Source organism: Cryptomeria japonica, chromosome 8, assembly GCF_030272615.1.
Source record: "Cryptomeria japonica chromosome 8, Sugi_1.0, whole genome shotgun sequence".
Taxonomy (NCBI): domain Eukaryota; kingdom Viridiplantae; phylum Streptophyta; class Pinopsida; order Cupressales; family Cupressaceae; genus Cryptomeria; species Cryptomeria japonica.
In genome coordinates this window covers 578,056,662-578,345,019 of record NC_081412.1, presented here as the reverse complement: position 1 = coordinate 578,345,019, position 288,358 = coordinate 578,056,662, and the positions used below count along the sequence as shown (strand labels likewise).

At 39.1% G+C, this 288,358-nt stretch overlaps 1 protein-coding gene across 1 annotated transcript; it reads right to left on the bottom strand.

The window, feature by feature from the left end:
- Window positions 1–69,019: 69,019 nt before the first annotated feature.
- Window positions 69,020–224,533, bottom strand: LOC131034413 (uncharacterized). Its single transcript, XM_057965886.2, has 10 exons — window positions 223,878–224,533; window positions 220,325–220,477; window positions 157,957–158,172; window positions 157,008–157,190; window positions 105,479–105,700; window positions 103,417–103,533; window positions 103,128–103,271; window positions 102,761–102,862; window positions 101,172–101,240; window positions 69,020–69,423 (listed from the first exon to the last, which is right to left on the bottom strand). The coding sequence occupies exons 1-10, from the start codon at window positions 224,127–224,129 to the stop codon at window positions 69,229–69,231; spliced, it is 1,653 nt and encodes a 550-aa protein (XP_057821869.2). The 5' UTR covers window positions 224,130–224,533; the 3' UTR covers window positions 69,020–69,228.
- Window positions 224,534–288,358: the final 63,825 nt, after the last annotated feature.

Genomic DNA, 288,358 nt, shown 5'->3' with positions numbered 1-288,358 from the left:
CAGAGATATACTGAGGCCGAGACAGCTTTGAGGGCAGGGAGGCGGGCAGCAGAGGATGCAGGGGCAGGCTACGCATATGTGCTGCGAGCCGGAGAGGAGATCGCCTACTGGAGGGATCTGTACTATGGTGTCGTGCCAGGGGATCAGCGGGCGAGGAGCTTCCATAGATCGTCGCGCACAGCGACGGCTACGAGAGGGAGTCGTAGGAGGCAGGCATCCAGCGGTGGGGTCATGGGTCCTCCACCACCACCAGATAGGCAGGGGGATCTTGGAGCGAGACCATCTAGAGCTCAGACTCCGTCGACGCCAGGCGACTCTGAGGGAGGGAGTTCATCATAGCCATAGAGGGCTCCCCTTTGTATCAGTATATGTACCATTTTTGTATTGTAGACACCCGCGGGTGATTTTGTAGCCATATGATTCTTTTGACATCATTGTATCATGACACATTTTGATTATATATGAGAGATGATCCATTTTTGTGGCAGCTATATGCATGTGTACCTATGTGATGAGATGTTCTTATGTGATGCATGTTTTATGATATGGATGCTTATATGATGCAATGCAATATATTTTTTTGTTCTTTTATGTTGTATATGTGATGCATGATGCAAATGTGAATGTATGTAATGCAGATGAATATGATAATGCAAATGATTATTTACATAATGAAATGTGAGATGTGCTAACATGTGTTGTATGCAGGATGTGATACAATTGTGTATCTATATGTATGTATGAAATGCTTATATGTGGTAATGTAGGTGCAGCTATATGAAATGCAAGTGTTTTTGGTGTGTCATTATACTCAGTCATGTGATAGCAGGCTATGCGGACTTGAGAAGGACGATGGAAGTCAATCAAGAAAGGGGGATGGAAGACAGAAAATATGAACGTGAAAGAGCTTCTTGTGCATTATCATCATTGAGCTTTATTATGGCAGAATAGGTTATGACAATCGAGGCATATGTTCGACCCAGAAAGTCATTGTACCCGTTTGCATGGAGATAAGACAGTCACAAACAAGGAATGCCCCAGTTCATACTAGACTCACAATGTCCTCATATCCTTGGACAAGTCATAGCATTACTAAGAGACAATCCACAGATAGCAAATGCAGATAGGTGACGATACCCCATCCTCGCTTTTCTAGTCAAAGACATCCTGGAGATAGAATCTCTAGTCAAAGACATCCTGGAAAAGCTAAAAGACATGTCACCAAAAAGATAAAATCAAAAGAAAACCAAGACTCGACACCAACATCCACTGTAGTCCTCAAGTTTAGTGTCTCTTGTCACTTGTATAAGTCTTATTTGATTGTGGTCACAATGTTCACTTTCACAAAAAGGATCGATAGCACTGAACCATATGTTGTCTGAGTCTATTGAAAGATTTGATTTTGTTGAAGCCCATTGTTGCCGCTGTGTCTCATCTTAAACTGACTGAATCCATGAAACTGGTACTTTATTGTGGATCTGTGATGCAAATGTTGCTTTATTGCGGATTGTGCGCGGATAGACTGAAGGAAGCTGGAAGAAACTGTACTCCTTGAAACACGTGATGTTCTCAGTTCCACACCCATTACTAGACGTAGGATTGGCCGTAGTCACAGATAGGATCTGATTTTATTATGGATGGCAAGGGAGTGAAAAGGGAGGGTTATGGATGGCTAACCAATTCTTAGGTAGATCAATAACAAGCCATGATGGGAATGGGTAAGTTTATTGTGAACGAATAGGTTGTGAGTGTGTGCAAAGTGAAATGATGAAAGAGAATCCTGAAGGAGGGAGGAGCAATGTCTCTACGCATGGCGCTGGTGACCCAGTTTTCACCATGGTACTTGCCCAGGGCGCCACCGAAGTGGTTTTCACCGTTGGACGAAATTATTTCTCTTTACTTTTTTGATTTTTCAATTTTTTTTTGTGTCACAAGGCGCCTGTTTGCCAGGTTTTCACCAAGTGACGATTTTTTATTTTTTATTTTTTTTTTGTATTTTTGAATTTATTTGATTTTTTTGTATTTTTGAATTAGGATGTTCCGAAGAGCTTATGTGTAAAACCTGCGAAGGTGCACACTATTGATAGGATCCTCTAAGGGTTCACCTTCTGTAGTTGAGAGCTGATATGCCCCAGATCCATATACCGCTGTAATGATGTAAGGACCAAGCCAGTTTGGTTCAAACTTGCCCTTCTTATCTCTGTCTTGCTGATTCTTGGGGTTCTCTCTGAGGACTAAGTCACCTACCTCGAATGTGCGAGGTTTGACCTTGTGATTGTAGCTGCGACTCATTCGTTGTTGGTAAGCCTTGAGATGATTAAAAGCAGTATGTCTTCGTTCCTCCAGCAGTTCTAGTTCTTGTAAGCGAGAGACCCTGTAATCTTCATCGTTGATTATGTTTCTCAAGGAGACCCGTAGAGAAGGCAACTCGACCTCAATAGGCAAGATGGCTTCAGCGCCATAGACAAGTGAGTAGGGTGTAGCTCCTGTAGGTGTGCGGACACTTGTGCGGTAGGCCCAAAGTGCAGGATTAAGTTGGATATGCCAGTTACGGCCAGCGTCATCGACTGTCTTTTTGAGGATTTTAAGAATTGTTTTGTTAGACGCCTCAGCTTGGCCATTACCTTGGGGGTAATATGGTGTGGAGAAACGATGAGAGATATGTAAGCGGTCACAAAGTTCACGAACATCCTGATTTTTGAAAGGACGCCCGTTATCAGTAATAATGGAAGTAGGAATCCCATATCGACAAATGATGTAGTTCAGGATGAAGGTAGGGATTTGTTTCCCAGTAACTTGTGTGAGAGACACGGCTTCAATCCACTTTGTAAAATACTCTGTGGCTGTGATAATGAATTTATGTCCATTGGAAGAAGGAGGGTGAATCTTGCCTATGAGATCAAGTCCCCACTGACAAAAGGGCCAAGGAGATGCAAGTGGTTGTAGTTCTTGTGCTGGTGCATGTATGAGGTCTCCATGAATTTGACACTGCTTACACTTCTTGACAAACTGGTATGCATCTTTTTCCATAGTAGGCCAGTAGTATCCCGTCCTGATGAGTTTCTTGGCCAAGGTAGGACCACTAGTATGCGGACCACATATCCCTTCATGCACTTCTCGTAATGCAATCTGAGCTTCGTCACTCTCTAAACATCTAAGAAGGGTGCCATCTAGACCTCGTCGGTATAGGATATCTGCTAAAATGACGTATCGAGGGGATTGGCGAATGAAAGTACGGCGTTGATTGTTCGATAGATCGGGAGGTAAGATATTGTCGCGAAGGTATGTGAATACAAAACCATATAACTAGGATTCAGGACCAACAACACATATCATTTCCGTAGGAGTGATCTCATATGAGGGAACCAACAAGTTATCTACCAGGAACTCATAGCAGGTCTCATTTTGCGGTAGATCAATGAGCGAAGCAATTGTAGCCATGGCATCAGCAGCGCGATTCTGTTCTCTTGGTATCTGCTCAAACTCTATCTTTGCAAAGTGCTGTTTCAGATCATCTACCAGTTGTTTGTAAGGCATTAGTTTTTCATCTTTTGTTTGATAATCATCAGTTGCTTGACGGATGACAAGTTGAGAATCCCCAAAAACACAAAGTTCTTGGATCTTCCATTGAACTGCAATTCTTAACCCAGTTGTTAATGCCTCGTATTCCGCTATATTGTTGGTGCAAGGAAATGACAAGCGGTATGATTTTGGTATAGAATCGCCTTGAGGAGTTATAAAGAGTATACCCGCTCCTGCCCCATGCTGTGTATATGAGCTGTCAAAATATAATTGCCATGGCTTTGCAGGTGATATTGTTAGAATGGACTCATCTGGAAATTCTAACTGTAGAGGAGCATCATCTATCATCGGAGCATCTGCCAGTTGATCTGCAATTGCTTGTCCTTTGATTGCTTTTCTATCCACGTATTCAATGTCGAATTCACTCAAAATCATTACCCACTTGGCCAGCCGCCCAGTAAGTGTAGCTTTGTTGAGAAGATATTTTAGTGGATCAATTCTGGCAATCAACTTAGTCTTGTGAGTGAGCATATAATGTCGTAATTTTTGTGAAGCAAAGACCACAACGAGACATGCACGCTCGATTGGTGTGTAGTTTAGCTCATATCCCACCAATGTGCGACTGATATAGTAGACTATTTTTTCCTTGCCGTCAGGTATTTGCTGTGCTAGGAGTGCCCCCAATGCCGTTGGAGTAGCTGATATGTAAAGTAGCAATGGTTGATTTGGAATTGATGGCATCAAAACTGGCGGGTTCAACAGATAATCTTTGAGCGTCTGAAAAGCTTGTTGACAGTTCTCATCCCATTTGAACTTGATGTTTTTGTGTAGCAGGTGCTGGAAAGGGTTACACTTATCTGCAAGTTGTGCTATGAATCTTCGTATGGACTGGAGTCTCCCTTGTAAAGATCAAAGTTGACTAATATTCTTGGGTGGCGGCATGTCCAAGATAGCCTTGACCTTTGCTGGATCCGCTTCAATTCCTCTTTTAGACACAATGAATCCTAGGAGCTTCCCGGAGGTTACTCCAAAGACACATTTCTTTGGGTTTAATCTCACCTTGTATTTTTCCAGCCTATCAAAGACAACTGAAAGGATGTCCAAGTGTGTGTCTCTGTCTATTGATTTTCCCAAAAGATCATCAACATAATCTTCCACGGTTACATGCATGAGATCATGAAAGATAGTAGTCATAGCTCTTTGATATGTGGCACCTGCATTTTTCAGCCCAAAGGGCATGACGTTCCAACAGAAGGTTCCCCATGGACAAGTGAATGATGTTTTATGTTGATCTTTAGGTGCAATCCTGATTTGATTATATCCAGAAAATCCGTCCATTAAAGATAGCATTTCATGGCCTGCTGTGAGGTCAACGATCAAGTCAATGTTTGGTAATGGGAAATCGTCCTTTGGACAAGCCTTGTTGATATCTCTGAAGTCTGTACATATTCGGATGCTGTGATCCAGTTTGCTGACAGGTACTAAATTGGAAATCCATTCGGGATAATCAATTGGGCGTATGAATCCGACATCCAATAATTTCTCTAGCTCTGTCTTGACTAGCAATGCCACTTGTGGATGCATTTTCCTTAATTTCTGCTTTACTGGTTTTGCCCCCGGTTTGACTGTCAAATGATGCATAACCAAATCCGGGTCTAGCCCAGGCATATCCGCGTAAGACCATGCGAAGTTGATTTGTTGTCCCTTAAAGAAGCTTATGAATTTTGCTCTCTCGGCCTCTGTCAATGATTGAGCCAAAAATATGTTGTGTGGAACCTCTGCTGTACCAATGTTTGTCTTTATAGTCTCCTCTACCAACATGGATGATTTTTCCTCGTATGATGCTAGGAGAATGTCGAGCCTTCCATCTTCGGGCGCCTCAGAGAGGTTTTCACCCTCAGATACGTCCTTTCTTTTTACTTTTTTGGAGTCGGATAGCGCCACAGTGTGGTTTTCGCCATAAGACCCTTGTTTTGTTTTTATTTTCACATTTTTGCGACTAGAAGGCCCGACACCCTCACCAAAGTATGCTATGTTGTTGAGCTCTATGGCGTATCCTACTTTGTGGTCTCCAGGGGGAAGATCATCTCGAATGCCAAGGTAGTCGATAATAGCTTCGTCATTTTAAAATGTATCAAATTGTGCTGGTCCTTGATGATCCCAGTCAATGAGTTGGGGATGAACAAGGGGAAGGTCATTAGTGTTTTCAGAGTTTGCTGGACGAAGAGTGAAGATGTGGTTATATTCAGGTATGTCAAGGTAATCATCGAGGTCATCGATGGCACTCTCCTCATCAGTTTCAATCGTGAGCGAATCCAAATTGTCATCACTAGTAGAGCCTTCTGGGACAGGTGTCCTCATCCTATGTGATTTTGACCTAGGACCTTGAAACGAAGCTTGTGCGGGATCCTTATGGGTTGGTTCTTGACCAACTCTGAACTTTTTGTAAAATTCCTCCTCCTCTGTGGGTTCATCTGGCTCTCTGAATGTTTCGGTGAGCTCATAATCACTGGAGGATTTGTCTGAACCCCATTCCCACTCATTGGAGTCTGTGGAATAGTAATCCTCTTGTTGAACTTCGGCAACTTTAATTCGCCATACCTCTTTTGTTCTTTTATTATGTAGTCTGGGATTCAGAAAACCAAGCCCCTTGGAGCGTTCCCTTCTTGTAGTTATCTCAGGTTGTAAGGGCTCCATGACACCTTCTTTGCGTAGTCCGAGAGGGCTTTTTCCATCATACCCGAATCTTTGCAAAATTTTGAAGCCTTTGCCATAGTTTTCACAGGGTATAATAATCTGATCATGTGTGTCCTCTTCAACGTCCTTATAGAGCATTTTATATAAGTTTTCTTCTTCTAGTTCACCCCATTTTTGAAAGATGGTAGGATCCCATTTAAGTATCATGATGGAGATTTGCTTGTTAGGATGTGGCCTCCCATATTCCTTGGGAGAGGTCATGACTTGTCGTATAAAACATTGTTTGATTCAAAGTGTATTCTCCCATGCCTTTGTCTTGAAACTTGGCTCTAAGTTCACCTTGTTTGGATGTCGAGGGCTTTAATGACTCAGGATCAATGTATGCCGAAGAAGGAGTAGCCTCACGATTGCTGGGGATGATAGTCTTAGTATGTGATCTCAAGTTATTACAATATATGAATGGATTTGGATCACCATTGACGGTCACTTCAACTCCATTGTGAGGAAACTTAATGCACTGATGGTATGTTGATGGGACTGCACTCATTTCATGAATCCAAGGACGTCCTAGCAATATGTTGTATGTGAGATCTAGATCTAGGACTTGACAAACCACATCTTTTGTGACTGGCCCTATTCTTAGCGGTAAGGTGACTGTGCCCTTGGACGAGCGCTCTTCATCATCATAAGCCTTGATGGTGATTTGGTTTGTAGAATTCACAGCTTTGTCAAAATATCCCAATTGTCTTATGGTACTCAAGGTACAAATATTAAGACCTGCTCCTCCATCTATCAGGACTTGCTTTATTCTATGTTTATGTATGAAGGCTTCAACATGTAGAGGTGCATTATGTGGCTGACTTATGGAGGCATCATCGGCTTCTGTAAATGTGAGGGAGTGTGGAACGGATAGGTATCCCACCATGGCTTGAAACTGGTCCACGTTCAGATCAGTAGGGACGGTAGTATCTCTCAAGATTTTGTCAAGGATAGCTTTATGTGCAGGAGATATACGTAAGAGCTCAAGAATAAAGATAAGTGCAGGTGTCTTCCCTAGTTGTTCTACAAGGTCGTACTCAGGCTTGATTGATGAAAGATTGGTATTCTTAGTGGAGGCACCTGGCAACGTGATCTTACCTCGACGAGTTGTAACATGACATTCAGAGGTAGATTTGGACGAAGATCCCACACCCTTTAGGACAATTTTGGGTCTCTGAGAAGGATTCTCAGGGTTTTTGTTCTTGATAGTAATAGTAGAGATATGATTGTCCATTGAGATGTGATTGATAGTAGAATCATAATTGTAAGGTGCTCTAGTATAATTGGCTTGATCATCTGTGACTTTGCCTTTTCCTTTGTCATGTTTTGGGAATGGTTCCTTAAACATCTCATGCTCTTGATTAGATGAATGTCCCTCAATCTCAATATCTCCTCTGTCAATGAGATCTTGCACAATGTTTTTCAATCGATGGCAATTACCTGTCTTGTGACCCTTGCTCTTATGAAACTCACAATACTCATCATCATTCCACCAATTTGGTTTTACCTTTGGTTCATAAGGAGGAAAATCTGGAACTGTAATTACTTTGTTTGCTACAAGCTTTTTGAATACTGATTCAAGTGGTTCCCCCAATGGAGTGTACTTCCTTCGTGGTCTAGAAGTTGTTTGAGTGTTCACCTGATTGTTGGTAGAACTTGATCCAGAAAAGATGAACTTGGGTCTCACTGTGTTGGCATCAACAACACCATCATTAACTGTGTTCTTGTTCTTGTTCCAAAATTTTGGTTTGTCCTTTCCTTTGAAGTCCTCTTTGTTTTCTTTGAATAGTTTGATAACTCCTTGTTCAATTAAGACCTTTTCTGTTGCTAGGCCCTTTTCAATGACATCCTTGAATGTAGACAAACAAGCTTTTCTGAGATCATAGCCAATAGCCTTATTAACATTTTGTGTGAACATTTCTACCATTTGTTTCTGTGGGATTTCATAAGAGCATCTGCTAGCTAAATTTCTCCATCTTTGTAAAAATGTTGCGAAAGATTCTCCTTCCTTTTGTTTCGTATTGCACAAGGTAGTAACTGAGACATCTGTTTCTATGTTGTAGGAGAAATGCTGAATGAATGCCTCTGCCAAGTCACCCCATGACTTAATACCGGGAGGTAATTGAGAAAACCATTCCATAGCTTGATCTCCTAAGCTCTGTGGGAATAACCTCATCAAGTATGTTTCTTCTGCCGCTACCTCAATGCAGGCTGTGAAGAATTGTCTTATGTGTGCCTTGGGGTCTCCTCTCCCTCTATACTTATCAAATTTAGGCGTTACAAAGTGTGGAGGAAATGGAGGCATTGGAATGCTCTTATCGAAGGGATAAGGACATATATCTCTCATAGTGTATGTAGGTTTTGGTGTACTCATGTCCTCCATTTTCTTTTGTAGATCTCTAATTTGTTGCTCCAAATTATTCTTGGGAGGAGATGGATTTCTTGTAGCATACCCCATGTTTGAAATGCCCATTTGAGGAGGAGCTTGTTGCATGTATGGATGATACTGATCGTAGACATGTCCATATGGAGGTCTATATTGTTGCGTCATATATGGAGCACTTGGCATAACTTCTTGTTGAGGGACTCCATATCTGTTTTGTGTATATAAACCATATTCAATAGGCCTTTCATTTTCCATTGTGTTGCCCCCAATTTTGACATGAGGTCTCCTTGTGTCAAAATTTTGAGGATGTCCTTGAGTATCCACTTGTTTTGATTGATTCATACCTTGAGCATGTGATTGAGCATAAGGCCTCCATGATGGTCCTTGAGTGTAAGTATCATATGTTTGAGCTTGTGTATGTGGGATTGCTGGCTTTTGAAGCAAAGCTGATGGTGACTCAGGCATCATATTATTCGGTCCTCTATTTCCTCCACTATTTGGTCTCCTTTGATCCATGTTAGGTTGAGTTTGTTGTGAGGGTCGACTTTCCATAAGTTGAGATAAGTCAAAATCATGTGGTATTTTAGCTCCACTTTGTGCCATCATGTTTAGAAAGTATTGACGATCTCTCCTCATTATCTCTTCAACCAATCTATTGAATTGAGGGTCCATTATGGATTCTTGTATGTTTGCTGATAGTATTGAAGAGTTGTCCACTGTGTCATTGTGTATAGCATTATTGTTTATAGTGTTTGTGCTTTCCACATTTGGATTGTGTCTATAAACATTCATGTCTGGTAATGTAGTGTGCTCAGGATTGTAGAATAGATCATTGTCATACTCATAAGAACTCATGTTTGCAGATTCTTGAGCTTCTTTAGCTATTCTCCTAGATTTTTGAAGGCGGGTTTCAACCATGAACTAGGTGTTAGACCAAGATGTGAGAGACTAGATGAAAAATGAAAAGAGTATGGAAGACCAAGAGTTGTATGGAGTGTAAGTGAATCTTGAGGTGTACTTGCAATGTCCAAAGTGTAAGACCAAGTATGTAAGTAGTAGAGTAGGTGTGACTTCCAAAGAGAGGATAGTTTCTCTTGATGAGGTAAGCTGACCTTGACTCTAAGTAAGACCAAATGAGACCCAAAGGTAAGAAACCTTGATGAGGGACAACTTAGCAAAGTGTAGTTGTATGTAGTGTGTTGACAAAGTATGATGAGGACAAGCAAGTGACCTTTTGACTCAAGTTTAGACAAGTATGAATGTAAGATGAGGTATGAAGCAATGATGGACTGTGTGAAACCTTAGAACAGGCTGAGTGCTAGATGAAACCTGAAGAGACAACCTAAGAAGCTCAAGTATACCGAAACTGATTTTTTTTTTTTTTTGCTTGACTGTTAAAGTTTTCAAATCCTGACACAGACGCCTCTGTATACTTCACAGACGCGATTCTCTAACACAGACGCCTCTCTGTTTGACACAGACGCTGATAAAAACACAGACGCTATTCTGTACTTCACAGACGCACTTATCCGATGCAGACGCAGTTTGAACAGACACAGACGCGTTTCTGTAACCTTAGTGCAATTTTTCCTATCTGTGAAGTTGTTTTGTTGTGACCAAATCTGATTTTTCGACTGTTTTTCATGACAAGAGGACACAATGTTGATGACTCAATGTTTGCAAACTGTTTAGACTCCAAAAGTGTGTTGTTTGATGTAAAAAGTTTTTGCATACACTTGAAGACACAAAAGACACAATGTTTTGTTGTTTGGTCTTGAATGTTTGAGTGTTTAGCATAAGACAAGCACAAATCTTAGGGCTGGCCAAGACAATAGTTGTTGATCCCACATAGGGTTTTACCCCCGAGGCTACGCTATTAAGAGCGGATACTTAGATGCTTGACCTCACTGGCTCCACCCTCGGCACTCACTTCTCGGGTCAGCCAAGCATCGGTCCCCATGAAAACTCCCCATGGCGAACTTTGTATCTCTACTAAGAACCGTATGTGTGTGGGCCGCTACCAGAGGTCCGACCTCCTGCCTCAACAACTAGAAGGATTTGGGCATCTAAAACAAAGAGGTGCTAGTAAGGGCATCCGCTCGTGTGGCCATACATGCGGCACTTTTAGCTCTGTAAATACAGAAGGCTCCCAGCCGGTAGGGGTTACGCCCTACAAATGATCAAATAAATTTGATCAAACGGGTTTATGGGGAGACATAGTGTCGGTATGAACTAATCAGCACACGTTATCCATAGTTTTCACCATGAATACATTTGATTATAGTGGTTCGGATGAGGTGGGTTTTCCTTGCTACCACTTGGGTCGTTCTCTTCTCACTAGTAGTCCTAATGACCACACGGGAAGACAGGCCCTCTAAAGAATAAACAAAAAGAGCCTATTGCTCAAGACACAAAAGACAATGATTCAATTTTAGTGCACCAATGGAAGTGTTTGCTAATCTATGAAAACAAGGCACACAACAAAATTATGAAACCCTAGCCAAGGCCCTGCAACAAAATTGTTAGTAGTTTGGGTTGTTTCAAATGATTACCCCTTCCTGCAAGCACACAAGTTAGGTAAATTTTTAGAAAACCCAAAAGACTTTGTGAAAAGGGGCCTTCAACAAAAACGTTTTTGCCTCCAAAGCAAGCTGCACAAACTAGGTTAGCTAGATCTGCAAGGGTTAGCCGAAAATAAACCAGATCTGAAACCCTAATTACAAAATCCGAAAACCCGAATCTCAGAAAAATTGAAATTGCAAAATAGAAAGCACAGACGCTGCTATACCATACACAGACGCGGTTTTGTTATGCACAGATGCGCTCAGAGATCACAGACGTTGTTAAATGACGCAGACGCGATCAGATGCATCGCAGACGCGGTTAGGAGTCACAGACGCACCTTTCGGAAACCTGCAAAAATAAAAATTGACAGAAACACAAACGCGATTCCCTCTATCGCAGACGCTTCTGAAACACAAAAACGCAATCCGAACACTTGCAGACGCGAAAAAAACCTAAAATATCGTCGAAATTGTCCGATCTGCAACTTCAAAAATGCAAAATCTACAACAAAATTGTTAAATGCAAAGGGACAAGAATCCCACCGGGCGTGCCAAAATGTTTATGGTGAAAATGGATAACAATAATAACAATATTGAAAGGTTAAAATGAATCCAACCACTAAACCCTAGCCTAACAATGAACAAAGATCCACCATAACATATGAAGATAACCTAAGACAATGCAAAATAACTCAAAATCACAAAGATTATACCATCACATGTCCAATAGGGTTTTGATCTCCATTCTTCCTATCTCCATTGATCTTGCTTGATATATTTGCTCTCAGATTTTTATATGCACAAGAGCTCAACAAAGAACGGAATGTGGTTGCAAGTAGGATCGTAGTGTAGCCAAGTACTCCAAAATCAATCATTAGGGTTTGACAATGAAGAAAGCATCTCCTTAAATAGAAGACACAATAGGAAATGGAGGGTTAAGATTGAGAGGTGTAAAAAGAGAGGTCGACTAGGATTAGAGGGTAGGTATAAGAAATACCAAAATAATGAAAGAGGTAGGTAGTGTATGAATTAAGAGATGAATGACATGTGTCATGGGTAGAAAAAGCTAATGAATTTGATTAAATAAATAAAGATTTATTTAATTAATAGAAGAAGTAGGACAATTAAATAAATAAAATATTTATTTAATTTAGGAAAGGGATAATTTAAATAAATAAATGTATTTATTTAAATGAGAAATAAGGCTAGAAGAGGATAAATGAATTAATTAAATAAATAAAGATTTATTTAATTAATAGAAGAATTAGGCTTAGATAATTAAATAAATAAAATATTTATTTAATTAGACATGACAATTTTAGGTGTCTACAGATCCGTATGATGGGAGAGTCACCACTTTTATCAAGCTACAAGTATCCTTTCAAAAATCCTTTTTTCTACTCAAGGAAATATGTATGGTGAGTATCTTGGGAGAAAAAACCATCTATGCTCTTGCACTGAACTTTTCACAAATATCCTCAATCAATAGAACAGGTGGGCTTCTATAATAAAAGGTGTTTAGTAATGTTCGATGTCTTTGGATGTAAGTTCACTCTGCAGTGACTCACTTAAGAGCCTTGTAACTTGTGGTGGGGCCCATATGTCCTTTCGACAAGTTACACTGTAGTAACAGGTACAACCAAGGCTATAACTTTTGCTCTAGCTTGATTTCTATAGCCGTTTGAAGGATTTACCGTGCAAGGTCATTCCCAAGAGTGATGTGTCTCTTGGCAGGCCTCTCTTAAAAATAATTTTTTTGAGCGTTACTAACACTTTTCTCTTGCACCTAGGACCATGAGAGCCAAGGGAGAGGATAGTGTGTGTTAGAAGTGGGAGAACTCTACATATTTTTGTACAAGTGTGCCAAACACTGAAAACACTTATTCTTTTTAACTGGTTTATTGCAATGTGATCTATATGCTATTTGGAGATTTTGCTCCAACAACCATGGTTTTCTTTTTAACTTCAAGACAATTTGTTTGCTAACTAGGAAATTGAAAAATCCTGGTCAACTAAATTGAAAACACGTTTCTCAAAGTAAAAGCGAGTTTGTAACAAAAAGGGACAAGTTGTTTGTTCTTTTTAACTTGCAAAATAAAAAGTTGATTTTGAAGTTTTAACCTTGCAAGAAATGAAATTTGTTTTCTTTGTTTTAAGCACCAAAATGAAATATTTGTTCCTAACTTGCAAAAGAAAACAAACTTTGTTTGTTTGTTTTGTGGTTCTTTTTAACTTTGCAAAATGAAATTCATTTTAAGCCCCAAATTGAAAATTTTGTTTATTTTAGTCCAAAAGGAACAATGAAGTTGATTTTTAATCCAAAATGGAAAGTGAATTCTTTTTAATCCAATATTTAAAACAAAAATAAACTTTCTAAGTCCCTAACTCCGCGAATCTTGCAACAATAAGTTAGAAAACCCGCAAAAGAAAAATGAAAATAGTTAGTGAAAAGTAAAGTTTTTGGTGGACTTCTACAAGCCTAAAATTTGGATTTTTTGGTTACAATATAATTTTTTTCTACTCTCTGTTACAAAAGCGCTACTCTGTGTAAACACAACAGCGCTACCTTAATACAGACATGTTGAAAGACTGACAAAAGCGCTATCAGAACACCAACAATGCTACTATACGAACAAACGCACTAATTAAAACTTTTAAACAAAATGAATTTTTTGTCAGATAGAGAGAACAAATGCGCTTAAATAATGACAACAACGCTATTTAAACAACAATAGCACTATAACTCAGACAAAGGCACTACTTCTCTGACAGAAGCACCATAACTCTGACAAAAGCACTAACTCTTCAGTTGTCGAAAGCGCTAAAACATGTTCAATGGTGCTAAAGCGCAACCTGTGTGGCAATTTTGAGAATTTTAAAAAAAGTTACTAGTTTCAAATCAGAAGGTTGCATGTTCAATTCACGTCATGTTCACCAAATGATGTACTGCAAAAAGGATGTTAGGAACACACAAGATTCAAAAATGTTAGTGTTAGTAGTATCAATAAAAAATGAAATATGAAAGAAACTACAATCCTAAGCATGCATATCAAGAGAGATATAAAACATATTATGGAAAGCATACAAAAATGAAGAAAAGACACAAAACACTCCCAAATCCTTGCCAACATGCTCATAGATGCTCCTCCCTTGTTCCTCTCCTCTCCAAGTTCCACATGAGTGTAGCCCTTAGCTTTTTTCACTACTATGGATATCTTATGGAGATTCAAGATTATGAGAATGATTAAATTATGCAAATACAAGCTAAATATGAGAAAATACCTAATTAATCTACATTGATTTAGCCAAAATAACAATTTAGATATGATTTTGCTCCTAAAATGCTCTCTCAATTTTAGTATAAATTAGATGCATACAAGATTTATGGATTTGGATATGAAGGAAATGGGCTCTATTTATAGGAAAAATAGAGAAATGGATGGTTGAGATTGAGTAATCTCAACAATGATCAGGATTGATGGGTTTATGATCCATGTGAGGGTTTTCAACCCAATCTCAGGATGACAAATGTCATCATGAGATAGCTTGAGAGGAGAGGGAAGAAGCATTAAATTCTTGAGATGACATGAAGATTAGCTTGGGAGGTAAGATTAGGCTTGAGTTGAATGAATAAAGCCTTTATCCAATGAATACTGCTTTTATCCAATGGACAAACTCTTGTGCAAGAGTTAGTGGGGATAACCATGGTCAAAGCAATGAATGCTTGAAGAGACCAATGAGTTAAATGGAGGTTGAGTTAGAGGGAAAGTCTCTAACCATGTGGGTGAGTTGAGTTTAACCATTAATGGTTATGTAAGAACCATAAATGGTTATGTAAGAGCCATTAATGGTTTGGAAGACTTTAGGGGTTAGCTTGTTGGATACATAAAGCATTTAATGCTTTTCAAAGACTTTGGAGGCTTTGATAAGTGACTCCAAATTACTTAGGAATGTGACAATAATTAGGGAGGATGATTAGGCTAATTAGGAATGATTTAGAAGAATCTAGAATGGGTTTAGGAGAGTCTAGAATGGGTTAGAAGAGTCTAGTGGGTTTGGTGGGTGAGGGAAAATAGGATTTTAATTAAAATAAAATTACTTTATTTCAACAAAATAGGTGCAGCTTGCATTTGTATGAGAATGAAGTTGGGGGGGGGGGGGGGCGGTAGTTTAGGGATTTAAATAATTATTTTATTATTTATTTAAGTGAGGAAAGGAGGTTAAATTAAATAAATGTGCTTTATTCATTTAATTGATTTAGAGTGCGACTTAGTGAATTAATTTAAATAAATTGAATAATTTATTTAATTAATAGAAGAAGAGGTTGAGGATGAATTAATTAAATATTTAATTTAATTAATTGGTTATTGATGGTTAAATAATCAAATAAATAGTAAATATTTATTTAATTAACTGGACAGATTTATGTGTCTACACCTTGAAATATTTCATTATCAGAGTTCTACCATGCCATATTTCATATGATGTATTTCCGTATCTCTTTCGGTATAGAATTCTGTTAAGAGTGTAGATTGTTGTGTGAATTGCTTCTCTCCACTAGACTTCTAGTATTTTTGCTCCTTTGATCATTGTTCTAGCTGCCTCTTGTATAGTTTGATTCATCCTTTCCACTACACCATTCCGTTGTGGTGTCCTAGGGGCAAATAGTTGCCTTCTAATACCATGTTCCTCATAGAAATTGTTAAATTCATCATAAATAATTTCTCCTCCTCTGTCAGACCTCAAAGACTTAATCTTTCTATCAACTTCATTCTCAACTCTTGCTTTGAGTATCTTGATTTTTTTTCTAATACTTTAGGCTTTTCTCTTGAAAATGGAACCCATGACATTCTAGGATGATCTTCGATTAACAACATGGAATATCTCTCTCCTTATGTACTCCTTGTTCTGGTAAGACCACATAAGTCTGTGTGCACCAAGTCCAACAATTTGGTGGATGATTGTTCCTTTCCTTTAAATGTTCCTTTCATCTTCTTTCCTACTTGACATTCCTTGCAAATATTGTTATCCGGTTTGGTTAGCCTTGATAAATATCTCACCATAATTAATGAAATAATCTTAACGAAATTATCAAAGTTGATATGACACATCCTCCAATGCAAGAGCCAGTTATCATTGATCTAAGATAACAAACAATGCCTTGTAGCTCCTTCTAGCTGATACATGTTTCCACTAGTCTTTTTCCTTGCTGCAATAATAGTTCCAGATCCCTTTTGGATCTCACAACCATCATCATGAAAATCAACATTGTAACCATTTTTCACATATTTGCCCAACTCTCAAGAGATTATGATGCAAACCCTTCACATAGTAAACACTATCAGTATTATGTTTTCCATCAAAAGTAATAGAGCCAATTCCTACAATTTGTGTTGTTTGATCATCTCCGAACCTAACAGAACCTCCATCATATTTCTGAAGTTTTATGAACTTACTCTTATCATTAGTCATATGATTTGATCATCCACTATCAATCAACCATTCATTTCTATCTCTTCTAGCATGTAAGGCAGTAGAAACAACCTTAGAAACATCAATCTTAGGTACATCATTTTCTACCAAAAACAAACAACTTCACCATCTTCATAGTCTAATTCGTCATCTGAAATACTAGCATCTCTAACATAATAGGATTTGTTATTAAACTTCACTTTGTTCTCCTTGAATTTTTGTCTTGATCCTTTTTTTGAACATCTAGTAGCTATATGACCAATCTTTCCACATCTAAAGAATTTAAGAGGTAACATACCTTTATATTTGTTGGTGCCTTTCTTCAATCTTCTTACAAAGTTCGCTTCCATCTCATCCAAGCCTTCATCTTTTGGATCTTCCTCAGAGACTTTAAAGGCATTCTCAATTTAGTGTTATCTTTTTCAAACTTCCTTATCTAAAATGCAAACAAGATGCCTTATAGTTGTTCCCTAGTAAACTTCTTTGGATCATAAGTTTCTTCAATAGCAAAGACCTTATCTCTATAGCTTTTCGGTAGAGGCATCAGAATCTTCTCAATTATGTCTCAATCTATCAAGGTGCCACCAAGATCTTTGATTTCATTTACTGCACTGTCAACCTTTTGAAAATAGCTTGTTACATCTTCTCCTTCTTCCATTTTCAAGTTCTCATATATGTGCTTAGCTATCAACTTCTTTGATAACTTAACTATGTCATTTTCTTCATAGATATCCCTCAAATGTTTCCAAACCTCATGAGTAGTATTCAATGAAATAACCTTTGTTAATTCAGTCTTTGATAAAGCACTAAAGATAGCATACCTCGCCTTTTCATTTTCTTCATAGGCTTGAATCTCATATGAAGTGGTAAGACCATTTGTCAGTTGTACATACTTAGTTTCCACTACTTTCCAAGTGTCGTAGCCCAAGGAGATCCATTAACCTCTTATCTTCACTTTCCAGAAGCTATAGTCAGATCCTTCAAAGATGGGAATAGATAATTTATATGCCATCGGATCAGGATATACCTCAAGTGGTTAAGCTCTTTTCCAAGGAACCAAAGCTCTGACACCAATTGTTAAATATCCTTGCAACTGAGAGGGGGGTGAATCAATTGACAACTAAAGTTTTTCTTCAATTCTTTTACATATTTGAAATAACCAACAAAATTAATTAATGCAGATATAACATGAAAGCCCATACAAAACATATCACACAATGAACTCCAGATATGACGTGGAAAACCTAAGAAGGGAAAAACCACAGAGAATGTTAGTTCTCAATAGATAACACCGGTTAAGGTGTGTAGTGTCATAAAATTGCGACCCCTGTAATTTTAACCATATTTTAGGTCCTCACCTTGGCGACGACATCTTCTTCCCCAACCAAGACCTATATCTGCATTCTCACCCTTTCACCCTTCCTCCTTCAAGATCCGTGGCTTCTTTAGACCCTGTTTGGCCCCAAAATAAGGTAGAACAGGGGTGTGGCACCCCTGTCCCCCTAGGACAAGGGCATGGCACCCCTGTCCCCACCCCTTAGGGTGGCCCTAAGTTAGGTCTGCTTGGTCTTCTATGCATAATTTGCCTTTGGGGTTTGTAATTCCTCTTTGTCGGCCTTCAATGGTTGAAAATTAATCATTGAGGCATGTATAAAAGGGAATTCAATTCCCTCATTTAGAGGAGGATGAGAGACATAAGGATAAGATACAAGATTTCAAGATCATCATCAAGCATTCAAGTCTTCTTCATTCATCCATTGGAGCAACATTACAACATTAATTTGCAAGCATGTGTGTGTGTTAGGGTTTTGTCATGTTACATGCCATTTCATATGTCACTTGTTATTACATTCAAGAAGCAAAGCACACATAATCAACAAGTTGCAGATCTACAAGGTATACATTTCCATTGTTTAAATTCAAGCATTTGCAATTACTTTCTTTCAAGGTTGATTCCTCAATCGGGGTTTGACTAAGGAAAACCCCTATCCACAACCCCCCTTTCCTTTCTTTTCTGTGTGTAGGTTGCAGGTGCGCAACTGTAATTGCAAGTTTTGGCTTCATTTGCAGAGACCAAAGAACCCTTTTTGTTTCACATATTTTGTGGAGGACCATGTACATTCCTGCCATGGTCCCAACGAGTTTTCTCCAAATTTGTAGGGCAAATCCGTGTTAGTCTAATTAGCTCAGATCTGAAGTTACAAAACAATCCCAAATTGGTAGACCCTCATTTCACTCATTTCCCCTCTCTTTTCTGCATAGTCAACAAGTCAACTTTCTCATTTACAAAAAAGGGTAAATCACACTTCAACCCTTGCAATCCACTTGGATTTGGATCTAGTGGATTCAAGCCCCTCTTTTGAATGTAAAGTCCCTCCAAGTGAAAATCTTCCTAGTGACTTCCTTTCTCTCTCCTAGGTGGGGAGTCATTGGGGTCCAATTTTCCACTTTACATTTTGGTGAACCCGACGTCTTACACATTAATTCTGATTTCTCATTATTAGATCTGAATAATTGCAATTTGAATTTCAAATTTTCATTTTCAAGTTTGATCTATTTGCAAATTTTAGAGGTTAATTGCATAAAAACCCTAATTTTTCATTTTGAGAAAATTAAGCTTGTGCGGTGTAAAATTTTAATTGCTTGTTTCAGATCTAATTTGTATTTCAAAATTCAAATTCAAATTTGTCTCTTTATTTTGAAAATTCAGTGGTTACATCATAAAACCCTAATTTTTAAGATTCTTCTATTTTCGACCTTTGAGTGTAAGTTTGATCGATCTAGACATCTCCAAATCGGCTATTTTTTTGGATCAGCATTAAATTCATAATTTCTATCATCCCTGAAAATTTTGAAAAAAGTTGGTCAGACCATGTGCGCTCCCGCCATAGTCCTCAACTTTTTCCCCAAAATTTTGGGAGATGAAATTGACTATATTTTTCTGGTCAAATCCAGAAAATCAGCGTACTTTATCAATTTTAACACTCTCTAAGGTCAAACACAAATTCATTTTTTTTCAAATTCAAACCTTAAAATTAATTTTCATAGAAAGGTCCTAATTTTAGATCTGCTTTTCCAACAAATTCAAATTTCACTTAAGAGACTTTTAATGGCAATTAATAAATTGGATTTACTTTCTCTTCTGCATGTGATTACATTGCTTTATGCATATATTTACTACAATCATGTGTCGGATAAGAGTTTCTTTCATTTCCTGTTGCTTCTCTTTATTCATAGCACTTGGTCATATTGTGTTGTTAGGATTTCCAAATTATTTCCTTTTCAATTAGATCTCAAAGCTTTCATGTATCATTTATGTTGTATTATGGTGATGTTGTTAACAAAATGCATTTCCTATGTTAATCACCTTAAAGCTTTTGTAGATCCTAAACCTAAAGATCCTAACCCTTGTGCATCTCCTAGGGTATCTTGTGTGGACGAGATGAGACCTAATGATTTAACCAATGCTCTCTTTACACAAGTGCAAGCATTGGAAAGTGACAAGGACCCATCTTCTTCTACACATACCCTTGAGCAACGGGGGAAAAATCAAAAACATCAACATTCTTACATCTTTAGATCCTCCTTATTCTCCTAAGACCTATCTTCAACATCAAATTTTATGTAGGGAGGATGATGTCATGCATTTTATTCATGACCTTTCCCCTCGCATAGAAATAACCAAAAATGAGCTTTTAGATGATGAAGATGATCCTCCCCAATATTTCGAAAAAGATAAGCTTGATAAAGGAAAAGAGATTGTCATTTGACATGATATTCCTCCTTCATCCACAAATCCTTTTCTGCCTACTTACACATCAGATTTCAAAGGAATTCATGATCTTGTTCCTCCATCTAGTCAATTGAAACATTCTTATAGTCATGGCTTTCATATAATTGCAAAACAAGGTTTTAAAGGACAAGGAACTCAGAAATTTGAGCATGGAATTCGTGTACCTATAAATCCTTCTACACAAACTACTACAAGAGGCTTAGGAAGTAGTACCCCTCTTCCTATGGATGAATTCCTTAGGCTTCAAAAATTTAAAGATTACCTCAAAAAAAAAAAATCAAGAGAGCTCGCAAGAATGCTTCTTCTTCAAAGCGTCCTTTTTGTTCATTTCATCAAACCCATGACCATAATGCTGATGATTGCCCCGATTTTCACAAATCTATTCAAGATGGCATAGATAGTAGCAAAATTAGAATTGTGGATAAGGAAACTTCTTCTTCTAACAAACCCTCTTCTTTATGTCAAGACGATATTTATCATCCTAACAGATTAGCTACAAGAATTTATTGGAGATTGAAATATGACAATGTTAGTTGTGTTTAGAGTCGCCATATTATTTCAAGGTTCCCCCTTTATAAAAACCCCACCTATCTTATTCGAGGTCTCCCCTTTATCATCTAAGTATCTATCATTTTTTGAATAAGTTGGTTAAGGTCGCAAGTTTCCACGGTCATTGCTCCCCTCCCTTTGAATCGCTTCGAATCATTTCGAACCTCGGTTCGAAGTAGTTCAAAGTGATTCAACCAAATTTTTCACACTAACACTGTTTCTTTGGCAGGAAGTATCCTTATCGCGGCGGTCCTTTCGAAGTACTTTGAACCGTTTTGAAGCTTGGTTCAAACCTATTCAAAGTAGTTTTTGGCAAGTACCGACGTCAGAAGTTTATTTTTGGAGTACGTTGCGCCGCCTTTCTCTCAAAACAATCAATGGTCCCGTCGGCATGTCAAATCAAAAGATTTTATTTCTTTTTCAAGGAAAAGGGCATCATTGTTATGAGTGTGAGTAGACCTTCATTTCATGCATGACTGGATATCGCACGAAATAAATTATTATTAACTCATGCGAAAGGGTAAAATCATTAATCAAGGCATTTATGCATCAACGCCTCGAGCATGTCAATCCCGATGTGAGGTGATAAACTAGCATTATCCGGTCTTCCCATGTATAAATTTCCCCTGTGGTAAATTTTCATTCAGATTGCCTGGTAAGTTATCCGAAAACAAAGAAAAAGGATAAAGGAGAGGAGGTCTGATTTCGGAGAGAAGGAGCAGTTAGGGAAGCTAGAGGAGATTATTTACTTTTCAATGGAAAACAGGTGAGAGTTTGGTAACCCTTGTTCTGTTCTGCAAAACTGTTATTTTCAAAGGTTTGTCTGAAAGAGGTCTTGCTTGTTTAAGTTAAGAATGAAGTCGGTTATGCATTTTCTCGGTAATGTTTCTAGCCTTGAATGTAAAAGACCAGTGATTTGTGATATCAATTTAGAAGGGGTAAATGTGGAAAATCTTCAAGCAAGTTTTCTTGCGAATACGGGAGAGGTTAAGGGATGTATGGAAATATTAACGAGCGGGTTAATTGAAGCTGCTGCATTTCCCCCTGCCTTCGTACACCCTGAACTCTTACAACTCTGCATTGACCATTATGATGTAAGAAGCAAGAGCATAGTGAGCAAAAATGGTAATGTCATACTTTCTGTCTCCAGAGAAACCATTTCTTCTGTTCTGAAATTAACAACAAGTACCTTTGCCGCTTTCTCACCCATTCAAGCTGAAGCTGAGTATCGGGAAAACCCTAGTGTGTACCGAAACACTCTTGCCAGGAAATGGACCAAGGTTAACTATGGAGGTGGGTCTAGACTTCCCAAGGTCATTACTAGAAGCCACATGAAACCAAACATTCACGACCTGGTGGTATTATTACATAGGGTGAAAGGTTCGGCTGATGTATGTTTGTTCGAAGAATGGATGTATAGGTACATTGAAATTATCTTAAAGGGTGAACAATGGATGGATTGGGCGGAGATTATTGCCACTTCCCTGAGAAACCAGCTCAAACGCGCCAAAGAATCTAGAGAAGATTTCCGTATGGCCTCATATTTGACTTATTGTATTGCCTACACCTGTGATCTCGCTGCTCTTCCACATGAGGTATGGAATGAGGAAATGACCATTTTCCAATACTGCCCGTTGTTGCAAAAAGACAGAGTCCTGGAGGGTTTCCGTAAGGTGCATGATATATTGTTTGAAAACATTTATTCGACTCTAGAAGGTGTTCAGATGCCACGACTCTCTTCTGAATCGCTGAGGCTGGTTCAACATTATGGAAGTTCTTTTATTCAGTTCCCTAGGTTCACATATTTGAGAGTCGGAGGGTTTGAGGAAGAACCTGTGAGGTTGCCTCGATATGCCCTTGATTGTTTCATTTTAGCTGAATTGTGCAGGCAACTTTCTGCTGTTATTAAGGATAATCTCCCTCAGGATAAATGGGAAACGGTCTTTCCTATTAAGCTGCACTCTTTGGTGTGTAATAACATGAATGACGCTTCCATCATCGGAAGCAATTTGTTGGGGTTCAATCTTGGTTTCTACCGCAGCAGGAGAAACTTCGATAATAAAGGATATGCAACTCTAACCCTCGGCCTTGAAATCAACTCAACAGTTCCTCCGCAGCTAGAAGATTTATGGGAAGATTGTGAAAATGAAGAAGAAGTCTTGAAAAAGGACCATTCTAGACTCACCCTGCAGCAAATTAATTCTTTCAAATTGAAGTTCAAAACACAAGGGATCGTTGAGGATGGTTCATGTCTAGTTGAACTCGAATGGGAAGAATCAAATGAAACAAAATTCTTGACAGTTGATTGGAGCAAGGAGGAAGATGATGATATTAATTGGAGAGCCAGATCCATATTAACTTATACGGATGATTGGTTGCAGAGGAAAAGGACTGGAAACATCAATGAGTCTTCTACTAAGGTGATTTCTCTCTCGGAACCGCTTCAATCTGACATTCCACTTTCTCATGTTGCAGGTGATACATTGGTCTCAGATAAGAAAATAAAGTTCCCTTCCCAAGTCACGGCTCCTAGAATGAGATCCCATTCCAGGAACAAAACTTTGAAGCAGCCTAGTTCCCAGAAGCAGAAAATGACATCACCAGAGCGGGATTCAAGTGACAAGTCCCCTTTTCGAGATGAAGCAGACGATGAAGTCCAATTCATTGAAACACCAAAGGCAGATCAACCCAAGTTCTTGACTCCGACTAGAGATACTCAGATGGTATCAACCACTCCCACTGTTCCTTTATGGTTGTCAAATTCAATCAATAAGAAACAGAGTTTACAACCAGTGGCCTCGCCAGTAAAGGACATTGTCACTAGGTATGCGGCTAGAGGGTCTAAAGCAAAGAAAATGAAAACGGATGCTTGTCTCACTAAGGATCCAGTGACCGGGAAAATCATAGCGGAAGTGGCTACTTATAAGCAGAAAAGGGAGTCAGGGGAAGTTGATGAGGAAGGATTCAAAGTCACTTCTATTGAACTAGGTACCCTTAACAGGAATACTGGCAATAATTTCTTTAAGTTTTTTGCTGACCACATGCTCACTCAATCAGAAAAGGATTCTAAGGAGAAGAAAGAATTGAAAGCAATGGTGGTGATGATAGCCACATACATCAATTCGCTGACTAATTTAGGGCCTAACTCAATAATCCAGCTGCCTCAGCCATTCGACCCAAATTCTGCCAAAAGCCAGCAATTGATGAAACAGACGCAGAGGGGAAAATTGCTGTCTGATGCTGTGGTTAGTTGGGTAAATAACATATTAGAGCAAGGGAATAAGTTTATTTCAGAAGTTACTAGTATCTATTCCGAGGGTGAAGCATTACTTGAAGAGATTCAAACTTTGATACCAGTATGGGAGACAGAATTGTCACGGTGTCAAACCATAGTTTCCCGGGTAATTGAAGTTGAAAAGCATGGAGTTCTCAAATTCTTAGGTGAAAACTCCATGAAGGCCGTGGACCCGTGCACCTTATTTATCCTGAAAAGTAATATGAGCTGGAAGGAGTCCATCTACCAAGAAGCTATCAAAGAGGTCCAGGGCGTCAAGAATCAAATCACAGACATGCATAAGGAACTGGTTAAGGACATGAAGATTGTCAACCCCACAGGCATCCTACAATTGGATGAAGGCAGCATGGACATTGAAGTGTTAACTAAAAGTTTCACCGAAGCAGTCGAGCGGATTAGGGACAAAGAAACGTCCAAGGTCGATGATTTCACTTCATTGGCAGGTATAGAATCCATGTTGCGCCTCAATGAGAAGCTGATGCCATGTCAGAGCCTAAAGATGAAGGAATACAGGTGGCAGAAGGATGCATGTAGAGTCCGGCTGATGAGTTTAAAGAATCCGCACTCACAGGCCACGCAAGAATTCATGTCTTCTTTCCAGAGCTGAAAGCTGGTGCGTCAGATCATTGGAAATGAAGAAGAAACCGGAAAATATAGCGGAAGCTGAATCGTCACCTGCTGGCGTTCTATCTTTTTGATAACTGCTTTTTAGTTTTATAACGGTTTCTTGTATTAATCCGATAGGGCTGAGTTTTAAGGGAGGCCCTTCGGGATTTCAAAAATAACTATAAATGCTGGGGCATTAAACTGATGAAGGGGATTAGCAATAGATTAGAAAAGAATAGCAAGTTAAAGATAGTTTTAATATAGATTTTTCCGAAGGACAGTGATGAAGGATAGTATATGCATGTTTTAGCTTCCAAAGACTTTGTGCATTGAAGTTGGATACACATATATGAAAGATTTCGAGTTATGCTTTGAAACTTTGTGTTCTGAGTGTTGAATTATTATCACTTTGTGGAGATAATTCAGCGATTCGAAATTTCCTTATTACTGTTGGTTAGTTGTAAGTTCATCTATTTCCTGTTTTGATATACGTGGAAAATCTAGCAGAAAATCCATTCTTTGAAATAGATTTTGTTGATTAGATGTATGTGAATTTTTCTATTTGCGATCTGTATTTTGTAATCACCTCACTACGTGGGAGTAGTTGAGAGAACCTTATGCACTTTCGGGAAAAAGTGTCACTATAAAAGTTGAATTCATTATAAATCAGATAAGGGAGCTGTACCTTTAGGAAAATTCAGAGAGGAAGTTAAAGTAAAACTAATACTTTCTCAACTGTAGTGAACGATTCTGTTCTTCATAACATTGGGCATAGAGTAAATTAAGAGAAATTAGGTAAGAGGACAATCTGTTCACCAACAGATTTTTGGCGACTCCGCTGGGGAAATCGAGTCCTTTAAAGGAAACTTAATCTTTAATGTAATGTATAACCATGGTCCTTCAACATAACGAGATCTTTCCTGTATTACAACCCAATCTTCGATTTGAAGATACTCAAGAAGACATAATTTCAGACCTAGCGGCAACTGCTTGGCGAGAACGTAGAAGTGGTCAACACTATCAGCAAATATTAGTGGTCCTGGAAATAGAGGAAGAAAGAGCCGAGTTTTTGAGAGGAGTGCCGGAAGTTCAGGAGGCGGCTGTTGTGAATAGACTAGCCCAGGCACCTGTAAGACCTTGAACACATTAGTAGTTTAGAAACTGGCTACTCGTAGATACACAAGAGGGGAAAGAAAAAAGGGGATACTTGATGAAAACTTTGAGTTGTTAAACAACCTAAAACTTTTGCCAGATTTCAGCAACCCTAAAAAGAAGCACATCAAATCCCAAAGCAGGCCAAACTCACCACCAAAGCCTTCTCCCTTCTCACCTCTGGTTCAATCCTTGCTTCCATTGAGTGCCCTTGTTCCAGCCTGTATATCAGTTCCACCCTTGCAAGTTGTACCACCCAACATGGCTGCTAATCAACCTTGGGGACAGAACATAGGTCCACTGAATTTAGGCGTGAATCCTGCACCACTTCCTAAAGGAGCTACTGAATTTTTACCCAAGTTTAGTGGAGATGGCAAAGTCTCGACAGATGACCACTTAAGCGCTTTTCATTCTACCTGTGCTGTTATAAGCTTCCCTACACAGGAAGTTGCTGTGAGATTGTTTGTGCGAACCTTGACTGATGCTGCTGCTGATTGGTTCAATCATTTGCCCCATCTTTCTATTACTAGTTGGGATGATATGAAAAATGTCTTTGAAAATAGATTTAAAACCCCTGAAAATGAATGTTCTCTATTCTCCCAACTCAGTCAAATGAAGAAAGATATGCATGAACCTATGAGAGAGTTCGTGGCCAAGTTCAATAGATTGTTTCAAAGAATTCCCACAACGTCAAGACCTAGTGAAGAAAATCAGAAATCATTTTTTATTAATGCCGTTCCAGCAGATATAAGTTTTCATCTTATTAAAGATGCTTGTGCTGATTTAGGCGCTGCTCAGAGGTTGGCCATTCAACTGGAGGATGCATTCATTAATGTCGGTAAATGGAAAAGAGAGGTACATACTCCCGGGACCGTTTCATCTGCTACACCCACAGACCCAGTTTTACAAAAACTGATGAATGACATAGCAATGATGAAGAGGCAGCAGAATAAAACACATAATCAGTATCCTCCCCCTTATCAAGACATTCAAAGACGACAACAGTCTCTAAATTTTGGGAGAACTCCCCTATTAACTGCTCCTCAGCCAAGACTACAAGTCGAAGAAGCCCCTAAAGAAACAATGTGTTCTTTCCACGTGACTTCAGACCATGATAAACGAGAGTGTCCTGACTGGCTAAATTGTGTTCAGCTAGCAAAGAACGCTCTTATGGCAGAAGCGATAATTGAAAAAAAAGATATAGAAAAAGATGAGTCCAGTAGTTACTTCCTAGAATATGAATCTGATTCAGAGAGAGGAGGTGATGTTTTTACAACACTTCAAGAACATGCCTGCACAGTCATGACTAGAGGCCAAAGGAATCAAAAATTCTATCCTGGAAACACCCCAAACGTATCAAATTCTAAAGGTAAGGAGCATGTTCAGGCTGATACCACGGAACCTAAGATTTTGTTCAGGGCTGAAATGAAAGCTAGTGCCTCAGCTTTTGATATTGTAGAATTCTGTAAAACTTCTTCCATATCCATTTCACCAGCTGAATATTTAAAGCTTAATCCTAAGGAGTTAGATAAGTTGGTTCAATACGTGAAGGGAAGTTCAGTCACTAGTGCACATGTCACAGATAATGTTTCTGAGGATGTAGGAGCTGCTGATGAACCCACTTTTGTATCCGAGAGATGCTCAAAGAACATTGAAGCCACTGCTAATTCGGTTCAAAAAGAAACGGAGGAGAAAAAGCCCAATCCATTTTATATATCTTTGTTGTTAAACGGTCAAAGGCTTAGTAATTGTATTATTGATTCTGGAGCATCAGATAATATTATGCCTCAGCCAGTTGCAAAAGCCCTTGGTTTGGAGCTCACAAAAACTTTTGGGTGTTGCTATGCTATGGATGGGAAACAGGTACCCCTGGTTGGCCAAGTGAAAGATGTACAAGCTGTCCTTTACGCTTGCCCTAAAAAAAGAGTCAAGCTTACTATTCTGGTAGCTGATATTCCAGCTAGCTATGGGATGCTACTTAGCAGAACTTTTTGCAAGGATATAGGTGGAGAAATTAAAATGGACTGGTCCGAAGCATATATTCCTGTGAGAAAGAAGAAAATAAAGTTAGAACCTGAGCTGAAAAACAAATATACTGTGGTACCTTCTGACAATCCCAAAGCACAGATATTATATGAGGAGTGTCAATTCGGGAATTATATCATCTTACCTGAGAAGTCATGTGAAGAGAACACGGTAAGTGCTGAAGAAACCTTGTGGACTTTAGAATTTGATGGAAGCTGCTCGAACTCAGGCTCAGGTGCTGGTGTAGTACTCATATCACCTTCTGGAGAAATTTTCCCTTTCTCTTTCAAGCTGGATTTCCATAATACAAATAATACAGCAGAATACGAGGCGTTACTTCTAGGTTTACAAGAAGCAAAGGAAAAAGGGATAAGGCAGCTAAAAGCAAAGGGGGATGCTGAACTCATTGTTAAGCAGGTAAGAAAACAATTCTCTGTAAAAAATGATCGACTGAGGCATTATAGAAATCTGGTTTGGGATGAAATTGAGTCATTCGAAGCCTTTTCCATTGAATTCATCCCTCGTGCTCAAAATACCAAAGCTGATTCTTTAGCTATTTCTGCATCTTTATTATTGCCCCATCCCGAATTCAAAAACAATGCTTACAGGATTGAGGTGTTATACAGACCAAGAGTCCCAGATAATATTAATCATTGGCAGGTCTTTAATGATGATGAACAATTAAAAGAATTCATGGCTTGCGCGGGAGATTTTGCTGAAATCCTTTTTGAAGGATCTGAACATGGGGGAAAATCAGTCGGTGAAGAATCAACGGAAACAGGGGAAGTGATCCAACTTCAAGGAAACAGGATTCCCAAAGGCCTGGTTTCTTTGGAACATCTTTTTGGTAGAAAAGATGACAGTACTTTAAGGAAAGATGTTGGTTCTAATGAAAATAAAGAGGAACATGAGAAGATCAACATTGGAAGCGAAGAGGATCCTAAGCTGATCTCTATAGGCAAAACTTGTTCTGCAAGGGAAAAGAAAAACTTATCCGAGCTTTTAATCCAATATCGAGATGTTTTTGCATGGGGTTATGGCGACTTAAAAAACTTCAGAAATGGTGAATTCGTGCATCACATACCATTGAAACCAGGGGCCACCATCTTCAGACAAAAACTTAGAAATTATAACCCTAAAGTCTCAGAAGCCATTTTTAGAGAGGTGGAAAAGATGTTGAAGGCTCGTATAATTTACCCAATACATCATTCAACATGGGTGGCAAATATCGTTCCGGTGAGGAAAAAGAACGGCGAAATAAGGATTTGTGTAGATTTTAGGAATCTGAATCAAGCAAGCCTTAAAGATAACTACGCACTTCCTACTATGGATCATGTCTTGCAGTCAGTAGCTGGATCTGAAGTAATGTCGATGCTGGATGGTTACTCAAGATATAATCAGATTAGTGTCGCCCCAGAAGATCAGCATAAAACAGCCTTCATCACTCCCTGGGGTACTTTTGCTTACAATCGGATGCCTTTCGGTCTAATTAATGCTGGAGCTACTTTTCAGCGAGCGATGAATTCCTCTTTCAAAGACCTGCGAGATAAGATAATTGTTATATATCTTGATGATTTAACTGTCTATTCTAAAAGAAGGAAACATCATTTGAAGGACTTAGAGAGAGTGCTGGAAAGATGTAGACAGCATGGTATATCTTTGAATCCAAAGAAGTCTATTTTCTTCGTTGAAGAAGGCAAATTGCTCGGGCATATTGTTTCTAAAGAAGGTGTAAAAATCGATCCAGAGAGGGTAAAAGCAATACAAAAGCTGGTTCTGCCTACAAATAGAAGTGATTTAAAATCTTTCTTTGGTCAGATCAATTTCCTGAGAAGTTTTGTACCCGAATTTTCTGAAAAAGTGAGATACATGTTAGACATGATGAGCGAGAAACGTCCTTTCAGATGGCAAGAAGAGGGTAAGAAAGCTTTTGAAGACATCAAAACAGCTATTGCAAGTGCTCCAATGCTGGTAAGCAATCATTTTGAGAGGGACTTCATTATTTATTGTTACGCTTCTGAGCATTCTCTATCTAGTATTTTAACCCAACCCAATGATGAAGGAAAAGAAGCTCCAATCGCCTTCATGAGTGTTCCATTGAAGAAGCATGAATTAAATTATAGTCCAACAGAAAAACATGCCTTTGTTGTAGTAAGGGCATTGAAACAATTCAGGTATTACATACTGCACTCTCATTCTGTTGTATATGTGTCCGAGACCGCAGTCAAAAGTATCTTGACTCAGCAAGAAGTAGGAATGAATAAATGAGCGACTTGGGTAGCTAAAGTGCAAGAATATGATTTAACAATCAAACCTACTTCTCTGGTAAGGGGGCGTGGTTTGTGCAAAATGATAGCTGAGAATAGAGATGTATGTCCTGGTAAATCCGAGGAAGCTCATACGGTTTTACTGGTCAGTCTAACAGATCCTTGGTTCTCTGACATTGCATATTTTCTTTCATACGGTGAATGCCCATCAAATATGGATTATAAAGAAAGACGAAATCTTAGACTGAAAGTCGCCAAATATGTAATTTCAGATGGTGTTCTATATAAGAGGGGAATTGATGGAACATTCTTAAGGTGCGTGGACACAGAGCAACAAGGAAAATTGTTAAAGGCGTACCATTCTGAGGCTTGCGGAGGGCACTTTTCATCCACTGTTACTGCCTTTAAAATTCTCAGGAATTGTTTTTACTGGCCAGGTATGTTCAAAGATGCTTATAAGTTTGTGAAAAACTGTGAGAAATGTCAACTTTTTACTGGACGCCCTCAATTGGCAGCATTACCTCTCAGACCTGTAGTAATTGATGAACCTTTTCAACAATGGGGCATTGACTTTATTGGGCCTATAAATCCTCCATCAAGCGCTGGACATATCTACATTCTAACAGCGACAGATTATTTCACTAAATGGGTGGAGGCGATTCCAACGAAGAAATCCAACTCTCAAGTGGTATGTGAATTTCTGATGGAGCAAATTTTTGTTAGATTTGGTGTACCTCAGAAAGTGGTTTCAGATAATGCCACTTATTTCTCATCAGAGGAAATATCACTTTTCTGTTATGAGCATGGGGTATCATTAGCACATTCATCCGATTATTTCCCACAGGGAAATGGACAGGCAGAGTCTAGCAATAAGAATCTAGTGGCCATCATAAAAAAATTGGTATCTGACAATTCCCGAGATTGGCACAAAAGGCTCTACGAAGCATTATGGGCAGACCGGATCACACCAAAAAGGCCTATTGGGATGGCTCCGTTTGAATTAGTATATGGGATTGGAGCTCAGGTATCTTTACCCCTGGAGTTATCGGCGGCTAAATTGCAATCGGTCATTGAAGATCAATTCTTTAAAAATTCATTGGAGAAGAGAGTCATGTACCTGCACAAGCTGGAAAATGAGAGGGACAGATTAGTTGATCACATCACGGAACACCAGATGAATGTAAAGCGCATTTTTGACAGGAAAGCTCGACCAAGAAACTTCCTTAAGAATGATGAAGTGCTCCTGTGGGATAAGAGGAAAGAACCGAAAGGAACACACGGAAAATTTGAATCTCTTTGGAAAGGTCTGTTCTTTATTTCAGAAGTGGTTGGTCCTAATACTTTCCGTTTGAAATACCCAGATGGAACAATTCTGCCTTTTACATATAACGGGCAGGATTTGAAGCTGGTCAAATTCTAAGTTTTGATGTCCCCTGCTGTGTACATAGTATTTTGTTGTGTCTAGTTTTCTCGTTCTTGTTGTTTTCTTTCCTGTCCGCTGTTTTGAGTTCTATCTCCTGTTTCTGAGTTCTCTGTGTATTCCGCATACACAGCCCCCAGTCAGAGCCCCTGTTAGTTGTGTTTAGAGTCGCCATATTATTTCAAGGTTCCCCCTTTATAAAAACCCCACCTATCTTATTCGAGGTCTCCCCTTTATCATCTAAGTATCTATCATTTTTTGAATAAGTTGGTTAAGGTCGCAAGTTTCCACGGTCATTGCTCCCCTCCCTTTGAATCGCTTCGAATCATTTCGAACCTCGGTTCGAAGTAGTTCAAAGTGATTCAACCAAATTTTTCACACTAACACTCTTTCTTTGGCAGGAAGTATCCTTATCGCGGCAGTCCTTTCGAAGTACTTTGAACCGTTTTGAAGCTTGGTTCAAACCTATTCAAAGTAGTTTTTGGCAAGTACCGATGTCAGAAGTTTATTTTTGGAGTACGTTGCACCGCCTTTCTCTCAAAACAATCAATGGTCCCGTCGGCATGTCAAATCAAAAGATTTTATTTCTTTTTCAAGGAAAAGGGCATCATTGTTATGAGTGTGAGTAGACCTTCGTTTCATGCATGACTGGATATCGCACGAAATAAATTATTATTAACTCATGCGAAAGGGTAAAATCATTAATCAAGGCATTTATGCATCAACGCCTCGAGCATGTCAATCCCGATGTGAGGTGATAAACTAGCATTATCCGGTCTTCCCATGTATAAAATTCCCCTGTGGTAAATTTTCATTCAGATTGCCTGGTAAGTTATCCGAAAACAAAGAAAAAGGATAAAGGAGAGGAGGTCTGATTTCGGAGAGAAGGAGTAGTTAGGGAAGCTAGAGGAGATTATTTACTTTTCAATGGAAAACAGGTGAGAGTTTGGTAACCCTTGTTCTGTTCTGCAAAATTGTTATTTTCAAAGGTTTGTCTGAAAGAGGTCTTGCTTGTTTAAGTTAAGAATGAAGTCGGTTATGCATTTTCTCGGTAATGTTTCCAGCCTTGAATGTAAAAGACCAGTGATTTGTGATATCAATTTAGAAGGGGTAAATGTGGAAAATCTTCAAGCAAGTTTTCTTGCGAATACGGGAGAGGTTAAGGGATGTATGGAAATATTAACGAGCGGGTTAATTGAAGCTGCTGCATTTCCCCCTGCCTTCGTACACCCTGAACTCTTACAACTCTGCATTGACCATTATGATGTAAGAAGCAAGAGCATAGTGAGCAAAAATGGTAATGTCATACTTTCTGTCTCCAGAGAAACCATTTCTTCTGTTCTGAAATTAACAACAAGTACCTTTGCCGCTTTCTCACCCATTCAAGCTGAAGCTGAGTATCGGGAAAACCCTAGTGTGTACCGAAACACTCTTGCCAGGAAATGGACCAAGGTTAACTATGGAGGTGGGTCTAGACTTCCCAAGGTCATTACTAGAAGCCACATGAAACCAAACATTCACGACCTGGTGGTATTATTACATAGGGTGAAAGGTTCGGCTGATGTATGTTTGTTCGAAGAATGGATGTATAGGTACATTGAAATTATCTTAAAGGGTGAACAATGGATGGATTGGGCGGAGATTATTGCCACTTCCCTGAGAAACCAGCTCAAACGCGCCAAAGAATCTAGAGAAGATTTCCGTATGGCCTCATATTTGACTTATTGTATTGCCTGCACCTGTGATCTCGCTGCTCTTCCACATGAGGTATGGAATGAGGAAATGACTATTTTCCAATACTGCCCGTTGTTGCAAAAAGACAGAGTCCTGGAGGGTTTCCGTAAGGTGCATGATATATTGTTTGAAAACATTTATTCGGCTCTAGAAGGTGTTCAGATGCCACGACTCTCTTCTGAATCGCTGAGGCTGGTTCAACATTATGGAAGTTCTTTTATTCAGTTCCCCAGGTTCACATATTTGAGAGTCGGAGGGTTTGAGGAAGAACCTGTGAGGTTGCCTCGATATGCCCTTGATTGTTTCATTTTAGCTGAATTGTGCAGGCAACTTTCTGCTGTTATTAAGGATAATCTCCCTCAGGTAAATGGGAAACGGTCTTTCCTATTAAGCTGCACTCTTTGGTGTGTAATAACATGAATGACGCTTCCATCATCGGAAGCAATTTGCTGGGGTTCAATCTTGGTTTCTACCGCAGCAGGAGAAACTTCGATAATAAAGGATATGCAGCTCTAACCCTCGGCCTTGAAATCAACTCAACAGTTCCTCCGCAGCTAGAAGATTTATGGGAAGATTGTGAAAATGAAGAAGAAGTCTTGAAAAAGGACCATTCTAGACTCACCCTGCAGCAAATTAATTCTTTCAAATTGAAGTTCAAAACACAAGGGATCGTTGAGGATGGTTCATGTCTAGTTGAACCCGAATGGGAAGAATCAAATGAAACAAAATTCTTGACAGTTGATTGGAGCAAGGAGGAAGATGATGATATTAATTGGAGAGCCAGATCCATATTAACTTATACGGATGATTGGTTGCAGAGGAAAAGGACTGGAAACATCAATGAGTCTTCTACTAAGGTGATTTCTCTCTCGGAACCGCTTCAATCTGACATTCCACTTTCTCATGTTGCAGGTGATACATTGGCCTCAGATAAGAAAATAAAGTTCCCTTCCCAAGTCACGGCTCCTAGAACGAGATCCCATTCCAGGAACAAAACTTTGAAGCAGCCTAGTTCCCAGAAGCAGAAAATGACATCACCAGAGCAGGATTCAAGTGACAAGTCCCCTTTTCGAGATGAAGCAGACGATGAAGTCCAATTCATTGAAACACCAAAGGTAGATCAACCCAAGTTCTTGACTCCGACTAGAGATACTCAGATGGTATCAACCACTCCCACTGTTCCTTTATGGTTGTCAAATTCAATCAATAAGAAACGGAGTTTACAACCAGTGGCCTCGCCAGTAAAGGACATTGTCACTAGGTATGCGGCTAGAGGGTCTAAAGCAAAGAAAATGAAAACGGATGCTTGTCTCACTAAGGATCCAGTGACCGGGAAAATCATAGCGGCAGTGGCTACTTATAAGCAGAAAAGGGAGTCAGGGGAAGTTGATGAGGAAGGATTCAAAGTCACTTCTATTGAACTAGGTACCCTTAACAGGAATACTGGCAATAATTTCTTTAAGTTTTTTGCTGACCACATGCTCACTCAATCAGAAAAGGATTCTAAGGAGAAGAAAGAATTGAAAGCAATGGTGGTGATGATGGCCACATACATCAATTCGCTGACTAATTTAGGGCCTAACTCAATAATCCAGTTGCCTCAGCCATTCGACCCAAATTCTGCCGAAAGCCAGCAATTGATGAAACAGACGCAGAGGGGAAAATTGCTGTCTGATGCTGTGGTTAGTTGGGTAAATAACATATTAGAGCAAGGGAATAAGTTTATTTCAGAAGTTACTAGTATCTATTCCGAGGGTGAAGCATTACTTGAAGAGATTCAAACTTTGATACCAGTATGGGAGACAGAATTGTCACGGTGTCAAACCATAGTTTCCCGGGTAATTGAAGTTGAAAAGCATGGAGTTCTCAAATTCTTAGGTGAAAAATCCATGAAGGCCGTGGACCCGTGCACCTTATTTATCCTGAAAAGTAATATGAGCTGGAAGGAGTCCATCTACCAAGAAGCTATCAAAGAGGTCCAGGGCGTCAAGAATCAAATCACAGACATGCATAAGGAACTGGTTAAGGACATGAAGATTGTCAACCCCACAGGCATCCTACAATTGGATGAAGGCAACATGTACATTGAAGTGTTAACTAAAAGTTTCACCGAAGCAGTCGAGCGGATTAGGGACAAAGAAACGCCCAAGGTCGATGATTTCACTTCATTGGCAGGTATAGAATCCATGCTGCGCCTCAATGAGAAGCTGATGCCATGTCAGAGCCTAAAGATGAAGGAATACAGGTGACAGAAGGATGCATGTAGAGCCCGGCTGATGAGTTTAAAGAATCCGCACTCACAGGCCACGCAAGAATTCATGTCTTCTTTCCAGAGCTGGAAGCTGGTGCGTCAGACCGTTGGAAATGAAGAAGAAACCGGTGAATATAGCGGAAGGTGAATCGTCACCTGCTGGCGTTCTATCTTTTTGATAACTGCTTTTTAGTTTTATAACGGTTTCTTGTATTAACCCGATAGGGCTGAGTTTTAAGGGAGGCCCTTCGGGATTTCAAAAATAACTATAAATGCTGGGGCATTAAACTGATGAAGGGGATTAGCAATAGATTAGAAAAGAATAGCAAGTTAAAGATAGTTTTAATATAGATTTTTCCGAAGGACAGTGATGAAGGATAGTATATGCATGTTTTAGCTTCCAAAGACTTTGTGCATTGAAGTTGGATACACATATATGAAATATTTCGAGTTATGCTTTGAAACTTTGTGTTCTGAGTGTTGAATTATTATCACTTTGTGGAGATAATTCAGCGATTCGAAATTTCCTTATTACTGTTGGTTAGTTGTAAGTTCATCTATTTCCTGTTTTGATATACGTGGAAAATCTAGCAGAAAATCCATTCTTTGAAATAGATTTTGTTGGTTAGATGTATGTGAATTTTTCTATTTGCGATCTGTATTTTGTAATCACCTCACTACCTGGGAGTAGTTGAGAGAACCTTATGCACTTTCGGAAAAAAGTGTCACTATAAAAGTTGAATTCATTATAAATCAGATAAGGGAGCTGTACCTTTAGGAAAATTCAGAGAGGAAGTTAAAGTAAAACTAATACTTTCTCAACTGTAGTGAACGATTCTGTTCTTCATAACATTGGGCATAGAGTAAATTAAGAGAAATTAGGTAAGAGGACAATCTGTTCACCAACAGACAAGAACATTTCCTTTCCTCCTCAAAATAAAAACAAACATCTTAAGCAAGTGAAAGGTATTGGATATTTATTTTTTCATGATTCATATTCACATTCTCTTGGAAAATGTTATGCATTTAAGAAATTTGTTCAACTGCAATATGATCTTGCACAAATTTGTCTCACAGACGATCTAGCTATATTTTTTAGTAAAAACATAGTGCCTTAGCACCTCTTTTCCCTTCATGTTGCTTTTCACCCTATGGCATAATTAGCCCATTTAATGGGGGCTCTTTATCATTACTGGTGGTATCATTTCACTTTAACATACTTTGGGGCAGCAACATGAAGTCCATTTATCTTCTTCTTTCTATACATTTATCTCTATCTTTGTGCATTATTCATTATTAGATCTCTTTTCTTGCATAGGGTTATTCTTATGTGAGCATATAATTGTTCTTTGGTTTCCCTCTTTGCTTGGAGAGGGGCATCTTTAATGCATACTGCACTTCTTCTCTTTCCTTCATTCTCTTGGAAATCTTACCTCTTCTATGGTTTTGATTATTCACAAGTATGATATGCCCCTTAGCAGGGAATGATCTCTTGAGAAGTATGTATCCCTTCCTTGAAATGATTTGTTCCACTAGGATGACATATCACATGAAACTAATCACCATCAGAAAATGTGTAATGTTTCTCCTAGTTCTCGTCACTTGGGGGGCAAGGATTTTCACTCTTTTCCCTTTCTTTCTTTCTCATTTATCATTATTTCCTTTAGGGGCTTCATTTTTCATATGTGATTATCATTTCTTACAATGGTATTCTTTTATGATTAATCCCCCTTGGGGAATATATGATGCTTTTTCTCTCTTTCTTTCAAAGATTACCACTTCTTGAGACATGTATTTTACATTTACTAATATCTTTTCTTGCATATGTTTATGTAAGTTCATTGCATATTTGCTTATGTTTAATCTCTCTCTAGTAGATTGTGTAATCTCTTCTCATTGTCCCTTAGCTTGGGGGGAAATGATCCTTCTCTCTATCTTTCTCTAGGGATCCACTTTGCCCTATTAAGTGGATGGTGTGAGCTATATTACTTGATGTCATTCCTTGTGCATAGTTGTTGGTTATTGGCTCAAGGATTCTCTCTTATACAATAGGTGTTAATCCTTGACTACAACCTCTTTTACACTTGGTAATGTACATCTATGATAAATTCACCCATCCCTCTGAGGGCTAAAAGTGAGTCATCCCTCATCAAGAATCCCTTTCATCTAGGAATAGGAGGAAGGATTGCATTCTTGTTCTCTCCTTTGATTTGTTCTAGAAGATGTTATATTTGTATAAGATAACTCCTCTTGGGGGTAGATGTCTTTTGAACAAAGATCTCTTCTCCTCCAAGGATCACCTTTACACTTACAACAAGATATCTCTTTTCAACTATCTTATCCTTGATTGAAGAGTATTCCCTCTCTTGCTTGGATTTACATGACATTGCTGCATAACGTATATCTTCTTTATGATGAAGGTAGGTATCCTTGTTCTTATTTCCTTAAGATATCAACATCAACCTATGTTGACATCTTAAGGAGGGGGGGCACCCATAATGCTCCTTTGTACTATACTTCTCTCATGCATTTTACAATGAGACATTATTGGAACCAAAGGGAAGCCTCTTAGAGAAAGATGTCATCACTTTTCTCTTGTACAATGGTTCGTTCTAAGATCCAGAGCACGAAATCTTAGAGTGAGATGACGCCAATTTTCTCCTATGCAGGGTGATTATTCTTGGAACTAGAGCACAGACTCTTAGAGTGAGATATCACGCCTTTCTTGACACTTGTACTATAAATTCTATACAAGTTGTAGTGTACTCGGGCACAGACTCTTAGAGTGAGATATCACGCCTTTCTTGACACTTGTACTATAAATTCTATACAAGTTTTAGTGTACTCGGGCACAGACTCCTATGAGGCGCTTTGAACCTCACTTGCACACACGCACATGAGGTTGGGTGGAACTAACGGTGTTATTACTCTCTCTCTTTACATGGATCACCTAGATAGGCTCTAGGGGAAATATTTTCCATGTCCTTCTCTCCATGGATCACCTAGTTTTAGGGGCGAGACATCCATGGTTTCTTTCTTCATCACCTTTCTTCTCATGGATCACCAAAGTGTGTATTCATGTTCTCTCTCTTCTTCCTCTCATGAACTTATAGTTTTATTATTGATGGTTCATGGATGATGTCAACTTTGCTCTTTTATCTGATCTCTCATGTTTATGTGGTAGCATTGGTCTTTGTGTCCTCAATTAGTTGTTGAGACATTCGAGTATCGAGGTCTCTTCGGCTAGTTGGTTTTTCATCTTGTGTCTTTTTCTTGTCGTGTGTCTTTTGCACTTTGTCTTTGTTTCGTGTGTCTTGCGTATGTTGGTGTGAGTTGAGACCCTAAGATTGGGGGCTTTTTGCTTCTCAATATTAGTGATGTCTTATACTCCTTTTGGTATTGCTTCACGTCCCTCGTCTTCATCTTTCCTTTTCTTCTACTTTACCGAAAGTATCGACGTAGGTCATACTCCCGCTAAAGTGGGGGCTAAATGTAGTTTCATAAAATTGTGACCCCTACAATTTTAACCATATTTGAGGTCCTCACCTCGGCCATGACATCTTCTTCCCCAACCAAGACCTATTTATGTATTCTCACCCCTTCACCCTTCCTCCTTCAAGACTTATGGCTGCTTTAGACCCTGTCTGGGCCCCAAAATAGGGCAGGATAGGGGCATGGCGCCCCTATCCCCACCCCTTAGGGTGGCCCTAAGTTAGGTCCACCCAGTCTCCTATGCATAATTTTCCTTCGGGGTTTTTAATTCCTCTTTGTCGGCCTTGATTGTTGAAAATTAATCCTTGAGGCATGTATAAAAGTGGATTCAATTCCCTCATTTAGAGGAGGATGAGAGACATAACGATAAGATATGAGATTTCAAGGTCGTCATCAAGCATTAAAGCATTCAAGTCTTCTTCATTCATCCATTGGAGCAACATTACAACATTCATTTCCAAGCATGTGTGTGTATTAGCGTTTTGTCATGTTACATGCCATTTCATATGATACTTGTGATTACGTTCAAGAAGCAAAGAAATCATCATCAACAAGTTGCAGATCTACAAGGTATACATTTCCATTGTTTACATTCAAGCATTTGCAATTACTTTCTTTCAATTTTGATTCCTCAACTGGGGTTTGATTGAGGAAAACCCCTATCCACAACCCCCCTTTCCTCTCTTTTCTATGTGTAGGTTGCAGGTGCGCAACTGTAATTGCAGGTTTGGGATTCGTTTGCAGAGACAGAAGAGCCCATTTCATTTTGGGGATTTTATGGAGGACCATGTACATTCCTGCCACATTCCTGACAACTTTTCTCCAAAATTGTAGGGTAGATCCGTATCAGTCTAATTAGCTCAGATCCAAAGTTACAGAGCGATCCTGAATTGGTAGCCCCTCATTTCACTCATTTCCCCTCTCTTTTCCGCATAGTCAACAAGTCAACTTTCTCATTTACAAAAGAGGGTAAATCACACTTCAACCCTTGCAATCCACTTGGAATTCACATCCTTGTTTCCCTTGGATTTGGATCTAGTGGATTCAAGCCCCTCTTTTGAATGTAAAGTCCCTCCAAGTGAAAATCATCCTAGTGACTTCCTTTCTCTCTCCTAGGTGGGGAGTCACTAGGGTCCAATTTTCCACTTTACAAGGTGATTTTTACAAAAGGTGGCTCACTGCCAGAAAGACTCACTGTTGGAGGGCTCAATTACCAAAAAGGCACAATGTCAAAGGGCTCACTACCCAGCAAGGCTCACTACCAAATGACCAAAAAAAGAGAAGATAATCCACGACTGTAACATAATATGCAATACCGGAACTGCTTCCAGTGCCGCTTAGAAACAACACACTTCACATATCAACATCAATCGGATTTATCCTTTTCATTCTCACACATCTTCCATATGTTATTTTTCAACACATTATTCATTTATATCATCCTCTTACTTATATTATCTCCAAACAACATAATCTTCTAAGTCGGCCAAACAAAGATTCAAAAATAGGTTATCAGTAAAAAATTTTGATGGTGGGAAGGAATGAGAAGTAGACCATACCACAACGCACACCATCAGTCAGATCAACACATTACATCTATTACAAATATCATACTGAAATCATGACTCATACACTACACAAATGTCGTTAATGTTGGATATTGTTATTGTTGGGATGTGTTGTTGTCATTAATGTCAATATATTCCTGTGTTCTTATGCTCTAGTGTTGTAGATAGTTGGTTTGGTTAGTTCATTGTCGATATGCTGATGCGGTTTAATGGGTTTAGAGATACTTATCTCTAGTTGATTCGGTATAAGTTTCATGGTGCTATGAGGTGATTTGATCGAGTTATGGATTCTGGTATTGCGGTTAGTTTTTCAGTGTTCAGTGATTACAGAGTTGTGGTATTTGATCTATATTGCTCTGGAATGATTATATCTTGAGTTGCAGATTTGGGAGAGTTTTTGGGATGTTCTTGTGTGTCCTCAATTCAAATGGTTCGTTATTTTGTGCTCCGCAAGTTATATTTCTAAGTTTTAGTTGTTGTTGAGTGTTCTTGAGTATCAGTGTGTTGATCGATGGAGATTTTATTGGTGTGGTTATTGCTAATGGATTTAATGTGCTTGTGGGTGTTTACAGATCATGTCCTATTTGTATTGCTAGTCCACATTGATTATTGTATGCATTATTGAATATTTTATTGGTCTAGTGGTGTTCTTCATGTTATGTGACATATTTGGTGGAGTAGCGTTTTGCATATGATCTTGGTGAGTTATTTGGTGGTGTTGCATGTTCGAGGATTTGAGTTAGGTCCATCCTATGTCCTTGTCGACATTGTGGTGCAGTCACCGGTGAGGAGGGACCTCAAAGAGATCAATTTAAACCGGACAGCAAGAGTAAACACAATGAAAACAAGAGGATACGATGGAGGAAATGCAGAACTGAATAAATTAGATCATGAAAACTGGTTACAAATAACTGGTAACATCCAGGTTATAGGATTCGGCTCATTGGCCTACTGCATACATGCTTAATTATAGAATTGGTCAACTCCAGACCTCTAATTCTTAAGATAGCTCTTCTATATTCTCCTAATTCCATTATGATGCTAAATTACATTGATTTATATGGTCTAGACAGATCTGATCGGTCCAAGAAGAATCAAACAATGATGAACCTGATCAAACGTGTAAAACCACCAGGTCGGCCTCCACCAATGAAAATCCTCTGAAAAATCCAAAGGAAGAAGTGCGGATCAAAGGGAAGGTCGGCCACACGCCAAGGAACATTGGAATCAATGAACTGGGGCTCCGCAAGCTATGGAAAGGATCCACAATATTCATCAATAGCAAAATAGGTCCAGGCGGTTCTAGGGTTCTAAGCCAGAAAACTATCTCGGAACCCAAAATTGATAACTTGTCGGAAAATGATCCAAATGCTCTGCGGTTTAGGAATAAGGAATATTATCACGTTCATAAGAAAAATCCAGCTTCACAAAATCTAGTGAGAAAATGCAAGAAAAATGCTGAAATTGCAAAATAGAAAACATAATGAAAATAAATGTTTTTGGTTGATGCAAGATTGCCAAGAACTTGGGATGCTCCTGCATCATAAATCTGGGGTTGTTAAAAAAGTGAGTCCCTTAGTTTGCTGGGGTCAGAGGAAAACCAAGGCGGTCTACCACTGCTTGAGAAATCCAAGATGAATCTTTAACTGATATGTCCTTCCATTTCACAAGATACTCCTTCTACTGGTTGCTCCTAGTGCTACGTCCAATCCGACTATCCAAAATATCTTCAATCTGATCTGGTTCCTTCTAGGGCAACTGTTTCTCCAAGTTTGTAATACTCTCCTCACTGAATTCTGATTCATGATACTGATGTAGATCTGCAATGTTGAATATAGGTGAAATGATCAAACTATCCGGTAGCTCCACTTCATATGAATTTCTAGAATTGAACTTCCTCAAGATCTTACAAGGTCCAAACTTCCTCATTTGCAACTTGTTATAGGTTCCAACTGGACATCTTTCATTTCTCAAATGCACCATCACTTCATCACCAACTTCAAATTCCTTATGTCTTCTCTTCTCATATTCTTTCTCCTTATACTTGTTGTTCATATCCTCTCAATGCTGCTTAACTTGAATATGCAAGGCCTTCATGTGATCTGGAAATTCTTCTTCTTTTGCACTCCACTTTTTTGCATTACTGATATCCCTCAATTCTGATATACCTCTCGGGTGTGCTCCAGTAACAATCTCAAAAGGTGTTCTTCTAAAACTCCTGTTCACTAAATTATTGTAGGCAAACTCTACTTGTGCAAGAACCATATCCCAACTTCTAGTTTTCTCTCCAACTAAGCATCTCAATAAGTTTTCCAAATTCTTGTTTACTACCTCTGGTTGTCCATTAGTCTATGGGTGAAAAGTAGAATTGAATTTCAAATCTGTCTTTATCTTCTTGCAAATTGTTCTCCAAAAATAACCAAAAAACTTAGTGTCTCTGTTTGAAACTACGCTTTTAGGCAATCCATGTAATCTCACTACCTCCTTAAAAAATCAGTCAGCTATATGCACTAAGTCTGATGTTTTCTTACAAGGTATGAAATGAGCCATCTTCGAGAATCTATTCAACACCACAAATATAGAATTATTTTCTCTCTGTGTCTTAGGAAATCCAAGTATGAAATCCATGCTTATGTCTTCCCAAGGTCTCTCTGGTACTGTCAAAGGTTTATACAATCCCACATTCTGACTACTACCTTTTGCAACTTGACAAACCCTATAGCTTTGCACAAATTTCCTGACATCCTTATGAATCTGAGGCCAAAAGTAATGTTCACTCACTAATGCTACTATTTTGTCAACACGAAAGTATCCCGCTAGTCCTCCACTATGCTTATCCTTTATCAGATTCTCCCCCATATAACTCTTAGGTATGCACAACCGAACTCCTCTGAATAACATCCCATTCTAAATGAAATAATCTAGCCACTGACTTCTATCTACCATAATTGGTTCTCTACATGCTTTCCAAGGTTTTGCAAAATCCAGGTCATCATCATACAAGGTCGTCAACTCCTCAAATACTAATACTGTCACTTTCATCTTTGTCAGCAGATTCCTCCTTCTACTTAATGCATCATCAACTTTGTTTGAATTTCCACTTCCATGCTTTAACACAAAGGTGCAACTCTGTGAAAATTCCACCCATCTCATATGTCTCTGATTCAACTTACTCTGATTGTTCAAATACTGTAAGGCTTGATGATCAGTATACAACACAAATTCCTTAGGCAACATCTAATGTCTCCACTTCTTCAAGGATTGAACTATGGCATTAAGTTCTTGATCATAGATTGAATATCTCCTTCTTGCATCATTCAACTTCTCACTGAAATGAGATATTGTTCTCTCTTCCTGACTTAACACGACTCCAATTGCATTTCCACTTTCATCACAATCTACTTGAAATACTTTGTTAAATTTCAGTATAGTTAACACAGGCTGCTCAGTTACCTTATGCTTCAAAAACTCAAAAATCTTATTTGCTTTGGTTGTCCACTTGAATTCTTTCCTATCTCCTCTCATTGTCTCAGTCATAGGGCTACAAACTGAACTGAAATTCCTGATAAACTTCTGGTAAAAACTAGCCAATCCATGAAATGATCTTACCTCTCCAATGCTTTCCAGTGTAGGCCATTCAACAATTGCTCTTATCTTCTTAGGTTCCATCTTCAATCCATCCACAGATATCACAAATCCCAAATAGACTAACTCTTCCTTCATGAAAGTACACTTCTTTAGATTTATCAACAACTTATCCTCTCTCAATAGCTGTAAACCTTGTCTTAAATAGAGCAGATGCTCCTCTTTTGTCTTACTGAAAAATCAGAATGTCATCCAAATCTACAATAAAAAACTTACCCAATAATTTATTCAATACCTCATTCATCAATCTCATGAAAGTACTTGGTGCATAAATCAACCCAAAACACATCACCAACCATTCATACAATCCTTAATTTGTCTTGAATGTTGTCTTCCACTCATCTCCTTTTCTGATATTGATACGATGATATCCACCCTTCAAATCTATCTTTGTGTAGTATTTAGCTCCACTCAAGCAATCCATTATGTCATCCATCTTAGGCAAGGAAAACCGGTATTTCACTGTTATCTTGTTTATTGTTCTAGAATCGGTACACATTCTCCATTATCCATTCTTCTTAGTTGCTAACATTGCTGGTACTGCACAAGGACTCAAACTTTCTCTGATCAAACCTTTCTTCAACAATTCCTGCACTTTTCTATTCAACTCTTCATTCTTTGTCGGTGTAATCCAGTGTGCAACTTTGTTAGACAAACTAGCTCTCAGAATTAGGTCCATGCAATGAATGATACTCCTCACAGGTGGTAATCCATCAAGCACATTATCTGAAATGACCAGTCTCTATATCCTGTCAGCAACTCCTTTATCTCCTCCATTTGTTCTTCATGCTCCAGGCTCTCATTCTTCTTAGGATTAAGGCAAAACAAACATTCTCATGTCTCATTCCATCCAGGAATTTTCTTCCATCCACCAAACAGATTCTAGCATTCGTACAGAATTCAATCTTCAGGGGTTCCTCCAATGGCAACAAGGTTTGTTTCATCCCATTCGCTACAATAGTGTATATATTCTTTCTTCCATCATGTATTGTCTGTCTATCAAACTGCTAAGGTCTACCCAACAAAAGGTGACAAATATCCATAGGCATAATATCACACAAAACTTCATCATGATAATTTCCAATTTTTCAGTTTCATCAAGTACTGCTCACTTACTAATAACTTATGATCATCCTAAATCTATTCTATTTGATAAGGCTTAGGGTGTTTCAATCCTTCCAGCTTCAATTTATTCACCATCTCTTCTAAAACAAGATTATCTGAACTACCACTATCAATAACTACTTTACAGAACTTACCAGATACCTTACATCTAGTCTTGAACAAATTTCTCCTTTGCAAGGGTTCTTCATCTTCTTCGGTATGACACAAGGCTCTCCTCATCATTAATAGTTCTCCATCTTCTAGTTTGTTAGTTGATCCGATGGGGCTTTCTTCCACCAATGTTATTCTCCCAATGTTCTTTGTCTTCTTACATTCAAAAGCACGATGTCCTTCTCCTCCACACTTATAGCAAGTTTCTCTAAACACTTTCTTATCTTGTCTTTTGTCATCTTTTCCAAAATTTTCATTTCGGTAACTATCAGGTTCTCTCCTTCGATATAAATTTATGTCATCCTTCCAGTATGAATTACCATCTTTGCTTACTTCCTTGTCCTTTTTTTGATCTTTATAGTTCCTCTTCCTCCAGAATATCCTCTTCCTCTGAAATATCCTCTTCCTCCTTGAAATCTTCATCCGAAAAATCTTCCACCTCTACCTCTATGTCTCTACTCATGTCTTTTTTTCAACTTCTCTTTTGCTTTCAAGACATATTGGTAAGTTTCTTCAATACTTTGCAACTTGATCAAACTGAGTTCATCTTGTATAAACATCCACAATCCATTAAAGTATCTTGCAACTTGTTCAATCTCATCATCGACATGTTCGCATCTGATATTCAACTTGTAGAATGCTTTGGTATACTCCTTCACACAAGATTCTTTCTGCTTCAAGTTATGCAACTTTCAAAATATATTTACTTGATAATTAGATGGCATAAACTTTGATTTTAACTTGGTAACCATCTGCTCCTATGATTTGATCTTTTCTTTACCTCTTCTCTATCTATCAACCTATAAATTTTCCCACCAAAGAGATGCATCAACCGGTACAGGCATATCTCACCTTTCTTTCTTCTGCGGTGTTCTCAAAATCCAAATACTTCTCTATCTCTCAAATCCAATCCATTAACTCATTCAAATCCAACTTTCTATCATACTCCGGTGGGGTAACATGTAGTTAGTATTATCCCTACTCAAAACCCTCAAGAACCTCTATTCATCTGGATCGATCATCGGTGGGTTTGCTACTTGTTCCATCGGTGCTTCTTCTTCTTCATCTTCACTTACATCTTCAATATGTCTACCTCTTCTTTGGGCTATCTCAACAACTTCTAACCGGGCTGAAATTCCTCTCAACATTTCCATCACAATAGGATCTGCATTCCCACGTGCTCCATCATTCCTATTCCCTCTTTGGACCATCTTCACATCAGTCCTCTATAGCTATAGGTCAGATCCACAATCTGCCACCCCATAATAAATTCTTCAGGAGAATGCAATCACCAGAATAAAATATCACTCCGATACCACTTGGTGCAGTCACTGGTTAGGAGGAACCTCAAAGAGATCAATCTGGATTGAGCAACAAGAGTAAACACAACGTAAACAAGAGGATATGATGGAGGCAATGTAGAACTGAATGAATTAGATCATGAAAATTGATTATAGATAACCGGTAACATTCGGGTTACAAGATTCGACTCACTAGCCTATTGCATACATGCTCAATTACATAATTGGTCAACTCCATACTTCTAATTCTTAAGTTATGTCTTTTATGTTCTCCTGATTCTATTATGATTCTAAATTACATTAATTTATATGGTCTAGAGGGATCTAGTCATCCTAAGAAGAATCAAACAATGATGAACTTGATCAAACATGTAAAACCACTAGGTCGGCCTCCGCTAATGAAAATCCTTCAAAAAATCCAAAGGAAGAAGTGTGGATCAAAGGGAATATCAGCCACACACCAAAGAACATTGGAATCAATGAATTGGGGCTCTGCAAGCTACGTAAAGGATCTGGAAGATTCATCAATAGCAAAATAGGTCCAGGCGGTTCCAGGGTTCTAAGCCAGAAAACTGTCTCTAAACCCGAAATCTATAACTTGTTGGAAAATGATCCAAATGCTCAACAGTTTAGGAATAAGGAAGATGGTCATGTTCATAAGTAAAATCCATCTTCGTAAGATCCGGTGAGAAAATGCAAGAAAAATGCAGAAAGGAATGCTAAAACTGTAAAAACAGAAAACAAACTGAAAATAAATGTTTTTGGTTGATGCACGATTGCCAAGAACCAAGGATGCTCTTGCATCACATTGTATTGGTTTGATTATTGATTAATGTATCTTATGATGTAATTTTAGAATTAGGTCTTATGTGTTGAGCTGACCTTGAGGTCAAGGTTGATGATTTGTATAAATAAGTGTAATATCCATCTAAGTTGGATGTATGTGATGCGTCTGTGATATCAGAGAGTATTGTATGTGCAAACAAGCAAATTGATCTTTAGGTAGTGTGAAGTGAAGAGCAGAGAAATGTTGCAAAGCAGACAAGTGTGCTTAACCAAAACTATGATCAGACATTTGGAGATGCTATTCTTTCAGTTCATGTAAACTGGATTGGTGTTTGATCTTTGTAAGGAAGTGGGCCTTCCCTGGGTTATTGCCCTTTGTTGTTTTGAGCAGTGAGCTCTAGGCAGTATTCCTGAATTCATGTGCATTTCCCATCGTAATATTTTCACATACTACTGCAGAGTATCATCTTAATGTGGGTAGGTTCCCGCCATGGTTTTTCCCTTAACCGAGTTTTCCACATCAGAATCTATGTGTTATGCATGTTGCTCTTATGGTGCTTATCTTTATTCCTGATGTTGATGATCAGATCTGAAGTTGTGCATAATTTGGTTAAGTTTGGTGAAAATTGATTCACCCCCCCCTCTCAGTTTTCCCTCATTGTTGTTGCCAACAGTTACTCATTCTTGAATTCAGGATCGAACTAGACCCAAAATGACACTACCCAACTTAGCAAGAATAAGAGTTGAACCAAAATACTAATGAATACAATTGATTAATACCATATCCGATAAATAGAGAAATTTGGAACACCATCAACTCAATCAATCAACACTGAATATCAACTATAACATATCTTTCAGAGTTCCAAAGATTTCGGGATCGCATCTTCCGGACCACCAAACATAAGGAACCACTCACAAAACAATATGTTGATATCAATGACAACCATCAACATCACATTTGCAACAAAAGTGAGGGAAAGTTATGCAAAATATGTGACACTTCCATTGGAGATTCAAGACATTTTGTCTCTATCAATTCATGAATCAAAAGAAGAGAGGTGACGAAAGACAAGATAACAAAGGTCCAATGGTGCATAGCAATAATCTCTAAGGAAGGTGACACTCACATACTTCGATGGGAGTGATAAGTGTACAACTTGTGCTAGGGTCGAAAAATTAGACAACTTTTTGTCCTTGAGGCCAATGTTAGAAGAGAGGGCAATCAAATTTTCCACATTGCACTTAGATGGAGCAACCCATGAATGGTGGTATCACTTCTTGAAAAGCCAAGATCATAACCTCATTACCACCTATGATGAGTTCATTGATAAGATTATTCAAAGGTTTCATACAGACCTTGAATTGTAGTTTTGAGAACTAGTAGAGTTGAGACAACATTGGACAACAAATGCTTTCATTGATGATTTCCAAAGAATTTTAGTGATGGTACCCAATATTACAAAAGGAAGACTTGTTGTCCAATTCAATGAAGAGCTAAGTGAGCCACTCAGAGGGTGGATAAAATATTTTGACCCACCAAGTCTTCAAGAAGCCATTAAGAAAGCTCTTCAAGTTTGTTGTTCCTAAGAGAAAATTCCATCCAAGGACCCTTTGGAACACGAAGGTTAAGAGGCATTTTCACAAGGAAACAAATCATTGCAAAGGGATCCTACAAAAAATGGATGACGACCTTCAAAACGAAATTGTATTTCGTGTATGCAAGAAGCTATGGACCCCAAGTCATAATTGCTCCAAGAAATCTCATGTTCGTTACTTGGAGTATTCAATTGATGAATATAAATCAAAACCATCAAAACAAACCGATTTGAAGGAAAATGAGGAGAAAGAGACATTAGAAGAGTCTAAGGAAGATAAAGAAAGTTAAGGCACTCTCACCGACTCTTCATTTTCAAAAAAAATGAATCCTTCAAAGCTTGTGGAGTCTTATGTGGGCAGCGAACTGTTGCTTTTATTGATACTGGTGCTACACACAACTTCATTGATGGCGTTGTAGCATGAAGAGGTCTCAAGACTGAAGGATTTTTAATTTTCTCAATTATTGTTGTTGATGGTTTTACCATTTCATGCACAAGAAAAACCCCTCAAATGAGTTTCCAATTGGATAATTGTGAAGTCAAAGATGACTTTTATGTGGTCAATATTGGTGAGACCATGAAGAAAAAATCTTGAAAAATTCTCAATTATACCCCATTTTTGCAAATCGGTCCCACAAATGATTCCCCCCCCAAAAAATATCATCTTTATAAAAAATCATTGATTGTGATTTTCAACAATTTTTTCATGTTTAAATCACATTTGAAACCTTAGTCATTCCACCAACCTTTGAAACCCTCAAAACTTGCAAATTGGCAAAATATTTTATGAATAATGTAGTTGTGCAATGTCTTTTAGGGCTTGACTACAAATGAGGGCTTGTCAACCCCTGCATGGAAGGAGCAACTAGTTGCAAACTTGTAGGGAGTCAAGAAGCCTTGTATTTGAGTAAAAGGTAGGTAATTATTTTGCTATAACACTACAAAAAATAGATTTTATAATTTCACACCATATTAATAGTATTTACACAAAATTCAACCAGCATATACAACTACATAAATAATTTGTTAAATGAATTTTTAAATGTGCACAAATATTTTTCAATTCAAATTAACAAGATAAAAAATGTTAAATCTATTTTATTTTGGTTGGGCTTTTGTCCGAAGAGAATAGTTTATTGTTTTAACAGATGAATGTTCTATATTCAAAGATTATATTTTAGCTCATTGTTCACACTTCATATTTTGTGTCTATTTTATCATGGTCTAACTGTATCTATAATGAGATACTAGAATTTTGTCAATACCATCTATACGTTGTCACAAATTGTTTAAATTTGTGTACTCTTCTTATCTACAAAAAATGTTGATTAAAATTTTTAATGTGCGCATCACAAGGATCTTTGAATTTAAATTAACAAGATAAAAAAAATAATATATTTTATTTTGGCGGAGCTTCCATCCAAAGAGATAGTATTCTATACTTCATATTTTATGTCTACTTTATCCTAGTTTGATTTTGTGTCTAATTATCTTGATTTTCTGCACAACTAAATTGTCATTGTGAAGATTGCTTGGTTATTTGGTCTAGCAACATTGATGGTCTATCTTTTTCTACAGTGGTAGCCTTGCAAATTAGTTCTCTAGAAAGAAATAATTTGTATTCCTAGCTAAATGGCTTTTATTTAATGACAATACCATAGTTTCATTTTTTTACCTAGTCTCATTACTATAAGTGAAGAGGTAATGTTATGTGTAGGTCATCCTTATCTTCATAAAATTTTATTTGTTTCCCAAGTTGTAGTACAAAAACCCCTAACTGCATAAAAACATCAACTTGATGTTTATATATAACCTAATATTGCACCAAGATGTCCAATCTTTGTGACAACAAAATCTTGGACATTCTGATTTTGTATGCTTATTTTGATATTATGCATATCCATCCTAAAATGTGTTTTGTGTCTATCTTCTACTTCTACTATAGATGAGTTAGCACTTTGACTAAATTGGAAGGCTTGGTTTAATAGCAAGAATTTTGAATGTGACTTGTTTTTGTATCTTGAATCTTCAAAAATACATAAGTCATGCCCATTTGACTCTACATGCTATGAGAAATGACTTCTCTTTTATTGATTGATTGATTTTTTATTTGGATGATATGTTATTTGAAGTTTGTGTTGGATGTATAGGGAGATTGTTGGATGAGTGTTGCAAATATGTGTCTGTGAGATATTTGAGAGTGATTGAGAATGTGTTGTCATTGATGCCAACATATTTTCTTTGTTTAGGACAGTGATGCAGTGAAGTTCAGATTGTTGGTTTATGTTTTATATTGATGTTCAACTATTGCAAATTAAAGAGTTTTTCATATAATTATCTCTAGTTGATTCAATATGAGTTTCAGAGGTTTGCATGATGATTTGAGTATCGATGTTGTGGCTAGTTTTTATGTTGTTCAGCAATGCCAGTGTTTGGTATTTTGATCTACATTGCTCCCCATTGCAATATCTTAATATGTGGAATATGTTTTGGATGTTGATGTGTGTCTTCAGTTCGAGTGGTTCGTGATTTGGAGGTCTGCAAGTGAATCTTTTAGTTTGATAGTCAGTTCGGTTGGTGTTCTTGAGGTCTAGTATGATGATCCATTGATTCTAGTAATTCGAGTTGGTGCGGATGTTGTTGTGGTAATTCACGTTACTTATGGATGTTTCTAGATCGTGTACTATTCATGTTGGTGGTCAGCATTGATTGGTTAGCACGTTATGGATGATTTTCTTGGTCCAGTGGTATTCTTCATGTTCTTGGTCAACATGATGATTGTAGCATGTTGCGGATGTTCAAGTCATAATTATTGGAGGTGTTTCATGTTCATGGTGGTGATTTAGCCATTTTTTTGGTCCGCATATGATATTGTAGCATGTATGGTTATATTTTGTAACTAGGTGATGAGTGTTGAGTTGACCTTGATAATCCTTATTTAAGGTTTCAATGTCATATATAAATAAATGTAATAATCATTGTGAGAGGTGTGTGTGTGTGAATAATGTATTAATCATTCGGTAAAATAGCAAAAGTGTGAAGAAGTGAGTAGAAGATGATTTGTGCTTAACTGGAATTGTAACCAGGCATTTGGAGATATTATTTTCTCAGCTCATGATCTTCCAGATGTAATCCGAATTTGTTTGTAAGATAGTGAGTCTTCCCAAGGGTTGTAGCCCTTCTTGTTATGTGTTTTGGGTAGTGAGCTCTAGGCAGTGTGCATGAATGGATGTGCATTCCACATTGTAATATTTCATATACTTCTAATAGGGTATATCATATTGTGGGTAGGTTCCCATTGTGGTTTTTCCCTTGACCGAGTTTTCCACGTCAGAAATCTTGGAGTTATATATGTTCATGTTTTGTTGATGTTTCATGCCTTCATTGGTTAACATGAGATCTAAGTTTGAAGTAGGTTGCTGCAAGTTTTGGTGACAACTGATTCACGCCCCTCCCCCCCTCTCAATTGTCTACCCTATTTTCATTAGTTTGTTGGAAATTTCTTAGTGATAAAATGATTTCTTTTAATCTTTCTCAGATGAAAACATCTTTATTGTAGTTGTTTTAAGGTCTTTTTAAGGTTTTGAAGGTTTCAAAGTTTGTTTTTATTAGATAAATAAAAAATGACCCAAATCCATTACAAATAAGTCATAAAGGCAAAAGAAGCAAGTCTCACAAGAATGGAGATTGAGAATAAAAATAAATAGAGAAACAACAAAGACTAGGAAATGCTTTTAAATGGAGCAAGGTGATGAGACAAATTTATAGTCATGTTTTCTAAGGGTTTATTATGTTGTTTATGATAATACTTTAGACTTTGATACTATGATGACACTATTTACTATACTATTTCCTTAAAAACTATTACCTTTTGGGTTTAAGTTTAACCTTGAAACAATTCATGATACTAATGCATATGCTATGCAATTATCTATTAAATATGCATATGTTGAAAAGAATATTGTTTCAAGATGATTTGAGAAATGTGGTTGTTTGTATGTGCTAACGTGTTTTGCAGGTCTACACTAAGAAAGTGGTGTTATAATGAAGCTTACAACAAGGAGCAAGACTCTTACCAGCTGGTCGGTTGTTGAAGAAGTCAAGGAGTAACCAATGTAGAGGAGTTTTTTCTATTTAATGCTGCAACTATCGTTTAACTAATCATGTACAAAAGTTGAGTCTATTTAGGGGCACGTTGTGCTATATCTCCATTGAGGAAGTCCTATATGACTTGTCTAAGAACATGCATGAGATTTCCTTTCCTCTTTTCATTCTTTCAATAAATGACACCCTCCTTATGTTGTGGAGTTGGTCGCCCATTTAGTTAGGATTAGTTGGTAGTTTTTCTTTTATAAATAATGATTCAGATGATCTCTTGAGGAGGTTGAATATTCTAATGTTGTAAGTTTACTTTTAGTTTTGGAATACAGTTTAAGAGTTTAAGAGCATGTTGTTATATCTTGTGTACTTCTGTTTTGATGAATAAAGTGATATTCTAAGTTTCCAACACTTGTGTTAATCTGGGAAGTCTCACTCAAGAGGACCCACTTGGTGATAACTTTGTTCAGTTAGCGTAGTAGTTATTCTTCATTCAATAGCTAGTATTGTTCTAGTAGTTGATTGTTCGTACAACCACTAAACTTTGTTCTGTGTCTGTTCCTACAGCCAAAGTGGGCAGAGTAGTTTTCTAGTCTATTTGTTTGGAATTTCATTCCTGTGATTTGTGTGAATTCAAGATTTGCATGTTTATATTAGTTGTTAATCGAAGTTTAGTTTCTTTCATTAGTTATTTACAACATTTCAAATTCCAGCATTGTTCTTTGTTTAAGTTATGATGGCCATAATAGAGTCTCAGTGCACATACAGTGCTTACCCATTTCAACTTCACGTCCCTGGGTTGATAAGTTAAATGAACCTTCATAATGAGTCTGATAGCGAATTAGTATAGATATGTAATCTCTAAGTTATAGCTTTAAGGGCTTAGTTATTGAACCATTGAAGAAGGTGAACATAAGGAATCAAAAACTTGTTTGTTAAGGACCCAAAACCACCAAAAAAGACTATAATGGCAGTCTGAAACCAAATTTCACCCGAGGCTTCAAATGTCGGTAGGATAGGAATGGAAAGACCTCCATTCTTCTTAGAGAACGCAATTAAAGGATCCCCAAGCACTTCATCAATTTTCCTTTTAATCTTGCACAAGTCAATGTCATTGTCAATGAAGTTCTCTAGAGATGGGCTCTCGATAACAATTTGTTCCTTAAATGAGGAATTAGGAATCTTCTCAATGTGTTCATACACTATAGAATCTAAAACCGTTATATAAATATGAGGCTACGAATAACCCACTTTGGAAGAGAATATCATGACTATCTTTGCAAATTATGAAGTTCCCAACACTGTGGATGTGGTATAGATGAGAGGTTCCATAATGTGTTTTCTACTTCCAAACCTCAAATTTGGAGCAAAGTTTCACACATTTGGGCAATTTTGAACTAGACTCAACCATGACCTAAAATTTGGCAAAAAGAAAGTTAGCTCTAGAGTTAGTAATATTGTCATAGTAAACTCACTAATAGCATCAACAATGCCCCTAATAATACTATCATCGCAGATTTCCAAAGGGAGCTCTAGGAGACAAACCCAAATGGGAAGCATGCTAACCTTGGTAACGTCAAAACCAACAAACAATTTTTGTAAATGAAGGATGACCTTACAAAGGAACCAAGGACCTCCTTAACAAACACAAGTATTGTCCTCGAAGGAATGAATGAATGATTTTAATAATGTCCATGGGGCCCAAGCAGCCCATGGGACCCACGAATAGCACAAAGACAAAAACTCCAACACTAGGGCATAGTGCTGTTAAGCAGTTGTAGCTTCTTTTCCAAATTAGTTCTTCGATGGTGGATCTTATTCATAAAATTTATAGTTTTTTCCAACCTAGTGTTGTTTATAACTAGGGAAGATGGGTTCGGATTGCCTTAAGGCAACATCCGAACCCATTTAGGACTGGTTCCTATCTTAAAGGGGTAGCGTGCCCCCAAGACAAGTCCGACCCCATCCTCCACGCCACACTAAACACACCACAATAAAGTTAAATTGGCGCCAAAAGGGACTAAAGCCAACCTAGGATATATGGGTTAAAGACCCATATAAATAAAGGTTAAATTGCAAACACAAATACAATTCATTCATTTTATGTAATCAGCGAATTAGCTCTGCAACTAAAGGTGAGAAATCATTAAAGAGGATTGTGCAAACTTATCCAAGGATTGTGTGAACTTATCCAAGAGGATATAGGGAATTTTGGTGCAGTCTTGAAGCATCTAAAAGGGCAGATCTGATATATAAAGATCAGATTTGGAGAAGTAAGCTAAGTATTGTATTTGTGCAATAAGAGTGAATACATAATTTGACTTGTGGGTCTTTAATGCTGGGTTTTTCCTCCTTGGAGGTTTTCCCAGGGTATTTGTGTTTGTCTCTTGTTTCCTTGTTTCATTCTTGAGTTTACTTGATTATAGTTTACTAAATTACAACAAACTAATAAAATGTTACAAATCTGATTAATAAACTAGGGCATAATTAAATGTTACAAATCTGATTACTGATCTAGGGCACAAATTTAACATGGTATTAGAGCTAAGGTGTCATTAACTTCAGATTTTAGTAAATCATTTATTGCATATAGTTGTTGTTTGTTTTCAGATTAAAATGTCAGGTTTGAGGGCTGAAGATAGACTTGATGGAGCTCTTGATTTTGCTGCTTGGAAAGTCCGTATTCTATTGATCCTTGAAGAGAATGATATGTTGAAGTTCGTAGAAGAAGAAAGGCTGTCCCCTCCAAAAGATGCTGAAGAGCTGAAGCATTTAAAGAAAGACTCCCTCAAGGCTAGGAAGACTATAATTGAATCCATTATGAATCATCTTGTCACCGTCATATCAAAATTTGCGTCTGCCAAGGAAATGATCAAACACTTGGAAGGGATGTATGAAGTCAACAACCTCAGTAGGGCTCTTTCTCTAAGGCAGCGACTTCTTCACATGAAAATGAAAGAGGAAGACTCAATCATAGCCTACTTCATGAAGATCAAAGAACTAAAGGACAAGCTAAGTACTCTTGATTGCCAAATTTCAGATAAAGATCTTATTATGATTGCATTAAATGGTCTACCTAATGAATGGGAACCATTCATTCGTAGCATTGGTGGAAGAGCCGATTGTCCCAACTTTGAGCGTCTTCAATCTGATTGCATTGAAGAGGAATCTCGAATTGAGGTAAGAGGAAAACTCAAGAACTCTCACAAAGATAATCATGTTCTCTTAGCTAAATCTAGGAAAGGTGGACATTGGAAGAAAGAAAAGAGAAGCAAAGATTTTAGATCCTCCTCCTATGATCCAAGGAAGAAGTCAAGAGATTCCTCTCACATTCATTGCTTCAGATGCGATAAGTATGGTCACTATGCCAGAGATTGTTAAAATGATCCCAAGGAAAGGGAAGTCAACTTAAATGAAGTTGCCGAACAAAGTGAGGATTATCTTCTTATCTCTGCACTATCCAACAATGTTCCTACAGACAGTAATACTTGGATACTTGACAGTGGTGCCTCCAGACACATCTCAAGTTTTCGTGAGCATCTTTCAGATCTGATTGAAAAAGACACCAACCTTCATGTGGTAATCAGTGATGATGCTCGATACTCGGTAAAAGGTTCTGGTACTACCTCTTTAAAACTAGATTCTTGTATTTCCTTACAACTCTGTGATATTCTTTTTGTACCTAGTATTAAAAGAAATCTTATTTCCATTTCTGCCTTAGAAGATAAGGGTTTGCAAATAGCATTTTCTAAAGGGAAAGTACTCGCTTGGTCTAAGAAATCTAATTTCAAAACTGCTCATGTTATTGGAAATAGATGTGATTGTTTATATAAGCTTGTAGCTAATCCAATTCAAGCTCTCATCCATGAGGCCCCTGAATCATGCGAGCTATGGCATAGAAGACTTGGACATCTACACTTTCAAGCTCTTCCCACTCTCGGTAAATGGTTAAAGGTATGCCTAAACTTAGTTTATCTCATGATGATGCTTGTAAAGGTTGTGCAATGGGTAAGAATGTAAAGAATCCTTTTCATAAAAGCAATAGTAGGGCTAAAGAAAAGTTAGAACTCATTCATTCAGATTTATGTGGTCCTATGTCTGTAGCATCTCCTAGCGGTTTCCTGTATTATGTTATCTTCATAGATGATTTCTCTAGGAAAACATGGATTTACTTTCTTAAATCTAAAGAGTTTGAAGAAGTCCTAAACAGATTTAAAGAATTCAAAGCCTTGGTTGAAAACACTACAGGAAATCGAATTAAATGTTTAAGGTCTGACAATGGAGGTGAATACACCTCAGGTAGTTTCTATGACTTTTGTGTTAAGGCAGGAATTAAGAGGGAGTTCTATGTTCCCTACAATCCTCAGCAAAATGGAGTTGCTGAAAGAAAGAACATGACCATTGTTGAAGCTGCAAGAGCCATGATCCATGATCAAGACCTGCAACCTTTTCTATGGGCGAAAGCATCCAAAATAACAGTTTACATTCAGAATAGATGTCCTCATCGTGCTCTAAAGGATGTAACTCCTGAAGAAGCCTTTATAGGAATGAAACCTAACATCAGCTACCTAAGGATATTCGGGAGCCCGGTGTATGTTCATGTGTCTAAAGAAAAATGAACCAAGTTGGATCCCTTTGGAAAGAAAGGCATCTTAGTGGGATACAGTGAATCTTCCAAAGCCTTCAGGATCTATATTTCAGGTCAAAGGTATGTTGAGGTAAGTAGAGATGTAACTTTTGAAGAAGATATTGCTTTCAAAAGATCTAAAGGTTCATTATCTGACAATAATGATATGGTGATTGAAAATCAAGATTCAATAGTTGATGCTAACCCTAAGATACAAGAGGAGTCCACTGACCTTCTGGATCAGGAAGTTCAAAATGACCCAATAGAACCCATGGACTCTACTGATATACCTTAGGATATTGTGGTCTGCAAGAAGAGACCACTTTGGGTTAGAAACACGATTCAAGATGCTGAAGGATTTGCTGCTCCCAGAGAAACCTTTAGAGATAACAAGAGATTCTAAAATCACGCCAACTACATTTCTATGATGTGCAATATCATTGAGTCTGAACCTCACAGTGTCGAAGAAGCTATGTCCCATCATGCTTAGAAACTAGCCATGGATGAAGAGTATGGGTCTATCATCAAGAATGATGTCTGGGACATTGTACCTAGACCCAAAGGTAAGTCTGTTGTTTCTTCTAAATGGTTGTTTAAAATTCAGCATAATGCTGATGGTAGTATTGAAAAATACAAAGCTAGGTTTGTAGCTCGTGGTTTTTCTCAAAAGGAAGGAATAGATTATGAAGAAACTTTTGCTCCTATTGCTAGATATACTTCTATTAGATCTATAATAGCTATTGCTGCAGCCAAAGGTTGGGAACTGCATCAAATAGACGTTAAGACTACCTTCCTCAATGGTGTTATTGAGGAGGAAGTCTATATTGAGCAACCAGAAGGTTATGTAATCCATAAAAGAGATTCTCATGTTTGCAGGTTGAAGAAAGCCTTATATGGGCTTAAACAGGCTCCTCGTGCTTGGTATGAAAGAACTGATAAGTACTTACTAAGCTTAGGATTTCGTAAGAATGATGTTGACGCTAACATTTACTTAAAGATTTATAATGATGATATGCTTATTTTGGTTTTGTATGTGGATGATTTATTTCTCACTGGTGAAAATAAACTAATCATAAGATGTAAGAAAGAATTAGCCTCATAATTTGAAATGAAGGATTTAGGACTAATGCATTACTTCCTAGGGTTAGAAGTATGGCAAAAATCCAATGAAATTTTTCTAAGTCAAGGAAAATATACTATTGATATTCTGAAAAGATTTAGAACGATGGATTGTAAACCCATGCATACTCCCATGGAATCTAACTTAAAGAAGTTAAGTGTTTCTACAACTAACTCTGATTTTGCAGATCCATCTGAGTACATGCAGTAAATTGGATCCTTGATGTATCTAGTCAATACAAGGCCAAATATTTGTTATGTTGTGAATGCCCTCAGTCAGTTCATGAGCTTGCCTAAACTTGTTCACCTGGTGGCTACCAAGCACATTCTAAGACACCTGTGTGGCACTATTGGTTATGGGCTGAAATATTCACTTTATACTTCAATCTTCTTGGAAGGCTCTTCAAACTCAGATTAGGCAGGAAGTGTCAAGGACAGGAAAAGTACTTCGGGTATCTGCTTCAACTTGGGCTTTGCAGTGATCTCTTGGGCATGTAGAAAGCAATCTTCCGTAGCATTGAGCACTGCAGAAGCTGAGTACTTTGCAGCATCTGTTGCATCCAGAGAAGTAGTGTGGCTTTGCAAACTCCTTGTTGGATTATTTGGTCAAGCTAGTGTTCCTACCACCATTCATTGTGATAATCAAAGTTGTATAAAGAGGTCAGTAAATCCCGTGTTCCATGACCGGTCCAAACATGTGGAAACGCACTATCACTTCATTCGGGATATGGTGCAATTAGGCACCATTCAACTAAAGTAGATTAGCACAGATGAACAAGTTGCAGACATCCTTACCAAACCCTTATCTAGGGTGAAGTTCGAATACTTCAGAGACAAACTTGGTATTGTGGAAAATGAAACCCTGATTGAGAGGGAGCTCCAATCTCAGTGACTCTATCTGCTGCACTTTGATCATTCTTTGCTTGTGTGCAAGAATGAAAAGTATCCAATCTATGCTTGTGTGCTAGATGGAAAATTGTAATTATGTAAAGACCCACTTGTGTATTACACTTTCTATGCTTGTGTGCTAGAACCATCCTATGCTTGTGTGCTAGGTGGGAGATGTAATTCTATGATTGTGTGCTAGATCCATTCTATGCTTGTGTGCTAGATGGAACTCTAAAGGTTCAGATTATGTATTCTCTTCTTCCCTAGTTAAGAGGTAGTGTTGTTTATAACTAGGGAAGATGAGTTTGGATTGCCTTAAGGCAACATCCGAACCCATTTAGGACTGGGTCCTATCTTAAAGGGGTAGCGTGCCCCCAAGACAAGTCCGACCCCATCCTCCACGCCACACTAAACACGCCACAATAAAGTAAATTGGCGCCAAAAGGGACTAAAGCCGACCTAGGATATATGGGTTAAAGACCCATATAAATAAAGGTTAAATTGTAAACACAAATACAATTGATTCATTTTATGCAATCAACGAATTAGCTCTGCAACTAAAGGTGCGAAATCATTAAAGAGGATTGTGCCAACTTATCCAAGGATTGTGCGAACTTATCCAAGAGGATATAGGGCATTTTGGTGCAGTCTTGAAGCATCTAAAAGGGTAGATCTGATATATAAAGATCAGATCCGGAGAAGCAAGCTAAATATTGTATTTGTGCATTAAGAGTGAATACATAATCTGACCTGTGGGTCTTTAATGCTGGGTTTTTCCTCCTTGGAGGTTTTCCCAGGGTATTTGTGTTTGTCTCTTGTTTCCTTGTTTCATTCTTGAGTTTACTTGATTATAGTTTACTAAATTACAAAAAACTAATCAAATGTTAGAAATCTGATTAATAAACTAGGGCATAATTAAATGTTACAAATCTGATTACTGATCTAGGGCACAAATTTAACACCTAGCATCTTCAAATAATGTGCTTAATTTGTTAGTTTTCAGGTGTCTTTATAATTCATGGAGATGTCAGTATATGTTGAGCATTCCAATGATAAAATGCCATTTTGTCTCAACTACTTCTGCATTGCAAAAGAGAACTTTTTTTTTTCCCACTCCTCTTTAGGTATCATCCATCTGCTTGTTTTACATCTCAAGTGGTGAGAACTTGTCCTTAGTTGTACTATCAACATTTTTGCTTTCCATTTAATATTGGCTCCTATGTAGCTTTTTTCTTGGTGATCTCCCGTTGGGTTGAATTCTTTGATATAATGATCTTTTTTTCACCCATTTTCTTTATTCCATATACCATGTCTGAATTTTTCTCTCACATATTTTTTTATTTCCTTATTAGTGATTGGGCATTCTATCATGCTAATGTCCCATTTCTTCATCCATTTGTCATTTTGTTTCATCCATGTCTTCTTCCTTCTGGTTAGATTTTCTTCTACTACCATCTTGGGCCAGTAGTGTGTTTCCATATTTTGAACTTTCCGTAGTTAACTTACTAATCGAATCATTGTTGATGCTTCCAAAGGGAAGAAGTCAGTTTATGCTAATAAGATTTCATATGGAACTACAATTTTAAATTTGAGACTGCTTATGATAAGATGTTTTTGAATTCTTTCTACTTGCCTCCATTTCTGATTTGACATGCTACTGCCCCATATTTCACACCCATATAAGATCATTGGGGTGATCAACAAACCAAAAAGCATTTTCTTGGTTCTCCAATCCCATAGTTCAGCATTCCTACATCTATTTTGTAGTGAATACAATGTTTTCCATCCCTCTTGGATTCTTTTGGCTCTACATGTTTCCCAATTAAACTTGTTGTGGAAATCAAGCCCAAGATATTTGTATTCATTCACAACCTCGGATTGCCTTCAAAAAGAAATTGATTTTGTTTCATTTTATTTCTTCATAAAGAAAAGATTATCACTTTAGTCTTGGAAGTGTTTACTTGCATCCCAACGTCTTGACTAAAGGTTTCAAGTGCCCTCAAGTGTTCCCTTAAGCCATGGGCAATATTAGCAATTAGGATGAGATCCACAACATAAAGTATAACTTTATTGCATAGCTAGCCAACTGAATTCCTTCTCTGTTGGTCTTATTTAACCATTCTTCTAACTTATCAATGTATAACCCAAATAGGGTTGGAGAGAGTGGGCAGCCTTGTTTGATGCCTATATCTCTACTAAAGCATTCTGACATTCCCTTTGCAATTCTGATTTTAGAATTTACCTGCTCATATAGCTTATGCACTGCAGCTCTAAGCACATTAAGTACTCCCAATTCTTTCATTCTATTTCATAATTTGTCATGAGGTACTGTTAGCAGCAATAAAGAAGGAAGACTGAGAAGGGGGGTGAATCAGTCTTCACCGAATCAAAGCAAATTAAACTTCAAAACATAAACTGATAAACTGCAACAATGAATAAGATAAGCAAATTAACAACACAACACACAACACCAAGATTTTGATGTGGAAAACTTGGTTAAGGGAAAAACCATGGTGAGAACCTACCCACTGTAAGATGATACTCTGCAGTAGTATGTGAAAATATTACAATGGGGAATGCACATGCATTTAGGCACACTGCCTAGAGCTCACTGCTCAAAAGATATATGCTTGGAAGGCTACAATCCTCAGGGAAGTCTCACTGAATTACAATATGATTCAGACTACAATCCAAAAGAAATGAACTACAATGATAGCATCTACAAATGCCTGATGAAAGTTCTGGTTAAGCACAATTGTCTCCTCTGTAACACCAATCTCACCTCAACACTACACTGAATGATAAGTCTCTTGTTCGCACAATCACCTCTCTCTGATAATGCAATACCGACACCTAAATTACATAACTATCTCACCTATAAATACAAATCATCAACCTTGATAACAAGGTCGGCTAAACCCTCCACTCATAATTATAAAAATTATATTACACGATACAAAGATCAATCACCGGACCAGTATAATGATTTACATTACATAACATGGACCTAATTCAAATTCCCAAATGATCACATCCATCGGAAATGATGCCAAGATCAACCGCAACACACTACATCATCAGAAATACCGCATAACACGAAAATCATCATCGGTTCACAGAAATCACCAAAAATTCGCACAACGATCAATGTGGATCATCAAAACAAATAGGACACAACTAGGAAACACAGACAAGAGCGTTAGAACCATCCAGAACAGTTGCACCAACACCACTTTTCAAATCTTCATCAATCAACATCTAGAAAGCTCAAGAACACAACCAATCGACAACTGTCACGAAGAAAGATAACTTGTGGAGCACCAAATCATGAACCATCAGAAATGAAGATACACAAGATCATCCCAAACAATATCCCAAAGTCTTAGCACAAGATCTGATCACACCGGAATATACCAGAGGAAATACCAGATTCTGCAAAATAGTGATCAGCAAAACCAAACTTCAAAACCGGATCAAAAACTCTTCCAAACTCACTGGAATAAATCACAGGAATATGTTGACATCAATGACAACAACATATATCCTAGCAGCAACAATGACAACTATTGAGACGTGGACCAACTAGGACTCGAACCTAGGACCTTCCATACGCTGTTGGAGTGCTCTACCACTGAGCTACTGGCCCCTCTTGGACCAGTCCATCATCGGTCCGAGTGTGGCTTATTTCCAACACCAACACCCCTCCTTAAGCCACACCTCTCGTGTGCTTGGGGCTCCTAGCCTGGACTTGGTTTTGATACCATGTTGAGACATGGACCAGCTAGGACTCTAACCTATGATCTTCCATACGCTGCTAGAGTGCTCTACCACTGAGCTATTGGCCCCTCTCGGGCCAATCCATCATTGGTCCGGGTGTGGCTTATTTCCAACACCAACAACAACAACCAAATCCAACAATCTCCCCAACAATCCAGCAGGTACTGTGTCAAAATCTTTTCTGAAGTCTACAAAACAGCAAAAGGCTTCACCACCCTGGTTGTTCCATATTTTTTCAACTAAAAATCTAAGAGTAACACCGTGGTCAATAGTGGAGTGTTTTGGTCTGAAACTCGCTTGCCCTTTAGCTCTCTTTCCTTTTCTTTCTGCCCAACTACTAATCTTGCGTTCAACCATGCTTCCAAAGAGTTTCCCCATAAGGGGATTAACCATTATGGTGTGGTAATTTGATGGGTTATTGATATCACCGCTCTTATGAAGAGGAATCACCACACTGGTTATCCAGTTTTCTGGGAAGCCTTCTTGAGTGACCTTATTAAAGATGTTTTTAATATGAGATGTAAGACCAACTCCACCCCATTTTAGGTACTCAGCTTGCAGCCCATCAATATCCCGAGCTTTTCCTCCTGTCAACCTTTTTATTCCTTGATTGATATCCTTAATGGTAAAAAGTTCAGTATCTTCTTTGACTATTGGGGGCCTATGTTTATTCTGATTATGCTCATATAACAACTTTGCATACTCAAGCCACTGACAATTTGTGATGTTGTTTTCTACTTGTCCTCTCTTTTGCTGTAATTCTTTCCAAAATCTCTTTGGATTCTACTTTCCAAGAGCTATCAACTCCATTCTTCTAGTGTTCACCTATTTTTCTTTTTTACCCCTTATCAGTTTTTCGTATGCTTTCTTATTTTCTTTGGAATGAAAAGAGAATAGCAGATAATCACTCATCAAAGCCACAATACTGAGAGTTGGGGCTCTCCAACTATTAGAAACGCAACTACAAATGTCAATATTTGATCCAGAACCGAAAAATCTCTTGATGAGTGCAAAATGCAGACCAACGATGGCTCTATCTATATACCCATTAGGAATACTTAGAGAAACAAGAGTAGGAACATGAGAAACCCAATAAAGGTTTCAGCCTACATACTCTAGAGTGAGGTACTTGCAAGGGGGACCTCGAATCCAGACCAACATTGGAACAAACAAAGATAGCAACAAAATCTGCAACAAACGGGTCATCATCATCTCTAGGCAACACCCAAAGGAACAAATACCACCAAATACCCAATCATCGATTTAAAAGAAACCTCGAAAGCCCCTTTAAGAGGCTAAAAAAATAGCAAGGAATTCAATGAAAGAGGGCACACTCTCAATGTCAGAACCCTCTCCAACACACCCTTCAAGAAGAGAAACCTCAGAAAGATTAGGAGAAAGCATAGGGTCAAGAACACACTTGACACACATATTTACAGGAGGTTGGGAGAGGAAGCTCTTACACAAACCCACATCAAAGTTGGACAAAGGCTCCCTACAAACAACATGATCAAAAAATTCGTTCAACAATCTTACCCAAAGAAAAATGTCGAGAAGAAGCTCTTCATCATCTACACGCAACTCCTTTAGGTCATCATCTCCCAATTGTCACCATCCTCAACCCAAGGATTAGAACTACACACCATACTACCATCCAAACCAAGAGGGTCGAAGCCATTCCCAATGTCCACGCGATTATCGCATGCCTAAGAAACTAGCTCAAGGGGAAGGGAATCTAACTCAATAGCCTCCCCATCGTCCTCATCTTCCTCCCCCCTACCCTCACTATTGTCATTGCCTATAGATTCCCATCGCTTGTGGCCATTAAGGTTTTTATCGATGAAGACATAATTTAATTCATATAATGGAGTCTTGAGAAAATAAGTTCAAGTTTCAAAGTTTGTTATGAATCATGATGGTGCAATCTCTATGATTAAACATTCTTTTGATATTAATAATAGTTTGGGATGCCATGTTGTTAGTAGAATTTCACCATTCACTCACATCATACAAAAAGACTAGAAGATTAAGCATGTATCATTCAATGAAATGTTTTCTTGTTAACTTAGCAATAACTTTATAAGCTTCATATAGAACTTACCAAATAATCATTTTCTAGCGAAGCTTACATGCTGCACTATATTTTTCTATTTGGACAATTCATGGTAAAACAATATTTTATGTGTCTTTATATCTCCATGCTATGGAAATGCCTTTAAATTAAAAAAACAAGTAATTTTTGTCCCTTTTTCAACATTTTTTTAAAATCTGATTTTTTCCCATTCAAAACTCTTTTTTTTCCTAAAAATCTTAATACTTTTAATTTGCTATTTTTCACCAAAAGATTTATGCCGCTAGGGGTGATACAGATGTTGTTCTTGGCATCCAATGGCTGCAATCTTTAGGACAAATTACTTTGAACTTACAAACTATGGAGCTGAAATTCCAAGTTGATCGAAAGAAGGATGTGTTGTGAGGAATGTCAAATGGAGTTCCTTATGTTGTCACTTTCAAGAGGATGGAGAGATTGCATCGTCATGATCAAGTTGAGTGAGCAGCATAAGTGTCATCATGCCTACCATTTCTCAAGAAGAAAAAAGAGTTTAACATCAAAATGTGCAAGCTTTGTTGAATAAGCAAAGTAAATTTTTTAGTGGCATACCACCTAGATGGCCTCTTGAAAAGAGGAATTGAGCATGTGATTGAAGTGGAAGAGGGAGCCAAGCCAATTATCACCACTTCCTATCGGTGCTCCAAGAGACACAAAGATGAAATTGAAAAAGCTATCAAGGAGCTTCTGGAGATGGGGCATATCTGTCCAAGAGAAAGCCCATTTGCATCTTTTGTTGTGTTGATGAAGGAGGACATGAGTGTGTGCATGTGCATAGATTACAGAGTTGTTGACAAGGAGGCCATTAACAATTGGTAGCCTATACATTGGATCACTCAAGACCAATATTGGATTGAACTAGCAAAGTGACACTCCCCACACAAACTGCAAGACTTCAATCATTTTGCGCCTTGCCATGAATAAATTAAACAGTGCATCTATCCACAAAAAATTAAAAAGGGGTGCCTTTGGGGGATATGATTATTAATATGGTATAACTCTTCCTTTCAACAAACATAATTAGTATTTAGACCTTTCAAGCAAACATGTCTTCCCAGTAGAAGTTTTGGAGCATAAACATACAAAGGGAAAGGTTTGTTACGAAACTTGCAACTACAAATGCCAAAAATTGGAAGTTTTAACCATTGACCAACAAAGAAATTTGAGTCATGGTGCTCTCACCAAATGCCTCTTTAAAACATTTACATGCTCGCAAAAGTTTATCCTATTCATCATAATGATTATTGATGTGTGTATTTTGGTATTTATTGCATGGTGTAGATAAATACCTTTATGAGTAAAATAATTGCTACAATATTTTTATATGAAAAAGAAAATATACAATTCTCAACACTAGACTCTAAGATTATTTCATTTGTTGTCTTCTCTACATTACCTTCATAATAATGTCATGTCCCCTCCTTGATCGTTATATATATCCTAAATGAAATAATAATTATTATTAATTAATATATTAATTATCAACAAATGATTATTTGAAATTTATTTATTTATTAAATATTATTATTTAATTATTATTTATCACTAATAATATTTTTAAAATATTCAAATAGAAATAAATTCATATTATATTGTAAACACAATTTATTATGCCGAGAGGCATCTACAATGACATCAAAATGTCCGTAAACGAAAATTCAATTTTAAAACAATTTGACATTTAAATGATGGGTACCACTTCTCTCCAATTATATGAAACGGTGACATTCAAATGATAGTGAAAGAGTGCCATAATATTTAAAAGAGAACAATCAATCCCCAGATTCCCTTCTATTATAAGATATCTCTCTGCATAATTTACCTATATTTTTTAAATAAAGATATACTAATATATTATAAATTATATCATTATAAAAACTACTTGAAGTACATTAAAGAAATATACCTGATTTTATAAGCAAGAGGCCGATTCAAGTGGTAGTGCACAGAAATGAAAGCATGGAAGCAGCGACCAGCATTGACAATGTTTAATAAAAATAGCTATTAGCAATAGAGCAGCCGTGGATAAACAGAGGAGAAAGTTCTATATGATAGCGATTCCTAATAAAGCAATTACAATAGTTTTTGAGACAACAATGATTCATAGATTGAAGACGAAGGAACTGATTTACTCAGGGAACAAGAGTAATTACGGACAATCTGCCAAGAGAGGGTGCAACTTCACTAATGGCAATCAAGATCATTAACAAATTGCTAAGACGTGAATGTAAACAATCATCATCAGCAGCGATTCATTAAGACAGAGAAATATGGCTAATATGTTTAATAATAAAACACAAAGGCGGCGATTAGTTAAAACAATGAGCAAGCGCTTTAAGGAGATTGTATTAAGTGAGAAAAAAAAGCACAGTAGATAAACAAAACAGAGCACACAAATAGAAACAGAGCACTTTTCCAAACTGAGCGCTTGATATCCCAGGCTCAGCCATTGTATTTATAGGCAAATGAACATTTAATTTACAAACAGTGTAGATCATCAAGTTCGCTGAGATATTTATGGCAGTCGGTGGTAAGATGGTTGTCTGGTCAACAACATGTGAAGTTTATGAAATTCTAGAACATCTCGTTGGTCTGTGAAAGTCGGCTGTAGGTCTGTGCAGACCATAGTATAATTAATTTACTTTAACATTAAGGAGACTTCTATAAAAGATAAGGTGCAAGTTATACTAAACCATTGTTTAAAAACACTAATCTCTAAGTCGGCGATTAAATCATTGAAGAGGTGTGATTATATTGAGAGAGACGCTCATTCATGAAAAAGTCTCTAAGAGAATCATCTCTTTGGAAGGTATAAATGGAGACGGTTAAAGAGCTGCTAATAATATTATTCGATGTTAATATAATTTAACATTGGTAATGCAATCAATATTTTTTATTTTTTTGCAATAATGCAATCAATATTATGAATACAATTAAAACTAATTATACAACTGAAGCAACAGTCATCAACAATAAAATCTAAATTCAATAAAAGACATAAGAATATAAAATAAATTCATGTTAAGATAGTTTTGTCTCCTAATCAACTTATTTAAATCATAAGTATGTTGAGATCGATTAATTATGGTTAAAACAGGCCTAAACCTAGTAGGAGACATCACAAACAAATCATCTACTTCCTTAAAGATTAGGTACTTGATGTATGCAACTCTCAAACAAATTTTGCTAGTGACTCTGCATCTCCAATGTAGCTTTGTGGAGTCAATTGTAAGAGCCTGCCTTTGATTTCTTTTGGCAACTCTAAACTTTGCACAAACTCCTGGATGCTTTCCCTTGTTACTGCACGTCCACGAGTAAATTCCTTCAATTTTTCATAAGGCTCCGGAATTCCATGTTTGCGCATAACCTAAAAAGTAAAACAAGTCCAAATATATATGTTAGGTCTAAAAAAGGCTACATTACATGTTCAATAAGAGACTGTAAACAATTAAAACTACATATGCTAGAAAGCATTTAGATAACTTGAGGCAAACAAAATCCTAGCATTTAAAAATCAAAGAACAAAATACGGCCACACAGAGACTCCAAACATGGATGCACATTACAAGGCATACGCACTAAAGTAAAGCAGACTGGTTTGAATAACTGCTGTATAGAATTAAACAAGTATGATCAGAACATCACAAACAGAGAAATAGCAACGACAGCTATCTGGTTTAGTTTGCTTGCATATAAAAAACAATACCTACATAAAAGTGGTGTTTGATTAATGAGGTGGTTGAACAACATAAAAGTACTGGTTGGTTGGAAAGATGGCTATGTGCCCAAAGATAACACAATTGGCTCGCTCAATGTGCATGCTAAGTAAATTTATATATTGTCCACCATGATGCATAGATGAAATTACATTATGAGGACATTTGTGGTAAATAATCTCATGAAGGTTATTTTGGACGTTATGATATTGCTATCAGGATTCAACTGTGTAGTTTTTTGGTCCAACTCATTGACCCATGTTTCATGAGTAGTTTACAAGAACCCATTCTCTCATAAGAATGAATGACCCACTAAGCACTCATGGAAAAAAATTAATAAATAAGTTTGACTCAAAAACTACACAGTTGAATCCTGATAGCAATGTCATAATTTGACTTGCTGTGGAAAATATCTCCTACTTATTTTGGACATATTATCCCTGTTTCAATCAATAGGGAAAATTCCATAAATTTCAAAATTAATAAACTAAGAGGTGGATATGAGGATATAAATAGCAGGAGAATAATAATCCTAAAGTCAGCTGTCTTTTCTTACTTTCCAAGACAATTACAGTACAGTTATAAACAGTAACAAAAAACTTAAAATAACATTAAATCACTTACAAGATTGCACGATTCTTGGATTCTCTTCAGGAGCATGACAAAATTATTAAAAACAACTGTGCTTGCCCCATCGAGCATTAATAAACTCTGCTGCTTAACCTTAAGGTTGAAAATAAAAGACAGGGTGCCATCTCAAACATTTGATGCATTGGGAAATGAAAGCACTATTCAACTTTTAAAAAATCAAATTAAAATTTGCTTTTCCTATCTAGTAAGGGTCACTTTCTAGAAAATAATTTTTCAACATCAAACTGAAATCCAAAAAATAACCCAAAAGTGGTTGGCCTATTGTTCTAATAAGAAATCCAACTTAGAGGGGCCAAGTTAATTCTCATTGGCGGAGATGACCAAGTCACCCATGATCTGCAAATATTGTAATATCCCCCCCTTTTTTTTTCAATTATTTCAGTTTACAATCAACACAAACACCAATTAGAGTTAGAAAATGAATTCCCAATACTGCTGAAAGTAACCCTTTCCGCCTTTTGATCACCGAGAGCCCAGTCTGGGAGGGTGAGAGCATACAGTGTTGAAGGGATCGTTAGATGCCAGAAACTGAAATTGATTACAATACTTGGGTGGCAAGCCTACCCCTTCCACTTTTCAGCGAGATAATGAGAATACTGAAAAATAACTTGGCAGTAAACCAGCCAAGGACAAGCTAGAAACTGAAATAGCAATCATTCAATCGCTTATCCCGGGGGAGGACTAAAAATAAAATTAAAAATCAACTCTATCGCTTATGCAGTGGGAGGACAGCATTACAATATTCAAAGTAGGCAGCAAAGCCAGCGTCTTCCACTTATGCAGTGGGACTAAGACCAATAATCCAATTAAATAGTTGTTAGTACTACTAACCAGCTTTACAATGCATAATATGGATTACAAATTAAGAGAAATCACTATTCCAAAGATAGGTGGCAAGGCCAGCCTCTTCCACTTTGCAGTGGGTCTAGGAAAAATCAATAGAAATTGTTGTTAGTACTACTACCAGCATTAAAATATGACTCATAGAAGATAAGAATGAAGAACCAACAGCTGCAAATAATTACTAAGATCTCTCTCCACACCAAAGAACCCACACACCCCTAAACCAACTCCATACAAGAAGACACTCCAAAACGGAAAATCTCTAAATCTGATATACTCCCAGCATGCTGAAAACACACAAAACAACAACACCAAATCCCACTAAAACACTCACAACTCACTCAATTCTTAACCAAATGACATGAAACTGAAAGCACATGATCACTAGGAGGTAGGAGATCAATCCTAGGACAACAAAACATGGCAAACTGACCACAATAATTTATGCACGCATCCCAAAGCACTCAACCACATGGTACGGATAGCTACGGTATGATTTTGCAAATATAAAATCCCAAACACCATTTTAGACTCTACATACTCACAAAATGAATCGCCCAAACCACAAAAAGAGATAGGAGAAATACCCAGAACAAGAAAAGTGACACACTAGAGACCTGCAACCAAGAATCTACTTCAACACACTCCGCGACCAACAACAAGAACAATCAGAAATCCACACAAATCTTCACCACATTGAGTCCAATTTGCTCCTCTGGATGAGAAACAATCATACATTCAGTTAGGCGCTATCTCTCAAGCACGAAACTGAGGCATTAGGAGGTATGCATTCCTCAAAGTAAGAGTCTGACAACATTTTGACAAAACTTCATTATCAAAGTAATAATGGATACCAAAGAGCCCAACACTCTTATTTATAGCTTTTTGTGTCTCCAAATTCAAATTCACATTCCCTCCAAATGGACGCCAAACCCAATTGCACATTCACTTCATATTATTTTGAAATTTACATTTAATTTCTCCTTTTCCCCAAATCGACCTTTACTAAGAGGTAAATATACTTTATAAAAATATCAATAAAGCATAATGTGGTGTCCAAAGGTGATAAAGTGCATTATATTATAAAATCAACTTATTCCTCCTCAGGCGTCCAAAATGAATAAGTGAAATATATTGCAAAATTAACTTATTTCTCCCTTAGGCATCCATTATGCCTTAGCTAATATTTCACTTAATAAAATATTTTTCTCAATAAGGAATCGCCCAACATAAGCACTTGTTTGCACATTTTTAAAGATTAAAATCTTTAATAAAAATATTTTTAAGATGGACACCCCAAAAAAGAAGAAATAACTCAAGTCATTTAATTAATAAATGCCTAGGTCCATTTGATCATATAATCAAGCTGAAGAAGCTGAATTAAATTTGCCTGCCAAAAATAGAACTGAATCTCTGGATCATCATACCAAGTTGGATTGCCATAAATAGCCTATGCTGCATTGGTGTTTGCCCTCTCGGGTGAATACTTAAAGCATAAAGTACGTAATGCAGAACAATGCCATAGATATCAGACAAGTATCAGATGTGTTATTCCATTCATAATTTGTCCTTCACAAGTTACAATCAGGAGTATATAAAGATATTGAGGGGGTGCGAGTGCCAACCGTCGCACCGCAACTACCACCCCTCGGTTGCCAACTAACAAACCCAATTACGACTTAATTAACTATTCTTATTCCCGTATACAATAATGCAACTAACATCATCCCCCCCAAAAAGAAAAGTCGTCTCCAGGCGACTTACAACAAAATGGAGAATACATGGAGCTCGCAAAAATCCAGAAGAAGAAAAAAAACTAAGTGCAGAAGACGTCCCTGATGAAGAAGGCGCTGGTGGTGGTGTAGCAGTGGACGCCAAGCGCCCACGGAGCTCATACACCTGCTCCGTCCTCCTCTTAAGATCCCGTTCCGCGACCATTTGCTGCTCCATAGCAGTCTTTGCCATATAGGCTGCCTCGAGCACCTCCTTATCCTTCTTGTCCACATTTTCCAGGGCACTGACCAACCGAGTCTCCAACAGCTCCCTCGAGGCCCTCTCCTCTTCCAACTGTATCAGCAAGGCAGACTTCTCTGCTACTAAAATGTCCACCGCTGCCTGGTTCTGTGCCATGGTAGCCTCTAGCTCGCGAAACCTGGTAGCCAGCTCCTCCCGAGCTGTTACTGCTGCCACCCTCAAAGCCTCAACTGTAGTTGCCGTCTGTTGTGACCTCCGAAGCTCCAGATAACCTTCACGGAAGGTCTGCTCTACCTCTCTCACCAACGACTGCATCTGGGTCTCGCCAACCCCCTCAGTGAGGTGCCAGGCCTCCAGCATCGCCAGGCTCTCCGTATCCGGCCACCTGGCACACTCAAAACACCTCTCAAACTTAGCTCGGCATCCCGTGCGGGTAAAGGTCAACAACCCTTCCATCCGCTCAACCATGGTCGCATCGGCCTGGAGCGTGGCAGATGACACAAGCCGCTATGCTCCTAGAGTCATCTCAGTAATAAACTGCTCCAACTCTCCACCCTGCTGACTTCCCACGGGCACCTCCTCTGCTCTGTACGGACTGGTTACTACCACCGTAGGGGGTGAAGCAACCCTCTGAACTGCCCTGCTGCTCGGGGAACTCCCTTCCTCGAGATCAATGACATCCAAGGAATACGTAGTCCGCCCTAGGGATGGAGTGGCCTCTCCCGGTGCCACGGGCGCCATCTGGTAACGGCTCAACCAGCTAGTGAGGTCATCATGAAGAGTGCTTGCTGCCGTCATTGCCTCCTGCATATATCCGGGCAACCCTGGCACATCCTGTCTTGTCACATCCGGCACCTCGTGCACCATGGAAGCCTTTGCACTCGCCAAGGTCTCCACCTGTGGTGGTGTCATGGCTATCGTCCCCCGAGGCTGCCCGAAACTAGGAACTGGTACCATGGTGACTACACTCACTGTCTCGAAGGACCGCGACACCGCCAACTGACAAGTCTCTAGTAAGCAGGTTGGTGTAAAGTGGACCTGCACCTGTGATGCTACAGTAGACCCTACTGTACCTGCAGACTCCACTACCCCTTCTTCAAGCAACTGGTCGCCCCTTCTCCCTGCCAGTCAAAAACTCCCTCCCCTTACCTGGGAGGTGTCTGCGGATTCCTCCTTGCCACTTTCTGCATCCTCAGCCTCAGACTCTTTCGTGTCGGACTCCGTATCGGACATGGTGGCCTTCTTTCTTTTTGTGCCCAAACGTGCCTCCGTGCCATGTGCCAAGACGTCTAAGTGTGACCAACAGAATATGGGCGGTTGATCTGGTGCAACACGGCCCTGTGGCTCCAATGGTTGTGAGCCCGGGGTGATCTGCGTGCGGACTGCGTCCAGGAATAATCCAATGGCGTGATGCGGCATGTAGAACTTCTTGTATTGCAGTGTCATGAACTCGTCCATCCTATCCGCCAATAGTGACGCCCAATCGTATACCACTCCATTGTGCAGCCCATTCATCAACACTATCTGTGCAATGGCTATGTCCGACGCGCGGGTGGCACCTGTGAGGCGACTCTTCACCACCGACAACAGGCATCGCCATACTCCCTTGGCAAAAAATTGTTTCTTCACTCCCCGACTCTTGCCTGCACTCTTGAGGCTATCTTTCTCGCCTTGGGTAAGGTTATCGCGCAACATCAACTGGAGCAGTGTGGCACGATTCTCTGGGGATATTTTCTGTGAAGTGTTTATTTTCTTTCCTTTTATCCCCGGTATGCCAAATACCCTAGTGAACTCGCCTGCTGTGAATGACACTGTTATCCTCTGATGTTGATAATCAAATACCGACTGGTGGCGATGTCTGTCATAGCTGCCAATCATGGCACGCAAAACCACCTCAAAGTCCTTTATCGAAAAAACTGGCATCTGGACGGCCCAGTGTACCTGTGCCTGGCGAAGGCTTTTCTTTATTAAATCATCCTGAGGTGTCTTTGCCCACCAGTTCCGACAGTCGATTCCATTCAAACCCTCGAACATAATATTATCTGCCGTTATTTCATCTTTGTCCTTTGTCACCAAGGGTTTGGGACAATGCTTCTTGCTTTTTTGACTGGTACTCATACCGAGACTACTTGCAATGTGCACCCTAGATGGTAAAATCCGTTTGCCTGTGTCTGCACTGGTTTCTTTTTGCCTTCCCTGCAACTTGTCTTCTAACGGCTGCAACTGTTTCCGCCAATCTGCCTTGTTCCTGTTTATGTCCATTAGTACCAGATTACTTCTTCAATTATGCTTTTATAACCCTTTTTTTTTCAAAACTAAAACCCGTCTGCCGTAGCGGCACAGACTTGTGTGGCTTGGTGCGTGCGGTTGTGCGTGTGGGCTGTGCGGCGTGGCGTCGTTCTTCCCCCCGCGGCTGTCGTTTTTTTTCTTCTTTCCCCCTCGGCTGTGTGGACTTTTATTTGTTTCCGTGGGGCTGTGCGGGCTTTTATGTGTGGTGTGCGGTGACCACCGCACGGTGGTTCCACCGTACGGTGGGCCCACTTTTTTTTTTTCTATTTATTTATTTTATGTCTTTTAAGCATCCGTCATGGTCCGGGCTCCCTCCGTTCGTGGTAAATTTTTAATTTCGACCCGTTGACGACATCTGGTATCTCTTCCCCGTCCAGCGTCCACAACTTAATTGCCCCGTTGGTATTGACCTCGCGTACCTTGAAGGGTCCTAGCCAACGCACTTTGAATTTCCCAGGTTTGATTTCGTTCCTTCCGTTGAATTTCAACACCAACTGCCCAGGAGTAAACTTCATTCGCCGGAGATGCTTGTCGTGCCAAACCTTCCGTCTTTGCTGGGCTGTCTCTGTCGCCCATTGAGCCATCATTCTTTGTTCGTCCAATTTGTTCAAAGCGTACAGTCTCTCCCTCAGGCTTTCCATGTGGCCAAGTCGATTATCGATGGCGATCCGGAGACTCGGCACCATGAATTCAACTAGCACCATGGCTTCTTGTCCATACATTAGCTGGAAGGGAGTCTGTCCAGTAGTTACCTTGTAAATTGTTCGGTATGCCCAAAGTACTGACGGTAGGCGCTCCTCCCAGTCATCCTTCTCCACTCCGCAAGACTTATATATCACTGACATTATTATTTTATTGGTCGCCTTGGCCTGCCCGTTCGCCTGTGGATAGTAGGGGCTTGATAAGGAGTGGAAGATTTTAAACTCCGTTGTTAGCAATCGGATTATGTGATTTACAAAATGGCCTCCTCTGTCAGTCGTCAGTTGGATTGGAATCCCATACCGCGTAATGATGTGTTCATAGATGAATTTTGCTGTATTGACTGCCGAATTGTCGGGTAAGGCCCGTGCCTCCACCCACTTGGTCAAGTATTCTGTTGCCACTACAATGTATCTGCATCGTCGGGCTCTACTTGGTTTTAATGGTCCGACGAAATCCAATCCCCATCTCTCAAACAGTTCCTGGGCATTCGATGGGTTGAGGGGCATAAAATCCTTTTTTAATGGTCGTCCGGCCTGTTGGCATGTATCACAGCTTGTTACCCACTCCTTGGCGTCATTATGTAGTGTCAGCCACCACAGTCCTGCCAACAGAACTTTCCTCACCGTGGTGTCGGGCCCCATGTGTCCACCTGCGGGCCCTTCATGTGCTTCCCTTAGGACGCCCAGAATTTCCTCTTCTAGGACGCATCGCCGTAGGATCTGATCAGGCCCCATTTTATACAATAGGCCATTAATGAGTTGGAATGTCCTGCTCCTCAGTACCAGTTTCCTTCTTTCTCCTGGTGGCATCTCCCTTGGGAACCGTGATGTCGACAAATATTCCCCCATGCTTGCGTACCGGGCGGGGAGAACTGCGATGCGAAATAAGTGAGCGTCTGGAAAATCTTCATTCACTCCTTCGGCTGGTTCTCCTGACTGGATTCTCAACAGTTGGTCAGCTATCACATGGCTCTTCCCATGTCTTACGATAATGTTGAATGTAAATTCCTGCAGCAATAGCAACTATCGGCTGATTCGTCCTTGGATAATTGGCTTGTTTACCAGATACATCAAAGCCTGGTGGTCCACATAAAATGTGAACGGGGTGGCGAGCAAGTAATGTCGAAATTTCTGGACGGAGTACACCATCCCGAGGGCTTCCCTTTTTGTGGTGCTATAATTTTTCTCTGCCTTCGACAGGAGTCTGCTTGCAAAGTAGACCGGGTGATCTAGCCTGTGGTCGCCAACCTGCGCCAGTGTGGCCCCTATGGCAAAGTTGGATGCGTCAATGTGTACGTGGAACTCTTTGTCCCAGTTAGGATATGTTAGGATTGGAGCACCCACCAACCATGACTTCAGTTCTTGGAAGGCCTCCTCCTGAGCCGTCCCCCATGTATACCGTTCACCTTTCCTTGTCAGCTTGTCCAGAGGGCAGGATACTCGAGCAAAATTTTTGATAAATCGCCTGTAATACCCTATGTGTCCTAGGAAGGATTTGACTCCCGTGACATCTGTGGGTGCCTCCATTTCCACTATCACCCGAATCTTGTCTGGGTCAGTCTTGAGTCCAACCTTACACACTATGTGTCCTAACAGCTTCCCTTGAGGCACCATGAATCTGCATTTTTTGGGGTTGAGTGCTAGGCGAGCTCGCCTGCATCTCTCCATGCATTCGCCAAGTGCGGCCAAATGTGTATCTTGGTTACTGTAGATGGACCAGTCGTCAAGGAACACCCTGAAGTTCCCTATTGACATCTTTTCAAATATGTTAAGGATTATCCGTTGAAAGGCGCTGGTGCGTTGCATAATCCGAACGACATTCGATTATACGCGTACACGCCATCCTCCACTATGAAGGTGGTTTTTAATTTGTCTTCTTCAGCGATGGATATCTGGTTATACCCAGAAAATCCATCCATGAATGAATAAATTTCATGACTGGCCACTTCTTCCAAGATGCTATCCATAAATGGTATTGGAAACGGGTCTTTTATGGTGACCGCGTTAAGGCATCTGAAATCCACGCAGATTTAGATCTGGTTTGCCTCCTTTTTAAGGGATATCATTATGGGCGACACCCACTCGTTGGTCTGTACTTTAAAAATAATCCCGGCTTCGAGCATACGTTCAATTTCATCATTCACTCTCGCAGCATAGTTTTTATTCATTCTGTACGGCATCTTCCGTACAGGTACGAGTGAAATTTGGTGTACGCACAGTTCTGGCGGCACCCCTTTGAGGTCCTTATACGTCCAAGTGAATACATCCTTGTATTCCATGAATATTTTAAACGCGGCGGCTTTCAGGACTGGATTCCAGTCGTCGCCAACCAGGACGTTCCTTGGCTCTGCTTCCGTGTTGAGGTTTGTAGGTTTTACAGACTCTTCGTACCGGATTGGTTTTGTCATGTCAAACCTGTGTGCTGGTACTTCGTTGACCGGGGCATCCCCTTTGGTGTATTCCCCGTACGTTGGTGGAAATTCGTTCTCGTCCCGATCCTCGTCAACCTGCAACATGTTACACCCATACAGCAACTCGTAGTCCTCCATTTGCCAGTGGAAGAGCCCATTAAGGGAATCGGTCTCGTCCTCAGAACATCCTTGGATTCCGAGAACACCTTCCTCGTTCGGTTCCCTTCCGTACTTTCCTCCGTCAACTCCACCTTCGCCGTCTGATTCCGACTCTGACGCGAGTTCTTCACTCACAAGTTGTGTTTTCAGGTCGATAATAAATTTTCTCCCGGCTTTCTCCATTGACAACCTGTTACGCTTCCAGTTGTGATTCCCTCTGGCTGCCACCAACCACCCTCTGCCCAGAATGGCGTCGTATCCTTTCTTGGCTAGCGGAATCACCACGAAGTCGAGGACAAATGGTTGTGTCCCGATGGTCACTTGTTGCGCCATGAGCGTTCCAAGGGGTTTGATACCATGTTGATCCGCTCCCAGTAAGTTGAAGGTTGACGGCCATAGTGTCGGCTTGCCAAGCTGCTTCCAGGTTTCTTCTGGAAGCACATTCACTCCGGACCTGCCGTCGATGATTGTGTCAGTCAAAATGGTGCCCAGTATTCCCATTTCTACCACCGCCGGGTGCCGGCCACTGTATAGTGTTAGGACCAATGGGTCTGTAGGTGTTCTGCCGAAACCATCCGTATTCCGGGTTGCCTGATTGTGCGGGGTTACTTGGACCGTACGTAATTGCGGCATCGTTTCCAGGAGGTCCTTCATTTTCACCGGCACTTCAATCTGCAACATTTGCTTTAGGATATTTTCCTTTGCCTCAGATTGGGAAGTACTTACCGCTTCCTGGGTGCTCCTTTGTGCCAACATTTCCTTCGCCACTTCAGCCTTGGCCTCCAGCGCCCGCTGCTTCTCCGTGCGAGGGTCCGGGTATGTGGCCTTCTTTGCCTGTGACCGTGTGATTGCCAATACCCGTTCCTCCGTCCTGTCGATGTTGAGCAGGTTCACTCCAGACTTTGGGCAAGTTCCATCATCGTGGTCTCCAGGCCCACACCATTTGCATAGTTTTTGTGGAGTTTCTTCTGAGGTGCATTCTCTCGCAAAGTGGCCCCATTGATTGCAGGCTCGGCACTAGATCATTGGCCGTCCCTTTGCATCATATTGGATTCGGCTCCTATTATTATTATTGGTCCTCCCCCCTCGCCGATTGTTCCGGTATCTGCCAGGTGATGCATTATTGTTGGCGGTTTGCGAAGTTTCGATGGCCGGCTGCTCTTGCGTGAAGAGAACTTGTTGGTTCCTGGTTTTCATATTGTAGGGACATTCCTTTGTCAAATGTCCCGCAATCTGACAAATGTCATAGAAAGCCTTCTTGGGGCAGGACCCTTTGGTGTGTCCATCACTCCTACAGTCGGTACACCACACGTCATTTTCTTCCGTCTTACTTGTACTCCCTTTCATGGCTTTGAATTCTTTCAGCATTCGTTCCATGTCCTTTTGGAGAGCGTGCACCTTTTTACTCGATTCGCCACCACTGCTGCTTTCCGCGTCAGAATCTTCATCATCGTCAGATGAATATTTATTACTTTTCTTCTTCCTTGATGTTTTGTATTCGCTCTCTAGGTCCATCGCCCTATTATAGGTGTCGTCATATGACGTCGGGGGTACAATTTTCATTTTTTTCCGTAGGGAGGATTTCAATCCTTCCACGAACCATCGTTTTTTCAAGCCCTCAGCCGGTTGGCTTTCCATTTTACCCAACAATTCCTTCAGTCTCCTGCTGTATGCCTGTACTGTCTCCTTGGTACCTTGTTTGGTACTGTATATCTCTGTTACAATTTCGTTGTCATCATGGAGCAACTGAAACTCTTCCGTGAATTCCTTCTGTAGGTTGGCCCACGTGGCCACTTTTTGCTTATCTACATCGGAGTACCAATCTATGGCAACTCCACGTAACGTGATTGGGAATTGCTGTACCTAGTCATTCTGGTTTGTCACTCCGTTGGCAGACCAAATGGTTTCACATGTACGGCAGTGCCGCCGTCCCCTGTGAACTTTGGCAATTTTTGTTTACTCGCCATCCCGGGTCGTCTTCTTGGGGGCGGTTGTGTCTGTGTCTGTGGCCCTGTGCTGCTTCCTCCGGTGGCGTTGGTGGTGTGTCTTGCGTGGGCGATTGGAGGTACGGTGTTTTGCCTGTCGTGTGTGGCACCTACACCCGTACGGTTGCCCTCCCCTTCGCTCTCACATGCGCCCACTCCTGCTTCCCGTTGGTGATCTTCACTCCGTGGCGTAAGGGATAAGTTTCTAAACTGATCCCGAGTCTCCACGACTCGATTTCGCCGTAACCTTGTTTCTTCCAGAAACTCTTCGTGGCTCCGCGTCCTACGATGATCTGGCGACGCGTAGAAATTTCCGTCGGCCTCTGCACCCTCCGTGACACCTCCTTGGTTCCCCTCGGGCCACCCTTCGATAGGTCGTCCTTCGGCAAGTTGCCTCAGCCTCCGTCTATGTTCTACTTGCTGCTCTAGAATCAAGGCCCTTTGCGCGGCCTCCCACTCGTCCGTTTCTGCTTTTTTATTTCTATCTTTATTCAATAGGTTTGGCATTAATTGGTGCACATTTCCATAACTCACAATACATAAATCAAAACATGTCTTTATTAATTCATCTGCTCAAATACAACTCGTGTCAATGACACTTTTATTTGAAAATAAAAAGTTCAAGGTTCAATTCCCTCCTGATTTCCCGTTGGCTGTTTTCTTCGTAGTGTCGAAGGATCTGTTGGCGTCGCTCTTCCTGGGCAATCTCCTCCAAGTGAGCCTGTTGTGCCAGCGATGCCTGTGCAAGCAACTGGGGGAGGTGGTTCATCAACCAGTTTACTACCGGGCTAACCTCCAGAGCTGTCCACACGGCACTTGGTGGGATTTCCGCCTCTGCCGCCTCTCGTCGGACGTAGGTCTGGATGGCTACCTGGAGTAGAATTGAAAATTCTCTTGTTGCCGTGTCTTCTCCTGTGTAAAGTTCTGTTTGCGCATCGTCGACCTTTGGGTTTATTTCACCAACGGGTAGGCCCATTGTGTCTGTGCGCCATTCGTGTCTTCCGTTCCCGAGTACGTCTAGGCAATGACGCCAAATGTTTGCGCTCTCGGGTGAATACTTAAAGCATAAAGTACGTAATGCAGAACAATGCCATAGATATCAGACAAGTATCAGATATGTTAATCCATTCATAATTCGTCCTTCACAAGTTACAATCAGGAGTATATAAAGATACCAAGGGGGTGCGAGCGCCAACCGTCGCACCGCAACTGCCACCCCTCGGTTGCCAACTAACAAACCCAATTACGACTTAATTAACTATTCTTATTCCCGTATACAATAATGCGGCTAACAACTGGCTCAACCCAAAACCCTAAAAATAGTAAATGTGTCCAAATGCAATTTAACCACATATTGAGCAGCCGTCAAAACAAACTAAAAATAGTAAGTCCGGAAAAATCTTTAGATTCGTTTGCATGTCACCATCGTGAGGCTCTCTGAAAAGCCAAAAGAGTAAGTTGTCCTTGCCCCCACTTACTAAAAATAGTAAGTTCGGAAAAGTCTTCAGATTCAGTTGCATGTCACACCATCGTGAAGCTCTCTAAAAACCCAGAAGGGATCCAGAATCAAAACTATAAAATTCCAACAAGCAACCTACCAAAAATGTCAAAACATCCTCTTAGAAAATAGGAAACCTTAATTTTGCTTTTGATTGACCAACGGGTCTTGGAATTGGCCAATAGTCCCCAAAACATACTAGAGCGGAAAAGGGTACATTACAGTCCGCCCTTCCCAAAATTGCTTGTCCTCGAGCAATGCCACCACAACTCCAAAAAATTTTAAACTGATCCACACCAAAGCAAGTATGATCGCAAGGTCCCATGTCCATCTCAGAAAGAACCACCATGTCGATGTTGTGCCACTCTGATCACATCAGTGAAAACATCATGCCAAAATTGCACTAACCTCCCTTGTAACTCCAAAATGTTACCATTCATGATACTCAAATTGAAAAATCTTGAAGGATTGGAATCAATATCATGCAGCATCTCATGCCCATAAAGCTCTTAGTAATCTATATCGACAATGCCATTGTCTATCACAAGCCTGGGCAATAGGAAATAAGGTCTTCTTAACTCACAATCAAACTCCACGACATATCTCCCCAAGGTGTCAAGTAGAGCCATGACTGTAAATGTGACTTCTCCAAATCTCCCTACAAAGAGGAAAACAATTCTTTACAGGAGCTCAACAAACTCATTCTCATAACTCCACATGAATCTACTAGGCCTCAATGGAATTATTCTAATACAACCATGAAGACTTCTAAAAACTCTTACAATTCCCACTCCAAGCACCTCAGAATGGTGAACCAAAGAAAGCAAAGGTTCGTTGTCCCAACCATAAGAAAAAAAGAGGGCATAAGGATAACCACTAGTTAGAGCTTGAACACTTCCCATACACGGATACTGATTTGTCCAGCTCGCCATACCTCTCATTTGATACCATAAACCCATCCTGCTAGGAGACTGTGAAGTTTGAAAAAAAGTACACCAGCAGCCCACCAAGTCTGAAATGATTGACTTGAGATTTGATTTCAGGAAAATCAGCATCCAAGAAGATGAAGAGCTGCTGCAACACAGGAAATCATCATCCAAAACAACACATATGCTCACGTTCAAGGCTAGAAATATCCTCTCTAATGACTCCAACTCCACATAGAGCCATCCTTTGCTCAAAATATCTTCCCAATCCACTAGTTGATGAGCAAAAGGAACCATCAAATGGCTTGTAAACAAAGGAACAACACCATCAAGACTGAAAATTTGTTCCTAATCCCTCCAAAGATCCTTCTTTCCACATGTAATAAGCTCCATCAGACCATGTTGACGATCTCGAGCTTGGATTCCCAACCGAAAGTGATTTTCAACATACTGAGAAGAAAACTCAACACATCCCCAAGTGCTAGTAAGGACCAAGTGCATACTTAAGAAATTGATGTCTCCTTTAGTAAACCCTTGAAGCCTGACCATGAAAGCTTCAACAACATTGCAGTATGGAACAAATGTTGTCCTCAAATCCAACCCCCAAAATAGACTAGTATGAGCCTTATTATTATTCAACCCAAGGAATAGGTTATCAAGCATGCAATCACCATATTCTAGTCCTTCTTTCTCCCCTACTTCATGAGTAACAAGACTGAAACCTTCACTCCTTGCTGCTGCAATGAAACCTTTCATGGTTACTAAACCGTGTTTAGAGAACACCTTGATGCCAAAGATGTTGAAATCATTCTGATTCAACACTTCCCAAGTGGAGTCTTCATCCTTAACCCCACTCATGCATTCAGTATCAAGCAGCCTCGGAAGATTACTAATCACAAAACGTGGCACATCCTCATGGTTTAACATCACGTCATCCATACACTGGAAACCATACTCAGTCTCATGTTCGATCACTTCACCACATGTATTATCATCCATCACGAAGAGAGGGTTATCATAACTTTTCTCAATACCCACTTCAAAGAAATGGTTATCAAGAACTTGGAAGCCATCCCACTCACAAGAATACAGAGATGGTGTACTGCTGATAGGCTGCAAGAAAAACTCAAAACTTTGTTTCTTGCAATCACTGCTCCCATAGCTACTCAAAGACTCTTGTCTAACTCCACCAACTAGCTGAAAATGCTGAATATCATAAATAGGATTAGACTACACTAATTCTTCGAGCCTTTGATTACAATCAAAATTTCCATTCTTGTCTTCAACGACTCCTTTGTTGTCCCTAGTCTCACACCCTACATCATCCACGTGATGACATTGCTCAACACCAAGATGATGATGAGCTCTATGCACTAATAAATCTGATTTATGGTCAAGAACACCATCAAACCCTTCAATATCAAGAGCCTTACAGGCTTTTAAATCTACTTCCACCTCATTGTCACTTTGATCAAACGAGAAGGCAGCCCCAAGATCAAGTGTAACGTCACCATTTTTTGCTGATATAGAATCCTCATCAAGTTCCATTTCATCATCCGGATCAAAGGGAAATTCATCCCACATGGTCTCCTTGTCGTCCTTATCTACTTTCACACCTAGATCCCAAATACTAAAAGGTTGATTACTTTGCTCAGTTAAAAAGTGCTCACCATAGCTCCAAGTATCATCCAACTTAGATCTTGAATCTTCTCTTGGTTTCCACACATTGTTATTTTCACCAAATGCAATGCTAGAACCAAGTGATGTTCCATCTTCCCAATCAAATAGTGGATTGTCATATGTTTTCACTAGACCCATCTCAAACAACGGGTTATCATTAGAAACCACAAACTGATTTTCCAAAGAAAGTGAACTGCTGCTATGATGAATAACAAAATAAAAATCTTTGTCATACCTTTCAGCAGTGATTCCATGGCTGCCCCAAGTCTCATGTACCTCCTCTTCAAAACTTGTCTCATCATCATTTTTAGCTAATTGGTGAACATCATCATACTCAACAGATCCCAAACTATGGCTTGACTCCTTGCCAAGATAAGGTGACAGTGATGAAACAATGCTAGACTCATTTAGTGGGGAACCAAAAGAATTCATATCTTCTTGTGGCTGATCTATCATATAGCTGGTTCGATAATCTCAATGACAGTATCTTCTTCAATCTTCAGTTGCTCTTCCTTTGGAAGCACATGAGTGCATTCAACACCATCACTAGCTCCATAAGAAACATTAAGGGGTTCATCATGCACAACCTCGAATATTGTTTTTTCTTCTTCTTGAATGAAAACCTCATCAATGGGAGGTGCATGCATCACCAAAGAGTCTTCATGAAGCACTGTCTCAAAGTTATGTGTCAAAGCACCAACTCCATCATTTGTCTTTGTATTAAGGATATTATTTTCAGACTCTTCCTTATGTTTGGATTTTGCAACAATCTTTACCACCCCCCTTCTAATATTTGGATCCTTCATCAAATTAATCAATTCTTGCATTAACTCACACATAGACTTATCTATGGTAGACATTCTTCCAAACTCTAATATGCAACCAAAAAAAAACCACAACCCAACAGAATGGCAGGGAGAACTTGTGCTCTGATCAACTGAACACACAGGCTGGCAGGAAAACCAGCTCTGATACCACTGTAATATCCCCCCCCCCCTTTTTTCAATTATTTCAGTTTACAATCAACACAAACACCCGTTAGAGTTAGAAAATGAAATCCCAATACTATTGAAAGTAACCCTTTTCACCTTTTGATCACTGAGAGCCCAACTTGGGAGGGTGAGAGCATACAGTGTTGAGGGGATCGTTAGATGCAAGAAACTGAAATTGATTAAAATACTTGGGCGGCAAGCCAACCCCTTCCACTTTTCAGCGGGATAATGAGAATACTGAAAAATCATTTGGCGGTTAACCAGCCAAGGACAAGCTAGAAGCTGAAATAGCAATTCACTCAACCGCTTATCCAGTGGGAGGACTAGAAATAAAATTACAAATCAACTCTACCGCTTATGTAGCGGGAGGATAGTATTACAATATTCAAAGTAGGCGGCAAAGCCAACCACTTCCACTTATACAGCGGGACTAAGACCAATAATTCAATTAGATAGTTGTTAGTACTGCTAACCAACTTTACGATGCACAATATGGATTACAGATTAAGAGAAATCACTATTCCAAAGATAGGTGGCAAGGCTAGGCTCTTCCACTTTGCAGTGTGTCTAGGAAAGATCAATAGAAATTGTTGTTAGTACTACTACTATCATTAAAATATGACTCATAGAAAATAAGAATGAAGAACCAACACCTGCAAACAATTACCAAGATCTTTCTCTCCACACCAAAGAACCCACGCACCCCTAAACCAACTCCACACAAGAAGACACTCCAAAACGGAAAATCGCTAAATCTGATATACTCCCAGCATGTTGAAAACACACAAACCAGCAACACCAAATCCCACTAAAACACTCACAACTCATCCAATTCTTAACCAAATGACATGAAACTAAAAGCATATGATCACTAGGAGGTAGGCAATCAATCCTAGGACAACAAAACATGGCAAACTGACCACAATAATTTATGCACGCATCCCAAAGCACTCAAGCACATGGTACAATTTCGCAAATATAAAATCCCAACCACCATTTTAGACTCTACAAACTCACAAAATGAATCGACCAAACCACGAAAAGAGATAGGAAAAATACCCAGAACGAGAAAAGTGACACTAAGACCTGCAACCAAGAATCTACTTCAGCACACTCTGCGACCAGCAACAAGAACAATCAGAAATCCACAAAATCTTCACCACATTGAGTCCAATCTTCTCCTCTGGATGAGAAACAGTTATACATTCAGCTAGGCGCTATCTCTCAAGCACGAAACTGAGGCACTAGGAGGTATGCATTCCTTGAAGTAAGAGTCTAATAGCATTTTGGCAGCACTTCATTATCAAAGCAATAATGGATACCAAAAGAAGCCCAACACTCTTATTTATAGCTTTTTGTGTCTCCAAATTCAAATTCACATTCCCTCCAAATGGACACCAAACCCAAATGCACATTCACTTCATATTATTTTGAAATTTACATTTCATTTCTCCTTTTCCCCAAATCGACCTTTACTAAGAGGCAAATATACTTTATAAAAATATCAATAAAGCATGATGTGGCGTCCAAAGGTGATAAAGTGCATTATATTATAAAATCAACTTATTAGGCATCCAAAATGAATAAGTGAAATATATTGCAAAATTAACTTATTTCTCCCTTAGGCATCCATTATGCCTTAAGCTAATATTTCACTTAATAAAACATTTTTCTCAATAAGGAATCACCCAACATAAGCACTTGTTTGCACATTTTTAAAGATTAAAATCTTTAATAAAAATATTTGTAAGATGGACGCCCCCAAAAAAGGAGAAATAACTTAAGTCATCTAATTAATAAATGACTAGGTCCATTTGATCATATAATCAAGCTGAAGAAGCTGAATTCAATTTGCCTGCCAAAAATAGAACTGAATCTCTTGATCATCATGCCAAGCTGGACTGGCATAAATAGCTTGTACTGCATTGGCTCAACCCAAAACTCTAAAAATAATAAATGTTTGTTAGGGCACAAACCGGGAAGCAACTGTCACTTACTAAAAATAGCATACTGCTAAAAATAGTAAGTGTATCCAAATACAATTTAACCACATATTGAGCAGCCGTCAGAACTTACAAAAAATAGTATGTTCGGAAAAGTCTTTAGATTTATTTGCATGTCACACCATCGCGAGGCTCTCTGAAAACCCAAAAAAGTAAGTTGTCATTGCCCCCACTTACTAAAAATAGTATGTTCGGAAAAGTCCTCAGATTCAGTTGCATGTCACACCATCGTGAAGCTCTCTAAAAACCCAAAAGGGGTCCAAAATCAGAATTGTAAAATTCCAACATGCAAGCCACCAAAAATGCCAAAGCATCCTCTTAGAAAATAGTAAACCCTAATTTTGCCTTTGACTGACCAACGGGTCTCGGAATTGGCCAATAATCCCCAAAACAAATTAGAGCGGAAAAGGGGACAATACAAATATACAGGCATTGAATCATGCAGATGTTTAGTGTTAATTCTTGTAACGTCAGTCGTACAATTTCATAATTCCAATGCATGAATTGATTACATGTTAACATATATAATAATAGATAAACTATTAGTATATACGTTAACAATAAATAATAAATAAAATCAAAATCAAATTATGGTGTTTGCCACCGGTCGCACCCTTTCATGTTAACGGGTTGTGATTAAGCAATTCATAATAAATCGCGTTCCTTGTGATCAGTCAAGCAAGCGATGATCTTAATGTTTGTTAACGTGTTGCGTTATCATGAGTGGTACGTAGGGAAGAGATGTGTCTTCCCACGTGGGAAGACATATCTCTTCACTACGTACCCTCTCATTCACATATATATAACATGCATACAATGAGGAGGAAGACAATACTGGAAATCAATGTGTTGTGCATCCTTCCATTCACACTGCAACAATTTAAATTTAATTTCAGATTATATCCTCATCTCTTCTATCCTCTTGATCACAGAATTTGAATAAACTTAACATGGTATTAAAGCTAAGTTAAGGAAGATCAAATTAAATTCTGTAATGATCAAATGGACTTTCACCCGACTCTTAGTAGATCACGTTCCTATAATCCTAATGGCAACCAGAGTTAGGTTTGAAGATCGACTAGATGGAGCATCAAATTTTGTATCTTGGAAATTCAGGATCATGCTTGTTTTGAAATAAAATAAAATTGACTCCCATGTCAAAAGTGAAATTCCTGAACCCTCTAATGATACAGAGAAAATTCAGTGGAGCAAGGACAGTGAGAAGGCTCTTAAGATAATTGTGGATTCAGTGAGAGACCACATTGTGCCAGTTATTTCTAAATATGAGACGGCTTTTCAGATGTTCAAAGCCCTAGCTGACATTTATGAAATCAACAACACTAGTAGGGCTCTCACCTTGAAGAATCAACTACACCATATAAAGATGAATAAAGGAGAGACAGTTACATCCTATTTCTTGAGAATCACTGAGCTTAGGGATCAACTATCCACTATTGGACATCTAGTAGACAACAAAGAACTTGCTATGATGGCCCTAAATGGACTTCCTACCTCATGGGAATCGTTCATTCAAGGAATCAATGCTCGTTCTAAATTTCCTAAGTGTTGTCCTCAATTTTTGATTTCAAAAATTGGACTATCACAAGGAAATTTTTATTAAAAAATGAAAAAATTTACTCTATGGAACGCTTCCCGAGGTAGAAATTCGTCCCATCCTTGGACTGGATCGATTGTTGATCCATCTCCAAGCTACTTTTCGAATTTCGTCGCGTTTCGAGTCCGTTTGCTATGTTTTTGCTTCAATGTAGGGGAATTTTTCGATAATTACCAGTAACTGGTAATTTGTTTTTCAAAACCCCCTTGAAGCTTTTGGTCTTGTAGGGGAATTTTTCTCCAATTGCAAGTTTTTGGAAACTGGTAAAAAGGGTTTTAAAACCCCCTTTACTAGTAGAATGACTTAAAGTGTTTTGTAAAACTTGTAAATGGGTTTTTAAAACCCCTTTACATGTTTTTATGACTTAAAGTTATTTTTTATTTTTAAATAGAACTTGTAAATGGGATTTTAAATTCCCTTTACATGTTTTAAGTAAAATCACTTGTAAAGGGAATTCTATTTCCCTATTACAAGTAATTTTACTTGTATTTCCTTTTCTAAAACCCGAAATTTGCCTTAGAGGCAAAAATATGAACATTTTTAAAACTTGTATTTCCATTTCTAAAACCCGAAATTTCTCCCATGCCTTTGCAAATTGATTTGGGTTCGAATTTTTTGGAAGAAAGATAGGGATTCCTTCCAAAGGCGGATTTGCTGCAACTTTGAAGAATTCAAACCCTTGTTCTACGCATCTATCAAACTGATTTTCGCCATTTGTCTTCTTCAACGTTTTTTTTTCTGAATCATGCATTTGTGCCATTTGCCACGGTTTGGAAGTTCGAATCTGCTCTTACCTAAGGCGTTTTTGATTTAATCATTAATGCGTTGGATTTCAAGCTGCATTCAAACCGTTTTGTGCGCATTTTGGGGAATCGATTTGCAAAAACGCCCTAAAAACCAGTCACGTTTTTTGCAAGTTTCGCACCTTTTTCGTTCAAGGTATGCTTTCAATTCTAAATCATTTTTGCTTTCTCTTGTATGTAATGATGAATCGAATCATTTTTGAATTACTTCCTCGGCATTTTTCATGGCGTTTTTATAGCGAATCGGTTTTTCTTTGGTCACCATGCGTGGCTAAGTTTCTTCCTTTGTTTAATTTCTATTTAAAGGGTTTCATCTTCTATGTTTGGTTGACTCCACAAGCTTGGATCTCTCCTCATCTTTGCAAGGTAATTTTTATTTTTATATTTCTCTTTTGTTTCTTTCCTTGCAATTTCATTGTTTAAGTTTTGGTTTTTGTTCATGTTCGTATTGGGTTTATGAGAGGAAATTCCCCATTTTACAAAGGAATTTGTAAAGAAAAAGTTGTTCTTCCCCATTGAAAATTCTCCTTCTTTACTTGCATTCGGGTTTTAAAACCCGATTGCAAGTAAAAGGAAAATATGTGTTCTTCCCTCTTTGGACAAAGGCTTAACCTTCTTTAGTCCAAAAATCAAGTTTCAAAACAAGAAAGATGTGTTCTTCCAAATATGTTCTTCCCAATTTGCAAAGAAATTTGCAAGTGTGAAAAGTTCTACCTCAAGATGTGTTCTTTCCTTTTTGGACAAAGACTTAACCTTCTTAGTCCAAAAATCAAGTTTCAATGATGGAAAAATCAAGTTCTTCCCAATTTCGGGTTTTGAAATCCGGATTGCAAGTCGAAAGTCCTTCCCATTTTTGGCACGACAAAGTTCCAAGTGATCTTCCCGAAATTCATTTTTACTTATCCGCTTCCAATTCCCTCATCCGTACTTATCATCTTCGTCATTTCTCGCATGCCTAAATACCTTTTTCCGTCCATTCCTTCGATTTTCAGTTTGAAAATAAGTTTGCATTTGGATTTAAAAACCCATTGCAAATGCGTTCTTCCCAATTTTCAAACTGAAAATTCATTCTCCTTCCATTTAATCATGCTTCGTGTTTCGCAAGTATAATTGCATTCGGAATTTAAAATCCGATTGCACGTTTGTACTTCCCTCTTGTGTACTTGCGAAACATTTTTCAAAACCCGAAATAAGTCAAAAGCTTATTTTTCCACCCCTTATATCTCCTCTCACAAAGCCAAAATATGAAAGTTGAACTTTCTCATTTGGAGGAGTGAAAATGTCTAAAGATACTGACTTTGATGTTGCCTTGATACTCATGGATTTACATTGCAGCATTCCCAGTTGTGCCCAGATGACAGATGTATCATCATCTCCCACTCCAAAAAAGATGAAATACAGGTATGATAAATACCAGAATGAAGTTCCGCAGTCACAGATCTCCTCCTCCCTTGATCATATCAAGGATACTGAGATAGGGCATGTTGACATGTCCGAATTCATACAAAGGATTGAAGATCCGAAGGAGGGGGATATGCAACGATTGCTGGACAGCCATATCCATCATGCCGCATCCTTTCCAGTTGCTGCCCTAGAACCAAAATTTATTCTAGCATGTGCTCATCATTTTGACAAAGAGTCACGAGTCATTAGAAATGATGATAGGGAAGTGATCATTCGCTTGGATGCAGAAGCTATAGAGAGGGTTTTTAAAATACCTTCCGAAACCATTTATATAGAGATCTCCAAGCAAAGTGCAGCTGAATAATTTGCCAAAAAGGAGAAAGACTGTAAGCGTCATATCAACAAATGGATTCATGAACCTCGCACTGCACTTACCAGATGGGCAAAGTTATATCGATCTGATTTCAAGAATGAGATCGGTGATACTATTACTCTTCTTAGCCGTATGATGGGATTGGAACATTCCAATGTTTTTGAACCTTGGATGTACCAATTTATTATGTTAGTAAGGCAGTCTCAGCACATCTGTTGGGGTGAAATCATCAGTGATGCTTTGTGTAAGCAACTTGCAGTCGTCCCTACTACCTTCACCTTCTACATGAATTCATATCTCGTGTATATTGCTGCGTCACTTAGACATTTCCCAGGTCTTTCCACCAAGGGTGACCGCATGCTTGTACCAGTTTGGGAATACTATGATCAGTTGCCTCTAAGATCAAGTAGGTCTCATTTCAGAAGGGTTCAGGACGCTTTCTTTGGTCATTATTTGTGTCAATTTGACAAGAACCTGAAGGACAAAAGAGTCTCAGATGAAGCATGGGAAAAGGTGAAAGAATATGGTTGTTTGTTTCTCCAATTTCCAACTTTTACCTACATGAGAGTTGGATGTTATGGCGGGCAGCCTTACATGCTCCCACGGTACCCAACAGATAAGATTATCCTCATGGAATTGGGAAGGCAGATCATGGCTGTACATACACACCAGTCAGTTAAGCACAAGGTTGGCATGGGTATTTCTTCCAACAACCCATTGAAGATTGGGCAATATTCTCTAATGACTTCAATCAAGGCCAGGGCTATGGAAACTGAGTTGCAGGAAATCAGACTCAAAAGATTCAAACCTAGAGCTGATTTCGATTACCGAGGCATGAAAGAGAAGATCAAGAAGACCTTCATCCATGTACACCGGATAGAAGATATTTGGGCTGATCTTCGTACCGAAAAGGAGATTCGCAAGATGGATTACTGCCGACTCACTGCAGAACAGATTGTGGATCTAAACCTCGCAAACATGCCACAAGGTATGATTGATGATGGTAACGTTCTTGATCTTGAGTTTGTCAATCAGAATGTTGATGAGGCCCCGCTTCCTTCTATCCACTGGTCCCACAAGGAAAGCACTTCTATCTTGGATAGATTTCAGTCAGTTCTTGCCAATACCAATATCTGGCTTAAGAATAATGGTGTCAAGCTCATTAAGATTAAGGTGGGGAAAGAAGATGATTCTACAGGTCCTCTTGGGCGGAAGTCTGAAATTCAACTAGACAACAAAGAAGGTGCATCCTCTTCTAGTACGAGGATTAAATTGCGGGTCAGCCGTGCGATGGTGCTTCCTCCTCAGGAAATAACAGTTCAAGGCAAGGAGAAGCCACAGTTGAAAATTCATGTGATTGATCCTGAAGCTTCAGAAGAGGAAACTCAATCTGATAATGCTCCTCAGTCACTTTCTACAGAGTCTCCACATAATTCTCTTTCTTCATTTCCTATTGAGGTACCCATGTTTCCTCCTGTGATAGATGTGAGCTCTCAATCTGCCCCTTCAGTTTCGGAATCTCCACAGAAAGTCCTCCCGCTTTCAGCAGCAGAACCATCTCAAGGCCATCCTCAGGAAAGTTTATTGAATATCTTTTCGGAAGATCCTTCATATGTACCTGTGTCTGATATTGATACTTCTATGACCTGTTTTGATGAGTTCATAACATCTTCATCATATCCTGTCGTCACTCAGCAAAGTATGGTGGCTATCCAGACGGACACTTCTCCCAAGGTCACCACTGTTATTCAAACAGAAACTGCTTCTCCCTCCATCCCACAATCAGAGTTAATGGCTTTACCTCCATGGCTCAGTTCCTTCACTGCAAAGAGGAAGAAGCAAGTGATCTCACCTGATCCCTTCGACTATCAACATTTGAAACAATCAAAACCTAAAGCTGTGAAGAAGGCAAAAATAGTTTCAAGGGTGATCGTTGATGAGAACCAGATGAGAGTGGCAGAGATTGCTGAACCAATATCAGATAAACCAGTTGAAGAAATGCAAGCAGCTGATTATCGGATCACCAAAGTTCAACTGGGTAAACAGACTCATGAGGTTGTCAAGCACGATGCTCAACAAACAGTGGCTACATTGGTGCAACGATATGATGAGGTGTTGACCAAGAAAGATCAGCTAGAAGTAGAGAATCAAAGACTCATGGCAGCTATCCAAAGTATTACTCAACCTTCAAGTGGAGAAGGCCAAGTACCTATTTCTTCCAGGGTCAGTGAACCAATCCAAGGTATCGAGAGAGCCGCCCAAAAGGTTCAAACCTTAGACACCTGGGTTGATCAACTGCATGACTTATGCTCACAAGTCATAAGACAGGTATTTGAAATGATGGTTAAATTGGAGATCATTGAAGATAAGTTGAATCAAATCTTGACTGCTTTCAAGCTAAATTTGGAGAAGGTTGAGGGAAATTTAGTTTCTTGGCGAAAGATGCCTCAATATCAGTTGAGCGTTCTTCAAGTGCATGATGTGATTCCTTCCAGAGTCATGTACATTGAATATGAGGAACTCCTGGAGAACAAATCTCTTGTTCTCAAATCACTCATTGAAGAAATTGATGAAACCTTAAAGTTGCGTGAAGCAGTCTTTCAAGATGTAACCTCCCATTGCAAAAAGGCATCCTGCGACATTTTCAATCAGAATGATGAGCTGCTGCCCGAGGAAGAAGTTCTTGCAGACCTGCAACTCAAGATTCATGATGAATGGAGAAGTGATCAATTCTCAGTCGCTTCCATTCAAATATTGATCAAGTATCAAACTAAGTTGCAGGAAATTCAGTCAGCATTGGAAAAAGGGAATTCCACGCTATGCCAATGCCATGATGTCATCGTAAAAACTAGGGTGGTGGCTATGAACACTCATGAACTAGATCCTGATGAATTGCAGAAAGTTATTCAGAAGTTCGATTTATTCGTATCTTCAAGAGTTGCAACTTAAGTGTTTTTAACAGTTGTAAATTTTTAAATAATTGTAATTTCAGAATTGTAGTTTCCCTTTCGGCAAGTTGTCATCACTTGCATTTTTGTAATTACTTGTAAGGCAACTACAAGTTGTGTCCAATTAGGACTGTAGTTGGAATAAGTCTTAGTTAGTTAATGAAGTCATAATTAGCTGTTGAATAGGTCTTGGTGGTTGAGGGAATTTCTCAAGTTAGTTAGGATCCTCCCATCTTTTTCTGAAGGCTCCTCTCCTATAAATAGAAGAGAGGGTCCTTTGTAATTTTTATCTTTTGGAAAAGCAAGCAAAAACTCTGCCAAATTTACAGCAAGAAGTCTTTGAACTTATGTATGTGAATTGAAGGTTTTGAAGAATAAGAAAGAAGGATTACTCAAGTTTTGAGTCTTTGAGCTACATGTTTGAGTTTGAATCTTTTATTTCTTCTATGCCAAGTGTTCTTAAAGGAGCTTAGTCCAATCTGATTTGAAGTCTTTGAGCTGCAAGTAGAGAAGATTAATTAAAATAGGAAAATCTCTAGAAGGAGCAGCAAGTCTTTGAGCTTGCGTCTATTCTTGAGGAAAAGTTACTGTTTGATAAGAAATATCAGCAAGTCTTTGAGCTTGCATTAGTTCTTGTCTTTGTGTTAAAAGAATAAGTTATTCCAGTCTTTGAGCTGTTGTTGTTTATTCATTGTAAAATTTAGTATAGAAAAGGGTAGATAGGACTTCCAATAGTCAAGTCTTTGAGCTTGATATTGCTGTCCCGTCCCGAAGGAAGTGACGGAAGTCTTTGCGCTTTCAGGAAACTTCATTTCCTTTCTCTTATTTCACTTTAAAGTGGTTACTATTGTTATTCAATCGCTATCCTTTTCTGTGAAGAGAAAAGGATATTGTCTTTCTTGAAAAAAGAGGAAAGATTGCTGTCCCATCCCATTTTACTTTCCAAGTTGTAGTTAGATAGGGGGAGCCTTCCCTTAATTAGGAGAGTTTTTACTCGTGTGCTGTGGTTGAAACCACAATTTTGTATATTTCCCCAAGTGTACAAAATTTTCAACCAACACTAAGTTTGATAGATTGAAAACCGATTGCATTCAATAGGAATCTCGGCTTGTCACAAGAGGAATAAAAAAAAACAATGGTAATGAGGACATTCAAGTTCTAAACTCTAATTCCCACAAACAAGGAAAGAAGAACTTTAAGAGAAAGAGGGACAACGACTCAAATGGAAAGGGGTCTTCAAAGAAGAAGAGAAACATTTCTGAAGTACAGTGTTTCAGATGTGACCAATATGGGCACTATGCAATGAAGTGCCCAGACGGGATCAAGCAATAGGCTTCAATAGTAGAAGTTAAGAAAGGGAGTGATTCCGATAAACTAGTCTTCTACTCAACCCTCTCTAGTCAAGTCACCTCCAGTTCCAACACATGGGTGATTGACAACGGAGCATCTCAACACATCACTGGATTCCGTGAGCACCTAGATACACTTGTGGAAAATTCAAATGAAGAAGTGACAATTGGTGATGACTCAAATTATCCAGTTATGGGAATAGGAACCTGCAATATCAACCTAAAGTTAGGCATATCCCTAAAGTTGACTGGAGTTCTATTTGTACCTGGTATAAAGAGAAACCTTGTCTCAGTTTCTGCACTTGAAGATAAGGGTTACAGATTAACCTTTATGGAAGGAAAGGTACTTGCTTGGCCAAAGAACTCCACCATCAAGAAAGCCCACACCATTGGAATAAGACAAGGGAGCCTCTACAAACTTTGCACCACTCCACCTCAAGCCTTGATTCATGAGACTCCAGATTCGAATGAACTTTGGCACAGAAGATTAGGGCACCTTCATTTCCATGCCCTACCTAAGATAGAGAAAATGGTGATTGGCTTACCCAAGCTAAGTCACAGTTCTGAAGGAGCCTGCAAGGGGTGTGCCTTGTGAAAGAATACTAAAGGGTCTTTCAATTCTAGCAACAGTAAATCCAAAAATGTATTAGAATTAGTTCATTCTGATTTATGTGGACCCATGTCTGTACCCTTAGGGGGATTTTTATATTATGTATTATTTGTAGATGATTATTCTAGGAATACCTGGATATATTTTCTAAGGTACAAAGAGTCTAAAGAAATCCTTTCTAAATTTAAGGAATTCAAAGCTCTTGCAGAAAACATGACAGGTAAGAAAATCATAACCTTAAGAACAAACAATGGGGGGGAATACACTTCTGATATGTTTAAAGATTATTGTATAAATGCTGGGATTAAGAGGGAGTTAATTGTACCTTATAACCCACAACAAAATGGGGTAGCTGAAAGAAAGAATAGGACTATAGTAGAAGCTGCTAGGGCTATGTTGTTTGACCAAAATATAGAAACCTCATTTTGGTTTGACCAAAATATAGAAACCTCATTTTGGGTTGACCAAAATATAGAAACCTCATTTTGGGTTGAAGCATCTAAGACAGTTGTGTACATTCAAAATAGATGTCCTCATTCTCTTCTTGATAATAAAACCCTTGAAGAAGCCTTTACTGGTAACAAACCTGACATAAGTCATCTCCGGATCTTTGGGTGTCCAGTCTATATTCATGTTCCCAAAGAAAAGAGATCAAAGTTAGAACCTTCTGGAAAGAAAGGGGTATTTGTTGGATACAGTGAAACCTCTAAGGCTTACAAAGTATAAATACTTGGACAAAGGCAAATTGAACTAAGCAGAGATGTCATCTTTGAAGAAGACATAGCATTCAGGAGGTCCAAAAGCTCTAATGAATTAGAACACCAAGATCCTCCTACAAGCATGGATGAGAATCCCACCCTTGAGATTCAGAGGGAGACCCCTGAAAACGCTGAGCATGAAGTTCAAGACTTACCTTTAGAAGAACATTATCCTGAAACTAGGAAGAGACCACTTTGGGCTAAAAAGATGCTTCAAGAAGCTGAAAATTATGCGGCACCAAAGGGGACCTTCAGAGAAAATAAGAGACCTAACCTATTTTCCACTTCTGCTGCCTTGATGAGTGAGACAATTGATGCAGAACCTTTCTGTGTTGGAGATGCTCTCAAGCATCAAGTTTGGAGAGATGCTATGTCAGAAGAGTATCAGTCAATTCTGAAAAATGATGTCTGGGATATTGTGCCTAGGCCTAAAGGCAAATCAGTGGTATCCTCTAAATGGCTCTTCAAAATCAAACATGCAGCAGATGGCAACATTGAGAAGCACAAAGCAAGGTTTGTTGCCAGAGGTTTCTCACAGAAAGAAGGTATTGACTATGAAGAGACATTTACTCCCGTTGCCAAATACACTTTTGTCTGAGCACTTTTGGCTATTGCAGCATCTAAAGGATGTAAAGTCCATCAAATGGATGTTAAGACTATTTTTTTGAATGGTAAGATTGAAGAAGTTCATTTGGAGCAACCTGAAGGTTTTGTGATTCATAAGGCTGAATCACATGTCTGCAGATTAAAGAAAGCCCTATATGGACTGAAACAGGCCCCCAGAGCATGGTATGAAAGAATTGATCATTATCTCTTGGAATTAGGGTTTTCCAAGAATGAAGTAGATCCAAATCTCTACTACAAGGTAATCAATGGTGAATTATTAATTCTTATTCTTTATGTTGATGATCTACTAATCACAAGAGAGGATAATCGTATTTCTCAGTGTAAGAAAGAATTAGCCTCTAAGTTTGATATGAAGGATTTAGGAATTCTTCACTACTTCCTTGGATTGGAAGTTTGGTAGCAGGCAGATGGTATGATCCTTAATCAAGGAAAATACACCATTGATATACTCAAGAGATTTGGAATGATGGATTGCAGATCTATGACCACACCTATGGAGACAAATCTGCACAAGCTAAAGGAAGCAACTATAGAATCAGAGTTTGCAGATCCTACCCTCTACAAATAGATTATTGGATCTCTGATGTATTTGGTAAACACAAGACCTGATATATGTTATGCTGTTAATACACTAAGTCAGTTCATGTGTGAACCTAGGGAAATACATCTTGTTGTTGCAAAGCATATTCTGAGATATCTTCGAGGAACTATTGGTTTTGGTCTGAAATATAAACATGTAGACCTTGGCCTACATGGATTCACTGATTTTGATTGGGTTGGAAGCGTAGTTGACAGGAAAAGCACATCAGGATGTTGCTTCAGTTTAGGATCAGGAATGATCTCATGGATATGTAGAAAACAGTCTTCAGTTGCTCAGAGTTCTACAGAAGCTGAATACATTGCAGCCTCCATGGGAGCAAAAGAAGCAGTATGGCTCCGGAAATTGCTTGTAGGACTGTTTGGTCAGCCCTTAAATCCTATTGTCATCTATTATGACAATCAGAGTTCCATCAAGCTTTCAATGAATCCAGTATTTCATGATAGGTCTAAACACATTGAGATTCCTTATCATTATGTTCGAGATATGGTGGAAAGGAATGTGATCCGACTGAATTATATTAGTACAGGTGATCAGATTGCAGACATTCTTACCAAGCCTCTCTCCAGGATCAGGATTGAACACTTTAGAGATAAACTTGGTATGGTTGAAAATGTTATTTTGAGATAGAGTCTCATTTATTCTGATATACTAATATATTTAAGATGTTTAATGTGTAAACTCTTTTATTTGTCATGTGTGTGACTCCATGACTTCATGGGCCCCCTGTGAACATTATTGAAGGGTGACGACTTTTCAATAATGAACACTTGTTTCAAATTGATATTGTAAGGTGACAATTTTACAATTATCAATTTTTCTATCTTGATGGATATCATGTGACTTGATATCTGTGGACATGTCATGATAGTATATATCTCTGAGACATTATGATAGATATCAATTGGTTGATATCATTAAATAAACCATAATTATGATAGAGATCTCCATGGTGAATATTATGGACATAATATTCGTGGACATGCCATGAATCATTATCAGTATGGTAGGCATCATGTGACTTGATGCCAGTGCACATACCTTACTTGATAACTATGAGTTATGGTGAGTATCATGAGACTTGATATTCATTCTTGAACCGTATCTCTGAATATCACTATGGTGTGATAACTCTTCTCTTCACAATCAATGGATGAATTGTGATGTTATCTCTAACATAAAATGTGTCCTCCCTAGCTAAGAGGTAGTGTTAATTCTTGTAACGTCGGTCATACAATTTCATAATTCTGATGCATGAATTGATTACATGTTAACATATATAATAATAGATAAACTATTAGTATATACGTTAACAATAAATAATAAATAAAATCAAAATCGAATTATGGTGTTTGCCACCGGTCACACCCTTTCATGTTAACGGGCTATGATTAAGCGATTCATAATTAATCGCGTTCCTCACGATCAGTCAAGCAAGCGATGATCTTAATGTTTGTTAACGTGTTGTGTTATCATGAGTGGTACGTAGGGAAGAGATGTGTCTTCCCACATGGGAAGACATATCTCTTCACTACGTATCCTCTCATTCACATATATAACATGCATACAATGAGTAGGAAGACAATACCGGAAATCGATAAGTGTTGTGCATCCTTCCATTCACACTACAACAGTTCAAATTTAATTTCAGATTATATCCCCATCTCTTCTATCCTCTTGATCACAGAATTTGAATAAACTTAACATTTAGTGGCAGCTCTTTCCATTTTTTCCTTTAACAAACCTAGTCATAAATCTTTAAAGCTACTTGTGCCCAGCTCAGCCAATGTAAAAACATAATCACCTATTGGCAATGAACCTGAATTCTTCTATAATCTAATGTTTGACATCTGTTGAAATATAATAATTTGAAAATGCTTCACGTAGGATGCAAGTGTGTTCTTGCCCCAGCTAAAAGAAACCAAGCTGTGATGATTATATAATTATGAGCTCACACAAAGTATCTTGATATAAGGAAAACTATGTTCCAATAATAAGATTCTATGCACTATTTAAAACTAAATTCAAATGGCAAACAATTTAGGGGAATCCCGCAGGAATTTGAAGTTGAGCCTTGATCTGCTGGACAATGTCCAAAAGATCCTTTTCCAAGAATTAATTTACCTATTGTTTCATATAAATATTGAGAAGTTATTTAAAAATAAAAGCAACATGCAGATAAAATAGTGCAAAAAAACTCACTGTTTGAATAGGCTCTGCAAGAACCTCCCAAGCTTGATCCAAATCTCTATTTATAATGAGTTCGTTAACCTGCAATTATGCATCAGACGAAAAAGATGAAATTCTAATTGAATTAAAAAACATCAGAGACAGTAGAACTACTAGAATGGGGAGTTGACAGAATGAAAATTCCTAGCAATTAAAACCCCACATATTTGTACATTGACTAACAAAAACTAAGAATCTGTCATGCATACTGGAACAGCAGATTTGTATACTGATTATTAAAATGTCAAAAACAAAAGTATAATCTGTCAAGCATGCTGGAGGAAAGAAAACAAACAGCCACATACATTAATAATCCAATTCGCTGTACTCTCTTACAAATGAGTCTCTGTTGAACTTCCTTACACATGTCAACAATTTACCAGAAAAATATACATACATCTGATCCTATAACAAGTTTGTGGAAACCCTTATGATGGCAATGAAAAAGGAATTTAATCTGCACGACCTTGTGAAACATGTCAGGGAAATAACAATACACTCTTAAACACAATCCCAAGATCTACTAAGTAATACAAAGTTGCTAACTCGGCAACTCAGCTCCGACCGATTTCTTTCACAGTCAGCTATTTTCATTGAGCTCCTTCGACTTTCTCCAACTTTTTGTAGTTACTGCAATGTTGATGGGAACTTCTCAACCTTTGTCCAGGTGTGGTTGATGAAGCCTTCAAATGCCTCCAATTCAATGTGATGTTCTTCCCCATGTTTCAGTCAAAATGGTATGGACCTTGAGTGCAAAGTTACAAACAGAAATTTTACAAAAAAAGTTTGACCAGAAGCACCAGTCTGCCTCATATGGCTCTTTCTGACTGCAAAAGTCTTATTATCAGTAAATGAATTTTGTTAATATCTATTCACAAATGCTTATCTACTCTCTGCATTCAGACATTTTCTTCTGTTTTCTTTCTTAGTAGTTCCCATTAGCTTGATATGTTGCATGTGCAACAATAATTTAAAAAACTACCTATCAAATATTGTAAGCCTTGTGCATCACACATTTGAGAATTTGGACCAAAATAGACATGATAAAGTTCATATTATCAGAGATTGAATATCCATGCAGAATCAAACACAAAATTGGTTTTGCCAAAGCAGCTAAATCATGCATAAAGTAAAAGGTCTGAATTTATATATTCCTCACCCAACAATCCATGTAAAAAGTTTGACCAGAAGCACCAGTCTGCCTCTTATGCTCTTAGTGACTGCAAAAGTCTTATTATCAGTAAAAGAATTTTGTTAATATCTATTCACAAATGCTTAGCTACTCTCTGTATTCAGACATTTTCTTCTGTTTTGTTTCTTAGCAGTTCCCATTAGCTTGATATGTTGCATGTCCAACAATAACTCAAAAAATTACCTATCAAATTGTAAGCCTTGTGCATCACACATTTGAGAATTTGGACCAAAATAGACATGATAAAGTTCATATTATCAGAGATTGAATATCCATGCAGAATCGAACACAAAATTGGTTTTGCCAAAGCAGCTACATCATGCATAAAGTAAATGGTCTGAATTTATATATTCCTCATGTAGATACTTGCCTCTAGTTTACTAATCCCTTTCAGTGTGCTTTTGTATGCAAGAAGAGAATATCCCAACGCTACACCAAGATTGCGGAGAACGGTTGAGTCAGTCAAGTCACGCTACAACATATAAAATTAGTAAAGAAGTGTGAGTTTAAGCAAAATATGTGATTCTAACTGACATGCACTAAAGACTCAAATGTAAATGAAAGCAAGACAAAGAACCTTCTACAATCTTACATGCAAGCTTAAAATAAATAACATAATTAGAACATTGGAAGAAATCTTGGAACATATTTGCACTAATAAAATTTTACTTCCCAACTTTCTGTAATTACGAACATTTTAGCATAAAACAAATCAGAACTACAAAACCAAACTATACCTGCCAGCGTGAAATAGGAAGCTTTGAGCTGAGGTGACCTGAGATTTCATTAGCTAGTCCAAGATTACCCTCACTGTTCTCAAAGTCAATTGGATTGACCTTATGAGGCATGGTTGAAGATCCTATCTCACCAGCTTTCACTTGCTACAAAAAAACATAAAATCACCAACAAAATTCAAAAGTTGGCTTTCACATGAAGATATTTTTCAATATGGAAATGATTTAATAATGAAAATTTAGGGTTCAACCAGCAACAGTTTGAAACTGAAGTTTGAATTGCTGACTGTACCTGTCTGAAGTAACCCAAGGATATGTAACCCCATACATCTCTATCAAAATCAATTAAAATGTTGTTAAACAGCACAATTGCATTGCAAAGCCTTGCAATATAATCATGAGGTTCAATCTGTAAAATGAGACAATATAACATCAGACAATGAAACCTTATAAATTACTAATAACATTAAATAACTATAATATATACCAATAACATTGATCTTTCAAAAATAAGAAAAAGCATGGGTTTTTCAACAGCAAGAAAGAAGACAAATAATTTATATCAGATGAGATCCAAAGACTGTTGGATTAATTTTAGGACAATTATCTAATTATTTATTAATTAGGTCCTTTTATTACTTTTTCATTTAAGCTAAACTTAGGTGCTTTTATTATCTAGAGTTTGCTTTTCTATCTTTAGTTCTAGATGTTTTTGAGCTTAATTTAGCTCCTACTTTGCATTGCTTTAGTTCTCTTAATTTAGCGTTAGGGTTTGCAACTAGGTTTCATTCATCCTTTCTAAGGATTCATTCATTCATTGTAATTGTATCTCCAATTCTTTTGTGCAATAATACAGAATTCTCTGGTTGTTATAGAGCAGACAATCTTTGCTTGACTCTTTTGTGTGATAGGTGTTTTGCTTGCATATGATTCTTGGCTCTTGTGGTTTATTATCAACTTCTACATGTTATCATAGCTTCAGATCTGTCAAGTTCATGTTTACATGCTTGAGGGATCCAACCTGAGGTGAACTTTTTGTGCACATAGGGCTCAAACGGAGGTTGCCATCGCGTCCATAGCGTTGAAAAACCTTAAGATCAACTATCGTTTCATCAAAATTGGAGCAGTTGAAAAATTGGGTCAAATTGATTGAGGGCACAAAAATCGAGGCAAAATCTAGAGGTAGCCAAAAAATCTGGGCACTTTGATGCAAAACAGAGGTCACCATCCCGCTTAGAAGGCCAAAGAACCCTAAAATCACCTATCAAATCATAGAAATGGAGTAAATGAAAATTTTTGAAAATATTTTTTATTTGACACGAGGGTCCGTACGACCATACGGATCCCATACCAGCGGCATCTCCTTTTCACAAGTGGCATCAAAATTCGCAGGTCTACAATAAATAAAAAATTGTCTTTGCATAGTACGTTTTAAGAAGGGGGCAAATTTTTTAACAAGCAAGGTTTAAAAAGGAGATCAAAAACTTTATTAAAAAGTCAACCAAGTACATCAGACCAGCCATACCAAACCAAGGGAAAAAAATCACCATACCAAAAAACTAGAACCCTATACCCAACCCCATACCCAAACTAGCAACTTAGGTATTTATAAATGCCCACAGTTTGATATTATCAATATGCAATTGATGGATGTTGACCATACTGGTATAATGACAAAGTGGGGAAAGATCTATTAATAACACAAAGCAGCATCTAAAAGTATAACTAACAAAGTGCTAGCCCCTGTATAACTCATTTAGTCAGAGAGTCACAGCTCCAACCCAAATATTATGTAAAGGTACAGAACTAGGTCCAAGCCAATTAAAATGCATTCTGCTATCAGTGAAGAGTGACATATCAACTATTTCTGGAAAAGAAAAGACTTGACTGTTCACACAATGGAAGAATTTTAAAAGTAAGAATCAAATGCATATGCCTGTTATGCAGTACAAAGCATACATCAATATAAATGCATTCCAACTGCTTCAATACATCCTCAACTTACCCCATGCATGTTGATCATTTAAGTTCAAGACACTTACACACTTAAAAATTTGAACAAAATAATTTTAGAGAAAATTTCATATGTTTACTCTGGGAAAAGTCACTGCAAAGCATTAACAATTATTATGAAAATAGAATCTCAATCACTAAAGTACTGTTTGAAGGGAGATCCATCCCTATATGTAGCTGATCTATAATGTGCTTTCCGCTACAGACATCCAGAATGCAATTACATACTCTACACGGAGGCCCTAAAGACAGACTTACTGAACAAAATTGACATAAAAAATTATTTAACTGTGAGATAAATTTCTTTAGAATAATTATGGTAACGGATTACTCAAAGTCACCTGTGTTACCAATGGATTGAAGCTTATTCCAAGAGAAGTCACAAAATCCTCAGCAACATTGTGCCAATTAATGTCTGGGTATGCTACAAGATGAGCATTGTAGTTCCCAACAGCACCAGCCATTTTTCCTAGTAATCTCACTCTAGAGACTTCTTGCCGCTGCTCACGTAATCTGAAGCAAAAGACTGCCATCTCCTTTCCTAGAGTAGTTGGTGAAGCTGTCTGTATGAGCTCAGAAAAAACAAAGAATCAGGCCAGATTGCATTGATAATGTTCATTTATGGCATTTAGACAAAACAAAAAGTTAAATTTATGGGAAAAGCAATCAACCATTGATTCCAATGATATGCTATCATAAGGCAGAAATTTCATGGACAGATTAAGAAATTTATGTGCAATTCACTTGCTATTCTAAAGCCTGGGCTGGGAATAAATCAGTGTTGTTATTTCAAAAAGCTAAAAATGAAAATGCTACCAATCCTCGCATATCTCTTTTCCTCATTTAAAATAAAAATGCAGAGACCGAGCCGATTCATCCCAACTTGTCTGATTTGATTCTTTAACATGGAATAATATACCAAGATTACATCGTTCCTTAGCATATTGGTCCCATTCTATATTTATTACGTGGAACTTTATCAAGTTGCTTTTTGAATTGCACCTTAACAAGGAAAAAATGTTGAAAGTATATTAGGCTACATCATGGTCACAGCCCTCGGTGAAGTATCCTTGCCTTTTAAAAAGGATTATACAAGCTTGAATCATAGAACTATAGAACATGACAAACTAACTAAGCAAAAACCCCTTTTCTCAAACACACAATTGATAACATTTACTGGAATGTCATGTGCACCTATCAATAAGTTTTTGTAAGTTCACGTTAATGACTTCTGCCTTTAACTTTTTATGACTGCATTCCCCTTATTATGGACCCATAACATTTTTCACAAACCACTAAGTCGCTTGTAGACGTAGTAGCAATAAGTTGAAAATGTTTAATGTAACCTCCTTTCCTGTGTTTGAAAATGCCTTGATAAATGGTCACTCAATTATACTGTAACTACTTACACCAATTCAACCAATAGCTTTCTCACCCAAGCTCTGGGAACAAATAGTTCTTTTGTTCATCTTAGGTTTAAGATGCACTGTTATGTATATAGCACCAAATTCACAGGTGAGATGAAGTAATTTATGAAGGTGTTCAGGCATGAATAACACGACTGTGCAATTAGTGGCAGAGAGATAACTAATTTTGGAAGACATTGTATATTGACTCCAATGGTATTTGGGACTTGAGCACACATCAATCAAATAATTGCTGACTTGTATATCTGTAGATGTTCCCTCTTGTCATAACCTGGACTTGACTTCAAACGAAACTTGAAAACCAATTGGGGGTATACATGCAAGAGAATTCTAGTCAGCATTCCAAATATTATTTACAAGTAAATGTTCCAATATCTTTACTCTTTTTTCCCTCTGTCTATCATTATCGTATTTTATCCTTATTTGATCTTATTCATCCTATGTCATTATAGAAAATGATTGTGACTAAAAGTACAGTTTGTGTTCAAATTAAGCATATAAAACCTTGGGCTCATTAAAGTTGATGCAAGATGTTTACATCAAAACAATCCATAAACTGTGTCTATTGGAAGGGAGCATTGATATTGATATCCAAGATACCATAGCCAAAAAGTGGCACTCGTTTCGTTCTTGTGCAAAAATCACATGTGCCTCCATTGTGACATAGTGGTTGGAATATCCTCATAGTGAAAGATATGTCAAATGCTTAAATTAATTGCATTCAACAAGGGATGTTCACTCTCACATTCTCTTCAGGGAATATACTTTAGCGCAACAATAATATTACATTTTTTCTAATCCAGGTAGAAGAACAATGGATTCAGAAGTACCTTGGAATGACACAGTGTTGTAAATTACAATTTATTATAGTATGAAATATAGCAATCTAGTTTTTCCCTTTGTTCCAAGGGTGACTTATTCATCTTCACATGTTCAACGTTTCCTTTCACCTGTCCACTAAGCCAAGTAAATCAGAGATAACATTACATTAGAGATAACTGACATATAGAATTTATAATAATTAAATATTACAAGTTTAATATTGAAAATCAATAAAAGCACACTGTTATTGTCACCATCTCCATGAAATTTTTAATTATTTCTTTTGATGCTAACTCTTGAGACTGGTACTAATTAGAAAACTGCAGGAGAAATCAAAAAATATAAAATAAAATTTGAAATCTGTTTGTCTTGTTTTTTAGTTTTAACTCAATTTCTTGAAACACACACCAAATCTGAAAGAATTCAAATGGAGCTGTATTACAGTTCGAAATAACATTTGTAAGCAATATATAAGATGAAAACACTTCCCAAAAAAGGTATAGGTGACATCTTAGGCCCAATCCAAGAGTAGTGTAGATGCTGCACTTGGCTACAAGCAATCCTTTCATAGGTTCCCATTCAATATGCTTCCAGCACAAGATCAACCCTTTCACATGAGACTTGAAGGTCTTTTATAACTCCCGCAGGCCTAAAGGTCTGTTTTGTCAAATAAATCTTATGATAGCATTACATTAGAGATAACTGCCATACAAAATTTTAATAATTGAATATCACAAATGTTATATTGGAAATCAATAAATAAAAGTGTAATCTTACCATCTTCATGTCATTTTTAACTATATGCTATGATCCTAAAGCTGGAGACTGATACTAATTGTTGGTGAGCACAGGCTGCACTGCCTAGCAAGTTTCCCTCTAAGGTCCTTTTCACACTTGTCTACTTAAATTTGCTTAGGGCATTCTTAGGAATTTTCCTTTTATGTTTCAAGTCATAAGATTAAGAGACATCCCATAATTTTAAGTTGTCCTATGTCTCACCCTTGCCTGTATATACAAGGGTTTCTCATTGTAATATATCATGCAGTAATATTGTATATTTGCATCCTTTAATAGAATAGAATTATTTTGTCATGTTGGGCCTCTTGTACTTTCATTGAAGTTCCTTGACCTTGGTGCGTATCTCCATAGCCAAATCTTACATGATATAAAGCATTCTATACCAGCTCTTACATGGTATCATAGCTTGGAAGATTGCTTCATGTTAGTCCTTTGAGAGATCACGATGGCAGATCTTGGATTTTTTTGAAAAGATGATTATGATCTTTTCTTGCATGGAATGACAACTTGAAGAATAAAAACAAAATTTGATTTCTAAATGAAATCACTCAGCCAGCCAGGAGGGCTTTTGTCCCCTAAACTAGATTCAGCAAAGGGTTTTCGTCCTTGGGCAAATAGGGAGAACTCACGTTCTTTCACCAAACCAAATGAAATGAATAAGCAATAACCTTTCTTTTTTAGAACAAACCTCCTTTTATAAACTTTTGGAAAAAAGTTTGTTTTTTTTGCTTTTCCAAAAAAGACAGCTATTTTGTTTTCTATTGCTTTTTGAAAAGGCAATTTTTTTGTTTTCCATTAGTTTTTCAAAAAGTGTTTTTTGCTTCTTCATTGCTTTTTTTGAAAAAACAATTTTCCTTAAAAAATATAAGGTGTCCTTATGACCGCTTTTCAGCACCTAGAACCTTGTAAAACTTTATGTACATACTTAAACACCTTTTTAAATAATTAAATATAAGTTGTCATTTAATTTTACTTTTTGTAGACAATTTAAGTAACGTTTCTTTTTTAAACCATCCCAAGGTTTTACAGAAAATATTAAAATAAGCCAAATATATTGTTTTGATAATTCCTAGTTTCCACCAACTCCTTAAGTGCATAAGAATTTATTCAGCACAATGTCGATGCTAAAGAAATTTGGAGTGCTCCCAGAATGTTGGATTCACATACAAAAAGTATTGTTGTGCACACTTGGCTCTGGGAACTTGTTGCCACTATTAGAATTTCTTTCCAAAAACATTTATGCTCTCCAAGAAAGTTGGAATTTCCAAAAATGTGGGAATGGATCAAAAAAGGGGGCATTACATATGAGAAAAACTCCCTCATAAAACCACCCTCTATTTTAGGTCAATAGCTCATTTAGCCAACAAGTGATAGTGGTTTATAGTTATACGAATAAGCAACCACATTACCTCTCAACCACAATCAAGCATCATGAACACATCACATGGTCAACAAGGTTTGTTTTGGTGAGAAGTTTGTCCTTATTTAACAATTTGTTGGCTTAAGTTAACTCAATCACAAATGTAACTAGGTATAGAATAGGAACTTTGCTTATGCATTGTTTTGTTTTGTTTTGTTCTATTTTTTGGTGTAAGCACTGAGCTTAAAGGCATGCTTTAGTCTCATTAGTTTCATTATCTAAGAGCTGCAATTGATTTAATCAACCAACTGAAATTTGAACATTTTCCGAGTTCCATTTTCAATCAAATCTCCAAAATCAGAAGGCCTTTGATCCCAAAAATGCTTTACACTGTAAAATATCACGGTTTACGATCCGACTTTTGAAACATGAAACCTTATCTCTCTTGGGGTCTATTGTTCCCACCTATGATTGTGTAAAAACTAAATTGGTTGTGAAGTCAACAACTCCACATATATGATATATCCCTAAAGACTTTCCTACAATCCTTTGTGTCTATCTTTCCTCTTGCTCCGTTTGGAGATTTGGTTGATTCTCTTGAGCCATTTTTCTGTAACACAAATGTTTCTAGGCTAGAGTCACCATGCTTTCTTCATCATTCTAATGCTTACAAGAAGTGATGAAACATTCTGATCATGTGAAAAATGGAAATTGCATCATCTCTATAGACTACTCACATCCTAGGTCTTACAACACAATCTTTGATAAACAACAAATGCAAATAATAAAGTATGAAATTGCATAATCCTATTCATGGGTCTCATGGTTCAAATTTGGCATAGACCAATAAAAATCCACCAAAATTCCACATACAAAGGAAATATGGATGCCAAACCACACATCCGTGAAATCAGAAGTCAACTATTTGTGTAGCTTTAAGGTTTACTCACCATGAGTCTCTTCACAACTTGCCCACAATGATGAATACTTGTGCCACTTCTCTTTCATCACGGATGAAACTTTGAAGCTTATGAGAATACTTGTTGATGCTCGACAATGTGCTGCTATCATACCAAAATAAGTTTCGAAGTCTCATTCAACTATGCATTATGTGATTACCATGATTGAAAATGCATGCTACAAAGCATGCCAAGTCTTCTACAACTTCTTTTTGCATACCACAAACATTGATGCACAAAGACATGCTATATAGATAGGACAGTTGGAACCAATAATACGCATTATTGTGATGCTAAAATACATTGTACATCAATTCTGTGTTGGAAGAAGATCAATAAATCCATTCTACAATCATTGTTTAGTATAAAATAACAACAGATTGGATATGCATGGAGAGAGAGCAAACAATTTATTACATCTTTGTGATATGGAAATGTAATAACCACCCCTATTTTAAAAAAAAAAAAAATTGCCAATAAAATTCTAAACACTTCCTCATCCCATCTGGTGAAGGACGTCTCAGCCTTCACCCTAGATTTTGTGTTTGCCACTTCACATATACCTTCTCTAATTAATCTAATTACCTCATCAACACACATATGTGAGTCATTGAAAATCCTTATGTTTCTCTCTTTCCAAATATGGCAGATGAGAAGCGATGCCACAATAATACATAAATCTGACCACCGAGCATTTCGTTTTATCTTTGGCCCGCTAATCATAACCTCTAGTATATCCTCTTGGCATGGTCCATTCCAATTTAATGACGTTTGCAGCCAATCCAAACACGAGACAGCAAATGGGCATCACAATAGTAGGTGATTGATTGTTTCACTGTTTTCACAACATGGTGAACATCTTGACAGACCACAGATTCCTATCGAGGCAAGTCTCTCAATAGTTAGTATCTGTTAATGAAGCATTGCCCATAAGAAGGCCCCGGCTTTAGGCAAAAATGAAGTGGGCCAACATAAAATCGAAGGCCAATTCTGATCCACTTGGACAGCATTCTGTATTGCATACTAAGTTCTTACTAAATATTCTCTCGTCTTTGACCCACACCAAATTATCTCATCATATTGATTATTAATGAGAATCTTCCTCTGTCTTAGTTCTATTTGCAGCACTTGCCTGAGATTGTCTGGGATTGGGAGAGCATCTACATTGATCCAATCAAACTATCCACTCATCTCACTCAAAACCACAATGACATAGTCCGCCACCCTTTTACCAAATAGTGATTGTATGCTACAAACGTGACATGCCATCCCTTCTATCTCAAAATGGTTTATGACCGTTCCAAGAATCTGTCCAGAAGTTTGCTCATCTTCCATTATTAATCTCCACATCAGATGTTCAGTAATTAGTCTCTGACTCACCCACAAGAATCTCCATATTGCTGACCCACCAATGGAATTGTCAATTGTTAAGATCAGCCTAGGATCATTACAATCCATATACTTGTTTTGGAAAATTTTGCACCAAAGTTGATGAGGTTCTCTATACATTTTCCACGATATTTTTGTTCCCAGAGCCAAATTTTGTGCCTTTCATTTTTCTCAAACCAGCACCCTCAACAACTCTTGGTAGACAAGCTTTCTCCCAATGGATTAATTGTATTTTTTCTCCTCTTTCGATCCCTCCCATTAAAATTTCTTTAAGAAACTTTCCAGATTGGATTCAGTTTTGTGAGTTATATGATAGCATGACATTACATAAATAGGGACAGCTCAAAGAACAGACCTAGTCGTTGTTATACTTCCTACTAAGGAGAGCCACTTACTCCTCCAAGCTATAACTTTATTTCTATCGTTTTCCATGACCTCCTCCCAATGACTTGATCGGCATGTCCCTACAAAGAGCGGTGCTCCTAGATGCTTGGCTAAGAGAGAAGCAATAAGGAAGCCAGGATAGTTGGTGATTCTACTTTGGACACTCTTTTTTGTGTTAAAAAAGAAGATTTCAAATTTATCCTTGTTTATAGTTTGCCTTGATAAGTTTAAATATTCTTCCAAAGTGTCCTTAATTATTTCAGCCTCCTTCATGTTGATTTTGTAAGGAAAGCTCAGTGCGGAAATCGCTCTCCTAACGTCAATTCAAAGGGTAATTAAGCAAATGTGTCTTTAAATTCAAATCATAAATCATCAAGATGTGCACTAATGGATTAACAGAATAAACACACAATTATAATAGAGAAGAGACACTAGATTTACGTGGGAAAACCCTTACGGTAGAAAAACCCACCACCAAAGAAAGATTACTTTATTCACAGTAAACAATGGATTACAATAAAGTTTCTGATTCTTCCTTCATAGGTATTCGTTCTCAGAATTTCAGATCAACCTCACAAAACAGAATAGTACAGTCATTCGATCAACGAGATCATCCTACATCACAATACACATTGAGTTCATATCGATCAACAAGTACAGTTCAACTATCTATTCAACTGTCTGGGAGCTCAACAGTCAACCATTCTGTGTTCACGGGTCACGGGATCAACCGTTTGTTCAACTACCGGGGAACCCAACTGTTGATCACTCTGTGTTCATGGGATTACATTATCCCACATTCATTCAGATCACGAATCGTTAGTCATTAAAATACAAAAGCTCAACTCTTTTAACCGTCCACGAGGCAACCTTTTGACTGCTGACCCGTTTGAACACCCGTGACCTCCAAACACCCATCAGCATAACTCCCATGAACTTAGACTAACAGGAAACCATCAGCCTATGACCCCTCGCATCGGCATAGTACACTCCGACAACCCAAGTCACACCGACATGACCTCCATCGGCCACCAACATGATCATCACCGACCTAACTTCGTGCATCGACCTAACACTCTCCAACCAGCCAAGTCTTACTGACATGATCCTTGCATCGGCATAACTCTCTCCGATCAGCCAAGTGACACCAACATGATCTCCATCGGCCTGATTCTTGGCATCGGCATAACATACTCCGACCACTCAAGTCACACCAACATGATCCTTGCATCGACATAACTCTCTCCGATCAGCCAAGTGACATCGACATGATCTCCATCGGCCTAACTCTTGGCATCGGCATAACACTCTCCGACCAGTCAAGTCACACTGACATGATCCTTGCATCGGCATAACTCTCTCCGACCATCCAGGTTGCACCAACATGATCATCATCGGCCTGACTCTCTCCGACCAGGACAAAATGAAAAACAGTTCGAAGAGAAATGTCAAGACTAGAACAAAGTTGATAAAGTCAAGTGAATTCGAGGCAGTAAATCCAACAAACTCCCACTTGACGAGGAATTCACTGGACTGCCAATCACTTTCAGACGTCACTGAGAACTATGGGTGCCAAGACCCATTGAATCTGGCTCCATTTGAAATTAGTTGTGCTCACAGGTTTTGTCAATGCATTTGCAACATTTTCTAGAGTGTTTGCCTTGTTCAGATTTACCTTTCCATCTTCCACCATGTCATGAACAAAATGATATTGCACATCAATGTGTTTTGTCCTGGCATGGAAAGTAGGATTTTTTGCCAAACAAATCACACTTTGACTGTCACAACAAATTGTAATTTTACCTGTATTAAATCCAACATCCGAACACAACTGCTTAAGCCAAATGACCTCTTGACAGGCACGAGTTGCTTGCTCATCCAGCTGATAGCACCACCATTCAACGTGAATATATATCCACTAGTGGACCTTCTCCTATCAATGTCCCCTGCCCAATCAGAATCCACATACCCACGAATATTGAGAGTCCTTTGTGAATCAACTGATTTACCATGATAACACAAAGCAAAGTCTGAAGTTCCCCTCAGATATCTGAAAACTCTCTTCATAGCATCCCAATGAGGCCTACTTGGATTTGCCATAAATCTACTAAGTACTCCCACTGCTTGGGAAATTTTTGATCTGGTACAGACCATTGCGTACATAAGACTGCCAACAACACTTGCATAAGGTAGATTCTTCATATCATCAATCTCATCTAGAGATTTGGATTGTCATTAACAGATAGTTTCGATCCCTGCACGACTGGAACTACTTGCTGCTTGCAATTAGACATATTAAATCTATCAAGAACATTAGTAATATATTTGCTTTGGCTGAGCCAAAGCTTTCTACTAGATCTGTCCCTTTTGATTTCCATTCCCAGAATGTATTTCGCTGCCCCCAAATCTTTCATTTCAAACTTCAAAGACAACTGAGATTTTAAATCTGAGATCATACCCTTATCATTGCCAATAAACAACATATCGTCTACATACAAAGCAATAATAAGTATCCGATCCCCTACAACTTTATAGTACACACAATGATCAGATTTAGACCTCACAAATCCCAAAGATAAAACATATGTATCATATTTCAGATACCACATTCTGGGAGATTGTTTCAAACCATAAAGAAACTTTTTAAGTTTACATACCAGATGTTCTTTACGTTTCTCCACAAAGTGCTTTGGCTGGGACATATAAATCTCTTCTTCAAGATCACTGTTTGTTCCTTCACGTGTCAGTTTGAATTGCACAATACAGAAATTATACACAGATAATATTCATAAAGAACAAAACATCACACAATCATATAGGCCAAAAAGATATATCTTTATTGCACTCAGTAATGGATACACAATCAACAACACTTCTTCCCGATACAAGGCCAAACTATATACTACTCGATCAGTTAGTGGGAATGCCAACTGTCGAAACTACCAATTACCTTCTGAAAAATACCCATTACATGCCAGATTATGCTAACAACTAAGCTTTTATTTAATGATGACATAATTGTCGTCTACATCAGCACCCCCCCCCCCAAGAAGACGACTTCAAAAAATGGGCTAAACAAAAAACTACTGCTAAGAGGTGGTATGAGAGGACGTCCCTGGAGCGGTGGTGGAATCTAGAGCCTAACGTTGAAGTTGTGTCGTGCGAAGTCGTAGATCACGCTCTGCCACCAGCTGACGCTCGCGGTCTTTCTTCGCCATGTGTGCTACCTCCAGTAGATCCTTGCCTTTTTGTTCCACTTAGCCTGTCAAGGCTGCCACCTTATCCTCCGGTGTTGTTATCTGAACACTCTACTCTGACACACAGGTCGCCTGGGAGGCGATTGTCTCCTCCAGCTTATCTCGGATTTGTTTCTCCATGATAGCAAGTTTTGCACGTTTGTCTAACTCTTGCTGGAGTCCAACAACCACTTCCTTCGCAGCAACCTGTTTTGCCTAGGCCTGCCTCATCTGAAAAAATAGTTCTCGATAGGAACTTTCCATACCTTAGAAGATAAGGCCCAACACCCCCTGATCCTGCATGATGTGCCCCTGTTGCCAAGTGGTGACCATCTACTCAGTCTCCGCCCCCGGCCAGCCTTGTTGGGTGAAGTGTCGCTTAAACTCCTCCTGGCACCCTCTCCTCATAAACTCCAATAGCTTCCCAGCCTCCAGAACTGCTCCTGCATCTACTCATAGAGCCATGTCGGCAATACCTCGTGCTACTTGGGTAAACCCTTCCAGCTCAGTCATGAACCGTCGAATGGACCCTATAGGATCTTGCGGATCGGACCATGAAATATGAAGGTCCATGTCTACATCATTCCCCACTGGTGGTGGCTCTGTATCGAGCAGCCTGCGGTCCCAGATTCGGTGCTCTCATCCTCCAGATGAATCATAGTGTGTATGTCCTTTTCCCGTCCCCCTGTACTGGGAGCCTGCCCAATGCTCCCGACTACTTCCTCCATGATCTGACCAACTACCATTGTGCATGGTGAAGGGGGTGGAGGTACGTGTGGTGCCAGGGCAAACTGGTCCAGCCAGTTATCCAAAAATGCGTCCACATCCGACCCGTGGCCTATCTCCTCCATCAGCAAGACGTCCAGTACACCTGGCTCCTGTACTAGCCCGCCATCTGTAGGGGTCTTCCCCTGTACGGTACCTTCGGCAACATCTTCCTTTACTACCCTGCCAATTGTAAGAGTCTTCCCACATACCGCACCTTCGGCAACATCTTCCTATACTACCCCATCAGCTGAAGGGGTCGTGGTCGTAGGTGCCTACAGGTGTACGACTCCTTCAGCCGAGTGAACCACCCCTCCAATTGCCAATGCAACTTGCGGAAGGGATACACGTACTTGTGTCGGTGGTGTCCCTTCAGATACCTTCTTGAATAGTATGCCCACAAGCATGGCTTCCCCATGGGGCGTGGCAACTGTAAGTGACTGTGGGGATACCAGGTGAGCTGAAGGGGGCAATTTCGGGGCCGCAAATTTGACCTGTGCTACCACTTTCTCTGGTGTCACCTGTTGTCGTGTGTGTACTTCCCCTTTTGTCGTGGCCCCTTCCTCGTCCTCACCTCCTCGTGCGTGGGCTTCGATGCCTTTAACCTCCTTTGAGTCACCGCTGTGAGGAGCCATCCTGAACCCTTCATCACCACTTCTGCTTTCCAAATCCTCAATTTCCTCTTCTTCGGCGTCTGTATCCTCATCTGAAGTTTCTTCTTCCTCCACCTCTTGTCTCCTTTTCTTCCTGGTCGGCTGGTTGGTCTCTCTTCTGAGGGTGTCTCAATGGACCCAATAACACATTGTTGGCTTGTTCGGCTCAACCCTATTTTGTGGCTGAAATTTACCCCACTTCTTTGAAAGTACTTGTATACGTACAACCTCCAAGAAAAGGGCAATTGCATGGTGGCACATATAGAATGTTTTATGTTCCAGTGACAGGAAGTCATGAATTTTGTCAGAAAGTAACTGCAAACAATTGCACACCTTACCCATGCTGATGTCGATCATGAGGGCTATCATCGAAATTGCAATGTCAGAAGCCCGACTTGCTCCTGTAAGCCTGTTTTTGACGAGATCCATCAGGCACCGCCAGTCTGCATTGGCAATAAAGGAATGCTTCAGTCCCTTGTTGTTGCTGCTACTCCACAAATTGTTCCATTCTACAAGGGTCAAGTTGTTGCGGCAAACCAACTTTAGCAAAAACTCTTTTCTTTCCCTTGTGAGCTTGCTAGTCGGCTTGGTGGCTGATTCTCCTCGGTCTGGAATGCCAAAGACTCGCCTGAAGTCAGACGGCTTGAATGAGACGGTGATGGTACATCCCTCATACTGCACAATCGACTTCTGACTACAGGAATCATACCCTACCACCATAGTTTGCAGGACTTGCTCAAATTCCTTAATGTTGAATATGGGTATTTGGATTGCATGGGCCACTTCTGCCTTCCTGAGCGAGTTCTTTAACTCATAATCTATCGATGTTTCATCCCACCAACTGCGGCACTCACATCCTATCACACTTTCGAATGTTAGGGTGTCAGCAGTCACTTTCTCCTGGTCTTGTTGCACCCTTGGCCTTACTTTGAACTTTTTACTAGTGCTTGCTTCCCCCATGCTGGATTCCCCTCGCTACTCGTGTAGAATCCGCTAACTTTTTTGCTACTTTTGCCTACCCTTGATTGTTATTATAACAGTCTGAATTTCGAGCACGACTAGGGTCTCCCCAACATGTCCTCACCATACCTTCAACTGGGGTGATTTCTCCTGAATCCTTCCTGCCGTGCAATGTCGTGGGTCCCTCACCGTACGAATTTCCACTTTTAGGAAGGTCGTGGGTTCCAAACCCTTTGTGACTTCCATTTTGGTACGAACTACACAAATACTAACAAGTTCTTCCCCTATTCCCTTAGCCAATGCAGTACGGACTCCTTCGAACTCCGCACGAATACAAAAAAAATAAAATTCTGATGTCTTCACGCCATGTGCGAAATCTTGTCACAACCGTACGAGATTCTTCCCTACCAAACTGGGCACCTTGTCCATATGTGGTCTCTTCTGACCCGCACGATGTTGGACCCACATGCTCGTACGGTGTTCCTCTGCGACTTTCCTCCAACCATACGACGTTGTACGAATTGCTTGTACGGGCCCATACACTACCTTTTGTGATGTTTGTACGCTGCCTTTGGTGATGTCTGTATGGGTGTTTCCTCCTCCTATGGCCTCCTTCGTACGGCCCCGTACGATAAATGCTTACACTCCAATGTACTTCATACTAGGTCGTACAACCACTTTCGTTGACAATATTGTTCGATCTGCACCATCTGTACAGTATCGTACGACAATTCCTTTGATGATGGTACGATATTGTACGGCTGCCTTCGGATTCCTAGAATTCTGACTTTGTCTTTTTCGTTTCTCAACTAACTACTCAATTGGTTTGATCTAGGCGGCAAGGATGATTTATACACTTTTTTCACCTTCAGGTTTAGGGTTCTTAAAACATACTTTAGTAATTTTTTATAAAATAAATTCTTTTTTTCCTTAGTCAATCTTTCTTTGCTCAATTTTAATATTTCTCCCCTTTCTTTTAATTTCCTAATGACTCTTGACCCTTCCTCTTTAATTCTTATTAATTGCCTACCTTTTTCCATTTTTAGTATTCTTCTTTTAAAATACTCTTTTAATATTTTTACTTGGCAAGAAGTTTTCAATTTTAACCGTCGTACCTTTAATTTACCGTGGTACTTGTTAATTTGCTGCCTCCGGGTGCTTTTTTTGTCGCCTCCCTGTACCACCTTTTCTTTTGAAGCTCGTGTTGTCTTCTTCTGTTAAGCAACTTGGCTTTTTGTACGCAACGTTTCACCCCTTTCCTCAGTGTTATTCTATTGCCAATTCCTTCTTCCCTTATCTTTTTCCTCAGTCCTTCTTCAGCATCATTCTCATTTTCCAAATCTTGCATTTTCCTTTTTACCCCAATGGGATCTCCCTCAGGTCTCACTTTGATTTCAAAGTCATGTAGCCACGTGCACACGTACAGTGGCCTTCTGTAGCATTCTTTCGAGCAACACGTACCCACATATTCCATGTCCCAGATCTTATCAAGCAGTGGTGTCGGTCCCACTCCCTTGTAGCATCTGTCTACATATTGTCCCTCGTACTACTGGTACCATGTTACCTTTTCTCCATCAACCTAGGGTGGCCCCGCGGGATTGGGAATTACTCGGTAGAGTGAATTGGGGCTCGCTTCCTGTCGTCGGGGTGTGATGCTATCACAAATAAATCTTCGGACTTTAGTAACATCTTCAAACATGGTCCTAGAGTCGCGTCGTACTCCTCCAGGTCTATTTCTTATTCAAAGTCGACTAGCTCTTCCTCCTTCCCAGCGAGTTCCTCTTTCCTTCTTGCTTTTGCTTCCTTGTCAATGTCATATGCAATTAACCCTCGTGAGGTCCTTCATACAAGGCCCTTTTTCTCCAGTGTTTGGTGAGTTGTATCCACACAACTGGGTCACCAAAATAGACATTCGTAAGGTGCTTATGAATTCGAGGCACTGCAATGCCTTCCACTTGCTTTGGTACCAACCTTTCTTCTAGGAAAGTGAGTGGTTTGGCCCAATCTTTCTCGGGTTTGTAAGGCTTTGCGATGACCACGGGATCTTTTTCTATTCCCTTACTCCTTCCAATGGTCCAATCCCCCTCTGTTGCATAGCCCAACATGTTGATGGCTACCACTGGTTTATCATGTTCCTGATAAAGCTTCAATTTGGAGCCATTTACAAGGTCACGTATAGGATTGTCGTCCAAGGTGGATAGTCGTACTACTCCATTCTTCCCGACTTCCCTAATTTTATAAGGCCCCAGCCAACGAACTTTGAACTTACCAGGTCGAAGTTCGTTGCGGCCGTTATACTTTAGAACCAATTGGCCGAGACGGAAGTTCGTCCGCCGGAGATGTTTGTCAAGCCAATACTTTCGTCGCCCACTGCGCCATCATCCGACGTTCATCTAACTTAGTGAGGTTCATAAGACGGGCATTCAGACTCTCCTCGTCTCCCAACCGGTTGTCTACAACAATTCATAGGCTTGGTACGGTGTACTCTGCCGGCACCAAGACTTCCTGGTTGTACATAAGTTGGAACGGGGTGTGACCCATCGTCACCTTGTATGTTGTACGATACGCCCAAAGTACCGCGGGAAGACGCTCCTCCCAATCCTCTTGTTCCACTCCACGTTACTTATAAATGATGGATACAAGTATCTTGTTTGTAGCTTCTACCTGACCATTTGCCCGAGGATAGTACAGACTGGATAGATTGTGGAAGATTTTAAACTCTGTCGTCATCATCTGAATGACCTGGTTAACAAAGTGAACTCCTTGATCACTTGTAATCTGAATTGGAATCTCGAACCTAGTCACAATTTGCTCGTACAGGAACCTTGTCGTACTCATGGCAGTGTTGTTTGGGAGAGATCTTGCTTCAGCCCACTTGGTGAGATATTTCGTGACCACGACAATGTATCAACATCGATGCATGTTGCTTACCTTCAGGGGTCCCACAAAATCCAACCCCCACCTTCCGAATAGTTCCAACAGCTGAGAAGGGAACAGAGGCATAAAATCCCGCTTCAGTGGTTTCCTCGTATGCTGACATGTATCACATCCCACAACCCATTCTCATGCATCATTATGCAAGGTTGGCCAACACAACCCTGCCAATAGTACCTTCTGTGCGGTAGCATCAGGTCCCATGTGGCCTCCCGCAAGTCTATCATGAGCTTCTTTTATTACACTCGGAATTTCCTCCACGCATCTACACAGGATCTGGTCAAGTCCCATCTTGTACAATAGGCCATTGATCAGCTGGAAAGTTTTGCTCTTTAATGCCAGCTTACGTCGTTCCCCCGTTGGCATGTCTCATGGGAATGTCCAGGTGGACGGGTACTCGCCAATGCTCTCGTACCAGGGAGGTAGTACGGCTATTTGGAACAAGTGAGTGTTTGGAAAGTCCTCATTTACTCCTTCCGCGGGTTCTCCAGATTTGATCCTTGACAGTTGGTCAGCAATTACATGACTCTTTCTGGGCCATACTATGATGGTGAAGGTGAACTCCTGAAGTAATAACAGCCAGCGGCTTACCCTTCCCTAGATTATTGGCTTATTCACCAAATACATCAAGGCCTGATGATCCACATAAAAGGTGAATGGTGTTGCAAGGAGATAATGGCGGAACTTCTGTACAGAGTACACCATTCCAAGTGCCTCCTTCTCCGTCATGCTATAGTTCTGTTCAGCCTTGGAAAGCAGTTGACTAGCAAAAAAAATGGGGGGATCCAATCCCTATATGCCCACCTGGGCCTAAGTGGCACCGATGGCATAGTTGGAGGCATCAACGTGGACGTGGAACTCGTTGTCCCAATCAGGGTACGCTAGGATTGGTGCACTCACCAATTGGGATTTTAACTCCTTGAAGGCTTCTTCTTGCTCCATTCCCCACTCGAACGGTTCTCCTTTTCTCGTGAGCTTGTCCAATGGATAGGAAACTTGTGCAAAACTCTTAATAAATCTTCTATAGTACCCGACATGTCCAAGGAAGGATTTTACTCCCGCGACATCCACCAGACTCTCCATGTTCACAATAACTCCTACCTTATCGAGGTCCGTCTTCAACCCTTCCTTGCACACAATGTGTCCTAGTAGCTTACCTCGTGGTACCATGAATCGACACTTCTTGGGGTTCAGGGCCAATCAGGCCTGCCGAAATCTCTCCATGCACTCCCTGAGTGCATTCAAATGGGTTTCCTGTTTACTATAGATAGACCAATTGTCAAGGAATGCCTTGAAACTTCCAACAGACATCCCGTCAAAAATGTGCAATATGATCCGTTGGAAGGTGGTTGGAGCATTACATAGGCCGAAGGGCATCCGATTGTACGCATATTACTCCATCCTCCACTACAATGTTGTTTTCAACTTGTCTTCCTCCACAATGCTGATCTGATTATATCCAGAAAACCCGTCCAGAAATGAGTATATCTCATGGCCAGCCACCTCCAAAACACTGTCAGTGAACGGAATTGGGAATGGATCTTTAATTGTTCCGGCATTTAGGCAGCGAAAATCAACACATAACCTAATCCGATTTGCTTCTTTCTTCAGGGAGATAACGATTGGCGAGACCCAATCACTGGTTTCCACCTTAAAGATGATGCCAACCTCCAACATCTACTCAATTTCTTCATTCACCTTTGCTGCATAATTCTTATTTATTCTGTAAGGCCTCCTCCGTACGAGTTGGGCACTAGGTACTAGGGGTATTCTGAGTATGCACAGTTTTGGGCGTATTCCCTTCAAGTCTTTGTACGTCCATGCAAGCACATCCTTGTATTCCAAAAAAATTTCAAACGCTACTGCTTTCAGTACGGGGTTCCAATCATCCCCGACCAAGATCACCTTTGGGTTGTCATCATCCCCCAAGTTGACTTTCTTCACGTTGGATTCTTCGTACTTGATGGCTTTATCCCATTCAAACCGGTGCGCAGGTGTATCATCCACCCGTGCAACACCCCCACCGTACTCCTTGTACTCTAGAGGGAAGGTTGTGTCTTCCGTACTATCACCTGACTCCTCAATCTCACATATCTATAGCATGTGGCAATCAGGGTGAAACACTTTGTAGTCTTCCATCTGCCAGTGGAAGAGTCCGACTAAAGAGCTAGTTTCGTCCTCTGAGCATCCCTCTAGTTCTAATACCCCTTCGTCATTGGGTTCCATCTTTTCCCTGCCATCTTGTGAACCCCATTCCCAATTATGCGAGTCATCCGAGTCAGAATCAGATGATGTCAGTTCCTCGCTTACCGCCTGGTTCTTCAAGTCAATCACATATTAACGTCCTTCACTCTCAATGGAGAGCATGTTCTTCTTCCAGTTATGATTTGCCTTCGCCATGATCAACCAACCTCTTCCGAGGAGGGCATAATAGGCCTTTCTCTCCAATGGAATGACCAGAAAATCAAGAAATGTTGTGTGCCAACCACAACCTTTTGTGCCATGAGCGTTCCCAGGGGTTTGATGTCGTGTTGGTTGGCACCGACAAGGTGGAATGTTGGCAGCCAGAGGGTTGGTTTGTCGAGATCCCTCCATGTCTTTTCTGGTAGTACGTTCACTCCGGGGGTGCCGTCGACAATGGTATTCATTAGTTTTCATCCCATGATCTCCATTACAACTATCGTTGGCTTCCGACCAATACTTACAGCAAGTAGCATGGGATATGCGGAAGACGTGCCAGGTAGTTCTCCTGCCAACGGGTCCAGACAGACTTGCCAGGTGATTTTTTCATCGGCTGGTTACGTTCCTGGCCGATAATGTTATTACCGACTACATTTGTGAGAGGCATCTTCAATTGAGGCATTGTATGTAGAAGGTCAGATACCCGTACATGTACGGTGGCTTGCAACATTTGTTTGATTATAGTTCTTTCAGACTTTGACCGAAGTGGGGTACTGGCAGCGTTATGTGAGGCCCGTCGTTCCTCTGCCATCGCCCATTCAACATCAGCCTTTGCTTCCCGAAGCCTTTCTTTCTTTGTACAGGGATCGGGGTACACAGCCTTTTTGCTCTGCAATCTTGTAATTGGCAATACCTCCTCGCCTAGCTCTTTGACATCCAACATATTTACCTCCTTCTATTTTGGGCAGTCAATGTCCTCATGGTTCCCAAGACCGCACCTCTTACACAACAAACTTCCATTGTTGTTTCCGTTTTGACACTCCCAAGCAAAGTGGCCCCATTCATTACATTTGCGGCATTGAATCATAGGTCGCCCTCTTGCGTCGTATTGAATTTTACTCCTTGGCGTGTTGGTATTGGACCGATTATTCCCTCGCCAATTGTTGCGATATCCCCCAGGTGAAGCATCGGAGTTTGCTGGCTTGGGTGGTGTGGTTGGCGGAGTGATTTTCTCTGGTTCGGTGAGAAGCACTTGTGTGCTCCACATTTTTAGATTGTACGGGCATTCCTTGATGGAACGCCCCAGCACTTGACAGATGTCGCAAAAAGACTTCCGTGGGCATGTTCCCTTAGTGTGACCTTCTGCCTTGCAATCGGTACACTAGAGTTCTTTACCCTCTTTGCCTTTCTCCTTGTCGGCCTTCAATTCCCTCATCATCCGCATCATATCCCTACGGAGGGCCTGTACAGTCTTGGACTCGCCATCACCATCTTCATCCATACCGTCGTCGTCGCTCGCCCTCCTCTTCCCTTTTGATGTTTTGCTCTCACTTTCAATATCCATTGCTCTATTGTAGGCCTCCTCATATGACGGCGGAGGGACCACCCTCATCTTCCTCCTAAGGGACGGTACGAATCCCTCCACAAACCATCTTTTCTTCAACCCATAAGTCGGTTGATTCTCCATCTTGTTTGGCAACTCCTTCAGCCTGCGGTTATAGGCCCAAACACTTTAACTTTTCCCTTGCTTAGTACTATAGATTTATGCCACACTCTCATTATCATCCCTCACGAGCTTGAATTCCTCCTGGAAGGCCCTCTTCAAAGCATTCCAACTTATTTTGTGTTGGGCATCAAGGTCTCTATACCAATCAATCACGATCCCTCGGAGAGTCGTTGGGAACGCTTTCAACCAGTAATCTTGGTCATCTTGGCCATTCGCTTCCCATATGGTTACACATGTTTTGTAGTGTCCTATGGGGTCCTCTAACCCGTCGCCCATGAATCTTGGAAGTTTATGTCTCTCCAGAGTGTTTTGGTTGTGTGCCATTGCTTTTACTTGGAAGGTACTTTGTCCTGCTTGGGAAGTGTTATGTGCCGCCTGGAAGGTACCGTATGCGTTCGACCAAATTGGATTGTTCGGCTCCGTACGCAAGCTTTCTACATGTCCCCCTTCGTCCTCTAAACCTTGGTCACCCTCACTCCTATAGTCCATCCTTCCTGGGGTTTTTGGCTCTGGCCCTCCTATTTTTTACTGTTCCGCGAGAGACAAATTCCCAATTCTATACAAATTATTTTCAAAGAGTTCGACGACCTCACCCTGCAGGTCCTGTATGACCTCTTCATCGCGGTCGGATTGCTCCAACGGATTGCTCTTAGACTGAGTTCCAATTTCTTCACTCGACGTCGAGTGAGCGGCCTGGTTGGCGAGATCTTCCTCTGCTACGTCCGACAGTGGTAGGTTGTTCGCAACCTCTACCAACTGGTCCCACGTACACAGTTTCTACCTCTCCCGACTACGGCTCTGACTCACACTCTAACTCTTGCTCTGCCTTTCCGGACTCTCTAGGCCTTCAGCAATCTCCCTTAGCCAACGTCTTCGTTCGTTTTGTTCTCTAATACGTAGGGATCTCCGTACCAACCCCTCGCCTACCTCTTTGTTGGTACCAGTACGCCGTCGGTCTTTGTTGGGACGTAGGGGCATTAATTGCCAAGGGTACAGCATTTGCTCGTATCCCTCTCTTCCTCTTCCCTACGGCTTCGTTCTTCGTACTGCTTCAGGATTCCCTGTTGACGACGTTCACGATTGATTTCTTCCCTCTGCTCTTGCCGTTCAATGAGGTTTCGTGCCAGCAATCTAGGAAGGCTCCCAAGAAGATCAAGCACGACAGAATTTACTGTGAGTTCCTCACGTACCGTGCCCTCAAGGACCACTCTCTCCCGAGCTTTCCTTTGCACGTACTGAGTGACGGGAAAGTCCCACAATTCCACCAAATCCTCCATCGGTTGATCCTCTCGTACTTCTGCTTATGTGGCCTCTTTGTGTGTATCACCTTCAGTGACTATCAACTGTTGTTCGAATGGTTGGCCCATTAGTGGTTATCGCCGACTGCCATATTGATCTCCGGAATTCGAATCGGCAACGGCGACAAAATGTTTGGTCCTTCACGTGTCAGTTTGAATTGCACAATACAAAAATTATACACAAATAATATTCATAAGTAACAAAACATCACACAATCATATAGGCCAGAAAGATGTCTTTATTGCACTCAGTAATAGATACACAGTCAACAACACTTCTTCCTGATACAATGCCAAACTATATACTACTTGGTCAGTTGGCGGGAATGCCAACTGCCGAAACCACCAACTACCTTCGGAAAAATACCCATTACATGCCAGATTATGCTAACAACTAAGTTTTTATTTAATGACGACATAATTGTCATCTACAATCACTATGAAGAAAAGTTGTCTTCACAGCCATCTGCTCAACTTCAAAATCATATGCTCCTGCAAGTGAGAAAAGATATCTAATGGATGTCAGCTTAGCTACAGGGGAGAATATTTCTCCATAATCAATACCTTCCTTTTGAGAATACCCCTTTGCAACCAGTCTCGCCTTGTACTTTTCAATACTACCATCAGGAACATATTTCTTTTTAAACACCCACAGGCTTTCTACCTTTAGGCAAGGGTACTAAATCCCAGGTCCCATTCTTCTTTAATGACGACATTTCATCATTCATGGCTTCCAACCAAGAATCTGAATCAGACATGTTGATAGCCTCTTTCACAATCCTAGGCTCATCTGTATCAGTAAGCAAAGCATAGGCACAATTTACATCCAACATTGAGAAACCATACCTATGAGGTTGTCTTCTCTCCCGTGTAGACCTCCTCAGTTGCTGAGGTAGAGGTTCTTGTTCTTGTTCTTCTTCTGAACTTTCAAAGCTGCTTGAGCTCTCCTCACACAAAAGAAGTTTGTAGTTCCTCTTTTTTTGGAGCTAGAGGAATTTCAACTACTTTTCTATTTTTTGTCTTTCCTAGTTGTAGATCTACTGAGACAGGTTTCAACTCGCAAAAGATAACATTTCTGATGTACAACACCTTCTCAGTAACTGGATTCCAAAGCTTGTATCCTTTCACACCAATGCCATAGCCAATGAAGATACATTTTTCAGCTTTGTTATCCAATTTTGATCCTTTCATTTCAGGCACACGAGTGTATGCCTCACAACCAAAGACGCGAAGATATCTTAAAGAGTGCTCTTTACCTGACCATTCCTCCATAGGCGTTTTGTCAACCAATGCTGAAGTGAGAGAACGATTCAGCAAGTAACACGCTGTAGCAACTGCCTCAACCCAGAATTTTTGTTCCAGACCAGCACCACTCAACATGCTCCTTGCTTTCTCCATCAAAGACCGATTCAACCTTTCAGCAACTCCATTTTGTTGTGGAGTATAAGGCGTAGTCTTATGCCTTTTAATTCCATGTTCTACACAATATTTGTCAAAATCTGCATTGCAATACTCACCACCGTTGTCTGTTCTTAAACATTTTATTTTTCTCCCAGTCTGATTTTCAACATGATTTTTAAACTCTTTAAATCGACTGAACACATCTGATTTACTTTTCAAAAAATAAACAAATGCCCTTCTTGAGTAATCATCAATAAACGATACATAATACCTTGACTTAGACAAAGAAGGAACATCCACAAGACCAAAAACATCAGAGTGGACATAGTCCAATACACCAGAAGATTTTTGAGAACTCGAATAAAATGAAACACGGTTATATGCAATATTCGCAGAAATCAAATTCAAGATTACAGTCTATCAGCCCATCTACCTGGTTTTTATTCTTCAAGATTTTTAAACCTTTCTCACCAATATGGCCAAGTCTATAATGCCAGCATCGTTTTCTCTGCTGGAAGTTTAACTTCCATAGAGTTTACATCAAGTGTTAACACAGTAGTGTTTCCAGATTTTACAAAGACATTATTACAGCTTACAGGTTTAGCATCTAACTTATACAGAATCCCAATGCGTTGACCCTTAGTCAATACAATAGACCCTCTAGTCATCTTACAACCACCAAACACAAAAGTAACGTGAACTCCAACATCATTTAGTTTACTGACAGAGAGTAGATTTCTAGCCAGACCTAGTATATGAAGAACTCCATCGATTCCCTTTATTCTTCCATCTCACTCTACCTCTCCCTACAATTTCCAGTGTTGAATCACTCGCCAGGAACACCTTTCCACCAGCATACAATTCATACTTTGGGAACCACTCTTTGTGAGATGTCATATGGAATGATGCCCCTGAATCAACCAACCATACATCATTAGATGCAGGCACTGCCAAAGCTCCTACAAAGGCATCCGCATCGCTCTGAGAAGACTCAGTATCAAAAGTATTCTTCCTCTTCTTCTTCTCCTCTTTGCAATCCTTTCGGATATGGCCTTTCTACCCACAGTTCCAACATTTCACCTAGGACTTCTTTCCCAAAGACTTTAACCTCTCTTGTGACTTGGATTTGGACTTCTTGTCTTTCTTTTTGTCTTTTTCCTTTGATCTGTCTCGAACAGCGAGAGCCTCTTTAGCCATCTCAGAAGACTACAACCACCTCATCCATTTTGAAAGTAGTTGTCGTACTCTGCAATGACCCCCAATTAATAAATATACCCTGGTACTTAAATTTGTCAAAGACACATTGATCATTGCCAATTAAAATAATAAATCATTAAACATGAATTGTTATTTGTAAATATTAATAAATGATAAATAATAAGTATTATTATAAATCAAGTAAATAATAAATGATAAAGAATAATTATTATTACAAATCATGTAAATAATAAATACTAAATCATTAATCATAAAATATTTGTAAATAAAATAAATGGTAAATCATAATTATTATTATAAATCAAATCAATAATAAATAATAAATCATGATTATCTTAAATAAAGAGTAACTAGTAATAAATAATAAATAGAAAAATCATTAAAATATAAAATTAAGATAAATGGATAAATGATAAAGGTAGTGAATAATAATAAAAAAACATTAACAAATAAACAATCATACATCGAATTATTAAAATGAATAAAGATAGATTAAATGAACATAACAAATAAAAGATAGATTAAACGAACATGGCAAATAAAACCCAAATCGTGACATCCAAAAGTCACGTCCACGGGTCATGGCCGCAGAGGAAATATATGAATAACGTCTGGCAAACACGAGGGAAGGAAGGGAAGGAGGCGGAGGGTGTGGAAGTGCGAATACCAGGAGTGCGCTAAACATTGCCCAAAAACAGTCACACGCTACAGGTTCGGGTTCCTATACCCTGTAGCTCCCGTGTACAGGCAGGCACGTAAGAAGGACACCATCGTTGTGGCGCCTTACCACTGCTAGTAAACGGTAGAGGAAGAAGACCCCAGTGCAGACGTCCCAGAGCAGAGGGTATACGCAACTCTCTAGGAGCCACAGGTAACGTAAAATATTAAATGTGAAGAGTCTATTTACCAGAGCTACGTTAAACAGTTCATAGGAAACTAGAGGGAGATTCGTAATGAATCTCCTAGAGACAATATATATATTGTAGAGGATAATCATATGCATATGTCAAAGATAGAGAAGCTTGGACAGGGGTGGGATCTCTGCTAGGTTGTGGAAACATTAATGAGATTACTCAGTAATAGAGATCCCATAGAGACCTTAGGCAGATATTACCTGGGTTGTCTTAACTGAGAAAGAGTTCTCAATAGAGGGTTGGGTCAATCCAGGTAAGATCAACCTAAGGGATGCTTTCATCTTGTATAGTTAGTAACCAATCAATGAGCATTTAATTGTTAAATATGCAGAATAACACAGTTTTACTACTTGTATAAATGGCACACATATTTATTTATCTTGCACATTTTGGAGTACTAACGTTTGTTTGCAGGTCCTAAACTTCAAATAGACAACTTCCCCACTAGGGACATTACAGTGGTATCAGAGCATAATCCTGCCATCCTGTGGAGTTAATGTTAGTCTACCAGAGGAAGAAGAAACCCAACATGAACGAATTCGCCAATGAGATGAGATCTTATTTGGAACAAACAAATCACACCCTGATTAAGGAGATGAAAGAATCCAATCAGGCCATCCTACAAGCTTTGAAATCTATGGGAAACTCAACTAATAAAGGGCATACTACCGATAAAAGGGATACTAGCTCTAATCATTCAGAGAATAATAATGAATGCTCAACATCCAGGGTGCCTCAACCCCAATTCTTACCTCACAATGAACCATCTCAGGAAGAGGAGGGAATAGAACAACACAGAATTAGCACTGAGGACATTGCCAGAGCGTATGCCGATCTAGACCCTCATATCAGGGAAGTGGTATCCTTTAGAGATTTCTGTGAGGACAAGCGCGGGGAAGCACCCCGGAAGCATAAGAATAAAGGACTCCAACACAAAGTGAATAAAGTATCCCTTCCCAATTTTGACGGATCGGGGAAACTCACAGCCCATGCATGGTTACAAAAACTAAATACCTATTTCACTCTAAGCCCCATGACAGAAGAGAACGCCCTCCAATTTGCGATTCTCCATCTAGAAGGAGCAGCTCACGAATGGTGACATAATGGACTTATTTCCCTAGGTCATCAAAGTATTAACTCCTACAGGGAATTCTCTCAAAAACTTACCAGCATATTTGACGAAAAAGACTCCGAATGGTATTTTCAAGAATTAGTGCTCCTCAAACAAACTGGCACAGTGGATGAATTTATTAGCAAATTCCAAGAATTATCTGTTATGATTCCTGACCTATCCCAGAAGCGGCTAACTCATATGTTTATAGAGGGGCTCAAAGACCTAACCAAAAATGTAGTGAAACCATTCAAACCCCAAAATTTAGCCGAGGCTATCAGGAAAGCAAGAAGGGTTGAGTCTAACCAATCCAAAGAAAAGACAAAGGTCTACCCCTCCAAACCATCCTACCGAAGAGATGATTCAAGGAAAAACAATTTAGAGAAACCATGTTATTTATGTATGGAGCCCTGGAGTGTAGGACATAGGTGCCAAAAGAGGGATGAATTAATGAAGAAAAATTTATGTTTCAAATGTAGAGAGCCTTGGGAAAAAGGGCATCAATGTAAGAGAGGCAGAGTAAACCAAATAGAAGAATTTGGCAAGAGGGCTAAGACCGACGAAACAGAGGGATCACTGGCAATCATCACTCAGAACATGAATAGACCTTTTTGAATTAAGGGAACTCTTAAAGGACAGAAGGTGGTTGCCTTAGTAGACACAGGCGCTTCGCATGATTTCATTAGCCAACACTTGGTGACAAAAAGAAGGCTAAAAACCCAAAACTTTCCAGGATTTAAGGTCACCCTTGCAGATGGATCCATAAATCAATGTACAAAAAGAGTCCCTCAGGTAGAAATCACTTTTGGGAAACATACAATCAAAAGAGATTTTTATCTAGCAAACATACAAAATGATGTTATCCTTGGAATGCCATGGATAAATTGCTTGGGGCGGTTCGTTATGGATTGCTCTAATTTAGAGATATGTTTTGAGCATGAAGGGAAACAAGTAATCTTAAAGGGCATGCCAGATGGGTGTCCCAAGCTAGTGTCTTGTAATAAAATTGAACAAATCCTTAGACATGATCAAGGTGAATGGGTAGCCCAATGCATGATACTAGGAAAAACTCCTTCAGATGAACAGAGAATTCATATAGACGTCCAACCCATCCGTGAAAGATACAAAAAGGTTTTTGGAGACATTCCACCCGGCCTTCCCCCAAAAGGAGGTTTTGAACATTCTATTGAATTATGAGCAAAACCAGTGATTACCACACCGTATAGACACCCCCACAAGTTTAAAGAGGAAATTGAGAAAACCATTAAGGAGCTATTGGAAATGGGTCACATTCAGCCCAACAGCAATCCTTTTGCCTCATCAGTGGTGTTAGTCAAAAAGAAAGATGGAACCATGAGGATGTGTATTGATTATAGAGCCTTAAATAAGAAAACCATAAAAAGTAGATATCCTATTACTAGGATCGACGAGTTGATGGATGAACTACATGGAGCTTGTTATTTTTCCAATATTGATTTAAGGTCAGGATACCATCAAATCAGAATGAGAGAGGAAGATGTGCAAAAAACAGCCTTTAGATGTCATTATGGGCATTTCGAATTTTTAGCGCTTCCATTTGGACTTACGAACGCTCTAGCCACCTTTCAATCTTGTATGAATCACACCTTCAGGCAACAATTAAGAAAGTTTCTTCTCATATTTTTTGATGACATTCTCATTTACAGCAAAACATGGGAGGAACATCTCAAACATATTGAGGAAGTGCTGAATATACTAGAGACAAAGTCACTATATGCCAAAATCTCAAAATGTGAGTTTGGCCTTAAAGAAATACTCTACCTAGGGCATAAAATTAATGCAGAAGGGGTGAGTGTGGATGAAGAAAAAATCAGAGCCATCCAAGAATGGCCCAGACCCAAAACTCTCACACAACTTAGAGGTTTTGTGGGGTTATGCAGTTATTACCGACGATTCGTAAAGGGATTCTCCAAGATAGCAGCCCCACTCACAGACTTGACCAAAAAGGGAGCTTTTTCATGGGGTGACAGAGCCCAACAAGCCTTTGAACAACTCCAGGAAGCCATGAGTTCATGCCCAGTATTGGCCATTCCTGACTTCTCCATACCATTTGAACTACAGTGTGACGCATCAGGGGAAGGTATAGGGGCTGTTCTTATGCAAAGGAAACACTTGATAGACTTCGAAAGCCGCAAGCTCACAGAAACAGAGAAACATTATTCCATCTATGATAAAGAAATGCTAGCCATAATGCACGCCTTAGCAAAATTTCAGCAATACCTGGTATGTGGAAAGTTCCTGGTGAAAACAGACCATAACAGCTTGCGCTTCTTCTTGAGCCAGAGGGACCTAAATGATAGACAACAAAAATGGGTGAGTAGGGTCCAAGCATATGATTTTGATATAGAGTATGTCAAAGGGGTGAATAACGGAACCGCAAATGCCTTATCCCGACGACCTCACATCAACATTATCACTAAAATTAAAAAGGATTGGAAAAAAGATATAATAGCAGAATACGCCAAAGACCCCCTGACCGCCGAGATCATGGAAGGGAAGATGCCTAGTGAAGAATTCAGAGTTTGGGATGGTGTTATCCTCTACAAAGGTAGGGTATATCTAACCCCTCAATCTAAAATAAAAGACACCATTCTGAGGGAGTATCATGATAGCCCTCTAGCTGGACACCAAGGGTACTATAAAACATACAAACATATAAGAGAAAAATACTCATGGAAGGGACTAAAGAAGGACGTTTACAAATATGTACGGGAATGCATGACATGTCAACAGAATAAAACAGAATTATCACATCCGGCAGGACTATTACAACCACTCCCTATCCCAAGCCAGAAATGGGAAAGTATATCTATGGATTTTATAACAGGATTACCCAAAGTTCAGGGGAAAGACAGCATTTATGTAGTGGTGGACAGGCTCACAAAGTACGCTCATTTTTTCCCTACCTCCTCAGAGTTTAAAGCACAGCAAATATCAAAACTATTCTTGAGAGAAGTTTTCCGCCTCCACGGGCTTCCCCAGAACATTGTAAGTGATAGAGATAGTAAATTCCTCAGCAAGTTCTGGCAAGAACTTTTCAGGTTAGCAGGAACAACATTAACACCAAGCACCAGTTATCACCCCCAAACTGATGGGCAAACAGAGATAGTAAATAAATGGATAGAAGGGTACTTAAGGAACTATGTCACGGGCCAACAAACAAGTTGGATTAGATGGTTGCATTTGGGAGAATATTGTTATAATACCACCCACCATTTGTCTATAGGGATGAGTCCATTCAAAGCACTATACAGTTATGAAGCTCCATTATTTGGGGGATTGAACACCCAAGATAGCAAAGTACCTAGTTCTCAAGAGTTTATCCAAAAGAATATTGACCTCATGAAGGCACTCAGAGACAATCTACATCATGCCCAAAATCAGCAAAAATTCTATGCAGACAAGAAACGAGTGGAGAGATCATTTGAAATAGGGGATCTAGTCTTCTTGCGGTTGCAGCCATATAAACAGACATCCATCAAAAAGAATGGGACAGAGAAACTCAAACCCCGATTCTATGGTCCGTACCGTGTAACACGGAAGGTAGGAGAAGTGGACTATGAATTAAAGCTTCCCAAAGATAGCCGAATTCACAATGTGTTTCATGTATCTAGATTAAAAAGAGTTTTGGGACAACAAGTGGTGCCATGTGAAACATTGGCCCCACTTGACGATGAGGGACAACTTATCCTAGAGCCAGAAGTCATCATTGATACTAGAGAGAAAAAGTTGAGGAACTGAACCGTGAAAGAGATCCTAATCAAATGGAAGGGACTACCCAATGAAGATGCTACTTGGGAGAAAGAAGAGGCTCTTAAAATGCTTGAGGACAAGCAAAGTCAGAAGGGAAGGACTGCAATGACCCCCCGATTAATAAATATACTCCGGTACTTAAATGTGTCAAAGACACATTGATCATTGCCAATTAAAATAATAAATCATTAAACATGAATTGTTATTTATAAATATTAATAAATGATAAATAATAAGTATTATTTAAAATCAAGTAAATAATAAATGATAAAGAATAATTATTATTACAAATCATGTAAATAATAAATACTAAATCATTAATCATAAAATATTTGTAAATAAAATAAATGGTAAATCATAATTATTATTATAAATCAAATCAATAATAAATAATAAATCATGATTATCTTAAATAAAGAGTAACTAGTAATAAATAATAAATAGAAAAATCATTAAAATATAAAATTAAGTTAAATGGATAAATGATAAAGGTAGTGAATAATAATAAAAAAACATTAACAAATAAACAATCATACATCAAATTATTAAAATGAATAAAGATAGATTAAACGAACATAGCAAATAAAAGATAGATTAAACAAACATAGCAAATAAATGATAGATTAAACGAACATGGCAAAGAAAACCCAAATCGTGACATCCAAAAGTCACGTCCACGGGTCATGGCCGCAAAGGAAATATATGAATAACGTTTGGCAAACATGAGGGAAGGAAGGGAAGGAGGCAGAGGGTGTGGAAGTGCGAATACCAAGAGTGCGCTAAACATTGCCCAAAAACAGTCACACGCTACAGGTTCGGGTTCGTATACCCTATAGCTCCCGCGTACAGGCAGGCACGTAAGAAGGACACCACCGTTGTGGCACCTTACCACTGCTAGTAAACGGTAGAGGAAGAAGACCCCAGTGCAGACGTCCCAGAGCAGAGGGTATATGCAACTCTCTAGGAGCCACAGGTAACGTAAAATATTAAATGTGAAGAGTCTATTTACCAGAGCTACGTTAAACAGTTCATAGGAATCTAGAGGGAGATTCGTAATGAATCTCCTAGAGATAATATATATATTGTAGAGGATAATCATATGCATATGTCAGAGATAGAGAAGCTTGGACAAGGGTGGGATCTCTGCCAGGTTGTGGAAACATTAATGAGATTACTCAGTAATAGAGATCCCATAGAGACCTTAGGCAGATATTACCTAGGTTGTCTTAACTGAGAAAGAGTTCTCAATAGAGGGTTGGGTCAATCCAGGTAAGATCAACCTAAGGGATGCTTTCATCTTGTATAGTAAGTAACCAATCAATGAGCATTTAATTGTTAAATATGCAGATTAACACAGTTTTACTACTTGTATAAATGGCACACATATTTATTTATCTTGCACATTTTGGAGTACTAACGTTTGTTTGCAGGTCCTAAACTTCAAATAGACAACTTCCCCACTAGGGACATTACATACTCCCAATGGCCATCACCAAGTGGTCCCATGTGTCAGGCAAGGAGCACAACAACAGTATACAATGTTCTTCTTCACTAATGGTTACACCAACAGATGCCAATTGTGCAACAACCATATTAAACGCATTCAAATGATCTGCTATAGACGTTCCTCCATCCATCTTCAAAGAGTATAGCTTTTTCCTCAAGAAGAGTTTATTCACCAAGGATTTGCCCTGATAAATATCTCCCAATTTATTCCACAGAGATGTGCAGTCTTCTCCTCATGAACGTTCAATAGAACAAAATCTGCAAGGCTCAATCTTATCAGTCCTCTGGCCTTTCGGTCTCCTAAGTCACAATCTTCTTGCTTCATGCCTGAAGGTTTATTTCTAGACACAGCAACCCAAAGATCTCAATCAACCAGCAAATCTTCAACTTTAAGTTTCCACAACTTAAAGTTTGAGCCATTGAACTTTTCAATGTCCATTCGCCCAGAAGCACTTTCCATCTCAATCTACAATCAAGAAAGATAAACTCTCTGCAAGACTTCCACAGAACCAAATTGACACAAAAAACCAACCCGACCCAACAAGGACAACACAACTGGCCAGGCTCTGATACAACTTGTAAGGAAAGCTCAGTGCAAAAATCGCTCTCCTAACGTCAATTCAGAGGGGAATTAACCAAATGTGTCATTAAATTCAAATCATAAATCATCAAGATGTGCACTAATGGATTAACAGAATAAACACACAATTGTAACAGAGAAGAGACACCAGATTTACGTGGGAAAACCCTTACGGGAGAAAAACCCACCACTAAAGAAAGATCACTTTATTCACAGTAAACAATAGATTACAAAAAAGTTGCTGATTCTTCCTTCACAGGTATTCGTTCTCAGAATTTCAGATCAACCTCACAAAACAGAACAGTACAGTCATTCGATCAACGAGATCATTCTACATCACGATACACATTGAGTTCGTATCGATCAACAAGTACCGTTCAACTGTCTGGGAGCTCAACCATCGACCACTCTATGTTCACGAGATCAACCGTCTGTTCAACCGTCGGGGAACCTAACTGTCAATCACTCTATGTTCATGGGATTACATTATCCCACATTCATCTGGATCACGAGTCGTTAGTCATTAAAATACAAAAGCTCAACTCTTTTAACCGTCCACGAGGCAACCTTTTGACTGCTGACCCATTTGAACACCCGTGACCTCCAAACACCCACCGACATAACTCCCATGAACATAAACCGACAGGAAACCATCCGCCTGACCCCTCGCATTGGCATAGCACACTCCGACAAGCCATCATCGGCCTGACTCCTGTCGACTAGCCAAGTCGCACCAATATGATCATCATCGGCCAGACTCTTGTTGACCAGCCAAATCGCACCAACATGATCATCATTGGCCTGACTTCGTGCATCGACCTAACACTCTCTGACCAGGCAAGTCTTACTGTAATGTCCCCATTTTAGCAGACTTGGATTTTGTGAGATTAGCCTATTATCCTGACCCTCGTAGGCTAATGTGTTGGATAGAGGGTCTTTTGAGGATTGGTATCATCTCCAGTGTTCAGAGTGCTTCAGTTTGGTCTTCGTTTGGCATCATTCGGACATCATTTGCTCTACTTCCTATTTTTAGTAAGTCTTGGGATGTTAGAGACGGACCCCTGCTATTTTTAGTAAAGGGGGTATGGTCATATGCAGCTCCATCATGTCAGCTCCCAGTTCAGACGGCGTTTAAAAATGTTGAATATTAATGCAGATATTAATGTTTATTTAGTTTAAATAAACATTAATGTTTTGAGCTTATATTATTAAGTTAAGTAAGGGTCCAAGTATCATTAAAGGGGACCATTTAATTAATTAATTGTGGCTCTTTTACCAAGGTGAAATATTAAATGACAAAGTGAAAATATTATATCATTAAATGTCATTTAATATCTGTTGGATTTTGCCAAGATCAAGAGCTCAATGAAATGTACAAAATAGAGACACAATATAGGACAAGAATAAACTGTATTCTCATCAATAGAAATGATCAACAATAATCAACTGAATTCAATAGTTACATACAATGTAGATGAGCCTGCTTATATAGGCAAGGCTAGGGATATGTATGAGCACACAAATATGACATGTGGCTCAATAAGAAACAAGGGTAGGTAGGAAATAGGTGTGGGTAGGTAGGAGAAATAATATAATATTCCACATGAGGTGGATCACCCACCGAAGGTGGAATTATCACTCCACAATAAGTGGATATGATAGTGTAATAACAAGATCAACACCATAAAAGGTGGAATTTCTCCTACACACACTATCCCAATGTGGCACAAACACCCAAGTGTCTCATACCCAAACTACTATGAAAATGCATTATCCTAAGTAAACTTAAGTGTAATAATATCCATGATGAATAATTATTTACACCAACACCCCCCCTTAAGTGCAACTTAGGGGAATGCTCTTAAGTCTACAATGCAACTAAACAATGCAAGATGGGTCCTGGCTACGAGGCCATGTTAGGTACCCATGTACAAATGCAAATGCATGCAAACCAATGCAATGAAATCTCTCACAAAGTGGGGAAAGAGAGAAAAACCCAATGGGAAAAAACCCTCCCCCAAAAGAGAGATGAAAAACATAGAAGAGAACTCTCATAGAAGAATGTGAAGGACAAAACCCCATGTGAGGAAAAAGTCCCCCCCATATGAGAGAAGAAGAGAAGTCAAACTGTGACCCCCCCTCAATGGAGAATCTGCACCAATGATAGAAGCTCGATATATGAAGAAACTGCTCCACGAACGTCGAACAATATTCCTCCCCTTAGGAAGAAACAAAACCAAAGGTGTATCCATGAAGTCTCCCCAATCATGAAGGGAAGATGTATGAAGAAAACTCATGATGAATGGAATCTCTGAAAACTGCTCAAGTGTCCCCATGTCGATGCTGAAAGATACCCCCTCCAAAGCTGGTAAACTGTGCCACACTGTTGAAAAAGGCACTCCAACATCTAGTGAAGATGAATGTAGAACATGTCCCAAAGACTCACATGTCTCCTCAAAACATAAAGAGACCTCCTCCAACTGCTGTACATAAGTATCCACAATCATGTCAACCTCGAAAGAATGATCATGTAGAGAATGAACAAGAGGGTCAGAGTGTGCCCTCGCAACAATCGAAGAAGGATCACCTTCATCAAAGTGAAGATGAATGTCATCAATGATGTCTCCCAAATCTGCAATGTAGGATTCCACAAACAAACCTGCAATGTCTGTCAAGTAATCATCCCATGAATCTGAAGCTGGAAGACAATGAATATCCTGCTGCACTGAATCACATGAAGGCAAAACTGTCGCACTAACTGCATCATCAGGTGCAATAGGTGATGTGATATCAATATGAGGAGATGAAATACAAGACTCAAGAATGGGGTCACATGTGAGAATCCCCATGTTCAAGTGTCCAAAGTTCTCCTCAAAATCTGAACCATCACAATAAGTGTGATCATCATGTATAGAATCATCAAATGTGAAATCATCATCATCAACAAAATCTGAAAAGGAGTATAACCGAGATGCATGATCAACCACCCCAGTAGCAATGATAGCTCTAGTCTCCATGTCTCTAATAAAAACCGAGTCAGGTGTGAACTCCACAACTCTCTTAGTTGCGCCATGTGTGATTTGATAGATAGAAAGGAGATTGTTTGTCAAGTGGGGTACACACAACACATCATTGAAGGAGTTATCCCCAATGTCAATAGATCCTTTCCCAATCACATCCATGTATGTATGATTGCCCATCAAAATTTGTGGCATGGTGCAAGGCTCAAATGTAGAGAACATGGACTGTGAAGATGCCATATGATGAGAAGCCCCTGAATCTAGAAGCCATCTCTCTGAATCATGACTGATAGTAGCACATAGAGTTTTTCCTTTTCTTGTTCCAAAAGAGTGAGTCTTTCCACTTGTAGAAGCCATGAATGCTTGCCCTTTTCCTTTTGAATGTGAGGAAGTGGAAGTTGATGAATCATCCTTCTTGTAGACTTTAGGCAAATCAATGTTATGCTTTTTGATGATATGTGTAAGCTCATCAATCTTCTTAGAATGGCAACGATGCTCCTCATGACCAATCTTTTTACAATAAGCACAAGTAGGTCTCTCCCTCTTTGGTGAATTATCTTTCTTGGAAGAGGATGAATCTCCTTGTTTTGGAGAAGATGGTGCTTTTTCTTTAGGCTTTGATTGCCATTTCTTCTTGTTTGAGTTGTCCTTTCCTTGATTTCCTTTGTTCCCTTGATTTGCCACTAATGCTTGAGACTTAGAAGCCTTAAGAATGCCCATGCTTATCAACTTAGTTTGTTCCATCATCAACATTTCATTGAAAGTATCAAATGTAGGCATTGTGTAGCTTGAACCCATTGTCATCCTATGGGTTTGGAAACTAGAAACAAATGCTGCATATTCTTGTGGAAGCTTGCCTATCAAGTTGAATATCAATTGAGTATACTTTTTATCAATGCCACAATCTTTGAGTTGTGCCCTCAACTCATTTGCCTTAGTGACATAGTCTTGTATAGTATCAAAGTTCTTGGGATCTAACATGGTGAGATCACTATCAATTTGATATCCCCTAATCTCATCAACTTGACCATACAAGTCTTGAAACTGTTGCCAAGCATCCTTGATTAGAGTACATTTCTCAATATGAAAAATGAGATCCTTTGATACATACTTTCTTAAGGTACCAATTGCCATGATATTTTTAGTGAGCCAATCTAAGTGACCAACTGGATCAGCCTTAGGATCAGCTGGAGCAACAATAGTTCCATCAATGTAATGAGTGAGTCCTTTTTCCATAAGTTTACTCCTTGCATCAATTTTCCAAGTAGCATAGTTATGATGATTTTGGCTCTTTATACTTAGTGCGATTACAATGAGCCACTTGCAAAACAAGGCAAAGTGGACTCATGATGCAAATTTTAAAACTTCTCAAATGAGATACAAGAGACTTCTATCAATAGTGCAATGAATCTAACTGAGATTCAAGCAAATATACAAGTACCAAGAGAGCCAAAAATGGCCAAGATCTGAAAGTACAATTTCTACTTACAATGGCATCAATCTGATAGCATCATGTGAAAGTAGACGAAAAAATACGCACTTTCAAAAAAAACGGCACCTGAAAAGGAGGTCGGATGACCCCAAACGAAGCCTCTGAAGTTGCAAAAACTGGGATTACTCAGGTACAGTCACCAAAAACTGAATTTTCTGAAAAATCCGTGCATCAAAATCAAAAAATTTCTTCACCACTGCGAAGAGCACGAAAGTCTAGCCCATTTCAAAAAAAATTGCACCCAAAAAGGAGCAAAAATGAGCAAGTTATGGCCATTTGAAGTTGAACTGCAAAATCAAAAAGCTCAATGAGAGGGGGGTCCAAAATTTTCAAACCCTGCTGATGTGGCGCTGACGTCAGCAAGTCACGAGGTTAAATTTGACGGCCGTATGACCGTCGCAAAACTTCGCCTGTCTGCTGACTGGGCATCCGTACCGTACGGACAGATTACATGTACAGGTTACTGTGCAGTACGGATGATGACATGGCAGGCTGATTGTGTGTACGGAGGGCCTGCGTGTCTCTGTACGGAAATCTAACTGTGTACGTGTGGCGACCGTACGGAAGAGCTGACTGGGTAAAGTTTGTACCGCGGGCCAGTGGCTGCCTGCCACGTGGTAGGCGCGGATTTCTCCGGTCTGGTGACTAGTGTCCGCGTGGCGGAGGAGCTGGCGCCTGCAGGTGGGCCGCGTAGGTACCGGCGACGGTTTTCGTGGGCGGCGGCGCCGGAGGCCGCAGCAGGTGTCGGAGTCGGGAGGAGCAGGGAGGACGCGGCACTGGGCGCTGCGGCAGCGGTAGCAGGTGGGCGGCGGTCGGTGTCGCGGGAGGCCGAGGAACCTGCGGGAGGCGGCAGGAGGTAGCTGCTGCCGGGAGCGGAGATGCAGTGGTCCGGAGCGGAGGGAGCGCTGGCGGAGGCCGAGAGGAAGCCGGCTGACTTGGGCGCCGGCAGTGGTGCCGGGATCCGAGCCGGCAGGAACCTGCGGGTACAACCGACGCTGGGTACGACGCTGCGTGCAGACCTGCAAAAAGACTGCAGGTACGGGGGGGTCTGTGGACCCCCAAAATTTGATTTTTCCTTTTTTTTTTTTTGATTGATTTTTCAATTTTTTGCTTTCGGAATTTTTTTTTTTAAAAATTTTTTTCGATTTTTCTGAAAATTTTTCCGAAAATTAAATTTTTTTTTTTGAAAAACGAATAAAAAAATTGAAAATCCGTACGATACAAGCAAAATTGGAGAAAAAAAATTTCTCACCAAAATAGGCCAACTTTATAACCAAAATTCATGGAAACGGCCTTCTGGACGCAATGGCGGGGTCGGATCTGGTCTAGGACGCCTCCAAAAGATGCTGCTCCTCAAATCTGCCTCTTGACGTCGCAATAATGCCTCTTCAAGACGAATCAATGAAGCCCCAATGGCTCTGATACCATGTTGGATTTTGCCAAGATCAAGAGCTAAATGAAATGTACAAAATAGAGACACAATATAGGACAAGAATAAACTGTATTCTCATCAATAGAAATGATCAACAATAATCAACTGAATTCAATAGTTACATACAATGTAGATGAGCCTGCTTATATAGGCAAGGCTAGGGATATGTATGAGCACACAAATATGACATGTGGCTCAATAAGAAACAAGGGTAGGTAGGAAATAGGTGTGGGTAGGTAGGAGAAATAATATAATATTCCACATGAAGTGGATCACCCACCGAAGGTGGAATTATCACTCCACAATAAGTGGATATGATAGTGTAATAACAAGATCAACACCATAAAAGGTGGAATTTCTCCTACACACACTATCCCAATGTGGCACAAACACCCAAGTGTCTCATACCCAAACTACTATGAAAATGCATTATCCTAAGTAAACTTAAGTAAGTGTAATAATATCCATGATGAATAATTATTTACACCAACAATATCATTAATTGATTTAATGCCTTATTGGAGAAAATCAAACCTTCATGGGAAATATATATAAGGCTTTTGAAAAGAAGAGAAGGGGGATTGATTATGTGATTGGAGTTTTTGATTGAAGTTTCTCTGGAGCATTGAAGTGTAGAATACCAAGGGTTTCTGCAGGATTCAAGGCTTGTTGACATTGGAGAGCGTGGCTTCTTCATTGTAACAGCATATAGAGGGTGTGCAATATCATCTGATTATGCTTGTGAGAGTTGGCTTCATTCAGAAGTCAATATTGAGCTGATTGGAGGGTTTATTTCAGAGTTTGTTTGCAGATTGAAAGAGACTACAGTGCGCTACACTGTCGTGAACAGTGCGCATGAACAGTGCGCTACAGTAGTTTGAGTTCTATAGAAGGGGATTTAGAAAGGTTGAACAGCTATATATATTTGACAAGGGATTTGCATATGAGGAGAATCAAACCAATATATCAAGGCAGCCATTGAAATTCCAAGTTTTCTATCTATGGTCATTGTATTAGAAAATCATTACTTCATTGCATCATTTTCTATTATGATTATATCATGAAACACTTGGAGGTTGCATATGTTTAATGGAGATATAAGTTGCATATTCCACATTCATGGTAACATTCAACATTGATCAGCCACTTAACTTTAATGCCAATTGTCTGCTTAAATGCCTAATGGCTGTAGGTATACATTGGGATGCATGACAAGTGTTTGTCTTAATGTCAACTAGCTGTACTAGTTAATTTCAGTCATTCCATGTGTGTGTAAGGTCTAAAACAGCTAGCATATCATTTCTATAATAACTTTGCATTGTTAGAAGCTTTCCATAACTTCATTTGCAGCCTACAAACCCAAAGAAGACAAATAAAGAATTCACTACAGCGGCTTCAAACATTGTATGCCAAGTGTTTGACAATATTCCTTGGGGTTCAAATAAGCGAAACAGGGTCAGATTAGCCAAGGGATATTACACTTACCGACATGATCCTTGCATCGGCATAACTCTTTCCGATCAGCCAAGTGACACCGACATGATCTCCATCAGCCTGACTCTTGGCATCGGCATAACACTCTCCGACCAGTCAAGTCACACCGACATGATCCTTGCATCGACATAACTCTCTCTAATCAACCAAGTCACACCAACATGATCTCCATCGCCCTGACTCCTGGCATTGGCATAACACTCTCCGACCAATCAAGTCACACCGACATGATCCTTACATCGACATAACTCTCTTTGACCATCGAGGCCGCACCAACATGATCATCATCGGCCTGACTCTCTCCGACCCGAACAAAATGAAAAACAATTCAAATAGAAATGTCAAGACCAAAACAAAGTTGATCAAGTCAAGTGAATTCGAGGCACAAAATCGAACAGGTTTTGCCAAACAAAACTATGTTGTCTGCAAACCGAGCATGTGTGATTGGATCCACATTTACAGCAACCTTTATTCCTTTCCACAAACCACCCTCTCTTTGTTTTCTAAAAGATCTACCATAGCGTCTGCCATAATCACAAATAGAAAAGGGGAAATTGGGTCTCCTTGCTGTAATCCAGTTGTGGCTTTGAAGAAGCCACAAAGAGGCCCATTTAATAGTGCTAAATATCTAATAGTAGAGATACAGTAACTAATCATTTCCAGCCATTGATTGTTGAACCCAAACCTCTACATTACAATTCTCAAGAGTCTCCATTTAACCCTGTCATAGGCCTTGCTTACATCTAACTTTAGCATCATTCCTCTTATTCTTTCCATTATCATTATGTGAATAGCCTCACTGGTTACAATTATGCTATCAATTGTTTCTTTGCCTTGGGTGAATCCATTTTGCTCCTTTGAGATAAATGAACTGAATATTCTCTTAAACCAATTAGCCAAGACTTTCAATTATAATTTTGTGTATTGTACTATAGAGTGAAATCAGTTTGTATTCACTAAAAGACGAGCAAACCGGCTTCTTTGGAACGAGGGAAATGGCTATATTGTTTATATCTTACACAAATTTCTTCTTGGTTCTGAAATCCTCCACAAACTTCCACACCTATGTACCAATGAATAACCCAAAATTTTGATAGAATTTTGCAGGAAATCCATCTAGTCCTAGTGACTTATCAAGATACAACTGAAATGTGGCACTTTTGACCTCGATCGTAATCAATGCAGTCAACATTTTATTATCCACCTCTAAGATGAGTTTTGAGATGCAATCTATGTTTGGGTCAGGTGCCCCATCTTCCACCATAGGATTGTTTCCCAACAGCGCCCTAAAGAACTCTACGACCTCCTCTATTTCTGACCTACAAACTAATGTTGTCGTATGCTATTTTAATTTCCTTGATCTTGTTTCGAGCTCTCCTGGCTTTGGTAAACAAATGAAATAACTTTGTATTAGCATTGCCAAACCTTAGCAAAACTTCCCTCACCTTGTCATGCCAATAAAGCTCTTCGCATGCCAGAATTTCTTTATGATCCCATTTCAATTTTTGTTCTAGTTCGAAATTGTCCTTATACATTCCATGCAAAATGGACTTATTATTTAATGTTTGTAACTCTTGTTCAATCCTATCCTTCTCTTCAAAGATATTTTTAAAAACCTGTTTGTTCCATTTCTTCAATTTGTCTTATAGGTATTGCATTTTTTTGTGAATCTATAGTTGATCGTGCCAGCCACCTAGCATTCTTTCCACCAACCCTCAAGGTTACTTACCGAATTCTCATCTCTCCACAACATTCTTTCAAATTTGAAAGTACAATTCATTGGCTTTCCTTCCATTTTGACTTCAAGGTTAATTGGGAAATGATCCAAAACCAAAAGAGGGAGGATCTTTGCCTCAACATAAATAGTGCCACTTAACCAATCCAACAAGATCAAAAACCCTGTCTAACCTTTCTGAAATATTAGTGAAACCAATTCGCTTATTTTGTCCATGTAAACATCTAGTTCATTGTTGCACAATCTATCATCCTAACTCATTAACAAAGTTCTTGAAATCTTGAATTGTTCTATTTAACTTATTGATTCCAGCACTCTTTGTTGGAAGCATGAGCTTGTATGGTTGTCACTAATGTCAAAGCTAGTTATCCAAATGGATGTTGGTCCGGATATGCTCTTGGTTGTTGCAGATTGTGTTTTGTGTTGCAGTTAATGTATTTGGTGTTGGTTGTGGCATCTTGTATTCATAACCATCCGCAAAGCTTTTGGTACCCTTCGGATATGTTGTTGATTGTGTTGCGATTTTGTGGATCATATTCTTTTGGTCCAGATATGCGTTGGCAGTTGTGTTGAGATGTTGTTTTGGATCTCACCATGGCGTGTGGAGATCCACATTGAGTATTTTGCATCGGAAGAGGTTATTTGGCCAACTAGTTGTTATTTCTAAACGTTAAATTTGGTAACAGCTTTGGAGAATGTGTTAACATGTGCAAATCGTTGTATCAATAATGGAAGGATGTATTGCATTTTGTTTTGGTTCCCTCTTTCTCTTACAGTGGACTAATTTGAGTATTTTAGGTCCGGGTGGCTTATTTTGTGTAATATTGCTTATTTTGTTTTGGCCAACCCTTAATTAGGAATTCAATGTTGTATCTCATATTTAAGGTATGCAGATGGATGAATTGATGTGTGATCAAAAGTGGATTGTGTGAGAAGTGTATGTGAGTGATATGCAAGCAGATTTGAGTTTGTCGTTGTGTGAAAGTCAATTTGAGAAGAGCTTTGAAAGTGATATATTCTGCAAGATATAGTGTGTTGTAACAGTGAAGATTATCAGAGATGTTTGCCATGATGTCGGTCGCTTGATCTAGCTGTTCAAGGACAATTTAATGTTTAGGAGAATCCTTATCAATTTCAATTCAGCTATTTAATTCATTGCTGACTGACAGTGAGTCCTTTAGCAGCAGTTTGTATCTTGTCCTAAAGAAGTGATCTTCTGTTGAGCAAGTCTTCTTTGTATCTTGCCTAAGGTTGTGTGCCTTAGCTCTACAAGTCCTTTAGGTGTTGGTGCTCCTTGGCAGTGTTGTGACGTAATCACACATCGCCCCATTGCAAATGGGGACCCCTGTTTTCGCTTTTTAGGGTAGCGTTTCGACGTCTTGGGTTTTGTCTCTGGTCTCTCGCCCTCACAAATGAGTAGTTCTTCAAATTCGAAGGAGTCATCATATCAATAAGGAGAAAGAATGATCAAAAGAGCGTCCTGATGCTACGGATGCGCTTAGACAAGTCGAAGGAGTAAAAATGCACTTTTCCAATATCAATTTTGACAACTTCCTATTTTTAAGGAAATTTGCTTTTTTGTTTTTTTTTTTAAATAGAAAGTTTTGGTTTTGGCATTTTGGGGCCAATCCGGGAGCCTACTTTTTTGTAAAAATAGAAAGTTGATTTTTTGCTTTTTTGGGACTGTAGGTAGTTTCTAAGTCATAGGAAATGTCGGGCCAATTCATTGCCAGGAATGCTAATGGAAGATCATAGGAAAAATGGCTACGTATGAAGTTTAGGAATGAAAAATTCCTTGGAATATTTCCTAAATCCCATGGAAAAGTTCCTAAATTCCTTGGAAAAATTCCTTGTTTCCATGGAAAATTCCTTGTTGCACATGAAGTCTGCCTAGGAATGAAAGAAATTCCTCAACCAAGCATGAAGTCCGCCTAGGAATCAAGGAAATTCATCAACCAATCATGAAGTCCAACTAGGAATCAAGGAAATTCCTCAACGAAGCACGAAGTCCCCTCTCCCTATTGAGGAAAATCCACAAGTTCACATGAAGTCTGCCCTAGCAACATGAAAATTCCTTGGTTGGATGTAAAGTCTGCCATAGGCATGGGAATCATTGTCCAACTATGAAGTCTGCCCAAGGTAAAAATGAGAAAATTTGGCTAAGTGTTGATGGATTGGAAAAAAATAAAAAATTTGGCTAAGTGTTGATGGATTGGAGAAAACTTCAAATATTTGGCTAAGTGTTGATAGATTGGAAAAAAATTAAAAAATTTGGCTAAGTGTTGATGGATTGGAGAAAAAATTCAAATCAAGATGAAGTTCACCAATAAGAAAAACTTCTTGAAGAAAACACAAGAGTTGACCTTCTTTATAAGCATGAGCATCGGCATTTCATTTTTTCACAAGTCACGTTTCAAGGCTGGAAGTTGAAGCTCGGAAAATAATTTCTTTAAAACCTCAAGGCAAATTTTGAAGTAAATTGCAGATACAAGGCAATTTCTAGGAAAGTTTCAGATCAATTTCCGCACTTGGAGACAAAGTTGAAGTGATTCCTTAAAGCAATTTAAGGAATTTCATCAAAATTCTCAGGTTTACTAAGGATTGAAGGCAGATTTTCATTCGAAATTCCAATTCCTTTCAGACTTCAAGACAACTTTCAATCAGGATTTCTATTTTCCAGACTTGCAAGAGAACTTTCACTTTGGATTCTTCAAATTTTACTCAAGACTATCTTGCTCTTTTTACGCTTTTATGCAAAATTGGAGGCAAAAATTTCACAGTCAAACTTAATTTCAAATTTCCAAAATTTCATTAAGTCTGTTTTTTTACAATTTCTAGAATTTCATAAGTTAAATCAGAATTATCCTTTGAAATTCCATCAAACTTTGCACTCCAAGTTGGGAACAAACATCAAACCCCCTTTTTTTAACTTAGGAATTTTTCATGTTTTTCAGGTGGTAGATGTCAGCTCAAGGAGGGATTTCTAGAAAGACACAAATGAAGTTCAATAACGAGACCACAGCTAGAGTCCAAGATTGTGACAAAGTTGAAGAAGGTTGGAGATACCGACCTTGTCCATGTGGACCTCGAAGACTTCAAGAAAAGAAGAAGGAAATAGTTTGAGGCAAGGACATGGATGTAGAGAACCTTAAGCCCAAAGAACAACTTCTTCACTTCTACAAATCCAATCTGGAAGCAACATTTTAGCAAGGCATCCTCATTTCCATCCATTGAGGATGGTTTTTGAAAACTGGAAATGGATTGGATAACTGCTTTTGCCACATGTGAAGATGAGATGGCCCTGATGGAATACAAGATTGACATTTTGCCAAGTGTCCCAATGGAAGAGCTTGGCCCCATAGTGACCAGGTTCATTGAATTTGCTTCCAAGGAAAAGGATAAGGGGCACCCACTTCTAGAAGAAAGTTGGATTTATTAATTGTTTATTTCTCATTTGTCCATTTTGGGTAACTGTTGTAACAAACTCTAATTAGAGCTTTCATGTTTTAATCTTGGTCGTTGATCTTGGGTCAATTTGGGTCGTTGCTTTGTAATGGCGCGTCTATACAAACCCTCCTCTCATTTGTAAAAGGAGAGATTTCCGAGAAATTGTTGTAGTAATACTTCTTCAATAATAGACATAATTCATTGTTCAAAATGTTGGTGAATCTATCTCTACTTTTGCAAGTTAGCATGGTTTCTTGGCTCTCATTAGAATAGATTTCATTTCCAAGTTGATAGATTGAATGAAGGATTTGATAAAATTGATTAATGTGGAGTTGATGTGTTCATATTTTTTAAAATTGAATGATTTTCAATTATTTTGCAAAGTTAGCCCGAACCAGTAAATGAAAACTTAACTTTTATTGCTATATTCATTGTTCAATATGTTGGTGAATATAAGTAATATGGAAATCTTTTGAATTCCTTAGAAGATAGCACCGTTCTTGTGTAGTTGTTGAATTTGGCAAAACAAGGGTTGGTTTTAAATTCCACTTTTGCAATTTCTGTCTCCGAAGTTCATAGGATTAGATTAGGATTAGAATTATCTTCCTAAACGCTCACCCTTTTGCCCTTTTTTTTAAAGTCTTAATAGAAGTAGGATTGAATAGAACTTATTGCAAAATCATTCCAGAAAAAAAGGAAGTCAAGAATCAACAAAATCTTTAGATTGGTTTACTCCTAGAACAATCATGTAAGTCCCCCTTGAGATTACCACCAAATCACAACAAACCAATTAAGACTATGCGTATGAATTTGGAACCTTGGAGTCATCTTTGTGATCACATAGTTCAGCTATTTAGCACATAGAAGATTTTGATCAAGAGAGAATACGATATCTTTGGGTATTTTATTCTATGTTGAACATGCATTAAAACCACACCAACAGGTAGTAAGCCTAAAACGTTGTAATCATTGTTAATCATTTTGTGAGTTTGATTCTCACTGTGGTTTTTCCATGTTTGGGTTTTCCACGTAACAATGATTAATGTGTTATTGCTATTGACACAAACTGGCTAATATATCTTTGATCTATAATACCCAAGCCCTCATAATCAGAGTCACTCCAACCATCTAAGGCATCCTCCTTCGCTCCAAATCCAGTCTCAGATTCAATATTATTTGTCTCATGTTTCTTTCCTTTCATTCTCCATTGTTATCTGTATATTCCTCAACTGAGTGTCTTCCTTTGTAGACTCACCTATGACCTCCAATTTGTTATGATCTATGATGTTATCTCTCTTAGGACAAGAAGAACAGGCTTGATCTACAATGGCGTCCTTAAGAGGAGAATTCACGAGATTCTTCTTGAAGTCTGCCACCAAAAGGGTGGAGTTAGAGTTATCTTTCCTTACCCATTTTTTGGTCGAGGTTTAGAACATCCACCTTCATCATGCAATATACTTTCGCATCTTAGATAGTACCATCTTTTCTCCTCAATTTCAACAAGTTGTTCCCATATCCCAACTGAGGTTGATAGTCTTATCATTTTCAATATTGGCATTATACAGATCAGTTTTACATGGATTAGTAAGGCCATCCTTACTCATGTCAAAACCCAATACATGCCCTAAACATGATCCAATTTTGTTGTTACAGACATTCAACCAATATTCAAGCAGAAGTTGTACATCCTGATCCAAAAGGCTCGTTCGCACGAGGCTCTAATCCCAGGGTTAAAATTCTTTACCCATTTTTGGGTGTAAATCAATGCATCGCCATACCACTAGGAGCTAGCATTCAAAAACTCATCTCTTTCCTCTTCTGAATCGAAATCAAGTGTAAAGAAATATTTAGGAAGGAAATTGATAGTGGCATTTATTTCTTTTTCAATTAGCTAATAACAAAGTTCTTTTCTACATGTCTCTCTTCCAATAATAATTTCAATAACGATCATCTTTTCCAAAGTTTGCAACTCCATCAATTTTCAATGAGACATTGACGAAGCACGGTGGGACACGAATTGCAAAGCCTCCAAAGATATCTGCAATTGATTCTTGCTCAATGCTAGGATTTCTAAATTTCGCATGTTGTCACCTATTCTGCCTTGCTCTACTCTGAAAGTGCGTCATTTTTAATTTCTCTTCATCCTTTAAATTTAAATATTATTAATATATAAAGAAAAATATATGTATTATAATTTAAAGTCTAATTTAAATATTTAAATATTAAAATTTTAATATTGACTACATAATAAAATTAAAGAACAAATCATTTATAAAACAAACTATAGATAAATTAAATTTTATTTAATAAACAAAAAACTTCAAGTAAAAACAAAACCTAAATTTCTCATTGACAACGGCAAGTTGGTTGGGGAAGTATTCTACGATAGAGAAAGGGGAAGTATTCTACGATAGAGGGGTCTTCGACTAACTATCGACTACCATTGAAGTCCTAGAAGAGGGAGTTGAACATGTCTAGCTAGCGTTGAGATCCAAAACTCACCTGAATCGTCTGAAACTACAACTCCCAAGCAACAATCAACATGTTGGCCAAAGAATTCAACATAGCCAGCACGAGTTAAAAACAAAAAGGCTCTCTTTTAAAAATAATATTTTAATAAAAAACCTAAGCCGTATTCATACAATTTTTTTGTAGAACAACAACCAATTTTTAGGCTTTCTTTGAGTTTGCCGAATTCCAAACTTGATGGCCAAAATTCAGCAAACTCTGTGACTTAGAATGAAACAATGGTACAACCTTGCTAGGACATCACTTGGAATCACAACAATACGGCCAGCAAAGGGAAATCTGAAAACACCTTCAAAACACACAAATTCTTTGAAATAATCTCCCAAAATAGACCCCAAAATCTACAATGAAAAACTTTGAAAATTTCATTTTCTAAAACCCCAAATTTGCAAACATTGTGTAAACAATAGCGACTCCAGCTAGGAACTGTATTCCAAATCCAAAACCAGTTATCTAATGAGAGTTTTTGTTGATTGTAATTGTTAAATTATAGTCTCAGTAGTAACTAAATTGTATTAAGCGCATAGAATACTAATTCTATTATTTACGATTTAAATAAGATTGGAATTTAGTTAGTGTTTAACTAAAAGATTAACCTTGCAAACATTTAAGTTGGTTAAAGTTATGAACGCCGTGTAGAGGATCGTGGCTCCACACAGGGGTCACGACCCTATGTGTAACCACGTGGTTCCACATAGGATCACGACCCCTTGTGGGGGCACGATTCCATGAAGACAATCGTATATATACGCCATCCTCCATATTGTTACTTGGTGTTCATAGTACATAACAAAATAGATAAAGATCGGTGACATATATATGCATTTGCCTTCATACCTACAGAGGCAAATCGATAAGAGATTTAATCGGTTCTTCATTTCTTCGATCTGACTCTAATATACCAGAAATTTGAAGCTACAGTAAATCTGATTGCACATAAACAATAAAAGTCTATTTTACATTTACAGTAATTAGGGATGGCGGATTCCAATTGCCTTGGGCAACATTGGAATCTGCCCAAGGGGGCCAGCCCCTTCTCCAACGTGTAGGGCTGGGCCCTATACCTCACGGCATCTCCTAAAGACTCCACACTACATTCAAGCCAACACGCCAACATGATAGGGCCAACCCTATCCCAATACATTTCGGATTAAATAAATTAAAAGGTTTTTAATTTATAAGGCAAGCCGACATGTTTAGGAGTATTGCTCCACATATAAATAACCATTAACTTCACATCACCATTCACTCATTCAGTTTTATCATTCATGCGAAATACATGTGCCTGCCTAATGCGAACTTAAAGGAGCAATACTACATCTGCAATTACAACGAATTACTTCTGATATGTCAGCGAATTACATCTGCTAGTTGAGGTGTGAAATTCATCAATGAGAAGAGCGAACTGAGGGCTAAAGTTGCTGTCCATCAAAGTGCAGATTTCAGATGCAAATATTGCAGACCTAGGGTTTGGACCTGATTATTGTCAAAGGGGGCAGGTGTGACAATTGATGCTTGTGAAAGTGCAGTCTTGAGGAAGACATTATCAGTACTAAGTGCAATCACCTTCAAGTACTTGAGATAAGTGTTGTAACCTTCATATGAATTCAATCCATAATCAGATCTGAGGATCTTTTCTGGCTGGGTTTTTCCTCCTCGGAGGTTTTCCCAGGGTAATCGTGTCTTGTACTTATTTTGTTCTTTTCTTGGTTATGCTTAAATCTGGAAAAACTATAAACTATTCATTTAAACAATTTAGTTAGTAATTAAATTCTGATTTTCTGAGTTTACATTAATCTGAAAGTGTTAAAATCAACAGTTTTGTCCTTACAAGATCCGAGAAAAAACATGCAAGTTCAATCCGACAACATTTTGTTTGTACTCCTCTACATAATCCAAATGACAGCCCAAGACCTCCTTTTATAGCTTTTGGAGAGAAAATAATCCAATTTGAAATTTTAATTAATACATTTCCCAACCAAAACACACTTCGAAATATAAAATATCTCATGTGCTAGTCCCCTTCCCCTATACGTCCACTTTAGGGGGACATGACGTGACTTTATAAAATTATTAATAATAAAGTGAAATAATATAACATTAACATTAGAACTTTAGTGTATAATTTAAATACTGCCATCGAAGTTGTGGAAAACGTTGTTGAGGCATCGAAAACCCCAACCGAGCAAGCCAAGATGAAACTGATGCAATGGGATAAAGATTGGTGCCAACTTAGAGACTAACTAAAAATAGGTGTGATCTCCAAGAAGTTTGGGGAATACCCCAAGAGTCTAAAAAGCTTCAAAAAGCATAATCACAATCCATAAACCAACTGAGATTGAATCCATTGACGAAAACCAAGAAAGACTAAACCGATGCACTACAAGATCTATGGAGTCCCCTTACCATTACCAATTAGCCTACGAGAACTCGAGAATAGGCTAACAATCACCCCTGCTGATTAGGCTCGAGAAGAAGACATTATAGTACCCTATCACGCATTGTTGTCAAAACCCATCTTTGCATATTTTATGTCGGTATGAATGGGATATATTACCTAACTACCTTCCCTCTTAGCATTTTTCACACTTGTGTACTTAATTTACTTAGGGTAGGGCATTTACTTTTTATGCCTCAAGTCATAATATTAAGACACATGTCATTCTTATGTTGTTTTATGTCCCACCCTTTCCTATATGTACAAGGGTTTCTCATTGTAATGTATCATATAATAATATTGTACATTTACATCATTTAATAGAATACAAATATTCTCTCATGTCAAGCCTCTCTTGTGCTTTCATTGAAGCTCTTGATCTCGGGTGGCATTCTCCATAGCCAAATCTTACATGGTCTAGAGCATTCTATACCAACTCTTAGACTAATTAGAAACTGCAGGAGAAACTGAAAATTATAAAATATAAATTTCAAATTTGTTCATCTTGGTTTTTTAAGTTGAACTCTAAAATTTCGAAAATTACACATCAAAACTGAAAAAACTCAAATAGTACCGGATTACAATTCCAAAGAGCATTTCAAGGTAGCACACAGTATGACAACACTTTCTGCCATCTCAGGCGTAATCCAAGAGAAGCATGAATGCCCACTGTTGGCTATGGGCAGTCCAATTCAATAATTTCCCAGTGAAAAATTAACCCTTTCACTTAAGACTTCATGGCCTTTTATAACTCTTACATGCCTAAAGGATTCCGTAGATGGGTTAAAGGATTCTATAGATGGGTTAGCAGATTCCATCCCATGCTACACTCACTATACTCCATTGCACTTGAATATCAAAATTTCCAAGGGGCTCTAGACCTCTTTCCCAATTTCATCAATCACTCTATACCCAACAGCCCTAATTATTCTCTGATTAGTAAATATCTCGATCATAATGTAAGCTCATGCCCGCATGGATTTTTCAAAATGCCATTTCCCAATATTTATTTCTTAGCATTTCCAAGATAATTCGCTGTTGTGGCCTAAGAACATTGACAACATAGAAGAACAAGAGGATGTGAAAAACATTTGAGAACAGCCTCAGATTGTACTAGAAGAGTGACATTAAAAAACAGGGCCCACTTAACCACAAATAACCAGAAAGATAAACAACTTGCTCATACAGATAAGTATTTTTCTTCTCATTTCAATCAATTAAATCTCATAACTAAAGCAATGGACAATCTACCATTTTTTATAAAATTAATAAGTCCTCTCTTGAACAAGCAAAAAAGTGGCAGTTTTACAGTGGAATGATTGCAACAAGATCCCTTGAATACTTGTATCTTATTTGTTTTCATGTGAACAACTCTAAGTATGACTTCCAACACCTATGAAGAATGATCAGGTGAGAAATCTATAGCAAAGAAGAGACTCAGCATACACCCTGTGTATTGCTACTGTCATGAGATATTATTCGCCAGAGGAAGACCCAGTGGTTGAATGTCTATTCCTTAACAAATACCTGGTATGATGAATTGAACACCCTATTATTTAGGTTTTGGGTTTTGTCAATTTTCACTCCCACTATTGATAATCAGGATGGACTCTTGTCACACCCCACTATTTATGATTTAAGATGCTGTCTTTATAACCAAATTGTTCATTATTTAGTTGCCTTTTTGTGCCCCTCACTCCTGATGATTTGATCAGGCCTCCTACAACCCCCACTATTGATGAATTGAGCTCTTCTCTTGTGACCTCCATTATTTATGATTTGGGCTGGTACATTATTGCCTTTATCATTTATGATGGTGCCAGTCTGCTATGACCCCTGCAGTTCATGATTGGACTATTCTCACATCAAACATGCTCTACACAATATTGAAAAGTTTGGTTGGCAAGTTGGCCAAAGCCATATGGTGAGCTTAGTGCCCTATATGATCCTAAAGATGATCATTAAACAAAGCCAATCCCTAATAGGTTTATTGGTTCATACACCATATTCAATCTTTATTGTTGTGCCATCATTATTCTATAATGTTCTACTCTCCACCACTGCACATTCCTTGACCTTGGGTTTTAGGAGGGGTTCAAGGGGGGTCAAGAGCGGGCAGGGGTGGGGCCTTTGCTTCCTTCTAGGATGGTCCATTCAATACCATTAAACTTTACCATTCTACATAAATTTGGAAATTTGGAAAACAACACCCAATTTACAAAAACTAACCTATCACTAGACAAATTTGAAGAATTATTCAACCTTGAATGAGAAGATTCATTAAAGGTGACACCTTAGAAGAAAATCATTCAAGAGCCACAACCACATGCATTCAACCTTAACTCCTTAAAATTGATTATTCGATGAATAACATCCTAAATGTTGATTACGGATGGGAAACACAAGTTGCCACAATACAGCCATTTTTTCCTACTGGCTCACCCACTCCCAATAATTTGGAGGAATCCCACCTTGCTTTGATCTTCCTCACTCCACTTTCAAATAATTCAATTTTATATTTCGACTTACTCTAATTTGATAGTGTAAAGCTAGACATTGATAAAAATTCAACAACACTTTATGTGCTATGCATGGTGTTCTTAATCATAATGTACTTGCTAGTATCATGAGTACCCCTAATAATCCATACATATAAGATAAATATGTTTCATTTTATCATATTAAACTCTTCGTGATACGAAGCAGAAAGGGCCATGTTTTAAAGATAGGTTAACATTTCAAAAATTCAAGCTATCTTCACAAACATGAACACAAGATACCATTTATCAACTGATCACAAAAAGGTAAAATATATAGATATATTAGACCAATCAGTTTCACTTTCAACTTAAAAGAAAAAAAGACTGAACCTGGCCATGTGTCCGAGATAACATTGGCTTGTGTGCATATTTGTTTGCCAAATTGTGCATAGCTTGAATTAACTCATCCATTTTAGGAAGTATTACTAGATCAAGACCATCCCGCAACATCAAGGCATGAGCTAAATTATTTATATCCTCCGACGTGCAAGAGAAGTGGATAAATTCCAGTACCTGAAGAAACCAATAAAATCAGATATGCAACAGACTACAAAGGACAAAGATCCATGTTATAACTAGAACCACAAATTTCTAAACACCAGGACCATGGGAATTTAAAGTTATAAATGTTTTCTCTAATATCACATAATACACTTTCAATCCCTCTGTGATTAGCTTAAGTACTTCAAAATCTATTTAATCTCCTGCATTTCCTGACAATATCCTGATTTTTGTACATGGCATATAAATGAGGCTTATCACAAACAAACATTCCCCTGCATTTCCTGCTAGTCCTGAATTATATGCATGTTATAGAGATGAGGCTTATCACAAACAAGTGTTCTTCAGTGGAAAGGTGGGGAAAGCTCTGATACAAGCTCTTATCCAATATGCGAATGGGAACTAAATAAGCAATGTCCCCTTGGAAAACATTCAAGCTAACCTAATGAAAAAAGACATCAGACAAATAACATTAAAATAAGATTCAAACGGTGGAAACTATTCCTTTAACTCAAAGTGTCTTTTGTACCCTGCAACTTTCACATACAACGTAGTAGAATAATTTCCATACCCAGAATCTTCAGTTAAGTACCCTTTTTGATGCACTGAATTAATCAGGCATAAGAAGGGGAAAGAAAGACAGATACAACAGTGGTAATCATGGAAATTTTTGGCAATGTTTGACAGTTCAATTGAAATAATCAGCACACTCGTATAAACATAGCAATAAGAAACATTGCAAGAAGGTCCCAATGCAGGAAGGGCATAAGATATTGACCTTGGCTAGATCTGGATGAGTCTGACATCTCTTTTTCAAAACATACTCAACTGCCTTGACATCATGGTTTGTCACATTCTCCACTCTTTTCACTTCAAGGGCATCCTCAATGTTGAAATTCTTCACAATATCTTCCAAATATGATCTGGTTTCTTTGCTGAAGTTTGGAACTTCAGTGATTCCAGGAATCTGCATTAGTTTCAGCAACCACTGAACCTGTCAAATAGAAAAGCAAAACGTCATTATATGTCAACCATCTAACAATGAAGAGTGCTAACTGTTTAAAGATTTTTAAAAAGAGCAAATACACAGCTTACAACAAAAGCCATCACAGGAGATATGGGAACAAAACCTTGCTGTTTGAAAGATAAACTACTGTATGCACAATTCGAAACTCTTTCCTTCCTGTAATATGAAATGACTTTATAAATACATCTGAATAGAACTAAAGATGGTTTTTTTTAATTCCATACCATGAGTTTCACAGCACTTGCTGCCACTACTACAAATGCAATTGATTAAACTGTTCACAATAATTAATGTTGATGTTTCAATGCTACCATGAACAGCTTTTTACACTGCTTAAGTGCCTATTGCAACATTTCTTATATAATCTACGAATTTTAATTTCGCTTTGTAAAATGAACTTCTCTTCCTCACCCGTTTAACTCACAGGAAAAATAATCAGCAATTTCATTTTTCATTTTATTCTATCCTCCGTTTGTCATCCTTTATACAAGAAAACTTTTTAAAAGTCAAGAATATACAAAGCTAATTTTATTTTATCTCCTGATAATATTAATATTTTTAAATTCTCAAATTGATTCGAAATGGAGCTTGGTGAATGTTCAAAATCCAAGTTGTTGATTGATCAATTGCACTTCTTAGTTCATGAGAGTAAAGTAGTAGTCAAAACATGCTTTAACTAAGACAGATTTGGGCAAGACAAAGACACAGAATCAGTTGCAAAACAGTGAAAACATTTGCATTAAGCTCCAGATGTAATCCAAACATCTTATAGCCACACAATTAGAAGAAATATCCTAAGAAGACTGTTTTGACCACATTTAAATGACAGTTTCAACCACGTTTAAATGACAGTTTCAACCAAGAGAAAACATTAGCATAGAACAGGGTTGATCAAAGAAGTTCAATTGCAGCAGAAACCATTACATAAGGGACAAAATAGCAAAGCCAAACTGCAGAAGGGAAGTTAAATTAATCTCTTCGTATAAGATGGTTTTAATATCATCTATTTGACTCATTGCTAATCCCTTATTATAAACACACCCTCCTGGATTAAGTGAAAGCATTCTAGAAGCATTGTACGCAATTTGGTAAGATTCAACCATAGGCAAATGTAGTTCTTAAGTTAGAAGATGCTGCACAATTATGAATGGCTAAGGCCAGTAGTCAAGAATGTCATAGAAGTAATACACAATATTCGTAACTGTTAGGATCCTATTGATATGATGTTGGCATCCTTATGGCCCTCAAAGGGGAGCAAGCTGATAGAAGAGATGAGGAAGCATAGCTTCGAACTTATAACAGTTTTCCCATATTTGGTCTCTCCAGGGCTAAAGCCTTGTGACTATCTCTCATTTAATGTTGTATTTAACTCATTGCTTGCTTATTTACGTTCCATGCAACTTTGACTATAACTCAAGCACTTATGGAATCATCTAGTTGACACTTCGGTTGATTATAAACATAGTCCTTGTTTAGAAGACACTGCATGTAAAATTCATTCTCACATTAATTTTATAATCAGCACACTCTTGTTTTTGATAAAGATAAAAAATGGGTTTTGAAAGGGCCTGGACCCATTTACAAAGGCATAGCAGACATTCGGCAAATAGAATGAGTACCGTGAGATATGGGACTATTAAAACACAAAACAGCAGTAACAGAAAGAAAGCAAAGTAGCAGCAACAACACAACAGAAGAAGCACCTATTTGTTATCAGCGAATTTTTGCAGCCCACTAGCAACCTGCCATTATTTGGTGAGGAATTTAACCTGATCCATCAAAGAAATTCCCAGAGGGAGCAAATTTTTGGAGCCAACTAGCAGCCTGCCATTATTTGGTGAGGAATTTTACCTGATCCATCAAAGAAATTCCCAGGGGGAGCAAATTTTTGGAGTCCACTAGCAGCCTGCCATTATTTGGTGAGGAATTTAACCTGATCCATCAAAGAAATTCCCAGGGGGTCCTCATCACCAGCACTAATTTTACCTTCCGAGTTGTGGACTTGGCCCTGGTTGTCCTATCCAGGCCCTCCTGTATAGTGTCCCTTTGTCATCTTGTAGAACATAAAGGCTAGAAGCTAATTTTTTTATGGTCTACTTCTTGAAATTGACAATCTAGGACAGGTTCCTGTTCAAATCCTCCTAGTTATTCTGCAGGGTGTAACATCAACTCCAAGTTCTCCCAGTTTTTGAAGGTGGGAGGAAAGAGATATTTCACTTCCTACCATGCCTTCATCCACTTGGGTTTTAACTTGTTCCTTGGTCTGTTTGAACACCTTCATTTATATCTCTTGCATTCCCAACCTAGTGTTTCGGAGCTGAGCAAGCTATTTCATTACATTATTGTGAAGACTTTCCTAAACTTTATCCACGTGCACTTTCAGGTTTTAATAGTTGGGACAGTCCACATCTCTCAGAACAGAAGGGTGGGATAGAGAAGCCCTAGAGTCTTCAAACAAAATCCCATCTTCAGATTGCCATTTGGGTTGGAGGGTAGGTCAATCTCTCTTTGGCCTATATCAAGTGCTTGGTCACATTGATCTTGGCAAGGGGGCTAAGGCTATGAGGGGGATTGGTAGAGGGTCTTCCTCCAAGATAGCTATTCCTTTATCAATCGGAAGGAGTTTGTCCAGTACCCCAAGAGGAATGGGAGTGGAGACCAGAATTGGATATGGCTTAGCCAAGGGCACAAGAATTCTAAACTAAGGTGTCGGTCTAGGTTCAAATTTTATGTGTGTATGTGTGCAAGGGCACAAGGATTTTAAACTAGGGTGTCGGTCCAAGTCAATTTTTTTGAAAATGATTTTTGGGTTTGTTTACATTTGTTAGTACAAAAACAATGTGTTTGTGTGTGTGTGTGTGCGCGCGTGCGTGTGCATGTGTGTGTGCATGCACGCGTGTGTAGCCTAGAAGCATGAATTAAGATTAGAGTATCACATAGCATCATATACTTCAAGTTCAATATCTAAATAATAATATTGAACCAGAACCAGAACCAGAACCGAACCAGGACCAAAACCAAGTTCAAACTAGACCAGTACCCAACCTGCCAAGGGGAGAACCTTGCAGCATAGATTTTAACCATAGGATTAGGGTAGAGTTTGTTGATGATCATAGCCTTGGGTTGCTAGGGGGACAGGCGCCTGCAATACCACCCTTAGGAACAAGAGGCAAGTGTGAGCCAAAACTATTCTTCTCTTTGGGCTGAACCAATGCAAGGTTGACAATCCTAGGGAGGAACAAAGGGTGAGCATATTAGCTTTCTCATAGCTATAGATACAGTATATGAGGCCTTGGTGAAATCACGATTGAAACCAATTTCTCCAAAGAGTAAAACAAAAAGAAAGGGAAACTCATTTTCTTATTATACCTTAGGTGGTTCAACATAGGAATGTGATAAGAGTAGATGCATTAATACCTACCTACAAGTGTAAATTATCTCATTAACACTTCATCCACCTACAATGGCATGGGTAGTGTTGGTGGTGTTTTTATGCACTATGCAACACAAAATAAAATACTAAGTATTCTATCCTCTCTTGAACAAAGACTCCCCAAATGCTAAGCTGCTTGATCAAATGGGATGACTCCAAGGTTCTCGAATGTCAGGTCTTGATGTGCTCTTGGATAGACTCAGTTGCTTAATGTAATACTGCTAGAATCACAAGGTGGACTTATGTTGAATGCTCTGAATGTCGTTGGAATGTGGGATTTCACTTGATTTGGAAAAAAAAGGAAAAAGGATAAGGGTTTGAGGAAGCTTATCTAATCCTAGGAATGCAAGAGCAATGGACAATCCTTGGTGGAAATCAAAAAAGCTTTGCTTTGACATGCAACGAACATCTCCATAAGACTAGTGCGATCTTCTAAGGATAGTTTTATAATTTTCAAATCACCACCACAAGCATAGGCACCATCAAGTTGATGCACATCAATGAAGGAGTAATAATTGAAGTTAAGCTTGGCTAAGATCGATCTAGTTGACTACACAAGGCACTTTACCATCAGCGAGGTGTTAGTAATATGGATGTACAAATTCCACCAATGATCATACACAAAGTTCTTCCATTCATCTAAACAATACTGGCAATGATTCTTGGATTTTCAAAGGAAATTCTTGATTGTAACATTTCTTCCTGAGTGCTTACTCTTGTGAATCTTGTGCTTCCTTGATCTAAGAACACTTCCTTGCTATCGCGATTTGATCTTTCTTGTTATGATGCTTGAGTCCTTGTTGATTTTTCTTGTATCCCTTGGTGCTGATGTCTTTGACATTGATCCTCAAACTTGTGGAACTAGGTGAAATGAAGTGCATCACCTTATTGAACCTCTCCTCCCCATGTAGTGGGATCCTTGATCTCATCATCCTTTGTATGAGTGTTGCCTTTCTCTTGTATTGAAACTTGCTTTGAGTCTTCTCTCATCTGCAAAACAAACAAAACAGTATTAAACCCATGAAAATGAATGAAAATCCCATCCATCCCCCTTCACAACTCCCACCACTCAAAGCCTTGTTATCTAAAACGAAAGCTCAGGCTTGGAAACATATGTGAAAGACTTTTTATGACTTAAGATCCCGAAAAATTTAATCTGTGGCCGTATTAGGACCAAATTTAGGTCTGATCCTTAATAAAATAATCATTATAACTTAGTCCAGACCTGTAAATGGACTTCCAACTGATTGGTTATCCCAAAATTGCCCTCAATTTGGCAAAATCATCCTTAATTTTCTGTGAGTTGGTAAAGGCTTATCAGTTGAATGACAAAATTTGCTGATTTTTCACTTGCACTTGCTTGATTAAATCACCAAGATTCTGATGTTGAAGGTTGCTGATTGTTTGATAATGACAATTTTGATGTCCTTGATGCTGATTGATTGTTTTCTATAACAAATTCACTGATTGCTGAGTGAATCACTGTTGTTACTGGTAAATGATGGTTGATCAAATGCAATGATCAACCCATCATTTATATCTGTTTGCAAGGATACGTATTTTGACAAACAAGGCCGACTTGTGCCCTTCAATAAATGATTTAACATTCGTTTGCTTTTCAATACCTAGGTCGACTTTGTTTTTTTCTTTAAATTTGACATGAAACATGTCCTCTTTCTATGTGGGCCCCCTTTCTCACAAACTGGTGCTGATGTTTAAATGTCTCTCTTCCTTGCCTTAGATGCAAATTGCACTTCCTCAAATCACACCTTGTCATTGCCTAGGAAGTCTAAATTCATAAATCGCTGATTGTCCTTGCCTAAGGACAGATGAATTCCTTATGTTGCTCTTTGTAATTGCCCAAGGACAGATTGATATCCTTATGTCGGTCTTTGACATTTCCCAAGGACAGGTCGATATCCTTATGTCACTCTTTGACATTGCCTAGAGGCGCCTTCATCTCTTAAGTCGCACTTGTCCTTTGCCTAAGGACAGATTCCGGTCAAGGCTAAAGTCGCTAATTTGGCTAGGCAAAGTAAATGACACAAGGCTTAGTCAGTGCTTTTGAACAGTCAAAGAAATCACTAGGTATAATTTGTTCCTTTGGTGACCAAAGAAAGTGGTGATCTGGCCAAAGAAGTGGCATTATCAATGCCTTAGAATTTAGAAACATTTTCGCTATCCATTGTAAAGTTGGTGGGGCCCAAGCAAAGGCTCGGTAGTAAAGGGGAGTCAAAGGCAATGAGGTGGAAGGGTGCCACAGGAAGAAGGGAGTGGTAAGGAGAGGCAACAAGGGTAGGCTACGCGTTGCAGGGGTAGGCTAAGTGCTGCGGTAGGGTAGGAGTTAGTAAAAGAGTGATGAAGAAGGTGTTGGGAAATAGGGAGGCACAAGGGATAAAGGGAGGCCGTGGCAAGGAGGGGTCTAGGGGTGTAGGCTAGGATAGGTTTGGGGTAGGAGGTAGTAGAGGAGTTGAAGGTGGGTAGTGGAAGGGTAGGCAAAGGTAAGTAAAAGGGGGGGAAAGGGTATGAGATGTGCGTTAGAGGTTGTAGGAAATAGTAGTTGGGAAGTATAAGGGATGGAAGAAAGGTAGGAAGTGGGGGTGATGGAAGGAAGGGTATACGGATTGGATGTTAGGATGTGGGAGGATGAAAATGGTAGTTGGGATGATAAAGGAAGAAGGATGAAAGAAGATAGAGGGATAAGGGGTGGAAGGTAGAGGATTGAAGGAGAAGGATAGGAAGGAAAGATGGAAGGGGAGATGGAAGCAAGAGCTGATGAAAGGAAGAGGGAAGTGAAAGGAAGGGTAGATGGAGGATGGGAGATTGTGAAGTGGAAGGAAGAGAAGATGGAAGGGCTGCCAGATGAAGGAGTGAGATGGAAAGATGGAAGGGTTAAAGGGAGATGGAGAGGTGAAGAATGTGATGAAGGCATGGGGGGGTGGAAGGAAGGAAGAGAAAATGGAAGGGCTGGATGGAGTGATCGGGCTTGAGCACCTACGGGCAATGTTGGGAGAAGTGGAAGTGAAAAAGTAAGTGGAATGAAAGATCATGCTCTTGCTTGGGTACCGGGATTTCTTAGGTCACACATTGGAGGGGTCAATGGAAGTGATGTCAATGCCTTGGCTGGGCAAAGGAAGGGCTAGCAATGCCTAAGGTGCTGATCTAGGCAATCAAAGGAAATTTTCATGCCTTACTCAAATTTCAGCACTTCCATTCTGATTTTGTAAGCAGAAGATGATTATTAAATGCAATGATCCTCATGAATCGTTCATTTCGTAAGCCTTGAAAACTGACTGACCTCACTTCATCCTAAAGAGAGAGCCTTGACTACATTAGCTTTTAACCAACTATACCTCTTACAAATGAAGGCAAAGACTACAACTACCAGCTAAGACAGCTAACCTAGAAAGTGAAAAGTGGTGGTCCCCATTTGCAATGGGACGATGTGTGAAAACGTCAAAACAGGTAGATCCTCGTTTTCAAAGCCATTATAAAATATTGAGAATTTCTCTCCTTACCTAAGGAACGCATCCATGCGTAGGTGATCCCAGTTTTGATACTTTTGAAGATTCATCCCTTCCATGCTCAACCCATTAGCCAAAGAAATAAGTTCCTCTGCAACCTTGAAAGAGTACCAAGAACATCCACCCCCTGTTATTCTGGGAATTAGAAAAACCATAAGATAAAACAAGGTCATATATGCCAACAACTTCAAGGAAAGGAGTACAGCCACCCCACCTAAGGATATTCCAAATGGTGGTGTTGCTACGAACCTTTTTACAAGATGAAGGCTCAATTCTTAGCAAATCACCACCCATGGCCCAATTATCCCCAACCTGCAAATTTGAACACTGTTCTCTTCCTTTACTTAGAAGCTTGATGAGTGGAATCATTCAAATGGCAAGTCAGAAGTTGCCAACAATTTGTACATTGAAAGATCCCCAGCTAGTTGTTCACTAAGAATTCTGACTTTACCCTCTAACAATTCTGGTTTTCTGATTTTCACTGAGTTTCTGAGTTTTTGAAAGTTTGCAATTTTTTATTTTTGGTTTTTACTTAGGAGTGTGATACCAAATATTAATGCAAAGGGTTTAACATTCATCACATGCATAAGAATAACACTTTCTGAGCATAATTTACAAATTAGTACGCACTGATCTAAAACTTAGAACTCTGACTTTATTGACAGCTTCAATTAATTTTCCAGATCTAAATATTAGAATATTGAATAACAAAAATTCTCATACCCGGAGGTCCAAGCCAAAAGGAAGCAAGTTTACTGGTGCAACCAATGACATGAAAATGCATACATGCAAAGCAGATCTGATTTTAAATGCTGATATAACCCTTGCTGCTGCTCCAAATGGTACTGCCAGCAAGAATATGGTACAGCTGGGTCAAAATATGACTCCAATGCTGATGTAAACTCTCGATCTGCAATCTGATGGTACATTTCTGCCCTTACAACTGATTGATCTGCAATTCCTCCTCAATAAATCGATACCCAGCTGATAACAAACTGAAAATATGATGCTCTTGCCTTCTTGACGACTGGGGCTACGTCCAACTCTCACTTCTCCCAAGAGTTTTCGTTCTTGGAAGCCAATCTGTTGTAGAATACTCCTTTCTAGAGCTCCCACCTGTTGCTGATGTCAAAAATGAACTTGAATATGTCTCAAATGGCCACCTTTTCCTTCTTTTATTCACTTTTTTTCCCAGCCCTAACCCTAATTTCGAATTAGGGTTCTCATTTCATGTATTAACAATTTTTTATTTCATATTATAATGCCTTCTCTCGGTTCCAATTAAGCCAAGGGTCTATTTTATCATAATATAAAATGGCCCCATTTTAAGTTATAACTTCTAGGTAAATGTGCCCCATGGGTACTTTATTATACTTTATTGTAATATAAAGTGATTATAATAATTCACTTTATAATTATTTATTTAACCGAACTTAGGAAATATTTAAATATTTCCCAATTTATTCATAAAATGCTCAAATGAGCTCAAAACTAAAAACTGCTTGTAGCCACCTGACAATGAAGGATGACCTGAACCTCATAGGCTAACTGGTAGTTCTCCCCTAAAATCTAGGGATGCTCCTAAAAAGTAGGAGATTGACCCTGTCAACCTGAAACTGAACCCCAATGATCCTTTGTTGTGTGTGTTTGCCCTCTCGGGTGAATAACTTAAGACATAAAGGACATAACGCAGAATAATGCCGTAAATATCAGACAAAGTGTATCAGATGTTCTATTCCTCCATAAGTGTATGTTACAAGTTACATTCCGAAGTATAAAAGGGTACCGAGGGGGTGCAAGCGCCAACCGTCGCACCGCAACTTCCACCCCTCAGTTGCCAACTAACCAAAACAATTACACATAATTAACTAATGTTATTCCCGTGTACAATAATGCCGCCAACATCATCCCCCCCAAAAAGAAAAGTCGTCTCCAGGCGACTTACAAAAATGGAGATAATGCAACCTATACAAGATATCTGAAAGACTAGGGAGGGGGCTGAGAAAGCGTCCCTGAAGTAGAAGTGTGAGATGGCGGTGTCTGGGTCGCCAAGCGGGCACGAAGCTCATACACCTGCTGAGTGCGTGCAGCTACATCCCGTTCCGCTACGAGGACCTTCTCTAGAGCTGTCTTCACCATGTGTGATGCCTCCAGTAACTCCTCCTCTTTTGTATCCACTGCCTCCGTCGCGGAGGCCAACCGTGTCTGCTCGGCTGCCAGGCGGGTCTCTACCTCGGCCTTCGCTGTCCGGATCTCAGCCGTCTCTGTGCGGGCCACCTCTAGCTGTGCCAACAACTGCGCCCTCTCGGCTGCCCATGATGCCTGCTGACTGGCCACCTCTCTCTCCAACGCTACTCGGGAAGCCTCCCTGACTACAGACTCCTGTTGTGTACGCCTCAATGTATAATAGGCATCCCTGTAGACCTGCTCGATCTCGCGGACAACTGCCATCACCCAACTCTCCACAACGGGCTGACGCAGCCTCCAAGCCTGGAGCATCTCCTCTGTCTCCGTAGTCGGCCACCCCTGAGACTCAAAACAGGTAGCAAAGGCTGTCGGGCAGCCCACCCGCATAAACTGTAGGACCTGCTCTAGCTCCACCACCACCTGCTGCAATGCTTGCGTCTGGGCGGCGGCCACCACCCGCCTACCCCTCGTTACCATATCAGCCATGTCAGCCAGATAAGTCTCAACATCCTCCCCCGTCTGTGCCGAAGACTGGGAAATCCCTAATGGAACGGTCACTACTGTATCCTGCGGTGAAGGTACCGCCTCCGCCACCGAAGGTGCACCATCTCCTGGTGCCTGCCCAGAGGCGACCTCCCCTACCTCGTGCCCAACTGTGAGTCCATGTGCCTCCCCTGACGAGTCGTCCAAGTGGACTACCTCCGCTCCAGTCTCGCGACATGGTGAAAATACAACAGCTCCCTCCGGCTGTGCCAGTGTCATCTGAAACCACTGTGTGAGCCAGCTCTGCATAGCCTCGAGGTCAGCACGCATCTCCGTGACCTGTGGATGGTTCGCTGTCGTCGGCTCCTCCAACAACGAAGCCGAAACAGTCACCACAGCGTCACTACCCACGACCTCCAACCGTACGTGAGGCTCGGTATCCTCTACATCCGTCGGCCCCTGCTCCTCAACGCCCACTACCTGATGCGGTGACTCCTCCGTCCCTGACTCTGCCATGTCCTTGGTAAGTGCCGCTGTGGTTGGGCCCGACGGTGCTCCCTGTTGCTCGTGCTGGAGGGGACCAAGTGTAACAGGCATATGGCTCTGCCCGAAGACCGGAATACAAGTGCCGCCTACTCCAGATGCTGGCACAGTCGTGCCCATCGGTAACAGAGGTGGGGCAAACTGGACTCGTACAGGCTCCTCCGTTGCCTGGCTGCTATCGTCCTCCTCATCTTCCTCCTCGGAATCCTCCGTGCTGCTAGACTCCCTCCCTCTGTCAGGCTCCCCTGAGGCCGAGGCCCTATCCATCGCTCGTTTCCGCTTCGCGGAAGAGTGCCCAATGTCCAAGTGCCTCCAATACATTATTGGAGGCTCTCCCGCTGTCAACGGTCCCTGTGGCCGTACCTCCAACTCGTCCTCTGGCACTACTTCCCGCGTGGCCTCCAGGAATAACCCTATAGCGTAATGAGGCATATAGAATGTGCGATGCTAGAGCGTCAGAAACTCATACATACGCTCTGCCAGTAGCGCTGCCCAGTCATACACGATGCCATTCATCAGTCCATTCATCAGCATAATCTGAGGGAGGGCAATGTCCGACGCCCTACCCGACCCTGTCAATCTGCTCTTGATGACATCCATGATGCACCTCCAGTGGCCCTCCGCAACAAAAGTCTTACGGATTCCGCGACTCTTCGTGGCTCTAGCCACGCTGTCCAACTCTGCTGTGGTCAAATTCCGGGAGACTAATTTAATCCACCGCTCCTTCTCCTCCTGTGTCATCTTCTTGGCCTTCAAGTCTATTTTCTTGCCCTGGCTGCCCGGAATGCCGAATACCCTCGTGAAATCCCTTGCTTTGAAGGATATGGTGACCTCCCTCCGGAGGTATTCAAACGTGCTGGTGCATGTATGCCTGTCGAAGGTGTCCACCATGAAGCGTAGGGCACCCTCGTACTCCCGGATAGGGAACACAGGCATCCGAATAGCCCACTCTACCTGTGCCTTCCGAAGGTTTTGCTTTACCAGGTCATTATCGAGGGTATCCTGCCACCATTTGCGGCATTCCAATCCATTCAGGCCCTCGAAAGTAATATTCTGTGGCGTCACTGTGTTTTTCGCACTTGCGGCAACCTGTGGTGTTTTCTGTTTTTGTTTTTGCCGAGCGTTGACATCCATGGTGCCACCTGCAACACGCACTCCTGAAGCTAATATCCTAATATTGCTACCTCTATCCTTCTGGCTGCTACTGGAAGAAGCATGCAGTTGTTTCTTCCAACTCCTCTTCCCGGCTGAATCCATCGATCTCCCCGTAACTGATTTGCTTAGAAAAAATCCACCCTTCGTAACGGCCCTCTCTTTTTGGCTGCCGCCGTGCGGCTGCTTGGTCTACCTGTGGCTCTTATTCTTCCCTCGGCTGCTGCGCGTAACCCTTATTTGGTCTACCTGTGGCTGCGTGGGATTGTGCGAAATTGGTCTGGCCGTGCGGTGCGTCCCTTTCCCTGGTGGTGATGTGCCTTCGACTGTGTGCGGGGTCTTCTCCTTTACCCTTCGCGCCTCGCGGTGTCCGGTGCTGTGCGGTGTGCGGCGTGGTTTTTTCCTTGCGCGGCGTGGTGGCTTCCTTCTTCCCTTGGTGGTGTCTCTTCCTTGCGGCGTTTTTATACTTGCGGCGATGTCTTCGTGCGGCGTTCCTTTTTTCCCTTGCGCGGCGTTTATCCTTTTTACGCAGCCTTCGGTGGCTCCCACCGCACGGTGATGCCACCGTCGATGGTTCCACCGCACGATGGTGCCACCGTCGGTGGTTCCACCGCACGGTGGCTCCACCGTCGGTGGTCCCACCGCACGATGGTGCCACCGTCGGTGGTTGCACCGCACGGTGGCTCCACCGTCGGTGGTCCCACCGCACGATGGTTCCACCGTCGGTGGTTTCACCGCACGGTGGTTCCATCGTACGGTGATGCCACCTTCGGTGGGCCCACCGTACGGTGGCCACTTTCTCTTCCCCACCGTACGGTGACCCCTTTTTTCTCTCTTTTTTTTTTCTTTTTAATACATATATATTTTTTCCAAATTTTCTTTTATATATATATATATATATATATATATATATATATATATTTTTTTTTTTTTCAAATTTTCTTTTATATATTTTTTTCAAGTTTTTCAATTTTTAGCAGCGGCTGACTGACTGGGGGATCCCGGTTCCCTCCGTTCGTGATAGATCTTTAGTTTCGACCCGTTGACTGCGTCTGGTATCTCATTCCCGTCCAACGTCCATAACTTTATCACCCCGTTCGTATTGACCTCACGTATCCGGAAGGGCCCTAACCATCGGACTTTGAATTTCCCAGGCTTAATTTCGTTCTTCCCGTTGAATTTTAGCACGAGCTGTCCGGGAGTAAAATTCATTCGCCGGAGATGCTTGTCGTGCCACACCTTCCGTCTTTGCTGGGCTGTTTCTGTTGCCCACTGAGCCATCATCCTTCGCTCGTCCAATTTGTTCAACGCGTACAGCCTCTCCCTCAGGCTTTCCATGTCGCCAAGGCAATTATCCATGGCAATCCGCAGGCTCGGTACCATGAATTCAACTGGCACCACGGCTTCTTGTCCATACATTAGCTAGAAAGGAGTCTGTCCAGTAGTTACTTTGTAGGTCGTCCGGTATGCCCAAAGTACTGACGGTAGGCGTTCCTCCCAATCATCCTTCTCTACTCCGCAAGACTTATATATCACCGACATTATTATTTTATTTGTGGCCTCCGCCTGGCCATTGGCACGTGGGTAGTACGGACTTGAGAATGAGTGAAAAATATTGAAGTCTGATGTCAACCGGTGTATGACATGGTTCACGAAGTGGCCTCCCCGGTCACTGGTCAACTGAATAGGTATACCATAACGCGTAATGATTTGTTCATAAATAAACTTCGTTGTGCTTACTGCCGAATTATCCTGGAGGGCCCTTGCCTCTACCCACTTGGTCAAGTATTCTGTCGCAACTATAATGTACCGCCACCGTCGTGTGCGGCTGGCCTTAAGAGGACCCACAAAGTCGAGTTCCCATCGCTCAAAGAGTTCTTGTGCGTGCGACGGGTTAAGGGGCATGAAGTCCCGCTTCAAAGGTTTGCCCGCCCGTTGGCAAGTGTCGCATCTCACGACCCACTCTCTGGCATCGTGATATACCGTTGGCCACCATAGTCCTGCGAGAAGCACCTTTCAGGCTGTGGTGTCTGGACCCATGTGTCCACCTGCGGGCCCTTCGTGTGCCTCCCTTAGTACACTCGAGACTTCCTCTTCCATGACACAACGCCTTAATATCTGGTCCGGCCCCATCTTGTAAAGTAACCCGTTGATGAGCGAAAAAGTCCTGCTCCTTAATGCGAGCTTTCTTCGTTCCCCTGGAGGCATACCCTCTGGAAATCGGGACGTCGATAGGTACTCACCAATCTTTCTGTACCATGACGGAAGTACGGCTATTTGGAATAAGTGTGCATCCGGAAAATCGTCATTTACTCCCTCTGGAGGTTCCCCTGACTTAATCCGCGACAGCTGGTCAGCTATGACATGGCTTCGCCCTGGTCTTACCACAATTAAAAATGTGAACTCCTGTAGTAGCAATAGCCAACGACTTATCCTCCCTTGGATAATGGGCTTGTTCACTAAATACATGAGTGCCTGGTGGTCTACGTAAAATGTGAATGGTGTGGCCAGGGGGTAATGACGGAATTTCTGTACGGCATAGACCATACCGAGTGCTTCACATTCTGTGGTACTGTAGTTCTTTTCTGCCTTCGAGAGCAACCTGCTGGCAAAATAAACGGGGTGGTCCAGCCCGTGTCCTCCTACTTGGGCTAATGTAGCCCCGATGGCATAGTTCGAGGCATCCACGTGAACGTGGAATTCCTTATCCCAATTCGGGTATGCCAGTATGGGCGCTCCCATCAACCTTGTCTTCAGCTCTTCGAAGGCCTTGCTCTGTGGCTCTGCCCAAATGTATGGTTCCCCTTTCCTTGTCAACTTATCCAACGGGTGGGATATCTCAGCGAAGTTCTTGATGAACCTCCTGTAGTACCCTACATGACCAAGGAAGGACTTTACCCCCGTGACGTCCGTCGGAGGTTCCATTTCTACTATTACCCGAATCTTGTCCGGGTCCGTTTTCAATCCTTCTTTACACACAATGTGTCCCAGCAATCTTCCCTGTGGTACCATGAATCTACATTTCTTCGGGTTGAGGGCCAACCGTGCCCTCCGACACCTCTCCAGGCATTCTCCGAGAGTTTTTAAGTGGGTGCCCTGTTCGCTGTAAATCGACCAATCATCCAGGAATGCTTTGAAGTTCCCCACCGACATCTTGTCAAATATGTGCAAGATGATGCGCTGAAAGGTGGCAGGCGCATTGCATAGACCGAAGGGCATTCGGTTGTATGCGTACACACCGTCCTCCACCACGAAGGTTGTTTTCAGCTTGTCTTCCTCCGCGATGGATATCTGGTTGTAACCAGAGAACCCATCCATGAAGGAATAGATTTCGTGTCCAGCTACTTCCTCCAAGATGCTGTCTGTGAAGGGTATGGGAAACGGGTCTTTAACGGTGACAGCGTTTAGGCACCGGAAATCTACACAGATCCGGATCTGATTGGCCTCTTTCTTGAGGGAAATCACAATGGGGGACACCCATTCGCTTGTCTGCACTCTGAAGATTATGCCCGCTTCCAACATCCGCTCAATTTCATCGTTCACTCGTACAGCATAATTTTTGTTCATTCGGTACGGCCGCTTCCTCACTGGCTGGGCTCCCGGTACCAACGTTATTCGGTGCACACATAGTTCTGGGGGCACACCCTTCAAGTCCTTGTATGTCCATGCAAAGACATCCTTGTATTCCAGGAAAATTTTGAAGGCTGCGGCCTTCAACACTGGATTCCAATCATCTCCGACCAGGATGATCTTGGGGTCACTTGTCTCCCCGAGATTCATTTCCTTTAACTTGGCTTCCTGATACTTAATAGGCTCCCCCTTCAGGAATTGGTGTGTCGGCGCCTCATTCACTGCTGCCTCCCCTTCCTTATACTCGCCATATTCTGGGGGAAATATATCTGGTTCTTCTTCGATGCTCAATACGTTGCACGAGGGTGTAAATAGTTCATAATCTCCCATTTGCCAATGGAAGAGGCCATTCAAGGAGTCCCCATCGTCTCCTGAGCATGCCTCCAGTTCTAACACCCCTTCATCACTAGGCTCCATGCGGCATCTATTTCCACCCTCCGCTAACTGGTGTCCCTCGGACTCCGAGTCGGAGGAAGAGGCTAACTCCTCGCTCACCATCTGCGTACGGAGGTCGATTACGTACTTCCTCCCGACGTTTTCCAAAGAAAGGGTATTCTGCTTCCAATTATGGTTCGCTTTTGCTGCAATGAGCCACCCCCGCCCCAGGATGGCGTCATATCCTTTCTGCTTTAAGGGAATTACCACAAAATCCAGCACGAACGGCTGCGTGCCGACCATCACCTGCTGGCCCATGAGGGTACCAAGGGGTTTAATCCCATGTTGGTCTGCCCCTAGTAGGTTGAACGTAGGGGGCCACAACGTAGGCTTTCCCAATTTTTTCCATGTCACTTCTGGGAGTACATTTACTCCTGAGCCTCCGTCCACAATAGTGTCTGTTAAGGTGGTCCCTAGTATACCCATTTCTACCACCGCCGGGTGGCGTCCTGTTGTGACGTTTTCACACATCGCCCCATTGCAAATGGGGACCCATGTTTTTTTGCTTGTTTTCGCTCGTTTTCGCTTTCGTTTTTAGGGTTTTGTTAGTCAGTTAGTTGTCTGGATTTAGGGCCAAGCCTTAGGGTTTTAAATTTTGCCTTTTCAAGCCAAAATCCAGTCGTTTTTGAGAGCTTTTGAGCTTCTTTTCTAGAATGCAAGATTTTAAATGCAATGAATTTGCCAAAATGGTCTAATTTTCAATTGGAATGTTCATGCAGAGCTTAAATTGTCTAAGTGTTGGCCGTCAATGTGAATTTTTGTCCGATTGAATATTTTGACCAAATTTTGACTTTTTTGAATTTTGATCCTGGGCATTGGAATTGATTTGTTTTCGCCTCGTGAAGTGTTAAAATGTGAAAAATCTTGTTATTTTGGCTTGTAGGAGCAAAATCGCTCCTGTCCCTCAGTGAAGGACGGGAGCTCATTTTCAAATATCTCATCATCCTTGCAGAGTCCGGACAAAGTTTACGTTTGAAGTGATGGAGAAAGGCGAGATCTTTCCATTGAATATAAATTGAAGATTTTCATGAGCACAGAAATGCCTCCAGGAGAAAAATCGCTCCTGTCCCTCAGTGGAGGACCGGAGCTACAAATCCAATTTTGCTTTGTCCTTGCAGGATTTTAACGTCTTGACGATGTGAAAAGGTCCAGAGAGGTGCATTTTATCAAATGAATATAACTTGAAGCGTCGCCCAGGGGATCACATAGGATAGCAAGTCCGGCTTGAGTGAGGTCCTGATCCTGAATTTTGGCTAAGTCTGGAATGCCCTGATCCTGAATTTGACTAAGTCTGGAAACTGAAAAAACCTCCAAAAACTAGATTTTGCAATATAACTCCTGGAGGTCTGAAACCACTCTCAAACATCCTGAAAGTATATATGGAATATAACTTAAAGTATAAGACTTATACTTAAATGTTATATTCCATTAAAATTGTCCTGATTGAGAGTGCGAAAAGTCAAATTTCGCTCGTGTCCTTCTCCAAGGGTCCAGAGCGAAAAGCGCTCCTGTCCCTCTCCAAGGGACCAAGGCGAATCGCTCGTGTCCCTCACCAAGGGTCCAGAGCGAAAATGCTTAGTTGAGCCATTCCTGACCTTGTTTGGACGAATCGAGACATCAAAGGCATGGTGAAGGACGAAATGAGCATGATAGAGCATCCAGACTTGATCAAAAAAACAATAAAATGCTTAAGTTCGCTCCTGTCCCTCAGGAAGGGACCAGAGCGATTTTTGTTATAGATGATTTTCTCGCCAAGTTACGACCGATTCCAAGGCATGGATGAATGGAAGGACGCATTATGAACCCGTTGAATATAAATCTGGAAGCTAGCAAAGTGAAGTGAAGCATACAAAGCCAAGATCGCTCCTGTCCCTCTCCAAGGGACCAGGGCGATATGAGGATTATATTGCCGTCCCTCCAAGATCAGGACACTCCAAGGCGAAGAACAAGGTACCAAGGACGTTTCGAAGCATCTCCATCAAGCACAAAGTTACAAGGATCGCCACATTGACGGATTTGCTCTAAAATATCCTAATTCGCTCCTGTCCCTCAGGAAGGGACCAGAGCGAAATTTCCATAAAGACCAAGATTTTGAAAGTTTAACAAGTATCAAGCCACCAAGAGGAATCAAGGGACGTCATTTCACGCATTGAAGGTAATGGCAAGTTGAAGAACGCAAGGACAAGCTTAAAAACTTGAAGTTCGCTCCTGTCCCTCAGGAAGGGACCAGAGCGATATTGATTATATTGGCCAAGTCTCTCAAAATTTACGTCAAGCCAAGGTTTTGCAAGATGGTAAAAGGTCTAAGGCGTCTTTTGAAGGTGATATACCAAAGTGTTGAACGTTAAAATGCTACCAATTTGCACGAAGAGCCTATATCGCTCCTGTCCTTTGGACAAGGACCAAAGCGATTTTTACTAAAACACTCATGTTCCGTCAAAACCAAGACAAGGCAAAGATAGGCATGGTCAAGGACGTCTTTGGAAGACAATGAATGAAGAACAAAGATCAAAAGTTTGCAAATTTGAGCCAGGACACTAGGATCGCTCCTGTCCCTCAGGAAGGGACCAGGGCGATATTACATCCAAAGGCACTCATTCACACATGCAAGTCAATCTAACTCAAAGGACCCAGCTAAAATGGCGATTTGGGCGTAAGGATGAAGACCTTGGACGTAAAAATTGCAAGAATCATGACCAAATTGATAGATCGCTCCTGTCCCTCAGTCAGGGACCAGGGCGATGAGGTACGTATCTTCTCACTTTTTCATTTTGGCGCTTAAAACACATTTTTAAATTTATTTAAATGCTTGGAAAAAATCGATATTTAATTAAAAGCATTTAAAAAGCGCATGGTATGTATTTATTAATTATTTTTGCCTTTGTAAAAAATCGAAATTTATTAATTAAAAATAAAGGCATTTAATAATTAATTATTAATTTAATAAAAATCAAAAGGGAGCGCTTGGGTTTATTTTGTCAAGGTCGGCCTTTATTATTTATTTAAAAATCGTTTTAATTGCTATATTTTGCAAAAAGTCGGCCTAAGGTCAATATGAAGGTGAGCGCCTATAAAGGAAGGTGTTTATTTCATTTTCACATCGTCATTTATCATCTCTCATATGCAACTTGGAGAAGGCAAAAGAGGAGCGAATTTCATACAAAGGAAGGGCGAAATTATCATTCAAGAGGAGGAGCGAATTCAATCAAAGGTGGTGCGAAATTGCTATCCAAAGGAGAGGTGAACTTGAAGTTTCAAGTTAGGCGAACTTGCCAAGGACATTGAAGAACACATCAAAGATTCCAAGGGTGGCGAAGTTGATAAGAGGAACGTTCTTTTGAAGATCACATCAAGACCATCTTATTTCAAATTTTGCCTAGGCAAATTCCTCATTTTGCATTTTAGAGTTAGCTCTCTATTGAGGTATGGCGATTTGGTTTTATTGTTTTGATTTCAAATGTAGATCGTCATAGCCTAAATTTTGAATTTTGAAATTTTGTTTTTCCTTAGCTCAATCTTTTTTAGGAAATGATTAATAAAGGACTTATCATTAAGTTTCCTAAAATTTGCTCTCTAATTTATGTTATGTATTGCAAAATCATGTTACTAACTTTGAAATGTTGTGTAGGCATCAAATGGAGATCTCTTCAAGGAAAATCAAGCCGGATCAAGGACGGTCTTCGCCAGGACGATCAAGCCAGGACAAGGGCGAACTCTTTCAATCCAGTGTTCCAAGGCGAGGTACATCATCTTCCTGCACATCAAGGACGCAAGGAGTTAGAACAAGGGCTCGTTGAAGAAGCAAAATAGTTCCAGATGAATTAATTAAAGCAAGCTTCTCAACAACATCAAGTTGAATATCTACCAAGTTCCAAGTGTCAAATGAGGTGGCGTCCTAGTCATCATTTCTCCAATCAGTGAAGTCCATCTCAGCATGTCCAGATTCAATGTACTTAACTCATGGAAGGTGGCACAAACTCCGATGTACCTACCCTGGCTATCCATTGGTCAATTTTTCTAAAAGGGACATGTGTCCAAGCAATACAATTTTATCATTGGTCAAACATTAAATGTTATGTAATGGTTGTAACAAACCCTAATTAGGGTTTTCATTGTTGAATCTTGGCCATTGATCTTGAATTGATCTAAGCCATCAAATTGTATTGTGGGCACTATATAAGCCCAAACATTTCATTTGTAAAGGAGGATTAGAGAGAGTTGTAAAGAGTTAGAATATAGTTGATAGAATAGCAATTAGAGTAGAATAGGAGGACAAGGCAAGAAATTGTTGCCATTGATTGTAAACAAACTCCATTTTCATTGAAGTAATGGTGAAATATGTCGTTTTTCTTGCAATTTGCATGGTTCCTTGTTGAGTCTTCAATCTTAGATGGTAGATGATTAGATGAATGGAGGAAATGTTATTGATTGATGGTGGAATTCGTACATCCATACTACTAGCAGTTTGTTGATTGCAGACTTGCCTTGCGTAGTCGACTGGATCATTCAGCCTAAGCTCAATTTCAAATTGTCGCCTCTTCATTGATATGCATCAACTTGGATGGTATCTATGCCTGCGGTGATAATTTGAACATCATAAAGCTTCCCTAGAAGATCGCACTAGCCTTGTGTAGATGTTCCATTGATGTCAAAACAAGACCTAGTTAGAGTTTCATCCAAAATCAAGTCATTGCTCCTACATTCTTAGTATTAGGATTAGATCCTCTCTTTCCCCTTTCCTTTTTCCATTTTTTAATCTAAGTTAGTAAGAGCCTGTGTCCAGCAAAGCAGATCGGAAGTTCAATGTAAGTCCCCTTGTGATCCCAGCAAATCACATCATACCACTGGAGCTTGTCCACACGTAGAGACCCTACATCAAAGAACCTTGGAGTCTACCTAACTGATCCTTTACGCGAATCTTCAGCAGTTAGAGACTATTTTCTCAAGAGAGGATAAGATGCCTATTGGTATTTTATTCTGTGTATGATGGTGTACAAAATACACGTCAACAGAATTGGCGCTAGAAGGAGGGCTTGTACTATCATGCCTCGATCATTATCAAGCTGTTCATAGATAATCACATTCGCAAGGAGTTGTGCAGGACGTTTGTCCCTCCTCCCGCGTCAACAGAATTGGCGCTAGAAGGAGGGCCGAGCATTTGAAGGTCCGATCTTGTCAAGAACTTTTGCCCCTCCTCCACGCTCGACAGAATTGAATTAGGAGTGCCTGATAGCGAACACGAACTCTTGAATCCAAGGAAGATCAGTGGAAAGCTTTTTCTCAAACAAAGAAGGAAGGTGATCGTTGGGTCGTCAGTTGGACTTACGCAAGAAGGAATCAAGCTGGAACCAGTTGAACGTTCAAGTTGAATCCGAGATATTCAAGATCTCTCTTATTCCAGAAAATCCAAAAAAAAGTGAAAAATAGAAAATCCAAAAAAAGTGAAAAATAGAAAATCCAAAAAAATTGAAAAATCAAAAAATCAAAAAAGAAAAGATTTCTCATGGAGCGGCAACAGTTTCACGAGGAGCAACAAGTTGATTTTCCTGAACTTTGGTGGAGATTAGATACACAACTTTATCCACGCAGATTGTCCGAGTTTGCAAGACCAGGGCAGTGTCGAGTTCACGAGACAGAGGAACATGATGAAATGCATTGCTTGAAGTACTTATCAAGGATGGAATCGGCAGCGCAGGGAAAAATCTTCTTTTGGGATGTCCCTAGGCCAGAAACAGAAGAAGGCAATTTCAGTGTCCCAGAAACCAAAGATCCTCTTCTAAGCTTCATGTGGATGATCGAGAGTCAACTCATTTTGGATGGTGAAATGCGTTTGGAGAACATATTGCTACCATTGTGGTGTAGAATTCACAACTCACCTCACTCTGAATTCACTTGCTCAGTATGTGAAATGGCTATCAATCAAGTCAGAAACCAGTTTGGAATGCCAACTTTGTCCGAGGAAGAATGCATTATGAACAAATCTTGGGATGCACATCTCGCAGCCGAATTTAGGAGAACCTATGAACAGGACATTGCTCCAGCATCCGAATGTGAGAAGGATCAAGTGTACGTTGACGATACTAGTGCACCTGATGATCAATGTATTACAATGGATAGCTCGCCATGCCTTGCACCTGAAAAGGAATACCATGAGACAAAAGTTGAAGAATCAGTTGAGAATACCCAAACAGTGACAAAGGAAGATCTAGGAGTTGAACAAGCGATCAAAGGAGAGGACGACTCATTCCTTGAGGAATTCTCACTTATGCTACAAAAGGAAATCCTTGAGATTGAATTGCAAGAGGTCTCAAATGGCATTCTTAAAAGGGACAATCAAGTTGAGATATTGAACAAAGAGATACAAATCATCATAAGTGAGCCCAGATATGAAAAACAATTCAAGGGGGCGCTTGAAGATTTCATCACCATTATGATATTTGAGGAAGCATTGAAGGATCTTGTAGAGGAAACGCAAGTGGAATTACTGCCAAAATTTTTTCTAGATAAGCAAGTTACTGGGAGTGATATGATCCACCATCAGCTCCGACCTCCCGAGACTATACTTGAAGAAGAAAGGACATCACCTGAGATTACATTTGATCAACTAGAGGAGATGTTTGAAGCTCAATCCATTAAGGAGACTCTCATTTTTGAAGATATGCTTACAATATTTCATGAAGATGCCTGGTTTATGCAAGATATCTCAGTGAAAACAAAGAATCTTGAGCTATTCGAGGGGGCGCTGAGCTTGTTTCAAGAGGAATTTCCTAATCAAGATCAACATGTTGTGGATGCTCGTGGAATAGTTCATCACCAATGGCGACCTCCTGAAACAGCTGGTGACTTCACTTGCAACAATGCAGTGCCGTCTGAGCCTGAAATATGCCAGGTTGTCTCTTTCCTTAATCCTAGCTTTGAAAGTTATTATGATTTTGATTATGGGGATTTTGGGAAAAGAACTTGCATCTGGATTGATCATGGTCCTAACGAATTACCTCAGTTGATCATTTTGAGTGAAAATTTGCTTGAGTATGAGAAATGCATGGTGAGAGTTTGCTTTTCTGTATTTAAGGATGAATTTGCCCGATTGAGAACCGTCACGTTTGCCATACTCCTGTTGCACAACCTGAGAAATCATGTAAAGTCGTGTGTATATTTGGCTTCTTTGAGTCGTGTCGAGTCTAGGACTCTTGTATATAGGTTTAGAGTAGGTTTTCTTTTTGTGTTTTTAGATTAGAGGTCTTTTGAGCCTTGTTCTTGATTTGCCTTGAGTCATTTGGCTCATGATCTAGTGTGGCTCAAGTAGTTTAGTTGTTTGCTTTTGGTGTGCGTTTTAGTTTAGTTTGCTTTGGGTCGGTCTGTCGGTCGGTTTGCTTTAGTTTAGGTGTCTTGAGTGGGAGCCTCCATTTTGTGAGAAAGGTGTTTGTGTTGTTGCTCACACACTGGCAACATCCTGGATCTTATGTTAGACTCATTTCTTAGATATCTATTCATGAAGTGCTTGGAATCCGAGGTTGTTCCTCTTCAGCTTTATCATCTGATTAGGACCTGTATTTGACTTGGAAGGGAATCATTTTCTGTGTCTTGATGCCGACATCTGTTGATTACTATATCTTCACACATTAATAGACTCCGAGTCATTATGGTTTTCAGGCAAAGTTGTGATTGGTGAAAAATCTAAAATCCGGCTTCAGCGCCACCGCAATCCTCAAACCCTAGTAAGCTTCACTGCTTACGAGCCAAAAGGAATTGACGAAGAGAAAAAGCAATATCTAAAGGAAAAAATGAGGAAAAAAAAAGAGAAAATGAAAGAGAAAAATCAAAAGAAAGAGATGAGCTAAAAAGAAATATCAAATTTGGCTAAAGGGAATATGCGAGTAACTCCATCGGGGCTATAGACGCCTGGCTGGCAATGGAGCAATGTTCGTGAGCTTGCGGCGATAACCTCGTCGGGACTATGGACATCTGACTGGCAGCGAGGCTCTATCCAGGATGCTTTTGAAGTTTAGATAAACTACGTAGCTAATCACAGGGGAACCTGAAAGTCATAGTTGTCTTGTCGAGAGGAATGAATACACTTGCACACACCTGGGTAATCAAAGACGAAGTGTCTAGATCTGGTCGAGGATTCTCCTTCTACTTTGAGTGCATTTTCTAATCTCTTGATGAGCTAGGTTGAATTTTCCAGAGGTTCTAGGTGTCGATTGAGTCTTTATCTCTGAAATGTTTTTCAACATTTATTCAAGGTGGCGCTAGATGTTGTGACGTTTTCACACATCGCCCCATTGCAAATGGGGACCCATGTTTTTTTGCTTGTTTTCGCTCGTTTTCGCTTTCGTTTTTAGGGTTTTGTTAGTCAGTTAGTTGTCTGGATTTAGGGCCAAGCCTTAGGGTTTTAAATTTTGCCTTTTCAAGCCAAAATCCAGTCGTTTTTGAGAGCTTTTGAGCTTCTTTTCTAGAATGCAAGATTTTAAATGCAATGAATTTGCCAAAATGGTCTAATTTTCAATTGGAATGTTCATGCAGAGCTTAAATTGTCTAAGTGTTGGCCGTCAATGTGAATTTTTGTCCGATTGAATATTTTGACCAAATTTTGACTTTTTTGAATTTTGATCCTGGGCATTGGAATTGATTTGTTTTCGCCTCGTGAAGTGTTAAAATGTGAAAAATCTTGTTATTTTGGCTTGTAGGAGCAAAATCGCTCCTGTCCCTCAGTGAAGGACGGGAGCTCATTTTCAAATATCTCATCATCCTTGCAGAGTCCGGACAAAGTTTACGTTTGAAGTGATGGAGAAAGGCGAGATCTTTCCATTGAATATAAATTGAAGATTTTCATGAGCACAGAAATGCCTCCAGGAGAAAAATCGCTCCTGTCCCTCAGTGGAGGACCGGAGCTACAAATCCAATTTTGCTTTGTCCTTGCAGGATTTTAACGTCTTGACGATGTGAAAAGGTCCAGAGAGGTGCATTTTATCAAATGAATATAACTTGAAGCGTCGCCCAGGGGATCACATAGGATAGCAAGTCCGGCTTGAGTGAGGTCCTGATCCTGAATTTTGGCTAAGTCTGGAATGCCCTGATCCTGAATTTGACTAAGTCTGGAAACTGAAAAAACCTCCAAAAACTAGATTTTGCAATATAACTCCTGGAGGTCTGAAACCACTCTCAAACATCCTGAAAGTATATATGGAATATAACTTAAAGTATAAGACTTATACTTAAATGTTATATTCCATTAAAATTGTCCTGATTGAGAGTGCGAAAAGTCAAATTTCGCTCGTGTCCTTCTCCAAGGGTCCAGAGCGAAAAGCGCTCCTGTCCCTCTCCAAGGGACCAAGGCGAATCGCTCGTGTCCCTCACCAAGGGTCCAGAGCGAAAATGCTTAGTTGAGCCATTCCTGACCTTGTTTGGACGAATCGAGACATCAAAGGCATGGTGAAGGACGAAATGAGCATGATAGAGCATCCAGACTTGATCAAAAAAACAATAAAATGCTTAAGTTCGCTCCTGTCCCTCAGGAAGGGACCAGAGCGATTTTTGTTATAGATGATTTTCTCGCCAAGTTACGACCGATTCCAAGGCATGGATGAATGGAAGGACGCATTATGAACCCGTTGAATATAAATCTGGAAGCTAGCAAAGTGAAGTGAAGCATACAAAGCCAAGATCGCTCCTGTCCCTCTCCAAGGGACCAGGGCGATATGAGGATTATATTGCCGTCCCTCCAAGATCAGGACACTCCAAGGCGAAGAACAAGGTACCAAGGACGTTTCGAAGCATCTCCATCAAGCACAAAGTTACAAGGATCGCCACATTGACGGATTTGCTCTAAAATATCCTAATTCGCTCCTGTCCCTCAGGAAGGGACCAGAGCGAAATTTCCATAAAGACCAAGATTTTGAAAGTTTAACAAGTATCAAGCCACCAAGAGGAATCAAGGGACGTCATTTCACGCATTGAAGGTAATGGCAAGTTGAAGAACGCAAGGACAAGCTTAAAAACTTGAAGTTCGCTCCTGTCCCTCAGGAAGGGACCAGAGCGATATTGATTATATTGGCCAAGTCTCTCAAAATTTACGTCAAGCCAAGGTTTTGCAAGATGGTAAAAGGTCTAAGGCGTCTTTTGAAGGTGATATACCAAAGTGTTGAACGTTAAAATGCTACCAATTTGCACGAAGAGCCTATATCGCTCCTGTCCTTTGGACAAGGACCAAAGCGATTTTTACTAAAACACTCATGTTCCGTCAAAACCAAGACAAGGCAAAGATAGGCATGGTCAAGGACGTCTTTGGAAGACAATGAATGAAGAACAAAGATCAAAAGTTTGCAAATTTGAGCCAGGACACTAGGATCGCTCCTGTCCCTCAGGAAGGGACCAGGGCGATATTACATCCAAAGGCACTCATTCACACATGCAAGTCAATCTAACTCAAAGGACCCAGCTAAAATGGCGATTTGGGCGTAAGGATGAAGACCTTGGACGTAAAAATTGCAAGAATCATGACCAAATTGATAGATCGCTCCTGTCCCTCAGTCAGGGACCAGGGCGATGAGGTACGTATCTTCTCACTTTTTCATTTTGGCGCTTAAAACACATTTTTAAATTTATTTAAATGCTTGGAAAAAATCGATATTTAATTAAAAGCATTTAAAAAGCGCATGGTATGTATTTATTAATTATTTTTGCCTTTGTAAAAAATCGAAATTTATTAATTAAAAATAAAGGCATTTAATAATTAATTATTAATTTAATAAAAATCAAAAGGGAGCGCTTGGGTTTATTTTGTCAAGGTCGGCCTTTATTATTTATTTAAAAATCGTTTTAATTGCTATATTTTGCAAAAAGTCGGCCTAAGGTCAATATGAAGGTGAGCGCCTATAAAGGAAGGTGTTTATTTCATTTTCACATCGTCATTTATCATCTCTCATATGCAACTTGGAGAAGGCAAAAGAGGAGCGAATTTCATACAAAGGAAGGGCGAAATTATCATTCAAGAGGAGGAGCGAATTCAATCAAAGGTGGTGCGAAATTGCTATCCAAAGGAGAGGTGAACTTGAAGTTTCAAGTTAGGCGAACTTGCCAAGGACATTGAAGAACACATCAAAGATTCCAAGGGTGGCGAAGTTGATAAGAGGAACGTTCTTTTGAAGATCACATCAAGACCATCTTATTTCAAATTTTGCCTAGGCAAATTCCTCATTTTGCATTTTAGAGTTAGCTCTCTATTGAGGTATGGCGATTTGGTTTTATTGTTTTGATTTCAAATGTAGATCGTCATAGCCTAAATTTTGAATTTTGAAATTTTGTTTTTCCTTAGCTCAATCTTTTTTAGGAAATGATTAATAAAGGACTTATCATTAAGTTTCCTAAAATTTGCTCTCTAATTTATGTTATGTATTGCAAAATCATGTTACTAACTTTGAAATGTTGTGTAGGCATCAAATGGAGATCTCTTCAAGGAAAATCAAGCCGGATCAAGGACGGTCTTCGCCAGGACGATCAAGCCAGGACAAGGGCGAACTCTTTCAATCCAGTGTTCCAAGGCGAGGTACATCATCTTCCTGCACATCAAGGACGCAAGGAGTTAGAACAAGGGCTCGTTGAAGAAGCAAAATAGTTCCAGATGAATTAATTAAAGCAAGCTTCTCAACAACATCAAGTTGAATATCTACCAAGTTCCAAGTGTCAAATGAGGTGGCGTCCTAGTCATCATTTCTCCAATCAGTGAAGTCCATCTCAGCATGTCCAGATTCAATGTACTTAACTCATGGAAGGTGGCACAAACTCCGATGTACCTACCCTGGCTATCCATTGGTCAATTTTTCTAAAAGGGACATGTGTCCAAGCAATACAATTTTATCATTGGTCAAACATTAAATGTTATGTAATGGTTGTAACAAACCCTAATTAGGGTTTTCATTGTTGAATCTTGGCCATTGATCTTGAATTGATCTAAGCCATCAAATTGTATTGTGGGCACTATATAAGCCCAAACATTTCATTTGTAAAGGAGGATTAGAGAGAGTTGTAAAGAGTTAGAATATAGTTGATAGAATAGCAATTAGAGTAGAATAGGAGGACAAGGCAAGAAATTGTTGCCATTGATTGTAAACAAACTCCATTTTCATTGAAGTAATGGTGAAATATGTCGTTTTTCTTGCAATTTGCATGGTTCCTTGTTGAGTCTTCAATCTTAGATGGTAGATGATTAGATGAATGGAGGAAATGTTATTGATTGATGGTGGAATTCGTACATCCATACTACTAGCAGTTTGTTGATTGCAGACTTGCCTTGCGTAGTCGACTGGATCATTCAGCCTAAGCTCAATTTCAAATTGTCGCCTCTTCATTGATATGCATCAACTTGGATGGTATCTATGCCTGCGGTGATAATTTGAACATCATAAAGCTTCCCTAGAAGATCGCACTAGCCTTGTGTAGATGTTCCATTGATGTCAAAACAAGACCTAGTTAGAGTTTCATCCAAAATCAAGTCATTGCTCCTACATTCTTAGTATTAGGATTAGATCCTCTCTTTCCCCTTTCCTTTTTCCATTTTTTAATCTAAGTTAGTAAGAGCCTGTGTCCAGCAAAGCAGATCGGAAGTTCAATGTAAGTCCCCTTGTGATCCCAGCAAATCACATCATACCACTGGAGCTTGTCCACACGTAGAGACCCTACATCAAAGAACCTTGGAGTCTACCTAACTGATCCTTTACGCGAATCTTCAGCAGTTAGAGACTATTTTCTCAAGAGAGGATAAGATGCCTATTGGTATTTTATTCTGTGTATGATGGTGTACAAAATACACGTCAACACGTCCGCTGTTGACTACCAACAACATGGGGTCGACCGCAGGGCTCGCGGCCTCCCTAAACGCAGGGTTGGTTGTGGGGCGCACGACCTCCTTCGTTTTTACTTGTGGGGGTACAAAGTTTAAAATAGCCGTTTTTAGCTGCGGCATACTCTCCAGGAGGTCTTGAATTCTCACCGGTACCTCTACCTGCAAGATTTGCCGTAAGATTTCCTCTTCTCCCTTCATCCGTGGTGGACTTGCTGTCTGGTGACTGTTTTGTCCTTGTGCGGCCGTTGCTTTTGTGATCTCGTCTCTGGCCTCCCGCACTCTCTCGGTCTCTGTGTGGGGATTTGAGTAGGCAATCTTCTTAGCCTGTGCCCTTGTGATTGCCAATACTTCTGCCTTCGTAGGTTCTATGTTCAGAAGGTGTACACCAGGTTTCGGGCAATTTGCGTCCTCGTGGTCGCCTGGCCCGCACCATCGGCAGAGGTGCTGAGTGTTGGCTTCCTTCATACAATCACGGGCGAAGTGTCCCCATTGATTGCAGGCCCTACATTGAATCATCGGCCGGCCCTTGGCATCGTACTGGATCCGGTTTTTGTTGTTATTATTGTTATTGTTTCTTCCGCCGCCGCGTCTATTGTCCCGGTATCCTCCGGATGATGCCGTTGTGTTAGTCTGCTGGCCCGTACCCGCTGGTGCGGATGTTGTGGCCTGCTCTGTGAACAACACCTGGTTCGAGCTTCGGGTTTTCATATTGTATGGGCACTCCTTGGTGGAGTGTCCCATCATTTGGCAAATCTCATAGAATGCCTTCTTCGGGCAAGTACCCTTTGTGTGTCCATCACTCCTACAGTCTGTACACCACACTTCATTTTCTTCCGTCTTACTTGTACTCCCTTTCATGGCCTTGAATTCTCTCAGCATTCGCTCCATGTCCTTCTGGAGCGCGTGTACCTTTTTACCCGATTCGCTACTGCTACTGCTCTCTCCGTCAGAATCTTCGTCATTGCCCGATGAATATCTATTACTTTTCTTCTTCCTTGATGTTTTGTATTCGCTTTCTAGATCCATCGCCCTGTTATAGGTGTCGTCGTATGACGTCGGGGGTACAATCTTCATTTTTTTCCGTAGGGAGGATTTCAATCCTTCCACAAACCATCGTTTTTTTAAGCCCTCAGCAAGCTGGCTCTCCATTTTACCCAAGAGTTCTTTCAGTCTCCTACTGTATGCCCGTACTGTCTCCTTAGTACCTTGCTTGGTACTATATATCTCTGTTGCAATTTCGTTGTCGTCACGGAGCAACCGAAACTCCTCCATGAATTCCTTCTGTAAGTTAGCCCATGTGGCCACTTTTTGCTTATCTATATCGGAGTACCAATCTATGGCGACTCCACGTAACGTGGCTGGGAACTGCTGTACCCAGTTGTCCTGGTCTGTTACGCCGTTGGCAGACCAAATGGTTTCACATGTACGGCAGTGCCGTAAGGGGTCTTCCTTGCCGTCCCCTGTGAACTTTGGTAATTTTTGTTTGCTCGCCATCCCTGGTCGTCTTCCTGGAGGCGGTTGTGTCTATGGTCCTGCGCTACTACCTCCGGTAGTGTTGGTGGTGTGTCCTAGAGGTCTGGTGTTTTGCCTGTCGCTTGTGGCACCTACACCCGTACTGTTGTCCTCCCCTTCGTTCTGACACGCTCCTACTCCTGCTTCCCGTTGGTGATCTTCACTCCGTGGCGTGAGGGATAAGTTCCTAAACTGATCCCAAGTCTCCTCGACTAGATTTCGCCGTAACCTTGTTTCTTCTAAAAATTCTTCGTGCTTCCGCGTCCTACGATGATCTGGTGACACGTAGAAATTTTCGTCGGCCTCTGCACCTTCTGTGACACCTCCTTGGTTCCCCTCGAGCCCCCCTTCGGCAGGTCGTCCTTCGGCAAGTTGCCTCAGCCTCCGTCTTCGTTCTACTTGCTGCTCCAGAATCAAAGCCCTCTGCGCGGCCTCCCACTCGTTCGTTTTTGATTTTCTATTCCTATCTTTATTCAATAGGTTTGGCATTAATTGTCACACATCTCCATAACTCTCAATTCTTAAATCAAAACATATCTTTATTAATTCATCTGCTCAAGTACAACTCGTGTCAATGACACTTTTATTGGAAAATAAGAAGTTCACAGTTCAATTCCCTCCTGGCCTGGCGCCATCTCTCTCCGTGTCCCGTCGGCTGTTCTCCTCGTAGCGTTGCAGGATTTGTTGTCGTCGTTCCTCCTGGGCAATCTCCTCCAGGTGGGCCTGCTGTGCCAGCGATGCCTGTGCAAGCAGCCGGGGGAGGTGGTTCATTAACCGGTTTACTGTCGGGCTAACCTCCAGCGCTGTCCACACGGCACTTGGTGGGATTTCTGCCTCCGCCGCTTCTCGTCGAACGTATGTCTGAATGGCTACCTGGAGCAAAATCGAGAATTCTCGCGTTGCCGTGTCTTCTCCTGTGTACAATTCTGTTCGGGCATCGTCGGCCTCCGGGTTTACTTCACCAACGGGTAGGCCCATTGTGTCTGTGCGCCATCCGTGTCTTCCGTTCCCGAGTTCGTCTAGGCAACAGCGCCAAATGTTTGCCCTCTCGGGTGAATAACTTAAGACATAAAGGACATAACGCAGAATAATGCCGTAAATATCAGACAAAGTGTATCAGATGTTCTATTCCTCCATAAGTGTATGTTACAAGTTACATTCCGAAGTATAAAAGGGTACCGAGGGGGTGCGAGCGCCAACCGTCGCACCGCAACTTCCACCCCTCGGTTGCCAACTAACCAAAACAATTACACATAATTAACTAATGTTATTCCCGTGTACAATAATGCCGCCAACAGTGTGTACCTCTAGAAGGTCTATCAGTGAACTGAGAGTTCCTCCTAAAAAAATAGGAGCGCCCAGAGGTCTTCGGATGCCCCCAAGACCACTTTCAGTCAATCCCTAAAAAATAGGGATCCCTCCTAAATTTTAGGAAACTGTTGTCAACTGCTCCAAACTGCCTGAAAGGCTCATGCATGACTCTCTAAACCCCTGAGTTGGTTCCCTCCACGCTCTGTTGGCCTACGGGAACCAGATAATAGACCAACCCGGCTAGAAATGTTGTCACTAAGGAAGGGCAAAAATTGGGGACATGACATACATGCCATGATTAGGTTCTCTTTCTCCATTGAGTAGTTTTTGTTTTTTATTAAGGATCAAATAGGTTTTGAGGGGACCTGAAACCCCATACAACAGGTTTTAAAGGGACCTAAAACCCTTTGGACTTAGCAGGAAGCCAAAACCCAAAAGCAAGACGCTGCACAATGATACCACCAAGCCTAACAACAGCCAAACATCAACCAAACACCAGCAAAAGGACATCAAAGAACTAGCTGAAACACCCACAAGGCCAAATCCCTCAAACAAGAGAGACTGATAAGCCAAACATAAGCACAGGGATATAACAGGCTCCCTTACCTTGAACATGGGTTTTAACATGGCTCTCATTACCACCACCTTCGGGGACATAAGATTGAAACAAACAAACCAATCTAGAATACTGGGTTTTGAAAAGGCTCCCAAAACCTTCACCTAGGGCAAAAACACAAACCCGTCAGACACCTGAAATTCAAACTCCACCCTAATCTCCACCTCCATAGAAGAAAAAGGAAAGAGAGAAAGAGCATAGATGTCAATAGGAAGCTCATCCACCAAAACATGAGGAACAAAGGTCCCCATCAAGCAACAACCAACTTCACTCGCCAAACCAAGCTCCACCTCAATAGGAAACCCATCCACCTCAATAGGATCAGCTAGCAGAGAAGAGGAACAAGAAGAAATCCAAACCCTGGCCACCCTCACACAAGGGTTCCCCACCTCAATAGGAGTAGCTGGGAGAGGGACTAGAGAAAAACCATCAAGAGCTCGCAAAAGATAACAGAGTCTAAGAAACCAAAGAGCTCTTTTGTTAATTTGATTGGCATAGTTCATTTCATTTAATCTCCTTGTGTTGAACCGAGCTAAAAGAGCAAGTAGTAGTAGAAATTTATCTAATTTTGATAGGTTCATTATTAAGGCTTTGTTTGATATTAAGGAGAGAAGAATCCTTCATGCAGAGGACCTAGGTGAATCAACAAATCACAAACCAAATATCAAGGCAAGTTTCAAAGGCTCAAGGCAAAATACACCCATTCATCCATTCATTAGGCAATACTCCCTCAACTCGGTTTGCACCAAACTTAGCATAAATTCACAAAACGACCAAGGAACCTTGGGGCAGGCTTATCAAACATTTTTGGACATCAAATACACTCTCCATGTGCAAGGGTTCGGTCCCAAAACACTTCCTTATGAGGGTTGCCTTGTAATGGCTCCTATACTGTACTAGTCCTACGCTAAGGGTATTTTGGCAATAACTTACAATCCCTTGATCACAGACACAAAAGGAAAACCTTTTCAGATACCCATTTGGATGTTTAACAACATATGTTAAATTTGCCTAGGGTTGCTTTGGATCAAACAAGTAAAAAATCGCTGTCCTCACTCTTTTAAAGGGCAATTAGGTCACTTTTTCAAAGGGAGTGCCTCAAAAACTTGCTTCCCAACTTGACAAATGGTTGGAACACTTTTTATTCAACCCCATACCACTAATTTCAGAGGTTACCAACACCCAAACCCCTCAATTTTTACCCAGCAACTCGAATAGCATTCACAATCTCATTTCCTAGGCCTGTCACATTGAGATGTCAGGCCTAGGGCATCACATAACTTCTCCCAAACACCACATACTGCTCTGCAACCAAATTTATCTTGAAGAGGACCTGAAAACCTAGCATTCCACCAAGAATTAGATTTTGCCCACGGTGGGCATGGGAGTTATTGAATAATCTCTGTCAGAACCCTAGGTAAAGAGGGTTCACGGGCTGATTTTAGTAAAATGAGTGTATCTCCCTCAAAACTTGATGAAAACGCCTCAGACAAGAACCAAAATGAAGTAGACTCCTTCCCCTATCCAACCATGGGTGTTTTATTGCAAGAAAAACAAAGATAGAAAAGTACTAAGTGCTGCAACAGTGAATTTCTCAGGAAAAGTGCAGAAACAGTTATGTATCTATTGAAAATCTTCACCAAAATTACATGCCAACCCCATGCCTCGATCCAAAGAGGCATATTTATACATTTTTTGAGCATTTCCAACTGTCCTAGCCATAATTTGAATTGGTTAGCCATTGGAACCAACATTTGCTAATGTTGCTTGGCAAGTTTTTAAAAGTTGTTAAGCAACTTTTACATCTTTTTGAGAACCTTGACCAAAAGTGAGAAAATGACTTCAAAACCACCTAAAACCTTTACAAAATGATAAAAATGGCTTCGACACATATTATATCTTTTGCACCCACTATGGCACATTTTGCATAGTTTGACCAAAGTTGACCTATCAAGACCTTGTAGGTCTACATGATTTCAATGGTTACAATTACTTTGCAAAATGATTGGAAATGATCACAAATGACTCCTAATGGTCCTTAGGGACCTTATTACAACTTGAAATAGCATAAAGCTTGAAAACAACTCATGATGGCCAAAAAGAAGGCATATGGCCAACTAGGTGCTCTTGCGCCAGTCCTCCATGTGCCAATGCAAGCAATCAACTATTGTGCCTCCCATGTTAACCAGAAGGTCTGGAGACTTATTACCTTATCTAAACACATGCACGATTTTAATACTTTGGAAAGACTTCATCAACTTTGGTGTTGTCTATAGAGTTCTTATAGAACCAATGAGGGAGAGCCTTAGTGTTAAGCCTGTCAATTATGATTTTAGAGTCCTCTTCCAAAACAATCTTGGTAATTCCAAGGGTTTCTTTCCAAACCAAAACCACAATTAACAACTAAAACTTCAACAATTACTGATTTGGACTCCTAAGTTCATCTTGAAAGAAACTATAAGTTCACCTTTGTAGTTTCTCATAACTCCACTCCCACCCGCCTACCTAGAGTTCCATTCAGAGAAACCATTGAAATTTAACTGACCCAATTTAGATCAAGGGGGACCATTTTGTGTTTCTCCTTTTCAGAATTTTGATGTTACCCACAATGTCTAAGCTTGATTTTATATATTCCATCTAGCTGCAATTTCCTTCTCAATAGCATAAGGCGGCTTTTTCAGTTTTTTGACCTTGATTATATCTACGTTCTTTTGGATATCATGACGAATTTTGCCAAGCAACACTTCCCAAGGTCTACTTTTATTCCTAAAATCTTGTTATTTCTCTCCTAAATGCTCCAACAAATGTGAGGAAGATCTTTTGTCCATATTTCTCTAAGGTTGGCCAAAAGGGGAGATCCAACCATCTACCAACATGTCAATATCCTTTGGCCAGACCCATTGGATTTTTAAGCCTATCCAAAGCAAATTGTTTGATGTTCCAAGCATAGAGACATTCAATTAGCCAATGATTGATAAATTACTTAGCACACTTGCATAAAACATACCTATTGGAAAGGAAAATATTCTATTTTTCAGGTTATCAACAGTGAGAATTTTTTCCTAACAAGTCGCCCACCATAAGAATTTGATCTTAGGAATGAGACTGTTGTTCCAAATTATTCTCCAATCAACATCAGGCCTCAAATAATCATGAAGGGTACTGAGCCCAAATTTGACTGAATAGTTACCTACAGGGTCAGTTGACAAAAAAAAATTTGTCTATGAAAAAGACTGAATTTGTGCAGACTGATTTTGGTGATTAGGTCCTATAGAGGAGCCAAATCCATGATTTTTGGCATATCAATAGAGATCTTCCAAGAGATATTATGTGTGTTATTGTTCCGATAATCTTTAGCATACCTTCCAAATCTTTCACTCAACTCCTCTTTGATCCTAGCACAACATTTTGAGGACTCAAGAGGCACCTAGGCAATCCAGGAATCCTCCCAAAATTGCATGTTCTCCCCATCTCCCACACTTCATTTTATTCTTTTTCTTAGCATTTGTTTAGATTTAATTAGGTTGTTCCAAATGGCTGAGTCAATCGGGGGGCTAGACCTAGAGAGGAGAAAATTACTTTCCTGATTGCATAAGTATTTAGCCTACATAATTATGCTCCACCCATTTTTGGAGTTCACACGTTTCCACCCAATTTTGACTATTAGAGCCTTGTTCATATCCTTTATTTATCAAAGCCTAGAACCTCCAAGATCCTTTGGGAGGCAAACTCTACCCAAGCCAACAATGAGTCTTTGCTTTCACATAGAACTTGAGAACACATAACAAAAACAAATAAATGTTGTTGAGGATCACGGTAGGGAATAGCTATGCTGATCAATGATCAGTAGGTATCAGAGCAGGTTTTCCTCTCTCCTGACCATAAAAATCTTCTCCAGACTTATTCTACTTTGGGAGGCAAACTCTGCCCAAGCTAACAATGAGAGCCATTGCTTTTGCATGGGACTTGAGAACACATAACAAAAACAAATAAATGTTGTTGAGGATCATGCTATGGAATAGCTATGCTGATCAATGATCAGTGCGTATCAGAGCAGGTTTTCCTTGTTCTTTGAAAGGGTTTAGTAACACATTTCAGTTATGTCTGTGTATTTGCTTCCATATTTGATCGTTGACAATGAAGTATAGATTTTGGGTAGCATAGTCCAATTGTGGGCACAGCTTTGAAGAGATAATCCAACAAATCCAAATGCAATACAAAGAGTTGAGAAAAATGTTGCAGAACTTAGAGATGGAGAATCAAGAGTTGCAAGTTAGAATTACAAGTCATAAAGAGTTCCTAATTGGTATCAGAGTTACAAGTGTTGGATGGAAAGGAAGATGTGTCTGGAATAAGTAAAGAGGAGACAGAAAGAAGGCCAGGCTCTGCCAAAGATGTGTAGACTGTGACTGATGTAAAGACCTTGCCTAGTTTTCCAATCTGCTTGAGAAAAATCTACAAAACAATCACGCTTCAGCCATGTGCATTTTTTGAAACAAGTTGCACTTCTTTTCAACACTCAGCTGGTAAGGAATTTTGTCAAACAGTTTGCAGACTTCTCACAAAGGGATTAAGAAGTTAATAATGTTTTGGGGTTTGCAATAGTTTGGCTGCGGTGATTTGTATTACTCTTTCATAGTTTCAACTTTCAATGCATCATTTCAATAGATAGCAAATTGCAACAGCAATCAAACATTACATGCTGATCATATTACAATGATTCAACATCAACAGTTAAAGCCTTTCCAAATGCAAATAGACTGAAGTAGAGCATATTTCTTTCATTGATAAAGTCTGATAAAAAAGATGAGTTATTCCTGACCTTTCTCACGCAGGATCAGATCAGAATTTACATATAGCATCACAAACAAATGCACAGCAGCGACCAGGAATTTATTGAACTGTGAATAACTCCTCTGGCTCCGATTCCAATAATTCTGGACTGCACATCCCAAGCTACTGACTGCAGAGATATATGAGCATACCTTTATGCTATCATTACTTTATTTGCAGAGTTTCAGATTAATAATGTTGCAGATTTGCAAATACAAACAGGGGTATGGTTTCACAGAAGAAGGAAGCATAGGATAATATTGCACCTGCTCTAACCAAGAGACTTTGAATGAATCCTTGGCCTCAGCACGTAATCATGCCAAGGTTACTATTTCTTATTCTAGGCGACTTATCTGGTAGACAAAACACAAACTAAGCGGCAGAACCTCAGAAATGATATCCAATAAAATGATGTCCACGCAATTCCTTGACTTTTCTAAGTCCCACAATTTCTTCTATTGCGGATACTCTCTACGATACCTTCAAATGACCCCACTAATCATGCCTAACACTTACTATATCTCCCTGCTGTGACTTTCACAAGGCAACAATGGATATAAATAATGGTTTTCTATAATTTAACCAACTTGTTGATGCGAGAAATTGTACTGCTACTCTTTCAGTCAACACATAATAGAATGTTGAGTATCCTATCCTCTCTTGAATAAGGAAACCCCTAATGTTGTTCTAAATGATCAAAGGGGATAACCTCAAGGTTCCAACTGTCAGGTCTTGGCTGCTCAAGATAACTCAGCGGTAATGTGTTTTGCTGGTAAACACAAGGGGACATACAGGTACAACAAGCTGGCCTACATCTGAAGATGCTTTGAATCTCAACCTGGGAAAATAAAAACAAAAGACATAGGGTTTAGAGGGCCTAAGGACAATGATAGTAATGATTGATGCTGCAGGTAGACAAATTTCACATAAACTAACCTATGCTTAGCCAGAGATATACTCACAATTCCACAAGGATAGTGCAAGCCCCAAGGGAATGAAGGATTTTCAAACTGGAGGTACTCATTCAGACACCCAATTTTGGCGCAGCCCGAGACAAACACCTATAGTTGAACTAAGCACAATAAAAGGGTTCAAACTAACCATACACAGAGACATACAATCAGCAAGTCCCTAGTGGTATGAACCTGAAATTACATCAAATACCCTCACACGTCACCATTAAAATCATTGAACTCTAACTAATCAAATGAAGAGAAACCATGCAAACAAAAGAAAACAAAATGGCAAACACCAAACTTCAATGTTTATTTATATGTTTCAACTGCCATTACAACAATTTCTACTTAGCAGTCCTATTCTATTCTACTTCTAATCTACTTATTGCCTAACTTTAAAAAATCTAACCTCTAATGATCTAACTTTCTAATCCTATACAAAACAGTGGCATTGCCCTTTTATAGATTTTACAATTTGAATCAGTGGCCAGGATTTAATTCATCCAATGGCTGCAGTTTGCCTTCTAGAAGTCTGGCAGCTTTAGCCCATGCCTAGTAACTCCCAACTGCCTTCTCAATCACTTCCTCAACTACCTGCAACTGTTTGACATCAATTTTGCAAATCAGGTAGCTGAGAAATAACTGAACTATGTCCCCCTTTTGCTTTAAATTGCATTAAATAGGGCCCATAGGTAGTCATTTTACAATAAAGTAATTTTACTTTTACAGCTTGATTTTTTGTTGTTTCAATTGTTCATTTTTTGGTTTTGCACATTCTTGGGTAGAATTTTGAGTATTCACCAACCTTCAATCTTGTCTTCAATTTCATGCCCCGGACATCAACTTGTCGCTGGTGGTGGTTCTTATCCCCATGCTTTGTCCCTAGCTATGCAGTGCGCTGTGATCACAACTTTGATCTTGCGTGCTACACCTCCTTCTAGCTTCATCATGATCACATCCTTGTCCATGGTTTGGATCTCCTCGTCTCCTTACTAGTGGGATTGATCTACAAAAAGCAAGTTCAGTTTGAATCAATTCCTATGGGCTATTCAAATAATTAAAGTTAGGCATACTAACTCCTCGCATCCATGTGAATCATAAAATCCTATTTAGCACACAAACACTTAAGCCTTTTCACCCATTCATGTTTTTCTCCCTGTGCCTTCTCCTTTGAAACACCCCTTGAACAGAGTCTAGGTTCTGAAAGCCTTTGCCTTTGTTTTGCTTTTAAACTTTAGATTGAACAAAGGTGAAAAACACCTCTCTTCACACTTAAAACCCCATCCGAGCATAAATAAAGGCGAGATCAATTTAAAACAAATGTCCCTCACCCAATAATATTGAACTCGAAGGCCTTTAAAATATTACAACCTTTTCATCGTTGGACCTTCAAAATGTGGATTCGATATTACTTTGGCCAGAATGGGGAAAATCATAAAATAATATTTTATTTTATATCTCTTTGCTTGCTACATGTCGAATTTTTCGGCATTTGAAGGCACAAAATGTTTCTTTTAAAACATAGGAACAAAATGTGTTCCTTTACTTTATTGAATCCTTTCCCTCATTCAATGCCTCTCAATACATGCCTCGGTGTATTTTTCGGTAGATTCGAGGGGTGATGCCTTTTAAAAAAAAGGCTTAAGTTTTTTTTTTAAAAGTCAATCCTCCTCCCTTTGCGTTGTGAAAAGCCCAATTTGTATTTTCATTCGATTTGACCCCTTTGTCTTGGGTGGGCATCTCAAGATTATTTTGTCTAATTCGGTCGACGTTTGCTGAGGCAACCAAAAAAACTGTCCGAGCTCCACCTTATTTTCTCTTTTAAACCTGCACTTCGTTCCCTATGCACTATGCCCATTATCGGGGTTTACAAAGGCGTTTGGAAGAAGTGTTTCGATACCAAAAAGCCTGATGCCCACAGACTATCATTTGTTTTGGAACCTTGAGCATCGCGTGGGTACCTTCGGGACTTTCATTGGTCTTTTGGAGGCAAAATGACAAAGGCGTTTTGTACTTTGAAAGACATTCGAATTTTATCTGCTTTGACCTCTCCAAAGGCATCACTACTACCATCAAACCAGATCCTCACCTTGAGTTCATCTTGAAACTTCTCAAGGTCTTTCCGAAGATTCTCCACTTGACCTATTAGACCCTGACATTCTTTGTCCTTGGCCTCTAGCTCTGACTCTAGATCTTTGCACCTGCATTTCTTGGTGTCTTCTAGTTGAGTCTTCAACTCTAAGATACATTCCTCAGATTCTTCAAGACATTTGATCAACCGGTTTTGTTCCACAACAGCAACATTCTTGAACATCTTATATTATTTTCTTACTCTATTGAGTTCATCAAGAGCACTCACCAATTCTCCTTCAAGATCTACCTTTGCTTCATCTTCTTCTTCATCTTCATCATCACTACCAAACACATCTTGCCAGTAGGATTGATCTGCACGATCACTTTCTGATGTGTGCTTCTCATTTTCTGATTCTTGAGCCATGAAGAGGTGAGCTTCTTCTTCATCATTGATGTTGTTGCTAACAGATCTACCTTCATCTGCAGACTCATGCGACACATTTCTCTTCTTGTCTTCACAAACCGGTTCTGCAATGGTAGGCTCATTTCCATAAAGCTTCTTCAATCTGTCCCATAGGCTTTTTGCCGATTTGCATATGTCCACCTGTGAGGAAAGATCATCGGAAAGCCCACTGAGTATAGCATTCATGGCTTCTATATTGCACTTAGATCTTCTTTCAGCATCAGGACCGGTGGGAGGACTGACCGGTCTAGAGGGACCATTTACAACCGACATCCAGACATCATACCCTAAGGAGGATAGGTAGACTTCCATCCTACAACTCCAAATAGAATAGTTTGAACCATCAAACACCGGAGTAGGGATTGACACAAAACAGACCATTGTGTTCACAAAACCAGAATCTACCCAAGCTGGAGAGAGCTAATCAACCGGCAACCTAGGCTCTGATACCAATTGTTGAACACAAGATGCCACTGAAAGGGGGGGTGAACCAGTGGTTTCCAAACTTTAACCTTTTAATCCTAAGTGTGTGTATACCGGTTAGCAGATCTAACACAAAGCAAACATACCGGTGAGATAGGAGGATGACACAAATGCAACCACACACAAAAGGAACATCACATAACAACAAATGTAAGAGGAAAACCCAACATGGGAAAAACATCGGTGAGAAATGCTGTTGGAGTCTACTCCAATCCAGCCTCACAATAAAACAATGGTCGACCGGCTGACAGAGTCTTCCTTGCGGAGGCTGCTTTATCAAATTGGTGCAGATTACACAACACTAGCCAGCATTCAAAATTGCATTGTCCCGAATTCAAGGTTGTTGCTAATATTTTCCAGCAGGAAGTGCGAAATAATGAAGCATCAGAAAGCACTCTGACAACGGGATATGAAATTATTCCCATTACGAGATATGACCAAGCATTAATCATTGAGGATTTCAAGTTTCCTCCAATTTATGAAGAAAGTTTAGTATGCGAACAAAGTGGGAGATTTCCTCCAGAATTGGCAAATGGACCTATGGTTCCGACTAGTTCTCAGTTCCCACCTGCTTCAACCAATGGGCCTATTGAAGATCCAGACTACTATTTCCCACCATTGAATAACAGTGTTTTGGTTGAAGGAATAAAGGAAGTGTTTCATCAGTCATCAAGAAACACTGGACCCAAAGTTTATCAGAGGAATCAAAGGAATCAAGAGCCTTTAACTACTTCCATTCCTTTGAACAATTTTGCTACGCCACCAAATGCAAGTGCTAGCAATACACCAAGCTATCCACAAGATTCACCAGAGTATAGACAAAAGAACATTCCCTCTCCAAGAGAGGAGTTGAAGCGGCTGAGTCTGTGTGTGTTAGAAGAATTCAAGAAAGTCAAGGTAAGCCTACCATTATTCGAACTAATGAAGGTACCTGAGATCAGAGATACATTAATGAATGGACTAAATGAGAATACTGTCGGGAGAGCTACAGCTCAAACCAGTTCCAACATTCAGAGAGGTACAAATGTTCCTCAAGCAAGCATAAATGTGGTTCAGGATGAACCAAATGTTCAACAATTATCAGAAGAGGCATGTGTAGTTCAAGATTCATCTAATATGCCCAACAAAGAAGAGTTAGTAAAGACGGCAAATGTGCCAAAGAAAGAAGATATGTTAGAAGGCAAAGCTTTTCTCACAAGAGATAATGTAAAGAGAGTTAAGGATTCACTAGTTATGACTGAAAATTCCACTAAGGGTGAAGTCCTTCCTAAGAGTGAAATTGCTTTCGTCGAAGATGCGGTCAAAAATGATGAAGTTTCCAAAGAAAGTGTGAAAAAAGAAGAGAACTTGCAAGTCCATAGGGATAAGCCAGCAGTGAACTATCAAGATGAGCCAGCCCCGTTCTTGCTTTCAGTAAGAATCTTCAGCAAGCTTTTGCATAATTGTCTAGTGGATTTTGGAGCTTCAAGTAGTGTAATGCCAAAGGCTATATGTGAAAAATTGGGTCTTATTCCTATACAGACTAGCAAAAGAGTTACACAATTGGATAAAACAGAGGTACCTGTGATTGGAGAGTTAAACAATATTCATATGCAGTTGGTTGCGGATCCAAGAGTTCAACACTTCATAGATATATCAGTTGTAGACATTCCATATGGATATGGCATGCTCCTGAGTCGAGATTGGTTAAGGAGATTAAATGGTTACTTTTCGACCGATTTCTCTCATATGTGGCTGCCATGGAGAGGTGTACCAAACCAGATCAAGTTAGATAGTACCCCAAGATTAAGATTGATGATAACAGAATATGGAGAAAACAATGAAATTCTTTTCCTACAAATCGATCTAGGAAATTACAAACCAAAAGTTACAGAGGTTTTGATGCTTCAAAGCCCAACTGAGAAGATAGAAGAAAATCAAGAGATTGTGAATTCCATAGAAGTTGTATTAGAAAGTGATCATGATACAGATGAAGAAGTTGATATGTTTGAAAGTGTCAGAAGATTTGTATTCAAGAACATTCAGCAGGGAGTTGAGTTAGACAATCGTGCTCGCATTCAAGATTTATTGTTGCCTATTTGGTGTCAAATTCACAATGCTGCTCATTCTGAATTCTCTTGCGCGGTGTGCAAGGTAGCTTTGAATCAGATACACAAGAGAATTCCTGAAATTTTGACAATTGAAGAAATTAAAGAGGCCTCTCCTAAGCCAGATGAAGAAATTACAGATAAAACTGAAGAAGAAATAGATGACGAAGATCAAGTTTGGACATTGAGATTTGATGGTTCGAAGTCAAAGAAAGGATCAGGAGCCGGATTTGAATTGATCAGTCCCTCATAGGAAACTTATTTGGCCTCCCATAGATTACAGTTTCCATGTACGAACAATGTTGCGGAGTATGAATCCTTAGTTCATGGGTTACTGTTAGCCATTCAGAAGAAAGTGAAGATTTTACATGTGTTTGGAGATTCAGAGATTGTAATGAGACAAGTGCGGAAGCAGTATGTCTGCCACAACAAAAGATTGACAAAATACCGCAATAGAGTATGGGATCTCATCGAAAGCTTTGATGCTTTCAATATCAAGTCAATATACAGATCACAGAACCAAGTGGCAAATGCACTTGCGCAGGCTGCTAGTTCCTTCGCACCCATCGCCATGGAAGGATTGAAGAAGTTTACAATGGAGCTCGCATCAGTTCCATCCGTACCAAATAATGTCACCAATTTCCAAGTTTTTGAAGATGATAAACATATATTGGATTTTCTAACAAATACAGATATTTTCTTGAGTCAGGTTATTGATGAAGAGGAAGCCGAAGAAGCAGAATATGATTCAGATGGTATCCTAGATTTGAAGACCAATTTCATTCCTAATGGAATGATAGAGCTAGAAAGATTATTTGATCGAGATAAAATGAAAGTAGAAAGATCGCATGACTCAAGTGGAAGTGTCTGTGAAACGGTGAATTTGGGAAATGACAAAGAAGTTAAGAATGTATTCATAGGGAAAGCATGCACGCCCAATGAAAGGGAAGGCATAATGAAGAACATGATAGATTTTCCCGATGTGATTGCATGGGGATATGATGATTTGAAGACATATGATACATCAATCATTACACATACTATTACATGAAAACCAGACAGTAAGCCATTTAGGTAGAGACAGAGGCCAGTGAACCCTTTGCTGGAGCCTGGAACCTCTCATATATCAAGAAGTGAAAAAATTGTTGTCAGCAAGCATTATCTTTCCCGTGCGACACTCAACGTGGGTTGCCAATTTGGTCCCAGTTAGAAAAAAGAGTGGAGAGATAAGGTTTTGTGTTGATTTCAAAGAATTGAATAGAGCATCAGAGAAAGATAACTACCCACTTCCGTCATTGGATGAGGTTTTACAAATTGTGAATGGATCGCAGATTATGTCCTTTTTGGACGGATATTCAGGACACAATCAGGTGATGGTAGAATATGAGGATAGATTAAAGACAGCCTTCACCACAAAGTGGGGTACATTTGCATACAAAAGGATGTCGTTTGGCTTAATCAAGAAAGGTGTTTCAAAGATGCAGAAAGTACGGATATCTCTTAATCCCAAGAAATGCATATTCGGGGTTACAAAAGGTAAATTGTTAGGACATATTATCTCAGAGAAAGGAATTTCCATTGATCTAGAAAGAGTTGAACCCATATCCAAGATAAGCCTCCCATGCAGTAAGAAAGAACTAAAGTCTTTCTTCAGTAAAATCAATTTTGTGAGGGAATTTATCTCTGGATTTGCTGAGATAATACAACCACTGAATGAAATGTTGAAGAAAGACGCCAAGATGGAATGGACGACAGAAGCAAAGAAAGCATTTGAAGAAATCAAGTCCACCATCATTGAAGCTCCTATTTTGGTCAGTCTTGATTATGCAAGACCTTTTTATGTGTATTCATTCGCCTCATAACATACTTGTGTTGCAGTCCTTACACAGAAGAATGAAGATAAAGATGAACATCCCATAGCATTTATGAGCACACCATTGAAAGATGAGGAACTAAGGTATTCGAATGTAGACAAACAAGCTTATGCTTTGGTGAAAGCAATAAAGAAATTCAGACATTACATTTTGAGGGCAAAAGTTTATGCCATTGTCCCAGATGCAACAGGTAAGACACTCCTTATGCACAATGAATTAGGAGAAAGGAGAGGAAAGTGGGTCGCCACTATCCAGGAGTATGACATCGAGATCCAACCAATGAGACTTGTTCGAGGTCAAGCCTTAGCACAAACTTTAGCAGTTGATGGACCTGGATTAGTCCAATAAGTCTATGCAATTGAGGATGTCACTCCAGATGAATGGTATAAGGATATTGTTTGCTATTTATTAAACCAGAAATGCCCCGCGCATATGAGCCCTGCTCAAAAGAGAGCATTAAGATTGAAGTGTCAACATTTTATGTTACAAGGCTCGGTTTTATAGCGAAGAAATCATTAAGGAATACATTTGAGATGTGTTGGCAAGGATGAAGCAAAACAGATTATGGAGCATTTTCACAACAGATTTGGGACAAGTCATGGTGCAAGCTTGGCTACTTCGCACCAATTTTTGAGAGCAGGCTATTACTGGCCTACTTTGTCCCGAGATAGTCATGAACATGTGAAGATGTGTCACACATGCCAAGTTGTTGTCGTTCGAGAAAAGAATCCAGCTATGCCGCTACTACCCGTGATCGAGTCCAAACCTATGACTATGTGGGGTATCGACTTCATTGGTATGATCAATCCCCCTTCCTCTACGCAACACAGGTACATTCTAACCACGACTGATTATTGTACTCGGTGGTCAAAAGCTCAAGCTTTGAAGTTATGTACAACTAATGTTGTGATTAAACTTTTAGAGGAGAACATCATTACCAAGTTTGGTTGTCCACATGCTATTGTTTGTGATAATGGTTTTGCCTTTACATCATTGTAATTTTCGAATTGGGCTTTTGAATATGGTATAACCCTTAAGTTTTCATCGAATTATTATCCTCAAGGTAATGGGTTAGCCGAATCAACGAATAAGAATTTGTTGAATGTGATTAAAAAGTTGTTAGAGAAAAATCCAAAAGACTGGCTCACGTAATTGAGATTCGCCCTTTGGGCAGATAGAACGAGAGTGAAGAATTCATTGGGGACTTCCCCATATTTTCTGGTATATGGCCAAGAGCCTGTCTTCCCCGTACAACTGAGGATTCCCACATTAAGATTTATACAAGATTACATGGAGGGCGAAGACAAAGTGCAACCAAGATTGACACAGTTGATGAACATAGAAGAAAAGAGAGATAAAGCATTAGAGAATTTCACCAAACATCAGGGCGTAGTTAAGAGATGGTTTGATAGACAAGCACAGGTAAAAGCCTTTAGGATTTCTGACCTAGTGCTATATTGGGATAAAGCCCATGAGAAAAGGGGAGATCACGATAAATTTGGCAAACTATGGAAAGGCCCCTATCAGATTGTTGAGATACTAGGAGAGAATGCATTCAAGCTGAGAACCTTAACTGGTAAGAATGTTTCGTTGCTCGTCAATGGACAATTCCTCAAGCATTACTTCCAACCTTAGGCTTCTTCTGAAGCCCACCCCTTGTATCATAGTTAGAATAGGTCTGCTTTGGTTTGCCTTAGTTTAGGTCTGCTCCCGGTTATGCTTTAGGTTTTAGGTCGGCTTTACTTAGGTGTTAGTTCTGAGGGATATCCGCTTGTGATGTGGGAGTTGTTGTTAAGACACACTCTGCGTTTCACCAGGTTTTGTTCAATCCATTTCTTGAACGATACCTCATGAAGTTCTTTGAATTAGAGATTGTTTTTGTATAGTGTATCATAGGTTGAATCTACATTTGACAGGATTGGAAAACTTTTATTGTATTTTGACGTTGACATCATTTGATTATTATATTTTACACATATTGATTTTGTCCGAGTTATTGTAGATTTTCAGGAGAAGTTGTGACTAGTGAAAAATCTTATATCCTGCTTCAGTGCCATTGTAATTCTCAAACCCTAGTAAGTTCATTGCTTACGAGCCAAAGGAATTGACAGAATATGAAAGTACATGAAAGGAAATATCATCAAAAAAGAAAGAAAGAAAGAAATGAAAAAATCTAAATTGGCTAATGAGAATATGCGAGTAACTCCACCGGGGCTATAGACGCTTGGCCGGCAGTGGACAATATTCGTGAGGTTACAGTTGGCCGCTTGCGAAGTATGGACATCTTACGTAGCTAGTTTCACTAGATCCTTTGACTTTACAATATTCTCGTGAAGGTAATGAACGCAATTGCACACACGTGGATAATCATTGACTAAGTAAATTGATACAATTCTTGGATTCAATCTTTTCAAATGTGTTTTCTAACCTTTTTCTATGTTATGCAAGGATTAATTGAAGATTCTAAGAGTCGGATTGAGCTTTGTTCTTGAAATGTTCTGGAACATTTCCTCCGTGGAGTCGCCAGATGTTGTGACCTTTTCACACATTGCCCCATTGCTAACGGGGAACCCCTCTTTTCCTGCTTTCTGCGTTGTTAAGTTAGGGTTTTGGCTGCTTAGTGGGCAATTTTGTGTTTCTTGTGCCCAAGTCTCGGAGTTTTGATCATGCCTAGTGTCGTTTAGGGTTTTTGAAGTTACAGGATCAAGCATGTGAAAATTGAGATTTTAATGATCCTAGTTTTGTCCAAGTGTTGACCCTTTGGAGCGTTAACGTGTTTTTAAACGTCCTCATCGGTGATTTTAAGTGCTAAGGTGTTTTCAGACCTTTTGGAGTTGTTTTCTCGCTCCTAGGGAGTTATTCGAGTTGATTTTCCACTTTATGTCGATAGATTTCCTTGTGTTACGCTCCATTTTTTGATGAATTTGCCTAAGTCCAGTTTAGTTTCATAGAGTTTCGAAGTTTCTAAGTGATTCTGAGTGGAAAATCATCATTTTCCAGATGAAAATCCATATTCTAAGGGTTAAAAGGTCAAAATTCCATACTAGAGGTGCTTTTCCGCTCATATTCCTGACTACCCATGGTTTTCCCCACTCAAAATCCAAGCTGGACATGGATTTCCCTTGAAATCCATACTTGCCTCATTTTTCCACCACTATGAATCTGTGATGTCCCCGTCATAACATGATAGAATTTAATGATAAATAATAATACAACTAAAAATAATAGAATATATATATATAACCAAATAAAAAGAATAGAATAAAATCTTAAATAATAATAAACAAGATTTAATATATAATTTGTATTCATTTAATATTAATATTAATTTTATATTTATCAAATAAAAATATAAATTTTACAATATTATATTATTGACAAAATAACAATATAAATATTATTATAATACATTAATATTATAAATACTGTATTATTAAATTATCAATATTATAGTACATTATGGGTCGATAATAATCAATCAGCATATAGATTTACTATGGTCAAACATTGACAAATTAAGATAGTTAAAACATAACACACCGATTTAGTAGATGAAGATTGAACCGATAAGAATCATTAAGATAATTAAGAGTAATTAATAACTAATCATTCCTTAGCTATTATCAAGCATTCAGACACATAATCTGATCGGTCAATCATTAGAGCATGAGAGAGCACGATAGGATTAACGCTAAGCATCACTAATGATAGCGATTTATCATCCAACGGCAATTTTAAGAGCATTGTCTTATTGAAAGACTAACATCACTGTTATTCTACCTATAAGCAATAGCCATCGGTCATAATAACAGCATCAACTTGATCGTATCGATTACAATATCACCAGCATGCCAAACAATAAAGAGGCACGAGTTGTGGTGATCAGTAGCCACAATACCAAGTGTTGTGACGTTTTCACACATCGCCCCATTGCAAATGGGGACCCATGTTTTTTGCTTTTTAGGGTTTGTTTTCTAGGTCTTTTAGGGTTTTGTTAGTTAGCCTTTGCATTTTGAGTGTTGTCGGGGAGATCAATAGGATAGCAGGTCCTGAAAATTTGGCTAAGTCTGAAAGTCCTGATCCTGAAATTTGGCTAAGTCTGAAAGTCCTGATCCTGAAATTTGGCTAAGTCTGGAATGTCCTGATCCTGAAATTTGACTAAGTCTGGAAACTGAAAAACCTCAAAAAACTAGATTTTGCAATATAACTCCTGGAGGTCTGAAACCACTCTCAAACATCCTGAAAGTATATATGGAATATAACTTAAAGTATAAGAAAGAAGAAACATAGAAGGAAACATATTCCATTAAAATTGTCCTGATAGAGAGTTCGAAAAGTCAAATTTCGCTCCTGACCTTCACTGAGGGTCCAGAGCGAAAAGCGCTCATGTCCCTCTCCAAGGGTCCAAGGCGAATCGCTCCTGTCCCTCACCAAGGGACCAGAGCGATTTTATTCATATGCACATTTTTAGACCTTGTTTGGACTCGAACTTTTATTCATGGCGTGTAAAGAGGTGATATTTTCCTCAGCGAAGGAAATTTGAAGTGAAGAGTAAAAAGATTTGGCCCTGAGAGCAAAAATCGCTCCTGTCCCTCACTGAAGGACCGGAGCTTGAAATCCAAAATTGCCTTGTCCTTGAAAGATTTGAACGATTTCGCGATTTGAGAAGAACGAGGGAGGTACATTTTACTCATTGAATATAATTTGGTTGCACCTCGAAGGAGAAAATTGGCCCTAGAAGCAAAATCGCTCCTGTCCCTCTGCCAGGGACCAGGGCGAATTTCAGTGATAGCTCCCGTCCCTCTCTCAGGGACCAGAGCGATTTTCTTATAAGACAAGTTTTGGCGAAGTGAAATGAGTTTTTTAAGTTTGAGGCAAGTAAAAGGAGGCATAACGAGTCTATTGAATATAATTTTGAAGAGTGCAAGACGCCAGTGAAGCCTATTTTGTCCTAGGCGCTCCTGTCCCTCTGCCAGGGACCAGAGCGATGAGGTTAATATTCATTATTCTTCCCATGTCTAGGCGCCAACATCATTTTCAAATTGCATTAAATGCTAAATTTCGATGAGCCTTGATATTTTTAATTAAAATTGGCATTTAAGGGGTGCGCACAAGGCATTTAATTAATTAATTTAGCCTTTTAAAAATCGAAATTTTTTAATTGTAAAGGCATTTTAAATTAATTATTATTAAATTAAATTTAAAAAGAGAGCGCTTGGGATATTATTTTAATATTTTATAAAGGTCGGCCTCTCCTTTTATTAAATTTTATTTTTTTTGGCTTATCTTGCAAGGTCGGCCTCATGGGAGGTGAAATGGTGAGCACTCTATCTATTTGGGGTGTGTTTTTCATAATTCAAATCATTCTTGCATTATCTCTCATGCGAACTTGAAGAGCAATTTGAGGAGGGCGAAATTCATCTTGAAGGCTATTGGAGAGGAGAATTTCTTGCTAGTTTGGAGGATAATTTCCAGATTTTTTGAAGACATTTGAAGGCGAATTTCCAGATTTTTGAAGAGGAAGGTGGAGTTCTTTTCCAAGCTAAAGGAGGTGCATTTTATCCAAGGGAGGTCTTGATCTACATTTTGCCTAGCGAATTCTCCTATTTTTGCATCTTTTTTTAGAATTAATTCCCAAGTGGAGGTATCAAGATGGCGACTCCCAAACTCGAAGGATCTACAAGTCGGAAGGCTCTCATCAAGGACGATCAAGCAAGGACAAGGACGATCAAGCGAGGACAAGGACGACCTTCTTCGATCCAGCCTAGCATCGACAAGGACGGCCTTCTTTGGACTAACGTCATCAAGGGCGACCTCTTCCAATCCAGCATTCCAAGGCGAGGTACATCATCATCCTGCAAATCAAGGACACAAGAAGTTAGAACAAGGGTTCGTTGAGGAAGCAAATAGTTCCAGATGAATTAATTAAAGCTAGCTTCTCAACAACATTAAGTTGAATATCTACCAAATTACAAGTGTCAGACAAGGTGGCATCCCAGTCATCGCTCATCCAGTCAGTGTGGTCCACCTCAGCATTTCCAGATTCAATGTACCTAACTCATGGAAGGTGGCACAAACTCCGATGTACCTACCCCGGCTATCCATTGGTCAATTTTTCCAGAGAGGACATGTGTCCAAGCAATGCAATTTTATCATTGGTTGAGCATTAAATGTTATGTAATGGTTGTAACAAACCCTAATTAGGGTTTTCATTGTAAAATCTTGGCCATTGATCTCGAATGGATCTAAGCCATCGAATTGTATTGAGGGCACTATATAAGCCCTAGCATTTCATTTTGTAAAGGCTATTTAGAGAGAGTTAGAGTTAGTTAGTGAATAGAGAGTAGTTAGAAGGTGATTAGAATAGCAATTAGAGTAGAGTAGAGAGAGAAGGCAAAGATTGTTGCCAAGATGTTGTTGTAAAAGACTTGTAACTTCATTGAAGAAATGGTGAAATTTATGGGTCGATTCGACAATTTGCATGGTCTTTATACTTCTCATGTTTGATTTTATGATTAGATGAGTGGAAGAAATGTGCTTGATTGATGGTGAAATTCGTATATCCATACTACTAGCAGTTTGTTGATTGCAGACTTGCCTTGCGTAGTCAACTGGAATCATTCAGCTTAAGCTTAACTTCAATTGTCGCTTCTTCATTGATATGCATCAACCTGATGGTGTCTATGCCTGCAGTGATGATTTGAACATCATAAAGCTTTCCTTCGAAGATCGCACTAACCTTGTAGAGATGTTCCTACGATGTCAAAACAAGACTTAGTTAGAATTTCATCAAAGATCATTCATTGCTCTTACATTCTTAGTGTTAGGATTAGATCCTTTCCTCGCCCTCATTTTTTTTTCTTTTTTCAAATCTAAGTTAGTGAAAATCCTGTGTTCCAGCAATATTCAAAGCAAATCAGAAGTTCAGGCATCAAATGTAAGTCCCCTTGTGATTCCAGCAAATCACATCATACCACAAAGAGCTTATCCACACGTAGAGACCCTACATAAAAGAACATTGGAGTCACCCTGATTGATCCTTTTTTGCGATATCTTCAGCAATCAGAGGCTTTATTCAAGAGAGGATAAGGTACCCTTGGGTATTTTATTCTGTGTATGATTGTGTACAAAATACACGTCAACACCAAGTTAAGAAGCGTTAAAATTAATATCATTGATCATTATTAAGAACTATTTAGACATATGACTAATTAGATAGCAATCCTAATTGAAGAGTTATCGGGTGGTTATGAAGAGGTGCATCTATAATCAGAAGAAAGGACTTATCAAAGAAGTGTGACTTTTGAGAGATGAAAGTATATAGGAAGTCTCCAACAGTTCAGCAATGATTATCAATTTTTAGGAGAAAATATATATCATATGGCAGCATCGATCAGAACTATTATTAAGTTACAGGCAGTAACATCCTTGTTCTGGGTGGTATGCATACAGGGATATGTTTAATAAAGACTACTTAATATATGCAGCCGATTATGTTAGTATGCAGAATTTAATAATAATAATATCAACAGACTATAATATGTATAATAGTAATACTAATATAAAGACCATTCATACTTAATTTCGCATACTGTGGCAGACCAGATCTGACGCATGTCAGATTTGTCTACCATTACAGCTACTAGATAGACTAAGGATTAGAGTTTTAGAGAATGACAGTATTAATAATTTCTACAGGGAATATAATTTGATCTATATATAAACAAGGGTTGATCAGACAAATAATATTTTATAAGAATTATTCTGCAGTTAAACATATAGTATAATACTATGTGAAAACAAATAAATAAATATATACATATTTATAGAAATATTAATTTAAATGAACAAAATTAAACTGAGATTATAAATCAGATTGAATCATCAATTCAATATCAGGAGAAAGATTATGTTAACACTGATTTTTGTTCAGGTTAAGATAGATTTGTCTCCTACTCAAGTCAGTTTTAAGTCAAAAATAGATTAATTATGGTTAAAATAGGCTTAAACCTAGTAGGGGATATTACAGAATCCATACTAGGGTCGTTTTTCCCCTGGAAGCATTAAATTTTGACTAAGTGTCAGGATTTATCTTGACTACCCACGTTATTCCACCAGTGAGTATGGATAGGATTGCGGATGACATTTGTCTTGATTCCACACCTAGGCCAATTTTCCACCAGGTCTTTTGTGACGAGTTTTGAGGATTTTTGTGCAGACTCTCAGTCCAGTCTCAAGGCGATTTTCCACTAAGAGCATTTTTAATGATTTTTAAGTCTGGATTTTCATCTAGACTGAGGTCGATTTTCCACCAAGGGGTAGTTTGAGTGAATGAAGTGAATTTTGAGTCCGGATTTTCATCCAAACTAAGGTTGATTTTCCCCTAGCCCCATTTTGTGTGCATTTTGATGAATTTTGTTGGGAAATTTTGTCCATACTTAGATCGATTTTCCCTTATGGGCAATATTTTGACATTTTAAATGATTTTGATGGGATTTTTTAATCCCTACTTGGATTGATTTTCCTAAGTGGCTCAAATTTTGATTTAAATTGCAATATTTTAATAAAGAGAGCCTTGTTTTAATTGTTTTTTAATAAAGCAGCGATTATTTAATAAATTTAAAAAACAATTAAATGATTTGCAATAAGCATTTAATGTTTTCAACCTTCTAGAAGCAAATCGGTTTCACCAAAGCAAGTATAAGAACAAGTGTTTTATCCCACATTGCTAGTGTGGTGAAAGTTGGTGGTGAAAGCAAGTTTAAAGAGAGAAGTCCAGCATTATTTTATTATTAAGTTTGCCAGGTGTTTCCATGCAAGGACGATTTTCTCTCTTATTGGTGATTTTTGATGAAGTGTTTTGGTGAAGAGGTTGATTGAAGACTTATTTTTTCCCTCCATTTTTCCAGCTTGGCGATTTCTTTGGTGGCTGCCAGTGATGGGTTAATGCCACGATTTTATGTGTTTGCCACAATTTTGGGTGAAATCCACGATTTTTGGTGAGAGGCAATTTCTTGTGTTTGGGATTTCCACCCTTCAACCTTGGCGAGTTTCCCTTGGGGGGCTGCCATTTTTACTTGCTGTTATCAGACCTGATTCAGACTGATTGGGATGCATATTGGAGATCATTTGCCACGATTTTGATGAAGTCCGCCATTTTTGGGTGAAATCCACGATTTTGGTGAAGGGGCGATTTGTTGTGATGGGGTTTTGACTCCAAACTTTGATGATTTTCCTTGATATCGCCTTGCTCACTTGCTGTTCTCAGACCATTGTTGGCAGATTGTATGCAGATTGAAGACATTTTCCAGATTTGAAGGTGACGCCATAGTTGGGAAAATACAATTTTTATTTGGCATGTATTTTGGGGGCATATTTTGATGGATTCCATGCATGCTTGATACTCCCATTGCTCCTTACTTGCTGTCATTCCTCAGATCTGAACTTTGACGCCATTGTTGCAGCAGGGGTGACCTCCATTGTTGGCTGTCCATCTATTTTCAGACATAAACTTTCATTGCCAGCCAACTCTAAACTTAACGATTTACCTTTGGGAGAATTTTCAAGTTAGTTTCAGTCAATCACTTGACTGTTTGAGGGCTGTTACAGGTCTGCAACTTTGCCATGGCTGCTTGTCCTCAGAAAATCTAACTCTTACCAACCATACCGTTTTTCCCAGATTTGATTTGTTTTCATTGTCTAGGTTGTTCTCCATCAAATTTATGCACATTTAGGTGATTGCAACTTGTTTTGAAAGGTTAATTTGTACAGTTGCAGGTTGTCTTCAGACTTTGTTGACCTCCATTGTTGACTTCAGAAGGTGTCCTTAGACATAATTTTGTGTGAAAACACCATCTTTCACACCTTTGCTTAGTCACTCTTGATCTAGTATACTCCTTTGCACTATAATTTGCACAAAATTTCTAAGTATAAGGAGGTGTTGATTTCATGAGGGTTTCATACCCTAATCTTGTCACATTTCGAATTTAAATTGTTAAAATCTACCTGGAGTGTGGACTACTTTCCTGATTACCATACCCTAATTAGTCTAAACCATTAAGAATTCAGGAATTTTATTGAGAATATTGCATTTTTTTTTACTAAGTTCTAACTTCAAGCTTCGTATAGGTGCAATGTCGAAGTCCGGACTTAAGGAAAGGAGAGAACAACAGAGGATTGTGGAGACTGGATTCTATCCAAAATCCAAGATGTCATCCAGATGGAAGGAGATTACGGATACGAACATGCATTTCCTGAACCTGAACCTGATGCGACAACGGATGTTCGGAGTTGGAAATCAGATTCCTTCCCCAGCGTATGTAAACATTATGAAGAGTGGTATTTTTCAAGCTGCTAGATTCCCACAGTCTATACAGTGCAATGAGCTTATCCTAGAGTGTGCACGATGTTATGATCCTCGCTCGCAAATGATCAAGACTCCTAAGGGCGTTGTCATTGCCTACCTTGCTAAGGATGCGATTGCTGAAGTGTTTGGAATTCCATGTGGAGCAAACATTTAGGAGGTAACTAAGGATGAATATGAAGATCGATACATGAAGAAGATGGATGTGTGTAAAAATGTGGTGAATAAAGAGTGGATGATCGAGCCTAGGCTTCATCATTCCAAGGCTCCCAAGACACTCATGTGCACAGACTTCAAAGAGGAATATAGTGACTTAGTATTCCTACTTAACCGAGTGATGGGGATGCCGCAGGGTGCAATATACGATGGATGGATGTTCTATTTCATCCAGGATTGTTTTAGAGGGACGTTGATAAATTGGTCTAGAATCATAAGTGACAATCTGGACTTTCAGCTGAGGAATGTAGAGTGGTCCAAGTCATTCGCCATGACTTCCCATTTGGTGTACTTGCTTGCACGGTTTGTTACATACAAAGGATTGATATGCAGAGGTGAAGTCGGGAATGGGCAAGGACAATTCAAGAGTTATGAGAGCTATCCCCAACTGGACATGTATAGAATTGAAGATTATAAGAAAGTGAATGATGCATTCACAATGTACATCACACAGATGCTGCAAGGCGGAATCCACAGGAGATTGTCCAAAGAGGCAACAGAGCTAATAGAGAAATATGGATCGTGGTATAATCAATTTCCCACTTTCACGTACCTTAGGATTCATGGGTTTCAATCCGAACCCTACAAGCTTCCTAGGTATCCTTCTGACAGAATAATCTTGTTGGAAGTGGTGAGACAGCTTCTAGAGTTTGATTCCATTCAGAAAGAGAAGCATAGGACATGCATGACATTCCCTATTTCAATTCAAACGACGTTGGAGGTTTGCCAGTCTGCCTTAGCCGTCAGCACTGCGAGTGAGAAGCTTGCATTCTATCCATTTGCAACCTTCAAGAAAAGAGAAAGATTTGATCCAGATAAGAAAGTTGGAAGGATCAGGGAGAGAAGTTCATCCACAAGACAGACGTAGAGGATTATTGGGCCAACCTGATGGACAAGCAGGTAGTGAAGAGACGAATGTGGTCCAGACTGTCAATGGATTTCATGAGGAAGTGTGGACTTTTCCTCATTCCTGATCAGGTGTAAGATGACAAGGATCATACACATCGACAATATGAAAATGAAATGAAGAAGGCGATCTTATTGCCTAATTGGTCAGAATCAGAAGAGATAAATTTAAAGATATTGATGAGAGATGTCTTGAGTTTCTCCCGTGCATGGGTGGATATTCAAATGAATAAGTTAGTTGATATGGGTGTTTCCTTCACTTATGAAAAGATGAAGCTGAAAGAATCTACTTCCGAGGATGATCAGGGGACTATCAGTGATGTCATGATTCACGCAGATGAAGAGAGTCAAGCTCCCAAGAGAAGGAAAAACACGCCAGGAGGAATCAAGGCCAAAGGGAAGAAGATTGTGGAGGTCAAGAAGAAGAAGCAAAAGACTATCATTCCTTCACCTATCATTCCTTCACCCCCTCTCAGTGTCTCATCAATTAAGGAAGTTGAAATAACATTACAGAATAAGGAGACACAGCAATGTTCCAACACAATGATACTACTAGAGAATATTCAGGATTTACATGCCACAGCGACATCTGCTCCACCAAATGAGAATGATGATCACCCGGGATCCCCTACAGTCCTTTTGGAGGTTAGTTTGGGAAATGAGATATATGATTTGACCAAGAGTAATCCTGATGATGATGATGATGTTATCTCGGCATTGAGAGGACTTGATCAAGATATGTGTCTCGATGATGGTATGGAGATATCCACTATTCTTGATTGGCTGATGAAAAGTATGGAAAAGAGTAAGAAGATGATAAAGGTACAGCCTATTGATAATATTGATGACTACCTAGTTAGGAGCAATAAGGAGAAAGAACCCAAGAGAGCTGAGATTTTGTCGCACATAGCTAGAGATGAGACAGGAATGAGGATTGTGTTGGTGGTTGTTCCTATTGGAGGTGTGACGGCGGACATTGCTACTCCTATGGATTTCCAGATTACTTCAGTTGCCCTTGGTCGTACTACAAGAGAGCAAGAGTTTCAAAAGGTTGGTGATAACCTTAGGGCAATCAGCCCAAGGTTTGATAGAGAAATTGAAGAGAAGGAGAAGTACGAAGAAGAGAATATCAGACTTAGAGAGTATATTGCGCAAATAAGGCGTGACAATCCCACCCTTATTTCCCCTATTGCGGTTGATCATGGACTACATTCACACTATGAGGCAGCGAGAGATACACTCTCGGAGGTGGAGAAGTGGATTGAAAGTGCAAAAAAAAAGGCAAATGATTTCCTTACTCAGTTTGTCCAGGCATATGATAGGACAACAGGGCTCATGTTAAGAATCCAGTATTTGGAGGGAGTTTGGGAAGAATTCCGGCCTATCCAAGAGAAGACTATTCCATGCCTCAAAGCTTTGAAGAAATTTCCCAAGTCCACGTTGATCAACGAGAACATTGTGCACAATGGAGACAAATACGATTTCCATGGCTGGTATTGTTCATTGGCCGTGAAGAAATCAACTTATGAGAACGCCCAGCTGAGTTGTACAGAGATGGAAGGATCAATTCAGGACATTCAGATGAAGATCCTTGCCTCAATTGAGGAATTATTGGGTGTTGATGTTAGTGATGCTAGTGGTTTACACTTAGCCGAATTAAGAGACAAGATGAAACTTATGTATTTTTGTCAGTTGGACTCTTTGAAGAAGAGTCAAATCGATGATTTGGTCTCTTTGTTGATTCATGTTCATGGTTCGCAAAAGCTCAAGCCAAATTGGGAGAACACTTTGGACGCTTGCTCGGATTCATTGGACGTGATTGATTTGCAACAAGATACCTTGCCTAGCATTTCCATGGAGGAGTTAGATTCTGTATTAGCTAGATTCTTGGAGTATGCTAGGAGAGAGAGAGAGAGAGAGAGAGAGAGAGAGAGAGAGAGAGAGAGAGAGAGAGAGAGAGAGAGAGAGAGAGAGGGAGGAATCTTCTAGAAGATTCCCTATTTGATGACTAGGTATCTTTTTATTGGGCCATATGTTGGTGGCACCATTTTTTATGTAAACCCTAATTAGGGCAATTCTAGGGTTTTGCTGGCATGATCTTGGCCCTTGATTTAGTTTAATCTTGGCCATCCATTTTGTATGAGACTCTATAGATACCTCATTGTCTCTCATTTGTAAGAGGGAGTTTTTGTAGAATTGTTGGTATATGTTGCAGCTATTTGAATCTAAATCATTGTTCAATTGTTGGTGATTTTGCTCTTCAAATGTTATCTTTGCATTCATGGTTCTCAATTCCTCCAAGTTAGATTAGAATTTTAGATTAGAATTTGTTTTCATGTTTATTAGATTAAGTGAAAGATTTGTTGAATATATTTGTGTGGAATCCTTAATCCATACCACTAACCTCTTGTCGTTGGTAAGTGCGCCTTGTGTGGTCGACTGGAAACTTGAGTAAGCTTAACTTCAACTATTATGCGTCCCTTGACAAGCATCAACTTGGATGGTGTCAATGTTTGATGGTAATAGTCTGAAAAATCCTTGAGTATACCTTAGACGATTGCACTAAGCTTGTGTCAATACCTGTTTGTGAGACCCTGCCTAGTTTGATTCCGCTAAACTTGTTCATCATTTCCTACATTCCTTGGCCTAGAATAGATTTCCTGAACCCTATTCCTTTTGCCCATTTTTTAGTAAGAATTAAGTCCAAAACTACATTGCTAAATCCTAAGTTGTCAGCATACCTATTCCGCATATTTCATGATCAAAGAAGATAATCCGAACATTTGTGTAAGTCCCCAAGCGAACACAGCAATTCACATCGACCATTGAGCTACCCACTCGTCAAGACCTGACATGTAGAAACCTTGGAATCATTTTAGTTGATCTTACCCTTAGCATCTGAGGTGATTTTGTTCAAGAGAGGGTAAATTACTTTGGTATTTTATTCTAAAATGTTATGTGCATAAAACACACATCAACACAACCCAAGGAGCACCACCCCTGCTTTAGGGTACCAACCCAAGGAGCACCAAACCCTAATTTAGGGCACCAACCCAAGGAGCACCAAGCTCCAACTCAATGATTACAATAACATCTATCAATACAAAGGTAATATCCTGGTTACAAATGAATTATGTAACCTCTCACAATCAACTTGCTCTGTCAGTTCTACTCTTCTCAACCGATCTTCCTCTACTCTGTTCTCTGTCGGTTCTCAACTCATTCACATCCTCCTTTCCTTCACTCTCTGTTGTAACCTTACCGATTCAGCCCTTCTCAATCTGCAGCTTCTATTCTCTGACAGTTCTCTGATCACTCTGACTTCTACCGGTTCTCAGCTTACCGGTTAATCCACTTGTCGGTTTAACCTTGCATTGTTCTTTGGCTTGCCAAATCTCCTCAACTACTCACACTGCACTGCTTCCCTTCTCTACCTTTCTACAGGTTCTAGCACCACCGGTTTACACCACTGCAACTCACTTTGCAGTTTACCGGTCACTCTAACCTTACCAGTTAAACCTCTGCTTAACCCTCTCACCGGTTGCACCTCCAACACTCAGTCTCTATGATCTTCGATGGAGTCTCTGATTGGTTGTCTCTTTGCTGCACTTTCACACTCTAATCTTCAATATCCAGCACCTAATCATCTGGCAGCATCAATCAATCTTGGTCTTTAGTCGGCATATTTATATGTGTGTTTTCCCACCATGACCGACATTCAAACCTTTGGCGCACTAGGGTTCCTTCATCAACCACAAGACATACCAGATCCAACTAGATCTTATCTCAGAGATTCATCACCTACAACGGATCAATCAACTCTGCCAATCCCATTGCGTCGAAAACACGTTTGCCATATTTAGCAAACACGGCCTCTTTGTCAGTCTGCACTTGTCAACCACGATGAAGTGATCACGCAATCAGCTTCACCTACCCTGATCAGCACCTAGACACACTACATCGATCATGATGCCAAAAAATCAGATCTCTGTCCTCTGATCAGTCTCGAGCCACATCCTGCTCCTCTCGACCCGTGATTTGTGATTCATGCCATCGACATTAATGTCGACTAATCACCAACTACCTCACCGACAAAGCACGGTCCATTTGTTTGACACTTGGACTCCACGTAGCATATCTGTCGGCATGCACCTTAGCTCAGTCACCGTGTCAGTTAGACTCTGTCACCGACCACAACACACAACCGGGTTCAACTACTGGTTCTCTAACCTTGCCGATTCTACCCTAACTGGTTAACCTTCATGTCTGGACTTTGTTCTATTGTCGGTGGAACACCTTTGCTCGGTCACTTCTCACTTGCCAAAACACAGCAGCTCATCTTCATCAAACAGGAACTCTTCTCTTATCACTTTGTCAACTTTACCGATGGACATACTTACCGATAACTACCTTGATGACACCATGTCATCAATCTCCAATTGTTTCCATCTGACTGCATCTGCATTCCGGTTGCACTCTTTGTCTGCAGCTGCTCAACCTTGCCTTCTTCTTCATCAGCCCAAACAACATCTTAACCGGTTTGTCAAAGTGACAAACCCATTACTTCTTTACTCTTCCTTCTCTGTTCCGGTGGCTCCACTTGCCAACTCTAGCTGATCAGATGCACATCTTTGGTTTCACACATCTGAGGCATCCTTGTGTTTCACCGGTTCATCCGGTGTGAGCCTTCAATCTCCTGCCTTTAACTTCTTGACAAACCTATCCCGGAGAATTATAATGCATTTCATGCATGTTGGGGGATAAGCTCAGTAATACCACTTATCGGTGGAAGTGGATCCTAGTCACCTGCTGACTAATGACTGGTGCCAGTTGTCATTACATTGTGCTCAGTCTGCTCTTCATCCTGTGATAGCATCTCTATCCAGTGGGAGTCTTGCAGTAAGACATCCAACTGCATACCAGTTGTTTGTCCTTCTTCATTAGCTCAACCTGCATCCGGTCACCATGCATACCGGTTGGCAACCATACACTGCCAACATATCACTTACCGGTTGTCACTCCATACCGGTCTCCAATCCTTTTGTCTTCAACACAAGTCAACACTAACTTGTGTACCGATGACTCCAATGACCACACAATCTGGTTGACATTCACTTCTTACCGGTGACAAGCTATACCGATAACTTGCTATACTAATTGACATCAATGACACCATTACTGGTTGACATCAATGACAGCTATACCAACAATCTCTCATACCGGTTGCCATGCTATACCTGTTGACATCAATGACAACACAATGCCAACAAAACCATAATTAAGTGGACTCTTCCTGACTTCCTCTTCACATAGAAATCTCTTCTTGTCATAATACATTTTTAATACATTTTCTATTAATGATAATTCTTGAATGGATGAGACTCTTTCCTTTGACATCAATAATAAAGATGGCAACTGTTATGCCTATCAGTCTTTGCACTATGAGCACTTGACATCAATGACAACATTTCCAACAATGTACTTTGATATCTTGCCTTTGACATCAATGACAACTATTCCAACAATGTAAAATGCTTTTGCAGTTTTTGATATGTACATATGTCTTTCAATTTAGTATATTCTCTATTCCTTTATTTTTCTATTCATGAGATCAGAAGTAATTCATTTGCAAACTGAGCTGGATGAAATGATTGTGCCTCTTGCAATATTCTAATCCAAAAATAGATATACAACTAGTGAAATCAAATACTTTTACTGCTTTAGATCATTTTTGCTTGTCACTGTTTAATAAAATCAAATACTCTTCTAGAATTTTAAAGATTGTCAAAGAATAATTTACAGTTTATGTTCATGATTGGGTTGCTTATCTATAGCACACCACCCCATCTAACTAGTTAACCTCAATCAGCAAAGAAAAATCTATGACCACTTTCAAGCAAATATGCATCTAGCATTTTAGACTTGCCAAAAAGTATGATTACAAATTTGTATCCATGATTTGGTTGCTCCCGGTAGCACATACCCCCCTTCTAAATAATTAACCTGGACCAGATAAATAGAAAGATCCATGGACATCTTCAGTGAAGTTAAAAATTCCAATACAACTTTTAAACGTAATGACAAATCAGAATAAACCTTGGATCAATTCAGGTACAATAGAAACAAAATTGAAAACTACGATTTCACTGTAACAATGTCAAGGGACTTCACAAAAGTAAAGGGAAAAATGTATACCTCAACAAAAACACGATACCGAATAAGACCATATTCACTAAAAATGGATCGTAGCTCCTTAACTTTACTGGCATATCGCCCATCTAAAGGTGATACTGCAGTCAACTCAGAGAGCTCAAGCTCTTCAAGCACTGTATTCATGTGAGTAGTTTCCTGGATATCAGAAAAAAACAAATCAAAATTCAAAACTCAATGTCATGTCATCTTTCTACCTATAGAATTTGGCCAAAATATGGAGGAAAATCATGAAAACTAGAAAGATCCAAACAGCGGTGACAATCACTAGAATCAACCTGCAAGATCATTCTCAGCCATACACAATGCTGATGAACAATCCAGGTAACAACATTCAATGGCCATTAATAAATGTTAAACTGCACGGTACGACAAAGGACATTTTTGTGTAGATTTTAGAGACAATTTTTTCTTATCTGCAATGAGATGTATAGGTGTCCCTTCCAAATTAGCTTCATTGACTCAATATAAAACACTCAAAAGTTTACATTTTATTGATATGTAACTCTACCATAATGTACTAAGAACATCATATACAAACTGCATAAAGGAGTTGGCATAATTAAAAGAGCATGTGGAATATACAGGATTCGATTCGTATTGTATCTTGAAGGGGATTATATGTGAATATTACAGTAGGTCGATACAATGGCATTATCTTAACAACAGATGTAATTGTTTATTGTAAATTTGTTTCAATTCTTTGAAAAATGGCAAAAGCTGTAGGGTTAAAATACTGCTACATTGACTTTAAGCATTCCCAATTCTGAGGTTCAATGAATACTTCTTTGTATATGAAGTAGCTGAGAAATAAAAAGCAGATTTAATCTGCGAAAGACTCGGTATTCAGAGCAAAACTAAAGGCAAAGAACTTCAATTGCATTCTGCCCATTGGGACTCAATCCTGTAGTGCCAAATTTTGCTTGAGTCCCTTACCCTATGTTACCCACCACTAATTACCAATCTGAGAAATTCCAAGTTGTAAAAATCCAAGAAAACCGAAAGTGTTAGCTGTTTTGTGTTCAATGCCTATGTGTTTTGGGCTGCTGGAGTTTCCATTCCATAGGTACCATTTCCCTATCACCCCCAACCCCCGAAACCCCAATCCTTTGTGCTAAGTCCTATGTGCATTGGAGTTTCAAGCCTTTGCTTCCCCGAGTATCATTTTCTTGACACCCCCAATCCCCAAACTCCAACTTCCCCATCCTTGCCTTAATTTTCTTTCAACGCCATAATTTCAAAGTTTCCCCTCCTCGAGTGCACCTCTGTGTTCCCCCGATATCAGAAACCTCAACTCCATCCACTTCCCCTTCAACAACAAAGAATTGGGCTTACCCTTATCTAGGTACCCAGCACATCGTTCCCCCAATCCCTCTGATGTCCCAACTCCTAAACCTTTGTGCTAAGTTTCCTTTCCTTGTTGAAGTTGTGGCCTTTCCTCTATCTGGTTACCTTTCCCTTGTCATCCTCAATCCTCAAATTCCAATGTTCTCTTCTATTCATATTTTCAATGTTCTTCATCTGGTCATCTTTATCTCCCAAGTCTGAACTTTCCTTGGTTCCTATTGGACTTTCGGACTTCTCTATCCTAGCATACCTCTCACCCGTTCCTTGGCTTCATCCCTCTCCTTGGGTACCTGTTCCTTGCTGTCCCCAACACCCTTTCCATCTTTCTACCATCCCTTTCCCCATGTACCTATGAAGAGTCATCCCCAACCCACAACCCCTAAAACTCCAACCTATCCCATGTTTCACACTATTCATTCATCCACATACCACAAAAACTTACAGGTTGCCATTAATACCCTAACTAGACCTCTGCAACATTCTAAAATTGCTTTCCTACCTAGAAATGTGATTCATTCCGCTTGATGTGATTCAATATGCATTTTAAAAAGAAAAAGGCAAATGGTGTCCTCTTGCATGGGCCACCATCAATGCAACAGATTTTTTTGAAACATAAAAGACCAATTTTCATGGGCGGTAAAGACATGGCTTTCTCACTACTACAAATTTCTATTCAGCCTTCATTCTAAGTGTTGGTCGTTGCTACTTCCGAATGCCTACAAGTGCCAAAGAAATCTAGGATTTCAGACCACGGCAGAATAGTCTACTTTGAGCAAGCGGGTCATGAAACTCAAGGAAGTTGTAATGTTTAACATGATCATTGCAATTTGTTTATTACATGTTTATTTTCCAACTGTAACAAAAAACCATATTCAATGTCACCTCTAAGAATACTCTCCTGGGTTTAGCTGAGCCCAAAGTGCAGAAGAGTTCACCCACTCTCATTCATTGGCCTTTAACCCTCCATGATCTATAGATGAGCCTTGGTTTTACCTTCTCGATGACAAGCCCTAGCCTTGATGGTAAAATTGTGTTCTAGTATTTTGGAGCAGTAGTTTTGGGACTGAACACTGTCATAGCCAACAATGAAGCTGCTGGACTGAGCAGGCCCTATATCCAGTGGTTGATATCAGCTGCTCTAAGAAGGAGGTTTAAAATCCCTTTTCTATGTTGACAGATAAAGAATGTCACAGCAATATTGGCAGTACTTTTGTTAGCTTTTAACTTAAAATCAGCTATATTAAGGTATACATGGTTACTATGCATGATTAGTAACGCCAGTTTTGATGATGAAATTATCATTTTAAAGGCCTCTTCAAGGAATGGGAGTGAGACTCTACATATTTTTTTATCTGCTTTCACTGCCTGCCCCATGATATGACAATATTGCACCACAGAGTCTTGTATGGGATCTATTGTATTCAGAGGTAAGGGCCAGAAGTGCACTCCGTGGCATTATAATATCAGTGCTCTTATTAATGATGAGAAATGAAGGATGCCATATGTCTTTGCGGCACTCCTGTATTTACTAATTTCAGGAAAAAAAATATATTAAATATGTTTTGCTTCGCTATGGGTATTGCAGTTTCTGTTTTAATCCCCCGCTTTTACCATTTTGGCAATGTATTACACTGCTGAAAGCCTATGGAATGCCTTGCTTTTGACGCTTTTCCAATCTGAGCTATTGTGAAGGCATTGGGAAGCTGTTGTTTGTCTATGGCATGGTTAGAATACCTTTGTTGTCAAGTTAAGGAGACAAGGAGACATACAGTTATGCTGGTTTTTTCGAAATGCAGCTGGATTCAGCCGGAGGTTTCATTTTCTGGGCTTGAATGATTTGCTGTGGCACTGGCCCTTGTGATAATCTTCAGCATTCTGGAACTCTCTGTTTATGTATTCGATAAGTGAAAACTTTTTTTTTGCGGTTTTTTCTTTGGTGGGTTAACAAAGCGTTGTAAGACTTAGAATTAAATATTTATGTATTCGATAAGTGAAAACTTATTTTCTATAGCCAAAAAAAACTTCAGAGAAAAAAAAAAAAAGAGTTTATGCAGTAAAGAATGGATATGACAATAACTGTAATAAATGCATTCTCATACTCGTGAAAACCAGTAATAAGAACCAGCACTAGTACAGAAAAGAGTAAAGCAAAGCCTGGTTTGGCTTAACAAAGGAAGACAATGAACAGTACCTCAAAAGAATTTGCTGTGCTTTCAGTGTTTTCCAAATCTGCTACTACTGCCTTTGGCATTGATAAGCTTGTGTGAGAAACCATTAAATTCCTTCCTCGGAAACCCGTTCTGACGTTTTTTAAACCAAGGGAAATTGGGTATGGATTTGTAAAGCATGAAATTTTGTTGGTAGTTCCAGAATGAGGTCCTTCAACCAAAGGGTAAGCTGGTTTACAACAACAGGAATGTAACGTAAAAGCACACTGAGCCATACAGAGATTGTATTGGTAACAGTATATGGTTATATAGATTCCACAGAATAAGACACGAGATACGTATTACTGATTGCAGTGATAATTCATAAGCTTGACACTGCTCAAAAAGCGAAAACCCACAGATTTTCGGCTCATAACATCAAAAGCTCCAGAATGTTTTTCTCGGGAAATTTATACTTTCGGAGGATAATTTCGGAGGGTAGTTGACTGATGCATGAATTCAAAACATGAATGTATGTTAGAGAAAATACAATGAAAAAAGCAGCTGGAATTGTTCCACACAATTATACCCACAAAGAGTTACTGTTTAAATACAAAAAGGAGATTAACCCACGCCGAAGGAAGAATCAGACTACCCTTTTTTTTGCGTTGTTTTTTTTGGGAGGGGTTTTTTTTTTGGTGGGTTAATCTTTTTGAAGCAATTGTATGTGCCGAATGGAAAGGAAGGTTTTTGGTTTTGTTTGTTTTGGTTTTTTGTTTTTTTTGTTTTGGTTTTTTTGTTTTTTTTTAATTGTTTTGTATTTTTTGTTTTAAATTTTATTTTTATAGAATTAAAATTTATATTTTTAAACTAAAAATTATTTATCTAGATTAAGATTGGATAAATTTAATAAGGTTTTTATAGATTTTATTATATTTAAAATATAAATGTTTATGTAAAATAGCTTTTTTCAAAAATTTATTTATAATCTTGTAAAAGAGTGGTTTTTCTATTAAAAAAAAAAACTCAAATCATAATTTTCTTTTTAAGCATTTTTACTATATATACAATATAATTTTATAACGTTTAATCATAAATTTAAATATTTTTAATTTAGTCATTAAAAATATATATATTTCATTCTATTGATTATATTATATAATTTTAAGATTATTAATGGTTATTTTATTAAGATCAGTATAATCAATAGTAGATAAATATAATTAAATATATATAATCTTAAACTAATAATTAAGTTTAAGATATATATATATATATATAAAAATTAAATTAGAATTATATTCATTTCTTGATCGATAATTATATATATTTTATTAATATTCAAAAATAGAGTACATCAAATTTAGTATTGTCTATCCATATCACAAAAGGTAATTCCAAAAAATCTCTAAAAATAGTATCCAAATACTTGTAAAAGAGAGTCAAATCCTACCCCCGCTTACGCCTTGTTATCATTGTGCTACCAGCTAAAGAGGTAACAGTAAATTCAAAAATGATGTCCATTTTAGAACATCCACCAAAGCCCTACCCCTTGCCTACCATAATTCTTCCCTTCATACCCAATTAAACCATATTATTGTTTTATAAATGAAACTATTTAACCTGAAATTACATAAACGAACTATAAACAACAAAAGTCACAAATTTCCATTTCTTTTCAATGCTTTCTCATTGCCTTCAAGGGTCCATTGACCCGTTGGTCTTTCAGCTCAAAGCTTTCTTCTGGCTCTTCCTCCAACTTTGCCTTCCTCTTTTCTTTGGTACATTCACAATCCTTCTCTTGTAGGTAATGGACCAGCAAATCCCAATTGATATAAGCTTTGACCCTATGCTCATACTTGCTTGTCACCTTCATCCAATGGATGCAGGGCATCAGTTGTTAAGGGATCTCATCTATTCCCTTGGTCTCCTCTATAGGTAAGAACTCAACCCTGGCACTTGCCCTTTCCAACACAAATTTGAGCACATATATCCAATCACTTTCCACACAACCTATTGGTACCCACTCAACATCCTTTTTCTACCCAACTTCCAACTCTCATGCTACCACCATTGATACAATATCAATTTCCATTCTATACCTATGCTCAAATTACAAGAATTCTTCACCAAGCAAAACTTTCATGATCTGAATGAAAGTATCATCATCAAATTTAAATAGATTTTTCATTCTTTTTGTAATGATTTTACCCCTAAAAGCTAATTGTTTCCTTAGCTGCATCAAGGAAAAGGTGGCCTCCATATTGCAAATCAGTCGCCACCCATCCTTTGTTATGAGCACCAAGTACTTTCACTATAGGTTTTATTACCATCTAGACAACCCATGTCACATCACCCCGTCACCACGGCTTTCCATTAGCAGCTTTTGATAATGACGACATACTATTACTCCTTAGAGATCGAGCTTGACATTGCAAAGATCTTCCACCATACTACTCAATGTATCATCAAGTTGCACTACCCATTTGGACAACCTATCTACCACATCATTTACTGATCTCCTCACATGCCTAATTTTTAAAATATGTATTTATTCAAATTTCATGCATGTATTACACCATTTTTAATTCAATAATAATCAATGAATCTCCTTCAATTTGAATTTTTGGAAGACCCATTTTTTCCCCCATTTTCAAAGCTTTAATAGCCACTTGCGCCTTACCTTCATTGTTCATTCCCTCCTCTATTTTTTGCACTCCAATTGCTACAATATTACCTTCCTAGTCTTGCGCCACAAATCCATCTCCCAACAACCCTAAATGGCCCTTTTAATCCCCCTCAAAATTTATTTTAAACCATCCTACCCTTGGCTTGGACCACTCCATCACCTTCATTTTTGTTGTTGTGTGGGACCCTCGACCCTTCTTGACACCTAACCTCTCTAGTGGTTGTTGGCACAAAACAATGGATGTTAAACACAACACAATACTCAGCTTAGAGACACAAGTTTCTAACCGAGCAGCTATCTAAAACCCCACTATATAAGCTCATTTTTCTTATCAATCTAAGGTCGTTCAACTTGAAATGGGACAGCAAAATATATGCACCAAGAGTGTCAAGGAACAAATCTATCATATCCTAAGCAAATGGAAATGCTATAAATCTCCATAGGAAAGGAACTTGCTCCAAAATTATAACTCATAAAGACTATGCTAACTTCTATTAATGAAATGTAAATTCCTATAACTTACAGAAATTATTATTTTGTTCAGTCATAGCTGCAGGAACAGACACAGAGTAACAGTCTGTGGTTGTAGGAGCAGACAACGAGCAACTTTGACAGAACAAAATTAGACAACTTGAAAGTTAAAGTGCATAAAAGATAACCAAATATAATCCTCACCAAGTGGGCCCCCTTGGGTGAGTCTTCTAGAGTAAAAGTTACAGTAGAAACTAACTTTTGATCTCGCATCACCATGCTAAACATCATAGACTCGACTATTTCAGCAAGTAAATCAGCTTCTTTATTTTAAATCAATTTAACAACATAACATTGTTTTATAAAAACAACAACTAACTAGGAAACACGGGAAGGATTTATAACATTCATCCTTGCAACAGTTTCCATAAGAGTCACTCCACTTCCTAATATCTAGGTGGAGGGTTTTATTTAGAATATGAAATCTAGGAGAACTAAGACAATTGGGACTTTGTTTCATCCTTAAACATCTATAAATCTTCCCTAGATATGTTATAACATCCAACATGACAATTAATAGAACTATTAATGAATCAGCTGCTTCTGAAGATTTCTTAATGAGCTCGAATAGCTAGTGCCCAAGTTGTATCAACCCTTGACCTTTTCCACACCTTGTTGTCTAGTCATGTCCATGTTGTCATACTACTACAAATGATGCCTTGTTTCACCACAAAGGGTCTTCTTCGTAGCTACAACACCAAGATTAGAACAAGCATTCCTATCCACATTTCATGATCACTTATTGCAACACATTCATCAATCATATAAAGACAATAAATACTTATATTTGCATTCATAAAGTTCATGGTCTTGTCAAAATAAAGGTTCCAAACTATAGGTAAAATGACCATCAAATAGGTCCATAAAGTCATATAAAGCATAATATAAAGTCCCATTAGCAAATATAAAAGTCCTAAGTGTAGCAAAATATTTGCAAATAAAGGCATAAAACTAAGGCTCATCACTCTCCCCAACTGAAGGTTTTGTTGGTCCACTAGCAAAATTTTTATGATTCTCTTTCCAGGTATGCAGTCTGAAATCAGCAACAGAAGTTTCTCCTCTTGTCTTAGAAATGGGGCTCCAATAGAATCCCTAATTCTTTTTGAAACTTTCCCATATGTCCCTCTCTTGTTCCACATGATAATATTGAAGTTCTTCCCAATGTGGAATAGGCCACCATAACATAGGTGGCTGGAAGATCAGAGGTATCCACTTTTCTCGTTGAGTTCGGCCCAAGTGAATGTAAGTGGTTGCTCTTTTGAGTGTTGCATGATAATTCCCGAGGGAATGAGGCTTCACTCTTTTCAGATCTTCAGGCAGCCAATTCCATCTACAAGCTAGGTGTCCATATATTGTTCTTGTTGTTGTTTTTGTCATGTGTTCATATTCACCATAAACTTCTCTCAATGATAGCATCATTTTCTTAACTTTTGGTTCAGCAGTTAGTTGGTTCCACCTATAATGTATTTCATCTGGATCCCCTATTTTATCTCTCAATGGCAAAGGAACAATCTGCTCCATGGCTAGGTATTCTCTATCTTGCTCTCCTATGTTATTCTCATTCTGAATGTAGGACATAAATGCCCTGAGGTGAATGTCTCCAATTGAGAGTAGTCGATTCCAATGTGGATTATACGGGATGAAATAATTATGGAGATAGAATTCACACAACATTTTTTTTTGTTGGGGAGATGAGGTGTTATAAGCATTAGTAAATTCCTCAGGGGTCATCAATGATGAGTTTAATCCAGACAACTTCTTATCTTGTAAGAAAGATGAAATTATTTCAAGTAAAGGGAGTATACCCAAGGAGGTGGTCTACACTCCATTGCTTGAGGTGGTAGAGTAGCAATATTGTCTATTATATCCTTCAATTTATTTATTTCTACATCTTTCTTCCTTAATTTTTTTTCTAACATTTCCTTCTCCTTTTTCCATTCTTCTTCCCTCTTTCTAATAATTTCCAAAATTCAATAGCAACTGAAGCCCAAGAAAATGAGGGTGGATTGTGTTTTCTTACCATAATCTTCTTCCTTTGCTCATCTAGATTCACATTTTCTGTAGCTTCGGCCAAGTTCTCTAACCCAGATGTAGTAGCCTCCTTCTCAGCTGGGGATTATGTACTGCGTGGCTGTTGCAGTTCTAGGGGATCTTCTATGTTTAAATGGACTCCATTTTTTTCAAAATGGATTGATGCTTCCTCTTTTGCATATTCTTTTTCTTATGTTGCATCATCCTGTAGCTCTTTTTCTGACATGAACTGAGTGATATCATGAGCTGCATTCCTTGCTTCATAGAATGCCACATCTCCTGATTCTCTTTCCCTCTCTTCTTCAGATAACTCTTCAGAGTGGGTCATTTCTTGCTCTTGGTTTTCCTCCTCATTAGCAGAGGAAGATGGAGATGGAATTTTAGGAGAATCCCTTTCAGGAGCCTCTTCTTCTTCAATATCTAAGCTCTAAATATCAATCTTTTCCCCTTTAGTTGTTTTGCTCTTGAATTTCTTCTTCAACCTATGACTGGTTCTAGTAGGTCATTTGCTTACAGAGGGTTTATCTATTTGCTTCCTTTTGGTCGAATTGGCTTGCTTTAGCAACCAGTTCCTTCACTTTCTGCGTTGTGGCAGGGGTTTTAAATTTCTTCACTTTTTGTTTCTCAGCAACGGTCGTGTGTCACAGTGGCTCTCTCATAGTAATACCAGGAGGCTTAATTTTCTTCCCTTTCTTAACCATTGTTTCTTGTACTCGTTTCTTCTTTTTACCTATAGTCGCAAGCCCTCGTTCCACAAGAGTTTTCCTTGCAACCTTTGGAGTGGCATCCTCACCCTCACTAGAAGAACTTTCACTAGGAATTTCAGTAGGGATAATGCATCTCATCGTAGTTTGGATATGAGACACTTAGGGAAGTGTGCACATAGGGATGATGCTTGTAGAAAAATTTCCACCTTTTGTGGTCTTATCTTGTTGTTACATTCCACATTCGGTGGGTGATCCACCTCTTGTGGAATATTATATTATTTCTCCTAACTACCCCTACTTTTTTTTACCTACCCTTGTTTCCCATTGAGCCACATGTCATGATTGTGTGCTCACGTATCCATTTGGCCTTGCCTATATATACAGACCTATATTCATTATATTAGTTAATCCAGTTGATCATTTGTATATTGATGAGAATACAGTTTGTTCTTGCCATATTATTGTCTCTCTTTTATGTGCTTTTCATTGTGCCCTTGATCTTGGCAAAATCTCACATGGTATCAGAGCCATTGGGGCTTCATTGATTGGTTTTGGGAGACATCTTGGAAGGCTTTTAATTTCAGATCTGAGGTATTGCGCATTTTGGAGGCATTCTAGAGCATTTTCGACCTCACCATTGCGTCCAGGAGGTTGTTTTCATAAAAATCGAGTATAAACTCGATCTACTTTGACGCAAGTCGAATTTTGGGTGTTGGAGGAATTTTTTACCCAATTCGGGTAGTACGGTATGGATTTTCAAAAAAATATTTTTTTTATTCTGCAAAAAAAAAAATTATTTATTTTAAAACAAAAAAAATTAATTTATTTTAAAACAAAAAAATTTTGCAGATTTTTTTTTTTAAATTGTGAAGTTTTTTAAAAAATATATATATATTATATTCGGGGGGGTACGTTGACCCCACCCCCTAGTACCCTGCACAACTTGTCGTATTATGTAGACTGTACTTGCCTGCAAGAACCTATTGTATTCTGCAGTGACCTTCTTCCTCCCGCTCGCCTTGTCATCAACCACGCAGCACTGTTGGCTCTGGTGACTTTCTGTTGGCTTCGGCCCCCTGTCGCCCCGTCGGCTTCAGCGTCCGTCCTCTAGCACTGTCCTCTGACGTCAACCCAACAACTTCGCAACACCGCCAACCCCACCCTCTACTGCTGACACCGATCACCAACAATCTCCTGCCTGACTCCCGAGCACCATTGTCGGCGAACTTCCCATTGACCTACCACCAGACACGTCACCTCCTTTCGGTGGGACCCATGTCTGCCACGTGGCAGGAGGATACTGGCCCGTGGGTAAGACACAATGACACGTCACCTGCCCAGTTGGCTGCCACGTTAGCAGCACAATCATTTGCCACGTCAGCATATCTGTACAACCAGGGAGAAGGGTGCGACAACCATTTTGACGGTCATACGACCGTCAAAATTAACATAGTGAATTGCTGACGTCAGCCTGTGTTGACACTTTTTTGAAAATTTTAGACCCCTCTCTGTTGAGTAGTTTGATTTTTTGGGTCAACTTTGGAGGCTCATAACTTGCTCAATTTTGCTCTTTTTTTGGTGCAATTTTTTTTTATTTGGGCTAATTTTTCATGCTCTCCCCAATGGTGTGGTTATTTTTTGATTTTGGTGAACAAAGTTTTCAGAATTTTCAGATTCTCTCAGTAGTACATGTCTAATCCTCACTTTTGCAACTTCAAAGGCTTCGTTTGGGCTCATACGACCTCCTTTTCAGGTGCCATTTTTTTTGAAGTGCATATTTTTTTGTCTACTTTCATAATTTGTCATCAATTTGCAGAGATTATGAGTGGATATTGTACTTTCAAATATTGGTCTTTTTTGGCCTACTTGGTACTTGTAATTTGCTTGGATCGTAGTTTAGATATCTTGCATTATCAGTTTGAGTATCCTTTGGCCTCTTCGAGGCAATTGTAAAGTTGAAACCAAAAGTCCACTTTGCCATTTTTTGCAAGTGGCCCATTGTACATGCACTAAATATAAAGTGCCAAATCATCATTTGGGGGGAGGGTTCTTTGATTAAGTGAATTTGGGGGGGTGCCTTGTGTGATTGTGCCTCTCTTTCCTTGTACTCTTTCATTTTTGTTGCTATGAATCCTCATAAATTTTCACCTTTAACTCCACATAACTATGCATCTTGGAAAATTAAATCATGGAGCAAACTAATGGAAAAAGGACTCATGCATTACATAGATGGAATAATAGCAGCACTAGCTGATCCTAAGGTTGATCCTAATGCTCAGTTAGAATGGCTCACTAATAATTGCATGGCTCTTGGAAATTTGTGTAAGTACGTATCAGATGACCTCATTTTTCACATTGAGAAGTGTTCTACAATCAAAGAGGCTTGGGATATCTTTCAGAAATTGTATGGTCAAAATGATGAAATCAAAGGCTACAAGGTTGAAAATGAGCTCACCAACTTGGATCCCAATGGTCTTGATACAATCCAAGATTATGTCACCAAAGCAAATGAGCTAAGAGCAAAGCTTAAGGATTGTGGAATTGACAAAAAGGATGCTTAGTTGATATTCAACTTGTTGGACAAGCTTTCACCTAAATATGCAGCATTTGTTTCTAGCTTCCAAACTCATCGTTTGACAGTGGGGAGTTCCTACACTATGCCTACATTTGATGTTTTCACAGAAATGTTGATGTTGGAACAATCTAATTTGTTGAATGTGTGGATTCTCAAGTCTTCAAAGTCCAAGGCTTTGGTGGCTAATCAAGGGAGTCAAGGGAGTCAAGGCAAAGATTCCAACAAGAAGAAGAAGCAATCTAAGGCAAAGCCACAATAGGAAAAAGGACAATCATCCTCTCCATCACAAGGTGATTCTTCATCCTCTTCCAAGAAGGAGACTCCACCTAAGAAGGACAAACCAACTTGTGCTTGTTGCAAGAAGTATGGTCATGATGAGCATCGATGCCACACCAAACAAGTTTATGAGTTGATAAATCTTCTTAAGAAGAACGACATCAATTTGTCATCTGCCTACCACAAGAAGGACTCATTTCCTTCCACTTCCTCACAGTCTAAGGGAAAAGGGCAAGCATTTGTGGCTAAAACAGGTTCTTCACAACAGTGGATACTTGACTCGGGTGCCTCTTATCACATGGATTCTACAAAGGAGTAGTTTTCTTCATTGGAGCCATCAAAGGTACCTCACATTTACATAGGTGATGATACACAAGTCGAGGTTGAAGGGAAAGGTTCGGTTTCCATGGATGATGGAACATTTGAGAATGTTCTTTATGTTCCTAACTTGTCTACCAATATTCTCTCTATCTACAAAATCACTCACTATGGGAATGGGAAAAAGGTTTAGTTTACACTTGATTTAGTTGTGGTAAAGGAACTTGATAATAATGCCTTGGTAACAGTGGGACAAGTCAATGACAACTCAAGGCTTTATTCATTCTCCCACTTTGCACCAAGTTTTCCTTCTAGGGCCTTGCTTACTCATTCAAATTCAAAAATTAAGCTATGGCATAAGCGGTTTGGTCACCTCAACTATTGCTATCTTCATCAGTTTAGCACTAAAGACATGGTCACCGGTCTACCTCGAATTATTTTTTCAGAGGGTGTATGTTCAGGATGTGCCATGGGCAAGCATCCAGAGGAGAAATTTGATAAAGGGAAAGCTTGGAGAGCTTTGGAAGTTTTTCAACTTGTTCACAACGATATCGTAGGTCTATTTCCATCACCTTCATTTGTTGGAAACCAACAACATTAAGAGGGGGGGTGAATCAGTGTTGTACCCGAATAATAATTTTTAGCCTTATTAAACATGCATACACCAACCGGTATACCGGTACATACAGAATTGAAAGAAGTAAAGCGACCAATAAGCCAATCACATAAATGAGAACCATAAAACATAGATTTATCATGGAAAACCTCAAAGAGGAAAAACCACGGTGGGATTTGTGACCCACAATATCAATCCATTGGCCATATGAAGAGATATTACAAAATAAGAGGGGCCTACACTTGCAGGAAGGCTTGCAACCTAGAGCACACCGCTCAATCACAAAAGGAGCCTCACTGACTACATAATATTCCAAACTACAATCTGTATAAGTGTGAACTTCTAAGATAGCATCTTCTATGCTAGTATGTAGTTTTGGTTTAAGCTATGTTTGTTCTGGTCTGAAACCCTAAACCCTTTACCGGAATAACCCTTATATGAATTTCCTCACATACATGATCTCTCTGATATATTTTGCATCATATTACATTCACATATCCATAATCTCTTATCATATGTCTCTTCTATCTCTTTTTCAAAAATGATCTATCAAACTGTTCTAGATACCCTATACAACTTTACATGCCTTATGTTGGCTTACAAAGATATTTACAATATCAAATTACATGTCAGCCAAATAACATAAATGCATAAACATTAAAATCAATTGTCGATTCTGGATCCAAGATATGTCGGCCTCTAATACCGATAACCTTTACTAAACCATGTCGGCCTGCATTGTCGGTGACCAAAGAAATCCTTTTGTCCTGCCACTGTCGGTGCCAGTGTAGCTATGAAGTGCATGTCGGTACACCATATAACCAAAACATGAAGTTGGAACACAATACCATGTTTCCATCAATGACAACATAGTGAAACCAACCAATTGAGTGTCAATTGCCAACAATCTCCCCCTTTGGCATTGATGGCAACACTCATGTAAAAAATGGTTAAGGTTTCATCTGTTGGTTTCATCCTGCCTTGCTCCCCCTGAGCCAAATATGCAAAATACTCCATAACTCCCCCTATTGTATAGAACTCTTTTTATTCTTTTTCACATCCATACTACTCCCCCTTTGACATCAATGCCATCCAAAAATTTAAAAAGGAATGTCAAAGAATAAGAACCATACAATGAATATCCCAAAATGTCTTATCGGAGCTTAATCCACTTCAAAATTTCTAGATAAGCCTTCTCCAGTAACTCCAGATAAGTATCCCAACTGATTTTGAATGTGCCGAAAATAGATACAAGTCCACTCAATAAATGTGCAAAAGGCTCTTTTTCATTTACCTCTGTCGGTGTGGACTTTCCCACAATATCCATGCATTATTTCTTGTGTACACTGAGTGAATCCAACCAGGGACTCACCAAGCCTCTCAAACTTATGTCTCTTCTTATTATTTTGTCTCTTTCCTTCTCAAGAACATAAATTTGGTTCTCCAAAATCAAATTTTGACCATCAATTGATGTAGTCGATGAAATCAGTCTATCAAAAAAGTTAGCTATGCTTCCAATTTTCTCCTGAATCTCTTTTATCTTTTTATCCACATTAGTTGTAAGTATTTTAGTGTTACAACATACCCTATATATATTGGTACATTGTTTCAAAGAGTTTTCTATTAGGATTAACTTCTCCTCAATCTTTTTCTTCTTAGTTCCAATTACCTGATCAAATGCAGCTCTCTTAGCCCAAGTAAACCTTTCTAGTGCTTATCGGTTTGAGATTTGCTGTAAGAATTGAAAGTCCTTTGAAATGTGCTCAGTGATCACCTTAAGCTTTCCAGATGGGCTCGCTTCATTTTCAATCTTACACTTTGGGACCAGTTTGTGTAAAGCAGTGATTGATTGATCAATAATCCCTTTATCTGTGGATCCCTCCTTCATTAGTTTTTGTGCAGCCATCATCATTAGTTTAGTGGGACTCGTTTTTGTGATGTTTTTCTTTTCTACCTATGAAGTGTCAATTGATAATAATGATTGACCAACAATCGGTTCCCTGTCGGATTCCCCTGCCCTCTCCTCTGAAGATTTATCCTTTATAACCTCCTCACTTGCACCGGTGGCTTTGCCACTTGGTGCAATTTTTTTAATTGTCAGTTCCTTTGTACATTTGTATCCAGAGGACTATTATCTTCAATATTAGTATCCTGTACAATATTAGCTGGTTCACTCTCTATATTAACCGGTATCTCAATATTTTTCTGTACATCTATATTTACCGGGGGCTCAATTTCCACTATCTTAATATTTTTCAAAATTGAGGGTGAAGTACCCATAATCCCCTTTCTTTTTCCTTCAACCGGGGTATCTATAGTGTCTGTCTTGGTTTCCGATGAAGTAAAGAATCCCCTATTTTCTCCAAGAAATTTAACCCATGCTTTTTAAGTCTCCTTTATTATTTCATTTACTCTTCCTAGCATCAGACTAGTTATCCTATGTTTGCAATTGAAAACTTTTCTGTCTGCCACCTCAAGTGTCTTTTCCATTTCATCAGGAGCAATAATAACACATATAGATAAAAGCTCTTGAATTTTAATTTGTTTATCCTCTTGCATAGCTGACAGTCTTCTAGCATCTAACATGTTATACAATTCAGTTGGTATTTGATTTTCTATTTCTATTAAGGCTTTCTTATAAATATCCAAGTATAATAGGATTGCTTCCTCTACCTCTCTTTGTTCATCCTCCTCTAAGTGATCATAGTAAAATTGAACATTCTTCAACATGCCATCTTTAGTGATTTCATCTACTAATTATGCACAAGTTTTAGGTGGAACCTTACCAGAATCAATGTCATCCTTTTTGTTCCTCTTTGCAGTACCGGATGTAGCTGTAGGTGTAGCTTTAGGTGCTTGCTTTTGTGCTGGTATTTTGATTGTAACCTTCCTAACCATTTGCTTCTTAGCTTCTACCTTTGTTTCCTTTGGTTTCTTCCTAACGACCCTCTTAAATGCCAATGGTGTGTCATCCTTAGATTCTAATTTTGCAGTAACATGCTTAGTATGAACTACAGGATCCTTCCTCTTTCTGCCTTTCTCTGGGATAACATCAATTAGTTCTTTGATGTCATTTGAGACCTTTTGCACAAATTTGCTTGCTTTTCCTTCCTGCTTCTCTCTTTCTTTTGGTTGAACTCTGTTTCAACCTCTTGAGTTTTCTATTGTGTAGTACCACAGGGATTCTCTGCCTCATCAGTTGGTACATCAATCAACATTTTTGCATAGGCATCAAGAATCTGTGCATCCACCTCATAGCCCATTTCTTCAATCCAAATCTTTTGGGGCTTAATTGTTTCCATGAGTGTCTCATCCTTCTTTACCATAAAGCATATGTCGGTAGAATATTTTTCTACAATATGGTCAGGTACCCTTACCCTAGACCTCATAGATTTTTGGAATGCTTTAAAATACCCCCATACCTTATCATCTTTCTGGCTTCCTAAAGAAACAATTGACTGTTTCAATTGTCTCCCTACCGGGATGTCAAAAGTCCATTGCCTCTTACCAGAATCGGGTGTATCATTCATGAAATATAACATTAAGAAAGCTATCAAGTTTCCATACCAGAATGTACCCTTCTTTTCACCCTTAATCTTCCCTATATTTATTAACAACTCATCTAGCATCCAACCGCATAGATCTAATTTCACATTCTCTCTCATCATTTTGTATGCAGCCAAAATGCATGAACTGGAAAAAGAATTCAGTCGGTTTGACTGAGTTACCTTATACCCGATGAACATGCTACCAAATTTGATGTCTGTGTCAGTGATAGTGCTCACTTTCATGGATCTTTTGTCAGATGTTGCGTCGGTGATCTTTCTTGAACGAAATCATTTGAAACCTTCTTGTCTGGATGTTGCCCAACTGATGGTAAACCAGTGATTGCCTAGATGGCTTCCTTGGTGATTTTGTAAGGTCTGTTTAACCATATAAATTCCCTTTTTACTCTGCTTAGAACATATTTGATTATCTCATCCTTAAATTTTGGAATATCCTGAATGTCGGTAAACCCTAGGTCTTGAATATGCTTGAATGTCAGTTTGATCTTTCCAGGTTCTCCCATCAGCTAACTCATATACATGCCCTTAATTTTTGAAGTTCCCAAGTCCTCGATGTGACAGTGAATATATGCCATAACACCCTCTACATAGACAACTCCCTTCGGAACGTGAGAAAATGCTCCAACCGAATCTTCCAAGGTAGCCACATGTGGATACCGCTTGAAAATAGGCCTGGGTCGGTCCTTGACCTCTACTACAGTTGGGTTTGCAACAAAAACATGAATAGATGATGATCCCACTTCCATGTTAAAGATAAATACCTTTTGATTGCTCTCGGTGAAAACCTCCAACAAATTCTTCCAAACGCCGGTGAGATCACTCAAGAAGAAATCTGATTGCTTTGAATTGCCTTGATCACACTTAGTCTCTCTTAATCACTATGAATGCAAGCTAATTAACAATGAAGTGTATTTGACCTTTTAACCTTCGAGAAAAACCCTAATCTTCCATTGACATAAATGACTACGGGTGAAAGATACCTGATCTCGCTCAGAACATATCCATGTTGGATAATCATCTCCAATATCTAGAACATCTTCTAGAACCTCTTACCGGGGCATATGCAACATCTTCATGAATTTTGCCTACCCCTAAGGCATCTGCCTTAGTTACCGGATGAGCTCCCTGTCGGTGCAGGAGTAGCCTCTTCTGCTAGATAAGTAACCGAGAGATTCCCATCTAATGATTGTTCTTCAGTCTTCGTAACCCATCTCCGAGTATGATCTTGTTAGATTTCACTAACCTTCTCTTTTCCTTTCTCATTTGATCCTCCATTACTAACCGGTGGATTTAAGCTTCTACAAAACTTAGCAATATGTCTAACCTCATTGCATGCATAACATTGTTCTTTTGAATTGCTTTGCTAAAACCGGTAATTTTGTAATTAGCCATATGTCCAAAATTTCCACATGCATATCATTTAACATTCATTCTGCAATCTTTTGTCTTATGACCAAACTTATTGCATTTAGAACATTTACCAGGAGCAGAATCAGGGTTTTGATTTGCTCTATTTCTACATTGCCTAGCCATGTGATCAAATCTATTGCAAACAAAACATCTACCATTGAATTTATAAGCATTAAATTGCCTTACCGGTGCCTTATGGTTTTGATCTTCATTAGCAAAACTGGAACTCTGTCCTTGCTCAAATCCAAGTCCACTGGAATCTCCAATCTGCCTTTATCTCTTCAATAACTCATCAAGCTGTGTTGAGCTGATCTTGAATTTTTCTTTGTACTCACTTGCAGTAGTTAAATCTTCTCTCAGAATTATCATTTGTCTCTCAATATCTTGTTCATTACTTTGGGATTGTACCAAATTAGTTCCCAACATATCATTTTCGTGAACCAACCTACCTCATTCTTCAAATTTGCTCTTCAGAGATAAAACAAGATTTTCTTCCTTCTTCTTTTTGTCCTGAATCTCCTTAGGTATCCTCATATTTATAACTTGCATTTCATTTTTCATAACCATGTTCTCCTGACTCAATTTTTGACATTGTTCCTTAAGTGCATCTTTCTCTTCAGCATCCTGAATTTGCAAAAGTTCCTTCCTCCTAGATTGAACATATGATAGCCTCTCTTGTAGGACAAGAATGAATTCCTTAGCAGAATTCAATTCATCTCGTAGCTTTAAGTTCTTCAACCTGTCAGCATCATAATCTTCAAGTCTCATCTCAAGTTGCTTCTCCAAAGCCATATCCATGGATTCCGGTTTTAGGATCTTCCTCAAGTTGTTAAACTTCCTCTGAGGCACAAGGCTCTGATACCAATTGTTGGAAACCAATAACACTAAGAGGGGGGGGGGGGTTAATTAGTGTTATACTGGAATAATAATTTTTAGCCTTATTAAAATATGCATGCACCAACTGGTATACTTGTACATACAGAATTGAAAGAAGTAAAGCGAACAATAAGCCAATCACATAAATGAGAACCATAACACACAAATTTATACATGGAAAACCTCAAAGAGGAAAAACCACGATGGGATTTGTGACCCACAATATCAATCCATTGGCCATATGAAGAGATATTACAAATTATGAGGGGCCTGCACTTGCAGGAAGGCTTACAGCCTAGAGTACACTGCTCAATCACAAAAGGAGCCTTGCTAACTACATAAAATTCCAGACTACAATCCGGATAAGTGTGAACTTCTAAGATAACATCTTCTATTCCAGTATACAGTTTCGGTTTAAGCTCTGTTTGTTCCGGTTTGAAACCCTAAACCCTAAACCCTTTAGCGGAATAACCCTTACATGAATTTTCTCACATACATGATCTCTCTGATATATTTCACATCATATTACATTCACATATCCATAATATCCTATCATATGTCTCTTCTATCTCTTTTTAAAAAAATGATCTATCAAACTATCCTATATACCCTATACAACTTTACATGCCTTATGTCGGCTTACAAAGATATTTACAATATCAAATTACATGTCGTCCAGATAACATAAATGTATAAACATTAAAATTAATTGTTGATGTTGGATCTAAGATATGTCGGCCTCCAATATCTATAACCTTTACTAAACCATGTCGGCTTGCATTGCCAGTGACCAAAGAAATCGTTATGTCTTGTCGGTGTAGCTGTGAAGTATCTGTTAGCACACCATAGAACCAAAACATGAAGCCAGAACACAATACCATGTTGCCATTAATGACAACATAGTGAAACCAACCAATTGAGTATCAACTACCAATATCATTTAGTAGGGCCTACTATGTCCTCACCTTCATTGATGACTACTCCCGCTTCACTTGGGTCTATTTTCTTGTTTATAAGAGTGAAGTGTTTGACAAATTTCTAGACTTCAAGGCTCATGTGGAGAAGAAATTAGGGGAAGTGATCCAGATTCTTCACATAGATAATGGAAGGGAATATGTGAACAAAAGACTTGACGATTTTTGTACATTTGAGGGGATTGATCTTCAACATTGAGTTGCTTACACTCCACAACATAATGGAGTTGCAAAACACAAGGATATAACTCTCAAAGAAATGGCTAGTTGTATGATACATGCACGTTCTCTTGATCCCTCCTTTTGGGTAGAGGCTATCAGTTGTGCTACACACATCCAAAATTGAGTTCCTCACAAAGCTTTGACATGTATTACTCCTTTTGAGGCTTGGGTTGGTAGGAAACTGATTGTGAGACATTTCAGAGTCTTTGGGTGTCCAGCATGGGCTCGCATTCCTTCGCAGAAACATAAGGCATTTGAACCTCAAAGTAGGCCTTGTATTTTAGTTGGATATCCCGAGGTTGTTAAGGCATATCGATTGATGGAACCAGAGACACATGAGATGTTTATTGAGAGGAGTGTTCATTTTGAGGAAAGATCTCCTATATTAGTCTCCCTTCCTCCTCTACCTTCCTCCATTGTGGATAGTGATGAGATTTATTCAGATGATGAGACTCCTTCAACTCTGACTCGTAGGGCTACACCTCTGCAAGTTCCACTTGTAGTTGAGGAGCCTCGTTCTCCACCTCCACCTAGACCTTGTTGGGCTCGACAAACCCTTGAGTCTGTGGGTTCTTTTGTTGGGGATCCTTCAGATACACGGAGGAATCGATCGCAACATCAGGACCTTCCACATGCATACATTGCTACCGCTTTCAATTCACAGACATTTCAGGAAGCATCAGGGGTTCCCGAGTAGGACCAATCTATGGAGGAAGAGTATAGTTCCTTGATGAGGAACAACACATGGGAGTTAGTCCCTCTCCCTAAGGAGAGAAAGATGGTTTGATGTAAGTGGACCTATCAAACCAAGTTTGCAGTGGATGGTAGTGTGGATAAGTATAAGGCTCGACTTATTGCGAAAGGTTTCTCACAGGTTCTAAGTGTTGACTATACTGAGACCTTTGCGCTGGTAGCCAAGATGAACTCCATTCACTTGACACTTGCTATTGTTGCAACTCATGGTTGGGTTGTACATCAGATGGATGTGAAGAGTGCTTTTCTTCATGGGGTTATTGATGAGGAGATATATATGGAGTAGCCACAGGGTTTCATCCAGGATTCTTCATTGGTTTGCAGACTGAGGAAATCTCTTTATGGCCTTAAGCAGGCCCCTAGGGCTTGGTACACCAAGATGGATTCCTTCCTTCTCTCAACAGAGTTCACCAGGTGTCATTTCGATCTGAATGTCTACATTTTGTGACAGGATGATTCACACTTGATACTTGTGCTCTATGTTGATAATTTGATCATTACAGGGAGCACCTCATCCATCATTAGCAGTGTCAAATCTTCTTTTCATGACAAATTTGCTATGACTAACTTGGGTCTTTTGCACTACTTTCTCGGGATATAGATTTTACAGTCATCTTCTGGGATTACACTTTCATAGCCCAAGTATGCTCTTGATCTACTTGCATGCTTTCATATGGCTTATTTTAAGCTTGCATCGACTCCCTTTCTTTTAGGGGTCAAGCTTGAGGCTCAATGCTCTTCTCCACCAGTTGATGCTACATTGTATCATCAACTTGTGGGTAGTCTCATCTACTTGACTCACACACTCCCTGACATTACATTTGCGGTTGGCATAGTTTCCCACTTCATGCAGGAACCCCATGAGCTTCATTGGAAAGCCGCCAAATGCATCCTACACTACATCCAGGGTACACATCATTATGGGACTCACTATGCAGCAGGCACAAGACTTCACTTGGTTGGATACATAGAATCCGATTGGGCCCATGATCTTGATGATTGTAAGTCTACTTCTGGTTACAACTTCCACCTTGGCTTGGGCCTCATTTGTTGGCAAAGCAAGAAGCAACATGCTATTGCTATCTCTTCAACTGAGGTTGAGTATTGCGGAGCTGTTAAGCAACGACTGAGACTATTTGGCTTCAACATATTCTCGCATAGTTTGGGTTCTCCACTCCACGACCAACAGTTTTGCATTATGACAATCAGAGTGCTATTACAATCTCGAATAACTCGATTCAACATCAACGAACCAAACACATCGAGATTCATATGCATTACATTTGAGAGATGATTCAGGAGCAGATCATTGATTTGTAGTATTGTCCTACAATGGAGCAGGTTGTAGACATATTCACCAAACCCTTCATTGAGAGTAAGTTCCAGGAGTTGTGAGCTCTCTTAAGGGTGTGGGATGCTTAATTAGGGGGGGGGGGGTCAGCTGACTTCTCCTTCCTCTCTTATGGAGGGGACTTTTTCCTCTTTGAGGTTTTGTCCTTCTCCTTTGAGAGTCTCTTTGTACATTTATCTCTCTTTTGGGGGGGAGTTTTTTCCCGTTGGGTTTTCTCCCTTTCTCCATTTGTGAGAGATTGCATTTCATAGGTTTGCTTGAATTTGTATATTGTACATGGGTACCTCTCATAGCCCAGTAGTCGAGACCCATCTTGCATTGTTGACTTGAGTCTTCATTCCCCTAAGTTGCACTTAAGGGGGGGTGTTGGTGTAATTATTTATTCTTATAGGATATAATTACACTTTACTTAGGCTAACTTAGGATAATGCATCTCATCATAGTTTGGATATGAGACACTTAGGGAAGTCTGCACATAGGGATGACGCTTGTAGGAGAAATTCCACCTTTTGTGGTCTTATCTTGTTGTTACATTCCACATTCGGTGGGTGATCCACCTCTTGTGGAATATTATATTATTTATCCTACCTACCCCTACTTTTTCTTACCTACCCTTATTTTTCATTGAGCCACGTGTCATGATTGTGTGCTCACATATCCATTTGGCCTTGCCTATATATGCAGGCCTATATTCATTCTATTGGTTAATCTAGTTGATCATTTGTATATCGATGAGAATATAGTTTGTTCTTGTCATATTATTGTCTCTCTTTTATGTGATTTTCATTGTACCCTTGATCTTGACAAAATCTCACAAGTATCTTCATTATTATCCTTTTGGTTGCAAAATGAACCCCATAGGGATCATCATGACAAGCATGTAGAATGTCATATGTTCCATTTTCCCTAATGCACCGCCTCATGACATTATATGGCCCATATAAAATAAGCATCCATTGACCTAGGTATATGGAAAACTCTTCTCAATAAGGATCTTGTTGGCAACAATAATGAAGGAAAACTGAGAGGGGGGGTGAATCAGTTTTCACCAAATCAACCAACTTAAACACAAATATAGGTCTAATAAACTGCAACAATAACAAAGATAAGCAAATTGATAGCACAACACACAACACCAAGATTTTAATGTGGAAAACTCGGTTAAGGAAAAAACCACAGTGGGAACCTACCCACAATAAGTTGATGCTCTGCAGTACTATGTGAAAATATTACAATGGGGAATGCACATGTATTCAGGCACACTGCCTATAGCTCACTGCTCAAAAGATAATGACCCAGAAGGCTACAACCCTCAAGGAAGTCTCACTGACTTACAATAAGATTCATACTACAATCCGGAAGAAATGAACTACAATAATAGCATTTGTAAATGTTTAATGATAGTTCCAATTAAGCACAATTGTCTGCTCTGCAACACCAATCTTTGCTCAATCACAATGTCGAAGGATAAATCACTTGTTCTCATATGCACCACTCTCTGATAATGCAGACACAACCTTAATACCTAAATTGCATGACACTACCACCTATTTATACAATTCATCAACCTTGACAACAAGATCGACTAAACCCTCAACTCACAATTATAAAATTACATCACACGATACAAATATCGACCACCAAACCAATATAATGATATACATGACATAACATGGACCTAATTCAAATCTCCAAACATGCAACACCAACAAAAATCATGCCAAGATCAACCGCAACACTCTACACCACTAAGAAAACCGCATAACATGAAGAACATCACCAGTTCAACAAAATCATCGAGAGCTCGCACAATGATCAATGCAGATCATCAAAACAAATAGGACACAATTAGGAAACACCGGCAAGCACGTTAGAATCAGTAGAAATAGTTGCACCAACACCACTTATCAAATCTTCATGGATCAACATCTGAAACTCAAGAACACTCAAACATCAACAACTGTCACGAAGAAAGATAACCCGCGGAGCACCAAATCATGAACCATCTGAAATGAAGATACAAAAGACCATCCCAAATAGTCTCCCAAAGACTTAGCTGAAGATATAATCACATTGGAATATACCAGAGGAAATATTGAACTCTGCAAAGCACTGATAAAAAAAAAAACTGCACACCGGATCATATGCTATGATCAATTAAACTCCCCAGAATACCAAAACCAATACAAAAGAATATAGTAATACTATAAATACTCCATAAACCAAACCATAATCCTAATAAAGCAATATGCAAGCACCAGAGCTGGAATATGTTCACAGCTAAGACAAAAATATATCCTAGCAGCAGTAATGTCCAACAATCTCCCCCTTTGGCATTGATGGAAACATATGAATGTGAAAAACAATCAATGCAAAGAAAGAAAATAACTCCAACAAAGTCCCCCTGAGATCAAGAAGATAAAAATATTTTTTCATATGCTTATCTCCCCCTTTGACAACAATGCCAAATATCTCAAAATAGAAAACCAAACTCTCCCCCTAAAATAGATAACCAATCCAACAGACTACTCCACCAGAGGAACAACACCAACTCATCAATCCGCATAAAAGGAATAAGATTGTAGAGTCCACCGGATTGATGCAAATCAATGCATCTAGTTCTCATTAGGAGGCGTGGATATCCCTAACTTGTCTCTCAAATAGACAAATGTATCTACAGGCAAAGGCTTACTAGTGAAAATATCAGCAATATGTTACTTTGTAGACACACATTCCAATTTTACTTCCTCTTCACTGCATTTTTCTCTCAAGTAATGATATTTGATTGACACATGTTTAGTTTTTGAATGTTGCACCATATTCTTTGACATGTTAATAGCACTGGAATTATCACAATATATGACAATAGGATCATCATAGATAACTCTGATATCCTTCAACATTTGCTTCATCTAAACTACATGAGTGTAGCTACCAGCAACAACAATGTACTCAGCTTCAGTAGTAGATAAGGACACTGAATCATGTATCTTACTAGCCCATGAAACCAATTTCTTACCTAAAAAGAATGCACCACTGGAGGTACTCTCCTGGTCATCAACATCACCAGCCCAGTCAACATTAGTGTAAGCACATAACATGAAACTATCATTCCTCAGATACCACAAACCATAATCCACAGTTCCCTTCAAGTATCTCAATATTTTTTTAATAATAGTGACATGACTCTCTTTCGGATCAACTTGATATATAGTAGCCATGCACACACCATGCATAATATTCAACCTAGTATGAGTAAGATATAGCAGTCCACCAACCATAGATATGTACAAACTCTGATTAGGTTTCAGAGATTCATCATTCTTAGACAATTTGTAGCCAGTCACCATAGGAGTTCCAACTGGTTTGGAGTCATCTAACCCAAACTTCTTCAACAATTCCTTCACATATTTAGTTTGAGATATAAAATACTTTTTCCAATCAGTGAAATCTGCAAACCTAAGAAAAATTTCATCTCTCCTATCATAGACATCTCAAATTATTTTTGCATATCACCGACAAACTTCATGCTCAAGTCATCATTTCCTCCAAAGATAATATCATCAAAAAAGACTTCGACAATCAAAATGTTATTATTCTCAATCTTTAAATACAGATTACTATCAACAGTCCCTTTATTAAATCCCAATTTCAGCAAATACCTATCCAATCTATCATACTAGGCTCTAGTTGCTTGTTTCAATTCATAAAGAGCTTTCTTCAGTTTACATACCATGTCTCCATCATCTGATAATAAAAATTCATTAGGTTGCTCAATGTAGACTTATTCCTCAAGATCACCATTCAGAAAAGTTGACTTGACATCCATCTAATACACCTTGAAATCTTTATAGGCAGCATATGCAAGTAACAACCTAATAGCTTCAAGTCTGGCTACCAAAGAAAAGTATCCTCATAATCAATCCCATCTTTCTATGAATATCCTTTGCATACTAGTCTTTCTTTATTCCTGAAAACTTCACCAACTTCATTCAATTTATTCCTCAGAGTCTTCTGATTGTTCTGATTTTCAAGTTCCTGCACCTCTCCATCGACAACGACAACATCTAGATTAATTGTCTCTACTAGATCATTCTGCTTTGATTCTTCAATCTAAATAGGATTCAAAACAATGTGCTGACCATCATCATATCCGCAAGCTCTAATTTCTTTTCCAAGGTTCTCATCTACCTTTACTTTTATACTTTCCACTGCCTTTCTCAATCTCTTATTGTAACATCGGTAGGATTTGCTCTTTATTGAATATCCCAAGAAAATTCCTTCATCACTTCTTGCATCAAACTTTCCTATGTCGTCATCTCTCTTGATATAACATTTGCTTCCAAATACTCTGAAATATATCACAGTAGGAACATGACCAAACCATATCTCATAATGAGTCTTACCAGTATCACCTTTAATATGAACTCGGTTGAATGTGTAAACAACAGTGCTAATAGCTTCTCTCCAATATATCTTCAGAACATTCCCTTCGATCAACATAGTCCTTGCAACATCCAAAACAATTATGTTCTTCCTTTCAACAACTCCATTCTATTGAGGGGTTATAGGAGCAGATAATTGTCTTCTTATCCCATGCTTCTCACAGAATGAATAAAACTCACCAGAACAAAATTATCCTCCCCTATCAGATCTCAGACATTTCATCTTCAATCTGAACTTAGTCTCAACCTTTGCTTTGAATATCTTGAATTTTTCTAATGCTTTAGATTTCTCCTTAAAAAAGACAACCCAGATCATCCTGAATAATCATCAATTAACAACATAAAATATATGTCACCTGCACACTTCTAAAATTTGTAGGTTCACACAGGTCAATATGCACAAGATCTAGCAATCCATCAGATGTATACTGCTTGCTCTTGAAATAAATCCTTGTTTTCTTACCCAATTGACATTCCTTACATACCAGATTAGCAGGCTTAACAATTTTAGGTAGATCTCTAACAACTTGTGTAGAACTGATCTTAATCATTGAATCAAAGTTAACATGACACATTCTCCTATGCCACAACCAACTTTCATCAAACTGAGCAATCAAATAACTTTTCTCACCAGCATTCAAATGAAAAATATTACCTTCAGTCTTAGTTCTAGATTCAATCTCTATACCAAAGACATTTAGGATTTTGTATTTACCATTCTTGAATTGTAAATCACAACCTTTGTCAACCATCTATCCAACACTCAAAAGATTATGCTTCAAACCTTCAACATACAAAACATCATCAGTATTATGCTTACCATCAAAGGAAATAGAACCTCTACCATGGATCACACAGGCTTTGTCATCTCCAAATCTCACTATTCCACCATCATACCTTTCCATACTCACAAATTTTCTTTTATCCCCGATCATAATGATGAGAACAACCATTGTCAATCACCCATCATCTTTTTCCTCAACTTTAGTAGCTAAAGCTTTCTCCTCAATAGTGCAGTTAGTGGAATCAATAGGTACCAGTCCATCTTCTTTAATGGAAAGAAACACAACTTCATCTCTTTTTGATTCTCCATCTATAACACCTTCATTAGAAACATAATAGCAGTTCTTCTGATGCTTATACTTCAGGTTAGACTTGTAAGGCTTATCATACTTCTCATGCTTCTCATATCTATCATTTCTATCAGGCTTATCAAATTTATCATGCCTATCATACTTAGCCATTCTCTCTGGGAACCTAGAAGAAAAATGTCCTACCTTATTGCAAGAGAAACATTTCAAGGGCAAATTTCCATCATACTACCGGCTCCTTTAGGTAATCTCTGGGCAATCAATGCTTCAAGCTCATCCAGTTCTCTTTCTTGCTCTTTCATCTCTCTCCTTTCTCTTTCATATCTGGATATTCTGCATTCTTTAGGATCATACTTATGCTTTCCATAAACAAATTCTCTAAATGTTATCTCAGAATTTCCATGTGATTCACCAAATTTTTTCAACTCAAATGTATCAATCTTTCCAACCAACATATCTCTTGTTACTGCAGTCACACTCTGAATCTCATCAATAGCAACTACCTTGTTTTTATAAGCAGGAGGCAAAGATCTTATCACCTTAGCAACAATTTTATCTTCTTCAAGGGTTCCACCGACACATATGATACTTACGACAAGATCATTCACCTTAGCCATAAAGGTATTTATGTTCTCATCTTCTCCCATCTTCAGCATCTCGTATTTCCCTTTCAAGATCTACAACTTATCAACTTTTACTTGTTTATCTTGTTCATACAAAGTCTCAATCTTCTCCCATATCACATGTGCAGTTTGAAGTCCCGTTACATTTGTCATCTCTGAATCAGACGGGGTACTCAACAATGCTTCCTTTTCTCTAATGTTATGTTCAACTTCCTTGATCTCATTAGCAGTAACCGATCCATTCAGAGCAGCAAAATATGCATTCTTTGTAATCTTCAAGTAATCTTCTCCAAGACATCTCAAGTGCACTTCCATATAGCATAGTTACTTCCATCAAATCTTGAACTCTCCTTCTTAAAGATAACACCTCCAGTTCCAGTTTCCATCCTGGATCTCCCCAAGTGGTTAAGTTTCTTCTGGAGGATCTATCTCTAATACCAATTGCTGGCAACAACAATGAAGGAAAACTGAGAAGGGGGATGGGGAGTGAATCAGTTTTCACTGGATCAGCCAACTTAATCAAAAATACAGATCTAATAAACTGTAGCAATAATAAAGATAAGCAAGTTGATAACACAACATACAACACCAATATTTTGACGTGGAAAACATGGTTAAGGGAAAAACCACTGTGGGAACTTACCCATAATAAGATGATGCTTAGTACTATGTGAAAATATTACAATGGGGAATGCACATACATTCAGGCATACTGCCTATAGCTCACTGCTCAAAAGATAATGACCCAAAAGGCTACAACCCTCAAGGAAGTCTCATTGACTTACAATAAGATTTAGACTTCAATCCGGAAGAAATGAACTACAATAATAGCATCTGCAAATGTTTGATGACAGTTCCAGTTAAGCACAATTGTCTGCTCTGCAACACCAATATCTTCTCAATCACAATGCTGAAGGATGAATCACTTGTTCGCACATACACCACTCTTTGATAATCCAGACACAACCTTAATACCTAAATTGCATGACAATACCACCTATTTATACAATTCATCAACCTTGACAACAAGGTCGGCTAAACCCTCAACTCACAATTAAAAAATTACATCACACGATACAAATATCGAACACTGGACCAATATAATGATATATATGACATAACATATAGACCTAATTCAAATCTCCAAACACGCAACAACACTGGAAATCATGCCAAGATCAACCGCAACACGCTACACCACCAAGAAAACCACATAACATGAAGAACATCACCGGCTCAACAAAATCACCAAGAGCTCGCATAACAATCAATATGGATCATCGAAACAAATAGGACACAATTGGGAAACACCAAAAAGAATGTTAGAATCATAAAAAACAACTGCACCAACACTACTTATCAAATCTTCATCGATCAACATCTGAAACTCAAGAACACTCAAACATCATCAATTGTCATGAAGAAAGATAACTTGCAGAGCACCAAATCACTAACCATCTAAAAGGAAGATACAAAAGACCATCCCAAACAGTCTCCCAAAGACTCAACTCAAGATCTGATCACACCAGAACATACCAGAGGAAATACCGAACTCTACAAAGCACTGATCAGAAAAACAAACTGCAAACCGTATCATATGCTATGATCAATTAAGCTCCTCAGAATACCAAAACAAATACAAAAGAATATAGTGATACTATAAATACTCCATACACCAAACCATAATCCCAATAAACCAATTTGCAAGCACCAGAGCAGGAATATGTTGACATCAATGACAACAATATATCCTAGCAGCAACAATGTCCAACAAATCCTTCTATCCTTTGCAGAGAAATAGGAAGGTACTTTACCCGTAACCATATAGTTGGCTATATCAACATACCAGGGAACATGAATATTGATAGCAAAGAGATGCTAATCTAGAAAAGAATCATCAATGATAGGTTCTTGAGGCTGATGTGTAAGATTGGACAAGAAGTCAACCACTACATTTGCTTTACCTGGCTTATCTATGATAGTAATATCAAACTCCTACATTAGAAGTAGCCATCTTGCAAGTCTGCCAGAAACAACCGGTTTGTTCATGAGGTATCTGATTGTTGTATGGTCAGAGTAAACATATACTTGGTACCCTGTTATATAATGTCTAAATTTGTTGAGGGCATATATTAATGCTAACATTTCTTTTTCTGTTACAATGTAATTCAATTTAGCTCCTTGCAAATTTTTGCTAATGTTGTAGACTGCATTTTTGATGCCTCCATCTTTCTGGGCCAAAACTGCTCTAACTGCATAGTTAGAGGCATCAGTGTAAATATAAAATGGTAGATTCAATTTCGGTCCTTGAAGGATTGCGATTGAGTAAGTACAGGTTTGAGCTCTTGGAAGGCTTTATCACATGTTGGTGTCCACTGAAAATCTACATCTTTCAACAGTAGTCCATACAAGGAACTTGCTATGGTGCTGAAATTTTTGACAAAATTCCTATAGTAACCACCATTCCTTAAAAACTACGTACATCTTTTTGCTTGATGGGAATTGGAAGAGTTTCAATCACCTCAATCTTGGTAGGATCTACTTGAATTCCCCTAGTTGAGATGTAGTGACCTAAGACCACTCCTTCCTACATCATGAGAAAGCATTTCTCATTGTTTAGTGAAAGATTATGATCATGACATCTTTGTAGCACTTTGGCTGAATTATCAAGTACTTCTTGAAACTCATCTCCATAGGTGGTAAAATCATCCATGTAGATTTCCACACAATTGTGGGAAATATCAACAAAGATGCTTAAGACTGCCCTCTGAAAGGTTGCTGGAGAATTACATAATCCAAATGGTAGAACAGAGAAGGCATAGGTTCTTCAGGGACAAGTGAAGGTTGTCTTATCCTGATCCTCTAGTTCTATCTAAATCTGATTATAGCCACTAAACCTGTCAAGGAATGAAAAGTACTTCTTCCCTGCCAAAGAATCCAAAACTTAGTCAATAAAGGGAAGTGGAAAATGATCCTTTTTTGTAGCTTTGTTAGATTCTTTATAATCCATGCATACCCTCAATTTGCCATGATTCTTTGGATCAATCACCAGAGGTCAAACCCATTCATTGTCTGAGATGGGGTAAATAAAACCCACATCCAATAGCTTCTATAATTCAGTCTTGATAATTTCCCTAAGAGTTGGGTTAACTCTTCTCTGTGGTTGTTTGATTGGTTTAGTGTGCTCTTGAATATATATTCTACGAGTACATAGTTTAGGATCCAACCCTACCATGTCAGTGTAGTCTTAAGTATATACATTCTTCTTCTTCTGTAACAATTGTTTCAATGAATGCTCTTGTTGTGCGGAGAGATTACAGTTTACAATGAGTTGCTTCCCAGGGGCTACTTCAATTTGTTTAGTCATCTCCTTCATGGAAGATTCATTCATACTGGGTAGGTTTATTTCATGGGGTAGCAGAGTATGAAGTAGTGTAGGAGTGATCAATTTTAAATTAGACAGTAGTCTTTGTGATGGACATCTAGAATTGTCTGAAGTACATTCTCCTGTAGCATCTTCTGCACATGTGTTATTTAACACATGTGCCAAGACTTGGTCTTCATCATATAATTGTATGAGAGGAATTATGTCAAGCAACATCAATTTTACCACAGACTTATTATCTTCCTTAGGCTCATCCCCTAAGTCAGGGCAAATGAATTGTTTTGATTATTCATGTGGTTGAGTGGGTAGAAGAAGTGTCAACTTCTTTGTACTATTTCCATTGGAAATAGTCATACCTCCTTACCTACATCCAATGTAAGCATTTATAGTAGCCAACCAGGGTCTTCCCAAAATTACTAGATACCCTCCCAAGGTAGCTTTGGGAGATTAAATCATAAAATCAACTGGAAATTCCCAAGAATCAAGAGTTACTACAATGTCTTCTAGCATACCATCTGGCTTAATAATGGAATTATCTACCAATTCAAGAACTGCATGAGTAGGTCTTATAGTTGCCAAATTTAGATTTTGCATGATTCCTTTGGTCATGACATTGATAGCAACTCCTAAATCTATGAGAGAATTTTGAATCATAAATCCATTTATCATTATTGCAACCACTGGGCTACCAAGGTTTGAATACTTAGTCATGAACACTTTCCCTAGCATGATATTAGCTAACTTACCCATTACATGTACTATTGTAGGATCCTTCTTCTTCCTCCTAGGTTTCTTCAAGCATGCTTCTATAATAGCTTTACTACATATGGGGACATCTTTAATGGCTTGAAAGAGAGGTATTTTAACACAGACATGTTTGAGCCGATCCAAGAAATCAAAGGTTGGCTCACAGGTGGGCTTAGGTTGATCTAATCTTTGAGGAAATGGAGGATCTAGGTCCTTAGGATCTTCAGTTGGTAAGATAGGAGTAGAACCTACATGTTCCTCTTTTTCACTGGATAATTCTGTGATAACAGGAGTAACAAGCGGTGGTAAAGTTTTTCTTGACTGAAGATGTACATCACTAATACTGACTGAATATGCAGGGTACTGATTGAATTATGTTGAATATATTGGTTGTTGTCGTTGTTGTGTTTTATTATTGGGATTAGGAGCAGGTTGGGCTGGTAATTGAGTAGGCCTTGGTGATACATTAGTGGATTCAGAGAGCATAATGGCTTGTTATCTAGCAGACTGATTTGGTTGGAGATATCCAGCTGGTTGATTGGGCCATTGTTGGCCTCTCCATGGTTGAGATTGGTGCCAATTGGTTTGTTGTGGCTGCCTGTTCCCTTAGGGTGGTTGCTATTGAGGTTGAGGGCTTGACCAAGAGTTTGGCTGATAATTCCATTCTGGGTTTCTATAATTGCCAAAGTTTGGAGGATATTGATTTTGCCACTGATTACTAGGTGCATAAGAATATGGACCATTGAAAGATAAGGGATCAGGTGGCATACCTTGTCTTGGAACCCATGGTTTCCTTTGGGATACAAATAAAATTTGGCCTTCATCATCTTCTACTGGATGAAATTCTAGTTGATGAAATTTGTTGTTGATGCTTGCCAACTTCTTGTATCTACAATTCCTCTTCTTCTATCTACAAAGGGGATAAAATTCAGCCAACAATGCCTCTGTTGCCTCCTACTTTTGTTTTTCCTAAAGAGTATCTATTTGTGTGGCCATATTGTTGATTATTGTGTAGGGGAAAAAGCGAGACTAGGCTAACATGTCCTAATCCTACCTTTTGACACACATTGTGGAATACGAAAGAGCCTAGAGGTATCACACAATTGGCTACTTCTTTTTGTGAAAGAGAGAGCCACGGGCTACCTATTAGGATTTCTATTCCTTTGTTGTAATTGAAAGATAAAATGATGCAAGTTCAATCCCTAACCCCAAAGTGCAAGTATGAACTAATAACAAGATTGCAGAATTGAACTTAAACTATGGAAAGCTGTAAACACGGGGACAAGACAAGGATACAAATGCGTACCTGGAGTCAAAATCTGATTGAGAATGTTTGGGACGGGGGCGCAGGCGCCACTGTCCTGATTCTGCCCCTGAAACTGCTGTTTTGCAACCTGGAAAACTGTCCGAACTGCCAAAAACTTGCTGTCTGACAGGGGGACCAGGGCGCCTAGCGCCTTTGTCCCAGGGACCAGGGCACCCAGCGCCCCTGTCCTGGCAGGACCAGGGCGCCCCACGCCCCTGTCCTGGTCTTCTGCTCTGAAACTTGGTGTATGGTTCGGTCTTCGTCTGCTTCTCTCTGATCTGCGACTTGCGGCGTCGTCTAAATCCCGAAATCTACACTTATATCTGAAAAGGTGTTTTGGGTGGCTATATAGGGTTTTGCCTTAGTCAAACCCCCGCTTTGGTGATTTCCACCTCCATGAATAGCCAAGTTGTATTGTAAAAGTAATGTGTGTGCAGATCTTGTGTGTGTGCAAGATCCTAAAATGCAAGTAAGCAAACTAGAGCAACCTAGAAAGTAAACCCTAATTGCTTGTAAATGATAATGTAAATGCTCCAAATCAAGATGCAAAGTGATCTAAAGCATGTACGCAAGTGATATAATGAAGCTTATGCAAAGACATGAAAACAATATGAAATCATACCCAACCCCAAGGGAGGGGTACAAGCCAATCTTCAGTCGGTGATCCCCTATTGCTCTTCAATGTCTTCCAAGCCCTAAGTGGATGAATGAAATTGATGAATGCTTGATGGATGAATGTTGAATGTTGCTGGAGTCCTTAAAGATCTGCTCTTTTACTGCATATGAGGTTCATGAAACCAAAATTCAGATCCTTTCAAATGAAGAAAGAGAGCTCTTATGTATGAAACCCTAGGTCTTAATTCCAACTTTTGGCCGACCTAGAGATTGAATCTCCCGCCAATTTCTTGGGGTTAAGCTTTATTTTATGATTGGATCGCGCTCCTAAAATTTCGGGAAAAATGTCCGGGACCGTGTGCACTCCGGGCGCCACGGTCCCGACAACTTTTCACCAAATTTTTAGGGCCGTCGGATATGATGATTTTAGAGCGAATCCTGAAGTTACAGGTGATTTCGAGATGTTTTGACCCCCGAAATCAAGCCCCCAAGCTCAGAATAGGACCTAATTAGGGTTTTTGATTAAATGATGTATTGGAGGAATAAAATGAAAGGGGCACACTTTAATGAAAAGGGCCCAACTTTATGATGTGGAAGATGATGAAATAGAACCTTAGACCTAATTAATTTGATTAATTAAGTGCTAAAGGGGAAATGCAATGCAAAATGCCCAATGGGCCAAGGTAGGTGCTAAACTAGGTGTGAAATTGTACTGCTTTAGCAAGTGCGTACAATTTACGATGTTACATTTAGCCCCCACTTTAGCGGTCATATGAGTACTACGTGCATATGCAAGCTAAAGTACAGGAAAGTAAACATTATTTGAAAAAAGGATATATCCATAAGTCCGTCGAACGAAGCCCCCAGCGGTATCTGCAGTACACAGTTAGGAACCGCACCCTACAAAACACACGTTAGATCACAAAATCACCTAATGCTTACTAAGGAAAGTGATGAAATTTGCGAGTAGCTATATGCCCCCCCCTATTTCGACTTGCTTATTAGGGAGGTGAAATAGGGTAGCATGTTTACTGACGACAAATTGTGTGAGAGATTATTGATGATAGATGTTCACTAAAGAGGCTTAATCAGAGCACAATTTGGAACATCAAGGGAGTAAGGGAACGAAAATATGATTCCTACGCAAAAAATGGCTCGAAAATCGCATTTCCCAAACTCAAGTTATGATGAAACGAGTGATAGAGGAGAATTAGGGTTTTGAAAGTAAAGGTAAAGGAATGAAAGTATATACCTTGAAAGTGACTATTGCATTTGTCACTTTGTTGATTTCTGAGTATTGTTCATTGCAATGGAGCCCACATAGCCATCATCATGCCTTCATGACGACCGAAGTGTCCCACGAGGATGGAGATCATGCGAGAGGCCGTGATCAGTGACGAGCCACTGGACGAGGTGAGTTGACTGAACTTTGACTTTGACTTTCTGCATTTCTGTTGACATGGAGTTTCTGTGATCGAATGCGGGCCCCAGATTCCGACCCTGGGTCCCACCCAGGGCACCATGGTCCTATCAGGGCGCCATGGTCCCTGTGGGGCGCCATGGTCCCTGAAGGGCGCCATGGTCCTCTCAGGGCGCCATGGTCCCAATCAGGACTTGACGAGGGATGCTAGGGTTAGCTTTCGATGTTCAACAGCTTTCGTTTTTGGCATAGATGATTGTGATGATTGACTACTGATTACACTGATGTTTTTGTATCGCAGGGTCTCCCGTACATGAGAGCACACTGCGGGGCAGATTCTTCACAGTCTGCGAGATCAGATTCCCCGGCTGACTCAAGCAGAGAGAGATACATTGTCTATAGTAGGTTTGTGGTCTATGATTCTCATGTCGGCCATTCGATTCCATCCTGTGATGCTGATGGCACTTATGGAGCGATGGGATCCTGACACATGTACATTCCAGCTTCCAGTAGGGGAGATGACAGTGACACTTGAGGATGTGTACCGCATACTTCGCCTACCTATCAGAGGAGCTACCGTGACATACGTGATCGACCGGTCAGCAGAGGACCATCAGAGGGAGCAGGTATACTGCATAGGGAGAGTCATGCCGAGTGAGACGAGAGGTCGCATCATGGTCAGCTGGCTCTTACATCCTACCAGAGAGGTGCCCCTCATGAGACGCCTTATGATTGCCATCATTGCACTAGCTGTCTGCCCTAATGGGCGAGGTACGCACATGCATGGGGGTCTCACATGGTGCATTAGGGCTATGGAGAGACATAGGAGAGTATACGCCTGGGGTCAGAGTATGCTTGCACATCTCTATCACGACCTCGAGGAGTATGCTTTTGGACAGGGTTGCAGCTTGATGACATGCACACTTCTTCAGGTGTGGATATTTGAGCACTTCACATGCACCAGGCTTGTTGGCTATCCGATGAGTGCGGCTAGCGAGCGACCCAGGGTGTTTGCCTATCCACTTACCAGCGAGTGGAGATTTGGGGATCTATTATATTGGAGAGTGACATTTGACAGATTGATAGCTGAGGTGATAGTATGGAGACCATATCTGCGGATGCATAGATGGGATGGGATGGAGAGGCAGCTAGCATGCTTACAGAGGAACTGCCTACTAAGAGGACGATACCCACATATCATAGTCCCATTCTACTTTGACCGAGTACGGAGGCAGTTTGTGCTAGAGCAGTGTGTTCCAGCCGATGTACCCATCTACACTCAACACTCACGAGTCCTTCCCAGACCTAGAGCAGTAGCGAGACCTACGATAGATGATATCGAGATCACAGATATGGAGGGGTCCGATCAGGATGTGGTTACTGATTATGCCGTAGATCCCGAAGCTCAGCGCAGGTATCTGTCATGGTTTATGAGGACATATCCAGGGCCTATCTTTCCACCGGATCACCTGACAGGCCATCCAGGTCCATGCAGACATGGGGACCGAGATGAGGATTTGGGATCCAGATCGGCGGAGCCAGAGGAGGGAGAGGGTCATGAGGAGGCAGGAGATCCTGATCCACCCATAGGAGATCAGCCTAGTGCCGAGGAGGAGGAGGAAGGAGAGGAGGATGACACAGATAGAGATGATGATGAGGAGAACGAGGGTGCGGGCGAGGATGCAAATGAGGAGGAGGAGGATGACGAGGATGAGTAGGAATCAGATGCAGCTCCCCACCATTCAGGGGATGATACCATAGCCTTGGATCCTCCTCATATTCCTCAAAAGGGGGAACACGAGGCGATACGGAGACCTGCACCCATCGTGCACAGATCATTCGAGCGTGGGGAGCCTAGCAGTTCCCAGTCACAGATGCTACCATATCACGATCCCTACTGGCGCAAGGGAGATCTAGGTATAGTAGGTTTATATTGATTGATTAATGTTTTGATGATATAGAATGGTACTAATACAAAATCTTTTCTACTGCTACAGCTAATGTGCAGGAGTGACGCTCCTTGATCCAGCAAGCAGTGACAGATATTTCCACGAGGGCACAGATCCCTAGTTCCTCACAGGTTGCCTATAGGCCTCAGGGGAACGCGGGTCGACATGAGGACTTATTTTCCCCATTTCGAGTACAGGTGGAAATATGGAGGGAGAGAGAGAGAGTTCTATCAGAGAACCTTCAGCAGGCGCAGCGTGACCTAGCAACAGCTCAGGTCGAGGCTACCTCGTATCGCGCGATCCTTATGGATAGGGATCGTAGGAGTTCCTCTCGGAGTCATTCACGGTCTATATCACGCTATACACCTATGGGCCCACCTTCACGGCCGGATCAGGAGGGAGTGTCTAGTCGTCACTCTCCAGCCACTAGCCCTAGGGATAGGAGATGATTTCATATTGTAGGATAGGTCACATTTTGTATAGTGACCTACTTTTGTATTATACGAGTCACATATATATATATATATATACACACATGCTTCTCTTTGTCTCAAACGTGTTATCTTTAATGCCTAAAACAATTGTATGTTTTGCTTTGATTAAAGCTAACACATTTGGTAGATTTACATGTATGTTCTGAATTTAATTTCCATGTGATTGATTTTTCAATGCTCCATGATTAAATTGATACATGTGTGACTTAATTACAATATTTGATCAAGTACTACATTGATGATAGGGAAGAAATATGTGTTAAGCCTAAGAATCATATAAGTAATGTGATTTAAATTATACACAACATGATACAATTCTACTTAACACATAAAGACATTGTATAATATGCCAACATAATGAAAATGTAAATCTTTTGCAATTTACATGAATAAATTCAAGACAAACTAGAGAGTAAAGAAACAACTTGTCAGGAACAAAGCAATATAGATTAAACAACATATCATCTAATTCTAATTGCTCTAACAAAGATATGCTAACATATTATCCAATTTTGAAGAAGTGAAAAGAAAATAGATGAATGATAAGGAATGAGGAATTAAGCATAGTATCTACGTAAGTGCATAGCGTTTATAGGTTCTTTAAGAGGCGTACCGTCTACATCCGCTATTTTGTAAGCACCTGATCCATAATCTTCAATAACAATATATGGTCCGAGCCAATTAGGACTAAATTTTCTCTTTTCTTCAGGTAAGGCATTCACATTGCGCTGATTCTCATAGAGAACTAAGTCACCTACTGAGAAGGAACGTTGAATAACCTTATCATTATAGCTTCGTTGTAGAGTTTTGTGATACGCTTGAATATGCTCAAGAGCATTTATACGCTGTTCATCAAGCATCTCAAGCTGTTGAAGTCTTTGCTCTCTATAAGAGTCATCATCTACTATACCTTTGAGAGAAACTCTAAGTGATGGAATCTCTAATTCTAAAGGCATAATAGCATCAGCACCATAAACAAGGTTATAAGGGGTAGTTCCTGTAGCAATTCGTACACTCGTTCGGTAAGCCCAAAGAGCATAAATTAGCTGAGTACTCTAGTCCTTACCATGCTTATTCACGGTTTTGCAAAGAATTTGTTCAATTATCTTATTGGATGATTCGGCTTGACCATTTGATTAAGGATAGTATGGTGTAGAAAATCAATGTTTGATATGATATTTCTCAAGGAATTTCTTCACGTCTTTGTTCTTAAATGATGTCCCATTATCTGAGATTATAGTGGAAGGTATCCCGAATCGAGAAATAATGTTTTCTAGAAGAAATCGACAAATCACGTCAACAGTAGTAGAGCTAAGAGGAATAGCTTCTACCTACTTTGTAAAGTAATCTGTTGCGGTTATAATGAAAGTATGTCCTTGAGATGAAGGAGGAGAGATTTTACCGATGAGATCTAGCCCCCATGCAGAGAAAGGCCAAGAGGCTACCTGAGAACGGAGTTCTTGGGCAGGAGCATGAATCAGATTATTGTGTTGTTGACATTGATGACATTTCTTAACAAATGAAAAAGAATCCTTCTGCATAGTTTGCCAATAATATCCCATACGAAGCAATCTTTGAACCAAGGATTTGCCTCCAAAATGCCCCCCACAGGCACCTGAATGTGCCTCTTCAAGAGCAACAGGGATTTCCGATTTGTTAAGACAACGAAGGAGAAGATCGTTATAACCCCTTCGGTAAAGAACATTAGAAAGAATGATATATCTAGCAGACAACTTGCGGATTCTAGCCCTAGTGTTTCTATTGGCGGAATCAGGAAAGGTACCATTGGTCAAGTATCTTACGATATGCGAATACCATTCATCTGAGTCTATAAAGTCGCAACATGTCACCAGGCTAGAATCATCTACAATAGCTGGTGAAATAAGGTTGTGAATAACGAATTTAAGATCAACCACAGGGTCCTCTAAAGATACAAGAGAAGCCACACATGCCATTGCGTCCGCATGTCGATTATCTTTTCGAGGAATAGGTTCCATGGTATAAGAATCGAATTTTTGTAACAAAGAGATAGCAAGGTCTTTATATTGTGATAGTTTGTCTTGTCTTGCTTGATACAGTCCTGTTACTTGTCTTATAATTAATTGAGAATCTCCATAAATATGTATGTGCTTTACATTCAGAGCCAAGGCTGCCTTTATTCCTGCTATAAGAGCCTCATACTCGACAATGTTATTGGTACATAGGAAATTGAGACGATAAGATAAGGGAATGGATTTCTTTGTAGGAGAAATCAGAACAACACCTGCCCCCGATCCCGTACGACACTTAGAGCCATCAAAGTATAGCTCCCAAGTTTCATCTTTCTCTGTACAAAGAATGAAGTCATCGGGAAAAGACTCAGGGTTAGGGAAGGAGAAAGGTGAAGGGGCCTCAACTAAGTGGTCGGTCAACGCTTGCCCTTTAATTGCTTTTTGTGAAATAAATTTAAGGTCAAATTCAGTTAACATCATAACCCATTTAGCTAGGCATCCTGATAAATCAGTTTTAGAGAAAAAATGCTTCAAAGGATCAAACTTTACCATGACGTGGACTTCTAAATTTAAAAGATAATGTCTCAATTTCTGAGTCGCAAACACCAAGGCCAAGCATTGTCTTTCTATCGCAGAATATCGGGTCTCATAATCAAGTAAGGTTCGACTTATATAATAAACCAGACACTCTTTACCATCTTTATCATGTTGTGCCAATAATGCTGCGAGAGCATGAGAGGAAGCAGCTGTATAAAGAAGGAAGGGTTTAGAAGGTTCGGCAGGTTGAAGGATAGGGGGATTAGCCAAATATACTTTTAAATCTTCAAATGCTTGCTGACAATCTTCATTCCATTGAAAAGTGATATTCTTTTTGAGAAGTTGAGTAAAAGGAAAAGTACGGTCCGCCAGTTGAGATATGAACCTACGAATAGCCTGAATCTTTCCTTGTAAGCTTTTGAGTTGAGACACATTTCTAGGAGGTGGCATGTTAACAATAGCATCTATTTTCTTAGTGTCCACCTCAATCCCACGATGCGAAACTATGAATCCTAATAGTTTTCCACTATCCACACCAAAAACACATTTTCGGGGATTCAAGCGCATGTGATATTTATGAATCCTTTCAAAGATTTGATGAAGGATCTTAATATGATCTATATAGAGAATGGATTTGGCTAAAACATCATCGACATAATCTTCTAAAATCTTATGCATATAATCATGAAAGATAAGGGTCATCGCTCGTTGATAAGTTGCACCTGCGTTTTTAAGTCCAAAAGGCATCATCACCCAACAAAACGTACCCCAAGGAGTGGTGAAAGCAGTTTTGAATTGATCTTGAGGATTAATAAAGATTTGATTGTATCCTGAAAAACCGTCCATGAAGGATAACAAAGCATGTCCTGCTGTAGAATCAACTATCATGTCAATGTTTGGGAGAGGGAAATCATCTTTTAAAGAAGCCTTATTTAAATCTCGAAAGTCAGTACACATTCTTATCTTATTATCTGATTTAGCCAAAGCGACAATATTCAAAATCCATGGGGAATAATCAATAGGGCGGACAAATCCAACCTCCAATAATTTTTCAATCTCAGCCTTAACAAGCAAAGCTACCTTAGGATTCATTTTTCGAATATTTTGTTTCATAGGCTTAGCATCGGGAACTAAGACAATATTATGAGTAACAATCTTAGGATCTATACCAGGCATGTCAGAATATGTCCAAGCAAAGATCTCAAGGAATTCATGCAATAAATCTGCATATTGTTTTTGTTCTTCTTCATCCAAACACTTCCCAATTCTAATAACTTTTTCTTCATTGCAAGGATCCATCTTAACATCAATGGTGTCACTTATAAGAAGATTACTTTGTTGAGGAGTATCCTTTAACTAAGGGAATTCTTTCACAATCTCATCATTATCAATCTCTTTTCCAAAATAAGCTTCAGTGTTCAAACAATAAGGAAGTCCCCTATTGTGATGATAACGAGGGAGAGTATCATATGCTCCTAAAAACTCAACTAAAGCATCGTCGATAGGAAAGACATCCAAAGCATAGGCACACAAAGGATCCCCATCAATATACTCAGGGTGTCTCATTGGTAGAGATGTAGAAATAGTATTAACACTAATACATGGTCTCTTAGAAGCTTTAGTGCGCTTGTAAGGATTAAAACCAAGTCCAAAGGTCACGTCATAAAGATTATTCTCTAGAGGAACCTTTATCCCTTGTTCGTGAGCACCACAACCATTTCCATGATACCCATGCTTAGCTAGAATATGAAAACCACGACCATAACGATCAGCCATTTCAGAAAGAGAAGGTGGTTTTTCATAAGACAAAGAATCAAATCCTTCAGAATTAGAGGTGTGAGGAGAAGAAGTTTGAGAGGCGGCCACAAAATTATTGCTCATAGGTTCGGGTAAGATGGATTGATTTTTAGCCTCTTCCTTCTTTTCAACTTTAAGCTCTCTAGAAGGGACCCTATACTCACCTACAAAGGTGGGATTAAAATCAAGAGATCCCCAGTCGTCTTCTATGAGAACCTTTTCAGGATCAAGAGCCTTTTCATGTGTCGATTCAAGTTGAGAAGAATCTTTTTCAGGAACTTCAGGCTCATCCAAAGAACTTTGATTATCAGAGGGTGATGATTCATCCATAGGTAAAGAGTCACCACTAGAAGAGGAAGGCTTAGAAGAACTCCCTTTGGAAGTAGATGTTTGCAAACAAGCTTGAAACCTAGTATCACCTATCAAGGTATATGTCTTATTGTTATAGATAAATTTAACTTGTCTATGCAATGTAGAGGGGACAACTTGCATACTGTGAATCCAACGTCTCCCTAATAACAAGTTATATGTTAGATTTCCCGACATAACATGGATAGGAGTAGGCAAAGTAACAGGTCCCATCATGATGGGTAAGGTGATAATACCTAATAAAGACTTAGCCACATTATCAAAGCCTTGAATGGGACGAGAGTCAGTCTCAATAAGGGATGTATCCACATTCATCTTATGCAATAGATTAATGCTACACACATTAAGGCTAGAGCCATTATCTACCAGTGCTCGTCTTATAGCAGTGTCTTTTATGATAACCACAATCATCAAGGGATCATATTGATGTTGAATTTCACTAGTAGGCAACTCGTCTTGAGTAAACACAATTTGAGCTTTAGGATTCATCACAAAGTTAACTAAAGATACTATATTACTAGATGCATTAGGTGGAGGAACATTCAAATCTTTCAAGGCATCTTGTAACATTCCATGATAAGCAGAGGAAGTTTGGATCAAATCCCAAAGGGAAATCTTAGTAGGGGTAGCTTTAAGTTGTTCTATGAGATCATATTCCTTGCCAAGAACTTGTGAAATACGTGGAGCTTGCGGAACGGTTGGTTGAGGATTAGGAAGAGAAATCGGAGTTATAGGAGGAGGATTAGGCTGCCTATTATTTCTAGTATGATAAGTATGGGCAACCGCATGATAACTCTCTCTAGTTAATTGCTTGGCATAACTATAAGGACTTATAGGTTTCCTTCCTTGCACAGTGATGATAGGTTTATTCGGAGTAAGAAAGGAATCATAACCATACCCTCCTTGGACAGTAAGGAGAGGTGATTTAGGAGAAGGATAAGCACCTTGGACTTCAAGGAGAGGCTTATTATGCACATTCAGGTTTATCATGTTAACTAATTTAGAAGTTTTGTTCTTGTTTAAAGATTTCAATAAAGCCACAAAGTCATCAAGAACATTATCCAACAAAACATGATCATATCGATTAAAAGGTTTATCTTTCGATTCAAAAGGAGACATCTCTTCATAGAGGGGTTCATTGAAAACAACCATGTTACTAGATTCAGTGGAAGAGTTGATAGGAATGTACCCTTGAGAGGAATCATTCAACTTATCTTTCTCATCACAACGAAATGGCATAGTAACAAGGTTTATGAGTTTTTGGTAAAATGAAGGTTTGGTATCATTAGGGTTCAAAAACTCATCTAAAGCTTCATCTAATTCATCTTGGCTATACTCATAATCAACATAATTGCATACATCATCATGGATATGAATATCTTGTAAATAGAAATTTGACATTTTGAAATAACGAATGGATAAAACTTAAACATACAATGCAAAGAAATAAAGAAACACACCTTTCCTTTTTTTTTTTTTTTTTTTTGAAAATGAAACTTAAATGAAACACACTAAATCTAGATCTAGATCTAACAAATGCAATGCAAGAGAAAGCAATAATAAGGTTCACGTCGGGTTCACCAAAATGTGTAGGGGAAAAAGCGAGACTAGGCTAACATGTCCTAATCCTACCTTTTGACACACATTGTGGAATACGAAAGAGCCTAGAGGTATCACACAATTGGCTACTTCTTTTTGTGAAAGAGAGAGCCATGGGCTACCTATTAGGATTTCTATTCCTTTGTTGTAATTGAAAGATAAAATGATGCAAGTTCAATCCCTAACCCCAAAGTGCAAGTATGAACTAATAACAAGATTGCAGAATTGAACTTAAACTATGGAAAGTTGTAAACACAGGGACAAGACAAGGATGCAAATGCATACCTGGAGTCAAAATCTGAGTGAGAATGTTCGGGATGGGGGCGCGGGCGCCACTGTCCTGATTCTGCCCCTGAAACTGCTCCTGAAACTGCTGTTTTGCAACCTGGAAAACTATCCGAACTGCCGAAAACTTGCTGTCTGACAGGGGGACCAGGGCGCCCAGTGCCTTTGTCCCAGGGACCAGGGCGCCCAGTGCCTTTGTCCCAGGGACCAGGGCACCCAGTGCCCCTGTCCTGGCAAGACCAGGGTGCCCCATGCCCCTGTCCTAGTCTTCTGCTCTGAAACTTGGTGTATGGTTCGGTCTCCGTCTGCTTCTCTCGAATCTGCGACTTGCGGCGTCGTCTAAATCCCGAAATCTGCACTTATATCTGAAAAGGTGTTTTGGGTGGCTATATAGTGTTTTGCCTTAGTCAAACCCCCGCTTTGGTGATTTCCACCTCCATGAATAGCCAAGTTGTATTGTAAAAGTAATGTGTGTGCAGATCTTGTGTGTGTGCAAGATCCTAAAATGCAAGTAAGCAAACTAGAGCAACCTAGAAAGTAAACCCTAATTGCTTGTAAATGATAATGTAAATGCTCCAAATCAAGATGCAAAGTGATCTAAAGCATGTACGCAAGTGATATAATGAAGCTTATGCAAAGACATGAAAACAATATGAAATCATACCCAACCCCAAGGGAGGGGTACAAGCCAATCTTCAGTCGGTGATCCCCTATTGCTCTTCAATGTCTTCCAAGCCCTAAGTGGATGAATCAAATTGATGAATGCTTGATGGATGAATGTTGAATGTTGCTGGAGTCCTTAAAGATCTGCTCTTTTACTGCATATGAGGTTCCTGAAACCAAAATTCGGATCCTTTCAAATGAAGAAAGAGAGCTCTTATGTATGAAACCCTAGGTCTTAATTCCAACTTTTGGCCGACCTAGAGATTGAATCTCCCGCCAATTTCTTGGGGTTAAGCTTTATTTTATGATTGGATCGCGCTCCTAAAATTTCAAGAAAAATGTCCGGGACTGTGTGCACTCCGGGCGCCACGGTCCCGACAACTTTTCACCAAATTTTCAGGGCCGTCGGATATGATGATTTTAGAGCGAATCCCAAAGTTATAGGTGATTTCGAGATGTTTTGACCCCCAAAATCAAGCCCCCAAGCTCAGAATAGGACCTAATTAGGGTTTTTGATTAAATGATGTATTGGAGGAATAAAATGAAAGGGGCACACTTTAATGAAAAGGGCTCGACTTTATGATGTGGAAGATGATGAAATAGAACCTTAGACCTAATTAATTTGATTAATTAAGTGCTAAAGGGGAAATGCAATGCAAAATGCCAAATGTGCCAAGGCGGGTGCTAAACTAGGTGTGAAATTGTACTGCTTTAGCAAGTGCATACAATTTACAACGTTACAATTATATCTTGCTAAAAAATCTTTGAGCAAATTAGTTAGCTTTTTCTTGACACACCAAAGTTAGATTTACTAGGTGTATATTGATATCCTCTTGGTTTCTTTAATGCAACTCTATAATAGTTTTGGCAGAGTTGTTGTATATCATTCCAAGTTGCTTGTGTAATATCTCCTCCTGTAATGAGATTTAGTACTTCAATACATTCCTCATTGATTCCCCTCAAGAAGACCAGTTCTTAAGAATTTGCACTTAACTGGTTATGTTTTGATTCCTTCAAGCTAAAGAGGAACCTCTCTATGTAATCTTCCAAAGGTTCCTCATCTTTTTGTTGCATGTGGAACCTCTCTATGTAATCTTCCAAAGGTTCCTCATCTTTTTGTTGCATGTGGAATATATCATCTCCCCTCATATCACTTCCTCTACAATATTCCTTGTACTTGTTAAGGAACTTTTCTTTTATAGTGTCCCAATCAGCTATAGAATCTTCTTCTAAAGACATAAACCAATGAAGGGAAGAATATTTCAAAGTGGAGGGAAAGAACTTTTAAGTTTGTATGAATCTATAATATAATCATAAATTTGGCATAACACATCAAACTCAAAAAGGAAGGTATTTGGATCTTCAGTGATAAGGACATAAAAACGAGGAAGGACAATAGGAGGGATATTCTTTAGATTAGCATTGGCTCTCTGTGTTGGAATAGGAAACTCGAAGGTAAGTCCAGGAGGTGGGGGTGGATTATTACCACCTCCCCCACCACCTCCACCACCTTCACCACCTTGGCTGACCATATTGCCCTGATATACTACCAATGCTACAAAAGGATTTTCTTCAAAAGGTGGCTTAGGTGGAGGTATGAGGTTATCTAAGCCATTATGATCTAGGTCTACAAAAAATTGTGCAAAAGGATTAATTTTTGGCTCAATATTTTAGTTTTCAGGTAGATATTCTTCTGAGTGACTCAAGTTAGGAAGGAATCTCGCAAGGGGATCTCTTCTTCTATGCATACAGATATTGAAAAGCTAACATTAGACCTGCATGAATGACATGAATAACTTAATCTATTCTAAGAATTAATGTAGTGCTATAATAATGACTTTAAGAAATGAAATCCTATGTTCCCATAAACTCCATTTTTCACCCCGACAATGGTGCCAAAGATGTTGGCACAAAATAATGGATGTTAAATACAACACAATACTCAGCTTAGAGTGACAAGTTTCTAATCGAGCAACTATCCAAAACCCCACTATCCGAGCTTATTTTTCTTATCAATTTGAGGCCATTCAACTTGAAATGGGACAACAAAATATATACACCAAGAGTGTCAAGGAACAAATCTATCATATTTTAAGAAAATGGGAATACTAAATAAATCTCCATAGGAAAGGAACTTGCTCCAAAATTATAACTCGTAAAGACTATGCTAACTTCTACTAACGAAATGTAAATTCCTCTAACTTTTACATAAATGACTATTCTGCCCTGTCGTGGCTGTAGGAACATATGCAAAGTAACTGTTTGTGGCTGCAAGAGCAGACAACAAGTAACTTTAACAGAACAAAATTAGATAACTTGATAGATAAAGTGCATAAAAGATAACCAGATAGAATCCTCACCAAGTGGGCCCCCTTGGGTGAGTCTTATGGAGTAAAAGTTACAACAAAAACTAACTATTGAGATCCCATCACCATGTTAAAACATCAAATACTTAACTATTCCAACAAGTAAATCAAATTTTCTATTTAAAATCAGTTTAACAACATAACATTATTTTATCAAAACAACAACTAACTAACTAGGAAACACGAGAAGGATTTATAACATTCATCCTTGCAACAGTTTCCACAAGAGTCGCTCCACTTCCTAATATCTAGGTGGAGGCTTTTATTTGGAATATGAAATCTAAGAGAACTAAGAAAATTAGGACTCTGTTCCATCCTTGAACATCTATAAATCTTCCCTAGATATGCTCTAACATCCAACATGACAATTAATAAAACTATTAATGAATCATAACTTCTTCTAAAGATTTCTTAATGAGCTTGAACAACTAGTGCTCTAGTTGTATCAACCCTTGACCTTTTCCACACCTTATTGTCCAGTCCTGTCCATGTTGCCATGCTGCTACAAATGAAGCCTTGTTTCACCACAAAGAGTCTTCCACGCAACTGCAACACCAACATTAGAACAAGCATTCCTATCCACATTTCATGCACTTATTGCAACACATTCATCTATCATATAAAGACAATTTATACTTATATTTACATTCATAAGGTTCATCGTTTTGTCAAAATAAAGTTTCCAAACTATAGGTAACATGATCATCAAATAGGTCCACAAAGTCAGTTAAAGCATAATATAAAGTCCCATCAACAAATATAAAATCCTTGAGTGTAGCAAAATGTCTACAAATAAAGGCATAAAACTAAGGCTCATCAGTAGTGCTCTCACTAACAGTTCAAACTTTTGGTGTAGTGGCAGCTAGTATGTGTTAACAAAACTAGCGACTCTGTCGGGGAGGGTTCAACTCCCACTGTTGACAACTTACTCACCTCGTGGTTGACTGTGTCCAATATGAACTTCTCGGCTCGTGGGGCTAAACTGTTGTCAAATGGGACCCTCAACCCTCCTCGACACCAGTTGGTCTCTGTTAACAAGTTTCTCAAATTTTGGATTAACTCATTTAGGGCCATTAATGGGTTATATTATATTCATATATTTACTATAATGCTTATGTTATATTATAATTTTTAATATTATTTTATTAAAGTGAGAGTTATGGTTAATATTATAAAAATATAATTGAAATAACATAATTTTAAATTAACAATAATACAAAATTATAATTAAGAATTATAACAAATATTTTTATTATATTACTATGAAGGCAAGTACTCGCCACTATGTGGTACTTGTTGTATTTTGCATGATGTTGCAATGGGAAAAATATTTGAAGGAACCACAAGCAATCAATATATTTTATGTTCATTTGTTTTTTTATTTGATTTTATTATTTAATTGTTGTTGATTTTTTTATTAGGAGAGAGAAGTATTTATTGTATTGTAGTAAATGATAGAATATCATGTGAAGATTCAATTAATAACGTTGTAGTACTAAACACATTATATGTAATAGGCAAAGGACATTGTAAATTTGTATCAATTATTTGAAATTATTGGAGGGACCAGGCAAAAGGATAGGAAATGTAAATTTGTACAAGGGAAAGTAAAGTGTTCTACGTTGTCAGTTCGATTGAAATTTGAGCGTGTGTATAATTATTCTATGCTTTTATTAAGTTAACTTTTGAAGTGCAAAGTAGAAAATAAATCATGTTTTAATTTTTTTTGTGGGGTATGATAAGTGCGATGTGGAATTTGTGTAATTATTGGAGGGACCAGAAAAAGAATAGGAAATGTGAATTTGCATAAGGAAAAGTTAAGTATTCTACAGTGTCAGTCCGTTTGAAATTTGAATGTGTGTATAAGTATTCTATGTTTTTATTACGTTAACTTTGGAAGTGCAAAGTAAAAAACAAATTGAGTTTTTTTATTTTTTGGGGGGTATGATAAGTGCGGTGTCAAATTTGTGTAACTCAACAAAATCCAATAGGAAACTTGAAGGTAAGTTCAAGAGGTGGGGGTGGATTATTACCACCTCCCTCACCACCTCCACCACCTAGGCTAGCCATATTGCCTTGATACACTACCAATGTAGTAGTAGCTACTATGATTACACGATCAATACACTCAGTGTAGGGAATGCAGTAGTAGCTACTATCATTGTCAATCCTAGGAATAGGGATTGTGTTGTTGTAACTCGCACATCAAATGTGACATTGCAAGGAGTACCTTCTCATGCACCGTCTCAAGCAAGCAACTTTAATGTTGTTGATCAATTGAAGAAGACTCCAACAAAAATCTCGCTCTTTGAATTGCTTCGCATATCACCAAGTCATAAGCAAATCTTAGATAAGGTAGTCCAAGATTTAGTTGTTCCAAGAAATATGGATGAATCTACATTTCAAGGAATGGTGGGAAATTTAGCTGCTTCATCCCGAGTTGCTTTCACATAACGAGATATCCCCACATATAGGATATTGCATAATGATCCTTTACATCTGGTAGCATGCATTCATAAGAAAAGGATCAGAAGAGTGTTGGTTGATGGAGGAGCAGGGCTGAACATATGCACCCTCAAATTACTTCAAGCACTAGGCTACTCTCATCTTCACATAGACCCTACAAAGAGAATCAAAATAAGAGCATATGATGATTAGGAATGTCCTTCAAAAGGGGTGGTTGTGTTTCCAGTACAAGTTGGACCTGTCACCACTAATCTCACTTTCCAAGTGTTAGATAAAGAATTAGGATACAATATGTTATTGGGTCACCCATGGATACATGTCATGAAAAGAGTACCCTCCACATTCCATCAATTCATCAAGTTCCCATTCAATGGGATTGAAATAACCATACAAGGAGATCTAGATCCTTTCCAAAACTACAATTACTTAAGAGCAAGTACGGATAACCAAGTCCCAACTAATCAAGAATCCATGCTTACTCCATAGTTGGGATCCCTAACACAATTAGATAATTCAGCACCATACACACCTAATGCACCTCCACTACAAATCAAGGATGAAGGGTGTGGGCAATACTCTATTGCTGGATCATCATCAACAAGGCTTGTATCTCTATCTACTAGAACTTTTGAGAGACCCTCATCTACTATCACCAAGCAAGATAAAGGAAAAGATATTGTCAAATATTCAAACTCTTGCTCATTTGTTAGATGGAGAGACATACAAGAAGAAGCCCTAGAAGAAGACATGAATGCTTGGCTATACAAGGATGAAGAAAACTACCATGTAATCAAATTTCCCTTAGATTTATATGGGAATGGATTCACAATGTTACAAAGACATGGCTATGATGGAACAAAAGGATTGGGATTAAATTCTCAAGGCATCATAGAACCCATCTTACCTATAGACAACCCAAAATACCAAGGTTTGGGATATAGCCATACAACAAAAAAGTCTAAAAAATTAGCTACCCCAATGAATATAGACATGCCATCAACAATACCACAACAGTCAACCAACAAAATTAAAATTTCTAACAATGTCACACTGGGAAACTTATAAACAACTGTGTGTCCACCCTCTTCAAATGCCAATATAGTAACAGAGACAGGCATAGCACCTACTAGTGACTACAATGCAAAGATTACTTCTCCATGCCTAATCAGAGGGCCACCAAATGAGATCAACACCTGGTTGGCCTCATCTTCATCTTCAAATACATCAACAGATACATATATAGCATCAGAATTAGTCATTCAAGGAATGAACAATTTGTTCATAAATGAAGATACATTATCAAGTCATGAAAGTATTCCATGCATCATCAACACTATAGAGTTCCCTCTAACCCCAATTTAAGAGGAACCATATGATGATAGATCCGACATATACACCTATGTTGAGATAATCACTGATTCACATGACTATGAGTTTCTATCTCTTCATAGCAGCAAAATAGACCATATAGATAGATATTATGATCACCTGCCACCTGTAGAGGAGGGCATTGTTTATGAGGATATAGGAATGGAACCAAATACCTTTTCAAGTCAATTTGATAATCAGGTTTGCATGATAACAACAAGCCCAAATTTTGATGATGAAAGGGATCTTTGCCTTATGTACCCACATTTAATAGACTAGAGGCAAAAAGATGAACCAAAGCTAGATTGGTTCGGAAACAACGAGGCTATTTTAGAATTCTTAGGTGCAAGGGATGGACTTCCCTATAATGATCACAAGGCAGTATTTGCCATTGATTTGGATAGAACAACAAATTTTGGAGAGGCAAGCTCTTCCTCTAATCTAGATTACTCAGAAGAAGCAGAGAGCATGACTAGAAGCAGACTTGATGATCTCCCAATAGATGAAGAGAAATTGATACTCCTAATGGAAGAAACTGAAGAGATTAACATAGGAGATGTCGAGAATTTACATAAAATTCACTTGGCACAATCTCTAAACCCTCTAGAGAAGGAGAAATTCATTGAATTTTTCAAACAAAGACCTATCAACTTTGCATGGTCCTATGAAGATATGTCAGGGCTGGATCGTGAATTGGTTTTACACCATCTACCACTATTACTAGGAACAAAAGCCTTATAAGCAAAAGTTAAGAAATACTCATACATAGATAGCCTTACTAGTCAAAATTGAGTTACACAAATTGTTATATGTGGGTTTCATAAGACCCATAAACTATGCAGAGTAGATCTCTAATCTAGTCCCAGTAACCAAACACACTGGGGGCATCAGAATCTACACTAACTTCAAAGATCTAAACAAGGCTTTTCCAAAGGATTATTTTCTGTTTCCTAATATTAATATGATTGTATATCTTATAACGAGAAATGAAATACTTTTACTTATGGATGGCTTTTATGGTTATAATCAAATTAGGATTACACAAGAAAACCAAGCAAAGATAGTATTCACATGTCCTTGGGGAACATACCATTGGAACGTCATGCCATTTGGCTTGAAGAATGCGGGTGCAACATATCAATGGGCTATGGCAATACTATTCCATGACATGATACATGATGTCATGGAGGACTATGTTGATGATATGTTAGCCAAGTCGCGAACAAGAGAAAATCACTTGGAAGTTCTTTCTAAAATCTTTGATAGAATAGAACAGTACAAGGTAAGGCTCAATCCTAAAAAGTGTGTATTTGGTGTCATAGATGGAAATATATTGGGCTTCATTGTATCAAACAGAGGTATTGAAATAGATCCAGAAAAGGTGAAAGCCATATTGCAAATACCAGCACCAACAACACTCAAGCAATTGAGAAGTCTACAAGGTAGGCTCCAATCTGTAAGACACTTCATAGCACAATTGGCAGACAAGTGCCACCCTTTCCAACACCTTTTAAAGAAAGGTGTAACATTCAAATGGTCAGAATAATGCCAGGAGGCATTTCAAGCCTTGTAAGACTATCTACTGACCATACCAATATTAGTGCCACCAATCCAAGGAAACCACTATTGCTATACATATCTACCACAAACTCTACTTTGGGTGCTCTCTTAGCATAGCACAATGATCAAGGGAAAGAAATAGAAATCTACTACATCAGTAGAACCCTTGTGGGCTATGAACTGAATTACACTCCTATTGAGTGTGCATGCTTAATAGTGATTTTTGCTTTACAGAAACTCAAACATTATATAATCAACCATAAGATTTAGCTTGTTGCAAGGTTTGAACCACTCAAATATCTATTATGTTGGTATTATGGATGTGTTGCATTGGGTTTTTTATTGATGTCAACACTTATCAACACTTATCCTTCTGGAGATCTTTGGTTATGTTCACCGGCAAGTTCAGTGACTTATGCACAGTCACTGGTATTTGGTTCACCAGCACCGAGGATGACTTGTTATCATCTGGAGATCACTTGGTTATGTCGAAGACATGGTTTGGACACTTGGTTTTGGTATTTTGGTTATTGGTCTAATTGGCCCGACATATTTGTTGTTACCGACAAACTAGTCTAGGTTATGGACCGACATGCATTATCTATTCCAGCTCAACATGACACATTATGGAGATGATTTAATCATTTGGTTATTGTTGTAATTGTATTGAGCTGACTTGATGCATCACATCTTGACTCATTTGTAATTGATCTAATTATAATATTCTTAGTGAGCCGACCTACACATTTGGTCTTAGGTTTTGGCATATATGTAAGATCTCATTTATGAGATTAGCATAGGATATGATAGAATATGGTATGGTAAGGTTGTGATATTCGGTATATGCGAATATAAGTAGAATTACTCTCGCAGACATTATTTGAAGGTTCAAGGAAGGTTCGAAGGAGATTATCAGAGCTTAACAAGTATTGAATCCAACATTGGAGATGCTACTTTGAGCAGTACATTATCATTAGATTTAATCATCCAATTGTAGTCAGTGTGACTCCCATCTTGTGATTGAGCAGCGAGCTCTAGGCGGTTGGCCTTTCTGCATGTGTGCAGACCCCATTTGTACACACATTCTATCTACAGTAGTATCATCTGATTGTGGGTAAGGTTTCCCACCGTGGTTTTTCCCCTTACAGGGTTTCCACGTACAAATATCTGTGCTATATGTTGTGTATGTTGTTTCTCTTTCCATTTCATGCATTAAGTTTCGCCGGTATTAATATTAACTATTAATTTGTTGACCAACATTAAGTTTGGTTTACCGATATTAAGTATCAAGTTTGATTAAGTTATATTTGGGTTGAAATTAATTGACAACTGATTCACCCCCCCCTTTCAGTTGCCTCTGGGTCCTAACAATTGGTATCAGAGCAAGGTCCTCTTTTTGCAGAAGTTTGACAACTTGAGGAGATTCTATGGCAACTAAACTTTTCAGGAAGGACAGTCCGAAACTTGATGGAACTAATTATGGTATATCGAAGATCAGAATGGAGACACATTTGAATTGCATTGGAAAAAACATATGGGGTGTTACACAAAATGGCTATGTTGATCATACATCAGGTCAACCTAATCCACCTACATTGGGTAAGGATCAAGAGAATGATTGCAAAGCAAGAGAAGCACTTTTGAGTGCCTTGTTAGATCAACAAATCATGGGATTATCAGATCGATCTACTGCTAAAGCTATTTGGGATAAATTGGAGACATTGAATGAAGGACATACCATTGTCAAAATTGCAAAACTGGAATGCTTCCAGGTCAGGTATTAAAATTTGAAAATGGAAGAAGATGAAAGAATTTTTTCTTTTATGGAAAGGGTTAATGAAATTGTTTTGGGAATACAATATTGTGGAGGTTCCTTAAGTGAAGATGAAATTGTTTCTAAAGTTTTAAGAGAATTGCCACTGGCATGAAAAATGAAAGTAATTGCTATTAATGAGTTGAGAACAATTCCCAACACATTAGTATCTAGAGATACCTTGGTTGGAAAACTTTCAACATTTGAGCTTGAGGAATTTGGTCATGTTGCTACAATTAAAATATATTTAGCCTTCAAATCATCATCATCTGCATCATCATCATAATCTGATAAAACTGATTGGAAAGCACTTTATGCAAGAGAACTTGAAGATATCAGAAGGGAAAATGAAGAACTTGAAGAGCTTGAAGCACTATTTGCAAGAAAAATGCCTAAAGGTCCTATTGGAAGTAAGTATGAAGGTAAAGCACTATTTAAATATTTTAACTACAATAAAGTTGGTCATATGGCATCTAGATGTCCTGATAGACATGCAAGATTAACAAAAGAAGCTAAAAGAACATACAAGCATAACCTTGCATATCAGAGATACGGATTTAAGAAGAATAGAGACAAATCATGTTACTATGTTGATGAAGGAGTTACTAATGATTCTGATGAAGAACCGACAAACAATGGATGGGATTTTGTTGCAATAATAGAAGATCAACTGACACCTATTGATCCACCAGTAGAGCAGGCATTGACAACTAAAATTGAAGAAAAGGATGATTGGATTATAGATTTTGGATGTTCACATCATATGACTAGAGATAAAAGTAAATTCTTATCTTTTCATGAATACAATGGAGGTCTAGTAAGATTTGGAGATGACAAAGCTTGTTTGATCAGAGGAAAAGGCACTATATCTTTTGATGGTATGCACAATACCGACAACATTTATTAAATTGAAGGTTTGAAGCATAATCTTTTGAGTGTTTGTCAACTAGTTGAAAAGGGATTTCAGTTACAATTCAAGAATGGTAAATGCAAAATCATGAATAGATCTGGTTTGGAAATTGCAACCGGTAATCAGACTAGAGGTAATACCTTTCATTTGAATAACAATGAAAAGACATGCTTGATTGCACATATTGATGAAAGTTGGTTATGGAAAAAAGACTCTGTCATGTGAATTTTGATTGCATTATAAAGATTAGTTCATCTAAGACAGTAAGGGATTTACCTAAGATTGTAAAACCTTTGAATCCAGTATGTAAGGAATATCAAATGGGAAAGCAAGTTAGAACAAATTTTAAGAGTATTGCTGAGAAATCCAATAATGTTCTTGATTTAATTCATACTGACTTGTGTGGTCCGACAATAACAAGAAGTCTAGAGGGAGATAGATATTTCATGCTAATTATTGATGATTATTCTAGAATGTGTTGGGTTACTTTTCTCAGGGAGAAATCAAAAGCTTTTGGAAAATTTAAATTATTCAAGGCACTTGTAGAGAATGAAACCGGTAAGAAAATCAAATGTTTAAGATCAGATCAAGGAGGTGAATTTACATCTAAGGAGTACAATACATTTTGTGAAGTGAATAGGATCAGAAGACAACTATTAGCATCCTAGACACCTCAACAAAATGGAGTTGTGGAAAGGAAGAACAAAACTATTCTAGATGCGGCTAGAAGCATGATATTAGAAGCAAATCTACCTCATGTGTATTGGAGAGAAGCAGCGAATACAACAGTTTACGCTTTCAATAGAGTTCACATCAAAGGTGAAACCGGTAAGACACCTTATGAATTATGGTTTGGTAATACTCCTCTTAAATACTTCAGAATATTTGGAAGCAAATGTTACATTAGTAGAGATGAGTATGTTGGAAAATTTGATCCTATAAGTGATGAAGGTATATTTCTTGGTTATTCATCTAAGAGAAAAGCATATAGATGTTTTAATAAAAGATTACAGAAAATCATTGAGAGTGCAAATGTGAAGATAAATGAACACTTTAGAGGAAATTCAAGGTCTATGGATTATGAACCAACAGTTGAGATGATCATAAATGAACCTATACAGAATGCACTGACACAAAATATAGATCCAATCACACCGGCATCATCAGAGAATTCCACAGTGACTGAAGAACAACAACAAGTGAACACACCCAGGTATGTAAGACTAAATCACTCTGAAAGTTAGATAATTGGGAATAAGTATCAAGGAGTTATGACAAGAGGAAGACTGGAAAATGAAGAGGTATATTTAATTTCTCAAATTGAACCAACATCTCTTATTGAGGCATGTGAAGATAAACATTGGATTAAAGCTATGGAAGATGAATTAGAACAAATTGAAAAGAACAATACATGGACATTGGTTCCCTGACCTAAAGATAAAAATGTAATTGGAACTAAATGGGTATTTAGAAATAAACTTAATGAAGATGGTAAGGTAATAAAAAATAAAGCAATATTAGTGTGTAAAGGATATTCACAGAAAGAGGGAATTGATTACAATGAAACCTTTGCATCGATAGCTAGAATTGAGGTAGTCAGATTATTTCTTGCTTTTGCAACACACAAAAACTATAAAGTATATCAAATGGATATTAAATGTGCATTTCTAAATGGTGATCTTGAAGAAGAAGTTTACATTGAACAACTTGATGGATTTTCATTGACAAAAGATAAAGATATGGTTTACAGATTAAGGAAAGCTTTATATGGATTGAAGCAAGCTCCTAGATCTTGGTATGCTAGATTGGACAAATATCTTTTGAAGCTTGGTTACACTAAAGGTAATGCTAACAAAAACTTATATTTCAAAGTGACTAATGAGGACATCTTGGTTATTGAAGTTTTTGTTGATGACATCGTTGTTGGAGGAGAAGATGGATTGTGTAAAGACTTTTCTAATAAGATGCAAGAAGAATTTGAAATGTCTATGATTGGGGAGATAAAATTCTTTTTAGGATTGTAGATTTCACATACTGATAAAGGTATATTCATATGTCAGACAAAGTACTTGAAGGAACTATTGAATAAATTTGGTATGGAAAACTCTAAACCGTTAAGTACTCCTATGACTACAACCGATAAACTATCATTGAAGGATGGTTCAACTCCTATTAATTCGACAAGATACAAATCTATGATTGGAGGTTTACTGTATTTGACACAAACAAGACCTGATATAATGAATGCGGTGTGTATTGTTTCAAGATTTGAGAGTAATCCTAGAGAAAATCATGAATCAATAGTGAAAAGGATTTTTTGGTATTTACAAGGCACAACAAATCTTGGTTTATGGTATCCTAAAGATGAAAATTTTGATTTATGTGCATACACCGATGCTAATTGGGTAGGAGATGTAGATGACAGAAAGAGCACCACCGACGGGGCATTCTTTCTTGGTAGTAGATTGATTTCATGGTTGAGCAAAAAACGGAGTTGTACATCATTATCAACAACAAAATCAGAATATGTTGTAGCAACAACTAATTGTACTAAGGTATTATGGATTAAGCAAATGTTAAAGGACATAAAGGTAAAATGCAAAGAACCTATAATAATTTATTGTGATAATTCAACAACAATTGATATATCTAAGAATCCGATATTTCACTCTAAAACCAAACATGTTTCTATCAAATATAATTTTCTGAAAGAAAATGTTAAACCAAAAGAAGTGAGATTGGTTTATGTGAATACTAAAGAGTAGATTACATATATCTTTACTAAGCCTTTGCCTAAGGAAATTTTTGAATATCTCAGAAAGCAACTTGGGGTTATACCCTCATCGGTAGAGACTTAGACAGTTGATGCTTGGCATCAAACCGACATAAATAACAAAGAAATATTTTTTCGGCTTTGATGGAGGAGAGCTACTTCTTAGGGGGAGTAGTTGGTTATTGTAATTGGTTGTATATGGTATTTGTATTGCTTTGGAATTTGATGTCAAAGGGGGAGAGATATCTATGGAAAAACAACATTATCCTTTGGGGAGAGATTATTCATTGGGGGAGTGATTATACAAATGCAGAGGTAATTTATATTTTGATTTCTGGTATTGATCTATTTTGGAGATTGTTGGTTTTTGGTTTTTGGCATTTATGCTTTGGCACTTAGATGGTTTTTCCATCTTATGTTGCTATCAATGCCGAAGGGGGAGATTGTTGGTATTATGGATGTGTTGCATTGATTTTTTCATTGATGTCAACACTTATCAGCACTTATCCTTTTGAAGATCTTTGGTTATGTTCACCAGCAAGTTCACTGACTTATGCACAGTCACCGGTATTTGGTTCACCGACAGGTTATATTGTTCACCGACATTGAGGATGACTTGTTATCATCTTGAGATGACTTGGTTATGTCGAAGACATGGTTTGGACACTTGGTATTGGTATTTTGGTTATTGGTCTAATTGGCCTGACATATTTGCTGTTACCGGCAAACTGGTCTAGGTTATGGACCGACATGCATTATCTATTCCAGATCAGCATGACACGTTATGGAGATGATTTAATTATTTAGTTATTGTTGTAATTGTATTGAGCCAACATGATGCATCACATGTTGAATTATTTGTAATTGATCTAATTGTAATATTCTTAGTGAGCCGACCTACACATTTGGTCTTAGGTTTTGGCATATATGTAAGATCTCATTTATGAGATTAGCATAGGATATGATAGAATATGGTATGGTAAGGTTGTGATATTTGGTATATGCAAATATAAGTAGAACTACTTAGGGAGACATCATTTGAAGGTTCAAGGAAGGTTTGAAGGAGATTATTAGAGCTTAACCAACATTTAATCCAACATTGGAGATGCTACTTTGAGCAGTACATTATCATTGGATTCAATCATCCAATTGTAGTCAGTGTGACTCCTATCTTGTGATTGAGCAGTGAGTTCTAGGCGGTTGGCCTTTCTGCATGTGTAGACCCCATTTGTACACACATACTATCTGCAGTAGTATCATTTGATTGTGGGTAAGGTTTCCCACCGTGGTTTTTCCTCTTACAGGGTTTCCACGTACAAATCTCTGTGTTATGTGTTGCGGATGTTGTTTCTCTTTTTGTTGCATGCATTAAATTTCACCAGTATTAATATTAACTGTTAATCTGTTGACCGACATTAAGTTTGGTTTACCGGTATTAAGTATGAAGTTTGATTAAGTTATATTTGGGTTGAAATTAATTGACAACTGATTCACCCCCCCTCTCAATTACCTCTGAGTCCTAACATATTAAGCAAAGTGGAATTGACCGAAAGGTTGGCTAAATGGGTAATGATCTTAAGTGAGTTTGACATTGAGTATGTTGATAGAAAGGCCATCAAAGGGCAAATAATTGTAGATCAATTGGCAGAGGCTCCAATATGAGACTATCATCCATTGTTGAAAGACTTCCTAGATGAATCTGTCTTCACAATTACAACAGCCACTAGTTGGAAACTATACTTTGATGGATCACATATCAATCATGGAGTAGGAGAAGGAATCCTATTTATCACCCCTTAAGGTGATTCTATTCCCATCTTTCAAAATAAGTTTCCTAAGCACTAATAACATAGTTGGATATGAAGCACTAGTAATAGGACTTTGAACTGTCTATGGAAGATCAAAGAACTACAAGTTTATGGTGATTCTTAGCTCATCACCAACCAAGTGAATGATTATTATGACACCAAGGATGACAATCTCACACCATAAAAACAGTTGGTTGAAGAAATCAAGCAAAAATTTTCCAACATCTCTTTTGAGAAAATCCCTAGAGTACAAAATAGAGTTATTGATGCAATGGCAACTATGGGATCTCTCCTTGATATGCCCAATAATGGAACTTAATTTGAGTTTGTGGTAGAACAATTTATGGTTCCCTCATATGAAATACCTACTTCAAAGTATGTATGTGCAATAGTGGGACCTAAATCTCCCTGGTATCAAGAAGTTTACTCATATCTACATGATCAATATATGCCTCCAAGTCTTTCATCCAATTAGAGAAATAGTCTTATACAACATACATCTAGATACACACTTATTGTAGACACATTGTATAGAAGAAGCTTGGATGCCACCTTATTTAGATATCTTAATTTTGAAGAAGCAAAACAAGCCCTAAAGGAAGTTCATGATGGAATCTGCGACACGCGCGTCAGTGGCCCAACACTAGCCAAGAAACTGTTGAGAACATGATACTACTAGCTAAAAATGGAGAAGGATGCCTACAAATATGTACAAATTTACAGACAATACCAAATTCATGGATATCTGATTCACACACCTGCACATGACCTTCAACCTATCACATCACTATGGTCATTCTCACACTAGGGACTTGATTTACTAGGGAAAATCAACCCTACCTCATCTAATGGACATGAATTCATTATTATTGCCATAAAATATTTCATGAAGTGGGTCGAGGCAATCTCTATGACCTAAATTATGGGCAAACAAATAGAAAAGTTCATTTTGAACTACATTATCTGCATATATGGGGTCCCAATGAGCATTGCAACAGATAATGTAAGACCATTCAAGAACCAAGAAGTAAGTGAACTTAGTGAGCAATTCCACATCTAGTAGCGATTTGCAACTCCATTTTATTTGCAAAGTAATGGACAAACAAAGGCAACAAACAAAACAATCTTGAAAATTCAGAAGAAAGTTGTCACTAAAACAGGCCATGATTGGCACATTCAGCTCAATCCTGTTCTCTGGGCCTACAAAACCAATGTGTGAACTGCAATAGGAGCTACACTGTATTCATTGGTATATGGTGCAGAATCCATCTTACTTATAGAGGTAGAATTGACATCACTCACAGTCTCTCTAAAGAACATCATATTCGAGGAAGATTACAGAGTGTCAAGATTGCAAGAGTTAGAATTATTAGATGAAAAGAGAAAAACTACTCTGAATCACCTACAAGGTTATCAAAACCGAATGAGAAGAAGCTACATAAAAAGAGTGAGACCACAATTTTTTGATGTAGGAGATCTTGTCCTTAAAGAAAATCAAAGAAACTTAACAGAATGAGAATGACTGGGTAAGTTTGAACCTAACTGGTTGGGACTGTTCATAATCATGAGAGTTGTTGGTAATGACGCTTACAGTTTATCCACCATGGAAGGAGATCCACTCCCTGATCCCATGAATAGTATGCACCTAAAAATATATTACATCTAAGGGACGAGTTCATTTTAAATTCAACATTGCATTTGCATATTTCCTTACGACATTGCATCACATTTTAATTATTGCACAACATATAGCCACATATCATTTACTACTTCCTCATATAGTTGCATATCATTTGTTGCTTTTTCATATAGTTGCATCAATAAAACAAGGTAACTATACAAATTTATCATTTATTTGCATTCAAGAGAAACAAAGGTCATCTCTTTTCTTAGATATTCAGACATGATGTTTTTGAGATACTAAGGTCATTCATTTTCACCATCACCTTGTGACGACACTTTGTCTATGGTTGGGTAGAGATTTCACTATTTGCGACTTGTTAACTCAAAATCTATCAATTGCTATATCTCACACATTAACAAAATCTCTAATTCATTCTAGACACCTAGTTGATCATATGACTAGTGAAAAATCCAATATTCTACTTCAATGCCACTGTAATTGTCATACCCAAGAAGGTTTCATTACATACAAGTCAAGGCAAGAAAATAAAAAATAAAAAAATGTTATGCCAATATTCATCTCAAGGCTAAAAAGAAATGATATAACTGAAATATCATGCATACAAGTGCGACAAAAAGGTTGACTATGGGAACATGCGAATAACTCCATCAGGGCTATGGACGCCTGTTGGCAATGGAGCAATATTCGAGGCATTACAATGTATAACCTTGTCAGAGCCTTTAAATCTTGCTGGCAACAAGACTCTATCCAGGGTGCTTTTGAAGTTAGAATAATCCATGTAGCTAGTCATATAGGATGCCATGGATCTTTAGTGAACACAAGAGCGAGAATTAACTCACTCGCACATACATGGGCAAAAGAAGATCAAAGTTTCGAGAATCAATGGGGAAGTTTTTTGCGTCTCCATCTACAAGTCCTAGCCAATAAGTGTGTTGATTTATATGTTCCAATGGATCTGGAGGATCGATTGATCACTTATATATGAAATGTTTTGCACCTCCAATTCAATTGGTGTATTACAAAATGCTAAACAAACACAATCATCCTTGTTCAAATTAAGAACTGCATTTGCATCATGCAAACTGCATTAGCATAATTTCATGCTTATATTTTATTGTCTCCAAGTGCATATTGTAGATCATCATGTCATATAGGTCTGCATACTAGGGGCATAACTGAAAAAACCCTAAAAATCGTAAAAAGTCCTAAAAATATTCCTACAAATCGTAAAAAGTCATGAAAAAATTCCTGAACAAATACCAAAAACATTTGGAAAACAACAATTTTTTTAAAACATTCAAAAAATCCAACAAAATACCAAAAACATCGGAAAACAACAAAATCAACCAAAAACATTCAAATACGATCTTGAAAAAACCCTAAACATCGAAAAAATCTTCAAAAAAAACTAAAAATTGAAAACATTTAAAAAATTGCAATAACATGTCTCACGAGAAACAAATACCCTAGCAGATATCCAACAAACACTTCGCACGAAGTTAAACAAAGGATATAACTATCTTATCAAACATCTACAACCAAACTAATCAACTCTTATCAATCGTCAATATCCATATCAACATGATCATTATCTTGTCTTAAACAAAAGAGGATACACTCAAAATCAGACAGGTCAGTCTTAAACGGGGTCCACAACTTTTTGAGATCAGACATTATCAACCATCACATCAAACAAATCAAAGCAAAGACACAGTCAGTAAAGCTACTAAGGTTTGTCTAATTTTGTTTTTATCTTTTTGATGAATACTAAGAGGGGGGGGGGGGGGGTGAATTAGTATGCCAGAAATTACTGTAAGCAAACTCTTAAACAGTTTAGCAGATAATCGGTGAATCAGATACACTAATAAACAGGTTAAGATAAATGCAAACCAAATAGCAAACAAAGCATTCACCCACAAAAGCACAATCACCATAACACAAGATATTTGATGTGGAAACCCAAATGGGAAAAACCACGGTGAGCAAAAACTCACAAGTAACTATCTGCAGAATAGTAACAAGACCGGTTAAGGTCACACAATGTTCTTCACCAGAATAGATCCTGTTAGGAATCTAGATCTCTGTTAGGAGATAAGTCCTGTTAAAGACTACCCGTTAGAGGATTTTAAGATCCACAGTTGTGAACCACCTCGTTAGAGGATTTACAAAGGCTTTGCTGAGCCTACCCGGTTAAGGGCTTCAAACTTGTCGAAGTTGTGAGTAATCAACAAGTGAATGATCTAGATAATAGCACAATATGCTTAATTAGATCCTTGTCAGCTCCTTGTTAATGCATTTCAGCATTACTTCAGTCTTCTATATCTACACACTCTATCTCTTCACATAGACCTAACCTTCTCTTCAATGATCGCACATAATAACCTTTTCTTCTCTATCTCACATACAAAACCTAGACATGATGTCCTTATAAAGAAATCTAATTTCATGTCGGTCCAATAAGATTAGACTACAAGTTCCTAGGTACAGTGCACCTAGACACATTTGGTAACACGACACAAAGACACCGCCAAAGTGTCGGTGGATGATAACTCATCACACGTTACAATAATACCGGTTGGTAACTCATCACAAATATATATCAGTTAATACAATATACCGATTACCGGTTGTCAAAAATGAAGACTGGAATATCGTAGTGTTCTGATAAAAAACAAATGACTATTGCTCGGATCCTTCGTTCCGCTTGAGATCCTCGTACCGCTTGAGGTCTTCAGTCAATTTGTGATCGGTAAACCATCTTCTGCAAAATACCGATAGTCTAAAGACTACAAATTCAATGACATACAATACCGGTTGGAACAACTATTAGTTGAGCATAACTCATACATCAAGTAAGTGTGTGTCCATCAATGACAATCAAAAACATCATCAAAAATACCAACAATCTCCCCCTTTGGCATTGATGGCAACACTTAGGAAAATTTTGACATCTAAGTGTTTTACAAAAAAAATGATGCCAAAATCAAAATTACGCCCCCTAAGCATATATACTCATTCCTTTGCAAAAATTACAAGTAAGTGCATCAAATGGTAACATTCACCAAAATTTTAATGTACACTACTCCCCCTTTGCCAACAATGACAAAGTTATGCATAGTAACCCTTTTATAAAATAAAACAGAGTTCATGACAATAAGGAATGAAATTTCTCAAAAACAGATTTAAAGGTCTGCATAAAAGTCTCCATGTCCGATGTCCATGACTCAAGTAGTCAGGTAGCAATCTCACTTTCAGTCTTCATCTGAAATTCCATTTCTTCCATTGCATCGATGGTACTCATCTCTTGAGTTACCATGATAGCTTCCAAGTTGAGAAAGCATCTCTGAAGAACCTGTAGCGTTGGCAATAGGAGCAGTTGAAGCTCCTGTAGATATTGAGTCCAGTTGCTAATTTCTAAGTCCATCTTGGCAATCTGATGCTGAAAATGATGAAGAGTTTGTCCATAGATAATGAATAAATCATAAGGCATCTTGAAGTTGCAGATGTATTCCTATAACTCCGATTGGAGTTGAGCTTTCTCTTTGAGCACATCTTCACAAAACAGATGGGGTTGGCAAATTTTACTCAAAAGTAATTTACCCTCACCCATAGCAACACTGATATCATCCTTCTGTTTTAGTAGTTGTCTCCTGAGTTCATTCATTTGCTTGACTAAGGCAATATTGAGTTCCTTTTCATGGTTCTTTCTTGCAGTTGCTTGAGCAACATCCTCCAAGCATTGTACCTTGTCCTCCACTACGGTACAAAGAATTTTGAGCTTGGATAGAGAGGATTCGATACTGGGGAGGTTAGTACCGGGAATCAGACTGGTAAGGGTGTCAACAACAATTTATGTGACATCATGTTATTTCTTCTTCCGCAATTCTTCCAGTCTCTCCTGTGCAAGTTTAATGCTTCAGAGCAGCTCAGACTCATCTGGTGATTGAGTCAAACATGCAAGAGTTAGATCAATAGGATTGGTGGAGTCAACTTGCTTGGTTTGATCACCAGTTGCCTTAGGAGTCTGCCCTCCTTCTTTGGCCTTGATCCCCACTTGTTTTATGTTCTCTGCTTCTTTCTCTTCTTCCACTCTTTTATGTTCTTCTTCTTTCTTCTTCTTCGACTCTTTCTTTTTCTCCTCTTCTTTCTTGTTCTTATCCTCTTCCTGATTTTTCTTCTCTTCCTCCTTCTTTCTTTCTTCTTCCTTTCTCTTTTCTTCCTCTTTTATCTTGTCTTCTTCTTTCCTCTTTTCTTCTTGTTTCCTCTTTGCTTCTTCTTGCCTTGCTTTTTCTTCTTGTTCTTTCTCCGCTTTCTCTTTGTCTTGTTTCTCTTTCTCAGCTTTTTCTTTGTTAGGAGTGACATCCTCATTATCTAATGCATCAATATCAATAGGTGCATTTTGTTCTTTCATTCTTTCACCTTTACTGTCAAATACCTCATCCGGACTGAGGATGGGTCAGGTTCTTGATCAGCCTGCCTAGTGGCTTCAGATACTTGGTGCATTTTGACAGCAACTTTAACCTGTATATGTGTATCTTTTTCTACTTCAGAGGTTTTACCTTCTAGTAACCTGAGTCTCCTTCTTCTCATAAATAAAATGTCTTTGTACTTATCAACAATTTCAAATAACTCAGAATTTGAAGCATCAGGAAAGTATTGTGCAAAATTTTTCTCCCTGATCTCTTGTTCTCTTTCAATGGCAATGCGCCATTTGTTATCGAAAGAATCATACAAATAATTTGGAGTAATAATTTTAATCTCATAAGGTGGCCAATCATTAATACATAAATATTTAATGACCTCCTGTTCTACATCCTCTTTCTCACTATCATTAAAGTCATCAAAATATTCCTTTAAGTCATCAAGCACTTTCCTCCTAATATTCTTTATTATCCTCTAACAATGTGTCATTGGTTTATAAGAAGTAATATCTATATTTACCGGTGCAGAAGTTAATGGTACATTACCGGTAGACTTTGACTTTTTGCTTGATTGCCTTGTCTTCTTTATTTCAATCTTCGGTTCAGTGTCTTCTGACTCCGGTGAGTGAGTCCTGGATTTCCGCTTCCTCTCAAATACTTTTACCGAAATAATCTCAGGTTTCTTTTTGGCTAGTGACCGCTTGGTCACTCTTGGATTGGAAGATGTAATCGGTGCTGATACTGATGGCACTGCTTTTCTCTTTTTCTACTTCGGTTCCTCAATCGGTGTGACCCTCTCCGAGTAGGTACTGGTTCTTTTCTTCTTTGCATCTAGTGGTGAGGCAAGTAGGGTAGAGGCATACCCGATCAATATGTCATCACCACTTCATACCCCATAGGGTCAACTACTTCCTTTCTAGGTTCCACCGCTTCCATTATGCAGTGATTTGTCCTTATTGTGAAGTAGATGTCATGTTCATACTTCTTCACTAAATCACCATATATCCATATTCTCTGGTTCATCTTTAGTCTGAATTCGTATTTAGAACCTCAGGATATGTAGTTCCCACTGCTTGTAGACTATCCTTAATCTATCTAGAAACCTGTAGGTCAGTAGACCATTGAACATCACCTACTTTAGGGAAATAACTTTGAAAATAGAAGAATAGACTGATCAAAAGTTT

What these genes read in the sequence shown, in the direction of transcription:
- LOC131034413 (XM_057965886.2), bottom strand. Translation starts at nt 224,129, where the DNA reads ATGGCTCAGTGTGCTTTTACGTTACATTCCTGTTGTTGTAAACCAGCT. An exon ending in CCTTGGGTTACTTCAGACAG is followed by an intron (nt 103,272 to 103,416) that starts GTACAGTCAGCA and finishes GTTTTTTTGTAG; the next exon opens with CAAGTGAAAGCTGGTGAGAT. An exon ending in TTGCAGAGCCTATTCAAACA is followed by an intron (nt 69,424 to 101,171) that starts GTGAGTTTTTTT and finishes TTTACTTTTTAG; the next exon opens with GTTATGCGCAAACATGGAAT.